The 209,809-nt window shown below is 42.6% G+C and overlaps 1 protein-coding gene across 1 annotated transcript; it reads right to left on the bottom strand.

The window, feature by feature from the left end:
* Window positions 1–32,917: 32,917 nt before the first annotated feature.
* SOBP (sine oculis binding protein homolog) lies at window positions 32,918–194,547 on the bottom strand. Its single transcript, XM_037520174.2, has 7 exons — window positions 194,386–194,547; window positions 180,550–180,688; window positions 178,238–178,423; window positions 154,972–155,123; window positions 103,142–103,237; window positions 50,290–52,230; window positions 32,918–32,954 (listed from the first exon to the last, which is right to left on the bottom strand). Exons 1-6 carry the CDS (start codon window positions 194,479–194,481, stop codon window positions 50,293–50,295), a joined length of 2,607 nt encoding a protein of 868 aa, XP_037376071.1. The 5' UTR covers window positions 194,482–194,547; the 3' UTR covers window positions 32,918–32,954; window positions 50,290–50,292.
* Between the last annotated feature and the right edge of the window lie 15,262 nt (window positions 194,548–209,809).

The raw sequence follows: 209,809 nt of genomic DNA, 5'->3' as shown, positions 1-209,809 counted from the left end.
AATCGCTCTTATTTATTGCCACCAGTTAAATATTATGGAAACATGTCTGCTAACAATTTGCTTGGTGTAATTTGTTCTAATGCTAATAAGCAACAGCTGGGACACTTCCTGTGGTAAATTCCTTTGTGGTTACAATGGTATTATCACACATGGACTTCACCAAAATGCTGTGCTGGAGAAGAATGCTCCCTCTGGCTCTCCCAGGCTTCAGGAAATTCCCCTCACTTAGAAGCAGCTCTGGGCAAAAGCACATGTTTAGAAGAGGATTTGCTTCTCTTCACTCTCTGCTTTCCCAAGCAGGGCCCCAGACCTGTGCTCTTAAAAATCCTACATGAAGAACCTGGGAGTTCTCCTCATGCTTGCGTTGAGTTTGATTTCCTCCAGAGGAAAAGACAACAATAGAGCATGCGAACGACCCTCCTCCAGGTCCCTGTGCTGTACCCGGAGACCGTACTGAGAGCCAGGGCCACAGAAGTGGAGACAGATGGAGAGCAGAAAGCTGCTGCAGCAGCCCATTCAAGGGTGATGTCAGACAGTATGGGGACAGCAGAAGCTTCTGTCCAAAACAGGGCTAAATATACCACTCCCCCTCGTTCTGGGTAGCCCCCACATAACCTGAGCTTTAGCACTGCTTCTACACAGTTGGGGCTCGTTCCATACCCTAAGAGCTGGTTGCAAAGACCATCACAGACATTGTCCATTAGCTCCTACTTTGGGATACACCCAAAGCCTTGTTTCGCCAAACTACTCACTGTGAAACGGCAGACCCTCCCTGGGTGTCACTTTACAATAAGCTTGTGTGACCAAAGGCTACCTCCATTATAAACATACCATCCTCGAATCTCAGGCAGCCTCTACCTCCCCGTCCGGTGCTGGACCACTTCCTTGCAGCCCTGAGAAACAGCTCTGCCTCACCACCTCCCATTAGAGGGAGTTTGCTCCCATAGGAAGTGGCTTATTTCTCTGTTGGACAGCTCTGGTGGTGAAAAAGTTATTTCTCAGGGAGACACAGATGTCTGTGAATCAGACACAGACGTTTGAAATGAAGCCAATCCTGCAATCTTTCTCTTTTTAAATGAGCTTGTCCATGCAGTAACCACACCTATAAATTAACGCTGGCTAGTAGATCCCAGCTCCACTGCATTAATATAGGGGAGCAGACATTATATACATGGAGAACTCAGCTAGGTCACAGCCATCAGATTCATCAGTCCTGTCATGAAAAACTAGTTAAAGTTTTTTGTGATCTCACAGTAAAAAGAAGTAGGCAGGGAGGTGGCCTGGGAGAAATTGCAGTGTGCTTGTAAATCTTGCTCTGGTCACCTAAGCATGTGAGTTACGTAAGCTTGCCTGAAAGGCGCTAAAAGGCCACACAGCTCATAACAACTGTGAAAAAGATTGTGTGAGATAGATGTTGAGGCCCTACCTCGAGTATTTGTTGATGATATCATGAATTAAGTAAACTTTAGTTTAGACAAAAGCAAGTTCTAGTTGGTGCTAGAAAAGTAAACACGGCCTGTTGTGAATTTATGAAAGTTAGGCAGTTTACGACACTCAGCCCGTGTGCTGTGCATGTTTGATTGAGCGTGAGTGAGTTAATGTGGCAAGACGTGGGAATTGGGGCAGGTTAGGGATTGTCCAGGAAGATTTTGCTTTCTGGAGCATCCATCTTACTCAGAAGACCTATCTAGCAATGATTTAGAAAGCAGACCCCAAAGGACACATCAGATGTAGTTTATATAGCTTATTTAGGTAAGATTCTAGACTATGGAGGAGATTCTGTATGAAAATATTTAAATCTTGGTATTTGAAGAAAGTAGATACTTTCCAGCACCTTGCATTATCACCCACCATAGAAACACACCTCGTTAATATTCATTGACTAACTAAATAAACAAATATTTGACCAGTTTTCATATTCTCTCCCCAAAGTGCCTGGCTTCCTTTTGAACCCTGTTATTTTTACTGACGGGAGAACTACCAGAGGGACAGGCCAAGAGAAGAGTATTTCCTCTGGGTCTCCAAACACTCTACTGTATAGATCAGCCTCTACATACACTGATTTGTCTTCCAGTCACTTCACATTCTGATTGGCCAGATGCTCTACTGCAGCACTGGGGAGTAACAAATGACTGTTTACAGCTTTACTTTTAAAACACCCTTCCTGTCGCTACTCACTTCACGATGCCTCAGAGTTGAATAAGGTTTCCATTGGCGGGCTCTCTGTGCCAGGCAGTATGGTCTCTGCCCTCCTGGAAGGCAGAAGCTCTTGCTGCAACCCTGCCTTCTGGATGCCATCCTCACCTTGGAGTTGGAGGGCTGCAGGTCAGCAGAGGTGGGTCTTCCCCACCAGGCACTGTCTGCCATTGGTGTTCATAGCAGCAAGACCAAGAGAATGCAGCCTGCAGGATATAGGTAGAGGAGAACCTTCCCCATCTGTTTCCATGCTTTACTCATCTTCTCCCTTGAAAGTAGATTCAGAAATATCAGGGCTTCTCTTTTTCTACACAGTTACAGAGAATCCTTGATAATAGAATCACATAACTGATATTTTCCCTTCCATACCAAACCTTCAAAGAAATCACCTCAAAAGCCTGGGCCTGTGTTCCAAGGATGTTGCTCGGAATATACTTAGTAATCTCTTTCGGGGTCTTTTTGGCAGCTAGGACATGTTCTTTTCCAAATGTTGCTGAAGTCACTGCCATCCCCTAAGTTTTTCTTTTTTGGAAACAGCAATCCCCTAAATTTATTTTTCAAAACCACCAGGATGGTGTCTGGAGAACCACATAGGTCATCCGTTTGAGATGTAAAATGCCATGTCTTCATACCCATTAATTTGTCATTTCTCTGGGTGTTTCCTTACTTGGGACACATGGTTTGAGCAGTAACAGTCACAATTCATTTAACTTAAATATGTCAGGCAGGAGTCAGCATAAGGAGCTGCATGCACAGATGACTTTGAAGGGCAATGCCATTTGCATGTGTGACAGTCACCATGTCCATTTTAAAGTTATGTTGCCTTTTCTTTATGCATCATAAGAGGAGGCTACTGTGAGAATTGGCGAACATGCAGAAACTGCCCTCGTACCGGGAATCCTAGAATCCAGAGGAACTGAGAGGTAGATGCCTTAGGGGACACCTGAGCAGCTCCTCCCCTGTGTCCACCCGTCTCAACACCAGTGCCCACAGGGGCCACATCTCTCTGTGAGGACAGATTACAGGGCTCTCATTCACCCTCCACCCCCCCACCTCCTGCTCTGAAAACAGAGGGGGGCATCCAGCTCTGTCACTCTCAGCAAAGGCCAGGTGGGCGCTTGGATCCTCGTTCTGTTTTGTGACTTCTAGCCTCTCTCTCCTTCCTGTCTGAGCCTTTCCTCAGAACCACACACGCATCCATTCATCATTTTCTATTTCCCATTTCATTCATTCTTCCTGTCTCCTTGTTTCTTTGTTTCCCCTTTTCTGTTTTTCTCCACTCCAGTAGTCAAAAGTTTTTTGGGGAGGGAGAGCAGGTGGAAAGCGAGAGGAAGAATTAACAAGTAGCCTCTTGTCTCCCTGGACCAGCAGTCCTGACCTCCCCCACAGCCACTGTCCTGGCATCACACACCGAGGACATTCCTTGTCTTTGTCAAGCTCCTGGCCAGTCTCCATTTGTTCTCTTCATTTCTCAAGGTCTGGTCCTCTTGGTCTGTCCCTGAGTTTGGGAGCAAGAGTCCTATCCCTTACGAATGCTTCCTTCTGTGACTCACCCTGACATCTCAGTAATACGCCTCATCAGCCTTCCTCATCCCACTACGTGTCTCTCCTCACTCAGTCCTGAAGGTCAAGAGCCAAGTGAACTGCAGTCAATGTGATGTGTTGAGAAGCACGAGTTGCTTCTCCCAGGGAGGCTGCCTCCAGGGAGCTGCCTGGTGTCTCTCACCTCTGGAGCCATGCGGCTCCTCACCCTTCCTCATGAAGGTGTAGCTTTGGCCAGACCCACTTATTCCCAAGTGCGCCTCCTAGTGACCAAAGCTGGGCAGTGCCTCTTGTTTAAGTGAGGAGGCTCCAGCCAGGGCACAATGACCCATGTCAGGACCGTTTCTGGAGTGCGGTTTTGTTTATAGACATTTACAAGTCTGCTGAACAGTGTGCAATATTTAGGGCCTTGTGCCTGGGTAGAGGGAGGAGATGATCTATTTCCCAAAGGGAAATGTGGTTTGGAGAAGGGAGAAAGGAAGCAAAGTTCTGGAAAAGGGACGCTCCATTCTTTGTTCTGCACAATCACACACCCTCCTAATCTTTCTAGAAGTCAAACTTGTTTCCTCTGCATGAACTGACTGTGTATCTGCCCAGTGTGAGAGAGCTTGGAGAACTCTGATACTTTTATTAGCCATTGTGTTCTAGCCACAAGATTTAATTTGCTGTCATCTTCCAGCTATGTCTTTGATCACTTGAGGAGTCAAGAAAAATTTGACTCCTCTTGTCTTATCCTCCAGAAATTTTGAAGTGTTAGTTGCTTTATGTAGCAAATTTTTCCATTTTATAGATAAAGGTTGATTAGGTTGCTTCCCTCCGTTATCTACCTAGAAGTAATTTTAAATATAAAGACTTTCTGCTTTAAGTACATTTGTTGATCAATTTGCTTCTTATCCAATACACACAGATGAAAACTAAATACATAGATAGATGAAATAAAGTCATTTCATCACAATTGTCTTCTGTTGCTGTGTTTTCTTTCCACTATTAGTGAAAAGTTTCTGTGCAGTGTCTTTGTAATGTCACAAAGTGTCACAAGGCCAAAAGGTTTGTGTTTTACTAGCCCTGTGAGGCTGCACTTGCTAAGTAAGTAAGGCATGTGAGTGAGTGGAAACTCATGTCCGCTAAGCTTGTGAGGTTGAATGATGATGATTGAAATGTTATGCCTTTTGAGGCATAACAATAAAATCGAGGCATTTATTTTCAGATTCTTTCTTTCAACCCAGACTTAGTTAATCTCATGTTTCCACCTCTTTATCCTACCTCTCTGCCCTGGTATGCCCACTCAGAAGACCTTCTGATCTCTTTCCACCTGGGAGACCGTCTGTCTTTAGCCACACACTGCGTGAGAGCCAGAAACCCAGGGTGCAGACACTCCTCATCTCTGTAAGGAAAAACAGGGTTGACCAAATCTCCTTTTTTGTACTAGTCTTTCTGCGCTCCTAATTAAAGATTTTTAAAGGATGTGTGCATGCATATTCATGTACGTGTTTACGATTGGGTTTGGGAATTTGAGACAAAGGTCATCTAGCAAAAGTTTGCACATCTTTTGCCGAGGTCCATGTGCAAGGAGAAGCCAGTGTGCACACTGCAGATTCCCTAATTACTAGAAAATTCATTGTGTTTTTACTTTTTATGGGCATAATGTAATTGAGGAACATTACTTCAACTTCATGCTTTATTTAGAAGTGCTTGGAGAGGGTGGAGTTTTGAGTGTAAGAAGTAGTATAGTTTTAAGGCTTAGCTTTTTTTTTTTAACACCAGTGGATAATTTTGCAGGCCAGAAACCAGTGAATAGAACTCATTGTAATGGGGGAACAGCATTTACATTGACGAGAAAGAGCAGTGAACTCTGTCACTTGGGAAAAGAGCTTCTCCTTAATTTTGCTCTTTGCAAGCATGATGCAATCAGTGTTTCCTAATATCGGGACAATCCTCTCACCTCAAAGTGTTCCTGTATAATTGTGTCACATAATGGGAAATTGTAATAGGCAATTTGGTTCTGTAATTCAGTTTGCTAAGCATGCAAACATAAGATAACTAGGTTAAATGCAAATAGGCATTACACCAAGGTACGAAAACCAGGGGGGAGAAAAGATGCCGTGTCCATAACTTAGAAACAACATGAATTTTATTCCTCATGTGCCTCCAAATGTAGAGTTTATTAAAGTTATTTATCCTCTAGTTTAATTTCATCACATAGTGTTCACACAGATACATTATCTGTGTATGAACATACATGGATTCTTACTGCATAGACTTACAAATCTCTCATTTGTAATAAGCAGGCTCTACGGGAAGCATATTCTTGAGAAGTGAGTAGATGTTTTCAGTTTTTATGGTGTGCAGTGTTTGAATAAATAGACTATTATAGTAAAATACCATATCAAAATGTGCTCTTAATTTTTCAAGGCCTTTTTATTATTGTTTGTAACTTTTTTCTCTGAGCCAATGTTTCCATGACTAGAGGTCTGATTTTAAAATATTCCCTTAAAGAGTGGTACAACGCATATGCTATAGTCAGCCACATTGTACAGTTACCTTACATGAACACTGTTGGCCTTATTGATTTTAATGTTTCGAGGTGCTTTTATTTTTCAAGTACTTTCCCGTCATACAGTATATTATGGGCCTGGGCGTCCTTCCATAAAAGTTCTAAACCTTAGGATTCCAAGACAATGCAGTATTTTCTGTTCATGCTATAAAAAGTATTTCTGTATTTTTAATAAAGAATGGAATTTATATGTGCCTGTGTATATTTTATCTGATCAACTTCTTTATGTTCATTATTATTTCATTAAGACAAGTTTCCACAGCAGATAGCAAGGAAAAAAACCTTTCAAAAGGGATCATTCGCAGCTGCCTGGGAGGCCTGTCTCCCCGGCTGGCTGCCCACAGCCCCCTCCGGTGGCCGCCCAGGGGGTGCTGGCTCCGGAGCCACTGGGCGCTCTCTAGGACTGCTCTTCTTCTCCCTCACCGTCCCGTTCCAGCCTGTGACCACCAGGGGGCAGCCTGGGTCAGGGGAGGAATGTGAGGTCTGCTCAGAGTCCCCAGGTGAGTGTCTGCCCGGGATCATCTTTCAGCCAGGACCTCCTTCCTGTCAGTAATCAGGGACAAGAGAGCTGTGTGTCCTGTAGTAGTGGGAGGATTCAAATAAATTACAGTGCTCGTAAAAGCCCCTCAGTATCTACTGAATCTGGAATCCTATTCCTGGTTCTTTACTCTCGTAGTTGGTTGTGACTGTAGCTGCTTGGGGAGTGGGGGGTTCACGATTGTTCCTGGTTTCCATGCAGCCCTAACCCTGACCTGCCACTTCTTCCTCAGAGGCCCCCAGGCCATTCCTCATGCTTTGCGATCTCCCTCAACACAGGCAACACGCTTCTCAATGAAACAATCCCGTTCCCGTGAAGAACAAGTCCTCCCGTGCCCACGTTCTCTGCAGCTGGGTAAGGCCAGCAAGGAAGGCCAACCCAGGGACAACTCTTGGGGAGAGATGGGGGTGCAGACTGCAAAGGCTTTTCTTACTAGCTGCTCTTGGTTTGCTTAAAACTTAATACACTCTGAAAATACTCACGACGTGCCCTGTCTCCTACAAAACCATTTCCAAGCACAGGTCCTCCTCCAGCACAGGTCCAGACCAGGTGGCCTTTCTCATATGTCCATCAAGTCCCTGAGCCACCCCAAGAAAACCCACCTCCAAGTGCCTCACACAGCAGGTCTCTGCTCTCCTTCCAACTTCAGACACCAACTCTGAAAACCTGCTTCTGTTACTAGCTTTTCTCATTGTCGTCATACCATCTGTGAAAGGCCCAAGTAGGAAAGAAATCCTGAGGTAAATGTTATTTCTCTTGGTCTTTTCATTTATTTTTTTTTGGTCAAATCTGACTCTCATTTGGCTGCCTGCCCACTTGAGACCTAAAAGGACTGAAGGAAGTCCACAGTGGAGGCAAGAAACTTGCCCTGAGGAAGGCAATTGTGTAGCATGAGGCAAACCACAGACGGTCAGGAACAGCACGGCTGGCATGCACAGTGGGGCCTGAAGCTGATGTGCAGGTGTGTGTACACCTGAACACGCACTGTTGTGCCCCATTCCTTGTGTCTTAAGTGCCAGGTGGTAGATCAGATGAGAAGCCACATACTGATGTTTTAGTCCTGGCTTTGCCATGGGCCACCTGAGGGCTTGGGCAAGTCCAGACCCTGGGCAGTGGGACTAGAGGAACAAGATGCTCCCCCAACCCCTCTCCACCTGCTCAGTAGCCCATGGGCCAAAGGTTTACCAGCACCCCAGGCCGTTTATGATGAGACTCCTTTAATCTGCCGAGTCCTGAGTTGGTAGGACTCACAGGGCCTTGCAGGGAAGAAAGGAACTCACATAGCTGAGACCCAGGTGAGCCGCTGCTTCAGAGGTCTCTCTCCTAAAAATCTAGGAGGGGGAGTCATTCTCTAGAACAGAACAGAGTAGATTTCCTCAGGCAAGTTCCCAGAAAGGAGAATTTCCTCCGAACTCTGTGAATCACTGACAGAGATTGCTCCATTCGAGGAATTTAAAGCACCATCACACACAGTGAGCAGGACAGAGCTTGCCTTCTGATCTCTGACTAAGAACTTCCATTCATTTTAGTGCTCAATGAACTTGCACATTTTCCCATTACCCCTTTCATAAAAAAATCATTTTTTAAGCAGAATTGCTTTTCTCCTTGAACTCTTCACCAAGGTTGATTCGATATTCATAGGAGTGGCTCCTAACATATTGTTAACCAATTAGTGGAAGCCATAAAAAATATTGAAGGCAAAGGCTATTAAAATGAGAAATATTTCTGTAAAATCCCCTGGGATTGGGGGCTAGAGGCGAAATGGATCTGATAGTGCTCTGTTGCAGGTTTTAGACTAACAGGTTTGGCGATGATGTTTTGTTAGCGGCAGTTAATCAGCGAATCCCATTACTTAATAAGGTTATCACTCTTAGCAAAAGCTGCAAATTACAGTTTCTTTCTCTCCAGTCTGAAGATAACATCCTTCAATTTTTGCATCTACAAATAGGATCTCGTTAGCAGAAACCGGGTAAACAGAAGCGCATAGAAAATGCCATTTGTGTGCAATTCAGGCTGATGTTTTGTCCAAAAATTTTACAATCGTGTTAGCTTGCTGCTTCCCTTCTCCCCCATTGTTTAGTGCTGGTGTGGGCTGTGAATCAGAATGAGGTAGGAAAACGCTCCTTTGTTCATCACCAGCTGCAGGAGACACACTCTCATGTCCACGGAGAATAAATTCACAGGCTTTGTGAAAGCCTCACTAAGTCACCACCAACCGCAGGTCCATCTGCTCATCAGCCTTGAAGAAGGCTTTCTAGTGATTTAGTGATCCAGGAGCCACTCTCTTTCAACAAAACATCCTCCATTACTCTCACTCCCCATTTCATGACAGAACTCTTAGAACAGCCCATCAACTGTGCCTCCCGCCTTCTCAACCCTTCCCACCACACCGTTTGGCTCTGGCTGGTGTTTAAATCCCTCAGCCTCATCTGCCAAACGTCCTCTGGGTGCGTTCATACATATTCACCATGCCTTCCCCACAGGGCCCAGGAACCTCAGAGTAGGACCACATGGGGCTACACTTGCTGGCAGCAGCTCTGCCTCCTACCAAGATGGCGTCATGTCCCTGTGGAAGGAAACGGGTGCAATAGTGCATGTGTCCTGCAACTGATGGCTGGCGTTGTGGAAGCCCCGCAGAGATGGGGGCAAAGGAAGTTGCTTCTGTCCCTCCCCTGTGCAAAAATACAGCATGGGAGGTGCATGAGAGGGAGTGCCTGGGAGCCAGGAGACTCCCCTGCATCACCTCCTGAGGGCAGGGCCTGTCCTCGCAGTCACTGCATCCCCTACTCACAAGTGCAGACCCAGCCAACCTGCTACTCCTCCTCCACAGTGCTCCTCTTTCTACTTCAGCTGTTACCTTTGTTTTTTTGTTTTATTTCCCCCACTTTGGGCTCAAGAAGCTGCAGAGAGGACGAATTTGAGAAATTCACTGGATGTGCATGTACTGTCTCTACCTCGTTCTTGCTGTTGATGGCATTTTCTCTCCCTCCCCCCGCCCCTCCTCTTGCCCACCCCTTCCCACGCGTCCCTTGGTCCCGACATTTCTTAGAGCTGCATATAATTTCCCCCGGGAGGGACCTTGTGTTTTCTGGCTGAGTTTTTCTTCATGCATTGCCAGTCAAACACTTTCCCCTTTTGATTGCACCCCTGTATCCTTCCTCCACTTGGCTCTCAAAGCGTTTTTTTCTTGGTGTTTTATTTCCTCCTCTTGCCTCCTCCACCCCCACCCCCAGTGAGAACATCTCTGTGCCTGTTTCACAGGCTTATATTTTCCACCAGAAAACACACTTCCAAGGGCCTTAGTGACTTGTGAAAATTCCTTCCAAAAATTGTCTCCTGAAAACAGGATGGCAGATGAAAGATTTCTTCATTAAAATTAGACACTCTAAAGAAGCATCCAGTGAAAACACCAAGCAGCCCCATCAGGCCTCTGCATGGAGCTGCTGCGGGGCTGCGGGAGGCCTGGGAGGAGGCGCCCTGGGACTTGGTCCCACCTTCCTGACACAGAACCCCTCCCACGGGCACCAGGTTGGAGACTGATGGGTTAGTGCTTCACTTTCGACCCACAGCCCGTGTGCGAGGTGCCTGGGGGTCCTCACGGCCCATGTTCTCGGAGAACAGATGTGATTTATGACTCGAGGGGCTGGTCAGGCTCTGGATGTAATTCCAAGCTGCGATTTCTCATTTGGCTCCTAATGTTTGATTATGCAGCTGGGCAGCATCCACTCTAAAAGGCAACTTTGGCCATGTGAGCCAGCTCCCTGGGGGGGGTTAACTGGGCCCACAGAGTGCAACTGGAGTTTGAAGAAAACTCGGGACAGGGCCTCAGGAAACTCGGGCCTGGGAAGGCGGGTGTCGGATGCTGACTGAAAGCAGGCGAGAACCCCCAAAGGGTTCCTCATCAGAGCCAAACTGGGCATGGGGTGCTTCATACACATACTTCCCAGATTCCTCAAATGCCCCTACTCTGTGGGCATCTGCAGGGCAAGGCAAGCACCTGGATGGCCAGCCCCAGCATGCTATGGGGGCAAATCGGGACACCTGAGCCCCCACTCTCCATGAGGCCTTTGGTGTCTCCATGAAGACCAGGTGGTTTAGCCTTGTGATGAGAAAAAAAATCATGACATTAAAAAAAATAATGTTCTTTAGGCTTAGATGAATCGCTCAGCTTTGTAGTACATTTCTTGCCACAAGAAACAATGAATGGAATTCACCTGTTTGCTCACTGAACCTCTGTCTTGGCCTTTGTTGCTTCACACCCCTCGTGCGCCAGGGCAGGGACAGCGGGCGCGGACCCAGCCGCACGTCAGGACCTCGTGGGGGCGGAGGGGATGTTCCGTGGCAGGCCCGGCTCCTCTTGGACAGCGGCAAAGTGCACCCCTTGCCCCATCCCTTCTTAAATAACTCAGTCCTGATGCCCCACCGGAGGGAGGGACCCCTCGAAGATATCGCCCCAGCTGTAAGTACAACAGACAGCGCGCAAAAGTGGGCCCCCTGGACATGGGGCACGTGAGCTGCCCTCACCTGCCGGGCATGGCACCTCCAGGGCACAGGACTCAGGGTTCCCCTAGGTGCTGCCCCCCCGCCCCCACTGAAGGGTGGCAGGAGTGAGCCTTCTCTACCTGCTGACCGTGGCAGGCCGTGGCCGAGGGCTCCTGGGACTTGTCAACTGCGGCCCCAGAGGCAGCAGGAGGACCCTGGTCCTGAGCTCGCTCAGCGATTTTACCAAAAATGTGCCCGAGACGCAGCTGGCAGTAGCATAAGCACAGGGGGCACTACTGGTAGTTCCTCTAAGGGGAGCGGACAGGAGCGGATCCAGGGACCCCAGGCACGTGGGCAGCACCGCTTCTCAGTGGGCCTCTCAGCTTCTGCTTTGTGTTCATTTCATTCCGCCCTTGCTCAGGGGCCCGCCTCCCGCCGGCGCGACAGGGACAGGGAACCGGACGGGAGGAGGTTCCAGGCTCACATCCTGCCAGTTCCGGGGCCAGCGGGCCAGCGTCCCTGAGGCGGCCTGCCCCGCTCCATCTCGGGGGGATGGCATCAGACCACGCGGAGCCTGCTGCCCACCTTCCCGCCCAGCCTCTAAAGCCACAGTCCACCTGCCTGTCCGCCTTGATAGTGGGGTGCGAGGCAGACCACAGGACTGGCAGCTTCCTCGGAATTAATGGAGAGGAGTGAGAGAGCCGTTCTCCAAAGGAAGAAAATGTGCTGTCATCTGAGGAGAGGAGCGGGAGCCTGAAGAAACGGAGATGACCCGATGCCAGAAGAGACAGCCTCTTATTCTGCACCCACGTCTTCTGATCCGTGGGGGGCATTTCCTATGAAGCTCAGTCTCCCTTCCCTCCATTGTAAAGGATTCATGGGTGTGAGGTGTCAGGGGGCCCTCAATAGTAAAAGGATCAACGTGCTTGCAGAGGCTTGGTAGGTTGGTGGGCTCCACTTGAGTTGGTTAAGATGCCTCCTCTTCAGGGCCTCCCCTGGTGGCGCAGCGGTTGAGCGCTGGGCTGTGAAACTGCCCGCAGCCTCTGCAGCACCGATTCGATCCCCGGCTGCTCCCCGGCCACCAGAGGGTCCCACATGGCGTGCAGACCTGCAGACCTCTCCTGCTGCCTGCTGCTCCCCTCAGCAGTGAACTTGGGTCCTTCTGCCTGCTCTGCTCCCTGCTCCCTGCTCTGGCTCTGGTGAATTCTCTCACCCTCCCGTGCTTCTGACTGTACCCAGTGCTTGTATAAATAAATAAATAAATCTTAAAAAAAAAATAAAAAAGATGCCTCCTCTTCAGCACAGTCACCGCCCCCTCCCCTGGCTTCTGTCACACCAGAAAGTAAGGCATGCTGAAAGGACTGGGGCACCCCAAGAGACCCAGCAACCAATCGGAATTCCAGTTCTTGGAGCTGGAACAATTTGAAAAACAAAGTAGATAACCTAATATGACCCAGAGTGCAAAGTTAATAGGCATGAGGCCATACTGATACAAGTGTTTGAATGAAAAAACAAATAAATAGAAAAGACAAGTCTTCCTGACAGATGAATTCCAGAACACGTACTTAAATATTCCCTCCGCTAGGAGGTGGGACTTAATCTCTCTTCCTTGGGTGCGGGCTGGACTCTGTGACTTCCTGCCAAAGAAGAGAGAACAGAAGGGCAGAGCGGGCATATTTGGCTATGGATTAACTAGGCAGACACAACCTTGGGCAGGTGACAAGAGTGCCGTGCCAGTGACAAGTCATGATGATGCTGGAGTTTTTGGAGTTAAGAATGCGGGGTCCTTGGGTTCACTCTGGAAAAGATTTCACCAGAGCTCCTGTTCGGCGGAACACAACGAGTTTCCCAGGCGAGACAGAGCTGGTAGTTATAAAGAACAGGTTCATTAGGGAAAGGGACAGGTTTGCTGAGAGAGGCCGCATGGTTGCAGACTGGCGGCCTTGAGGAGAGCGGCCTCCACTGAGGGAGGTCAGTGAGGAGAAGCCCCGGCAGGTACAGTTCACAGGCAGGCAGGACGCTGCTGCCCTGCTGAAAAGACAGTTGGTAAAGAGAGGCACCTGCATAGTCACAGGTGGGCAGAAAGACTGCTGCCCTGTTGTGGGGGCTGCATTAGATTTTATCATCTTCAGGGAGGGGCTCATCTTTGTGGGTGGATGGTTTGTGCCCTTGACACTCCCTAGAGCAGTCTGATAGACTCTGGGTGTTGCAGCTCCTGATCTGGGCGTTGATGCCTAAGGGTCTTGGTTTCTATAACTGGGTTCATGGATTAGGCTCTTCCCCTCTACCCCTACCTCCTTGGTGAGACAGGTTCTTGACCTTGTATCTCCTTCCCTCCATCAATGACATGGTTTACACAACATGACAGTAAAGGCACGTCCCCTCTCTGGTATCAGTCTCCAAAACCTCAGTCTAAGCATAAGAAAATCATCAGCAAACCCCAAAACTGGAGGATACACTCAAGCACACCTAATCGATATACCTCAAAACTCTCGATTATAAAAAGAGAATGAGAAGTTGCTGTAGACCAGAGGAGACGAAGGAGACATAGTGCCTAAGCACAATGTGGTCTGCTGACCACACAAATGTGGTCTTCTGGTCCTGGGACAGAAGAAGGACATTTGTGAAAGAAGTACTGGAATTTTAATAAAGTCGGGAATTTAGTCAGTGCTGATGTAGTTAGCGTGTTAGTGTTGACATGGGCGCCATGGTTATGAGACGCTAACAAGGGGGGAAACTGGGTGAAACGTATATGAGAACTTTGTGTACTATCCGGCAACTATTTTGTAAATCTAAAATGTTCCAAAATAAAACATGCAAAAAACAATTTCCCTTAAAGTTGGGATGACTACAGGGATGACCTCAGGATGCTAAACAACACTGTAAGGAAACAGAAAAGAAATAGACATATCAGGATCAAAAGTGGAAAAACTAAAACTGACATTTGATATGTTTGTTTACACAGAAAATTCAAAGCAATAGACTATGAGAACAAATAAGGCTCAGTCATATGCTATCATTACACACACATATGTTTTCTTACCCACAATTAGAAAATATAAATATCCTTAAAGATACCATTACAATAGTAATATAAAAGCTATCTGTAGCCTAGTACTGGATCTAACACTAGATGTGCAGGGTCTTTATTAGGAAGCCAAATTTTATTGAAAGTTATAAAATAAAAATGGAGTAAATGGAAAAGTGTGTGGGTCTGCTGATCCTAAGCGGCAGGTTTGGCCGCCATTTTGTTACCTACAGTTCTAAATCCTAAGCAAGGTCAGAACGGCCTGGTCAGTTAGGTACAGGAGCCCAACCGTGCAAGGTGCCTTTCAAATCAATCAAGAGCACAAAGCCGGATCACGCTGGGAAGGCTATGCAGCACGAGGTATGACCAGAATGCTTGGGGGGTCGAGGACCAAATATAACAAGAGACCCCAGAAGCTGATCAGTGGAACGCCTTGTTGATAAGATTGAAACCATGGCTGGGGAACTAGAGCTTGATCTCAATTACAGCACAAGTCATCAAGCAGATGAGAAGGGCCTGGAGGGCTGTAATGGCAGGAATGGACACGGAGCAGGTTTTCTATGATCCCATGCAGACCGGGTAAAGGAGGAGAGAGTCCTGGAGCCCTCTGTGGCTTTTGCAGGTCTTTTATTTCGATTTACCAGGCACACAGCAGTCAGGGGTGCTGGGGGGCCGGGAGGCTGGCAGTCCTCCCAGCCCCCAGCAAATCCTCACTCTATCTGGGCTCTCTCTGGCGTTCTCTCTGCTTCTCTTCTCTCGGCTTCCGTTCGTTCTTGGCTTCTGCTGGCGTCCCCGCAACAGCGCCCTTACAAACTCAGTTTCTCAGCCCAGGTGTACCCACTCCAGGTGCCCGCCATGAGGTTCTATCCTGATGGTGGGAGGGCAGAAAAGCCTCATACTTTTACCTTACCCTACAAGGGCAGACTCACACCCCCTGATACTATAGATGACAGAGCACTTTTTCTAGTCTCACCCCTCCCTTTACTCTCTGATCTCTCTGAGCAATAAAAAGCCGAGGATCTTGCTCTTCAGCAGCATCCTGCATTGTGTAGCCTGCTCCACGGCTCACGTTTCTTTATCAGTGTGGAAGTGCACCCCGTTCATGGAGGGAAAAGCTCTACAGATGTCACTTTTCTACAAATTAATATCTAACTTGGTGAAATTACTATCAAAGCTCCCCCAAAGTTGTTCATAGGCTATTTTCAGAGTAGCTCATTTTCCCCGAGGGAAGGGCCGCAGGGAAAGCCGCGGAGAGTAAGGACACGCGTAGCCTCTGACCTTTTTGCCTCGATCTTTTTTCCCTGGGCAGTGGGCTCTGAGCCTCACTCCCCGATGAGCTGATGAGTAGGGGAGTCTCGAGTTGGGCCCATGACTAGGATGAATTTTGACATCAGCTAGTTGTGTGCTTTTGAGAGAGAAGCAATGGAGAAAACCCATTCCTGCTATTTCTATTGCTCAGGAACCAAACCTCTTCAACCCTGGGATCTGGCCAGCTAGGACATAATAAATAACCCCACCAGTGGAAAAAACGCCTTCATTCCATTCCATGAGTTTATAAATCAGTATGTTACTCAGTTCTGCCCTGACTTCATCTAATATTTTTTCTCCATCACTCCACCATTGGGGATAGTGTCCTGCAGGAAAAACTTACATTCTGAAATGTGCATTTCATCTTCTTCCAATATGGAAAAGCAGGCTCAGTGAAGACGGAAGGACGAATAACCCCAGCCAGCTTTCCGCTTGGAAGCCAGCCATGAAAGGCATCCAGGAAGAATCTTGTAGGAAGATGACTCCATCAGGCCAGATCGGGCGTTTATGGTTGGTGGCTCAGGCAGGCAAGACACGCCAGTGGCCACGTGGCGAAGAGGCGACCCTTTCTCCTGCGTTGGTGTCTTTCCTCGAATCTGAGGGACACCGCTGAGGGCAAAGGATGAATCCCAGCAGCCACACCCACCCGTGCACCCTGCAGTGTGCAAATCATTGTGTTTCTTTTGATCCGCATGTTGACCCTATGACTATAGCCACTTGCAAAATGGGGAACGTGGCATTTTACAGAAGGGGAAGCAAACTTGGTCTTCAAAATGCACAGTTAATCAGCAAGCAAGCCCAGGTTCTTAAAAAAATGTGTCCTTCCCTCTTGTGTTTCCACACTCTGCACATCACTTATTCCTGTGGGGTAATCCCTGAATCCTACCTGCACTGGCCTCTTCAAGTGGTGGTTCAGGCTTGGTCAGGTGCAGTGCTTCTGAAGCAAAGTTGTGCAGCTAGTCCACAGGCAAGACTGAGGAAGGTCTGTGGGTAACTTAGTCATGATTCCCCTACTAATAAGAAAGGCAGTTTCTCTCCACATAAGGAATCTCACAGGGGCTGGGGAAGCATGCTCTGTGCATACCAGGTCTTTCCTCCAGGGGCTGTGCACTCAGCTGGCACCGGGTCAGCCCACTGCTGACACCTTGTGGCCAGGAAACAGAGTTCCTGCCCATTTCCTGTCAGAATCACACCAAGAAAGGAGTCTCTGTGCTAGGAACCAGCCAGACCTCCTTCTTCTGTCCTACCTGGGCTCTTCCTGGCAACCCTGTCTTCTAAACCCACAGCATCAGGGCTGCCGAGGGGCTGGCCTGCCCCTCAGTGGGTGACTGAAGAGCTGCCCGGCTCCTGCCAAGTCATGGAGGCTGTCATAGGCTCAGTAGGTGGCACCGGCTGCCCAAGGCAGTAACCAGCATGCTTGGCACTCACCAGCCAAGCAACAGATGAAACGAGGATTTGCTCATAAAAATAGGCATGAAACAGACACCCGAATACCTGATCTACTTTGGGGTTGTTACAGGGCAGCCCCGATATAAAATGGATTGCCTGACTACGGGTCCTCATCCGTGTGCTTAAAAAGGCCTTATTAATACACTGCTGCAGGCTTAGGACATCCTTTCCCCCTAACAGGGTTCTATATCTGCTGCCCCAAACTATAAGCTTTGGAAGGGGGCAGAGGACACCCTGATGGAAATAGGGCTTCTGGAAAATAGCTTCTTATGGCAGTCATGGAAGTAGGTCACACTTTCGAGGCAGAATCATTAAGGGATTCGTGTGACAGTAGCGAGAAATCCCTGCAAATTCTAATGCAGCACAACAAGCAATAGAAAAGATGGTCCTTATGAAGGTCAATGCAAGTGGGGATGCACATGGGGATAGGTGTACCCCTTCACGCAGGGCTGGGTCACATGGTTCCTGTGTGGATTGAATGAGAGGGTACATGTGTACATTTTCACAGAGGCATCGAACCATGGAGTCTTGCCATTGCTTTAAGATGTGGTGTGCAATTTTAGTTCCAGGTATTTTAATACTCCGTTCCATAATCATCATTGTACTGTGACCAGCTTCCTAATTTGAGACTGTTCTATCTCAAAGCACCCCGGTGTGCCCTACACTCCGTAGCTAAGAGTCCAGATGCAGACCACTTAATCTCTAACTCTCTGTTCTCCCACCTACAAAATGAAAAGTTTGAACAAACCTGTATTCTCCAAGTGTGCTTTGTAAACATCCCTGCATCAGAATCCCACGGTTTTATTACAAATCTGGATTTCAAACTCACTGGTCTGGGGCTTGGGGGTCGGCATGATGTTCCATCCTTGCAGTAGTTTTGATGCACACGTTTGAGAATCACTGCACAGGAGAGCATGGGGTCTCAGGTTTATTAAGGCCCAGATGGGCCAGGCATTGACAAGAGTAGAGCTTCCCTCCAAGAGCCCACAGTCCTTTGGGAACACAGTGAGCGAAAAGGCAGAGCAGGGGTCGGCGAGTGCTCTGGGAGAGAGGGGAGCGTGGAGGTGGCCCAGGGGCGCTCTGCTGGAGCTATCTGGGAAGATGGGTTCACCAGGTGTGCAGGGAGCAGGCTGCTGGGGTGGGGGTGGGCGTCAGCATGTGACTTTTGGACTTTGCACCCGCCCCCTGGGCCGGCCCGTTACAGCCGAGCCCCGCCCCTGCAGAGAGGCCAGCGTCTGTAAGAGGAGAGGTACACGCTAAGGATTAGCCTGCCGTTCTCATTTGATCCAAAAATGGATCCAAAGCTCTGGTAATCTCATCGTCCCCTTGCAAAGCCGTCAGAGGTCAGGTCCTCACACAGGGAACGCCCAGGGGCGGGGCCACTGCTGAGTCCGTCAACGCGGTAGGGCCTTGGAGCCTAGGCTTTCGTGTCAGCAAGTTACTTCCTCAGTAAAGGACATTTTAAAATGATAGTTCCTCTTCCCTTGTTTCTCTTTCTCCTTTCCCTCTTTTCCCTTTCATTTCTTTGACTAATATTTAAAATTGCTTATTTTCTGTAGCTTTTGGAAAGATGGACCAATCATACACCTGGTGGTGAGAGCTGTAGGTCTTAAATTTGTTCTTAAATTCACCCTCCTCCCTCAGCGTGAGTTTTGCCATCTTACCCAGATGGCCCTGGCCCTGATCTCGCAGCCAGTGACCGTGGGCATACCCAGAGAAGAAGCAAAGTGTCCTCCACCCCTCTCCTCCTGGTGGGTTGCTGGAGGCTGCTCCCACCAGCTCACTAGAACCAATTCTAAAATTTGGGAATGTTGACAGCCAGTGGTTAAACAGAGATGTAATTAAAAATTAAATGATACACAATGCAATTTAATAAACTAGTAAAAATAAGGTGACGGATCTTCAAGACACATCATCTCTGAGTGGAAACACCATGTAACCAGGTGCTCCTGCTAATGGACATCGCCAACTCCCAGTTAGGTGACATCGCCTTGTTAGCTTGAAATGGGCCGTCATGAAAATATTTGCAAGGTGGAAATGAGCATATGCTGGAAGTCATAACAAAGAGTGTTGTGTGCTTCATTATTATTTATAAATTGTGTGCTATATATTCTTTATGTCAGAAAAACATATCATAATTTTATGTATGTACATATATGGACACATTTCCCCCAGGAGCCCAGCGTTACCTCTGCATCATTAATCTTCTCTGAGCATTACATCTGCAGAACACAACTCCCACCCAAAGAGGCAGCAAAGCCTTTTTTTTTTTTAAGTATCATCAGTTTTATTATTTATTTAAAGATTTATTTAGTTATTTGTACAAGCACTGGGTACAGTCAGAATCACGGGAGGGTGAGAGAATTCACCAGAGCCAGAGTGGAGAACAGAACAGGCAGACTGACTGAAATACACTGCTGAGGGGAGCAGCGGGCGGCAAGAGAGGTCTGCGCATCATGTGGGACCCTCGCCCAAAGGCCAGGGATCGAAGTGGTGCTGCAGAGGCTGTGGGCAGCTTCGCAACCCAGCACTCAACCGCTGCGCCACTGGGGAGGCCCACAGCAGCAAAGGCTTTTAACTGGTGGTGTGGCCACTGGAAGCACTGCAGGTTGAGTCCAGAAAGAAGCAGGTTCTCGTCTGGATACTGAGGTTCACTACTGCCTCCTTGGACAAGCCACTCAGACCTTCTCAAGTTCTCAGTTCCCTCAGATGCAGAAATGGGTGCATCAGACAATATGAAAGCAAAGTCGTTCCAGCTCTACCCTGTTGTGATTTATGAATATATGAGAAAGGGATGATTTGCAAAGGGGCGGGAATACAACCTGGCAGCTTTGGGAGTGCACACGTGCTAAGCTCAGGAACCCCAGCTGCACACAGAGTGCCAACCTCGCCTGTCACACATCTGTCACACACCTGTCATGAAGGTGTTTAAACTCCCCCCATCTTGCTTGATTACTATACTTGCAGTAGAAATGACATGAAATCCAGGCCAAGGGGAGGAGAGAAGCCTTACCCATGCAGAATGCCTCTCAAGTCCTGTCAGTCTGAGTCGAAATGATATGACTCTGTCTGTGGAGATGGGAGTGAATATGTACTAAATATGTGAGGGTCTCGAGCAAGGGCACTGCTGTCCTAACTTCGTCACCTCCCTCCAGACTCAGCCTTCCTGCTGCCCTTGGGTGCCCCACATCACACAGGGAGCTCAACATTCTGCAAGCGACGGCCCACATAGAATCATAATCAAACAGTTTGCACGGGCCTTCGTAGCTTCACGGTGGTGGTGGGAAATGTTAAGCAGGGCCAATCCCGAGTCTGGACAGCCACAGGCAGGGGAGGTGGGGCCAATTAATAGCCCTGCACAGGAAAAGGGGGCCCTTTCTCTGCCCAATGGGGAAATCCATTTTCAACTCTGACCTCAATGAGGAAGTTACTCTTCCTGCCAAAAGGCATGGAGTACAACAACCTCCCCAGCCCTGCAGCAGGGCAGAGACAAAGCCGGGAGGCAGACAGGGAGAGGCAGTGCTGGGGGTAGGGCAAGATGGGACAGAGCAGCAAGAGGCTGATGAGACACTCGCCTGAGCAGTGCGGGTGATGAAGCCGCTGGACACACACTCACTGGCGCAGAGGCAAGGCTGGGAAACAAGAAAAGGCCACCTGATTTGGAACAGGCAGAGTGTCAGCAAAACCTAGAAGGGTCTAGACCCATCACCACATTGCCCATCACTCCTTAGCAAAGAGTAGATGCGAGGCAGACCAGAAGTCCATATATATGTAGTAATAAAACATGCAGAGTTCTTATCCTAGTTTTCTATCCATAACATCCCAAATTGAAGACACCTCCGGGAAATAATTTTGGATTGACAACTCACCCAGAAAGATCTCTACCCTATGGTTAAATTCTGGGATCTGATGCTTAGGGTGTGAAGACCAGGTAAGCAGCCTGCACTTTATGTCCTAACTTCCTGGGCGCCTGTCCCCCTCCCTCTGGACTCAGCCTTCCTGCTGCCTTGGGAGCCCCCACATCTCATTGGGAGCTCAACATTCAACGAGTGATGACTCACAGACTCATAATTGAACAGGTGTGTTTCCATTTAGGTGTGCAACACCTTTACATTTTTGCATGCTCTATCAGCCAAAGTCCAACCAGGAAAACAGAAAGCACCACACAGGAATTCAGTGGAGGAACTGGCCACACGGTGAGGATGGTGAGGTCGGTGAGGATGGTGAGGATGGTGAGGATGGTAAGCTGAGATGCCCAGCGGGGGACAGGGAGGCCTTGAGGCTGGAGGACCAGTGTGTGGGCTGCAGTACTCAGGGCTTCCCAGAGGAGATGTGGAGGAGAGAATGGGAAAAAAATGCCTTTTCTCAAGATCCCATTGACTGAACTTAGCCAAGGTCAGAGCCCCTCCTATTCCGGGAAGAGCAAAGAAAGTCAAGGAATGGGTCCAGGGAGGTTGGTGGGGGTGGCGTGCACAGGGGAAACAGGCCCAGAGCTAGCACACATACTCTCATTTAATCCTAGAAGCAACTCCAAGAGTAGGTATTATAATTTCCCTGTCACTGACAGAGAAACCAAGCTTCAGAGACATGAAAAATTAATACAGCCAAAAGCACACAGGAGTAAATGGGAAAGCTGAGATAGAAGCTCAGACATCCCATCTGCACCCACACTCTGTCCATTCTCCTTGCTTGGTCCTGCAGGGGTATGGGGGCAGGGAGGTCGACTGGCCGTCTGGCCTTCACAGCTACAGTGGTTGCATCCTTAACCTCCTGTTGTTCCTGTGCCAGGAGCCACAGTCAGGGCACCACATGGTGCTCTGGCATGAGGGGCAGCCATCGTGGGCCAGCACTGCTGGCCAGGGAGCTGGACTCTTGGAGGGGCTCCCCCGATCTCCCTGAGCCTCCATGAAAGGCCTCTATCTGCTCTTCAGAGGACAGAGCAATGGGCCAACAGATAGGCCGCGCCAGCTAATTATCTAGCCCTCCTTCTGGCCCCTGGAAGCCCTGGGCCTGCTGGACAAGCCGGCATTCTGTGTTTCTGATGTCAGATGGCCTGGTTCCACCTCTCAGTGGGGCAGGTATTTGGTTGATCCTTCAGGCTCCCATTTGGCTTATAAAACACAAACATCTGCTGGGGTTCTGGTTGGCCTGTGGCAGATTTCAGAGTGGAGAGGGATGGAGAAAAGAGAGGCAAGAGAGAGGGGAACTGGGGGGAAAGCAGGGCACAGCAGACTTTCTGGGGAGTTAACTAGATATTGTGCCGTGGGGGAGTCTTTATCCATTTAAAGGGCTGCTAGTCAGCCCTCTGGAAGAAGGGGGAGGCAGAAGAGGAGTTTTCCTGGAGTTTCACTGGGAACCCTGAAGGAGAGTCTGTGGGTGCTTTTCCTCCATTGCGTTGCTTCCTCCAACTGTTCCTTTTCTCACCAGTTGGCTATTATTTTCTAACGCATTTTGATAATTACTTTATCAATCAAGAAAGATAAACAAAAGTCTAAAAATACATCTGAGTGAATGAGTTCCCAGAGCCAACCAATCTTCAGTACTATGATTTGTATGCTTTTTTTTTTTTTTTTTTTTAACAGACTAGCTTGGAAACAGTTTAAGGGCTCGATTCCTCGTTTTTTGGTGGCTCCTAGAATAGATTAACCAACCTCTGCCCTCCTGGAGCTCATCTATAGGGCCAATGAAATTCAGTGAGTGAAGGAAATGCTATCCAAGCAAAATAAACACCCTAAAAGGACTTGCCTAAACTCTTATCCTTGTTGGAACGACTCTTTGCCTTTGATTTGCTTATTAAATCAACAGAGTATTGGGTCAAGAGTTGAGAGAGCCCTTCACAGCCACCTCTGAAAACAGTGAAATGTGGGGAGTTTGTATGGCTGTGACTGCTTAGAAAGAGCAAGTGTCAGTTGCTCAGTGAAACAAACTCATATTTCAGATGCCAAAATATTGTCTAGATGTGCCCTGTGAGTGACTGGACCACAACCCAGCCCATCAGGCCCATGTGTATCTCCCAGAGAGGCCCAGCCCAGCCTGGCTTATTAAGAGCCCTGGGGTGGGGGGAACAGCAGCGAACACCACATCACAAAAGAGACATTGGGCTTGACTTCTGCCTCAGTTGGTCCTACATCCATGACTTTGGAATGAACAAGTCTCCGGAGGAAATTATCCCAGTGCTCACCTAGAGAGACCTCAGGACACAGCTCCCCCTTTCCAGTTTTAACTTCCCAAAGTGTCAGTGTCCCCTGCCAGGGAGGGGCTGGGTTTTTTCTCCTATCAAGAACAGCACAGGACTAGCACATTGAGTGACTGTTCTCAATAATCCATAACAGGTACTATAGGAATATTCGACATGAAGGAAACCATCCAATTTATAGCTGCTCACGTAAAAGCCATCAGGAGAATCATGAAATGATTCTCCATATGGTGCCCTGAAGCTTCCAAAAACTATATGAGAAAGGGGCTTGGAAGGAATTCTTTCCTTTTCAGAGACAAGGAGTGTCGAAGCCAAGCATCCAAGGCACCTGGAAAAGACACTCTTCCCTGATCCCCACCCCACCCCCACTGCCTCCCCAGGGTGGCCTTATGGTCTGTGACGCAACCCAGGCGCAAGGGGTCACCGCGCCGGCTTGTTAGGCGTTCCCATTAACCAAGCTTATGTTTTGTAGTATAAATGAACTCTACAGTTACATTGTGTGGAAGCTTCGGGACATGGTTTGCCAAATGGAAAAACATTTGGAGGTTGGGAAAATATCTTGCACATAAATTACTGAAGACACAGAGAATCTAAAAGAGGGATGAAACCAGAAGCCAAGGAAAAGCCAGGAGGGTGCCAAAGTAAAAATGGAGAGAGAGACAGAGAAAGAGAAAGCCATGTAATGATTTCTCTTAATGACCTGCCTTCAGACCAACAAGGCAAGTTTCTAAGTTATGTTTGCGCCTCATAAAAGTCATGTGCCTGCATATTGGAAGGTATCCTTTAAGTGATGAGATGAAATCCCCATTTTTCACCCTTTCTGAGCAGAGCTCTCCACTGATTATGCTAAGTGCTAGCCACCAGTAAGAAACACAAAAAGTGCATTGTCTTTGACTGTGGCAAAGGCCAGTCACACTCTTGTTAATTTCCTGATTTATAACACTGAGGAGATGGAACTATGAGCAGTGCTTCCTCTCTCTCTCTCCCCCACTCTCTCTCTCTGCAGCAGTGGTGGTGGTGGTGGTGGTGGTGGTGGTGGTGGTGGTGGTGGTGGTGGTGGTGGTGGAAACTATTAAAACAGAGGCAGATCAGGAAGTTTGTGATAAAGAGAAGCCAGGCTCTCGTCTGACACACAATCTCTCTCTTGGCTTAAGTAAACTTGCTCCTTCGAGGCCTGCCATCAACAGAGTCAGGCTCACGTTTCACCACTAAATCTGAGCCAACAATCTCTAATCTGGACACTGGGTTCGGAACCTAGGCTCAGGTTGCACTTGGAAGCTGACAGCAGGGACGAGAGCAGAGAAAAATACAGTCTTTGTTTCTGGTTTGATCGTCCCCGCCGAGCTGAGCTGAGGTCATGTGTCGTTTTCTGTCATCAACAAGATAAAAGTTTGCACCTCTCTGGCCTTGAAATGGCTCTCCTGCCGTTTATATTAAGGCCAAGGAGCTCTCTGCCCCAGGATTGGAGGGCCAAGTTTGTGGAGAGCTTAGATTTGGAGCCCTTTTCATCTTTCTGACATGTGATACCGTGACATAGGCAGCCCTTGCTGGGTTGCTATGCAGATATACAATTTCTGAAAAGTTACACCCGGAAAGCAAAAACCCTGGGCTGGATTAGCATTTCACAAAGAACAGGGATAAAATGTGTAGCAGTTAGGCTAAAAAGCTAAAAAAAAAAAAAAAATGAATTAAAGCTTCATGAAAACACGCTTTTTTAAAGGATCAATAAGTATAAAAGTATCTTATTGCATGCCTGGCCTTTGGTCCTGAGCCCCAGTCCAGCTACTGTATATGAAGGAGATACTGTGAGCCAAATGGTGGAGCCTGGAAGAGAGGAGAGGTAGGGGTGCGGGGGGAGGTATCAGGGTGCTGGGGGTGAAATCCAAAGGGTCTCTGTTGGATATTATTGTGTTGGAAAACTCATCTTTCCTCTTACCTATAATTGTTTCATTTTGTGATAATCTTTCCCCTTTGTCTAAATAAACCTAGAAAGAAGAAAACAAAAAACCACAGTCTAAAGGCTCTGGCTAAATATACTTCAGCCTTGCCTTCCCTTTCTTCACCAAGTTCAAAGGGCATGCTTTCCAGAGCTTACTCACACACCAGCCTTTCCTAAACAATTTTTTTAAAGTATATCCATTACCAGAAGTTATCTTAAGTGGAACATTTAATTGGAATGTTATGTATTTGCAAGGAAAGTAGGAAGGGGAAATGACTGGGGGTTTTCCTTATTTCTGGGACCTGGAAACTTTCCGTTGAGATTACACTGCTCTTCCCACGCCCTTCCAGAGCTGGCCTTGTCCACACAGCTGGGGGAAAGAGGGTGGGAAGGGAGAGGTGGCCTCTCACCTGCTGCTCAGACACCGGGGCTTCCCAACAGTCTCAACTGCAAAAGCACAGGGGGCAGGGGGTGGGGTGGGAGTAGGGGTGGGGGATGCCTAAACAGGAAATGAAGACTCAGGGTGTGAAGGGGATTCAAAGAACTCAACTGATCCTGCTCCCACAAGGAGCAGCCCAGTAGCCAGCATCCACTCGCTAGGATCAGTCCTTCAATATGGAGGGCATGTACATGCTAGGTCCTCCTCGGGGATGCAAAAATGAATTAGCTTTTGTCTTCTGGGCTTTTTAGGGAAAGCAAATGAATGGAAATAAGTGCCACAAAGAGCTATGGAATCCCCTCAGGTGGTCCTATTTGTCAGATTATGAGGTTGGTGAAGTTTGCAAAGAGGTCTCATTCAGGACAGGAAGATAGAGGTAGGTGACTTTTTCTAGTCACTCAAGAGAAAGGGCCCACTCTTGTGCTCTAGTCACTGGAAGATGAGATGTCGTAAGTGAAAGTGACTGGTGAAGAATTTGGTTACTTATGAGGTACCCTATTAAGCACACTTTCATTTATGTTCACATGCAGGCATCCATCCATCCATCCATCCATCCGTCTGTCTGTCTGTCTACCCATCCATCGAAGGAAGGTCAAAATGTGAGTGAGCGTGGGCTCTGTATCATACTACCCAAATGCAGTTCCAGGCTCTGCCACTTACTCAACCTCTGTGTATTCGGTTTCCTCATCTGTAGTATGGAAATAGTCATAGTAATAACCTACTAGGGGAATTGTGAGGCATAAAGAAAGTAATGCAATCAAATGGCACTTAGTTTGCATTGGATAATTGTCTACTAAAATTAGCAGTGGTGTTCATTCCTTTTTGGAGGGATTCACTGGGGTGGTTTGGTCCAAATGTGCGTGTCAGGAAAGACAGTATTATCCATTCCCAGAGGTCTAGAAGCAGGATGGAATGACATCATCAGGCACATGTCCCATTGGCTGATTCAGACTTGAGCTGAGTTATGACCTGAGTTGACGCTGGTGTTTCTGCAGCTGTGGTCCCATCAAAAGAGCCTTGCGCTGGGGGCCAGAGGGCTCACATCTGGGCTCTGGTATTACAAAATTGAGCGATCTGAGCAGATCACGGAATCTTTCTGGCCGGTATCTTCCTCATTCAGAATGGGAATGACGCTGCCGATGGCACATGATTTCGTGGGAATTGCCTCTCAGGTCTGAGCACCGCTCTGGGGCAGTGCCCAGAGTGAGCACCTAAGGGCAGGGAGCATTTTTCTGTTTCTCAGCAGAGGCCCTTCCAGTGTCTGGCACAAGTTGGCTGTCAACATTTCTGTCCATTTGATTGGTAGGCTAGACAACCGAGGGCCAGGACCCAGGCCAAAAACGACTGTGAGGTTCAGTTCAGACCCCTGAACTCTCGGCAAACTGATGTAGCCCCAGATGGCCCTGGCAGCAACTATTTGACATCCCTTCCCCCGTCTAAATGAGCATATGGGAGAAAGCCTAGTCTGCAGCTCCAAAATCAGACCAATGGGAAATAGAACAGTCCTTAGCCCACATGTCCCCTTCCTCCTGGGCCCAGGAAATTTAACATGGGTACCCAAGTACCCCTCTCATTTTTTCCTTTTCTGAGCTGCTGACACAGGTGCCTGCCCCATCTCCCTCAAACGTTGCCTATAGGTACACTGGCACTTGTCATCTTGGTGGTATTTAAAGCAGGAGTGAAGAGGAAAGGCTGTGGATTTTACTCTCCCCAAACACAATGTGAATGTCCAAAATAACCTCAGTCCCGGGTTTAGGCACCAAGTAGATGACCTGAACTCTGGCCTAGGGCCTGAAGCTCCAGGTGTCGGGGCGCAGGGAGGCTGCTGCACGTTGGGACGGAGTGCTGCTGCTGGGGCCAGCCCTTCTCGCTTGCCGCACCTTGAGCAGAAAGCCCCTTCGTCTTCATGCCTTCATTTTTTGACTATGAAGTGGAGATGACAATAACACCATTACCTCCCTCACAGAACTGTTGTGAGAATTCAATGAGCATATGTGTGGAAAACTTGCCATCGGGGCAGTGCCCAGAGCGAGCACCTAGGGCAGGGAGCACTTTTCTGTTTCTCAGCAGAGGCCCTTCCGCTTACCGCCAGAGTTACAGGTGGCAAGTGTTCATCCCATGCACAGTCTAGGCAGAACAAGTGGCTCTTTGTGACATTAAAGACAAATTTTCTATCTATAAGTGAATACAACAGTCAAGAAGTTAGCTAGTCTCAAAAGCTCTTCTGAGTATAACGTGTGAGTTCTGTGACCAGAATTCACTGCACAGCACAGAACCCCAAGGGCAGGGGCTGGTCTGAGCACCTGTATTGCCCCTTGCCTTCAGCAGAAGCCCAGAGATGTGCTGTCTGACGGGCTGACGTGGCAGCACTGCTGCCTGCCGCCCTGAGACCGGGTCAAATGAGCCTCTGCCCTCGATCTGTGTTTGTTGCACAAATGTCTGGGAAGCTAGTAGGATGAAAGTGCCTCAAGAATAGCTCTTCAGGGCCTCTCCGGTGGTGGAGGTTGAGCGCAGCACTATGAAGCTGTCTGCACCTCTGCTGCGTGGGTTCAATTCCCGGCCGGCCAGGGAGATACCCACATGGCATGGCAGACCTCTTCTGTCGCGCCCACTGCTCCGTCTGCCTGTTCTGCTCCCTGCTCTGACTCTGGTGAACTCTCTCACCCTCCAGCTACTCTGGTCTGTACCCCAGCTCTTGTACAAATAAATAAATCTTTAAAAAAGAAAAGAATAGCTCTTCAGGGATGCAAAGTGAGGAGGGGTACAGTGCCCACCTTCCGGGATCCTGGATGATGTGGGGAGAGCAGTGTGAGAAGTGGCCTTAGTCCATTTTAACAAGAACCAGGGAAGCTCAAGGGAGAAGCAATTAATTGTACCTCTGGGAAATCAGGCTTGGCTTCAGGAGGGATGACATCTAAACTGAGTTTGAAGGAGATGGCTTATTAATTGTATTAAAAATAGTAATAATAATAACAATAACAATGAGGGCATTCTCCTGGGCTAGATATGAGGCAGATAAGACAGCACCCCCATCCTCAAGATATGAGGGCAAAGTGCAGGGACAGGTGAGCCGCTGGACACTGACTGTGAAGTTCCCGGAGATGGACAGCCACCTGGAGGGGTGCCTGCTCCAGCAGGAGTGGGGACTAGTCCCTGCATGCTCCTCGGCAGAGTACCAGCCTGCGGGTAGCTGAGTCTTGATGGGCTGCAGAAATTGCCCAGTGATGACAAGAGAAAGACATTGGAGGCAGGACCAGCTCTATATGCAAAGGCACAGGACGGGGAAAGAAATCAGGATTGTCAGGGAACAGCCCCTAGTCTGACAGTGCAGTGAGATGGGCTGGAGGAGTCGGCGGGGACCAGACCCGCAGGTGTGTGGCTTGTCACCTGGGTCTTGGCTTTGCCTCCCCTGGTCACAAGGAACCACTGAAGAGTAGTAAGCAGGTGTGGCCCAGAGTGGGGCTCTTTTGAAGCTGGTTAAAAAAGCTAAGACTCTGGCCCTCAGAATGGAGGAGGAGCCAGTAATGGAAGCGCAAATTCTTCATACACGGCCTATGGCTGTGCCTTGAGGGCAGCAAGAGCTGGACCCCCAGGCCTGCTTGTGGCCCAAGCTGCCTTCCACTATCAAAGGAGCACTTGCAGGAAGAAGATGGTTTTACAGAGTTGTGAATTCGGGCTCCATCTGTGCAATTACATAAACCCTGGAAATTATCCCTGGAGAGACTGAGAAGGCTCCTTCTTTCCATAGCCTTATCTTCCCATTATGTGTCAGCCACTGGGGCAGGGACTGTGAGATCCTCTCCATCCCCACCCCAGGGCCTGCGTTCAGGGTGGAGGGGATTGGTAACCCACAGGGAAGACACTGCCTCCCTCTTTCTCAGCGAGCACTCCACACAGCCCCATACCCAGGAAGGTGTGTGGGCAAAGACTGTTAACACTCAGTCCTCTTAGTTTAAAATGAAGGCCACTTTAGAACAAAATCAAAGCCCTGCCACAAACTTAGAGGACATCAAAATGAGTCTTCATGGAGAGGTCAACATTTTTTCTCCAGATTGGATGTGTGGCCTAGACTCTGGCACCAAAGGCCTTGGATTGGAATCCCATTCTGCAGCCACTGGCTGTGTGATCTTGGCAATGACTAAAGCAGCTGAGCCTCCTGTTCTTCACATGTAATGAAGGGAAATCATCCTTGGAGGGTTACTGTGAAGACTAAATGCTCAGATGCTCAGGACTGTTTGCTGTACCATTTCTATTTCTCCTTATAATGCAAGTGGATTTTGTATTCAGGGAGCCCTAAAATTAAGGGCAGGAAGAGAGGAGGAAAAGGTGTGCTGATGTTTAATGAGATGCCACAGAATCTTTTCATGTTGGAACAAAAGCACCTTTGTTTCCAGAAGGGTCAAAATGTCTGCTCGACAATCTTGGACTACAAACAAAAGCAAAATCAATATCCTGGATGATTGTCTCTAGGGCCAAGTCCAGATGAATAAAGCTGTCAGGGATTTGCCCCAGACAGCCACAGCTGGGTGCCTGGCCCCCACACAGCCCCACCAGGCCCTCAGAGTCATAAACATAACCCCATACCCCCAACCCGAGATTCCCAGAACTGGAGATTCCCGCAGGCTCCAGAAGGCAAAGAAGCCAGGTCTCTAGAATTTACTTCTAGGAGGGTCACTTAGAGGAAACTGTTGATGGTGCCTAAGTGGTAAATGAACATTTGTTATTTGACCAGCTAAACCAAATCAGCGCGGGACTCGGGGCAAGTCAATTCACCTCTCAGCTTGCCGTTTTCATATGGCAAGCAAGATGCTAGCACTACGTTAGCTAGAACTCAATGTGAGTGTGCTTTTTACCTTAGAAATGTTATGATGTTTAACTCAGGTACCAAAGGAAAAACAGATTGATGCCCCCCATCATGGAAAGCTAAAGCCGAACTGTTGCCCACCACAGGGTGGGAAGTGGAACCCTCAGGTTTGCATCCACAGGTTGGGCCTGCTGCAGCCTGAGACCCGAACCCTGGGAACTGAAGAGCAGGATTCGGAGAACACTGGGGAAGGGACTTGGAGTCTCCAGGCCCGGGAGCTCACTCCACACACTGCGAGCTGTGGGCAGGGGGCGTGCAGGGAGCAGACCCTCCCAGGGACTGGGTGGGCTCTAGTTGGCAGAGAAGCGTGATCCCAAGCAGGTTGGGTAGGGCCAGTGTCACCCCTATATCTCATCATCTTTGAAAACTTTCTAGCTTTATTTTTTAAAATGTTTCCCTGGGGGAAAGAAATGAACACCTCTGTAACAAAAAAATAACAACAGTAGCCATAATAATGAGAAAAGCAAAATAAGCATGTGTAAGTGCATTTTTTTTTTTTTCCGTAGAGATTTATTTTTGTTTGATGAACTGACACCAGTCCGGGAGAGAGGAGAATGTTGGGAGCCCCCTGCAGGGCAATGAGACCCCAGAGGAGGGGCAGCTGCTTCCTGCATGGGTGGGTTTGGTGTTGGGGTGGGTTGTTTGTTTGATTTGTTGCTGGAAGTTTTCTTTTGTTCACTTTTATAAATCTCTCCCTGGGCTTGCGAGCTTCCCCCTCCCTCCCGCCTCCCTTTCCCTGCCCCCAATTTCATTTTTAAAAAGCGAGCTCGCTCGCCAGGTGTGTCCCCCAAGCTCTCACGGCTCTAATAAATAAGGAGCACCTGTAAAACAGTAGCTTGACTTGTGAAGTGACTGTACAAAGGAGAATATAGAAATACAGTATGTACACCGCATCCATGGGCCGGGGGTGCTTCGAGGCGGGTGTGACACCATCCTGGCCTTGCCCCCCACCAGCTTTGCCTCCTGCTGCAGGCTGGCAGCCTCGCGGGCGGGGCACCTGGACCCTCCAGAGGGAACAATTGCTTTATTCGAGTTAGTAAACAGATACACTGGATCACAAGGTGATTTGATTTTTTTTTTTTTTACGTTTTCTTCTTTTTTTGATTTTTTTCTTATTTTTTCTTTTTTTTTTTCTGTACTCATCAGAATGGGACACTCCACAACTGTCTCACCAACTCAGTGCCAGGACACATGCTCTAGAGGACTCTGGACTCGCAGCTACAACTGTACAAGTGCACACAAGAAAATCTACCCTGTTATCCTCCACCCACTGATTGAGGATCGAATTGCACATTTCTCTTAACCATGACAGGAGAAAGCAAACAGTGAAACAGAATCATGGGTGATGTTTCTCACTTTCCCTCTTGTTTTCATTGGTTTGTCCATACCATTCTAATTATCATGAAAGGGCTCTGCATATAGAGAGATTGCTTCACTGACTTACTTCCTGGATCACCGAAAACCATCAGGGTTGAAATTTCATCCAAGTCTTTCGTGACGCCCAGCAAATATTCCCCCTCGGATTATTTTACACCTTGAGGGCATTTTGGTCTTCAGTTCAACACTCTTGCTCTGTTCCCAAATGGGGCGCTATTTAGGGGAATTTAAAGAGAAAGCTGAGAAGAATAAACATTTACCGAGTTCTCTTGGCATTCAGTCTCTGAAAAACCACAGTATAAACTATTCATGCTGCTTCTTACATCTGTCAAATCGAAAATTAAAAGCCATAAAAGTGTAACACTGAAAATATGGCATTAAAAAGGATAAAGGTGGCCTTTGTAAAAATAACAAGAAAAGTATATTAGCCAATAAAATATTCTAACTCTTCATTTAAAAGTGCATCCTGGGCAGGACAGATGAGTCCGAAGTGCTGGGACTCCAGGGGGCTCCCTCTCCGCCGTCAAAACGTGAGCAGTATAGGTCCCAAACCATACGATGCAAATCACAATTCTTAGTGTAGCAGCAAAACCACAGCAGTTTTTAAAAAGGTTTAAAAAAGATTTCTGTTTTCAAATCCGTTATCATCTTCCAGCCTCACCCTCTGAGCCTTGAAGATGGAGCCGGGGGGAATACCTACATTGGTCCTTGTGGCTTGTTGGTGTTTTCTGTTTTGTTTTGTTTTTTTTTTTAAAACCAGGGGCGAAATCCCTAAGTTCCTCTGGGAAGAAGCAGAGCTGGTGGCAGCAGGAAGGCTGGGCCCGCGTGGTGGGTCCAAGGCGTGCTGGCTTCTCTGGGCTAGAGGCCACCGAGGGAGGATGCTTCCTCCAAGATGCTTAATGACAGGAAGTGGCTTTATTTGCTTGAGTTTTGAGTTTTAGCCAGAGGGGGTGGTGAGCTGACCAGCTGGTGTCATTGGATGGCGGGACATAGTTTGCTCTGCGCCCTCTCTCCATGCAAGGTACCCTGTGAGTGAGTGTTCCTGGAAAAAGAGAAGGGGGTCCATCAGAATCCACTGGACCCTGTCTCCACCCAGTCCCCCCTAGGCTGGGGAGAACCCAGGTCTGGGTAGGCAAGCCCTCCAGCACCGGGCCCTGCCCAAGAAGAGTCCCCGACTGGAGCAGTACAGTGGCAGTATCTCAACTTGACTTTCCTTTCCCTCACTGATCTGCTCCCCGTCGGCCCTGCCAGCTTTGTGTGAGGAAAGGAAACTCGAGCGGCTTTTTGGAATCCCATAATGAGCATTGTCACCACGCCCTCCCCCAAAATCACAGCATCCCCTTTGCAAACTGGCAGCTTTTACCCTCCATGTCACTGTATGCTTAATTGCCAGGAGACGCCCTTGAGTAATCCCAAGGTCACCCCAAAGCCAGACAAGGTCACCAGGGGATCCTGGAGATCTGAACCTCACCCCTGTACAGCCCCCGTGTTTGCTGCAAAGGAGGAAAGCCAAGAGATTGACTTTTTAGCGCATGAAAAATCACGGCACACACAGATCTCTCTTCAGGGTTTTCTGCAGAGGCAACTGAGCTGGACAAGTGCCCCTCTCTGTGGGTCTCGCCTGACAATGGTGAGCCATTCACATCTCTTCATCTCCAAACCAAATAGCAGCAGGGGACTGGATCCGGGGCAGAGTGTCTGAACAGAACTCTTCACCGGGAAGCTTGGTTCCTGAAACACACACCCCTCCCCCAACTTTTACCACATGTTAGTCTGTCTCTCCATCCCTACTGGCTTCTTTCATTTGCTACCAGTCCCTTGGTTGGAAACATAACCTCCTCAGGACATTCAGTCACTCCAAGTAAGCAGCCCCTTAGAAGTCTGCCAACCAAACCATGAAGTCCCTGAGATCTGGGGTCACGTCTGTTTTGTTCCTGTTCCTACACCCAGCCAGCCCTTCATCCAGTTCGAACACATTTGTCAAAAGAATGAGAGTCAGAAACATTATCTTTCTCCCTGGCAAAAACTGGGGATGTCAGAAAGGTAAATGAGTAAAATTTGGTTAATGTGAGGTGCTGACAGAGGACTTGGACACATCCTCACAACTCAGGAGAGCATTACTGCAACAATGAACACATAATTTCAGAGAGGTGATAAGAATTTAGAATTTTAAGGGACCCCAGAGAGAACACACCACAATTTCCTCATTTTATAGTTGAAGAAACGGAGGCCACAAAGAGACCTGGAAACTTGCTCAAGGTGTCTGCAGCATGCAATTAGCACACGCGTGAGGAGGTCGAGGTGCCCACGGGGAGGACTAAGTAGACGCTCAGGCTTTGAATCCTGCTCTCCGAGTCCCGGTGTTAATGGTAGCGATAATAATGATCGGCCAGAAACAAGGTTTGAAAATCTGAATGTGCATGACAGGAAATGCCTGAGTTCCCCAAATCACATTAAATCACCAGATCTGTGTGCATTTAATATGTATATTAAATAACCAAAGTGAAAATGCAAAACACCACAAATATGCAATGAGGGTGGAATTACAAGGCCATGGAAACCTTTTCATTTGGCATGGTCAGACTGGAAATGTGGATATTTATCTCTGAATAAAGAGCTCATTTTGACTTTTTTCTCTTGTTCTTTCTTCCTCCCTCCCTCCCTCTCTCCCTCCCTCCATCCCTCCCTTCCTTCTTTCCTTCTTTTCTTCCTTCCTTCCTTCCTTCCTCTTCCTTTCTTCCCTTCTTTGCCCCCCCCACCGCCCCCCCCCCCCGCTTTTTTTTTTTTTTGGGAGAATGAGAGACTGTAGCGAGAAGGGATACAAAAACAAAACATCAAGAGCCACCATCAAATAAGAAGTCACAAAGGACTGGGAAGGAACCTCAGAAATGACCCCTGAATCTACAGGCACTGGGGCAGCCTGTTCTGGGGACACACCTTTCTGTTTAGGGAGCATAGCCTGGAAGTTGCTGTGACCGGGGGTAGGAAAACAACCCCACCTGGGGGGCTTAAGATCAAGACAAACTAAATCTTATAGACTGTGTATTCTTTCTTTAAAAAGGAAATTAGGGCCTCCCTGGTGGTTCAAGGGGTTAAGCACCGCACTGTGAAGCAATCTGCAGCCACTGTAGTATGCACGCTATCCCCGGCCAGAGAGTTACCCACATGGCGCAGCAGACCTCTCCTGTCTCACCCGCTGCTCCCCTCAGCAGTGTATTCAGTCAGTCTGCCTGTTCTGCTCCCCACTCTGTCTCTGGTGAATCCTCTCATCCCCCACACCTCTGGCCTGTACCCAAGCTCTTGTATACATACATAAATAAATCTTCAAAAAAAAATAAAAAATTCAAAGGAAATTAAAAAAAAAAAAAAAAAAAGGTGTACAACACTTTCTCCAGTGACTAGGAAACACCATTTTGAATGACTTACTTAAGAAAGCAGTACTTGCTTTTCAAAGATGTAGCTTTTTTCTTGAATGTAATCATGACCCTCCAAAGAGAGATATTCCTCAAATAAGTTTCTTTGTATTCAAATCACCTTTGGACAAAGGCCAAACATGGACAGCATCAGCCTACTTGGAGAAAATTTCAAGGCTTTCATAAGAGACTGGAAAACGGGATTCTAATGAGAGCCATTCTGGAACCTTAACTGCAGCATTTGCCATCCCAAACACTATAATAATCATTATTATTCTCTGGTATCTATTATTGTCTGGTAAATAATATGTGTTTTCCCCCAAAGTTCTAAAGGGTGCAGCTGCACCGCACTCTATTTTTTGCAGCCCCACTCCCGCTGCTCTGAAAGCCTCCTCATACCGAGCTTATTTTAAGAGAATGGCAAAGTAGACAATTTGGGCTGTTGCCTTCCCTCTCGTCACATACTTGCGGTGTCTGGGGCACCCACAAAGGCCAGATGGTGGCAGTACAAGCCCCTTTCTGCTGAGAACACTGGAGGAGGGGGTGGTGTCTCCTGGTGTTCTGGATCTGGCAGGTTCAGGCAGACCTATGTTGGGGACACAGGAAGAAACTCTGGAATCAACGAAAACAAAGAACCAGGTCTGGGCTTCCCCCACTTGATACATATGAGTATGAAAGTAGGAAACTCCTGAGTGGGGAGGATGTAACTTGGAGTTTGAGAAAGTGATTAGGGAAGGAAGTTCCAGAGCTGGAGCTGGTGTCTATTTCACACTCGCCAAGCAGAGGGGTCTTATGGAAAATCCATCCTCTTGTCTAAAGTTCTTGAGCTGTGCAAAAGGAAAATGACCACAAGAAGTAAGAGAGATGCAGGTTACAATCCAGCATGACCCCTGACTAGTGGAATTTTTGATTCTATTCCTTAGCTCCCAAGTTTTGATTCTTCCTCTGTGAAATGGGGAGCTGGGTGAGCTTTTCTATTCATTTTCCATCTGTCATATTTTGTGACTGTAGGATCTTTGGCCCAAATTCAGTATCAAATATGTATGGTTATAAACCTGAACAGTGCATAGTAATAATTATAAATGCATGAAGAAGACTTAATTTCTGGACTCTGAAGCTCAAAGTTTCAGAAAGTCTCTGTCTCTCCCTGTCTCTGTCTCTGTCTCTCTCTCTGTCTGTTTCTCTCTTTCTCTCTCTCTCTCACACACACACACACACACACACACACACACACACACACACACAGAGGTGGCCATTCTCACGTTTACTTCCTCCACTTTTATGATCTAAGATTTATGCTAATTGCATTTAAGAGGAAATTTTCTATTTTTCAGGCAACCACTCCCCAAAGTAATGTTCTAAAAAAAAAAAAAAAATGTCTGTCTTATTCTACATCCCAACATGGCCGAGTTCATCCCTCCAGGGTGCCACCTTCCATCTCTCCCAGGAAGCCAGTCTTGATTAAAGGAATTCACTTTCCAAACCTTTATTCTTCTTTCCTTCCTCAGGTACTTTTGTAATTAGCAAAATCGACATTCTGCAGGTAGGCTGTGTCTTAACTATTTAGAAGGCGGCCATATTTATTCCAGGGAGTCCAAAACCCCGTGGCAACGGCTCTAGGAAGTGTAAGAAATACCCATGGCCGAGTCCACTAGCTTTTGTCCCAGTACCTAGGCCGTGATTAGGGATGCCACTCACTCAGCCTCGACGGCCCATCCCCTTCTCACTGCTGAGCACAGCCATTACGAGCTGGCTTCTGCCACGCTGTTTATCTGGGACAATGACAAGTCCCGGAGGACTGGGCTGCTCTCAGGTAGCTGCGGCTATTCTGGGACACTCACAAGGGCACAGCCCTGCGGTCAACGAACAGAGCCATCTGCACCAGCTGATAAATCCAGCGGTGATGCCAGACAGTGGTCTCTGCACCAAGACCATCCCAGAAAGGGCCACAGCTGGGCGTGGTTTTGCCAAAAAAATGCTCCCCTCTCTCCTTCATCAATTTCTGCTTCATGAAAGTTCTGATGTGGCTTTTACCAGGATAAAACTGCTTTCATTTATGAAGCAGAGGGTACCTTTTTTTCTATAACTCATTAGTTGCTTTGCTAAATAGAGAAACATCCTTCTCTTTCCTGGGGCGACTGCCATGCAAATAACCCATGCATGATGAGGAGAGTGGGGTGGGGACCAAGGGTGAGTCTCATCTTAGCTCAGCTCAGGGCTCTGGTCTGAACTGCAAATCCACCAGACTGTGCCACTCACTCCATGGCAGTCATAAGTCAGTGTTAAAAAAAAAAAAGAAACACATGCTTGCTTTTCTTTTTTTATAATTTTCTCCTTTAGCAATAGATCTTATTTTACTCTTTCATCAATAAAAATCACAACCCTATAAGACCCCCTAACTGGGATAACTACATATTTAATTCTTTGTTTTATACATTGAAATCTTGGTTTTCTTTGCTCTATCAGTTAAGAGAGCAGAGAGGTGAGTTTATTCTTCCAAGCAGCCCTTGCTGCTTCTCTGCCCTCTGAAAGTTCCTGAGGGACAGAGAACCCTAAGCCTCAGAACCCCCTCCTGTGCACTCACAAAAGTCATTATCTTCACCCCGAACAAATGATTCTCTTTACCTCAAATTTTTTCTGGGACCTTGGAGTTTAAGTAAACCAAGTGACCCTTTCTCAGACCCTTTTCTGAAAGCACACAGGGACACAGGGACTTCCAGCACACATTTCACTGATGCGCTAGAACAGGAAGCTACAATCATTCAGAAAAGAGAAAAATAAAGTAATTGTATGATACAGCTGAAGTTCTGCAGAAAAATTTGAACAGCCTGCAGCCCTAGGCCCCTGACTTTCTGGACCTAGTACTTGCTGTTATGGTTTGGGAAGGCTGCGATGATTTCAAAGACAGGAGTCAAATTTTATTGAGCACTTACATTATGTCAAATGCTGCACTAAAGATTGTTTAGGTACTCAGTTCACTTAAAAACAAGTAAGCTTTATATATACCTGTATCACTTATACACTTATTTTATTGACACAACAAAGCTACTGAGGTCCTTATTATTACCCCATCTTACAGAATGAAAAAATGTTTCCAGGGAGGTAAGTAACTTACTTACTCAAAGTCACCAGCTAGAAAGGGGCACAGCTGGATTGATGCCTTTCTCCCTTCCAGGATATATAGTCCCTCAGCCAACAGTCATCTCTGCACTTCCTCACCCTGACAAGTGGGGTCACAGTGTTTGAGCAGTAAGGGGCCTTAGAGCATATATAATCCAGCTTTAACTTTGTGAACAAAAATTTTGACAAACTATTGGATAAGAAAGAATAATTGTGTTTTCATTCAAGTTCCATCTAATATACCAATGACTGAAGCCAGTTCCTGTACATTCCCAAAATTCTGCCTTGCACAAAACAAGTAGATGCTTACTCTAAGACTGAGTTTGTTATTTTTCTGAGTTATCTATGTAATATCTGAACATAGGTATTGTAGGTTAAGAAAAAAAAGAAGGACCTCCCTGGTGGCACAGGGGGTTAAGCGCAGTGCTGTGAAGCTGTCCACAGCCTCTGCAGCATGGGTTCGATCACCGGCTGACCAGAGAGAGACCCACATGGTGGGGCAGACCTCTCCTGACTCGCCCGCTGCTCCCCTCAGCAGTGTTTTTGGTCTGTCTGCCTGTTCTGTTCCCCGCTCTGTCTCTGGTGACTCATCTCACACCCCAAACCTCTGACCTGTACCCCAGTTCTTGTATGCATAAATAAATAAATCTTTTAAAAAAGAAGAAAAAAAAAGAACTCAGGAAAAAGGCTTTATGTGGCAATTAGCTATGACCTATGGGTCAACAGTACATTTTAAGATTTTTAGGTGAGGTCTGGAAAAGAGATCTTCCTGACACTTTATTCTTTGCAACCAGCCCATAGCAGAGAGGCGGTAAGGAGGGAGGGGCAGTCTTCACATTCAAGGAAACGTCACTGTAGAAAGAACAAGCATGCTGACAAACTGCCCCCACCCCCAACAGCCAAGGAGATGGAGAGTGTGGTTAATAATTGCTTTTTTCTGCAACCCTTCAACCCTTCAACCCCAGATGTTCAAGTCCAACCTATTTCCTCCCTGAAATCAGCTGCCTGATGTGAGGAAGCAATGCTGTGGGTGGCAAAAACATGACTCTGGTCCTTGGCACGGGCCGTGTAATTCAAGCAGCATCGTGGTATCCTGTGTCCCACTGAGAGGAAAGGCAGATGAGGACTCAGGTTCTAATCCTAGCTGCGCCACTCTGCGACCTTGAGCATTTGCTCTGTTGGTCCCGGTCCCTCCTTGTAAAAGTAGAACCAGACATCTTAGAATTTCTGGAATGTTTTCCCTAACCTCCGAGGTTGACAACATGGAAATATTTCATTACTTTCCATTACACGTCCAAGGAAAGAAGCTCTGGGGGTAAGGGCTGCCGTGACCATTCTTGTAATAAGCACCTACTGTGTGCCACAGTCCTGGACATTTAAACTTCATTTATATTGAAGCCTGATAACTCTATGAAGCAGGGGTATTATTTTAATTTTTTGCATATAAGCCATACCCTGCGGTCTGGCATGGAGACTCTGGAGCCAGGCTGCCAGGCACACCCCAGGGCTGCTATTTACTAGCCCATGGCAGTAGGTAGGAGGCTTGGTCTGTCTGTGCTTCAGTTTCTCTTTTGCAAAATGGGTTTAATGATGGGGCCATGTGGGTGTGTCACATTCGGAACACCATTTCCATAGAGACAGTGCTCAATAATAGTTGTCACAATTTAATGAGAAAACACAAGCACCAAGAGGTTATAAAACTCTTTGAAGTCTCACAGCTGGAGAGCAAGCCAGTGGGTTTTCAAATGTAAGCAGGCCTTGCTTCAGCCCATTTTTTCTCTGAGGTGCAGTAACCTCTCCAGTGGGACAGCACCTGCTACCTCCAGCACAAGGACACACTGTGCTCTGCCTGGGCCTTCCCACCTATCCCCACACATTGTTTGTTACCTGCGCTCCTGTCCTGAGACTGAGCCTCAGAGGTGGATTACTCCCTCCCTCAGTAGTGAGTGGCTCTGCAGGACTTGAACTCAGGTCCGCCCCATTCCAAAGCAAGTGTTCTCACCCAGTAAACCCAGCACCTCCTCCTTCCCCACCATGAACCCACTGATGCCACCTAGGTAAGCTTCAGAGGCCTAAGGCCTGGGAAGTTAAAAAGATAAAAGAACATTTCCGAAAGTTTCAATACTGCCTTGAAAGCACCCACAGGCCCCAGGAGAATCTGTTTGAGATTCTGTGAAAATCTCTGAAGGCATCTGAGGTAAAGCTAGCCAGCCAAACCTTATGGCTGCTCTTCATTCCAAGGACAGAGCTCTGGGCCTTGTGGTGGCCCCTGTGCAGTCTCCGTGTTCACCAGAGAAGCCCTCTGCTAGGACAGCCACTCTCTGCCCCCGTGCGCCCACCATGAGACAGCCCGCACCACACCCTCCCCTGCTGGCCTAAGGCTCAGAGCAGCTGGTGGGTCAGGAGGGTGGAGCCCCTGTCTCTGTGGCAGCCTGGGGCCTGGCCAGCATCCCCTTGGACTGGACTTCGGAATGGTCTGTCATTTGTGAGGTTTCTTCCACCGTGTGCCACGAAGCCTCCTTGGGCCCCACTCTGGGCACAAAGAAGGAAGCTCCTCCTCCCACCTCATTGCCCCCCTGGCTGTACATGCCTAAAACAGAGATGAGGCAGCCAACGCCCCTCACCCTGTAGTGATAACATTCTGCAATGTTTAGAATCAACTGCTGGTAATTAGCCTGTCATCAGAATGCAACGATCAGCTTTAGCGATGCCAGTCTTTCTCTAGCTTCCTTTCAGTCTATGAACAGCTGCTAAAGTAATTCTCCTCAAACACAGATTTCATCCTGTCACTCCTCTGCTCGAGGTCGCGGTGATGCTGCTAGTGTGCAGACACAAATACGCCAGCCTGTCCCACTCCGACTGGCTCTCCTCCAGCCTCCTCCTCCTCTCCCTCTGCCCGCAAGCCCTTTGCTCCAGTCCAGGGAAGTGGAAGGTCAACCCCACTCTGCCTCTGTAGCTCTTGACATTCTCCTGCATCCCTGACCTCTGCTCCTGACTGCCGGTTCCATGTTCCTCCCTAATCATAGAATCTAACTCCATATTCACCTTCAGGTTAACTCCGTTAGCTAGTCCTCTCCTGATACTCTTCTCACTCACTTGTGCAAGCAGCACTTGCATGCCCACTCTGCCAGCTCCCTGTGCTAGGGATGTGATGACATCAATGACTCAAGCCCCCTCCCACCACCCCGGCCCTACCCTGGCTGGAGCCTCCCATGTAGTGTCACATCGCTCTGCAGGTTCCAGAAAAGTGACCTTGGTTACTTCTTGTCTCTCTCAGCAGGTTATTGTTCCTTGAGACAAGTGAGTCTCTGCCACTCTCTCTGCCACACTATCTACTTTTTCTTTGCTCTCCCTTCCTCCCTCCAGCCCCTCTTTCCCTATCTCCTGCCCTCCCTCCTTCCCCTCTTCTGATATCTAATAACAGTGTCCCTGCATGAAGTCAGTGTTAGATATTGTTAGTTTAAAAGGGTTGTTTTGTCCTCTAGGGAAATAAATGAAGACTATCTCTGAACCATAAATAAGTTGAGAGGGAACGGCCTCCCTTTGTTTGGATATGATTAGTAGTTTATTAAGGTTTGCAGATTGCAATATATGAATTAAGTATGAATTAAGAACTCCAGAGATTTTTTTTAAAGTTATGATTCCTGTGCCTAAGACAAACACACACACACACACACACACACACACACGTGTGCACGTGCACCTAAGACAAAACAAGTTGATCAGATGGTCAGAAGTGAAGGGCTCTGTCAAAATCAAAAACAGATCCCTGAACCAGCAACCCTCACCTTCATCTGCATGGTCATACATACTATTTTCCACAGCATTTGGGATTTATGTTGCTCAGGCCTTAGTGGATATGAACATAGACATTAAGTCCCATGTTTATGATGCCCTCATATTAAATGAGAGGAATGAGGGACCTGGATGCATTTTTGGTTTGGCAAATTGTAAACCTTTTTTTTTTTTTTCAAACACTTGGGGTTTGGCTAAAACCAAATCTTATTTTGCCAAGCACTTTGGCCTTAATTTTTAAACCCAAGTGTGTTTTAAAAGAAATTCAATCTATATGTTTCTGACTCATTTACACTTAACTCATGAAAATACTGTTTGGTAAGAGCTATTAGATGTCCAAGCAAGTTTATGAGCCTTTTTAAGCCTTCTTTTCCCCAGTTCTTACCAGAAAGGTGTATTTTGCCAGTCATAAAAGGGGCTGAGCCCCAGAGGCCTGTGGTCAGTTTGAAATTTATAACCTCTGAAGCTTAAATGGATTCTGAGTTTGGAAAAAGTTTTTTTTTTCCCCTCTCCTCTTTTTCATAGTAAGTGCACAAACAGGCTGCCGATGGTAAAGTCAGGGTTCTGTGTCTTAGTTTTCAAGATGGTCGAAGGTGAATAATAAAGAATTCAAACCAACACCAATAAATTGTGTCTAAGACACTTTAGAGAAACAATATGACCCCTTAAGTTCATAGAGACACACACTCAGATCTAACACTCTAATGGAAAGTTTTACTCATTACTCTGAGGTTAAGAAAAAGAAGTGGAACTCAACACAATTCAAATTGAATATTTTACCTATTGGGGATTGGGGGATTTTTTAAAATCACAACAATTAACCCTGTTAATGACTCTTTAAACATTTAAAAATAAGTTGGAATTACTAAAAATGACATTTGAATTAAAACCAGAAAAGCAGGAAGAATGCACATGTATGCTATGGGGACTTCTTGTGTCTTCTCTAATGATGCTCAGCTATTCAATTATAGCATTCTAGTGGGAGAAGGCTTTTGGAAAAAGCACTTAAAAATGACTTATAAATATTTAAAGTATAAGCATCTAACAAATCATAATGACAAAGTTTTACATTTAACCACATGTGCTCCAAATATCTTGAAATTATTCTAAATATGGGTTTAAAATATCAAAAGGGCTTGTTGATGGGATGCAGAACTTTGCAGAGAAACTTAAACCTGATCATTCTTGCTCCAACAACACCCAATCTGCACAATTTTTAAAGTGTGCGTGTGTAGATTTCCTTAGGAAAAGATCTTATTACCCTCTGAATTTCCAAAACAAGAGTTGAAAGATGAAATATAGGGTTTCCCCTTCTCTCACTAAATGCAGCTTAGCCACTTTGCTCCTAGATAATTTGTTATTGTAGGTTGGCTCAAATTTAAGACAGTAACATTTTAGAAACACTTGGAGAACTAAGCCAGCTGCAAGGAGGGTATCATTACAAATTGAGACACATGTTGTATGGGAATACCATTCATTTTCAATACCAAAAGCATGTCTGGGGAAATAAGCCATGCAAATGAGGGAGAGATATACCTTTTAATTGCATTTTTGGGATGTTAAGTTGATGTTTCATACCAAATGAGTCCAAAAGTGTTTCTCCCTTCTGTTCTTTAAGTGCCATTAGTCACATCCTTGCTTTCCTTTTTACCCAAAACAAAACACAAGTTGCCATCAAAGAAAAGCAACAAAATGGGGGTCCAGAGGGGGAAATGATGAGACAACCAGGGGTGTAGCCAAATATCTGGAAGGAATGAGGCCGGGGAGTGCTGGCCAGCTTTGATTTGTCACAGTCCTGACCTCAGGGCAGCAGGGAAAGCAACTCCTTCCTTCTCCCTCTTCACAACTGTGCATTTGGGCGATGGGGAAAAACTGCAAGCTGCGCACGCAGATTGTTGCTTGTGATGGGAGCTCGGTCCTAGGGACACCAAGTGATCTCAGGGGCAACTTGACTGGTTTCCAATCTAAGAATGTTTAGCGCACTCAGGAGTTATTTTAAAGCACAAGAGACCAGTTCCAAGTTTTTGTTGTTCTCATTTGCTTTTGCTCTGGTCCTTTTCACTAGAATCCTTTCAATGACCCTTGAAATAATGTGTGTGTGTGCACATGTGTGTTTCCCCTCCTGGATGATGGGCTCATGTTCTCTATCTACCCTGACACTCCCCTACTGCTTCTCTTGCACAATGCTATGGAAATCCACAGATCTAAAGAGCTCTGCATTGTAAGTATTTAGAGCTGGCATCTGAGCTGGCATTTACTCCCTTTCCCTGAGAATGGAACCCTGTTAAACAATGCCAGCATTAAATTGTTTATCTTTTAAAGCTAATTTACTTGTTTCTTTAAAGTGGATTCCTTTTATGCTTTTGAGGTAATAAAAAAAAGTTTACACATGCAGAATGCATTACCTTAACATGCCTCCACACATAAAGTGTGTAATGCATTTAAAAAGGCAACCAACAAAGAATACAAAACAATGCTGTGCAGGACATGGTGAAGAAAAGAGTGGCCACCCTCTGGCCCTTTGGCACAGTCTCTGACAGGAGAGTCTGGAAAAGGTGGAGCATTAGGGGGGGAGGTAAGTGTTCCATTACATGAGGTAAGTGTTCCACCAAGTGTATTTTGGTCCTCCAACACCTCTACCCCTCCACGATGCCTGTCTGCGTGAAGGTAGGTGTAAATGATTGAACCATGATGCCCAGGAAGTCTCTCAAGTCAGCGACGGCATGATTCATTGGAGACTAGACAGGGAACTTATTTCCAGTGCCTGTCTGGGCCATGGCTTGCTAATAGCTGGTTGAATACTCCCATTTCGAGGCATACTCTCTCCAGGTGAAAAGGAGTGTGAGGAGCTAGGGAGAATGGGCAGCACCCTGAAACATGGTGTGTCAGTGCTCTGGATCTGCCCTGCTTCTCCAACTCCAGCCATTTCCCCCGCTCTTGGCCTCAACAGCAGGGTAGAAGGTTGTCAATCAAAGAGTGGCATCTCCTATACAGTGTAAACACGAACATCCAAGTGCTGGGGAAGTTTCTAGTCTGTAGGTTCTTTTCTTGCTTTCCTTTTCTTTTCCTTTCACCATAGGCACTCACAGCCTGTGGTAATTTGAAGAAAGGTCTATATAATCTTTTGCATTGGTCCCTAAGGCAATCTTTTTGAGGCAAGTGCTACATGAGGTAGCTGTAACAATGATTCTGCAATATAGGTGCACAGCAAAAATTGCTAAAAATAATTCTTCATTTTAAGGAAAACTAACAATTCAGCTTCCTCAGCGTAACAAGAAAAAAAAATCATCCAACTTAGATATTGCTTGGTAATAATATAAGGTAATCCTTCAGAGATGTAGATCATACTTTTATGGGTAGCTAAATCTATGGACCTCTCCTCCTAAGAAAATGCTTCTGTGCATGGGGATATACAACTTTCCAAGAAGTTCCAGGAGAAATGACTTGACCATCCTTGGACTAGTCCCTGGGAGAAGAGAGCAGCAGCTGTGTGCACCAGAAGATCTAGAGACTGAGGACTAGCACTGCACTTGCACAACCCCAAGAATGAGCTCCTCTTTAAAGTGTGCACTATCCATTTCACTTGCCTCACCCTAGTCCTAAGCCTGCTGAAGATGGAGGGTTATGGCTACATCTGAAAGAAATAAATACCCGGTCACATATGTCATTTCCTATTCCATCATAATCTGATTGTGAAATACTATCTAAAAGCCAGATGCTTGTGCATGAAAACTCTCCTTCAATCCCCTTGTCAGAAAGGTAACAAAGACCCAGCAGCATTGCACAAGAAGAGACTAAGGACAAACTTGACAATATTCATTCCAGAAAATTCTCTGTTATGAGCCTGAAAGGATCCCGTAAGCACCTCTTAGATCCTCACACCTCACATGTGTTCATGATGTAGACCTGACGGTTTCCTTCTGGTTCTTTGAATTACCTCTGCCTGGAACTGGACAGTCATCTGCATTCTGAGATGAGAGAAACTTTAACATCAGAGATTATGTGGTCCATTAACATTTCCAATAATCAAGTTCCGGAACACTAAAATCTCAAGTCTGGCATAGGATCTAAGCATATCCCACTTGTTATGATTTCCTCTGCTCTCAGTTTTTCTTCTTTTCTTTGCTTTAAAAGCAAATAGCCATACTTTTATAATTCAAAGTATGAACTTAACTTTACTTAGTCAGAGAAACTGAACTGTTAGAAAGGTACCTGTCACTTCCATCCTTTTGATTTCCCTAATGAGGCAACAATTATATACCCCAGTCACTTTTGGGATTGTGGCCCCATGGCTAGACTAATAATTAAGCTCCCAGAGTCAAAACCATAGTCACCTCCTTGAGTTTTCATGACAAGAACAAAAGATGGAAGGAAGAAGGCCAGGGAAGCACCCGTGGAACTGGGGCCAGGGAGAAGAGTCTCCTGTTTTCAGAAATACATAATGTTGTACACCTGAAACCTATATACTCTCATAAGCCAATGTTACTTCAATAAAGCTTTCTAGAAAAGGAAATTCAGGGGTCACAAAGGTGACTTGTCACTCCTAGGTGAAAGGGTTACTGGTGACACACATTTTTTCCATTGATTAATTTACTTGAAGCGAATATGTCATTTCCCTGGAAAACTGAGGAGGGTGAATATTTTCTTTTGAATATCTTCAAACATTTGCAAATGGTTACTCAGAACTCCCCAATGTACCATAAACAAGTATAAACTGTAGAAATTCAGAAAATGAACAAATACAAACAGTTATCCCCAAGCTCCAAGGCAAAGACAAAGAAGGGAGTATTCCATTTATAAATGGAATTCTTTGTGGATAGAATAGTTTGGAAAATGTTTATACATTGTTTTCCTTATTATTTGGGGAGATTTTTTTTTCCCCCAGCCTACAGAAGCTGCTGAACTGGTGTTTGGAGACTTAAAGTTGAAGATGAAAGGAAGTTTACAACTTCTTAATTAGTTCTGCATCTAGGAAAATATCTGCCCAGTGAAATCATTTGTAATCATATCAACAAACAAGAAAGTCAGGTAACCAGGAACAGAATAACTTCAAAATGGGGGAAAGACTATAATTTCCAAAGAAGTAGCAATATGATGACTTCTTTGAAGGTAACCGTAACTACCTAGATTATTGATATCAAGCTATAGTCTACTTTGAATCTATATTTTAAATTTAAATGATTTAAAAATAGTAATGCAGTATGAGACTGATGGACATACTGAAAATAATGAAGAACCCCAACTAAAGTTCCTGACAGACTCCCTGGAGAAATGATATCGTGGAGAAATCACTCACCTGCAGCTCACCCACCACAACTCAGCCCAGGTTCATTTTTGGTTTTAGTGCTTTCCACTTTGGCTTTAACTTGTCACCAAGCAGTGTTTACTGTCAAGGCACAAAGGCCTTTATTTAATGGATGTATTTCCAATTTCTGCAACTGTATGAGTGAGCTGGTTTTCTGAAGGCAGGAAGAAAAACCACACCACGTGTGCACAGAAAATCAGGACAGGTCAGAGAATGTGAGTGAATTATGGCAGATTGAGACTGTGCTGTGGGGTGACGTGGAGCTACAGAGGGCAAAAGGGAATGTGATTTAGTGGAGGAGAGATGGTTCTCCCCCCATCTTAAATCACTTGGCTTGTCACCCCATGGAAGCTGCAAAGCCTGAGTATCTCTCACTTTAGAGAATAGCTGTAATTTGTTGGAGGGACCCATCATAAAAAGGATTTTTCAGTCTTAAGCACCTATGGACCTCTTCTGAAATTAGCTGAAACCAGGTTAATATTTTTAGTAATGAGCTTGGTCCACATATAAGACCCTAATCTGATTCTTTATTCTGAAACATTTATCATCCAAATTGTCATCATATATTTCATGTTTTTATGTTTTTTGAGGCCCATGCTAATATGGACTAGTGGTACTATTCTTGACCTGGTCACTTCTCCATCCAGTCACAGTAGTAAAGTCTTTCGCCCTCCATTCTTCCTTTAATGTCATTTGAATGGACAGTATTACAATGTGTTTAAAATTACAATTCCTGATGCTTTCCAAAGGTCATCTTTTTTTCCCTTACATATCCCCATTATTCACTGTTGCGTCAACCAGTTAAATTACCCTAGTGGAGAAATCAGAGGCATTTTCAACTGAGGTGACTATGAGAAGGCTGAGGCCATCTGTCTTAAGATAGCAGAAGTTGTAGATACAAAATCAGGAAGGAACAGTGAGTTGATTTTTAGTATAGTGCTCCTGCTGGCAAAGCCACAAATGAAAAAGGAAACCTCAGACTATGGTGGCTTAGAAATCCATCTCCTACCACTCAACAAGCCCCCCTACTGTGGCTCTGTGCTTCCGAAGTAGACTTCTGGCTAGAAGTTAGGTAAGAACCCACGTAAATGTGTCAACTTAGAGACAATGATCTGGATACACCACATCATGTGGTCTAGTCGCACTTATATTTCCCACTGTGGAGTAATCGTTTGGCAATCTAGGTTTATTGCTGGAAAAACCAGGTTTAAACACTTTTAAAACAGTTTAGAGAGTTGGTAAGTGGCCTTGGTTTTTGTCTAGGAACTTTCCCTCAAAACAACTGAAAGAATTTCATCAAGTAGGGTAATAAAGGGACCAATCAGCCTGTTTTCCTACAGTAGTTTAAAGAAAATGTAGCTCTGGAGTCAGCTTGAATTTGAATCTCAACTCTGCTTACTAATGTGGCCATTTTGGTCAAGTTACTTAATTGCTCTATCTTGGATTCTGCATCAGTAACACAAAAATGGTAACTGTTGTTAGACCTAGATCCTAATAAATATTCTTGAAAAACACTTAGAAGATGACCTGAAAGTACAAAAGTGAGCACTATTCTTCCTACAAGGTCCACTTCTCCCCTTCAGGCCTCCTTCATCCCTGGGTTTATATCCCCAGCAGACTGTCTTGAGGGCAGGCACAGCATCATCTTAACCTTTCTATCTCCCCAGCTCCTGGAAGGAGCAATGCAAAATTAGGAGCTTAATAAATGTTCATTTCTTTTCCTTTACTTTCCACAAGGAGTTAATAAATTTCATCTGCTGCCCTGTTGGACAGAGGGAAGCGCTCTGTCTCTGGGTCCAGAACACTTGAGTTGAATACTCGTTCCCCCACTGATCAGGTCTGGTTCAGGGCAATGTCTCCAAGCCTCACTGTCCTCCTGCTAAGATGCAGAATGCATATTCCACCAGGATTAGCAGGAGGAGCACATGAGGGTGCCTCTGGTTATACCAGCATGCTAGTTCCCCTTTCCTTTACTGAAATTCTGGGCTCATCACTGAAACCTCACTTGGCAGTAAGCAGGCTCCCCGCAGGAGATCAGAGCTGTATGTTGTCACCCACTTGAGTAATGTGGCCTTTTCCCACATCCAAGCTTCTCACTGTGTGCAGAGGTGAGCAATGCGCTAGCTGAGCCATGGAGCACAAAAAGGAGGAAGACAAGCTAGTCTGTGATGCTTGAGGCCTGCCTGGGAACGTAAGTTGGTAACAAAATGAAGGAAGAGACCCCAAGAACAGGCCAGTAGGCCCCAATTTGCTCTAACACCCTACCCGGCAAACTGGGGCCTAGTGGCCTGGGTTCAGCTGACATAAGCATGTTAGGGAGGTTGGTTTTGTTCTCATTTGCAAATGGACTCCTGAAACCACAGCCCTGAAATCTCATGACTGAACATTTACAGGTCCCAAGCAACCTCTCCTTCCTCCCATCTTCCCCTTTTCCAACAGGGTGAATCACAGAGATGAGCACAATAAAATGAAAGTGTAATTAAGGAGCTAGTGTTTCAAATCAGCCTCAACACAGTGGGCTTCTCAGTAAGTAAGTGGCCTTGGCTGTGGCACTTACATACTGTGACTCAGTTTCCTCAGCTGCAAAATGGGAATGGTGTTGGATGGAATGAAAGTGTGACCCGTGTACTGTAAAACACATAAGGTAAAAATCACCATTAGGGACACAACTCGCTCGCCTCTGCCTTGTGAGAAGGAGGGGTGCAGGGCCTCATACGAAGCACAGCCTCGGTGGACATACAAACCTTTTACTTATTCTGATTTCTAATTCGCAGGCACCTCCTTTTGAGCGGAGGTTCCAGGTCCTCGGGCCCGGCGCTGAGCATGGGCGAGGAGATGATGCACGGCGCCATGGCAGTCTTCTCCGCGGGTTTTGGCACAGGCTGGATCACGCAGCCCGCCTTGGGCAGCATTCGCAGAGCGTACGCGTGGTCCTCGTCCGCGGGGTTATTAAGGTTGGGGTCCGACTTATCACCCCCCGCCAGGGCCTCCTCGCCCATCAGCTTTTTGGCTGCCTCCCCGTCCAGGTGGCAGTTGGAAGCACAGTTGTTTTCCTTGACTGACTCCAGCTCGCTCACCGCGGGCTCCTCGGAGGACAGCAGCTTCTTGGGGGGCATGGGCGGCGCGGGGGGCGGAGGCTGCTCCGGCGGCGGCTCTGCGCTCTTGGCGCCCTCGGTGGCCGCGCCGCGCGTGCCGTTCACGATAACGTTACAGGCCGCGGCCGCCTCGGGGCCCGCGGGGGCGCCCGGGCCCGGGTCGCCGGCGGCGGGGGGGCTGCAGTGGCCGTCCCTGCAGCCGCCGCAGGTCCTGCGCTCCGCGGCGCCCGGCTCCCGCTCCGCCTTGACGTGCGCGTGCAGCGCGCGGTGGATCACGTTGTGCAGCCGGGCCCGGTGGCCCACCGTCAGGTCGATGACGCCGTCCTGCGGCCCCTGCAGCACGCCGGGGAAGCCGAGCTGGCCGCCTGCACCCGCGGGGCTGCTGGCGCGCCGCGTCAGGTCCACCACCTCGCCACGGCCGTGCTCCGCGGGCGCCAGGCTCAGGGCCTGGCCCGAACAGCCGGGAGGCGAGTCCGAGGGCTTGGAGGAGCCCTGTTTGGAATCCCGGGGGGACAGGGAGTGTCCACCTGGCTTGCCTCCCGCCGCGGAGGAGTCGCCAGGGGCGCTCGGAATGAAGTTCTCCCCGTTACTGGAGAATCCATTGGGAGGCTTGGAATCATTGACATGAGGGATGGGAATAGGGATGGGGATGGGGACCGGAAGGGGCACGATCACGGGGTATGGCACGAGCAAGGTGGGAGGTGGCACCAGCGGGGCTAGCGAGGGTAGCCCGAAGTTCATCATCTGGGGCACGGGCATCGGGCCATTTGGCATCATGCTCACCGGAGGGAAGGGGAGACTCGGCAGTGGGGCACCTGGGGGTGGCGGAGGCAACAGGCCTGGGGGGTTCCCGGGCATGGTCGGGGTGCTCGGAGGGTGGATGTGGGGCGATAGCATGGGCCGGTGCATGGGACTGGAGGTGGGGCCCAGGTTCCGGGGGCCGCCGGGTGGGGGCCCGATGCCAGGGAGCATGGGGTTGGACAGAGGGCTGTTGGGGTTGGAGGCATGGTGCGGAGGCCCGCGAATGAAGGGCGGGCGGATTTGCTGCATGATCTGCTGCTCCATGAAGATGGGAAGCGGCACTGGGCCGCGGTTGGTCATCACCATGGGAGGGCTGCGAGGCGGGACTCCAAGGGGAGGCCCAATGCTAGCAGGTGGCTGAACGGAGACAGGAGGGATGTTTGGAGTCTCGCTGATGGGCATGGACTTGGGCACTGGAGTGGGGATTTTAGTAACAGAGCAGTTGGCAGTGTCAGATGGAGAGACGGTGGTGGACGCTGATGGACCAGGGCCCTGGCTTTGGCCAGCTGCAGCCACGGGGGAGGGGGCTTTCCTCCGAGCATCTGTTAGAGGGATATTCCAAGAGTCTGGAGTGAGCAGCTGCACCCCGGTGCCTTCTGCTTTATTTTCCATGGGAGGGTGTAATGTGCTGCACAGCCCAGCTGGAAGATTGGCCTGTGTCTCTTTGTAGAAAATGTCCATTTTGTATTGATTGAGACATTTTGCACTGCAGAACTGAAGCCTTCTTTCCCCGTCCCCAAAATCCAGGTATTCTTTTGTGTGCCTTATGTGCTTACACCAGTCACATACCTACAACAATTTAAAAAAGAAAGTAAGATAAGTAGTTTCCTATAGTAGATGGAGTTTCATGTTCACATAAAGGTACTTTTAAGATTTACCACTATTTTTTGAACAGGTTCAAGTGTTTCCATCTAAAAGGTAAAATTCTGAACTATTTGTAAAAATTATTCTTGGAATCCAGAATTGCTTCATAAATATTAACTCTTTAAAATAGCAATTATCATCATTTCCCATTTCAAATATATATCCTAAGAAACTGTGTTGTCCCCTTTAAGCATGACATAGAGGTGGATATGACAGAAAGAAGTACATACACCTCCCACACGTTTTCACTTGTCAAAGAATTCATTGTAAATGCAAACCCAACCAGCTCTGAAGAGGAGTCTCTTAAAAGTTCAGTCAAATTTGAAATACAGCCCCTAAAAATTCTCCCCATGCAAAGTCACTTTACACTATTGACTGTGTTCGATAATGCAGTTGGAAAGGGTGTGCTATGTTAACCAATAACACAAAGCGCTGAACATCATTATGTCTGGCTTCCAAAGGGAAACTTGGAATTAGTCATGAATTCTGTGTGAAGCTTAGCTATTCCCAACCTGTGATGTTGCAGCAAGCTAGAATTATTTTTTGAGCTGTTTGCCCACTCTCTCTCAGTAGTCAGAATTTTTGGTGACATTTCTTGGCAGGCAGTCTTATTTAACAACTTTTCAAACACCAGAGAACGTTTTCCAAAAGTTGTTATGGCTTTTCCCCCCTTCAAATCTACTCCTGGCAAAAGAAAGACATCACCAAATTTATTTTAAAGTTGGGCTGCAGAACTAATTAAAGGCTGAGAGCTTTTCCCAATTGGAAATCACTAGACATCAAAGTTCAAAAAATAGTCATTCTCGGCTTCAGAACCCATTACTTTGGAGAAATTATTGTGATTTCATTAACACATTAATTTTGCAACACCATCAGCTCTCACAGATGGTGAAGACATGATCTACAATTCAAATATGACTCTTGTTTGCACAAATGTCTTTCCTTCATATGGCATTTTAAACAAGAATTAATATGAGTAATCTTGCCATCGCTATAAACAGATAAACAGATGTCAAAATTTTCAATAGTTTTTTCAGTGCCTTACTTTTTTGAGTGAATATTACACACACTTTTTTTTTTTTTCTTTTTCTATCTTTCTTCTTCCTTTTTTTTTTTTTTTTTTGTCATTTCCTCAGCACTCAAACCACAGAGCAGCAGCAGCAGAATTCTGAAACAGTGCAATGGTGAGTTTACTAATTTGATGTCTCTCTCACTAAAGTACTGGTACTGTAGTGCTCTAAATGGAACACTGTTTTTGGAGGGGATGGCGTCTGTTGTTCTGTTGTTGGAGTGTGTTGTTATTTAACGATGGTATACTGATAGCATTAAAAGATAATAAATTTTAATAATGATTGGTCACATAAACAATACAAAAACAACATATGCTGGGCATTTGATTACTCATCTCATTTAACTCTCAGCTTTTCTGGGTTGTAAACAGTGGTGGCATACAGTTTGTGATTGCGGGTGCTTGCTTTCATGGCAGATGTGGGTCTATATGTGTAAATCCACTCTTCCTTCTCACGTTTTTTCACTGATATTTGCAGGTAATATATTTGACAGTGTGAGTGAATAACTAATGCTTATTGGCCTACAGTAGTTTTGTTTGGTCTCTTATAAAATTGCCCTTTAAAAGTACTTGTTGGAAATCAAATAATTTCAATGTTAATATGTCCCTGTGTTTCAGGTTTCTCCAGAATTAAGGGAATTTTTTTTTTGTATCATAGTTGAGATGTCCAGTTTATAAATAAGTATGGTGTGGAATTACCTCTGATGAGCTGACAGAATTCATCAGACCCTCAAAATTCTTGTCTAGAAAAAGGCTAAACTAGTAGTGAAAACTTGAAGCAAGTAAGTTATTTTTAAAATCTGTTCATTTTTATAAGTTAATATATAGTTACATATCATTCAAATTCCAATATGAAATAAAACCACCTGATTCAGTTTTAATATTACACATCCACAGAAAGTCTAAAATGTAAATTCAAAAGCTTGAAGGGAATCAAATATAGCTTCTTTAATCATAAACTAAAAAAAAAATTATCAATGAATTAAACTAATTGAAATAATATGCCAAATTTTCTGGCATACTTCTTTTGGATCTTAGTTTTTAACCATAAGGGAGAAGAGTTTTCTGAAATCCTTAATTGGTTTTTAAATTGCCAGATTGAATTATTTGCCTCCAGAGGATTCCTCTGTTTCCTCAACCTAAATAAATATTTTCAAGTAGAGTCAAAAATAATCTAAATATGAACTGAATGTTCTCCCTTCACTTTAAATAATTCACTGATGAATAAGGAATGCTCACAGATCTATCCTAATTATCAAATGGGAATTCTCCACCATCTTTTATCTATTTTACCATAAAAAGAATTACAGACATCAAGGTCTGAAGCCAAGTTTTATTTCATCATACTTTCCAGTTCAAGCAAAGATCTTATGGTTAACTAGTTGATTGTCTTCTGTGTCCCAAAGTGTCCAGGCAGTAGTGTGACAGTGTGTGACTATCCTGTTTTGGGTTGTGTGTGTGTGTATGTGTTTGTGTGTCTCCCTGCACACATTACCTATTACATTTCCATTCAGAACACTGATCTAAAAATACAGAAGAGCAATCTTTCTGATGAAGCAACAAATTATTAGAGGAAAAAAATAGTCACTTAAGAAATAATGAATCCAGTCTGTCTTTCAGGACACATCATTTCAGATGAGGTCAATGAATTTATGGCACAAATGGCTGTATCATGTGAGGCAATAAAAAGCACAGCCATCACTCACTCTACATCTAACTAATGATCACTTCTAGTAATTAAAGATTTCATCACAAGAGCCTGAGCTGATTACTTAAGATGTGGTAGTTAGGTGAAAATATATACTGTATATCTCTCTCTTTAACAAAATAACATTTGCATGTCCATGAAATATGCAGCATGTGTCTCATAAACTATGGTTTTCTGAATTGTGGTGTTATAGGGCACTCTTCGCATCTTTTTCCACAGATGGCTTTAATTTTTTTTTAACTTTTTGAGGCATTATTTTTTTTTCCTCATTATGCCAAGAAGTACCAAAATTCCTTCAGATATTTTAAAAGATAAAGATTTAGAAGTACAGAGCTCAATTCACTGGGCTATGCTATGGTAACCCCCTAATTCCAGACCAGCTTTGTTTCTGTTGGAATCTGGCCCCTTTGGTTTCACTTCTCTCCCTAACAGGTCCCAGATTGGACAGAGCTAAGGCTGAAGCTGTTTAACGATGGCAATCTGGGGACCGAACAATCAGCTAGCGCCATGCCATTGAGCAAGACAGCTGAAATGCTTCGCATCACAAACACACAATGTATCACTAGGAAGACAAAAAGATCACAAAAGGAGATAAACAAATGCGTATTCCATTCAACCCTGTAACAGCAGTGCACAAAAAGATTAAATTTACCTTCCTGGGATGTGTCCAATTCTAAACAACAGAATGAACATTTCCTTTAGTCCATTTAGAGTATTTATATTTTGGTGGCTGACTGCCAGAGCAGTACTTATAAGCTCAGTGGCCTGATAGGTTCACTCCTTTCCTGTGAAATAAATGTGTGGCAACCTACACCACTAAACTGCTCAAAAGACACTGCCTCAGCAGAAATATCACTTGCTCTTGATATAGGAAAACTGAAAAGCAGGACTTCTGGTTCCTATAACCCTTTCCATCTTGTATTTCCCGTAGAAAGAAAACTGTTCATGTTGGCAACTAAGCTTTTATTATACAAACGTTCAAAGTCAAAACCAAAGTATGCCATGAGGTTACCCACATGGGCACAATATATACATACACACACACCATATATATATATATATATATATATATATATATATATATATATATATATTCTGCTGGGCTTGAGAGAAGATTTGGGTGACTAGGGGCTGGGGGATTCTAATTAACACATTAATCAGTTGTCTGCTGTGGCAATGAGTTCATCCTTTAATGAAACCCACCACTGCATTCTGAGTGGTAATCTGGCATTAGGCAATATTTAATTAGGAAACCCCTTTGCTGAAATCTTATCTGGGCAAAGTCATTTGCAGAAATGGAACAGTAAAACAATATTATCAATTCCTTGAAAGCCATCAACAATTTGAAAAGCAAAACAGAATCTTCATGTGCTCCTGATTTTCCATGAATATAGCACCTAGGTAAGAGCTCAAAAAGTTACGGTTCCTTAAACAAAATTGTAGTTTGCCACACCAAGACTGGTTCTCTTGGAATATGGCATTGATGTTGCAATCCAGGCCACCTCAAAAAAATCATGAGCTCGTTCAAGAGTAAGGCAAAGGAGAATAGACCCAGGGAGGGGTGGTAAGTGTTTTGAAGGGGTTGGGGGTCTGTCTTATCTATAGATAGTTAACTGATAGCATAAATTGAGGCTCTCAGACTGCTCTGCCTGAATACTTGATTCCAGCCCACCCTGCATCCACAGTTTCTCTGGGTTTACCATTACCTCTGTCAGAGGCCTAGCTCAGTACATTTGCAAAGGATGCTATGGAAGTCAAATGGAATTTGGATCACAAGGTGTGTCTTTGAGTCTGGGCTCCACTGTTTGTTAGCAGTGCAGCCTATGGAAATCTCAGCTTCAGTTCCTTCATCTGTGAAATGGAGCTAATAGCAGGAATAAGTAACTCTTGCCTGGCAGGTTTATCACTAAGCCATCTCTCGTGTACTTTTTCATTCCCTAGTCTGCCTTCCTGATGGTCACTGAAGCCCCCAAAACATCCCATGTGTATAAATTCATCTTAAATAGGAGGATGATTTTATGTCAGTGTGAGGAAGGAAAGGAAAATTCTCGTCCACAGCTTTCTTATGAGTCTGTGTCTCTGAGATAGGATGGGGCATGTTTCCCTGTTGGCAAATGCTGCCCCTCACACACACCAGCCCAACCTTCCTCCCTCCCCCCAATTCTGCTCTCGACATGACCCTGTCTCAGGGGCAATAGAAGGGACGTCTGCAGTGACAAGGGACAATCCTGGCTGCCCATCATCCTGGGAAGGTTCCATTCAGCTCCCGCTGAAAAAACCTCTTCTTTTCCTAAGGCCAGTCATTCTCTAATTCAGGCAAAAGCTTGATAAAGCAGCATGGCTGCTTAGAAATGAGTGTTCGAACCATTAAAATGAATTATTCCTCTTAGGCTCAACTGCTGTTTAAATAGTAGAAGCTATAAACTGTGCTATTCATGTTTTATTAAAAAACAGAGCTGATGTACAATCTGCTTGGCTCATTACATGGCGGAACTACCCTCCAAAGGAAGGGCCAGAAGCCACAGTATCAGATGCCTTAAGACAAGATGACCCAAGTGTGAGGGAGAGCCCCATGGAAGGGGGAGGGATGCACCAAAGCCCACTAAGGGCCCAAGCTCACCATTCCACTTTCCTTGCAAAGTTGGATTAGAGTGAAGGAAGGGAAAAGATGACCTAGTCATAGATACGCCAGCCAAACAGAAATCCAGAGAGGGGTTTAGAACCATCAGGGACTATTCTTAAGAAAGAAAGAAAAAAAAAAGCAAATTCATGGAGAAGTCCATTTTCAAATTAAACTTTCTGTAGGTTAAGATTCCAACATGATAATGTTTGTTACATCATTTTGTTTTGTTTTTTAAATTTTAGGGTCTCATTTTGGTTTTTGTTTGGCTTTGTAATCCTCCTGTCCCCCCCACCCTTTTCCTCTTCCTCCCTCCCTCCCCCCTCCTCTGTCTCTCATCTCTCTCATCTCTGTCTCTCATTTCTCCTCAAATGTGTTTTGATGATCAAGGAGAGAGCAATAAGCACCTTTCTTAAGCATTGAAAAGTCTCATTAGAAAACTGCCCTGTAGAACTTTATACCATGACTAAATTTGTACTAATCTTAAAAGTTTTTAACTTGATTTCAGAAATCTTGGCCCAGGCCACCAGGGCAGAGCCTTCTCTTTCCCAGATGCCATGAGCTCTGTGAGGCTGAGCACAGATGGGCTTGGTTTCCGGGATCTCAATAGGCTTTGACAAATAGCTCATTACTGACCCACGTCTGTTTCTACAGACAAAGCAAGGGTTAGGATCCTGGCCTACATTCAGAGACCAAGGATCCAGCTTCAGCCAAATACAAGATGCAGAAGAAGATTATTTCCCTTTGGTCTCACTATTAGGTTGCCTGAGAGTATATCGTCGCAAAACCTCTGCTACATTTAGATGGAATAGATGCAACTTACACCTTCCTAACACAAGTCATCCAGATGGAAACTGAAAAATGCAAACATCAGAAACCCTGTTCTGCCTGGTCCCAAATGTCTGCCTCTCTGTCTTCCAGTTATCTTTCTCTTAGAGGACACAGAAATAGCCCAACAGATCTCAGAGCAGTGAAACGTAGCCCAAAAAGGAACCTCAGAGATCATCCAAGTTCACTCCTCAGCCTCCATCTCCAGATGGGACCAGGCGCTGAAGCAGTCTGCATCTCAGGTGCTCAGCTGTCTAATGAGAACATCCATAGTGACAGCATTCCCTAGCAAACACGTGAGGCAGATGTGGAAAGTGTGCCACCTAAAAGCAGAGAGCAGTGCCCTGCCCCTGTGGCCCCATCATGCTGTCACCATGCCCTGAGGCAATTTTCTCTCCTTTTCATCAGCTCCAGATATTGTAACTATGACCTGCCCTGGAAAATTTGCAATCATACCATCCAATTTTATTCATTCACAACTGAACATTTATGGCGGGCCCACCCTTTATTAAACACTGTGCTAGGAACAAGGAATGTGAGTCCAGTAAGATGCAAAATTACTTGCTCTCACGCAGGTTCCCTTCTGCTGCAGAAAACGGGAGACGTGCACGTTTTTGCTTTTTTATTTAACCATCTTTGAGTCAAACTAAAATTTAAGAGAAAACCAAGGTTCTATTTGTTTTTACTGTTTCAAAACTAAGAACTGAGCTGGGCCAGAAGGTTCTGCACTGTGGAACAGTGCAGGAATGATCTAGCACCTGCCCTCAAGGAACTCAAAATCTGACTTTCAGCAGTCAGGAGAAATTTGCACACACTTCCTTCCACCAGCAGGACCCTGTGTCCCCTCCATCAACAGATGTATTGCAAAGGTTAAAGCTCATCTAAAAATGTTTAATTAAAACACAATCTTAATAATTTACTCTCAATACTAAACTCTCCTTCATTCTTTTAATCCAATATTGCAACTCTCTTTGAAATGTATATGTGAATCTTTTGTTTATTATAACTTTTTATTAACTTGTTCATTGTAATTTGTTTTTAAAATGTGTATTTGAATCCCTTTTCAAATGATTCTTTGATGTCATTTATCATTACTCTCTCTGTTTCCAAATGCATACATGAGTATTTGAAGTTCACTAACTGTTTCAGGGAGCAACCTTGGGTTGAATTTATGTTAAAGGGAGAACTGTCACACTGATGTGTTAAAAAGCGAAGTATGCTAGTGATGTGGCATCTCTCTGTGGTTACTCACCTCATTTCTTCCTTCATGCAGACTTTTGCAGGAAATGACAAAAATCCTATTTCGAAAGATGTAGTTTTAGTTCCACAATAGGACTAATCATACATCAATGACGGGACCTTTGGGGGAGGATTGTTATTATCTGTTAGGTTATTATCTGTGACATCTGAAGCAGTCTTTTTATTCCTAGGAATTTTATTTGAATCTACCTCCTGGCCTGCTCACAGGTCTTGGCATTGGTGATGGGCTGCAACCACTGAAATGCCATGGGATCAAGGTTGAGCATGTGCAAGTGATCCAGGTCAAGGGCACTGCTGGAAGAAGTCACAGCTCCTCTGGCAATCCTGTCAGCTCACTCTCTGGCTGCTTCTGGTAACCTCTTATTCACTGACCAGCTATATACCAATTGCTTGGAACCTGCGGGCACCAGGCTAATGGCTTCACTTGCAATGCCTCATTCAGTTCTCTTTTAACAGTCTTTTGCACATTTCTCTGCTTCTGGGTCACAGACTAAACCTGTGGGTGCTCGGGATTGCCCCACTTGAACCCCTGGATTCCATCTTTGCCTAGTCCTTAAATCTTTCCCAGACGTTCCATTGAAAGTCATGGTTTTCATTATGTGCCTGCTGGAAGTCCCAATGTGATGTAGTAACAGATTATACTAGTAACAAACACTAGCGTTATTTAAGCACCAGTAACCGCGTTAAGCTTGTTACATGGATTACCTCATTTAATCTCCACAAGTACCTTATCATACAGATAACTAGGGTTTACATAGATTAAATAACTTACTCAAGAATACCTACATCGATGATAATAATAGAGGGCGGATCCAGATACTAACTTAAATCTACCTGACTTCAAAGTCTATGCTACCTCACAGTCTCAAGGCATTTCTGCATTTTGCATTACAACTGTAGGATTAAGATGGTTAGCTGATATTTGATAATAAATTTGTTTGAAAGTCCAGACTCACAGATGTTTAGACTTCTAAGGAACTTTGCAGGTCAAGTCCAATCTGTCTCCTCCAGCAAACATGGGTTTCCTTCTACATACAGTCTTTCAGGAGGCACCCCTATTTCCTAGATCTATCCACTCAGCCAAAGAGTGATTCACATATTAATCTTTCTTTTTTTGGGGGGAAGGGGTACCTAAAAAGGGCTGCGTTGTAACTGCAGCGTCCTGTGCTCCTTCACTTGTTGTAGGACAGCTTTGATTATTAGAAAGTTCCACTTGCCTGTCACTTCCATCCACTGATAATAATTCTGTGTCCCAGGTTCTCCCAGCACAGGTCATAATATTTTTCCCAGCTTGTTATTTTTAAATACCCCCCCAGTCCTCGTACCTGTTTCCCAGAGCCTCCTAGCTTATCTGTCCTCCAATGCATTTTATCCAGTCATACATCATCTTGGCAATGCCCTTCTTAAAGGGTGGAGGGAAGAATGGAATGCAGTGGCCCCACTCAAACAGTGTTCAGGAAAATCCCCCCCACCCCCCACTCCATGGAGAACACTTAAGCCTCCCAAGAATGCATATGCCTTCTTGGTGCTCATATCCTGCTATAAGGTGTGCTTTAAAAAACATTTAGTAGTATGCCTAAAAATGCCTAAAAATGGAGCTACCATATGACTCAGCAATTCCACTCCTAGGGATCTACCCAAAGGACACAAAAACATTGATTTGAAAGAACACCTGTACCCCTATGTTTATTGTAGCACTATTTACAATAGGTAAAACCCGGAAACAACCCAAATGCCCCAAAACAGATGACTGGATCAAGAAAATGTGCTTATATACACAATGGAATATTATTCAGCAATCAAAAAAGACAAACTCATGCCATTCACAGCAATGAGGATGGAGCTAGAAGGAATTATGCTCAGTGAAATAAGCCAGAAGGAAAAAAAATATATCGGATGATTTCACTCATAGCAGGAATATAGGGGAACCAAATAAGACATCAAAGTAAACAAAATAATAATAACAGTACAAACCACAACAAAGCAAAAACAGACAATTATAAAGCAGAGACATACTGCAGGGAAGGAGGGAGAGGGATCAGAGGGAGGGAGGGAGGTGCACAGGGGACTGAGGTGATGGTGCACAGGTGCATTGGTGAAGGAAACTCTATGGGGACTACACCTGAGGGGGTGAGGAAAGCAAATATTGTTTAAAAATGAACAATGATGTAAAAAATAAAAAATTAAGAAAAAAATTTAGTAGTATGCACACATGCTAATTTTCACTGGTGCACACCTGAAACTCATGTTATAATGCACCATTACTTTAAAAAAATAAAGACATCTATTGACTATGTGCTATGCATCAAGCTTGAAGCATTCACTTAAAATATCTCCTTTAATTCTGACAACACAGTTGTAAAGGAGCAACTCTTTTTCTCCACTAACTTGAAAAAGAGAAAAGAAAGGTTGAATGAGATTTTGGGCGTTCCCTAAGCTGCTGCAGCCTACAAATCAGCCGAGCCAGGATTCGGATGCAGAGCTCCCAACCCTCTTTCCACACTACCATGCTGCTTGCTTCACTCTGCGCGTTCTGGTCAGCTTTATTGGATAGTGTCTGCCTCTTCCCCACCTCGCAATGCAAAGTTTTCTTGAGGAGACGTTCATATCTCTAAATACATTCTTCCCAGTTTTCAATTGATTTACACTTTCTGTGGGAGCAGCATGATTTGGTGAGGAAAATGGTGGACTAGGAGTCAGGAAACCCAAGTCCTATCCCCCCTGTAACTCTGGGTCCTGCTGCTATGCTCTTGTGTCCCCTGCTTAATGTTAATATTTGTTCTGAGAATCAAAACAAAGTGCAAATGGAAGCACTCTGAAAAATAGTAGGTGCCATATAAGTAGAGCTATTTTAATTTTATTATTTTAAATGTACAAGTAGTTAGATATTTAAAAAAAATCCAGAGCTAACTGGTTTAATTACACTGTATTCTTATTTACCCATTATTCTTCCATTTAATTTGTTATAAAAGACAAAGGAAAAAACCTACTAGTATTAATTTTCCTATGATACTTCAAAGTAAAAAAAGCGCACCACAAAAATAAAACCCAAATCAACAAAAAACTTGACCCCCAAATTCTCCACCGACTTTCCAATGACTTGTGGAGTGTTTGACAGTAGCATAATTGCAATAATGAGGAGTTTGCCGGCTAGGTTGTGGTCTTAAGCACACTGTGGATGTTTTAGCCCAAGGCTCAGCTTCAGGCCAGCACCAGTCACCTGGTCCAAAGTCACCAGTGGAATCCCTTATGCTCAGGCACACACGAATGTGACATTTATGGCATCTGGTACATAATGCTACAAATTCCAAAGTTTCAGAGTGCTGGGCTCACAACTTGGGGAAAAGGAAAGAATTTAGGTTGCCTATTGTCTTACCATTTTGTTAAAACCCATGCAAGAACCCCGCTAAGTGACAGATTCTTAGGGAGGGTTGTGCTGGACTACTTCTGATTTTAGATCTGCATGTGAATTTCTTTGTCTCTAAAAGGCTTCCTGGATGTTTATAGACTGTGGCGTCCTAGTTCTCTTCCATCTTTGTTCTGTGAATTTAACCATCCCACTGTGTAAATACCTGGTTGAAAGCCAATACTCTACTAATGCTCTATTCTCCACTGAGAATCGCTCTTATAACTTCATCCTCATAAGCAAATCCTGAGCTAGCCCAACCAATCTCTCCATCCAAGCTCAATGTCTTAAGTGCCAAATGGTGTGAAGCAAGAGGACCTGGGTTAAAAACATGTATTCAGATATTTTTAAACACACATGTTATTTAAATAATTCCTTTCTTCCAGTAAATTCAAATGGCTCAATAGACATTATACCACAATACCACTCATCAAAAGTCTAAAGGGACAAGCAGCCAGTTAAAATACCTTATTTGAGAGATAAGTAAATTAAGACAAGCAAAACTTACATGTCAATTGTCAGTTTTTGGATAAAAGCTCATATTCCCATCATTCTACTCCAAAGAAGGAAATGAAATGAGGAAGATATTCCCACTTGCCTATTGTACAAAGGGACCCTTGGCTTCTGGGTGAAAAGAGAAATGAGTTTGACAGAGTTGCCTAATCCAAATAGCTTATGTGGTAGGCCCCTGATCCAGTAAGATGCAAAAGAAAGGCATATTTGGAGAATAAATGTATGAAGCTGGGCCTTAGCCTCTAGTGCTTAGTGAGATAAAAGGTACTCTGAATATATTCAGCTATATCAAGTCATGCCCTGGACTGGCATGTTCAGAAGTGGGGAGGAACAGGGAAGAGAGAGGAAGGAAGAACTGTGCATGAGCTGTTTTTATATCAGAACAGAGCCCATTAGATGCTGAGAGATTGTTATGGCCACAGCCCCACCGTATGTCTGGACACAAAGACACCTCACCACCTGGGTGTGGTTCTGCCTCGTGTAGGGAGAGTAATTCAACCTATCAGATTTTCTTCTTTGGGAAGTTGATCATCAAGATATACCAAGAGACTAATTAGTGGTGGGGACAGTGGCTAGGGGAATAAGGCCAGAGGACCGGCAGTAAGCAAGTCATCAAGCAGCACAGTGATGAGGCAGAGCGGGCTGGAAGTGATAGGAGCAGGAGCTGCGCTGCAGGGAGCTGTGGCCCCTAAAGACTGTGTGCTAAATAAAGCAGGAAGCAGTGATGTCTGCTCCTGGAGGGCAATACAGCATACAGCTGCCCAGTTATTAGCACTGTAGGGGGCTTATGTCAGAACGACTTTTCAGACTCCGAGGATGGGAAACAGTGGTTCTTCCAGTCTTGCTTGTTTCCACAAGTTTCTTGATAGCCAATGTCCATAATAGTAAGAAGATCAAGAATGCAATTTATGTCAGAACAAACACACGATCTAAAATCAGAAATAGCCCATCCCTTCCAGGTATCTGTGCTTTATATAGTTTCTCTGATTTCATCCTTATCACAACACTTTTGAGTACTTTGGGGTATTTTTCTCTGCTAGAAGCCATCTAGGAGGGGACAGTAACCCCAAAGTCCTTGCGTGGTCCCACAAGAATGCTTCCCTATACTACAGTGTGCAGTGCTACTGGTATTCCCAGGAGAGCCTCAACCCAGAGCTGGAGTGGCCCAAATCACATCCAGAGCTTGGGAGGCAGTGTCCTCTGTGCGTTCAGAAGTAGGAAGCTGATGCCAGGGCGGGTCTCTTACACACACCTATAGATACCAGTTCTGTGGCTGAGGGTTGCCACTGGAAGGAAATGGGACAGTGACATCAGGTCATTTATTCCTAAACCCACTGCAACTGCCCCTTCTCATCAACTACTCCGACCCCAACTCTCTATTTCCTAAGGCTATTCTGAGAAACACCAGCCCCATCAATGTTCTCCCCCTAAGAAAGGACTCCATGGACACGTGAGTTTGGGAAACATTGCAAGCCTTATGTCCCTCTTGGCATTGCCATCTTTAAAACTGAGAAGTCCTGCAGAAAAGAAACATGTTAACTTGATTAACCCAAAGTTTCCTCAACTTTTCAAATATAGCACACTTTTTCCATGTAGGATCCTGTAGAAAAACCCTGGAAAATATTACTAGAATGATTTGGATGCGTGTAAGACAGAGCCAGGAAAGTGAGGTCTTTGATGAAAGGCATCCTCTGTGCTATTGCGCCTGGGTCTCATAGAATGTTCACTCCCCAGCACACTGTCTTGCACAAGGTTGGGGGTCTGTAGGCAACTGTTGGCTATAACTGAATTACAGAAGAAGCAAAGGTGAGCTCCATGCCTGTGTCCTGCATGTCAGCAGTCTGCGCCATGCCGGGAATCAAGGTTACTCACCCCTTAGAGTAGTTTTCTCAGCCCCACAGCTTCCCCCTCATCTCTCATCAGTTTCCTGTGCTCACCAAGGCCTAGACCCTATTACATTTCACCCTGTGGTTTCAGCTTCTGCAGTCACTACAAACTCAATTTCTGTCCTCTCAGTTCTAGTTACACCACACAGCCCACGAGCCCGACAGGGTGTCATGAATACCTGTGCCTATCTTGTGACCTTCCAGACCCTGAAGCTCCACCCAAGAGCATTTTAGGTCATGCCACTGCATTTTCTGCATTACTGGTGAATTCATGAGCCTCTCACAAGAAACCAGCCTCTCACAATCAACCAGCCACTCTTAAGGCACAATAAGAACAACAAACGGCGTATTAGTATTTTCAAATTTATCCCCAGAGAACCATCCTTATATGGCTGGCATGAAATAAATTTGATCAGGGTAAGAAGGTTTATTCTTACTCCAAGGCACACTGATTATTTCATCTCTTCTTTTGGGCACCTCTGCTAAGGGCAAGTTCACCCTGATCAAGACTGAGTGATGGATATGTCCTAAAGAGCAAGAACTGTGGTCTTAGAAGGAAAAGGGGTGATTAACCAGCCCAGGACCAAGTAAGTGCTTCACATCAGACACCACAACCTTTGACACACACTCCAAGGCCCGACAAATGCCATGCAGCATGGAGGCCCTGACACACTGGTTCTAACAGCCGAACTCTCCCAAGTCCCACATGGTGGTGAGTAACTCAAGTTGTTTCCTATGTCCTGTTAACAACACACACCCCATCATTTTACCCATCAATTTGCCTAGAAAGGGTGGCAACAAATATCTACGAGAAAGCGTGTTGCCACCTCAGCTGTCCATGTCTACATTGTGGAGTCTTTAAGGTAACGTGGGCTTGGCCGGGTGTGGCCAGTGAGCTCCAGAGTGAGCAGCGCGCTGTCTAGCTGAGCTTTCCGCTGAGCACCAGGGAGACTTGAGACATGAGTGTGGACTGGAATTCCATTATGGGTTTTAAATAATTAAACGCTACATGTTTGGAACTTCATTCTTCTGTATTACTTTTTAAATATTAATCTATTTACATCAGCTGGACTTCCTGCAGTTTGACACACAGTAAATGGGCATCACACTGAGATCGACAACTGTGTTCTTAGCTTAAGACATCTTTGAAGTTCAGTAACAGTCGGTGAGACCCTGTTCAATCCCATCCTAGATCATAATCACCCTACCTTTTAGAAGGTGGCTTATTCTTGTTTTTCAACACACTCACACGTTCCTCATCACTACACTTTTTACATTGGCAAACAACCCAAATAAATCTTTTTCTAAAATTGTATAATGCCCCTTGAGATCTCAGGGATGAGGGGGCCCTGCCCTCTTCAGAGCCAGGGTTAGCAAATGGATGTGGAAGGCGTGTGAGGGTTTCCTTGGATATTACCACACACTGTGATGAGACTAGCAGAAAAATTCAAAACCTAGAGCACACATATAAAAACCTCATTAAAGGCTAACCCTGTTTTGCATGGTGCTGCCATGCCCAGAGGACTTCTGTAGGCTCAGCAGCGCTCTCCTTGTGAGTGACCATGGCCGCTTCCACTCTGTCCTTCCCTCCTCCCCCTTCATCACCCCTGTCAGCATCTCCCCAGGAGCCCCCCTCTCTCTCTGTTGCCGGTAGTTTCTGACTCAGGTTTTGCTGCCTGGCTGTCCTCTTCCAGCTCTAACACCGAGTACCCTGGGGACAGAGGAGACCTGAAATGCAATGGTGCTGCCAGAGAGAAGGGCTGAGGTGGGACTCCCAGGGACTCTGGGATTCTAGGTCAGGCGAACAATCAAGAACCATCCAAATACAAGAACTGGGAGAACAGACACAAGTGCCCACCACTCCAGAGATAAAAGACCCCACAGCTTCAGCAGTGAAGTCATCATCAGTCCTGTGTCTGTGCTCAGCCCCATGCAGGACACGCCACACAACAGTCTCCAACTCAGTTTCAGTGTAAGAATCACATTCTTTTTTATAACAGAGCGAGCAGTGTGGACCGGCCACAGTTTGCTTTAAAGAGCAAACCACCATTTTACTTAATAAAAAAAAGATGTAGGATTCAAAGAGAAAATTACATGGGAGCCAGCCTTGTAATAGACAAAGAGCCTCCCTGGCTGCCCACCTCTGCGACCACAGAGGAAGTGAGAAGCCCTGAAATTCCCCAGATTAAACATAAACATCTTTACCAAATGTCAGCATAAATTTCTATTGTTTTACCTGCCATTGCTAGTGAATGGCTTGTGCAAAATACCTCAATGCAAATGTCTCTAATCAGTGTCAGAAGGAAACCTAGGTCCTGCACACCCTGCAGGCAATGCATGGTACTCAGCACGGCTAGCCAGGAAGTCCACAAATCCTACAATGGTGATGGGTGGTCCCGGGCAGCTAGGCCACTTTGGAAGAGCTGTCCCACTAGACTTTGGAAAGGACAAGTCGGCTGCTAGCGTGTAAGGGTGAATGCCCCAGAGGAGAAGCCAAGCTCAGGCTTTTCAAAGGGCCCTGGCAATGAGGCCTCCATCTTCTGCAAGCAGCATTGTTCAGATCTCCCTGTGGCAGGCAGCACCTTTTAACCCAGAGTTTCAAAGTCCTTTCCCACCAATCACAGGCACTGATTTAATTGTGCCTCCTCTTCCCGAGAGGCAGAACAAGAAATCAGGGGCCTCCGGACAGCAGATTCCTTCCTGATGCTCACATTGCAATTTTTCCTTTGGGAACACACCATTCTTTGAATAAATCCTGTTTTTAAGAAAAGCAAGTACTTGCTACAGGTGGACAGAAGTAATTCCGAAGGGGAGCACCCACTGAGCTTTTCATGTTTTTAAGACAGGCGGGCGGAAAGCAGAGCTCGGTGTTCTCACTTTGCCTGATCCCCGGGGGCTGTGGTTTCAAGGAGATTAGCTCAGCCTTTGTCCTTCTGATTTTCAAGTGACTTGGAAAATATAAAATAGCATTTCCTAGAAAATATCTCAAAGCTTAATAGATCTATTGCTTGGAAGCACCACACTAATATTCAGACTAAATCTTTCCTTTGCTTAATTTCATTCCATTACTCCTACCCTAATTATACCCCCTGTCTTGAGCTAAATAAATTCCTTCCTTCCTGGCTGTTTACATCCTTCAGATGTCTGAAGACCATGATCATGCCAACCACCCAAATCCCCAGACCTCACTAATGTGAGCCGAATGCCATAGAAAGAATGATCACATAAACATCCCTGGCCTGCCTCAGGGTCCAGCTGAATCTTTCAGCTTTGTTAGCTCCCAAGATCCTTACCTACGAGAAGCTCCATTTTGCATTTTCCAATTACTAGTATTAAAAGAGAAATGTGAACAGGTCAGAGCAGTACACATTTAGCAGAAGACATTCAAATTGATGCGCTCACTTAGTTTGTAAACAGAAAGAGGCAAAATCCAACCCTCCCCTCCCCCCCAAGAATAATTAGCTGGAAAGATTTCAGAAATTTTCATCAGTGATTCTGAATGATTTTTTTTAAGGCAGGATATACTTTAAAGAGTGAAAATGATAGATTGATATCAAATTTCCTTTTAATTTTGGTTTTGCATTCAGCATAGAACAACTCAGCAGATTTTGAAAGTTCAGGGTCAATATGCCTTGGATTGAACTGGCATCAGGCAGTTATTTCATCCCATCTTACAATCAGTGCAGGAAGTCCTGCTACAATATGCTGGGTGGGTCATCTGATTCAACTGGAATGCTTCTGCCAACAGGGAACTCACTACTTCACAAGGGTGTCCATCCTACTCTGTTACCAAACTCTGTCTGATACTGAGGAGAGACACACTGTCCTACCACCCCTACCCTCAGGTGTGGCCCTCTCTCTGAGGGCCACTCAACCTGCTGCAGCCACTTCTTTGTGTCTATCCTTCATATACCTGGGAGTGGGGGGAGGGAAGTCCCTTAACCCTTCATTCCAAAAGGATCATCCTCAGTCCTTCAGGCAACCTGACTTCTAGACATCATGGCCCAAGACGTCTCTGTCTCACCTTCATTCATTCTCATTATGTGACACCCAAGATAAAACACCCCACCCTCCAGACATGTCATCCACAGGGAATTGGAGCTGAATTTAGAGGAGATGACCTGGTGTGATTCTGTGGTTGATGGAAATCTCCCTTTCGTGTTCCTCAGATATGACATTTTGCCTTGAAAGAATTATTTCTGTAAATATGACTGCAGAATTGAGACTACTAGAGGTTGGAAGGGAAGGGAGCAAAGTGGGAAGGGAGCACAATGGATTATGGTGGAGGCCTATGGGGCCTTGGTATTAGTTGTGATGTGGTAACATGTATCTGAGGAGGTGTGACCAATTCCTTTAAATCATACACAATATTGTAAACCAATGTTCACTTAAAAATCAAAGTTATAGAATTGATTAAATGTTGAAATGACATATCCAGGAGACCTTTTTAAGAATCCAAATATGCACAAAGAGGGCGCTATTTTAAGCTGTCGGCAATTGGTATGAATTTATTTATTAAATTGTATTTTTTTTTATTGAGGTAGCATTGGTTTATTTAGCAACTTTGAATTGAGTTCTGGATGCTAATCACAGCTTTATCACCTTCTAGCCTGAAGCCACACTCAAGTTACTTAGTCTCACTAAACAGGAAGGAGTTAGTAAATTAAGAAGGTATTTGGGCCTGTAAATTCTTAAGACAATTATGAAACAATCTGTAAACTTGTAGCAAACATATTTTTCCTTCTCTCCTCTCACTATCTCAACAATCCTCAGAAAAAAGACCCAGTTTCTATAATGAAGAGTCAAGTGAATTATTGTTATAATTAATATTCAGGTAGTCATGAAACAACATAAAACCAACATAAAGTGAAACTTTAATCAACAACAATCAAAAAGATAGCTCCGGGCTCTGGGCTAAGGCTTCTCCAACTTGACTGTTCATCAGAGTCACCCAGAGGGCTTCTTAAAACACAGATTCATGATATCTGTATGCCAATGTTCATTGCAGCATTGTTCACAATAGCCAAAGGGAGGAAATAACCCATATCCCCAAAAAACAGAACGTAATACAGCCATGCATCGATTAACAACATTCCAGTCACGGCAACTGCTTATGTGAATGTGGTCCCAGTAGAGTCTATCACATAGTCTATGTGGATAGAAGGCTCTACCATCTCAGTTGTTGTAATTATGATTACTAGCCTAATGACTCATTTCTCAGAAAGTATTTCTGTCATTAAGCAGTGCATGACACACACAATAGAATATTATTCAGCCATAAAAAGGAATGGAGAATTGACACATGCTACAACAGGGATGAATCTTTGCTAAGTGAAAGAAGCCAGAACCAAAAAGTCATGTATTATATGATTCCACTTCTACAAAATATCCAGAGTGGGCAAATTCAAGAGACAGACATAGATTAGAAATTAACAAGAGAGAAGAGGAGAGGGGCATGAGGAATTAATGCTTAATGATTATAGAGTTTCTATTTGGGGTGATGAAAAAGTTTTGGAACTGATAGTGATGGGAGTACAACATCATGCATATTGCTGAATTACACACTTAAAATGATCAAAACAGCAAATGCGATGTTACATATATTTTACAATAAAAAAATGTTTTTAATCCCGCAGATTTCAAGGCTCCACTCCCAGAGGTTTTGATTCAGCAGGCCTGGGAGGAGGCCAAGAAACTGCATGTCTAACAAGCCCCCAGGTGATGCTGGTGTTGGTTTGGGCATCACTTTTTGGAATCACTGCTCTAAGCCCATAAGACCTTCCAGTCCTCTCCTTATCTTCCTGTGCTCTGCTGATTGTCTAGAAAAGCTCAACTTCCGAGCCTACATAGCAAGGTCAACACAAGCTGGAAATAATAAAAACAGCTGCATCCAGGCCAACTTGAAACAATCAGCTCTATCCTGTGGTTTTCTTCTCATCAGTTTCGAGTCACAGCTGCCCAGTAGAAATGCCAACGTCCAACACAGCTTCAGCAGGGCAGAAACAGGTGCAAGTCAGAATGGACAGTAGGTGAGTGAAGTCATCTTCCAGGCCTTGAACTCAGAAATCTCATGCCCCAAGTCAAACTCACCACATATACAGTGAATTATCCTCTAATGGGAGTTGGAAAAGTGCTCGCTGCTAAAAGTTTCAAAAAACTTGAGTGCCAGGCTTCTGGATAATGATCTGGGCGAGATATTCATATGGTGCACAGAGGATGTAAAGCATCTGTCTCATTTGGGGTCTGGTAAACTGTGGAAGTGCTCACGTTTCTGGGATTCTCTTTTTTGACATTCTTGGGTTCACCTCCAGTTCACTGGTTTTCCCCATAGTATTACTTAACTTCTTCAAATTTAATACATTTTTATTCCTGCTCATTTAAGTGTTGTATTTCCACACATGCACGCTTAATTGAGCAAAGTGTGCTGGACATTTTCCCTACAGAGGTAACACTGCACAGCTTCTTCACCTGAAAGAACAGCAGCATCGTCACCACATCCCATCAACAGCTGATCTGTGAGTATCCATGGCAACCCAGGTGAACCCAATGCCTCGCCAGGCTAAGGTCACATGGAGGAGTCCCTTCCCTGGGCTGAGGTAAGGTGATAGCTTTACTCAGAAAGCAGAGAGTGTTGGTTCTTTTCAATGTGCAGGGCTGTCATGTTTAAATATGAAAATGTTGCTCATAGTCAAATGTTAGCGACAGCGGCCTGAGGCATGGTTTGCACTCTTACTCCTGCTAAAAATAGGCTTGCTTTCTCTGGATTTCTTCAAGTTCCACATCTGCAGGAAGTTTTTGTTGCTGTTGCTGGCCCTTTTCTTTCTTTCTTGAAGATTACTGTTTTTTGGCTCCGCCAGGGCCCCCTAAATCCCCCCTCCCCGGGAGACAGCCATTCAGAACGATAATAAACACCCCAGGCTCAGACAGTCCCACAAAGGCCTCACATGAGTTCTCAGTTATTATCACAGGCCTCCGCCTCTGAAGTCTTTAGTGAAGAGTGAGCCAGGGCAGCTCCGAGAGGCAGAATCATTTGACCTTCAGAATTAAAACATGGGGCTTGATGGAATGGCTAGGCAGGTGGGGAAGCAAAACCCCAGGGCAAGGCTTTTGTGTTTGGGACCCTCCTGCATGCTCCCTCCTGCAGGCTGGAGTAATTCTGTTTTCCAGGTATTCACACCCAACAACTGCAGTCATGATGGTAACTGTAGTAATGATGCATTTTGAGCATATGTTCAACTCTTCTCAAGGCAAGTGTTCCATTGTCTCTAATAGTGTGTGTGTGTGTGTGTGTGTGTGAGAGAGAGAGAGAGAGAGAGAGAGAGAGAGAGAGAGAGAGAGAGAGAGAGAGAGAAGGGAGGGATTCAGAGAGTTAGAACAAATGGCACAGTAGTTTTACTTTTGGTGTTTTCAGAAGACGCTGTTTAGGGGCCTCCCTGGTGGCGCAAGGGGTTAAGCACAGCACAGCACTATGAAGCTGTCTGCAGCCACTGCAGCACGAGTTCCATCCCCTGCCAGGGAGGTGACCCACATGGCGCAGCAGACCTCTTCTGTCTCGCCTGCTGCTCCCCTCAGCAGTGTGTTTCACTCAATTTACTTTTTCTGCTCCCCACTCTGTCTCTGGTGAATCCTCTCACCCCCACACCTCTGGCCTGACCCCAGATCTTGTATGTATAAATAAATAAATCTTAAGAAGACCCTGTTTAGAACAGAACCTGAGTGATGCTCGAGGAGCCTCACAACACATTAGAATCACTCAAGGAGCTTCTTCTCTGGCCCCCACTTTCAGGAATTGACTCAGCTGTTCTGCAGAGGGTAGCGCCTCCTGAGCACCGTGTGGCAACCACATGGCACCTGCCAGGGGTTCCTGAGCAAAGGCCATCTTAGCTCAAGGCTCTCTTGGCTGCTCAGCGCACCCTTTTCTCCCTCTCTCTGTTGCCTCTGTGCAACAGCTACCTCTGGTGTGCCCTTATCTTCAGAAGCCAGCAAGGATTCTGGCTTTGAAATGTTTTACAGGAGACAGTTCAGAGAGCCATATGGTTCTTCCTCACCCAGGGAGGAGACGGCCCAGCTCTGCCTTCAGGGGGCAGACGGCTCCAGACCAAATGAGCACTGTGGGAAGGGAAGAGTCCATCACACTCCCCCTCTGCTTTCAAGTGCCTGTCTTGGTAGGTGCTTAATAGAAGGTTGCAGGAGTATTAAGCGTGTTCTCAGTTTTCCCCAGAGCTCACAACCTAAGTGGCAGGACAGATGACCTTCAATAGGGGGAGGAGCTGTGACTAAGAAGAGGTGTCCTATGAAGTGAGCCCATTGTGGGCCCCCAACTGGGTTTGTGGTGACTGAAGTATATGTTTATGATAGGGGAGGGCACTCTCTCAGATCTGGAAGTTCTTGGTCAAGAGTAGGTCAGAGGGCACCGGAGGCAGAGTCCTGTAACAGCAGCATTTTAAGATCACAACCCCATCACCCAGTCCTGACTTAGCACTTTCCTCCCAGTTTAGTCTCCCCCAAGAACAGTGCAGATCTGGGGGTGCAGGGCCTCCCCAACAGGGCCTTCCCAGAACTTCAGTCCTCTACTTTCTACCTGGGATTCCTAACACCTAATTGAGCCAGGCAGCAATACTACCAGCTCAGCTTTAGTATGGCTAACACCAAACACTCCTCCAATCTGAAAACATCTCAGGTTCAAGCAGAGCAGTCCTGGGGAGAGGATCAACTACTGAGCTGTTAAATACAAATTCTGCCTTCAAGTTGGCTCATTACAAGAAGTCCTGTATTGTGCTCCACAGCTATCCTGCAATTTCTCTCCCCATCCACAGGCACCAATATGCTGTTGGGGTTTGCTGAGAAATAGAATGTGTAGCCTCAGATATCTTGGGGCTTTTTTCTTGTATATAGAAGTCAATACTACAAAACCCAGCATCCTTCAGCAGCCTATGTGACCTCTCCAGAAGTAATATTTAAGGTGGGGTTAGGTACCCCAGACGGTGCAAAGACAATTCCAAAGGGAAGAAAACATGATATGGTTAATGTTTTTTATTGATGAAGTGTGTAATTAAAAGGCCTGCTGAGATCACAGGTCTAAGTGACAGTCTGGCTTTACTTTTCATGAAACACTGAAATAAGAAGATTAGGTGTGAATAGCTGGGGGGTGGACACGATGACACCCCCAGGATATTTCTTTGGGGAGGAGTATGAAAAACAAATCAAAAGCGATGGATGTCCCTTTGATCTGTGTGTCAGCCTAAACTTTCTGATGCCCAATCTAACAAGGTCCCCTGATTCCCTGATACCTTCTCCCAATCAGATATTATCTGTTCCTCCTCAGGACCCCTCTTCGCCACTTCTTCCCTTGCTCACTGTCCATTCTGATGTCACTCGTGTTCTTTTCATGTCTATCCTAGATGCGCAGCTCCCCAAAGGCAGTGTTTTTTCTTAGCTCATCTTTTGAAGATATTGCATATCATGTCTGGTGCAGAACACTCAGAAACATTATCAAAACTTTCATCCTGAGAGAGATGACCATATCACAGGGAGGCCCTTGGGACCTAGATATTGTTATCTTTTTTTTTTTTTTTTTTTTTTTTTTTAAATATTAAATTTTATTTTTATATTCCCCCATACAATTGCAAACGCCCCATTCTGACCCCAATCCTTCCCCTCCCGCCCCCCACCCCCCCAAAAGTGTCTCTGGTTCATAGTTTTTTGTTGATTTTGATTTTCACTTTCTTATAGTTATTCATTTTCCTGGTCCCTTATTTAAGTTTTCTAGATTCCTGCTATGAGTGAGACCATCCGGTATTTTTCTTTTTCTTTTTGGCTTATTTCGCTGAGCATGATCCCTTCCAGTGCCATCCATGTTGCTGCAAATTGCATGTGTTTATCTTTTTTGAATGCTGAGTAATATTCCATGGTATATATGTACCACATCTTCTTGATCCAGTCATCTATTTTTGGGCATTTGGGTTGTTCCAAAGCTTAGCTATTGTAAACAGTGCTGCTATAAACATAGGAGTGCAGGTGCTCTTTGGAATTGATGTTTCTGTGTCCTTTGGGTAAATACCTAGGAGTGGAATTGCTGGATCATATGGAAGCTCTATGTTTAGTAGGTCCAGAAATCTCCACACAGCTCTCCATAGTGGTTGGACCAGTTTGCACTCCCACCAACAGTGCACAAGAGTTCCTTTTTCTCCACATCCTCGCCAACATTTGTTGTTGCTAGTTTTTTTAATATGTGCCATTCTCACTGGTGTGAGATGGTATCTCATGGTAGTTTTGATTTGCATTTCCCTGATTACAAGTGATGTTGAACATTTTTTCATATGTCTGTTGGCCATTTTCATTTCCTCTTCAGAGAAGTTTCTTTTTAGCTCTTCTGCCCATTTTTTGACTGGATTATTTTCTTTGTTGTTGCTGAGTCTCATCAGCTCTTTGCAGATTTTTGTGATCAGTCCTTTATCATTAGTGTTGGGTGCAAAAATGTTCTCCCAGTTGGTGGGGTTTCTCTTTGTTTTTGTTATTGTCTCTTTTGCTGTGCAGAAGCTCTTTAATTTGATGTAGTCCCAGCTGTTTATCTTTCTCTTCACTATCACTGCTTTGGGTGATGTGTCTGTAAAGATGTCTTTGATGTGCAAATCCCGTAGTGTTTCGCCTATATTTCCTTCTATGTATTTTATGGTTTCAGGTCTTATGTCTAGTTCTTTAATCCATTTTGAGTTGATTTTTGTGTATGGTGTGAGGTAGTGGTCAAGCTTCATTCTTTTGCATGTAGCGACCCAGTTTTCCCAGCACCATTTATTGAACAAACTTTCTTTGCTCCAATGCATAGTCTTTGCTCCTTTGTCAAAGATTAGTTGACCATAAATCTGTGGGTTTATTTCTGGATTTTCTATTCGATTCCATTGGTCTGTATGTCTGTTCTTGTTCCAATACCATGCAGTTTTGATGATTATGGCTTTGTAGTATAGTTTGAAGTCTGGGAGTGTGATGCCTCCATTTCCTTCTTTTTTTTTCAGCAGAGCTTTGGCTATTCGGGGTTTTTGGTGATTCCATATGAATTTCATCAATAATTGTTCTATTTCTTTGAAGAATGCCATTGAGATTTTGATTGGAATAGCATTGAATCTGTATATTGCTTTTGGTAGGATGGCCATTTTAATAATGTTTATTCTTCCAATCCATGAGCAGGGGATGTCTTTCCATTTCTTTGTGTCTTCTTCTATTTCTTTTAACAGTGTTTTATAGTTTTCTTTGTATAGGTCCTTTACCTCTTTTGTTAGATTTATTCCCAAATATTTGATTTTTTTTGTTTCGATAATAAAAGGGGTGGTTTTTTTGATTTCTTCTTCTTCAGATTTATTGTTTGTGTATAGGAAGGCTACTGACTTTTGCGTGTTGATTTTGTATCCTGCCACTTTACTGAATTGATTGATGAGTTGAATTAGTTTTTCTGTGGAGATTTTGGGGTTCTCTATGTATATTATCATATCATCTGCAAATAGTGATAGTTTGACTTCTTCTTTTCCTATTTGGATTCCTTGGATGTCTTTCTCTTGTCTTATTGCTCTGGCTAGGACTTCCAGTATTATATTGAAAAGCAGTGGTGAGAGTGGACATCCTTGTCTTGTTCCAGATCTTAATGGAATTGCTTTCAGCTTTTCACCATTGAGAATGATACTGGCTGTTGGCTTGTCATAGATGGCCTTTATGATGTTGAGGTATGTTCCTTGTATCCCAAGAATTTCAAGGGCTTTTATCATGAATGGGTGTTGCACTTTGTCGAAAGCTTTCTCAGCATCTATTGATATTATCATATGGTTTTTATATTTCTTTTTGTTGATGTGTTGGATAACGTTGATTGATTTTCGGATGTTAAACCATCCTTGTGCCCCTGGAATGAATCCAACTTGGTCGTGGTGAATTATCTTATGGATACATTGTTGGATTCTGATAGCTAAAATTTTATTGAGGATTTTTGCATCAGTGTTCATTAGGGAGATTGGCCTATAGTTTTCCTTTTTTGTGTTGTCCTTATTCGGTTTTGGTATTAGTGTAATATTGGCTTCATAGAACGTGTTTGGTATTGTCCCTTCCTTCTCAATTTTTTGGAAGAGTTTGTGAAGGATAGGCACTAATTCGTCTCTGAATGTTTGGTAGAATTCATTTGTAAATCCATCAGGTCCTGGGCTTTTGTTTTTGGGGAGGTTTTTAATTACCATTTCAATTTCGCTGCTTGTAATTGGTCTGTTTAGGTGTTCTATTTCTTCTTTATCTAGCTTTGGGTGATTGTAGAGTTGTAGGAATTTGTCCATCTCCTCTAGATTGTTGAACTTGTTTCCATATAACTGTTCATAGTAGTTACTGATTATTCTTTTGATTTCTGCTGTGTCCGTTGTGATTTCTCCTCTTTCATTTATGATTCTGTGTATTTGTGCTTTCTCCCTTTTTTCCTTTGTGAGCCTGGCTAGGGGTTTGTCTATTTTATTGATTTTTTCAAAGAACCAGCTCTTGGTTTCATTGATCTTTTGGATTGTTTTTTTAGTTTCAATTTCATTTATTTCTGCTTTGGTTTTTATTATTTCTTTTCTTCTACTGGTTCTGGGGTTTTTTTGTTGTTCTTTTTCTAGATCTTTGAGCTTCGAGATTAGGTTGTTTCTTTGAGTTCTTTCTTGTTTTTTGATGTGAGCTTCTATTGCTATATATTTTCCTCTTATTACTGCTTTTGCTGCATCCCATACATTTAGGATATTGGTGTCCTCCTTGTCATTCAATTCAAAGAATTTTTTAATTTCTTCTTTGATCTCCTCGTTAGTCCAGTGGTCTTCCAGTAGTGTGGCTTTTAATCTCCATGAGGTAGGATAGTTCCTTGCCTTCTTTTTATGATTTATTTCTAGTTTGATGCCTTCGTGGTCAGAAAAGATGGTTGGTATGATTTCAATCTTGGTATATCTGTTGATGTTTGTCTTGTGCCCCAGTATGTGATCGATCCTGGAGAATGATCCGTGTGCGCTTGAGAAAAATGTGTACTCCGTTTTTTTTGGGTTTAGTGTTCTATAGATGTCTGTTAAGCCCAAATGCTCTAGGTCCTTATTTAGAGCTTTAGTTTCTTTACTTATTTTTTGTCTTGTTGATCTATCCATTGTTGATAGTGGTGTGTTGAAGTCTCCCACTACATATGTGTTTTCTCTGATGTCTGTTTTCAGAGAGGACAACAGTTGTCTGATATATTTTGGTGCTCTTTCGTTTGGTGAGTATATGTTAATGAGTGTTATTTCTTCTTGAAGTATTGTCCCCTTAATCATAATGTAGTGACCATTGGGGTCTCTTTTTATTTTTTTGAGTTTGAAGTCTGTTTTATCTGATATAAGTATAGCTGTTCCTGCTTTCTTTTTTGGCCCATTTGCTTGTAGGATTGTTTTCCATCCTTTGACTTTGAGCCTATTTTTATCTTTTGTAGCTAAATGTGTTTCCTGGAGACAGCAAAAGGTTGGGTTTTGTTTCTTAATCCAGGCTGCAACTCTGTGTCTTTTTATTGAAGAGTTTAGTCCATTTACATTTAGAGTTAATATTGATATGTTAGCATCTGTATTTGCCATTATGTTTGTCTTTCCTTTGATTTTATTTATTTATTCTTTTAATAACTTTTTTTTTTTTTTTTTTTGGTCTTCTTTCGTTGTTATTCGTCCCTCTGAGGTTCTGGCTTTAGGATTCCTTGTAGTATTTTTTGGAGTGGGGGTTTAGTCGCAATGAAATTCCGGAGTTTCTCTTTGTCTGGGAAGGTCCATATTCTTTCTTCATGGAGGAAAGAGAGCTTTGCGGGATAGAGTATTCTTGGTTGGCATCTGTTTTCTTGGAGTCTGTTGACTATGTCCCTCCACTCTCTCCTTGCCCGTAGTGTTTCTTCAGAGAAGTCTGATGTCAGCCTGATTGGTTTTCCTTTGAATGTTATCTGTTTCTTCCCTCTTGTCAGCTTCATTATTTTTTCCTTGTCCTGGATTCTTGGGAGCTTTACTATTATGTGTCTTGCTGTGTTTTTCCTTTCGTCGTGGAAGTTTGGTGTTCTTCTTGCTTCTTGTATATCAATTTTCAGCTCCTTCTTCTCATTTGGGAAGTTCTCTTCAATTATATCCATGAATATTTTCTCTGTTCCTACATCTCTCTCCTCTCCTTCTGGAATTCCTATAACTCTTATATTTCCTTTCCTCATGGAGTCAGATAGTTCCCGAAGTCTTTCTTCATTCTTTTTCCTTCGTACTTCTCTTTCCTTTTCTGTTTTGGTTCTTTTTATTTCTGTGTCTTCAAGATTACTTATTCGTTCTTCCATTTCATCTATTCTGCTTTCATTGCTTTTCCCAGAGTTCTTTAGTTCCTCCATTAATTCTTTGATCTCCTGCATTTCTCTTACTTCCCTCTTTAGGGACTCAATTTCCTTTTTCTGATCTATCACTTTTTTAATCATGGCAATTTTAAATTCTCTTTCTGGAAGGCTCAGAAGTTCTTCCAAGTCGCTGTCGTTGCAATCTGGGGAGTGGTTTTCTTTTTGTGGTGTGCTTCTTTCCTGAGGAGTTTTTAGGTTGCGTGTGGTTCTTCTACTCCCTACTGTCTGTTTTCTAATTTGTCGTATGCATTGGGACACTGTGTTGCTCGGACTGACTGACATCTTGGGTGAACTTCTCCGCTCCCCTCTGGCTCTTCCAGGAGCCATCTCTGTCTTCTGGGGGAGCTTTCTGCTGGTTTTAGGCAGTTTTTACTGAAGAAATGTCCCTGTTCTCAAATGGCGAAGCGGGATGCAGTCCCTGCGCCTCCGGTTTCAGGCACACTCTTCTGCGCACCCGGTCTGCCCCGGACGTGGGTGCCTGCTCCCTCTGTGGGCTCAGACTGCTGGTCGGAAGGGGCCTGGCGTGGAATAACTTCCCGGCTGGCCACTGGGTCCTCCAGAAACCTTCTGCCCTTTTCAAGCAGACGGCAGCCCGGGCTGTGTGCGCGTCTCCCGGGGTCTTTGTTCTTCTCTAATGGCGCCCGGAGCCGTTCGCTCACCGCCGCGGCGGATCCTGCAGGGTTCGCCTCAGCTCCCGTTCACGGGGTGTGGTGGCTGCAATAGTTCCTTTCCGCTCACAGTCCCGCTTGCTGCGTCGTTTGTTCTTGTTGGTTGTTTTGGTTTGTTGTTTCCTCCTCTCTGCCGGTCGGAGAGTGCCGCCTCTGTGGGCGGGGGAGGGGAGCAGGGTTCTGCGCTTCCCTCCCTTCTCGTCCTCTTTTATGGCCACTTTCTTCTTCGGGCAGTTCGCTGGCGTCACCCGTTTATCTTCCGTGTCCCAGTTCTCACTGGGACCTGCCGCTTTTCCTCCCTATTCACTTTTTTTAATGGGAGATCTTACTCGCAGCGTCTCCTCGCCGCCATGTTGCTCCCGATATTGTTATCTTGACACTCAATCCCTTAAGCAGAAAAGCTCAAAGTTTGCCATATTATGTCAATTCTCTGAATTATCTTTGCCTAAAGACATGTCTGAGTTACTATTTATTACCACTGCCATTCTTTTCTTTTTTTTTTTAAGATTTTATTTATTTATCAGACTGACGAAGTACACTGCTGAGGGGAGCAGCGGGCGAGACAGGAGAGGTCTGCTGTGCCATGTGGGTTTCTCCCTGGCTGGCTGGGAATCAAACCCACGCTGCAGAGGCTGCGGATAGTTTCATAGCACGGCGGCTTAACCGGCTGCGCCACTGGGGAGGCCCCTCATTTTTTTTTTTTTTTTTTAAGAAAAGAAAAAAGAGCACTTTGATGCCACACAACTAGGAAAGTCAATCTCAGAGAGAAAAGAGCATCCTTTCCAAAAAAGGACTGGGGCATTTTTGCCTTCATCAACAGCAATGAAACGGGATCCTCATCTTTCTCATTCATCATGCCCCAGGACACATATCACCACTTAGGAACCTCTGAGATGAAGGGAAGCAATAATACCAGAATTCCAACCAAATCACCAAGAAAATTCTGTTCCCCTGTGTGGTCAAGGGAGAGACAAGTCAGTTCTGAATAAAACTAAGATGTATAAAATGTAAGATGCTTTGTTCCACCTTCTGCTTCAACAGTCTGTTTGTCCCTTGGTTAGCCTCCCTACAGGGCCCTAATCCAAATCAATCCCAAAATGCCAACCCCCATATATATTTTTTTAACCTTAGATAGCATCAAAATCCAAAGAAAATAACCTCTACTGTTGGAATTCCCAGTGACTAGTGGCCTTTCCCTTCGACTTGAGTAAGTCCTCAAATAACACCACTTCATGGCTATGAACCAATCCAGCACTTTAGAACTAGCCCCGTAGAGAGGCTCAAAGCTCCAGCAGCCATTGGGACTCAGACTGACAGAGTATCTCATCATTGATTAGAAGGCAAAGCTCTTTACAGAACCCCATGAAATACCAATGTGGTTGTTCTATCATTTGAACTAAAAGCAATGCTGTACCCAGAAAATAGGATTGTATTGATTAGACTCTATGCACACACCTAGGAAAATTCAACCTCTGGCCCCATACTGCCCTCAGGCACACAAAAAGCTGTCAAACTATATAAGATCTGCTCTTTCTGAGTTCTTCAATACTACTTTTTTTTCTAGCACTTATTCAGTTTTTGAGTGTTAGCATGTTCTTGCTACAAAAGGTACCATGCAACATAGGCTTAAGAAAAAATTAGAAGAGCAACTTTTAAATGGAAAACAATAATAGTCATTAATTCAACTTTTTTCTGCAACAATGCAAGAATTTGACATCAGCAGCAGAACACAAGGGTCCTGCTGGAGGTGCAGCGGGGTTCCTTGGGTGCTTAACAATAACAGGTGAGTATATTTGACACTGGCCTAGCCCAGGAATCCCAGGTGGTCATACACACAATCCTTCAAGTTCACTTCCTATTGTGTGATAAATTATCACCAACTGCCTGAACAAAACCAAGACACAAGATCTGACTGATAGGTGTTCTGCCACGGGTAGGGCATGTAAGGCAGACAGGGAAGCATGCTGGAGTTCCAAGTTATCTTGATGATTTATGGTGACAAAAGGCAGAAAATCTGAAACCAGGTATCTTGGAAAATGTCCCATCACTGAATCAACAACATCACCTGAGCACGTCGCTTAGGACTAGACTAGTGGTGTCCAATGCTCACCCAATTCCTTGTCACACACACCTTTCCACTGTCCCCCTTCTTAACGTAGACAACAGACTCTGCACCCAGACAATGAGAAGCCCGAGGCCTCCCAGGCTGCCAACATGCTAAGCTCCCTCACCTGTTCAATGTACATGGGGAGGGGAGGGAGAGATGGCAGCTGTGATAAGCCCTAAGCTGGGCACCACTGTCGGCAGCTACTTTGAAGTCATGAGTCAAGGACTGGACTTGTCCTGGCTACCCTTACCCCTCCGTCATCTATCTTGATCATCCATATGAGCAGAGAGAGGCCAGCTGAATCCAGCCTCAGCTGGTCTTGCAGACTGTGGCCCCCACCTTCACCCCTCCTGCTGGGCCACCTTCCCTAAGGAAGCTGCCAGAGGAACCCCCATCTCTTTTCCATTCAGGGATTAAATAACAAAGCCCAAATTCCAGGTTTGAGAGGCAGTTCAGGAAATGGATTCCCCTTAGCTTCCTCACCTTTTCTTCCTAAATTAGAGCACTGAGACTCGGACACCAAATTCCCAGAAGCAGGATAGCAGTGGTCAAACTTCCCAAGGAGCTGTGTTCTCTCAAGGTTACATCCCCCATCGTTGCTGCGAATCTACCTACACCCATGCCCACCCTGCCCCTCCTAGAGACTCCCAAAAAACTATTCTCTCATCTGGAGGCAAGGTTCCCACCTGTTGTACAGAGTAAGCTTCTCAATGTCTGTGAAAGAGAGTCCAGGGGTGTGGAGTGTGGGGTGTGCTGTGTTGTGGGTTGTATCCTGTAAAGAAAACGGGTCCACTGCAGCAGACCCAAATTGACAGATAAAAATCTGCTATCATACCCTAGCCCAGAGATTCTCAAACTCAGTGTGTATACAAGTCCCCTGGGGACCTTATTAAAATGCAAGTTTTGAATGTGGACATTGGGGTAGAGGCTGAGAGTCTGCATTTCTACCAGGGGCACAGGCGGCATCTGTGTGTACTGCTGGTGGATGGGCCACATTTTGAGTAGTTAGGGGTCTGGCTCTATATGCAACTTGAGGTTGGAAGGTCAGCCCAGGGTCAAGGGAACCATATTTTTCTGAACCCCTAACCCAGGTATATGGTCTGAGAAAGGATTTGGGTCTGCTTCCTGTGGCCAGAGGCACTCTGGGGGCTACACCGGGATGCTGAAGAGCCGCTTCTAGGATGTTCTCAGAGATGGGGAGTGGTTCTCAAACTCAACTCTCAAGGACACACTGTTTGTCTGTGAGCTGAACCAGCTGGAGCTGCTACTGCAATCAAATCACTTTTGTTTTCTCCCAGGCCACTGGGGAAAAATGTTAATGCACTGATTTTGCAAATTTATGTTTTTATCCAATAAGTTTTTCAGAGTTTTAATTAGAAGCCTTCAAGATTTTGCTATAGTAGGGTAATCTGCAGCAGAAGGGCAGCTAATAAAGCAAAGCAGAGACCCTGAGCTTGACCACTTCTAAGGTGCCCCACTTCAGCCCCACTGGCCACACATGGTCTATGGACAGCACTTTGGATCTTTAATGCTCTAGGATAAGTGTCAGCCCTCCTTTCACTTCAGAAAAAGATATTTTATTGTATATACTATGTGAGAACAAAGGGGGAACATAGCCAGAGAATACTGGAAGCACAAAGGCTGCCTGGCTAATGGCTAGTTTGTTCGGCATGAAAAGCTGAGGGAAGTTTGAGCATGGAGGGTGAGCCAGCAGAGAGATGAGAGAAGGAAGCAGGAGGAGGGATAGATGACTCTGAGCAGCCTGACAAGTGACTGGAAGCTCAGGGAGAAAATGGTGAGGGAGAAATTCCTGGCGGCTGGTGGCTGAAAACGTTTATGAATTGAAATGTCATATTTAAGCTTTTCACAATACTGTGATATAAAAGACCTGCGTTGACTTGAAACTTCAGTAAAAGTATCTGAATGCACCTGTGCATGCACACACACACCCACGTGCACATATGCACATGCTCCCTGCCCCCCAACATCCCCTCCCACCCCAGCCACCAGGATCTGGCTCAAGAATCTAAAATATCAAACTTACAGGCCCCTGATTTGCAGGCCTAGGTCCAGACACAGGACCCAACTTCAGGACCAAGTTGAAGGGCATTACTATACCACACATCACTAAGGGGCATCCTCATAGGGGCATAGGTGGGGAAGACCATGAGCCCCTGCCTAGCCTGGTCCTCACTCTCCCTGGTTCAGAAGAGAAAGAGGTATGGAGGAGAGAAAAATGGCAACAAGGGTGGAGAAAGCGGGCAGGGCTGAGTTTAGAACTCCCTTCAGGCGAGACCCACTCTCTTCAAAAATGGAGTGGCCAGGCGTCCAGAACAGGACATGCAGGGAAACGAACACATATCACAAGACAATAGCCACAGCCTGCATAAACAAGAATTACCCAAATCCAGCAGAAGAGGATTTATCAAACAGACCGAGGCTGCTGTATCTGTTAACGAGCATTCAAAGATGACAAAATCAACAACACAGGAATACTAATAGAAAACCAGAAACAGTCAATCCTGTTTAGACAGCTGGATTATATATTTGTGAACCTGTTTAGGTGTGTTATAGAGGGTAAAAATTACTCCCAGTTCACACAATGAAAACTGAACGGACGGTTCTCAAAAAAGTGACACCACTTCCAAATGTTGGGCACCTGAACTCATTGAGGACCACTGATCTGTGAAAACACAATACAAGTGATATCAGGGAGGATGTGCACATCCTGGGACATGGTAGCATCATTCTGATAGCTAAAACATCCGTGTCTGCCGTGGATAGGGTGCCCTAATAAAGGATGCCTCCAACTGAATTCCAGTTAAACAAATAAGGAAACTTCACCATGACAATTAAATTTGCACAATCCAAACTTATCTCATCCTCCCATTTTTAAGAAACTCAGGGGCTGGGATTTGGGGATACCCTAGCCCCCAAACCATGAAAGCCACTACTGCCTTCTGGCTCTGTTTTCCTAGGAGCTCCTGAGCAGACTCTCGGGGGTCAGAGCTCTGGGGGGACATACCGGCCGGGTGCATCTCTCCGAGCATAGAGGTTTCCTTTATGCTCCTATAGCACTTTTTTTCAGGCTTCTATTACATGGTAGTTAAACTGCTTTTGAGACAGTTTTCCACTGTGTTTTAAAAGCCAGCCTTGGCATGTCTGTAAACATCAGTTCATATTCCTGGAATAAATCTTTTTTGTGTTCCATCCTGCTACCCACAGGAGTACAGATGGCATGTTTAATGTGGTGGCCACTATTTACAATTCAACCCCATGGAGGCCGATGAGATGCCACAAATGGAGCCCACACAGGAAGACAGCCCTTGGGCTGAGACATTTGTCCCGACAGGCCAGGAGTACCAGGAAAGGGCACACCCTGAAAGTAGACGGGGTGCCTCTGCCACTCACACACACCCTCCATTCAGGGCCAGCTGGGTTTCAGGCATCCCCTGGAGGCACAGAAGCAAGCTGTGGGCTTTGCCTAAGTGACAGTAGGGGGAGCATGGCCAGAGGCTGTAAGCAGGGAAAATTGCACACAAAATATCCAGAATTGGCTACAGAGTTAAAAACATCAACAAAGCAAATCCTTCCCTACCAACAGGGTTCACCACATTTATTCGCATGTTCATGAGCATCTGCAAGCTGACTAGCTACATATCCTTCTTTCAATTCTGACCGGCAGCCTTTAATCATAGTAGATTTGACCTACTCGATGAGTAATAATAGAAGCTGGGTTTCTGATAGGAAAGGAGAGAGGCCAGGAGAAAGGAATCCCTTCATGCTAAAGAAGCCTCTGAAGGAGCCACTGCTGCCTCCGTCTCAGATAGCATTTGCTATAAATGTCAACAGATTGCTTCTTGAGTTGGAGTTGTGCAGACATCAAAAGTTTATTTTAACAAGGCATTTTGCTTAAAATCTCTTGCTTGGTTTAGGCATTAGGAATGTCTCTGACTATATAATTTGGATTAAGAGATTCTTGTTGGGGTTTACTGATTTAGCATAAATCAGAAGGACATTCTGGAATAGACCCGTGCACATAACCAGAGCCTTAGGCCATTATTGTAGTAAAATTTGTTCTTTGTTTGTGTTGCATTTTTAGTGGGTTCTCTTTTCTTTCTCCTTTTCCTTTTTTTTCAATGTCTTTCTTTTTTTTTAATGCCGCTTAGTTGCTATGCAGAGGCTTAGCGCTCCGGCATGGGGATCAGTTCCAGACCTTGGTTTGATTTGAAACAAGCCAAGCAAATTTGCCTGAATGTGATTTCAAAAGGTTTTCCTATTTCCCTCATCAGGAGATTGAGGAAACTGAAAAGCAAGTCACTATTTGAGTTCAAATAATGGTGGCCTGATTTTCTCAAGTATTTGGCATATTCAGTAGACACTGTTCGGACGGACGGCCACTGTGCCTCTGAAACGCTCCAGCAGCTCGGAAGTCAGCACTGAGTCTCGGGAAGCTAATTTCAAAAGGCAGATTACTTATACTTACAGATAAAGTCTTTCTCTTCCATTTTTACTTTCCTTTCAGTCTTTGCATTTTTTACTTTCTCTCTCCATATCACATTAACTAGATGTGACTCAAAAAGTTAATGGTAATTGCGCTCATCTTAATTTAGCAAAGAGAGAGAAAGAGAGAGAGAGAAATGAGTGTAATTTGCAGATCTGAGCACAGGTCATTACAGGTGTGTTATATTAGTGTATTCATGAGCCCCCTGGGACAAGCATGCTGCGATATCCAATAACTTTCTTAATGTGTAATTACACACCATCAGACTATAATTGATTAATTGAAAAGAGAATGTAGGCAGATGTGAGGGCAAGACTTCTGCTGCTCATTAAATGAATATGTCCTTGCTTCTCTTTAATAAGTTAAGTGGAACTACTCAAAAGCAATTAAATCAGTAGTGAAATTCATTAAATTTTAAGTAATTATTGGTATTAAAATCTGTAATAAAATTCAAGACTTTGCATAGTTCTAATTCAAAATGAAGTATGACAATTCGATGGGGCCAATTCAGCAGACTGAGGGTTCCAGAGAAGACAAAATCTTGGACCCACTGACATTTTTTGTAACAATCGCCTGAGAGAGAGGTGGAAGAGGGGCAGGCATATTCTGGAAGTTCAGTCAGCCTTCCTGGATCAGCAGAGTATCACTTAAGCCCAGGAACACGGCAGCGTTTCCAGGGTGAGTCTTTCATTTAAAATCTTAATCTAAATAGTTCAAAAAACAATGAAAAATACATATTTTGAAATCTAATATCTTAAGAACTGCATTTGATAGCTCTCTGGTGGCTAAATTCAGACACAAACATGGATATAGGGGGTTGAATGCCATTTCAAGAAAATTCTTCCCAGGTCCTACTCTCCCATTTGGGAAATCAATCTGGGCTATTGGGATGGGGCAGAAGAGGAGGTGCGCCATAGGAATGGGGCCCACAGAGTATTCTCAAAGCTCGAAGTGGTTTCTATACCTTTTGCCACTATTCATTCTGCCCAAGAAACTGGGCAACTCAGAAATGTGTCAGAGAAGAACTCAATTCTGCCAGTGCTGCCGCATTCCAGACATTCCTGACAACTCCTGAGACATGGGAGAGACCTCAGGGTCTGAGGCAGCTGTGGAAAATTGCCAATAGGGAGCCACATGGGCATGATCTGTGCATTCACGCACACAGTAAGTACTTCTTGAGCATCTATTCAAAGCCTTTATTAAGATGATTTTCTCTCTAGCTATAGTATATTTCACATATCTAGTATAAATGTACAAAGATCTTATGAAAATTAGGGTTGGAATCCTGTAAAAATGCAGCCCATTACCTGTCCAAGTCCATTTGTGCCCTGCACATAGTAGGCACTCAGTAAAAGCTTGCTGCCTGAATGATGGAAGGAATCGATGATGTAGGTTTTAAGGAAAGCATGATAGTGGGCGCAATGGCATAAAATTCTGTTTGATTTATGGAAACAGTTAAGATTAGATAAGATTACTTAACACTGAGATTAGATAAGATTAGATAACACTGAGCCAGGATAAGCCAAAGAGATATTGGTGATGGCAGCTGGCAGCAAAGGAGAACCTAGTCCAGAAACTTTATCTCTTTCCAGGTTCTGCTCTAACCATCAGCATCCTCAGAAGTCCTGTCATTTCTTTGTTACAATAGAAAGCTTAAAATATAACTCATGTGTTGTGGTCATTTTTTTAAACAGTAGATTCAACCACACTTTGTAAAAACTTGACTTCGAATTCTAAAAATAACTGTGTATGGTTAGTTTTGCCATCTAAAAAGAAATGATTGTACTTTCACTGCCGGGGCTGACACTTTGAGTACGCGAGAGTCAGTCTATTGGCTGCTGGTTCGAGAGGCTCCATTCCCATCAAGGGCCTGTGAGAGGGGTCCCACTACAGACTGTCTACACCCAGAGAGCAGGAAGATATGTAACTCTTACCATTTCCCAAAGGAGGAGTGAAAAGCATTTTACGTATATTCTATTCTTGTTGGAAGACAAAATTCCAATCCTCACACACATTGTAATTTTAGAAAGCATAACTAAAGCGAAAACTAAATTAAGCTAAATAGGTATATTAAGCTCAGAAAGAAAAAAATCAGGGCATGGGGAAAGATATTAGGTCTCATTTTCTGTTTACATGGTTTTTCTGCTATAATGGGCAGTTTATTGTCCCACAGCTCATTTTAATCTTGAACATGACCTTAATAATCTGTGTAGAGGCAGCCCAACTAGTTGGAAGAGGAGGTCTAACCAAGGGAGATGCTCTCCCACTATATCAAGTTTACTAATCAACATTCACTCACATTATTTTGGCTGTTTATTTCTTTGCTTTTCATTTTTTCAACTGTAACAAGTCCCAAGTGTATTCCAGCTAAATCTGGAAAACTGATTTATCAAAGCAATAATTAAGTGCCTAATTCATATATTCTGAAACTTATCAGCATATGAACAAAGAGGTGTGTGATGGTACTTCTTTCCAAAAGAAAAGTGGAATTTTGAATTATCAGGTAATTAAAATAATCAGGCTATGTGGGATTGTATGAAATTTAATTGGGGGATTAACGAACAAACTTTTTTGTGTGAGACTTTCTTCCCTGAAAATCATTGTATATTAGTTCAATAATCTACTTTAGTAAACACAGTAGATTCAATAATTTTTTTTTCTTTGATGAAGATCTTGATAACTTTTCATGTCATTACTGGATAAATAAGAGTTCTCCTTGCAGAGTCCTGTACATGTGCAAGGTGTAAAGAATAAGTGAAGTTCACATGATCAAAAACTATCGTAAGATAGATACAACTTTTCACTTTTTAAGTAAAGATTCTGAATACTCATGTGAATGTTTTGTTTTCTGCATTTCCTTCTTTTAAAATTTAAATGCAAAAAAGCTTAGTTCCGCTATTAGTTACTTTTTCTTTAGTATTTAATGTGCCAAGGATGCTACATATATTACCTAATTTAGCTTGTAAAAGCAACTTCAAATGGTGTGTACAGCTATTAGTCTTGTTTTACACAGGCAGAGAAACTGACTTTTCCAAGACCATGGGCAGAATCGCACAGTCAGGAAGTGGACCAAGTAAGTGTCCTCCAGGACGCCTACACCCCGCTGCCTGGGTGCTAGCTGCTGAGAGCAGGGGTTACTACATTGTCCTTAATGGAGAGTCTATCCCTCCTCAAAAAATCCAAATTTAAGAAGCTTTTCCCCGAGTTTACATTTTTACCATTTAAATGACACTGATCCCTGAATCATTCTGGATCATAACTATTTTAAACTTCAGTTTCTTGCTTCTACTTTTTGATCTTATTCTTCCTATTGTACACAACTAGCTACTTTACTCAGTTAAAACTGTTATCAAAATCTAAATTTACAAGAAAACTGGCTTGAGATGAGATCTTTGCCAGTTATTTATATTAACATGGTCATAAGGACTTGATGACCAATACTTTTGGACAGTCATTTGCAGTATCTTTCTCACCTTTTCAGCTGTGAGAAGCCAGTATCCCCATCACAGTGCCCTTGGTCTATTCTAACTGCTTTCTAGAAGCCTCCCACTCTTATCCTGCAACCTGTGATAGCACTGCTTTCATTACAGAGCTTCCTGGCTCAGGTACCTAATGCATCCCCTATAGCCTATGAGAAGGACCCACACTTTATACCTAGCACTGCCACACATGACTTTTAAGCTCAGCACTCAGGAGACAGCACTCAATCGATGCATGTCAACTTAAAAAACAAATGTTTTCAAATTCTGGGTCACACACACAACATCCTATAACTGACTACTCTCATATTAATTCCAGTTTTTAAGATGTGTCCATGACACTAAAAAGACACCAGATTTTTAAAAAGGTTTACATCTTTTTGCAGTGTATATAAAAGAACAAATTAGAAATACAAAAAACTATTCAGACCAAATAAACCAGGGAGAATATGGATAAAAGATCTTTCTGGATAAAAGACCTTTTTGGTTTAAATGATCAAGACCGGCTGTCTCCATTGATGTGGCTCCATTTTTGCCTTGGCTGATTTGATGACAGTCACACATTGTTTAAAAATCAAAATGCTGACGAAAAGTGAAAATAAAAATTTCAATATGACTTTATTTTTCCAGCTATTTATTTTTATGTACTCATATTCAAACACTAAACTATTATAAGAAAAATACTGCATAAGTGATTGAGATGTTAAATGCCATAGGCTTATAAAGCACTTTTTATAAGCACTTATAAGTCTCATTTATTTTCATTTTCATATATATATATATATATATATATATATATATGGTGGATAACAACATCCTAATTTATAAAAAACATACTATATATATATATAGCCACATTTCCCCTTAGGATATATAAATTTGCCTTTGTATATTGTATTGTATATATGCAATGATTTATATGTGTATATATGCACATTATAAAAATTCAAACTATCTGGCAAATACATAAATATTTCTCTATACTAAAAATGGTGTTGAGTTCCCTGGAAGTATCCTTACACATTTATCAGACAATTTCAAAGTAAAGAACAAAATACCACTGATAGAAGAAGCTATATAATGGAGGTTCCACAAAATATTTCATGTTTTTAATAATCTGGATACTCCATGCAGAGGCCTTACCCTAACACATGCGCAGTATTTAAATATTGCCTCCCTTCCCATCTTTGGCTTTGATACTTAAAAATGTTTATGGGGTTTTCCCCTTCCTTTTCACACAAAGAAGAGCCTAGCAGATCCTCTTGCAATATCAGAATTAAACTCAAATCTTGCAGTCAAAGGAAACCAAATCATACTAAGATATGAATACTATAAAACGCTGAGTATTTCACACAGTTAAATTTAGGGTCTAACTTTACGAATACAAGTTGAAATCCTGAATGTGGATTATAAAATTTGAAGTGTAATTAATGTACATATGTGTACTTTTGCCTTCTGTAGGTTGGGAACCTCTCTAAGATGATGGCGGCCATGATGATGATGGCTAACAGCATCCTAATTTATAAAAAGCATACTTTATCCTAACAAAATCTACAACTCATCCTATCAAGAGACAAAAAGAAATCATTGTTCATCTACTGAGGTATCTTCAAGAATTTTCATAGGAAATATTGACGGATATGCAATTCAAAGTAGAATATAAAGTAATTTTCTGGATAATTAAGGCAAAAGTACTGCTTATTATTTTAAACCTGGTTTCTCTAGGGTGTATCTTAACTGGTTCCAAATTTCATTTGGAAGAACCGAGTCACCTACTGGGTGCACTGGGGAAAAGTATACAACAGTGAAATATTCTGCCAGGATAACCAGAGGCCAACTCCCAGCTCCACCTCATCAGTGATCAGCACACAATCCAGAACCAGTCCTAAGCATTTAATTTTTACCTGAACTAGAACCAGGGAGATATGTTATCATACACACTCAATCAACAAATAACGATGGAGCACCTACCTCCACACTTCACTGAATCCACGTGACCAGTGATTGTTAAAATACCATTCTTTTATACCACTAGGGGAAAACACTGCCAATTAAAAAATGACAGGTCATCAATTTTAATATACAATTCTATTTCTGAGATGGTAAAATGCTAAGGGGGGGATATTGCATCTTCGAATCCATGAAATATGGTGTGGGCCAAGTGCAGGGGTACAGTGAAAAACAATACAAAGCACCCAACTCACAGAGCTCTCGATCAGGAAGCCTCATCTGGAAGTAAAAGAGGGTGTCTCAACCAGTACGTGGCCATGCAACAGGAAGGACAAGCGGGGAAGAGAGCCCTTTACGAAAACCTGGTGCCTCAGACCACAAGGATAGAAATGTACAAAAACTACAATTAAAAAAGACACTTCAAGTCAAAATGCAATGAGAAAATACATTATTTTAGGCTCTTGTTTTCTGAAATCTGCTCACTGGAAGCTTACCCAGGGCATCTATCTTATTTTCCCTTTTAAAAATTCCCTCTCACCAGTCCCCCATCACCCCTACATCCCTATCTCCAATTTCTTGCCTCTTATTACTCACATATGTCATTCTACTCCAAATAGTTTTTAGAAACTTTCCCTTTTTTCTCCTAAGAGACTTTAGTTAGCTTGTTCTTTTGACCATAAACCAAGCACATGATGTATTATGATTAATATTAGTTCTGGCTGGTTACTTGTGCACTATTACATTGATAATTGATATCCTATTTGATTTTCTGATTTTGCTTGATACATGACCTAGAGTTTCCATGAAGCCATCAGAGGCAAATTCTGTTTGATATTTTAGGTGATTGTTCAGTTTTAGCAATTAAAACAAAAGAGAATGAAAATGAACCTTACTCCATAATGCTACCGATGATCAGGAATCTCGAAGGAAGTGTATCAGTTCACTCTGAGAATACAACCTGACCAAACCAAAAGAGGTCAAGCCTTTAAAATGACCTTACTGATTCTGAAAAGAATCAAAATCTTTAAAAGACTGATGTAGAGATTACCATACATAAACTATTGCTGTCAGATTAAATATATATATATATATATATATATATATACTCAAATGTTTATATCACATTGAAATATGTATTTTCTATAGTCACTGAAATATATATTTTCTAGTCTACAGCTATTCTGTTACTGTGCCAAAGCTACCAAATTAAGAAACATATATACTTTGGTTGCTTTCCCTACGATTTATCGGGTAATGGGAATTCTCAACCATTGACATGCCTTTCTGAACAAATTCTCCTTCCTAACATTCTCCATAAATATTCTTTCTGGCTTCAGAAGTCTATCAAACAATGGTTATTATAATGAAGTTAGAGGGGATGATTCTGAATTAATTTCTTAATTCCTTCATCTCTCAAACATAGATTGAACCTTTTCTCTAGCCCTGGGACCTGGTCCCCATCCAAACAGTGTGTCCTGGTCTGAGCATGAGTTAAAGAGACAGGGGTCAGAGGGCAGCTCTGAGTCCCCCCCCCCCGCCGCCCCCCACCTCTAAACCCCACTCCCTGACCTCCCCAGGGCAAGGAGCATAACTTCCCTGAACTTTAATCTCCCCATATGTAAAATAGAAATAACAATAAGTACTTAGCAAAGTTATGGAAAATAAAGGATCTAAAAAAGGATCTATATAGAGCCCAGTGCTGGCATGTTAAAGACACTCCACAGAGGACAGTTTCTTGTCATCCCCCCCTTAATAGGCTATCAGAGGCACATCCATTCACTACTGCGGAGATTTCCATGTGTAAATGCTATTTTTTCCTTTCCTTGGCATTTATTTTTCAGTTGCATATTTCTAAGATTAACAATTTTATAAGTCAACGGTAGGGCAAGATGAAGGAATCTTGGATCATGAAGACAGTCTTCCTTGAGTGCCATACACACACACACACACACACACACACACACATACACGCTCTCTATATTTAAGTGTAGCTCTTAAGACTTTAGCTCTCAACTACATATATATTACATATATATGTACTGTATATTTAAGTTTAGTTCTCAGAGCTATCTGCATACTGTACCTGGTCTCTCTCATTGTTCATGAGGACATTTTATGGCTATTGCATGCCAATTTATATACTCAAGACTTTCAGATAACTGATTGCTACAAAATTTGGCCAAATGATATTCTATTATATGCTTTTAAGTGCTCATCTTTGGAAGAAATAATCCAGTAACAGCAAGTGCCAAATACTGCCAATACTGCCAACTGTTTGCCAAAGCCGTAAGTTTATTCATTTGGTCCTATACCAACCCTACAGAATATATACAATTGTTGTTCTCATTTTACAGACAAGGACACCGACATAGCTTCAGTGACTTGCCCAAGGTCACATAGTCAGTGGTGGAATGATGGAGTTTCCTGAATCTGGCCCAGAACCAGTCTGGTTCAAGGGCCCAAGCTCTTCACTACAACACTATTACTTCTTTGAAAGTTTTGTTATCTTCTTCAAAAAGATATTTCAATGTTGCAGTACCTCACAAATCAGCATCATTTGCTACTTAGCCACCGGGCATCTCCAGTGCCCTGGGCATAAACAGGCAAGTGGGTGGATGTTCAAGGGTTTCTCTGAAGTTCTTTGTCCTAATTTAAATGTTATTAATGAGCTTCTATCCATCTACCCATACCAATTTGGAAGAGACTCTATTTAGAGAATGAACTCGAGAACAAGGCTTCTGCTATAAGCTTTTGTTTAAATATTCTAAGCTCCATTTTATTAGAAATAAGAGTACTTACTGAACTTTTATGAAGTGGCAGGCAAAATAAGTGCTTTATATCATGATCTCATTTACTTCTCAAAATGACCCCATGAGGCAGGTTCTGTATTCATCCTCATGGTGATTATAACCACGCTGAGGCTCAGGGCGGGTAAGAAACTTGCCCGGGCTGCACAGCTGGTGTATGTGCAGAGCAGGAACTGGAAGCCCATTCTAGCATCACAGCCTGTGCCTCCCTTGGAGAACAATGGCCCTGATAACTCTCTCTGAATTCAAGCACCACTGCAATATATGATGTGAGAAGCCAACATGGAAACCATAGTTCCTCTGTCATTTTTGTGCAATGGCTCTGAAAATAAGTAGGCAAAAGATCCCTTAATATCCCAAATGCTTTGGGGCCTCCCCTGGTGTTGCAGTGGTTGAGCACTGGGTTGCGAGGCTGCCCGCAGCCTCTGCAGTGCCAGTTCGATCCCCGGCCACCGGGTGAGGGTCCCACCAAAAAAAAAAAAAAAAATTCCCAATTGCTTTGGATAAAGGAGCTTGCTGGGAATCAGAGATCTTTGATCAAATCAAGGGTCCCTGAGCCCATAATAACTCCCTAGACTAAGGCAAAACTCTAGTCTTCCCTTGGATGGCTTCTCCCCAAAATAAAGACACTAAAAAGAGAGCATTAAAATAAGATTTTCATGTATGGGAAGAAAGACTGTCTACTGTAGTGTAGAGAGTCTTTATTCAGGAGAAAGTTCTAAATCACATAGCCATGGCAGCAAAGTACCCAAGAGGGTGGAAAGAGGGCCTTCCCTGGTGGCGCAGCAGTTGAGCGCTGGGCTGCGAAACTGCCTGCAGCCTCTGCATTGCCGGTTCGATCCCTGGCCTCCCAGGGAGGGTCCCACATGGCGCGCAGACCTCTCCTGCCGCACCCGCTGCTCCCCTCAGCAGTGTGTTTTGTTGGTCTGCCTGTTTTGCTCCCCACCCTGGCTCTGGTGAATCCTCTCACCTTCCCGTGCTTCTGACTGTACCCAGCGCTTGTATAAAAAAATAAATAAATCTTAAAAAAAAAAAAAAAGAGGCTGGAAAGAAAGAAGTAGGAGAGAGAAGCAGCAGATACAGTTGGAGAACAAGGTTAAATAACAGCACAGATGGAAACAGAGGAATGTGCAGGTGAAACAGGACAGCTCAAGCAGATTCCATTCCTTCTGTCAAGTCTAGATGGAGAGTCTTGCTGGAGAGTATAAATGTATTCCTTCTATTGGAATTGCCTCCTTGCTTAATCAAAGATGATTCCTTTTCTTTCTAAAAATTCCTATATTTTTGAAGCATAGTTTAGAAAACTGGGAGCTCATGAATAACCTCAAACTAAAGGAATCTCGAGGGTGGATGGGAAAATAATGAGATAGGCCAACTCTTTCTCTAGACAGCAATCAGCCCCTGGGGTTTTCTGGGTCATTTTGCATTTGGAGCTTTTACAATTGCTATTTCAGGTAACTGGTACACACATACTATGTATACACACATCATATGTGATTTTATTTGATGTGATGGAAGTCTAAGTGTGTCACCATGAAATTTAATTCTCAGTGCCTGTGCTGCTCAGATGTCACATAAAAAACTGTGCAAATTCAAGTTGAGCTGGGGCACAGACCTGGCTTTCTATTAAACCAGCTGTATTTAATGGGAGGGACTTTGGTCATTGTACCTATTTTGAAAAGCCTCTCAAACCTTGGATTCCCACATGGTCTGTCTTTGGGAAGAGAATATATAGCTTAGGCCAACAGGAATATCCAATCCAGTTAGCAAGTAGACTTTTTATTCTAAATAAACAAGAATTCTGGTTTTTGTCAAAAGAAAAAAAGGGACTGATCAACTTTCAAGAGAAATGCAGCAATTTCCATCATCTTTTGCAGGTAACTCATTAAGCTTCTATGATCAACCTGGTAAATCCTAGCAACAGCTAACATAAAACAATAATCCAGAATTTCCTCCTCATTGCTCTGATGAGACCAATATATACTGGTGAGCAGGGCCAGGCTGCAAAGAGAACTGATCTTATTTTTAAATAAATTCATTTAGGACCAGGCATCTCAGAGCAAAGGAGACTCAAGTTATCACTGGCATTGTGGCTTTCACCTTAAAGGCCTCTGATACTGGATCTGATTGTCCAAGTCATACAGAGTTGTCTTGAACAGGGAAGGAGGAGCACCCTCCTTCATAACCAAGAATCATTTGTTTTATATGTACACAGTCCCAAAGCTCCAAACCCCATTTAATCAGTGCCAATACATTGCTCTAGTCAGAGAAGTGGGGTGCTAACATCTTGACAGACAGAGTCATATTTGCTTCACAAAACTCTAGCAGGAGGGCCTCCCCAGTGGCACAGTGGGTTGAGACATACCTGTGAAGCTATCTGCAGCCACTGCAGCACGAGTTCGATCCCCGGCCAGCCAGGGAGCAACCCACATGGCGCAGCAGACCTCTCCTGACTTGCCTGCTGCTCCCTTCAGCAGTGTATTTCAGTCAATCTAACTGTTCTGCTCCCCACTCTGTCTCTGGTGAATCCTCTCACCCCCCCACACCTCTGGCCTATACCCCAGTTTTTGTATGCATAAATAAAATAAAAAATCTTTAAAAAAAAAAAACAAAACTCTAGCAGGAAAAGGCTGGGAGTACATGGAGAATAAAGGGATAGTGAAAGCAAGTCTGGCCCTTTGTTGATCATTGTTGAAGCTGGATGACAGATACTTGGGGGTGGGGGGGCGGCCTTTCTATGGCTCTATTTTTGTGTTTGTTAGAAGAAGATTAAATTTTTTTTAATGAAAATTTAATCTAAAGAAGCTCTAGGGGGCCTCCGTGGTTGCACAAGGGGTTAAGCGCCACACTATGAAGCAATCTGCAGCCTCTGCAGCACAAGTTCGATCCCCGGCCAGCCAGGGAAAAACCCAGATGGCGCAGCAGACCTCTCCTGTCTCACCTGCTGCTCCCCTCAGCAGTGTACTTCAGTCAGTCTGCCTGTTCTGTTTCCCACTGTCTCTGGTGAATCCTCTCACCCCCTGCATCTCTGTCCTGTACCCCAGCTTTTCTATGCATAAATAATCTTTTTTTAAAAAAATAAAGAAGCACTAGGAATTTACATGAGGCACAACTACTAAAGTCCAAACTCAAAAGCATGATCAGTTACTGAGACCACCACAAATAAGTTATCTTGCCAGTTCATGCTGTATCTTTCAGGTACTTTCTACTCTGGCTCCCTTGAGATGTTAGCTGAGGTGTGTGGGACGCCTGGCTTGTAATTTCCCACATCCTTGCCTGTGCCCATGTTATTTCTCTCTGCTTGAAATGCTTCCTTAATTACATCCCAGCTCTGACTATCAAAATCCAAACCATGGAAGGCCTAGATCAAAGGTATCCTCCTTCGCTAAGTCTCTCTTGCTGTATATGGAAGTCATCTTTCTTCATGCTCCAGAACTTTGCTGGTATTCTCTTAGGGCCTAGCTTACTGTATGATGAGAGCAATCACTAAAATGTTATAATAATAGAAGCTAATATGAATTGAATGTTACTATGTACCAGATATTTTAACTATGTCATTGCTTTCAACCCTTACAATATTCTCTGAGGTTATTATCTTTTATTATCCTAGTTTACAGATGAAGATCTGAAGCTCAGAGAGTTCCAAGTAGTGAAACAGGGATCCTGTATGATGTGATGCCAGATGTGTCACCATAAAGTTTAAGCCTTTGTGCCTGAGAGCCTTAGTTAAAACACCAGGGTGATATTAAAGGGTGATAAATTAAAGGCCAGCTGGGGAAAAATCCTAACTTTCAGGAAGACCTGAGTACCCATACTCCTAGACTACAGAGCTACATATGCCCCCTCTTCCTACTGAATTGTAAGCTCCTTCAAAAAAGGGATTGTGTTTTTTCTATTGTGTCCCCCACAAGCACTGTCTAGTATAATGCCCTATACCTAGAAAAATGCTCAGTGATGTCTTCCTAACTGAACACTGCACTGACACAGAGCAGTTTCCGTATCAGCAGCTCTGCCTGAGGGCTATGTCCTACTCTTCTAACCTACCTGTCTGTCTCCAAAGGAAATAAGATGGACAAATCAGCTCCCAGAGATGCCTAAGCATCTCTCCTCCCTACCTCCTCTGTTCACAAGGCCATAAAACTAAAATGGTTTTCAACTTCTCCCTACACTGCCATTGTACATGACCAGAAAGAATTCTTCCCTGATGCTATTTTTAACGCTCCCAGCTGTGGGGTCCCTCTGCAAAGCCCCCATCCCTATTAGCCTGAGGAAAAGTCAAAGGGGGTCAGAGTTGGTCAAGAGGATGACTTGGCAATCTGGGAAGCAGGAAGACAAACTGATTCTCCTTTTGTCTTATTTCCTTTCTCCTATTTTCCCTTTTAGTCTTCCTCAACCAGATTTCTTTCCAACCAAATTACACTATATGGGTTGATGCTGTTCTTGGGCTATATTTTGAAGCTGTATTTTGATACAATGATGCTCTCCAGGCTGGTCCACTTGGGGGTAGGCTAAGTTGTCTTCAGTTCCTTCCCCCCAACAGACTCGATATTCCTCTTCTTCTAGCTATCAGTCTTCTCCCTCCAAGGACCTAGGGTCTACTATATTTCTGCAAGGTTTCAGCTGGGTTTCAAGAATTGAGAAAGTATGGGCTGAAGAGAAGGTATGAGCTCATAGTATGACTATACCTCCTCCTCATTCTAGCTCTTGACTAGCTCCCACTAGTGAGATAATAGGGAAAGTGAGAAGGTCTTCCAGTCCCCAATAATGATGCAGTAATGTTAAAGGGACCAGCAATGAAGCTGGACTTTGGGGCAAGGCTAGTCACCTGTGGCTGGCTGTACATTTCTCCTCTGGGCTCTCATAAGTGACGTTACCATAGTGTTAATGTGATGTAGACTCCTTACATTTTCTTTCATTGAAGGTTATGTGCTCTGATCATGAGCTTAGATATGCCAGCAAAATACCCGGTGTGTGTGTGCGTGTGTGTGTGCACGTGTGTATGTGTGTACATGCACAACTATCTATGAAGAGCTGTATGGGGCCACACTGAGTGGTGATATATCAACTAGTACTCAAGTTTTACCTAACGTCATTCATCTTGACAGCCTTGCATTTTCAAAATTAATAAAAAGCATACGGAAGCTGCTGCACAATCACCAAAGAATCTTGGCCACCAAGTTAAATATCTAGTCATCTGTGTTGTGCATTAAGTGTGAAGGCACATATCACAGCTTGGGATTTAAATGGAAAAAATCAATACCCTACAGGAAATCTACAGTGGCACAGAAGATTTTTCTATCAGCCAATGCTTTCATTGTCAGTACCTTCTGATTACACACACTTGGGTATTCCAGGCATCGATTTAACTTTGCTTTTGTTTAGGTTACTTAATATTCTTCCTTCTTCCAAGAAGCAGAGGCTGAGGGTGTGGGGGAGGGCACAGAAAATCAACAGTCCATAATGAAGCTGGAGAAAATGTCCAGTCTACCTGGCCAGGGAATAATCTCTGTCAGCACATGTGTCCAGAGGATTAGCCTACCAGCCATGGGTTCCTGATCACCAGGAGCCTAGAAGTAACCTATGCCTTTGATATTTTCTCCTAAAATCCATCGATCCCCAACAGTGCTCCCCCACTTCCTACACCCACCACGGCTCTCACTACAGAGATCTATGCAAGATGGCAGAACCACTTTTAACCTAAGAGCACTTTATAAAAAAGTATGCAATCTTTTCTTGCTGAGTGTTTAAAAATTTACTCTTAAGCTGCCCTAAGAAAACTCCAAGGACTTACTGTTTCTCTCTTAAGAATGAAAAAATCTCTTTCATATAGAAGCGTAATTTCTCAGGACTTCATAACCAGGCAGACACCATCGCTTCTCTTATAGCTGAAAAAATTAAATTTCTCCCTAGAGAAATAAGCTTGTTTTTTCTCTTTATTCTCCTTTTTCTTCTATCACAAGAAAGTATGCTGACCAAAATAAAGCATTTCTAACAGTAACTAGAAGGACAAAGATTGCACCAATATTTCAAAACTACTGCCAACATAATATTGTGTTTAAAAGCACAGCAACGACTACACATATATTTTCTCTAAAGATAGCTAGAAGGATGTCCACATGTATGTTTTACTTCCTCCAGTATAAGCTGGCCACAACCAGGACTCAGGCATGCTTGTTTTTTCTAATAAATAGCTAGGGGGTGGGGGTGGGAGGCTAGGGAGTCAGATACGCATGTTACTTTTAAGTGGCAAACTACTTCCAAAAGCATTTTGATACTGCCACTGTCTTCTGCTAGATAACCATAGTCCAGGAGCAAAGCATTAAAATTGAAATGAATGAAAGGACTTCCCTAGAACAGGTAACACTAGCAGGCCTGAAGTTTAAGAGCTCTAAGATAAAATATAAGGCGAGTTAAGTTTTCAGAAAAAAAAAAAAAAACCTTGCATTTATAAGCAGCGAGTCTGCATGCAGATCAATCGATGAAGGGACTCAGTGCAGAATGTGGTGCTGTTGTGACCCTGCAGGCTTTGAAGGGGGACTGCGGCTAGGATGGGCATGAATTGCATTTTTCTCTCCTCTCCTGCTCTTTGGACACTTTGTTTTTAATGAACAGTTGGTATCAGAGCTAAGTCCAAAGTCTGGGACATGTGGGATTTCCTAATGCGGAGACCTGGCAGGGCTGTGCTGTGCTCCGCCAGAAACAGAACAGAAATGAGACTACCTCAAAATGTGACAACTGAGCATCCTCATTCTCTTTCAGTGTTTTCATTTAGTTGGAGCAAATGTTTTGCTTTAATGCAATTGAAAAGAAAAGAACATTTAGGGACAACATAGCTAGATCCCTCATAAAGCTTCATTTTCAAAAGCAGTGTTTGAATCTCTAAATAAATGACAATTCATTCTCTGTTTACTTTAGGTAAACAGAAAACTCATTGCGGAGCGCTCATTTTCAAAAGCTAATCAAGAACATTAGGTCCCAACAGATTCATTTAATAGAAATATAATAGGCATTCCTGCTTGCTTTTCATCTTGTCTCACTGTAAATGCTAAAATGAACAGCAAATTAACCCTGCGTTGGAACAGAGTCCCGTCACAGCTGATATCTGCTCTCTCACGACTGGTAAACATCCCGCATCCTGTCGCTGCTTTGACTTCTACAGAGATGAGAATGCCTGATTGAGTTTGGCAAGAGAGTGTAGGAATACTTGAATTCTAAAGGGAGTACTGCGTGTCAGCTCTATCTTTCCTAGCAGCACAAAATATTACCATGCTGTCTCCTAAAATAGTGTACAATTAGGAAGTGGGAGGGGGGGTGGGGGTGAGATTGTTTTTTTTTTCCCAAGCTACATATATCAACTGTCTTTCTGTGTATTTTTAACTTAACTAGCCATTCTCCAAACGGCCGCTTATAAACTACTATACAAAAACAAGCTAATAAAGACAGGGCCATCCAAGCTCTATAATCAGATATAAAAGATTTGCAAACAATTTGAGATCTTATAATTAATATTCAGTGATATCAGAATTAGCATTTAGAACTCTATACAGAAAAACTATAATACTTCATAAATTATGTAATAATGAACAAACCCTTTCAAAAACTGTTTTCACTGTGCTAAAGTAACATTCTAGACTTGTTGTAAGTATGTTATTCTTACAAGTAGTTCGCAGTTATTCTTGAAGGCAAGCCTTGGAGTTTCCTTAGCATAGTGCTGCTGGGGAAAATTTTCAGCATGTCCATCTTCATCTCTAGCCTGAAGGGAAATATAATGGCCTATTTAGGGACTTACAAATAATGGAAGAAAAGAAAGCTAAAAGCATAACAGCTCAGATCATTAAACAAACGGGAATCCAGAAATAACAACATTATTAAGAAGTTTGTTTAAATACGCAGTACGCCTTTTAGATATCAAAATTTGGGATTTATTTTTCTTTACATAGTTTAGTTTGAACATGCAAATTCACTGTGGCGGAATATTTAAAACAATATGAAGCAAACCAAAATCAAAATAATTTTGTTGGAAATGACCACCACTTTAGTCTTGCAATGACTTTCATTGCACATTTAGGATAAGATGACATACATACGTGTTTAAACTTTTTGGCATGCTTAAGCAATCTCTAGATAATGCACTTAAAAAATTCTAATAGCAAGGCCATAAGAAAAGCAATTTGCATAGTTATATTTTGCATTGTAATACTATTAGAGATAAACTGATTCCCCTTGATTTTTAAATAAAGATCTGAAAGGAGCAATGATCTAGTAAGAACAATGATTCTTCAATCAAATGCAGTTAAAAAAATAGATTTAATTAAGAAGCTGCATTAAAAGTTACTGGTTATTTTGATCTACACTGTTAATTAAGAAAGCTGAAGTTTAAATGGAGACATTAACAGAACCCATTAGCAATACCGCTGGCATACAGTCTTCTCTTTCCAATCTCCACCGGTTTCTGGTGTGGAGTTGGAGAGAAGGGAGAGGTAGGTGAAAGGAGGCGTGTCTGCAGCACACTCATTAAACCATTCATTTGGGTGACACTTGCACTCTGCTCTGCTCTCATCTCATGTTAGCCCTAACTGCTCTCTCTTTCCTGGCCCCCTGAAATTCGCAGCTGAGCTGTCTCCCTCACATATGGCTTGCATATAATTATGCATATTCCATTTTGCACTGCATTAAAATGATGAGCTCCTGGCTTCTTGCCAGCTGATTTTAAAAAGCCCAAGTGAAAGTAGGAAAAAGGAGAGAAACACAGGGAGAGCCGCACAGGAAGCAGCAGGTAGTTCTGTCTGCTGTCTCTTTAGATAAAATGTATGTCTGGCACCAAGGGAACAGCTGAGAACTACCTGTTGTGATGTTATGGATTGAGGGGAAGAAAACAATGAGCATACGTCTGTGTATAAGCAATGACAGTGCTGATGTATAGTTTCTCCTTTAATGGAGTGAAATCTGCCCGCTGACAAGTTTCACTCAGAGCTCCTCCACTAGACAGGGAATTGTCATTTCAGAGAGGGATCCAGATTTTGTACATTTTAGAATGTATAGGTTTTTTTCCATAAAGCCTTCCACTACATATTGCAGGGAAGAACCTGGGTGTAGTTTAGACGTGGAATACCACGGGCAGTTATATTTGGCTTATAAGAAGCTTGTAGGGGAAAAGATGCCTTTATTTTGGTTTCATTTTGAGATTTATGAACATCTCTGGAATTTGATGCTTTTTTCATTGTATCTTTTTTCTTAGCAAATCAGTGAAACAAAAACACAGTTGTAAAACTGGGGTACACATGACAGAGGAGAGCAAGTACATTGTTCATGTGCAGTGACTGTCCAGGCACGGAGACCAGGCTGTTTCTTCTTACTGCATCAGCTCTACTTTGCAGCAACATCAGGGTTTAAGTTAATAGAGACTTCAATGGACTCATGTGGAAGTGGAGAGTATAAATAAAAGGCAGCCGTGAGAAAGCAGTAAGATGCCAGATGGGCAGCAACAATGTAGATTCTTCATGACTGATTTTAAGCCATTCTGGGTAGCGCAGGTCCCTTGAAGTCCGGGCCACATCTATTTCCTCTTTCTAATTCTGCCATGCCCAGTGCCTTACTTTTAGTCAGCACTTAGCAAATATTTAGGTGATGGGGAAAAAACCCGGAGATGGATAGTAACTAGATCCTACCATAAACAACTCTATAGAAAATGCCACTTTGAAATATGCTAAATGTGGTGGTAGGTTTATTATATTCCTGATGCACTATGATACATATGCTTGGAAACACACTTTGCATATAGTTTACAAGGGCTACTATTTACATATGTATGTCTACATTCAATATATATGTATCTTGTGTATAAATATTCATAAGGTAGATTGTGTTTATTATGCATGTACTATGTATACACATTCATACACACCAGATGCCCAGGGATATTTTCAACATTAGTGGCAAAAACACATTCGTTCCACTTACATGTAAGGTGCTCACAATGCTTTGTTATGTTTTTAAAGGACAAAAAAATCCCATCATCTATGGCTTGAATGTGCTGCCTCAAAGGCTACAGATTTCATATAAAGCCTCATAATTTATGAGGCTACATAAAGCAGCAGTGGAAGAGAAAAGAGAGGGGTTCTGGGGTGACTTGAAATGCAGAAAGAAGGCCAGAAACTTGCTTCTTTACTGAGTCTTGTGTTTGCCTCTGCATCAAACTCCCAGGGCTCTGGGAATGGTCTGCTTCTGACAATTAGCCTGATTTTCCAGAGTCCAGTTCCATCCTCCAGCCATTTGCTGCGTTTCCGCCACATGCCACAGAGCCGGAAGCGCCTGATGTGTAGAGACCTGGCATCACTGCCCTCATGTGTGTGCACACACACAGCACTCAATCACACACCTCTCATCAAAAAAATTCCCTTTGCATTCTGAAGGTTTTCTATGTAAAAATTCAAATTATGATTGTCAGACTAAGTGAAATTAAGTGCATTCATCCAAGACAGTAATTCTCTACTCTGGCTGCATATTTGAATCATCTGGGTTGTTTATTAACCCCTTCCTGCCCCAGCTTTCCATGATTCGATTTAATTGATCCAGATTGGGACCCGGGCGTGGGTGGGTTTTGGTTTTTTAAGCGACCAGTGATTGTAATGAACGGGTAGGGCTGAGGGCCGCTGATCTAAAGAGGTGCTTACGGGTGTCAACAAGGGACTCTTGGTGGAGCTGGTTTTAGTGGAGTGACCCAAAGAGCAACACCAGGAGTGTACAAAAGTGGCCCTCGAGGCAGGCTTTGCTTTGAAGATCTGAAAGATTACATGCCTCCATTCTCATGGGCAAAATATATATGTATATATTTTTGTTTGTTTATTTTTAGTTTCTGGTGTGACAAACAATCTTGGAAGAACTACTATGTCACTTTCTGAAAAAGGCTTTCTTTAAAAAAAAAAAAAAAAAGGCCTTCCTGAACCTCTGTAGCCAAATCAAACATCTCCACCCAGTGTGTCCTCTCTTCAGTTACCACAGGTGCCACTTTGCAATGGTTGGTGTGGTTTTTGTCTCCGCCTCGACACCACACATTTCCTAAGGCCAGGATGGTGTCTGGCTTCTCCACTGCGGCTTCCCCCTCGTGCACAATAAATGCTCTGCAGGACAACGAGCTCCATTATCACACCACAGCAACTTGGTGGCAATGTTAGATGAAAGCCACAGAAATTTCCACACCCTCCATGTACAAGCACTTTAGAACATTCTACATCATATATTGAAGCCAGTGCCTTATTTTGCATCTACCCCCATTTTGGGTGCAGATGATGATGTATCGAGGGGCAGGACAGAGGACACTGACGACCCCTGCAGGAAGGGATATGCGAATCCCGAAGCTGCTCAAAATCTCAGGTCATGGTAGTGACATGGAGCAGTCCCACGTGCAGCTAGTTTTATTACTGTTCTCAAGTAATAAAAGAGATATGGAGATATGGAGAATGCATCCTCTAACTCCCTGGCTTGGGTTGACCAGCCCACCAGCAGTAGCTCTTGGTATCCACGGAGGATTGGGGACCTGTGTTGGTGTCTGACTTTGTTTTGGGGTGATCAGTGTTTAAGACATGCCAGGGTGAACTCACTCCACATGCCTTATTGTCAACAGCTTATTCTGACTAACGTGCTAGCTATATTTACCACTATGGGGGAAAGCAAATGGGAAACTTTTTTCACTTTACTATATATGTGCTTGTTAAACCAAAGGTACATTTTTGAGCTATTAGTCTAAGAAAACTTCACTTCTTGCCATAAAATAGAAATAAAAATTAAAATCCTTCCATTAAACTGCCAGGGAATTTCCCCATTTTGCTGATAGTCAAGCACCCGTGCACATTTGCATAAATAGATCATGTGAGAGACTAATTGCCTCTCTACTTCAGAAACTTCTGGCTTACATAAACCTTGTATTCACCTGTCTTTCCCGATGAGTCATCCCTAATTCGCTTCTTATTTTGATGCTTACATATAGAAAACTTCAGTTTTCTTTCAAAGAATTCACTTCTTACTTTGGGTCAAAGCCTTGCCATGTGCACATTCAAGCAAGATCAATGAGGTTTTATCCTCTGGACTTCTTTAGAAAATGTGGAACATTCCAGAAACTGTCTCACTGGCCAACCCCAGAAAAGTGACATATTTCCGATTTGACAGAAACGTCAACATTGTTGCCATTTAAAGGGGAAGACAATAAATACCTCCCTGTGATAAAGGGGAGTTTATACCTCTGCCTCTGTGTCACTGTGATTTCAAAATTTCTTCTGAAAACAAGAAAAGGTTCTGCCTGGAGTCAGAGCTGGAGAGTGATACCAAGATTCCAGACTTAGCTCTCCAATGCGCAGCAGATGTAGCACATGTCAGCTCCCACATGTGGTGTCGTTACCAGACTGGGGAACATCAAAAATAGTGCATCTCAAAGTTGTGGAACTAAGTTTAAAGATGAATAGTTGTAGAGACCACATTTTCTATTTTAAAATTAATTGTTTGAACCAGAGGGAATAGCATTTCTTTCCAAAATTAAAAGCATGGGGACATCACTTCTGAAAACTGAAATTACATTTCCTGATGTACCACTTCTGACCAGTCCTTCCTGTCTCAAGTGTGCACATATTCTCCTGGGGAAACTCAGAGCTGTCACGGGAGGCCTTTCAGTGTGTTGTGTACATCTTTGTGAACTTGACACAGGGGTCAGTCCAGTTTCCTCACCCTCAGTGAAGCTCAGCCAGTTCAGCCCTGGGCTGGAGAGAGGCCTCAGGAGTAGTCCCTGCTTCCACTTGAGTTACTGCCCAGTTATCACAGTGGCCCAACTCTTCATGATTCGATTCCCATTATCTTCCTGTTGCATATTTGTTACAGTTATTCTTTGAAGACTCCAAATTGGATATTAAAAATGTCTGAATGCCCAGTGCCCTTCAACTGGGCTCCTATACTTTACCCCATTTTCTCAGGGTAAAACTAGACTTCATCTCTCCTTCCCACTTCTTCTAGAAAATTCTTATCATCCTTTAAGCCTTTGTTTGGATTGTATCTCTTCAGGAAGTCAGAGAGACCTTTCTCCTATTCCTAATCTGGAGTCTGTACTCCTGTCTGTCTGTCTGTCTGTCTGTCTATTTCCACTCCCTGCACTGCACTGTATTATCACCATCTATGTGTCTGCATTCCCCAGTAACCTGTGAGGCCCTTTACTGCAGAATCTGTGTTCTCTTCAGCTGCAAAGCTCTTGAGTCACGTCTAATACCCATAATATTTCAAGACTTCATAAATGGTGAGTGAGTGAATGAGTCCCAATTTCTTAGCCCTAGAACTGGAGTAAACAACCTTTCACTCCAGTCCCTAGAGAAACTGTTATGCCCATGAAGCTCAGGAGTTCTCTCCATGCCTGCATCTCAGCAGGTCTCTGCCAGCGCTCTCCTACCACACCTGCCTCACATCAAGACCTTCACACCTGGCCCTGACTGTCTGTGCACTTCTGCCGACACCTGTCCCTTGCACTTGCTTAGACACAAGGGTCTCAGTTTCATTGCAGATTTTACACTCAGTTAGGACTCGACCCAACAATTCTGTTGTCCCACGTGTTTCTCTCTTCTGCCAATCACCTGGACTGACCTTCTGCATTTGGCCTAACAAATTCTCATCTCTAAAGTCTATTCCTAGAAAACCAAGCTGGTGCTTTGCTCCCTGTTTCTGATCTCTCACTTGATCATAGTGCCTCAAATCAGTCTGGGATTTGATGTAACAGTTGTGACTCATGCCATATCTTCCCTACCAGACTGGAAACCCCTTGAGGGCAGAGACCATGCATTATGTATAAAATTCTATGTCCAGCAAATTACCTTGTATAACAAATAATCCTGTAAATATATGTTGAATGGATTCATTAACCCTTTGCTCTTCCTTACAGCAAGGTCCAGAAGTGTTCTGATTTTCTCCACTCCAAACTTCCTACCTCTGCAAATGGGTATCCTTAAGTAGGAGTCATTTCTATGCAAATATTCAAGTCACTGACAGATCACAGAGAGCTGCATAGCTCATGGACAGGATTTTGTGTGTGTGTGTGTGTGTGTGTGTGTGTTCAGATAAAACTTTCCCCCAGACTCCTATCTGACATCAGGCTCCCTGCTCTGGAGATAACCCAGACCCCAGAAATATCAGTGTATGGACCCAGGCATCTGCTCAATTCATGTTACTTACTAATCTCTGCATCAGGATCCCTGTACTCCCTTTCATTAGCTTGTCATTGAAGATTGACTATTGCATTCCTGCAGTGCTGCTGTTTTACTTTTTTCTTTTAACAAAATGTATTTAAATTCCCATTTAGCATGTAAGCCAAGGGAGAAGCTGTTACCCCAGTAAAGTTTCTCCTAATTCTCCAGCCTCTTCAACCAGCGAGCAGAGGGGCTTTCTCCTTGCCTCTCAGGCTCCTGTGACAAGCTCACACATCTCTGATGAATAAGGTGGACTTATTTGCTGCAGCTATTTTTTCACTCCATGCAAACCTTTATATATATCATAAATTTTTAATATCCAATTTGGAGTTTTCAAAGAATAACGGTAACAAATACGCAACATGAAGATAATGGGAATCGAATCATGTTTATGGCCTCCTAAGCATCTCCTTAAACGATGTCAGGTCAGAGCCACTCAGAGCTGCAAGCCTGTGAGGCTCTGGGGCTGATCTCATGCCTGATTAATGGCTGCCCTCACTCGGGGGCCCTAATGGATTGCATGACAGTTATGGCAACAGATTCCACATCGGCCTGAAATACAGCCACCACACCAGCTAAAATATATCATGCTCATCCCAGCACATTACAGCTGTGTCTGTAATAATCGGAACAGTCACTAAGTGGTTCTGAAAAGCCCTGTTTTAGCTTTTCATTCTTTTAATCTATTTTTTCTTTATTGGACAGTGACCCTTCTGGATTTATCTTGCACTACTCCGTGTAAGGTCACAGAGGGTCTTTGTTAGGTGAGAAATGTTTTCTCAGAGAGTCCGCAGGTAAGGCCCGGGAGCTAGGGGCATGCATGCAGACCCCTTCTTTACTGCTTTCTGAGAAAGCTGCACTGCTATCATATTCTATGCAGCTTCTGATTATCCCAAGACCCTTGATCCGTGGTAGGTTATCCAGAAGCCTTGATTGCTCCCCTCCCCCAGCCCCTGCCCCGCCCCCCACCCACTGCTTGCCTTTTGGCTTTTTCAGGATTGTTTGCATGTATTACCCAGGGACCTATGAGGGAAAAAAAAGGGCAAGGAAATACAAATGATTCCACTTTGCTACTGGTTGACTCCTATAAAATGCTTAAATAATTGGCCCAATCTGGCATTTCAGGTGGGCCTTCTATTCCTGTTCCCTGAAATCATTAAGCAGAAGGGACTGGACTCCTATCTTTGCATTTAGACCCATGATGGACCTGAGAAGTTAGAGAGTGTGAAACAGGCAGGGGCTAGACAGGGACTTTAGGACCCGTCTGTAAGGCTAGGAAAAGATCCAGACATGATGGAGATTTACTATCCACAGGAAGAATCCACCTCAAAACAGGCCTCCAATGGGAATGGGAACACACTAGAATGAGATGAAGAGACTGCTCTGGATAGTATCACAATAAATAACAGCTCACATACCTAGAGTTCTCACTTGTGCAACAGACACTGTTCTAAGTGCTTTAATGCATACCCACCCACACCTAAACCAAAGCAAAAATAAAATATTTTTAAAATATATAAAATAAAATATATATAAAATAGCTACTATCTGTGTTGCCATTTTGTAGATGAGGAAATGGAGCCGAGAAAGAGAATGCGATCTACAAAAAATCGCCCAGCTCAAAATGGTGAAGCCAGGATTTGGACCCAGTCTGCCTCCAGAGCCCCCACTCTGTGGGGGACAAATGAGCTACTGTGCTTCTGCTCATAGCTAAAAAAAAAAAAGGCAAATCCAGCGTGGAATAACTTGAAAATACCGAAGTCACTTATTTTAATTAAGGAGGTTTTCATAATTCTTTGGTTTTCTTGAGTTTTCAATTCCAAGAGTGAAGACACTAAGGAAACTTGGAAAGGAGGGTATTCAATGGGGAATAGCACCGAAGTGGGCAGGTGGTCTGCAAACAGCCGGGGAAAGAGCACAGAGTAAGCACAGGGTGAGCCAGCACGCAGTTTTTGAGTCTCTGGCACTGCCTCAGGAAGATGGCACTTCAAAATTTATAAAAATCAATCCTTAAGCCCACCTCTTTCCCTTGATTCTTATTAAATAATCTTCAGCTTGTTGATTACAATACCTGAGCTCATCAATTCCAGAAGGACAGAGTGCACTCAACTCAGCTCAACTATTCAGGGCTTGGGTCACGCTCCTGGGAGTGTTAGCTCCCTCTGGGTCTGGTCACAGAACACCCCCTTCACCTGCCACATCATGTGTGTACAGATCTCAGCACAGGGGAGACAGATTCAGGAAAATGTGAGAGGATGTGAATGAATCAGTGCCATCCCCCACTACTTCTGGAAGAAATAACTAAAAGGACCTACCCCCCTGATGGCAGTCAGGGAAAGCTGAGTCACAAATTGAAACAGTGTCCTTGAATTTGCTTCTAACTGAGGATAAGAACTATAAATTCTGAATAAGCAATAATACTTCTCAAAGACCACAGTATCCCAATTGCTAACTATAATAAATGTTCAGCAATCAGACCAACTTAACTTTCTTTTCTTCCAATAGCAACCACAGAAATATGGCCATAATCAGGGTCCAGCCACTATGGGGTTGCCTACATCTTCTCTGGACAGTTTATAATCTCAATCCACCCAACCCCCTTGGGGCCCACCAAGCCACAAAGAGGGCCTGTTGATACCCCAGGGATGTTACTGGGAATCACCCTGCACCCTGTCACTGCTTCCCGACCAATTCTTACTTTGAGCCCATTTCTGTCCCACTCCCGTCTCTCCACCCCCACCTTTGACTCCAGCCCTGCTGTGGGTCCTTTGATCTGTGCACTTGATCTGGCTGGAGCTTGCTGTCCTCCATGGATATAGCCTTGGACCAGCCACTCTTTCCTCCACTCTGGACAGTCACAGGTGGGAAAATATCTACTCCAGCCTGAGACAGTTTAGGGCTAAAATGCTACCATGGTTTTCCAAATACCATCTGTCTTAAAGATAATATTGCTTTGGGAAACAGAAGTGAGAATTATGCAATGTTTATAAGGATTTAAAATCAGCCTGAACATGAGAAGAAAGAGCAGGACTAGGAGTAAAATCCTGATTGTTACTATGCAGCGGTCACATAAATGTTCTGAACCACGTGGAGTGATGCTGTGATTGATGCCAGTGGAGGCAGGCAAAGGAGAGAGACAGGATGACACATCTATTCTCTCTGCCCCTGGGTCTTTCAGAGCGTGAGTGGGGGTATGATTCTGAACAGGATGGTCCTCCTGACAGCTTCAATTATGATCCACATGCCACTTGACCTATTAACAGAGGCACCATCAGGCTTAAAAGAACAGAGTCTAAATTACCTTGTTTCCAAACCCAGGGCCCATCGGCCTCTGAAAGCCAAATGCAAAGATGGCGACAAAGGGGCCTCATAAATAACGACCTCTGCTCAAACAGCACTCTCTGGAGTCTTAATTCTAAGTCCCAGCCAATCTGCAGATGATGAATGGAAGTAATAAAAGGTGGGACTGTGGCATGTTTAAATAGGGGAGAATCATTTGAACAGAATTTGAATGGTGTTGAGGGAAGGACCAGTTGAAGCCAACAACAGAGTATCAGGTTGAGGTCCACATACAGATGACAACTTCAGTTAATACTAGCTCCTCCGTCTCCTGCTTTATTATTTTTTTTCCATGAGGTATACTTCGAAAGTAATGCCCAAGTGACAAAAGACAAAAAGGGTTTCCACCTCCTCTCCCGTTTTAGTATATTTGAGAATGAAATGTGGCTTTTCCCTGCCCAGGGAGTAGTCCTGCTCCCCCCATTTGTTCCATTCCCTACCTCACCCAACTTTCCTGGCTGACAAAATTCATACACTATTCTAGTTCCTCTGCACCCTTGTCTCTCTATAGCCCAGTGTGGTTCTAGGTATAAGACAAGTGGTTCTACCAGAAGGAGGCCCAGACTGTGGATCAAATGTCACCGGAGAGAACATCACTGCACCTTCCAGCACACCCAATTCAATGCTTGCTTCATGAAGCTGTCACCACAAAGCAAGAAACTTCAATAGAGAAGTCATTTTTTTCAATAACATAAAGATTAAAGTTTGTTCTTGGTGAGACACCATGCTAAGAATTCTACAAGACTTTACTCATTAAAGCCCCCTAAAGCCCTACAGGGACTATATTTACATTACCACCTTCATTTTGCCAGCAAGGAATTTGAGGCACAGAGACATTATGGAACTTGTCCAAGGTTAACACGCCAATGAGGCAACGCTGGGCTCAGGACGCAGGTGTCACAACACCAGGAGCAGACTTGTCACCCCACACCACCCTGTCTCTTCCACACAGGGACGCCCAGCAGAGGAAGTCTGGCTGCTGATGAGCAGCTACAAGCAACCGACCCCAATTGCAGGCATTATTAGAAGGCAGCAGAGTCATGGCTCAAAGGTTCCCCCAAGTCCTTATGAGAGAGTGAAATCTTGTGCTCTGGTCTTCCCTCTTTATGGTGAAGCCTCATGCTCAATGCAGCTCAAAAAGAGATAGTCAAGGGAGCCAGCACCTCACAAGGGCCTGAGGGTCAGTCTACCAGGCCATAGGCAATACCAGCAAGAACACATGGACTGAGCAGATCCAAACCCACCAGGATGGTGGCAGTGGCCTTCCCAAGTACTCTGTCCTTGAGGCAAGAAACAGAAGCAGCAAGGATTAAAGGAGATGGAGGATGGGAAGTCCACATGGCAGTGGTAGTTGTGCCCAGGGAGGCCTGTGTGTCAGTAAAAGAAATTGCACGGAGAAAGGGTAGGGCACATCGCTAGACAGACGTCTCGCGGGGGCTGCTCACTTTGGGTGCCCTCTTCTATTTCAGTCTCATTCATGCATCCTACAGATTTAAGACTATGGAATTCCAAGATGAGAGTAAGATTTTGGATGTTTTCTTGGGTGTTAAGATAGGCTATGGAATTACAGATTTAAGACTATGGAATTCCAAGATGAGAGTAAGATTTTGGATGTTTTCTTGGGTGTCAAGATAGGCTAAGACAGGTTCTCAAGGACAAAGGATTCTAAATTCACAAAATGCTTCTTGTGGTCTTTGCTTAATCACAGAATAGAAAACTGTTATAATTTGAGAAGGAGAAGAATGATCAATAATTTCTTTGCCTTAAGAAATGACAGATCTTTGCCTTTGAATTGTTTTGCCCAATTTCTAAAATATTTTGCCCAATTACAAAAACTACAGATGCACTATTTTATAGCTATACTAAAGTGCTAGTTATAGCACTGTGACCCCACAGAAAACAGACAGTAATAACAAGGGTACTTACATATTTTTTTCCTTAAGTGTCACTCATTCATTCCTTTATTCATCATTTATTGAATGTCTACCATATGCCTGGCAGTTGTAGGCAATAGAAAAACTAAGCCTCTGCCATGAATGGACTCCACATTTGAACTTTTTAAGTTTAATGGTAACAATACAGCAAGTGACCATTGCCAAGGTCTACACATGTGTAATTTAGAATATCAAATTTAAAATACAGATTTTTAAGCAATTTCAGTCTTTAAAGGTAAATCCCAAAGGCAAGAAGTAGAAAATATCTTCATATGCACATCAGGACGAGGAAGTAAAAACCAAGAAAAAGTAAGAACAAAAATCTTAAAGGCCAAGCACCCATGTGCCATTTGGTTGAGGATGTTAGTACAGAAGAGGGTGAAGAAGGGCACTTGGTGCCAATCCTGAACTAAGTCTGACTACTTCTGGTCCTGCCAGTGAAATGGGGCCACAATATGCAGCTCAGAAATGAGCTGCAAGGATTAAATGGGGCAATCATCACGTGTCCCACACAATCCCTGGCACAGAGTCACTACTCAAACAATGACAGCTACTTAAATGCCACAGATGTATGGCTATAGGAGGGCAATGTGGACTTATGATCCTTTCTTCTCATTAGGGTCTTGATTAGCACAACCATAGAGCATGCTGGGCAGTCAAAGGCAAATGCCAATCAAAAGACACAGGCAAGGGGACTGAGGAATTTTAGAAATGCATTTAACACCCACTAATCAGGATCCTAACCCTCTGCACAACCCAGACACATGGATACGGACGACCACATCTCTCTTCTGCCATCTGACTACCCATCTTGCTCCCTGAAAATAAGGCATCTTGTTTTCTTTTTATCTCTTCACCTCTTCTCATGCTTCATGAATAGTTTCTTATCAAAAAACCTTCCACACTTGCTGAGCAAAAATTCCCCCTCACATAAGCAATATGGATTGATGGAGACTGCTTCATGTGAATTTCAGACTTTCACTTTCAAGGGAACTTTCAAGTTCCCTTAGAGAACTTGAGCGAGGCTTTAATACTGCTCCCCATTCACTTATCGCCCCTTATTTCTTTTCTAGCTACTGTCTTTATTCTGTATCAACTTTGTTTCTAACTCAGTAAGGGAGGACATCTGTCTCATTTCCTGATTGAAATGCTCAGTAGAGGAGGGGCACGCACTGTAGAACATAGGTATATGTTCTTCCCACATCCAACAGTCTTCCGAAAGACAGAGGGGAGCAGGTAAAATAAAGGGAGAATTTCTGCACAATCTAACATTTGGTTTACCATTTTCATAAAATGTATAAAACGAGTAGATTTTTTTTCTTCAAAGGCAGGGGGATCTAATATTACCTCCATTAAAAACAAATATATTTTGAAAAAGAATCCCCTTCCTCCAAAATAAAGCTAGAGCTTTAAAAAAAAAACCAATTACATATTGCAGCATTTATTAGATCCTTATTCGTTTCAGAATTCAGTTCAAAATTGTTGCCTTTGAATTTTGTTTTGTTTTTAGTGAGTTCCCACTTTTCTGACACATTATCTCTCCTTCACAATTTAGAGCAGCAAGCTCTACTCTGTAAGTGAGAATCCCTCCCTAGGTCACCCAGGCAATCTGAAACAGTTTCTTTTCTTTTAGTGACTTTTTTTCATCTTTAAGAAAAAAGCTTCATTTCCATCTCTCCCCACCCCTCACCTGTCACAGGACGCTGATCCAAGGCACCAACTAATGTTTATGCTCATATGCTTCTATTACCTTCTGCCCCCCTGTGCTCTAGGGTCTGATGTCTACCAAAATATAATCAGAATGAAATTGTATTAGTTTAGATTAGCATCTGTGGCAGCAATTCTTATAAATGATACAGACAAGGCAGTAGCTATAATGTCTGTCTTGTTTCAAGGTAAAAATGAAAAATGACATCTTTGATGGAGAAGACTCCATGGAGACCGGGAAGAAGCGCGGCCTGTTCCTCACTCACAGACAGCTCTCTCTCCCGTCATATGGCTGACAGGTGTGTAATCATGTTCCTTAGTCACAGTTTGTGTTAAAATAACCAATTACCAAATGAATGAGAATTGAGCTCCAGTGTGACTGTCGCACCACTGCAAAGTGATACGGGCATTAAGGGGGAGGCTCTGCTGGGCTCCTCCCCAGCCCAGGATGCTCTCGAGCCTGAGAGAACTTTCTTACTCTATAATAAGTGCCCTCAATTTTCCCTCTGGCCCCCCACCCTTTGGTAATGGGGCCACCAAGGATGGTCAATTGAATTGCCCAGGAAATTCAATATCCCTGCCATTTCCTGTCCTTCATCTTTCCAGAACGTATCCCCTCCCCTCTCCTGGAGCACTTCTAGCACAGCTGTCCACTCACCCAGATTTCCCGATGACCAGGGTGGCATCTGCCATCAGCCTGTTCTCTCCCCTGTGGTGTACATCACCTTCTACTAGAACCCACAGTGACGAAGGCCAATGCCAACACCTAAGAGCTTGTTACAAGTGTACCCTCACCAGTCATGGAATGCCCAGATATACTGTCAGGAAAGGGGTGGGAGCAGCTGATAGTTAATGGAGCCACCTGTGGTTCTGCGCTGTGGACAGAGTCAAGAGCAGGAACTCCTTTGGCATGCATGAAAAATGCAAGCACAAATATCACACTTTCTATTGACCCAAAGGTTGATACCACGCTGGGGAAGAAAGCCTGCAAATAACTCCAATGAAGTCAATGAAGAAAGTTGAGATAATGACTAATTCACAACACTGTAAATATATAGCACTGTTACTACACTTTCATGACCTTCATCAAATATAGGCTAAACTCTCCTGTCCAGCAGCAATACCCTATGGCAGGGCCCTGGTCTCAGAGTCCTGCCTCCCACACTGAAGGTGAAGCAGTTGAAAGACAGGTGAAGGAAGTTTCTGCCCTGTGGCTTTGGTCCCCACATGTGAGGCAGGGCTAGTACCTGATGAGGGTGCTTGTAACTGCCATGCAACACCAGGGTAAAGCTCAAGAAAAGAATTTAAGGTGTGTTCACTGGTAACTTTCATTCAGAAAAACTGCATGCTTGCAAACAAATATTAAAGTTCTCAGTAAAGCCAAAGGAGGTGGTGATTCAAAATTTAGGCAGCAAATATCAAACTAAAAAACTCTTCACCCACCCCCCATATTTCTGGATTTATTTAGGTTAAAGAATACAAAGAAATTCAAGAGAGATTCAAAGAGGTGAGTAAAAGTACAATTCGTTGATGTCCCCTCACTATTTTTTTCTTCTTCTCATGAAAGGTGTTCCCCTGGAAGATTTACCTATGAAGACCAGATCCATGTTACTTCTTTCCTGTAAAAAGGCTTGGCTAGTTATGCTTTTTTGTGAAATGAAGACAATGAACATTTAAGAAATAAAAAAAAAAAAAAACTGTTGATTTTCCCCTTGTGTCATTCCTCTGTAACTGATGAGTTTTTAACCACAGTCCTGTTATCCTCATTAGCATCAGTGCTAATTAACCCCTCTCTTCTCCTCTCCTGGAAGGGCAAGAGGGCTGCACACTGGCCTCAACCACGGCTAGAACCTCAGGTCAAGGCTGAGGGAGAAGGATAGGGTCAGGCTGTGTGAAGGTAAGTGGGGAACGGTATGATAGATAAGCTTTAAGAAAGTAGACAACAATGCAGGTGGCTGCTAAAAGCAAGGGTCTCCTTCTAAGGAGGGGGGCAAGGCCTGGTGCCACACGGCATACAAGGTTGTCTCCTCCACTTATTCATGTGCTCCTGGCAATCTTGGCAGTGGCACCCCGAGTGAAAAGCACACTACTTTGCACATATGGTGGAAAGAATCTTGTGCATCAGTTGAATGCATACTGTACCACATACACATTCTGTTTTATCTCCGGGCCCAGCCGTGCTGCAAACGCTTGCAAATTGGGAAACCTTCTGTGCAGTAAAAATACGGACAGGAGAAGCTAGACTGTGACTTATAAGATGCAACACTAGCCAAAAAAGCCAAAGTAACTAAAAGTTAAGGCATGTGCTTCACACTCACTGCAACAAAGGCAGCTCTGCGAGGTGGGGACTCAGTCACGTTTATTTTATTCCCCATTGTCCTGTAGTTCAAGGTTCCAAAATGGGCTTCCCTTACTAACTCTCTCTCTCTCTCTCTCTCTCTCTCTCTCACACACACACACACACACACAGATACTGTCCTCTGGGGATCTATGTTTATATCCATTGCTATTTTTCCCTCCCAGAACATTTGAGATTTACATGAAAAAAATTTCAGTGAAATTTGCTAGATTTACCTTCTTCACCAGGGATAGTGATGAAATTGCTATTTTTGTCCTCCATTTATCCTGAGGTCTTCAACCTACTATCTTGCAACGGGATGCCGCTGCCCTTACCCAGTAACTGGCATCATTTTCACTTCCTAAGTGTTTCTAAAAGCAAAATCTGATACTGCTTGGGATTTAGAACTCTTGTATATATGGAATATAAAAGGGGTGTATTGTTCTGACCTTCCTTCTTTCCTACTCTCTGTTTATCTGGTCCTTAGATAATTTTTTAAAATAACTCTTAAAATAGCTGGTCCCTAATTAAAGAGATTGATATAAAAATTCTTTCTTATGTGAAATCACCAATTTTCTTTTCTTTATTAACCTTATCTAGAAGTAAGGGGAAAGTCTGAGAGTTTAATGAAGATAACTTTTACAGGGGTCAGTGCATGAAGGTTTCTATCGCTCTTTTCAGTCTGCTGAGAATGGTAAGGTCTCCTTGGTTTCACAAATGAGCAAAAGAAGATGTATCCAGGTGATCCTAGTGAAGACACAGAAGAAACATCATGTGGGGCTCTTGGCAAGATAAATAATGGCCTCACATATAAAAGGAAAGAGCAAAAGGTACCAAGAATCACCCCTAATATTGTCCCCACCCTGCTGTCAGCTCCTTCTGATTCAAGGACACAGCTCTCCCCTTCCCACCCCTTTCGTTCTTGTACCATCAGAGGTTGTAAAGAGGCAGCAGGCTTCATAATGCTGAAGTGCGTGCTCCTTGGCTAATTTATTCTGTGCATAGAATCTGTGATTTGGTTTCCATGTTATTTAGAATCATCCTTTCACAAAAGTGAGGAGTGATGGGAGTTAACCCCACACTGGTGGAAGCCTGCAGTTGCCTGAGGCATGCTTTGGCTCATTTCAGTCAGCTGTTCATTTTCCATATGGTTTTAGTTTGTTGAGTTGCTAGAAAAAATAAAATACATATTTAAAAGACTGTGTTTTATAAGGACTCCACAGCAAACTTGACCACACTTTCCACTGTTTAGCGCTTTGTTCAGCTTTATTCTCCTTTGTTTGGTGGCAGTTTGTGTTTTTTTTTTTTTTTAAATGAATTGAAATATATAAAAAAGTTAATAAAGCCCATAAATGCAAATAATTCTTGCTACTTAACTCTATTAACTATAGCGTGTGATAATTACTACTGATACATCTGAAATTCTCAGTGAAGATTTCTGTGCAGTATGTATCAACCAAAGGAAAGAAGTATTACATGCTTGAATAAAACTCCAGGTTCTTAAAATGGACCTTTAAACAAGGTCAGAAGAAAACAAGCTACTTGAGTTTCAATACTGCTCCTCCTTCCACACCGGTACCACAGCCAGGAAAAGGGGAGCTGGGGAAAACTCCCGGGACTACTTTCAGTCTTGTCTTCAGTTCTTTTCTTCAAACCTCCCTGGCAGGCCAGGTCTCCCAGGACAAAGACACATGCTCAACACCACAGGTCACCCATGCATGAGTAACCACGGTCTAGACTACGACCTTAGTCAAGAAATCTCGAAGTCTATATTCTTGGGCATTTCAAGTACTGCTATTTTATTTTGAAGCAACAAAATATGTGCATATTTTATTAGCAAGATTCTGGGACTGGACTGCATTTTAATACAGCAATTCTCCCTGTTCCACAGTGAATGCATTCCAAGACCCCAGGGTAAACTTGAAACTGTAGGTGGTACTAGACCCTAGACAGTAGACTGGGTCCACCATCATACATACGAAGATATAATGTCTATCATAACATAACTATGATGAAGTTTAGCCTATAAATTAGGCACAGGAAGATATTAACAATAACTAATAAAAAAACCTGGGCAATTGAAACAATACTGTAGTATAAGTTATTAATGTGAATGTGGGCTCTCTCTCAAAGTATCTTATTATATGTGATGTTTTCAGACCATGATTAATCATAGGCAACTGCAACTGTGAGAAGTGAAATTGCGGGATGGGCTACAGCTATATGTAGTGTACTCAGTCATTAACTCAGTTCCTCCTGGGGAACTTCTTCCAATATTCTGCATTCTAGGAAAAAAACATGTAAGATTTGGTCCCTTCTTTCAAGGAGTTTGCTGCCTGGTTAAGAAGATTAGATATAAACACATTAGTGGGGTGGCAGGGGTGGGGGTGGGGGGGAATACCTGGCAGATACCTGCCGGTGAAGCCAGGGGGAGAGAGGCATCCTCTTGGACTGGAGTAGTCAGGGAAAGTTGGATTTTAACTGAGTCCCTAGAGGTAGATTTTCGGGGGAGACTCTTACTCATTTTTAAGGCCCTTTCATCTTTCAATTTCACTCTCAAGGAGCAAAAGCAAAGAGGAAGAAAGCATGTTCTGGATTCTGGATCAGAGCCACTAATCTGTTTATAAGTTATTAAGCCCCAAACTTGTACCATCTTCCCCACATGCTTCTTGCCATATCTTCTCTGCTTATAGATATGGTCATTTTTTCCCATTTTTACCACATTTCTTGACTCATGTGAATGTTCGATAAGTTCTGGGCAGGGGCTCTGAGAGAACAAGCAAGGTGTGTGTCCAACACATCCCCGAATAGCATGTCTTGACTAGACCAAGTGTATGCATGTGACCCAGGGGCAGACATTAGTCAAGGTTGTCCCACAACCCTTGGTGTGTCCTTCTTCCAAAAAAGATTAATTGATTCAATCAGATTTCCTCTCTCCGCAACAAAAACAGGAAAGTACCCAAACCTGCAGCAGATAATGATGGGAACTGTACCAAATAGTCACTATTTGGAGGTGAGCTGCTGGGAGACCCTGGTGTAGTAATATTTGCTGATGTGATGAGGACCAGGAACCAGGGGAAGCAAAAAAACTAGTAATGGAGGAAAAAGCATGGAGCAGAGAGCCAGAGAAAATCAAAGATACCATGAGAGAAGAGGTGGAGAGAAGCCAAGCCCCAAAGCTGCCTTAGCTCTCACTGCTTTCTGGTTCCAATTCCAGCCCCCTTTCCTAAAGAGCCTGGTTAAAATAGACAGTAACATCTTCTGTCTTCAATTTAACTGCACTCTTCCCTTTCAAAAGCCTTGATACTTGTTTTCATTCTCTCTCCCAGTGGAGAGGGGAAGTGGCTAGCACAGATGAAAGGAGCCTCCAAGGGTGAACAAACACAAGAATTTTTAAACCATCAAGTATCTTATCACAAACCTCCATTGCCTGCTGGGTCAGATGGACTGGGCACCGCATTAAATATTAGGAAAGGGAAGGTCCGGGGAAGAGCGGTTTCGTTTTGTTTTGCAGAGGACAGGGGTGCTTACAAGCAGAGCCAGGCTGCCCATTTCCGTCAGTGCCTGGAGTTCCCACTAAATGTGTGCAGTAGACAATGCTGTCTGTTTGGTCAACAGTGCAGTCTGAGTATATTCTCTTTTTTATGGAAAATCAGCCACAGCCTTTCACCCTGCAGGGCATCTGTCATTTCTAATTTCTGAGAGTGGCAGATGTCAGTTCCCTCAGCATGGGACAATTTTAAAAAATCTGTTTGTACACATAAGCTGACACAAATGGAGCTAAGACCCACTGGGGGAAAGCAGAGATCATGCTTGAAGCAACTGGAGAACATGACTTCGATGGCCCTGTTTGCACAGTGCATGTGGGAAGAACCAGGACACCTTACCACCCCAATTTCCTTTTTCTCCATTCCAGCTTCTAGCACTGGAAGGTGCAGATGTTAGGGGGAAAGGATGTCCTGAGCAAACTCCATACAGGCTTTGTGGACTCCACCCCTACAAATCATGGGAACTACAAATCCCATGATCACCAAAGGGAAGGTTGGGAGGACCTGAGGGTGGAGTTAAGCAACTAGATTCTCAGTTTGAGTATTTCACTGGCCATGTGGCCAGGGGTCGCCCTCTTGGCCATGTGGTGTGCTAGGTTTTTCGCCAGCTCTGTGGGTCATTGGGATTCCAGGTCAGTGGAACGGGTAGGACACATTTACGAATTTATCTACCTCTTTTTCTCCCTGAGTTATTCATTTCCCATTTCCCCTTCCCTTATAAATAAACCTTTTGTCATCCTTTTGTGTGTGTCTGCAGTTTAACATTAGTAAGTCCCCTTTAAGGGCATGGGTGAAGACCCACAGTCAGGCAACTCATTTTATATCGGGGTTTGCTCTGTAACACAGAGACTGGTCAGTTAATCTGAATACTCAGATTATGTTCTCTTTCAAATTCACTTTGATCTTTCCATTTCTGGCTCCACACTAATGCCTAGAGGTTATGAGTATATTCTGCAATTTAACACAACCTCTTGAAAAATTTGTATTATTCATCCCACCTACCTGGAGATACCTCCCATTACAGTCAAGAAAATGCTCCAGTTACAGTGCACAGAAGTACTAAGAAATGGAGAGTGACTCCCTGAACTCTGTCTCCTTGTGTGTGAGTTCCACTCACCCCTCTCTTACTTGGTAAGCTCTCGGGTCAGGGGTCCGAGAACCTAGAGTGGGCTCAAGTCACCTCCTACCCTGGTGACTTATATGAAAACTAAGTCAGTTTTACCTCTCTCTCTTTCTCTCTCTCTCTGTCTCTCTCTCTCACTCACACACACACACACACACACACACATTCAAGTAATCACCTAATTGAAGTCAGACCTTTGCACCTGCCTTGTATAGACTTGGGAACCCAACATGAGTTGGGGTGGGGAAAGGCAGAGCTCTCCGCCATGGTGGAGACTATGCGGCAACCTCACTTGGAACCTGTAAGGGCTGCCCTGTACAGACAGATTCTGCAGGGATCGAGAGAGAGGAGCTCAACAGGACACAACAGAGATGCAGGCACCCAAGGACATGGAGCCCATGGGAGGAAAAAAAGGCCCTCTTTTTGACGATACCATCTCCTTTGCTTCATGAAATAGCTCTGATTCCTGAGATTTCTTGGGGTCTCTTGACCCTTCAAATGACGAGAGTCACTTCACTCCTTCATTACAGCAAGAGCTGAACTAGCACAGGTAGACGGAACTATTTTCATATTTAACCCAAACCAACAAGAGCTATTTAACCCAACCCATGAGAAAAAATCGACCATCTCAACATCTGTGTTGCCATCATCCAAACTTCAGCTTTCAATAGCCATCTTTTCTTTCTCTTTTACCCTCTTTATTTTGATCTGCTGCCCTTTCAGGCAGTTATGCTGTTTTCTTTAGCAGACCAAAGGCAGTTTGTTTCTGAGTTAAATGTCACTTCAATATTTCCCCAAGTGAGATGTTTGAACCAGTTTATGGGTTTCCTAAGCAACTGAGAAATGCTGGAAAAATATTTGGTATCTCAGGTCTGCAAGTTGCCTTAAACTTTGGCTCCCTGAGGCAAATGAAACAGATAGATTGAATGCTCCGGTCTCTAAAAGTTTCAAGTTGAAAAATATAGTATTGGCCTGAAAGCACAGAGCTCTGAAAGGCAGCCTTCTTAAAGACATGCCACCCAGGCCTGCACCCCCAAACAATGTTAATACTGAAAAAGTCGAGTGCAGTAGGGGAAACAATCGCGGCACAAATCCAGAATCATGGAGCCACGGTCAACAACTAATGTGTGAGGAGGGAAGTAAGCTTCCCTAGCCAAACACAGAATTCTGCAGGAAAATTCCTGTGGGAACCCAGATTATGCCCTGAAGGCTGAGATTTGATTAACCTTCTTGTAGCATGTGTAACGACAAATGTTATTGGTCATAAAATTATCCAGCCCTTATTAAAACACAGCTGCAGCTCTGGGCTCAGTGACCTCCTGGGGGAGAGATTTCCATAAGATAGCGATAGACTTTATGGAAGGAGAGCGCCTTCCTAGCATTGAAACTACAGGAGAGTGTTTTATACTTTAATGAGGAGTTTTTGAGAGAGACCAGGCTCCTTAGTATTAAAAGCTTTAAGAAATAGAAGGACCAGATTACGTTCAGTCTGCTACTTGGTGGGCAGCCAGCCTACCGCTCACAACATGGATACTGCTTCCTTTATAGGAACAAACAGAATCACATTCAAACAGACATACCTATCTTGCATCCAAATGTTACTGCTGAGGATGTTTTCATTTCTTTGTCTTATATAATCATAGAATCTCAGAATTTGAAGGAAACTTACAGACTCTCTGTCAAACTATCCATTCAACTCCATCACTAAGTCACTAAGTAGAACCTAATGGAAATGAGAATCTGCCTTTAGAAATATCACAAGAGGGGTTACAAAACTCTATGGGAGGTTATCTAGGGCTACAATGGCCAGGAAATAATTTGTCCCAAGAGATGGTGCTAGTTGGGTCTTCATCTCAAATTCTGGGGCCTCCATCTATTTTCCAGAACCTCCAAGTCCATGTGGAGAGTGATTATGAGGCTCCATCCCTTATAAATCAAATACCATTGTAGGAAAGGGATCCTCTGTTTTTCTGGGAATATTGGTACATCCTTGACTAATGTCCTTTTGTCTACTGCAAGTTTTTGTTTTTTTTTTTAATAGCTAGGGATAAAATAAGAAAATGGAAATGCTTATTCTCTCAACTTCATTCCTCACTATTTATATCCTACTTTCTTTTCCTACATGTGAGGCACTAGATACATCTGCTCCTAGAAACCTCTCCCCAAAATACAGAGTATTTTCCCATTTATTTTCTCCTAACTAATAATGTATCTGCAGAAAATTTCAGAAGCAGAAAGACTGCAGAGTTGTTCTCATTAATTTTTTTCCTCAATGATATAAATATCTCAATGATATAATTTTTTTCTCAAATGATGTAAAGCTTTTCTTATGAATTATTTTGGACCATCACATTCCTAGAATCCATGATTCTTATGTTTCCATCTTTTACATATCATGCTTCCATTACCATTTTATTACTTTCAAAATTTTTATTATGAATTTTTAAATAAACACAAAAATATAGATAATAGAAAAGTGAATCCCCAAATTCCATCACTCAGCTTCAACAATTATCAAATTTTATCCCATTTATCCTTTCTTTTCATTTTTCCCTTGTGACAGTATTGAAAGTAATTCTGAGACGACGTGTCATTTCACCCTACATACAGAAATAGATATTTTACCCTTTCAGTTTTTACATATTTTTGATAATACAATATTTTTCATTTTTGAGATTTTTTTCAGGTTTGGTCTTCAGGAAAACCATCTCAGACTGTTTCTGGGATCTCAGCATCTCCACAGGTCACACTCAGTGCTTCATAGAGGGTGATGCGGGAAACAAAAATTTACCTCCCAAATAAGAACACCCCATCATAAAATATGAAATTCTAGCTATGAATTAAAGTCCTTTAAATTAGCATATAAAAATTATGCAGGAAAGACAAGTGAATGTGTGTAGCTATACTACTCGGTACTCCTAAGAGGAAATGTGTCGCTGCCCAGATCCTTAACATAATCTCGCCATGTTCCAATGACCCACTAGCATCCAAAGACCATCCTTTAAAAAAATTCTTTTATTAACCTCTAAAAGGCTTCCTTTTATTATACCATCATTAAGTGGAATTCAGTATTTAAGAATCAAGGAGCCATTAAGAAGCAAGTGTGTGATGATTTAGTAATATTTTAGTTCAAAGAATACATGATTTTAATGATCTCTTTTGAACATCACAGAATCCCAGACACTGGGAAAAAAGAGAAACATGTGACACACATTCAAGGGATCTCTTTCTCTGTTGTTCTTACTTCTCTTTAAACTATCAAGCTGTAATAATTATTCAGTCTAAGCAGCCCCCAGTAAATGAAACCACCCTTAGACAGCTGTCAAGACTCAGTCTTCCGGAAGCTTTGATTTTAATGAAACTCATTAAGGAAAGAAATTAACAGAAAATATCATAATTTGTCTTGTTTCAGAAAACTAAACAGAAACAAAGGGCTTCTTAACCTGACAAGGAATTTGACCAGCCAAGCTCCTTTATTGTATTCAGAATCCCCCACCAGGCAGCTGCACTGCTGCAGAGGACCAGGTTAGAGCTAGTACCCAGGCCCAGAGGGACAGCCCAGCCAGCACAGAGGGACATGTCTCACTTCATAAAGAAGGCCAGCTCAGCCAGGATGAGAGGCTTCCGAGCCACATCATGCAAGCACAGAATATTTAAGGAAATGAATGCCTAAGGAAAATGCAATCACCACTACAGGCTACAATTGGAGGAGTGTCCACACCTGTCTGAAAACACCCCCTCTTGAAGACCAGCTCCTCTCTAGACAATGATGCAATATTCAGCTTGGATTTCCTTCCTTTTTTTTTTTTTTTTCCCCCATCTAAAGAAACCCCACGAAGTATAAGCTCCTTACTATCTTTCTCATAATTAAGCTGAGTGCTTCAAAGATAGGAAGGAGTATCCACCTAAACTTTTACTTACTAGTGAGGATACTCTCAAGGAAGATGTGACCATCAGCATCAAGACCCTGATGTTGGGCCTCCCCTGGTGGAGCAGCCTCTGCAGCGCCAGTTTAATCCCCGGCCCCCAGCAAGGGTCCCACACGGCGCACAGACATCTCCTGCCGCACCCGCTGCTCCCCTCAGCAGTCTATTTTTGTCAGTCTGCCTGTTCTGTTCCCCGCTCTGGCTCTGGTGAATTCTCTCACCCTCCCGCACTTCTGACTGTACCCTGTGCTTCTATAAATAAATAAATAAATCTTAAAAAAAAAAAAAAAGACCCTGATGTGCCCACAATCTATATGCTGATGGGTTCCACAGAATATATTTAGATGACATGTGGGTTTAATTGGCATCTCACCCTGATAGGTCAGATAACCCCAGAGTCAGACTTCTCCGGAGAGTGGGCATCAAAGTGTTTATGAAACTGATAAGACTCTTGGCAATGGCTTCACTGCTGAGGCACGCATGTCCCCGCACCTCAGAAAAAAAGCCTGGAAAGGTGAGTGGACTTTTCCAGGGATATAAGTGTGTGAAGGAGACACGATAAGGAACAGAACAGGCAGATGGTGTACGTGATCACACAACTGTGGTCCTCTTGTACCCCACCCCACCTACACCCATCTTCAGCTTGATGCAGGGAAGGTCCTAAGCACAGATTGGGGGTCTGGGGGAAGAGTCCAGTCCACTCTCAGTCCAGTGACTACAGGTCCTCTATCTTAGGTAAGTTTTTAACTTCTCTGCATCACAGTTGCCTCCCATGTTGAGAGGCTTTAACAACATAAAGTGCTTAACACAGTGCCTGACGTTATGACAATTTTTAAAAAGTGGGAGGAACTATGAATATACATGGGTATATGGAGAAGGTGCTGATGCACTAACCATTGTGGGTCAAGGTGGTTCTCGGGATCAGGATTTGGAGAAATGGAGGATGGATCTGGAAAGTCAAGTCTTGAAGGAGAGAAACTAAATGGAAGGAACCTCTAGAAGGGTGGGTGGAGGTAAAGCCCTGGAGGAGGAGCAGGGTGAGTTCCTGCACCTGACTGACCTCTCATCCTTGTGCTGCACTGTGATATAGGTTAAGTCCCCAGGAAAACTCAAATCTTTCCTGGGCTAGTTCTACTCTGATCACATGGCTCTATATACGAGACCCAGGAGAGTCCCATGCCATTTATCTGAACATTATTAGGGATGGGAAAAATTAGGTGAGGCTTCCGAAATCCAGTTTTTTACAAATGGATTGGTAAGGCTAAGGCAGGAAATTGCTATGTAGAAACCATCAGAAAGACAGGAGGGGTAAAGGAAAGGTTCTACTATGGTCTGTAAAATTATTTCAATCATAGAAAAAGTCATTTTGAATTAGCTTTTTTTTCTTTTACCTTTCTTGAGCTCCATTTGATAAAAACCAGGGCATCAGACAGTCCCCTCCAACTGCTGCCCCCCATGAGGTTATCAATCAATTCTATACAAAACATTGAACACCATTCCTTTTAAAAGGAGAAAGAAATAGACACATATCGCAAACCTGTGGGTGACTAATGACTGAGGTTTCTACTTTAGATTACAAGAATCTGTGTTTGCTGCAAGGTACACACTACGCATGGATGGTATTAGGGGAAAATAACCAGATCTATGTGTCACCCAAACTCATACAAATCTACATTCTGTTAGACAACACAAAATAGGAAGTTTCATATGGCAATATCACTGAATGGCTGAGCATAAGATAATTATATGACTACAAACCTGGGAAGATGGATTAGTTAATCTGCAGAGGTTTGGTGCAACCCAGTGATTCAGGGACAAAGCCATGTGGATGGGTGATCAGGAGATTAAGGACACCCTGACTCGGGGTCCATTTAACCCAGACAGGAGTATGCATACACGTAGCTCTCGGTCTTTTTTCAGTATCTCCTCTTTTTCTTATTTCATGCCTGTATCTACTGTTTTCTTAGTTAAAATTTCATTTTTTTCATTGCCAATCTATTTACATTCTTTGTGCTAAAGATTTATATAGTTAAAGAAGAAAAAAAATGATTATCAACTAGTACACCCTTTATGTTAGCAGTCTCCACATGCCAGTTTCAAAAAAATCACCCAACATTTGAAGGTAGAAATGAGGATTATCTATTAGCCTACCAACTAGCTCTCTTTGACATTTAATTGATATAATTTGGTAAACAAATTAGCATTCTTCTCAATAAACCTTATTTCAAAAAGTCAGGATGAGTTTATTGAGTTCACCATCTACTTCAGACCTACTTTTTCATTCATTCAGTGAATAGTTATCAAGAATCTTTCTTTCATATGGTTGACAGTTTTAAACACTGGGTATATGTCAGTAAACAAGGGAGATAAAATCACTGTCTTTGTGGGGTCTTATTATAATGGGAAGTACTAATGAGGAGAGACAAATGAATATCCCTAAAAATATACAATACACAGCAAGTAGTAGTATATGCTATGAAAGGAAAAGCAGTTATAAGAATAAGAGTGATGGGGGCTACTGATCTAAAAAGATATTTGTTGACTAAAATAACATGTGCTCAATTTTTAATATCACTAGGGTGATTTTTAATTTTTTTCTTATCTCCCAAGTGTGCTATGAATTAGCATGTTATAACATGCTAGTCATGATATTCTACAGGGTTCTTTTTAACATATTGATTCAATTTTATTTACTTGTACTCTGCTCTTTTCCTGAAGAGATTTATAGCAATGCTACTATGCAGTAGCACAAATTGCCCTGCCCCTTTGCTATTAAAGAGCTAGACCTTTATGAAAACAGTAGAGACACAAGCTCATTTCCAAAGTATTTCATTTTCTCATCTGAGGTTGATTTCCCTGACAATTTAAGTGTGTCAGTAAGTACTCAGAACCAAGATTTTCCTGGAAGATCAAATGGAAAGACTAAAAATCAATACCGGCAGCAACTACTTCTTATAATCATAATTTTCATAGAAATTCAACTTTGCGGTTTTTTTTTTTTTTTCACAATGTGCCAGTCTCAGAAGCATACCAAGATTGATGCTGTGAAGCAGCATCCAAACTCTGAAATGTTCACATTTTCATTCTAGTCAATATACAATAAATGCCATTATGACATGGGAGGATGAAGGCAGAATGAAGGGAAGGGAGAAATTATTCATAAATGACCAAAGCCATCTTTTGCTGATCTTCCTTAGTAGAAAGGGAGAAATCTGAATGACACAAGACAAAGGACAATCTAAAAATTTCGATGAAACATGTACAGCCAACACCTCCTCCATAACCAACCACAACCACTCAAAGTTCCTTTCAGCACCAAAAGTTAGAAAGATGGTGATGTCAGACAAACCCTTGCCATGCTACAAAAATTATATTCATGAATAATCAAGTATAGAATGCACAAAATGTGAACAAATACACTGAAACCTCCTTTTCAGATACAGTGCAGCGGCCTCCATCCCCACATGGGTACATCTCAAGACCCATCCCCAGAAACCACAGAATCCTGTATGTACTATTTTTCCTATATATACATAGGTATAATACAAGTTTATTTATAAATTAGATGAAGAGAATAACAATAACTAAAAATGCAACAATTATAACAACATACTATAGTAAAAGTTATATGAATGTGCTTGTTCTCTTGCACTTTCTTCCTCAAAATTTTAATTTTCATAATGTTTTCAGTAATATTTGCAGGTGACTGTGGATAATTGAAACTTCAGAAGGCAAAACTGTGGATAAGGGGGGGACTACCATATGTGGCACTCAGTATCCATCTGTTGAAACATTTTATAACTTTCCGAAAGTTTGACTTATTTTGACCAAGTCTGATATACTAACAATCTGAGATAGACATTGATTTGTGTTTCATTTTGCCATTCTCAAAAGAATAGCTATTAACAGCTCTCCAATGGCTGTATCTTTTTTTTTTTTTTTAATTTATTTATTTATTTATTTGTTTGTTTGTTTTGTTTATACATGCACTGGGTACAGTCAGAAGCGCGGGAGGGCGAGAGAATTCACCAGAGCCAGAGCGGGGAGCAGAACAGGCAGAAGGACCGAAGTACACCGCTGAGGGGAGCAGCGGGCGGCAGGAGAGGTCTGCGCGCCATGTGGGACCCGCCTCCGGTGGCCGGGGAGCAGCCGGGGATCGAACCGGCGCCCCAGAGGCCGCGGGCAGCTTCGCAAGCCAGCGCTCAACCGCTGCGCCACCGGGGAGGCCCTAATGGCTGTATCTTTTATAATTTTAACAGCCTGAGAAAAATTTAAATGGAAATAGCAGAAACATTTCTGCTTACAAAAACAAGATTTTCATTCACAGAAGCACTATTTACTTAATAAATTTTTATTAATATTTTATTTAATAAAAAAGTTAATTTTAACTTTTTTTTAGATTTATTTATTTATGCATACAAGAGCTGGGGTACAGGCCAGAGATGTAGGGGGTGAGAGGATTCACCAGAGACAGAGTAGGGAGCAGAACAGGCAGATTGAGTGAAATACACTGCTGAGGGGAGCAGCGGGCGAGGCAGGAGAGGTCTGCTGCACCATGTGGGTTGCTCCCTGGCTGGTTGGGTATTGAACTCATGCTGCAGAGGCTGCGGATTGCTTCATAGTGCAGTGGTTAACCCCCTGCGCCACCAGGGAGGTCCTAATTTTAACTTTTCAAATCACCTCTATGAGAGGAAAAGAAGGTTTTATATGTTTACATTCTTCCGTTGATTTCAAAAGGGAAAAACTCCATAAAATGTGAAACATATTCACTATACTTTAGTTTTAGCTGTGTTTTGCATTTATACAATGTTTATCTTATTCACAAAATAGTCCTTACACCAATATCTATTGTTACTTCCACCAATTTTGGTACAAAATAAGTGTACCAAATGCAGTATGTATGCGTTATATATTCTAAAAATATATATGAATGTATGTCCAAAATATATACACATTAAATAAGAGAATTGAGAAATATCAGAAAGGAGAGACAAAGTTGAAGTCTGAAGGTATGTGACTGCTTTATAAATTATAAAATGTGATACAAATATATATTCTTATTGCTACTGATGACATGCTAATAATAAGTTTCCTTTGAGGCTCATGGTATAATGTTATGCCACAGTTTTTTTTTTTTTTTTTTTTTTAGAGGCATGTTTTATTTATTTATTTTGTTTGTTTGTTTGTTTGTTTTGTTTATACATGCACTGGGTACAGTCAGAAGCGCGGGAGGGTGAGAGAATTCACCAGAGCCAGAGCGGGGAGCAGAGCAGGCAGAAGGGCCGAAGGACACTGCTGAGGGGAGCAGCGGGCGGCAGGAGAGGTCTGCGCGCCATGTGGGATCCTCCGCCGGTGGCCGGGGAGCAGCCGGGGATCGAACCGGCGCCGCAGAGGCCGCGGGCAGCTTCGCAACCCAGCGCTCAACCGCTGCGCCACCGGGGAGGCCCTGCCACAGTTTTTTAAGATATCACATGCCTCTCCTTTGCAGTCACCTAATTTCTGTAACTGTGGAATGGACAACATCTGTTCTGAGGTCAGATAAGACTCTGATTCACCCAGGAAGAAGATTCAAACTAGCGCAAAGCCTACACCTGCTGAAAGATCTGTCATAACTGATAATTTACACGCTACCTCTTATTCATATTATAACAGTGATTCTCCTGCTCAGAGGCAAGGTTTGTGGGAGATTGTGCTGCCTGCTTTGTTAGGCACAAATTAATGCAGTTGAACTATATAATTAATCCATGCCATTTTGCCAAACCAATTCAAAGACAGAACATTGGGAAACCACACCGTTACCTCACTTGGTATCTCCAAATTGTGTCCCGTCATTTGCTCTCAGGTATGATGGATCAGAAGGTCCAGAAAGTGGTGGTGATGGAAATCAGGCTGCTGGGAACATTAGGAGATACAAGGGAAGCTGATCTCTGTGTGTGTGTGTGTGTGTGTGTGTGTGTGTGTGTATGTGTGTGTGTAGAAGCATGGCACTGGTGGAATAGAAAACCTTGACTCCATGGAAATTTTGGAGTGACCATTATTAGGTCATTCACTGTATCAAGGACAAAGCACTGACTTACTGATTAGCTTCAGAGTATACATGTCTATCTTTTATAAATGACAAGTGACTGACCATCAGACACCACCCTTGATTCAGGACCATCTCAGGGCACCCGGGCCCAGTGATAATGTCCTATTACTACAATCTGGAGAACCTGGACCTGGTTTCCCTGAGTTGCCCCAGAATTCTCAGGTCAGACATAAATGTACATTGCAGGGCACCCACTAGCATGTATTGTTAAAGCTCTCATTTAAAAACCTACGAAAGTCTTCAACTGTGCAATAGGAACTGTTTCCAAATCCTCTTAGCCCCAATATAACAAATCTCATTGTTTATTAAATCTGATCTTTCGTGAATTTGATACTGCCTGGCTTATAGGGGAGGACTCTCTTCCAAAACAACCCAAGAGAGTTCTTATGGGAAGAAAAGCAAATCAGGAGAACCCCCTTCCATGATAAGAAGGCAATTCTAGGATGAGGAGACACAACAGTATTGCTAACCAATTACGGTTCTGTCTGGGTCATGCGCTATCTGTAGCAAAAAGAGGCAAGATGGCAGATGCCCTGGGTTATTTTAATTAATTTAATCATGTGACTAATTGGTCTCTGCTGGGTTTCTGTGGTAACTGCTTCCTAAGTGCTGATGGGCAATTGTGTTAAATGTAGCTTGGAATCCGCACGTAGGGCGCAGAGCCTTGGAGAGCTCGAGAGGAGAGCGGTGCAGCTGCGCTCGGAAGGTGCCCTGCTGGGCCTCTGATTGTCTGGCTGCGGCAGCTCACAGCTGCCCCGTCCTCTGGAAACAGGCGCTGCCTCCCTTCTCTAAAAGAAAGAACACTGCTTACCTACCGACGTAGGTGAGAACGCACTGTGGACACAGGGAAATGATCTGTGATCAAAGAATACTCAGAGTCGTCAAGGATTTGGGAATTAGATGAAGAAAGGGATCTGTAATGAAGGGATGGTAGAATGGGGAAAGGGGAGAAGGAAAATTAAAGCTACTCTTCTTGAATAACACGCAGTCCCAGAAGCTATCGCACGTTATTTGTAGCTGTCCAAGTGATACTAATAAGCCATCCTTTAAAATGCCTTGTGGGGTTTATCTTTTTTTTTTTTTTTCTTTCTTTTACAATGCCATCTCCTCCTTGTCACCGAGAAGGTGCGTGGGAGAGCGGGTGGGTGGATGGCCGGTTTTAGAGCACAGTCTACTTCAGACAGATGGAAGGAAAATGACTTCCAAATTTCCTCATGAAGTGGGATATGTTTGTATTTGCGCAATGCATCCTAGCACCTGTGCAGAGAAAAAAAATGTAATCACAGATTTCCCTCAGAAGGGGAATTTTTTTTAAGTAAAACTACTAACTGCAGCACAAAGATGCTGCTGTACTTGTTCAAGCCCTTCCATCTGCAGCCCCAGGCAGGCACTCAGAACAATAGTTTATCCCCACTCTCTGGAGAAAGAATGGTTAATGCTTGGATCATTCCAGAAACTCAAGAGAAACTGTTTTCTGAGGTCACGCCCAAGCCTGTTAGGATGGCAGTTTGGATGATTTTTCCAGGCACGAGAGGCAGCAGGAGGTGGCACTGCTTTTCCTTGACAAATGCCACCGTGACCCACAGAAGCCATTCTGCGTCCTGCAAAGGGGCAGCTCCAATGGACGCCAGCCAGGCTCTTACTCTCAGACATGAAGCAATGCTAACTTGACTTCCTCTGAAAATTTCACATTAGAGATGAACAATAAATGGACTGACAGTCTAAATTCCTTTAAGAGGTGGCATGTTCCCTTAAGTATTGCAATATGTCTGACAGGACATCCAGGCAACAAATTTATTTCATCCAACATCTTGCTAAGACTGGGAGCTTTCCCACATCTGTTTATGTCTCTGTATTGCAAATGGAAGAATCACCATAACATCACCAGTTTTGTGACTTCAATGACAACCATGTAAAGAAGTATTTGTCTGTTCAAGTATTGGACAAACTGCTGAAAAATCATGTCATTTGACTCTCAAGGCCCATAACCTGGAAGGGGCATCATCTCTGGCACTGGGGCAGATCTGCCCTCTCTATAATCCTTCTCTATTTTCAGATGCTTATTCTCAAAATCTGCCTGGAAACACCCAGGAATCCAGGTCAACTCCCAGGCTCCTGTACTGTCCCTCATGCTGACAGATTTACAGCTCACCTCTACCTGTGCCAAACCTCCATTCCAGCCTGCATAAATCAGAAAAGCTTCATTTTCTATCTCTCGTTTAAGGGAAGCACCCTAGTTTTTAGAAGAGCAGATGGGGAGCTGAATTCCTCCACAATCAATCACTCTCTATATACCGGTAGTCAAGAGGTCCATAAGTGAATTTTAGAAAGTTCACAAATCATAAAATTATCTCTGTGTGTGTCTAGTTCTTGGAGAGAGGGTCCAATCTGAAGTTTTCACTGGTTTACCCAGGAAAGTTCTGATTCACACAAATCCTGACCCAGACAGTTTTCTTTGCAGGTCTGTGCTACACTTCACTTCTACTCAGCCTGTAATCTAGTTTTGAGTATCAAATTATTTAAATGGGGATGCCTTAGCTATCATTTCTTTATAAGCCCGCTTTAAAATTGATTCACTATTTGGTGCACAAGTTGTCATCTCAAACAGACTCCTGATGTGACCCAGTCTATGTGAAGGACAGAGCCTCCAGCCACGCCCACTCTCAGAACTACAGGGAGAAGAGGCTTGGGGTGCTGTTCTTCCACCTTCACTTCACTTCTATGGCCCCTCCTCACTGACTGTGGTCTTCCTATACCCTCCCATCCCCCCTACCTCCTGCTTTTGGACCCTTGATCCTTTCGCACCAAGTCACCTCTGCCTTCTTTACTTAATTTTCACTGATAGGAGAGAGTCACATAGCACATTTGTAAATTTGAGCATTCCCTTTTACTGTATGCTCAGCACACCCATCGCCTCCAGTTCTCCATTAAGACAACTGCATGCTTAAATTAAATGCTAATTATAAATGGGACACCCACTGGTCATTTTAAGAGTTAAGTATGATTCCACTAAGAGAGCCCACCATGGAATTTAATACAAATTACATTTAATACAAATTTTTCTATTCTATTATAGTAGTAGTAGACTTATCAACCTATATAGTAGTAGACTTATCAACCTATCAATAGTAATGATAGAAATACCTTGGTTTAATTTAGTGAAACTGCAGTTACGGTCAAGGAGAATCCAATGGTAAGAACATGAAGGCTCACCTGTTCTGCCACAACAATCTAATGATCTCCCGGGAACATCAAGTGGTGCTCGTCAACCTAAGAGCATTGCAGACACCTGTCATTTAAAATATCCATGTCCATATCACCAGTTAAGACCCAGGAAGATAAAAATCTGAATTATTTACCTGACAATTACTGTATTTCTATGGAGTTATCATCATGACCTTAGGAACTAAATTATATTTAATACAAATCTATCTATTTAGTTAGTATTTGCAGGTTGTGTTTTCAAACCACTGGTGAGTCCCAACCAGCAAATTTTTATGAAATAGAAAAAAACAGAAAATATCAGTTTCTAAAGGAGTTATTAGAAAACCAAGATTGTTTCATGACACTTTCGTTTCACTTTTCAGTAGATATACCCATTTGTTTGTTCTAAAGCCTAAACATTTTTCATGTTTTAACACTTCTGAAGTCATGATGCATTTTACACTTGTTGTCTGTCAGGTTGCAATTGTGACATAACAGTGTGAGAATCTTCTGTTGACACTCTGGTAAAATCAAGAAAATGCCACTATCAAAGTGACTGAGATACTATCAAATAGGATATGCTTGTGTTTACCTACTAAGTGACAAAGCAAAATGTATTTCTTTTATGAGTTTGTGGTAAAACAAAGTGAAAAACAGCATGCTAAGCCCTTTGATAAAATTCATATGGGTACTTAGTAAATACTGAGTTGTAATCATAAAGAAGAGTTCCTATTGCTCTCCAGGCAGTGCACTACAATTCTCTGGCTGCTGCTGACTTCAGAGCCTTCATCCTAGTCGCATCCTCTGCTGTATCTGCCCCTCAGTTGCTACATGACCCTGCAAGTCATTTCTCTTCCCAGGGCCAGAGTTTTTCACCCATTAAAAGTGTGTGTTGGCGAAGCTTTCTAATACCACTTTCAGTTTGAACAGTCCAGGAGGTGTGCAGAGAAGCACTCAACTCTCCATATGTCTGCAGGAGCCCTGTCTGTGTATTTTCCCCTTCTCTCCATCCTTTACATCCTGCAGACTTCTTCACAATACAACCCGAAGACAAAATGTCAAAAACCAATTTTTAAGCCATGTAATATGGTTTGACATGTTCCTATAGAGTTCGTAATGTTTCAAAATGTTAAAAGATAATGTGCGAATTACAAGAAGGGTTATATGTTTGGTTTTTAACGTGTGACATGTGGGGCGCTCATTCCTGATTCAGATCCCTTTTTTTCTGCCTCCCTGTCCTTAGCATTTTTCTGTCCATCCCATTTCCTGAATTTACATTTTGGATGCCATCCGAATGTGTGCTCACTAATGCATAGAGCCTGGCCCTGAGCTGGGGAAGTCACTCCAAGGCCCCCAGTTTTTCTTATCCACATCTGCTCCAGCACGCCTCCTCGCAGAGCATCGTTTGTTTACTTATCGGTCTCCCTATTCAATTGTGAGAGCCTTCAAGGCAGAGACCTCACCTTATTTATCTTTGTATCCCCAGCCGCAGAACAATGCCCAGCATGCTGGGGGCACTGAATAAATGGGTAAGTGAATAAATGTGCCGCATGAGGTCAATTTCCACACAGGCACAGGAAAACTCACACACTCAAGCATTCTTCTGAGCAGAAACCACATCTCGGATTTCTGTGTTCCATGGCATCCAGCCCTGAGACAGGTCGCAGCCTCTAAGGACCTGAGTTGCTCTTTCATTCACTAGTGACACAGACAGAGATCTGTTCCCAAATACGTGTTTCTACACTTCTCCCCGTAACCTGGTCCAATCCCAAAGTGGTGAGTCAGACTGTCCACTGTCCTGCCAGCAGCCACCCCTGAGAGGGGTGAGTGGAGGGGGGGTGAGGTACTTCAGCCTCAGGACCTAAGACCAAGGTGGAAGCAAGCAGCTCCTTCCCTGTGCCCACTAGGCACAAGTTCAGCATTCCAGGTGTGGAGAGGAGGGGTCCCGTGGGTGCCGGTGCCCAGAGTTGAGTGAAGTCCCTCGCTCTACTTCTCCCATGCACAGCAGCATGGTGGTGGTTACCACATGCCAGGCCCCTGAAGCAGATGGGCCACAAGGGCTAACTGTAATAATCACACTGATACAGGTCTTACTACATCGCCCCATCTCCCTAAATACTAGAGAGAAATAAATTGAGAGCTATGTCACCACTGCCAACCCCTGACCAAGTATTTAGCCAAAAACCCCGTCTCTGGGGAGGTCAAACATTTCCTTATCCAGGGATGAATTACATGGTCACAAAAAATTAAATTGAATTGATGTTTATTACATGCTAAATGACTACATTAGAAATGTAAAGGAAGTGAGTAAAAGGGCTTGAATGAAGAAGGGAACTCTGCTTGTGAAGAAATGGAAATGTCCACGTTAGCTCCACCTCTGATGACTCTTGTGTACGTTCATTTTCTTCTCTCATCACATTTAATATGAAATGATGCCCTGTATGAAATGCCATCAGGCATTTAAACTTTTCATCTGACTCTTCTTGAATTTCTATTTAATTCTGGTTGTCCTGATTCAAGCTTCAATAAATACAAACAATTCTGATGAATTCCATCCCTGATACAGTGCTTAGGAATATGTCTCTTCATAATTAATGTATAAAAAGATATAATTAATTAGTTACAATTATATAATTAATAATTAAATTATAAATAAAATTTATTACATAAAATCATTGATAAAATAATTGTTTAATTTATAATTAAACAAACAGATTTATCTGTTTTCAATTTATTTCTTAAATAAAGTTCAATGCTCTGGAATTTGGAAGGCCAATTCTCTTCTACTTATTAAACAACTCAGGATACAGGAAAATGAAAATGATACCACTACTACAAAGCACAGCCATAAAATTGGGGATTTCTTTTTTTTTTATCAGTGTTGACTTGATCGTCAGCTTTGAGGTGCCATTAGAGCCATAGCAGCAGCATATGCTGGCTTTGCATTCAATCCACAAATTCCTCATACTCCATGTACTCCCAAAGGCACCACGTGAACCAGAAGTAAGAAGTTGCCAGTTCTTGAACCAGAAGTAAGACGAAGGCATGGACCCGGGATGTAAGTCCACCTTCTTTCTCTTCCACTCATCTGGAGTCTACCTCCCCCCTTCCCTGGAGTGTGCCTTATCAGTTGTGCAGCACAATACAAAGGGGGAAATGTTTTTTTTCCAGCTCAGAAACTCATGAACTTGAACCCTGAAGCATGACATCTGAATACCTCACTGCCAGAGCAGGAGCAGCTCACAACTGCTGGACACGACCATTAACAACCTGCTTGCACTTTCAGGCCTGCCTCAGTGACTTAAAAGCTGCACTATGCATTAAACCATCTGCCACTGGGCAGATCCATACTGGGATCTGATCCATACTTACTCCATGGTGGCCAAATACAAAGGTTACCTCTGTGTGTTAAGAGGTGGGGTACACTTTCATCATATTTCTCTTTACCAATTCTTTATTTTTATTATTGGTTCTTTGGTCCTCAATAGTGTGCCTTTTCAGGATCCAATATCCCATATTTGGATATCCTGGAATCCAGTGAAAATATATTTAATCCTCTAAGTCAATTCTTTTAAAATTCAGCATAGCCTTTTATAAAAATCAGGTTAAAGAATGAACGTCATACATATTTCCTGTGAAGATGGGACAAAGTTTTATTATCAGCATATTGATTGTTTCATATACTTTTATTCGCTTTAAAATTTGTAATGCAGCCACAATTCTTAAAGCTATTTGTTTTTTATTCTAGGCAAGGAACACAATTGAGTCCTCTTCCCATAGGACCAAGTTCCCCTCACTGGGGATGCTGAGGGGCAGCCCAAATCTACAACTATGAGAATGGAAATGTTATGTTCCCTGTGCTAGCTGGCAGCTCATGAACGAATTGTATCTGATGTCAGGTCATTATATTTATACATTTGTAGAGCAGGGTTTGGTTTTGGGGACAGGTAGGGTGGGAGGATATAACCCTCTGGGTTTTCAAACATATGCATTATATATAAGTAGAAATCTTCCCCTCCTTCCTGTCATCTATTGCCAAATAAGCTATTGGTATATTAAGTGACATTTCTTCTAAAATAAACCCCTGGGATTGTATGCTATTAATTTATCTGTATGCCGAGAAGTATCATCCACTCTTAATCCAAAGCAAGGTTTTCTTCCTTGCCTTCAGTCATTTATTTTCCTCAAGGGTCCGTTTGGAGGGAGTGAGCCAAACTCTAAGTGACTTACTTAGAATTTTGAAAAGCCAAACAACTTACCTTACTTTTTGCAAAGCTACATTTAGTCAATTTTATTTACGTTTATATTGAATGCTAACTCAAGACACAATACTGCTTTTTTCCCAGAGGATGCTTCTCAAGTGGCTACCAGCAAACTTTGCACTGTTCTATCATTCTTCAGTCTAACTTTTCTCAAAACGATAACAGAAGCTCCCCCATGTAAAAGCTGGTGGCAGTGTCTGTGCGTGTGTGTGAACATGAGGGCAGAGGCGCACAGAGGGCACCTCCATAGCACCAGAGTATCTTCAAAAGAGGCTGGAGGCCCTCTCTTCCCAGGGACTTCCCAGGTCTCAGGTATGATTACGATTTTTAGTAACACTGCCAGAACATCATACCTCATTCCCTTCCTGTGCTTTACACCTTCAGATTTATAGCACTTAAGCGTCTCAGATTTGCTCCAGCTGATTTTTCTTGGAGATTCCAGTCACCATTTAAGTTGCATCAAATCCCTATAAAAATTGCTCTACATCAAAAATGCAGTGCAGGGAAGCCACACCCAGCTCTCCACATACTGTGTCTTGCTCCACACATCACATACACTACTTTCTAATCTCCTCAGAACACAGCTTCTGATCTCCACTGTACATGGCACACTGTGTGTTTTCAAGATCTTTGGTTGCTGTTTGAAATGTCATCTGTTTGCCCTCTCCATTTCCCTTTGGTCTTTAACATGTCTTCTGAGTTTCCTGAGACAGATTTTTCACTTTTCTAAAGGATGCCTTTTTAGTACTAATAAAACTTTCATACTTGTCTGCTTAATCACGCCAGCTTTACTGTCCCCTTTTTACTTTTTGTTTTTGGCTCAGAGGTATATGAACCATCTGTGCCTCTAAAACAGTTTGCTTAAATAGCCTCCAGGCAGATTTTATGGTTTTTAAGTTTTTTACTTTAACCTTCAGCCTGCTGTTAGCCATTTTCATCACAGTTTTAAAATCAGCCTCTTTTGGAAACAACTGTCACTATATGGGGCTCTCAGAAGTTACTGGAACTGGAGAGGGGGCGATTGACTCTAGCTGAACTGGACCATGGTTCCCGTTCACAGTCATCTGAGGCAGGTGCAGGTATGATCAGCCTAAAGAAGGATATCTCCTCTCTGTGGCACCCTGGGGAGCAATGCAGACAGTCTTCATTTAGAATATCCATGTCCACATTATCTAGTTAAGACCCAGGGAGATAAAAAGCTGAATTACTTATCTGCATTTTTATTTATCATTACATTTTTATGCAGGTCTCACCATGATTCTAGGTGCTAAATGAGATACCAGGCTGAAACAAAGAATACAAAGCCAGGGAGGAGAATCCCTTCTTCCCGCCATACCTCTGTGCCATGAGAATCGCCCTCCATTGTGGGGCCAGCAGACATGCTATTCTGTTTCCATTCTATCCCAGCTGTCTATTCTGGGGACCTGGGTGTCAATAAGCATTTTTCATCCTGGAATTTATCATCACCCAAACTTCCTCTCTACCCTTGCATTAATGTTAACATGGCTCTAAAGTTTTCTCTATAAAAAAACCACATCTCTTCCAACCCAGTGGGGTGGGGGTGGAGGAGCAGAATCTGCCTTCTCTGTGACTCTATCAAAAAGAGACTTACCCCCATTTATTTTCAATCACCCAACACATTCTTCAGATAGAAGTTACACTATTCTCTTCTCTCAAATTGGTGCATTTTCACCCAATGTTTCTCTGTTGTCATTACTGTTTTCCTGATATACTGGATATTAAAAAATACCTAGGTTCTTATTGTAATCTTTACTGTTGTTATTCTTTACAAAATGTTCCTTTCTTCAGGAGTTACAAGCTGCCAATATACTCCCAGAAATTAATTAGTATTAATGTGCTCACTATAGTCCATGGCTGAGTGAGAAGTCAGGGAAGACAGGTAAGCAATAAATCCCCAAGGATTGGTGAATGAATGAATGAATGAATGAATGAATGAACGAACAAATGTATAATTTGGATTACTGCTACCAGGAATATTTATTTGTTCAGTTTCTTATTTGCAAAGTCCATTCCTTCACAAAGAACTTGAAATCCGGGCCAGGATCAAAATTCATGCTGCTATGTCCTCAGTCTAATAAGCTCTTCCTTCTCTCTTCCCCCAAAACTACCTGTTCATTGTTCGGCTTTCAAAACAAGCACTACTTCCTCAGAGAAGCATTCAGATCTCCTGACCAGTCCTCATTAGGGGCTCTCATAGCGCTGTGCCCACACCATCACAGCACTGGACACAGTAGCAATTTCACATTTGCATTACTATTTAAATAGAGGTTGCCTCCCACAGGACTGTAAGCTTCACCACAGCAAAAACCAGGTGTTTGTTGGCCTTTGTAACGCCAATGATTAATAGTGCCTGGCACACTGCAACTGCTCAACAAATATTTCTTGAAAAAATGAATTAATTACTAATAACAATTAATAACTGAAAGGTGCAGCTTTCAAGATCTCTACTCTTGCAGTCACTTAAACCTGATGCATCAGCTTCAGAGAAGATCACAATGTGGGCCTCCCAGGTGGCGCAAGGTGGGCCTCCCTGTTCTGTTCCCCACTCTGACTCTGGTGAATCCTCTCACCCCCCACATTTCCAGCCTATACCCCAGCTCTTGTATGCATAAATAAATCTTAAAAAAAAAAGAAGAAGAAGATCACAATTTGTTTGAGTACTCCCATTCTCCTCTGTTTAGCTGACAGAGTTTTCAGCCACAGGGAAAGTAGCTTAGATGTGTGGGCAGGCAGGCTAACCTTTAATGGCAGCCTCATCCCATCACTCATCGAGTTTCAGATCTCTGCCTCCCCACATCCAACATGGTGCTTAGCCAATATCTCACAGGCCATTGCACATGAAACTATAGGTTAGCTGCTCTTCTAACCGCACCATTGTTCCTCTTCATAAATGAGCACATCTAACAGCCAACCCCAATCCCTTTGTCTTAGTTCTGTGTAATCTCATGTTCTAGAGAATCCAAAAAGAATAGAAAGAGTCAGCACTTTGGTTCTGGTACTAACGCCAACATTATAATAATCAGGTTTGTCAAAGCAGCTGGTCCTGAGTAGGAGAGATAGTTCATCTGAGGGCTCTATAATGAATGAATGTTAACCACATTTATAGTTTTCAATCCACACTTGGATTCCAGATTCCTTCTTCCACATGACAAGGGTAGATGATAATGACGTATTCATGGTGTAAAGAATTCAAACTTATGAGATAACGCTCCTTTTCTCTAGTGAACATTTGCTAGAACCTACCATAGACATCACTCTGACCTCTTCCCTCTTTTAAGAATTTCCAGATTTTCATTCCACTATCTGTTCTCCCCATGAAGCCTCCCATTTCAGAGGAAATGAGTGCAACCCCAAAGTCAGAGGGAAGCCCCAATTGGTTTAAGTGAATTAGAACATCCACTGCCCTTGTCACAGTTCCCAGTTCAGGCATGAGAATGTGACCTAAGCATAGACAATGAGTGTGAATTTCAAGACTCTTACTTGGAATGCTAGGACACTGGCACTCTGTCTACTACTGGATGTGAACAAGGAACATGTAGCCTTAATTGCTACTAGCAACCACCCCATGACCTCTGGGGAGTTTGCCTTGGGATATAGTAAACATTCTATACAGAAGAATACACAGATGGGAAGATAGCAGACCATGATAAGACTGCTGTACTACAAGATAAACCTACCCCAAAACTGTAAATCTGGGTTTTACAGTTCCATCAGATAAAAGACATTTTTTATTGTTTAAATTGACTTGGGTCTCTTGCTACATGCATTAACAATACAGCCTATAAGTAAATACCATTTATACTAAAAGGAACTTCAGAATAATTCTTTTACCCAATCATGTTCCCTTTTAATTACCATCTCTTCTTTATGATGTCACTTCCAGGGATGGAGTTTAAGTAGATCTGTAAATGCTTTAAGTCTCCCAGTCCAATTCCTGAGCTCTGTGTGGAGCTTGCCTTCTAAGGCCTCAACCTCTCCCATGAGACTGGACACAAGCTCCATCCACCTCATAGAAAGAAAACTACTGTGCTAGAACATTTAACCAACAATGTCCATCCTCGGTTTATTTCCTCCCACACTTTGCCTCCCTCCTCCCCAAGAAAAAGCTAAATTGGTTCAACACTCTTTTGCTACTGGGAGACGTTTCATAACTATGAATGAATAATTCAGTGAGTATGATATTTTTAATTTTCTGTTGCCAGACACACCCAATTTTGATGGAAATGCTGTTGCCTTTCTTACTCTCCAAATCCCCTCTGCATCCAAGATCCTAACAGTAATTACTTCTTTAACATAAATTCAACCAACAATGAAAATCAGATCATGCAGTGTGCCCTACTCAACACTTCCAAAAACTGCCATAATGTTTAGGATAAAATCCCAACTATTACCTCTCTGATCTACATGATCTGGCCCCTAGCCTCATTGATCATTGAATTACAGACACTCTAAACTTCTCAGTATTGTTCAAAAATGACAAGTCTGTTCCTGCTTAAGAGCCTCTGCTTTTTACTTGCTTCTGCTCCAATTTAGAACCCTTTTAAGCTCTTCACATAACTAGCTCTACCACCTCATTTTGTCCCTACCCACACATCACCTCCTCAAAGATAACTTCTGCAATCACCAGATACAAAACATCACCCCATCACTCTCCATCTCTTCACCCTGCATTTCTTCATAGAAGTTATCACCACCTGAAATTGTAGCACATGTATGCATTTTTAAACGTATATATTCTCTAGTCCCTCAGGCAACAGATTGTAAGTCCTCTAAGGCAGACTTTTCTGTTATTCAATAATGTACCCAGCAAACTTAAAACAGATTATTATAGGGGCTCAATATATTTTTATTTTTAAGGAATGAATGGATGAATAAGTCACAAGTTGTTGTTGTTTTTTTTTAAAGTTGACTGAAATTAAATAGAAAAGCAACACAGAGGCACATGTCTCCACTTGGGCAAATCCCCCTTGTCGTCAACTATTTGCCGAGCTTAATCTTACCTACTCCTTGGTCTCTGTGTCCCTAAATCCTATGACACCAATATCTAAAACTGCTTCAACTTATGGAACATACAATTCTCTAGATGATCACAGAAATGTCAGGACCTTCAAAGATTCTTCTTACAACAAAAAGTCGGTATGCAGTCATAGAACCGCTCATCATATTTTAAATAATATGAAATCACTGTATTGAAACATTACAAGATAGCATTTTCATTTATGGGCTCCATATAGAAATCACCAATTTATCATGGAATGCTTGACAAAAGGCCTGTGAAGCAGACAAGCAGTTATTACACCTCAAAATCTCTAGCATCCACTAAATTCCCAAAATACATTTATTGGGGTAGGAGCCAACTCTCTTAATGCTAATTAGCTAATCAAGAAAGTAAAACAACTAAGAAAGTTTAAGTCTGTGTGACAAAAATCTGAAATAAAATCTTTGATTTATGTCATAAATTCTATCTCTGTGGGGGAAAAATCACTTCAAAGTCAAGGCAGTTGTTTTTCACAATCAAAAGTAGTTAAATGCTTTAAATACATTTCAATATATTTATGAAGAAATTTTCCGACATGCTTCCAAAGCTCTCTCATAAATCAGTATAATGTTTCCAAAGCACATTTGGAAGTAAAAAATTCATATCTACTAACTATATTTTCCTCTATTAGAAGATGAATTAAGCAGAAAATACATTAATGTCTGAATTTATAATAGCAGTGGTTAACCCTTAACCATAGCAAACTAATGAGGAATATTTTATCACAGAAGGATTAATCAGGGCTCTCCAACACAGAATTTAGAGAATTTAATCATGAATGGATTTTATTCCCCTATTTAGTTTTCATCACAGGAATCCCTTATAAAGATACTACATCTTAGAATAAATATAATTATTTGAGCTTAATCTTGTTGTTTTAAAGAAATGTTAAATAGTAGCCCATAGCTTAAAAAAAAAAAAAATAATCCTCACAGAAGCAACCTACTACACTTATGTCATCTGTGTGGGCCAAATTCAGCTCAAACATTGAAGAAATATAAGTACAGACATAGTGAGCCTGGAGCCTGGAGCCCACGAACCCTCTGTTAGCAACGAGACAGCAACTCAATTCTGGGAGGTGATGATTACTGGACATTGGCTTCCATCCCTAGCCATTGATTATCTCTACCTTTGTTAAAGACTACAGGAGTTTCATTTAACTAGAGTGCTCAGTAAATTGCAGCAGAGTTCAAGCATCTTTTATGGATTCATTAAACCATTGATCTGCCTTCTAGTGCTTGTAGTCATGCCCAGCTCTGGCCCACAGCCTGTGTTTACAAAGAATGCAACAGACTGATGTTTGTAACCTCCAAAGGCAGTCTGTCAGTAGACATTAGATTCCACTGAGTGCAGGCCACCCTAAGAGTGGATTGTAACACAGGGAATTTCCCATACTCAATCTGAACCGCTGGTACAGAAATTAAATTGCCATCTGCAGCAAAATTTTCTCTATTCCGTCCAAATCTGTGATAATACGAACAAAGAGCTAAGAGCTCAAGGAACAAAGAATTACACACAGCGTGTCCAGTTCACACTTTCACTTATGTGTACAAAATCTATCCAGAGGTACTGAGATGGGGGAGAAATAAAAATAACCATGGTGTGATGTGCCTATAGTTTGCATTCCTGCATGTGACCCTCATGAGTATGCTTGGTTTTATAACCAGACATTGCAAAAGTATATGAGCAAAATTCTGGATCCAAAATATTACCTAAAATATCTCAAAGCAAACCACCTGGCCTGTCTCTGTGTGCACTTATTTAGATATTTAACTTTCTTCACAAAGCATTTGAATTAACAAAGCCTAACTACAATCCCAGGAAAATGCACATTCTCTCTTGGATTTTCTGGACTGTGAACCAAGTATACCCTTAGAGACATCCCCCTATTCTGGTCATTATTAATGTCTCACGGCACTTTCCTTTTTAAAGTCAGACACAAAGAATAATCCTGAGCTAGATGTAGCTTATGATGGAGAAACACATAAAACAACCCATTAGATAATTCTTTAAATGCTCATTCTTCAGATAAACCTGAACACTATGAACAGCAAGGTGAGAAACTTGGCAAATGCAAGTGACTGCATCGATAAGAAGAATGCATGTCCCAAATAACTAGATCCCTTCCTGATCATTTGTTTCACTGAACTGCCCACTGCCCAAACAGACAGCTGGACTATGAACTCAGAGCGCGCACATTCATCACTCTGCAGCCGCAGTCACCAGAACACAATGTAGCTGATGCAATCTGACACTGTGGTTAATGTTAAAAGGGAGCGTGCCTTTGAGATGGATTGGATAATTACCAGCAGTTTAGATGAGAAAAACTTGATTTAAGTGTACAGCATTAGCTATCACCAGAAGGATGGCCAAAGATTGACTGTGTCTGAAAATTAACATTCAAGCATATATGTCAATAGTCCTGTGTATTGTTCCCAGGGTGAAGAGATTCAGATCTATGAAAAATCCCCCCTCTTCCGTCTGCTCGTTGAAAAGAAATATTGAACAAAGATGGGGACTTGAAGCTATTTGGAGTTTTGATCACCTTTTCATATTTAATCTCAAATGTCTAATACTATTTAGAATTTGACATCAATTCTGGGTAATTGGTTAGAGTTATTCCCCCATAATCTTCCAAATGTAGCCCATCAAAAACTAGGAGATGCCATTCCTGTCTTTCAGTACAAAGTCACTTGCCTCTTTCGCTTTGTGTTCCAGGATCTCTTAGACCAGTGTTACTCAAATGGTGTTTAGTGTTCTGATAAACATGAAGACCACATGCCTGCCTGCCAAACTTCTGATGTGATGGCTTTCCAGGGCAAGATGTCCCACTTGGCTTGCAGGACCTTTGCCCTTTCCGGCTTTCTTGAGGAACCTAGGCATCACTTTACACTGACCTATTGCTTACTTCACTGACCAGAACTTTGCTGCTCTAACCCCATCCCAAATATGGTTTGAGGAACTAACACCGCTCCACCTCTCCTACAGAATTTTCATAGGTCCTCATTTGCAGTAGCTCATCAATATTCCACTTTATATTTCAAAACACTACAGAACATGAAAACAGCTGGGTTTGCTATTCTATCCTCCAAAGCTTTCTGAGGATGCCCCAGTTTGAGAATGAAAGGGAACTCAGCCACTGGCCTGCAGAATAAAGTGCTGGGAGGTATAGGCCATTCTATAAGTAGCCTGTGGGTGAGCTTAAAGCATAGTTCCAGTGGATACTGTAGGACCAAAGCAATCACCCTGCAAGCCAGGGTGCAGGTAGACAGATCCATCAGACTCACTGGTGCTCCATAAAAGCAAAATGAATCCACAGAAAGAACTCTGGAGCTCCCTGGGTAGGTGCATTCACTTACTCATCAAGAATATTTATAAGTAACTAGTAAAAGCAAGTCTGTGACCTGAGCTTCAGGCAATCAGGGGACATTAATTACAAGTAATTTCTTAATGCCCTTCCCTAAACTTTCATGAATGATGGCCATTTTGCTAATTAAATCTTGCAGGTGTTTAAAGGAGAAAAAGCTATATCTGGCGATATAGCTTAAAAGTAGAATAATACAATAGGTGGCCTCCCTGGTGGCCTACGGGTTAGGTCTCAGCACTATCACTGCTAGACCTGAGTTCAATCCCTGGCCACTGAGCTAATCCACATATGACATAGCACACCTCTCCTGTCTCACCCGCTGCTCCCCTCAGCAGTTTATTGCAGTCAGTCTACCTGTTCTGCTCTCCACTCTATCTCTGGTGAATCCTCTCAACACTCCCCCAACATCTCTGGCCTACACCCCAGTTCTTCTATGCAAAAATAAATAAATAAATCTTTTTAAAAAATAAAAATAAAATAATACAATATTTCCCTCATACAATATGTCATTATCATTACTAGGAGATCTAGTGACCTCATCTGCAAATGTTATCTGTCTATATAACCTCTTTTTTTTTAAAATATTTATTTATTTATTTATTTATTTATTTATTTATTTATTTATTTATACAAGCACTAGGTACAGTCAGAAGCGCGGGAGGGTGAGAGAATTCACCAGAGCCAGAGCTGGGAGCAGAGCAGGCAGAAGGACCGAAGTACACTGCTGAGGGGAGCAGCGGGTGGCAGGAGAGGTCTACGTGCCATGTGGGACCCTCCTCCGGTGGCCGGGGAGCAGCCGGGGATCGAACAGGCACTGCAGAACCTGCAGGCAGCTTCACAACCCAGCGCTCAACTGCTGTGCCACTGGGGAGGCCCTAACCTCTTTATTTTTAATTCTTCCTTATCTCTTATTCTGATAGGTTTATTTCCACTGGGAAAACAATGTTGCTGGGGAACAGCAACATTATGATACTGAAGAAGTATTTCTATCTATTCTTGTCTCTGATTATGCCAAAACTAGAACTAGGAAACAAAACTTTGGTGTTCCCAGGAACACAACAAATTTGTGATGTGAACAAGGAAAGAAAACGTCCTTTCTATTGCCTGTGTGGCTATTTGTCTTGAGTTTCAATTTCCTGCTTGATTTGTGAACATCAATTTAGACAACAGGATATTTCCATGTAGAAGGAAAATGATCAAACACCGGATATTTCAAAATGACGACAACTGGTAGTCTTATTTGTTCCTCTTATTTTTAAAAATCCCTGGGTGAATCACTAAGCTAGAAGTCCCACTCTACTTGTGGACTCAAAAAGAGGATGGGTAGGCCTCCCTGGTGGTGCAAGAGCTTAAGACACAACCTATGAAGCTATCCGCAGCCACTGCAGCACGAGTTCAATCCCCGACCAGGGAGCTACCCACATGGCGCAGCTGACCTCTCCTGACTCACCGGCTGCTCCCCTCAGCGGTGTATTTCAGTCAATCTGCCTGTTCTGCTCCCTACTCTGTATCTGGTGAATCCTCTCACTCTCCCACACCTCTGGCCTGTACCCCAATTCCTGTATGCATAAATAAATAAATCTTTAAAAAGGGGGGGGATGGGTAAAGAGTGAGCTATCAGTTCCCTGAAAAGCCTCTAGTGCAACAAGTAATGAGACTGATGTCCCATTGTTCAGCCAATGCCCGTAGACTGCAAATGTATTTCCGTGCATTGTTTCAAAAACCTCTCAGCCATCAATTGAGCCTGTTGGGGATAAAGATTCTATAAAAAATAATTATTAATTGACACTGCACACTGCTTAGAGCCAACATCCTGAAATGTATAAGCTAGTGGTTAGGTTCTTTAAGTGAATATGGCTGTGAGTCACAGTGCTCTCCTTGCTCTCTTCTTGAAGAAAGCCTGCAGATATGCAGCATCCCAAAACTCTCGGGTAAAATTTTAAGTTTGGTTTAAAAGTATAACCTACATGCCATATGGGTTAACTTGGCTTCGCTCCATCCCACCTCACTTCGTAGCACCAGGATTTGTGAAGCAGGGATGTGATATTCCTAACCTACTCCATCAACAGCACACAGACCCAAAGAAAAAGAAGGTTGGAAACGCAAATGAAATTTAAAGAGCCAATTTTCAGTGGGCCTTCATTTTGAGAGTGGGGCTATTTTTGTCCTTGTTTTTAGCAACAAATCCGTTCCTGCCTCTATACCCGAGCATTTGTGAAGAGGATAGCAGGGGAACCACAGGCACAGCTGTCCCAATTTACATTCACAAATGCAGGTGTTGCTCAGACACAAAACAGAGGTCAGCTGAATACTGCTCCTAATTAGCTACCTTTTCTACTAGGATTTTTCTTTGTAAAGTTATGCATGCAATTTAGGTTCAACTCAGAGACCATTTTTAGATCCCAGCATGCTATCTACCAAGAAGCGGGCTGTCATTATAAAGCATAATTTACAGCACAGTTAATTTTACATGTTTTTTTTAAATCTACATTATACCTAAGGCAAAATTCTGTTCTGCACACACATTATCCACCCTGCTTTCCATCCACTTCTCAGTGTTTAAAACTATAGAATTTAGTCAGAAAATCTTTTATGTCGGAATAGGAAGAATTTGCCCTTTTTTCTAGGATTAGGAATGTCCACAATTTTAATAATGAGGACTAAGGACTTTGTTAAATGATACAAGAAGAGACGTAGTTTTTTGCCATTGCATTCAGTGGGGAACACCCTGGGGCTTATTACAGCAGTTCTTAGAAATGGCAGGATGGAGACTGGTATCTAATACAATCCATTAGGAAACCCAAGCACTAAATGAAATGACCACAAAATTCTATCAGTTAACAGAAATGCAGCAGCTGTACATGTTTATTGTAATACAATAGGATATTGTTGCAGAGATAACACTCTTAAAATTAAAAAAAAAAGAATCCAGCAAGGGATATGACTAGTTTATTTCTCTCTTTGAAAATATGAGAAGGTATAGTATAGCAGAGCTTTAGCATACATATATAAGCATGAAGATTACAAAGAAGACAGGTATTGTATGTACACTAATGGGCTACCTTCAAAGTCACTGGCTAAACTTCAAGCTACTTGCAGGTTTTGCAGGATGTTCAAAACCTACCCCAATGGGGGCCTCCCTGGTGGCCTAGGGGTTAACTCTCAGAGCTATCACTTTATCACCACTGCAGCTTCAATCCCCTGCCAGGGAGCTAACCCACATATGGTGCAGCAGACTGCTCCTGTCACACCCTCTGCTCCCCTCAGCAGTGTATTTCAGTAGATCAGCTGTTCTACTCCCCACTTGTCTCTGGTGAATCCTCTCACTCCCCTCCCCCACCTCTAGTCTACACCCAATTCTTGTATCCATAAATAAAAATAAATCTTTTTTTATTTTTTATATATTTCTTACATCATTTTTCATTTTTGCACAATATATGCATTTTCATCTTGGTTATAGTCCCCATTAAAAAAACCTACCCCAATGGCACCTTGCAGTAGTGAAAAGTAATGGTTCCACTCCTCTCCTTGCCAATTTTACCTACTCACAGTACTCCAAATATTAATTCTTATCTTAGCTCCCAGTTATCCATTTTTCAAAACTGTATGCTACAGAAACTGAAATTCCATTTGACCTTAAATTTTACAATGATGCAAATATATATACACGTTCATATCTCTGTGAGTGTGTGTGCATGTGTGTGTGTAGTATTCTGGGCTGTTTTTCCAAATTGAATCAGGTGTCTTTCTTCAAAGGCTTCCTATAGTAAAATTGCTTTGCAAAGAGTAACATTTATCACCAGGTTTGTGACAAATTCATCTTGCATAATTTTATTCCCTACAGGCAGTCCATCAAGATTCAGACCCATAACCTTTCAAAATCAGAGAAAGACAAAAACCCTTGTTCTATAGCCATCTTCTGGGATGGAATGCAAAGTATTCTGTTGTGGTAAGTCGGGCTTTGAAGACAAAAGCACTGGATCCACTCCTGTGATTGTTACCCCAGTGCTCAGCATTCAAAACAGGAGCCCCTGGATCTCACAGATCATTTTAATCCCCTATACTAAAGCAAAAAACGTGTCTCCCATATGTTGCTCTAACCACCCTCCCCTGATGCCTCACTGGCTCCTCCCAAGGGAACGTGAACTACTGTTGAGTGTCCTAAAAGAATTTCAAACAATTTCCTTACTTGTTTCTCTGTTTCAGTGAAGATTAAGAGCCTAGTTCTTAGAGACTGCTACTAAAATTCCACCCCAATGAATTCTGCAGCCTAATTCATCCAGCATTATGGTGTATGTGTGTGTTGTTTTTTGTTGTTATTTCTGGGTTTTTTTTTCCCTTTGGCAGAATAATGTGACCGAAATTTACAGGAGATGATTTGCTGCAACAGTGCTTCTAGCAATGCAAAGAGCCTGAGATTAGCATTTTAGGACTGCGAATGTCAGGCTAAAAAAAATAGTAATTGTTTGCTTCAAAGAAGGACAGAGTTTAAGCTTGTGTTATGGAAATGGAAATGCTGAGCAAAATGCCAATGATTTTATGAATTAAGGAAGCATTACAGATTAATGAAAAATAATCAAGAACTAGCAATTTACTTCAATAATTGATGGCAAAATGCTATAGCAGTTCTTTAAAGATTAAGAAATTAACTGTGTGCGTGTGTGATTGTAAAAATGTCATGCATTCCACTTCCCATAAATGGTAGTTGATACTATTCTAAAAGGACATTTGCAGATCTGAGATGTCTTGAAACAAACAAGAAAACCTATAATGGCTGTTCCTGTGTTCACCCGCCATGCTTCTCACAAACGCTTGGCTGTGTGAATAATGTTGGTTCACGTTTTCATCATTTCACTTTTCTTCAATATAATCATCTTTAATATTAAGATGTCAAGAGAGACTTGAAGTTTTTCTTGACTAGAATTAGTAGATTTAAGGAAAATGCAAGGGCAATATTCCGATTGGGAAGAAGTGTTAAGCAAAGTGGACTAAAGTTTCCTGGCCATGCTTCTGTGCCTAGTTTCTCGGCCTTCGTAAGAAATCTCTACCACTTATCTTGGGTGGACTCTAGTCTAAGTGCCCTATGGCTGGAGAGACACGGGCGTTCAGGACACCAGCTGTGACCGCCAGGCCCTCATCTGATTCATTCACCCTCTCAGAATTCAAACACCAACACAAGAGAAAATGAAGAGCAGGTTACACATTAGAGGGGGGGACTCCTTATTCCAAAAGGTTAAGTATGACAGAGAAAGAGAACAGGCAAAACAGAAAGAATAAAAGTAAAAGGTGCGCAGTGCGTCCAGCTGGCAGCTACGAGGGCGCATGCGCAAGGGGCTGGCGAGGCCTGCGGGCCGCCTCTCTCTACGGTGCTCTTACCTTATTTCTCTTGAAGTAGGCTCGTCGGCAGGCCGCAAAGCACTTCTCGCTGCAGAAGCTTTTCACCTCACTTCCCATACTCAGGGAATAGCGCTTGATTCCCACTTTCTGGCACCAGGCACACATTATTTGTACATTTGACACATCATCTTCTATAATAAAAGTATAAGAAAAATGTTCACATCAGAAGCAAACATCCCTTCAAACTTAAGACACACCCTGAACTTGACAGACTTATTTGAGGTCCGATTTTAATTTCCATACCTCACCTCCTTTTTGCCTAGTTGATACCCCCTCTTGGTGGGAAGACTGGAAGGTTGGAAACTTTCTTTCCCACACCCTTTTTTTTTTTAATGTGTGTGTGGGGCTAACTAAGTTTCTGAACGACATCATTTACTTAAAAACAAGAACATGACTGCAGAGCCATGAAGTTTCCTAGGGCTTCTGACCTGATAAACATGCTTTATCGAACCAGGTTTAGTAGTAATGTGGCCTGCAAAATGACCCATTTCTTCAAAGGTACTGCTGAAAGCTTACAAGGTCTGCACTGGGTGCAACACCCACAGCTAACCTACAAATGTGATGCCCTAATGTGAACCTTGACAGTCAGGAGCCAAGCTCAATCTTGGCATATTCCCTATTACTGTTACATGATATGGGGTGTTGTTTACTCTTGCAAATATATGATTCCCAAGTGATATAGTTAGTCAAAAAAGGAAAGATGTGAAGCCAGATTCTGCCAATGGAACGGCACTAGCCTGGCTCACTCAGCAGTCTCCTACATGCAGCCTTCCCACTCGGGGGTCCTCAGGGAGGCATAGGCCTGATTTAAATTCTATGGCTCTTAGTCTCCGGATGAAGGCACAGTAATGGGGATGTCAGTTGGTAATAGGGTGTCAGCCATTCTCAGACAAATGTGTGGTCCTCCTAGCTCCTGTAGGACCCCTCAACACCAAGGGGATGCTTAGAATGATTCCCGGTGGCAAGCAAATATTTTCAATATTTAAAACATTGTATTTATTCTCCTTTGTATAAGAAAACAAATTTAGGCAGCACAAACCTATGCTATCACAAACATTAGTGCTAAAATAAGAAAGATTTTGAAATTGAGTCAATCAACAAAATACATTAAGTAATATATGGTGCAAGTAGTAAGAAATTATGACAAAAATGTGGTGATACTCAAATGATTAAAGTGTGGGAAATACTGGCTTCTTTACAGGGAAAGAGACTAAGTAGAAGTCTAAGAAATATTTCTTTGCTGCCTTTTAAGGATTTTTGCTGCAGCTTGAGTTCTCTCAGTCTTACAGTTGACAATGTGTATGTGTGTGACTGGTTGCCACTATTAGTCACATCTTCTTTTTCATGTTTTTGTGTGTGTGTTTGTTTGTTTGTTTGTTTGTACTAACCCAGACTCATGCTCCAGACATGAATGATAATCACAAAATCCCCAACAAGCTCTGGTATAGGGATGTGTGATTTCTGAATAAAATCCCCCAAAGCCTAATTCCTAAGCAAGGCCTGGTCCATGACTTGTTGACATATTCATGGTTCTTAGAGTCTGTCATGCAATCACTCCATTTCCAAGCAAAAGATTTGGTTTGAGGCAGTGAGGTCATCAGCCTGCAAAATTAGAAGCAAACTAATTTGTTGTGCAGTGATATGGCTTTTTTTCCCCCTGAGTATCATCACTCAGAACTAGGTGCAGCATTTGGTTTACCTTAATGGAATAAATACTGTCATTTTAATGACCATTTTCATTTCACAAATTACATACTATGATTTAATATTAGTTATCAAATGAAGCACTATAAAAATGACCTTTGATGTGAATCAAACATTTTTGATGACATAACTTTCTTTAAATGGAATCATAACATGAATTCAAATGTCACACAATTACTGCATTTGATAATCAGCTCTAGTCAAAAAAAGCTTTTATATTTTATATGATTTCTAATAAGGCATCTACCTTCATGTAGACATTTCATATGGCATAAAAATTAACAAAACTCTATCATTTACCTTAGTGTATGGAACTTATTTATATTAGAAATATTTTTTAAACCTATCCTTACTAACCTAACTAGCACTAATCATTTCTATTTTCCCCCAACAATCAATTGCTTTAGAATCTTAAATTCCTGAAAAAGAAGAGACAGCAGAACTCTCAAAAAAGATCCGCAGGCAATAAGCTTGATTCTGGTGAGATCTGTAAGGAAAAAAATTTTTATGGGGGAAATTATTTGCCCTCACAACTCAAAGAGGAATCCCCAGTTCCCAAAAAGTCATTTTGGTACATGCATTCCATCCCCCTCATTACTTCTCCCTTTAAATAGTCTGGTTTGAGAGACAAAACATCAGCTATTTAAGTCCTAGCTTTTTAACCACAGTGGACTGAAACTGAGACTACAGAGGGCAGAGAAAAGTTCTGCAACACGCCTGGCCCTCATCCTGCTCTCCGCCCGCGGGAATAATGCTGAAGGCAAAAAGCAGCACAGGTCTTTCTCATGCTGCACTCCATCACCAACAGAAAAACAGACCCACTTAAATTTTTTTAAGGGAAACCAAGGATAGTTTCTTACAACAGACCTAGCAAACAACCAAAAGTAGAATTTGAATGCAGATTATTTTTATAATTCATGTGTGGTAGAAAATAACAATATGAGAAAAAAAATAAAAGAAACTGCGTACTTCTATTTTATATCTGGCGGCTGGAAAACTCTTAGAATGATGGTTAAGCATCTGTCTTGTTAAATAATTCAATATGCCCAGCCGTTTTTCATAAAATTCCATTTCATAAAGGCAAACACTTTGGAAAATTCCATTAGGTTTCTCCTTCTCTGTCATCAAACTGTTATCAATAGCTAATGATCCAAAGAAAAGTCAGATAAGTGCATTATTCCAAAAGTTCAAGAAGACATTTTCAGACATTTCAGGTATTGTAGGTCTCATAAAAGTCATTTCTATGCATATATTTAAGAAACTAAGAACTGCGATTATCTACATTAATTTTGTTAGCTAAAAATGTATCTCAGAATTCTGCCACCAGACATGAGTTGGTGGCCCCATCTTAAACAGTATGACTGCACCCCTAAAAAAGTGAACTTTCCATAAGTTCATAAAGTCAAGGGGATTGTTTTATTTCAACAACCACATCTTTTTTTTTTTTTTTACCTGAAACCCAGGAATGATGTGCCTGCTTTACAACTGCAGATGGCCCCCAGCGCTTCAGCTTGTCTGACTTGATTTGATTTTTAAATGTTTTATTTTTAAAAATATTTCTTAAAACTAGGGAAAACTTTATTTTCCCTGTTTTCCCTGTCTTTTATTTAGATCTTTAGGCTAAAGATCTGTACCACTAGAGAATTATTGTTACCTCAAAGAAGATTCACAAAACAGAATTTTCCTTACGGCCATCAGACAGTGTATTTTTCATAATGAACAATGCAACAAGAAACACAAAATATTTACAGCCTCAAATCACATTCCCAAAGTGAATACTTTGTATAACATGATAAATTTTCATATGATAATATCTTATAAATATGCATCAGTCAAAATACGCATGTTTCAATTAATCAAGAAAAGTTTATACTACCTCCTTAGGAATTAATTAAGCAAAATGTTTAGGGCATTTTCCTTCCACTCTAATGTTCAAAGAGCCAAAGAACATCATTCTACTTTACATCCCAGAAGGCAAAGTTCAGATTAATTATTCTTAGATGAAGTAAAAATTGTATTTATTCATCATAGCAGAGAAGTATGAGATCAAGCATTTCTGGAATGCTTTGCTGAAGCTGTTTGAGAAACTGCCTTATCTGGTAACTTTTGAAATTAAGGATGGCCATTGGCCAGTGATATTTGAGGGGCATCTGAATAGGCTATGAACTTGCATACTGACAAGAGGCCCCCTTTGCAAAAATCAAGAGGGCTTAATGAACCCCAAATGATACAGACTTACCCCCCCCCACCTTTGTAACTTTCATGGGCATTCAAGACCAAGGAAAAAATTTTAAAGTATTTGCTGGTGATGTTTCTCTCCTCCAACATTTCCTAGAATGCACTTATCCAGATAATAATTTCGAGACCTGAATTATATTTCAGACAAACTGCAAGGCAGCCTGATGTGACTCCTGTGTGTTCCCTCTGCCATGAATCAAAAGTATGGCTTGAGGGTGAGTGCTCTGCTAACCTATTTGTTGGAGCAACTATATTTAAGAACAGAATAAAGATGTGGCTTGGAAGACAGACAAGAAAATAGGGTTAAAGGTGTTCTTTCTTTGCAACCCTTTCTGGAATAATTTCATTCTAAAAACTTTAAGGCAATCCTGTTTAAAAGTCTCTACAACGTCCTCCAGAAGCTCCTGTATAATAATTCTCTGTGTTTTAGAATTGAACATACAAGAAGATCCAGGGAAAATCTGGACCACTAAGTCAAAAAGAAAATAATTTTGGTTAGCCATCATTCAGTATTTAGTAGGTCCCAGGCATGGAGCAAAGTTCTTTAAATTCCTCATTTAATCTTGATGACAACTACCACCCTCCACGTACGTATTAACATTACCCCCATTGTACAGATGGAGAAAGTGTTTTAGACATTAAGTTGTTTTGCTCCAAATCACACAGCCAATACATACCAAACCTGGATGAAGACCAGGATGTCTGACTCCAGAGCCCAAGCTCTTTATCACTACACCTTAGCCTGGCTACACCTGGAGACTACACAGCATCCACATAAGCTTCCCTCACAGAAGGACTAAAAGCTTACTTGCACAGCACAGCCCTCCATGACACACTAATAGATGAAGAAAATGGAATCAAAAAGGTCAAAATGTCTTTGAGGAGACAGTGAAGTATTACTCAATCAATATTTGTTGATTGATTTTTTTTAAAGAAAGTTAAAGGCCCACAGTGCATGCCTTTACTCTTCATCACTAGGAAGCATGGATTTACCACAAACGTTCTATCTGAACTTGCACCAGCAAGTGCTACTTAAACATTAAATGATGAGACAGAACCAATAATATTGGATCTCGGGAGCAGTCACACTACCCCAAGGCAAGCAAAACTCTTGGCAAATGTCTCTCTTGAGAGCAGACATCACAGCATGATGTGGGTAAGGCTGACTTTCCATGGGGTAAAGTGGAAAACCAATAAGCTATCCTATCTTCAAAAATTATTCCTCAATTGTTCATTAAGATTCAAGTCTATCATTAAAGAGTCATTTATTTGGCTAAATATTTCTTATGTGCCACTTTAACATAAACTCCCTGAAAGTAAGAAGGCTCAATATATATTTCAATAATAACATGCTTTAAAATGAATGATTCTCTCTAAGCAAGTTTTTATGCTTTCAGAGAGTGGGGATAAGGGTTGAGGACAAGGTCCCCAGTGAGAAAAGTGAAGGGTAGACAAGGGAAAGGCTCGGGCACAAGAAGCTTATGGTCACTCTCTTGCTAGTATCTGGCCCTTGACATATAGCTAGAGTAAGCTAACAGCCAGGAAAGGTACAGTGACAGAAAAAAACCCTGTCTGGCCAAAGGGTAGTACAATGTCAAACATTTTCAGAATGCCTTTTCCCTGTGAATATGAAGCAGGGTAGAAGTTGAAGGAGGTGGGAATAATGGCCTATCTCTAGAAAAGAAGAGCAACCTGCAGATTCACTTATTACAGTGTTAAGGGAGTGAATTTTTTTTTTTAAGCAAATGAGGTGACAGATATACATTGCTTTGCAAACCTAAGTCACCATTATTTAAAAGACAGTGTGGTGGAATTCAGAGAGAGATAAAGGACACTGCTGAGAGTACTCATACTGCTCCTTCTGTTGTGTACCAGTGGCAAGTCACTCAAGGAAACAGTAAAGCCTACCCTATCTTTAGCTGTGGTGAAGATCACATGAGAGAAAGTAGGTGTTTTCTACATATAAATGCGTCTTCCTTAGAATTACTGGCACTCGAGCCATAAGAAAAGGGTAGCTATCCGCTGTGTGCAGTCTGGAAAGGCACCGGTGTCGTCAATCACATCCCCTCCCATGGATGACATCCACAGAACCATTATCACTGACAACAAAGAACAATCCAGTAATTGGCTAAATTTCACTAACGCAGACTTATTTAAGAATAAAGCCATTAGATTTAATAAAAGCTTCACTTACAGTTATTCTTTTAAAAAACTTACTTAACTTGAATTAATAGTTGACAAAGTGTTGCCAAATATATCACTGTACTGCCAGATATTCTGTAATTAATAGATGAGAATTCTTTGCAATTATTACATCAACTATCATCCACACATGGGTGGATCCTTCTCAGTGCCTGAGAAGTTTTCTCTTTTTAAAAGTATCATAGTAACAACTGCAAATATCTGTGTCACTTTGGTAAATGAGCTATCAAAATTTGCCAAATAATAAAGTCTGGCTTAATAACACTGACTATACTTATTTCTCAGTAGAAGGATAGATGCAATTCAATGATAGAGGTGCCATAAACTAAGAATTATTTGCAGTACCTAAAATTATGTCTACTTTTTCCTTTGGGAAATAGAATTGAAGCGATTTCAAGAAAAGAAATCATCCCCTCTCCTCTAAGTAGTACTTTAGTCCAAAATAAAGTATATCACCATACATTAACTAAAATCTGGTTCCTATAAGTAAAAGGGATAAGCACATATTACACTAAATACAAATGATGAAATTTAAAATTAATTTTCAATTTTCTTATGGAAATTTTCTAGCCAATTTTTAATTTGGCTAGAAAAAAGATGAACTAAATATTTACAGGCCTCCCTGTGCCAGACTACTGGTCAAAAATGCCAGGATGAATGCGACATGGCTCTGCTCCTAAAGAACAGACAGAAAAATGTGTGAGTCATTCTATGACAGGCAGAATGTGGTGAAACAGAGGTTCAGAGACCTGTTAGAGCCCAAAGAGAACAGTATTTGAGTTAGATCTTGAAGAATTTGCACAAGGAAAGCTCAAGAAAAAGGACAGAAGGAATGGCAGAAGTCAGGGAGCAACAGGCAGGTTCAAGGATGGGAGCTCTTTGTCACCCTATTGACTAAGACTATATGAAGCGGAAAGGTGGGGAATGAGACTGGGGCTGGAGGAACCTGAACAAGGGGTTCCTGAATCTCCTTTTACACTGGTGCAGGAGGGACTTGTCCTCTTTCCACAGGTAATAAAGAGCTCCTGAATGCTTCTCAGCAGGACATGACAGGATCAGAGATGTGCTAAAAAATGTTATTTCAGCAAGCTGGATCAGAATTCAGAAACATTAGAATCTTGTTCACTCTGGAAGCCTCGATAAGCAACACAAGAGCAGATCCATGTCTCACCTTTATGTGTTCAATGCCTAATACATAGCAATGTTTATTAAACCACACTGGATGGATGGATGGATGGATGGATGGATGGATGGATGGATGGATGGATGGATGGATGGATGGATGGATACAGAGCAAAGGAAATAGAATATCAAACCTATAGACTGAACAGATATGAATAGAAGAAGAGAAAATTAAGAGTTGAGACTAAAATAATTACCAAATGTAAGATGTAACTCAGCCGGAAATAATGCAGACTTCAGAGAATTCACCTCCCTGTGTTTCTAGTCAAAGCAGACCAGGGAAAAGTCCAAAGAGTTCTTTGTGGAAACTGACTCTACAGTCAAATTCAATCAAAGTAAATTTGCTTTACTTCCAGTGTCCTTCCTTGCTTAATTTCCCAGGATTCAAAGAAGGAAAATAAAAGGAGAGATCACATGAAGTTACAAATAGTAATTCTCTCTTGAATACCATACTGAAATTACATTCTTTAACAAGACACCACTAAGCACATGTGCCTCTGGCTCCTCAATATGAACTTAAATATCTCCCCATAATTTCACTGGTTTGCCAGTGAAGGGGCTTCTTTTCTCTTCGAGCCCCTCACCATTTCTCTGTACTCACAGCACAGAGTCTGTTTTTTCTACACACTCACCCTAAGAAACTAAAGTAATAAAGGAAGAGGGTCCTTTATGCAACATAAAGGACCCAGAGTCCTTTATGCAACATTTTTCTAAAGAACATTCCACAGAACACTAATCCCATAGGATATTTAAATGGGTGGTTTTTTTTTTTTAAGACCTCCACGGTCAAATATATATGGAAAACACTGGGTTAAACAAAGTTAAACAGCAAGCTCTTTACTGGCTTTTTGGTTCCACCAATGTATAATTAGGAATCTTGATAAGGGAGACAGCATGTGCTTTATTTTATAAATTTGACAATGGACATGTCTTTCTTTTTTTTTTTTTTTTTGTGGGACCCTTGCCGGTGGCCAGGGATTGAACTGGCGCTGCAGAGGCTGCGGGCACCAACCGCTGCGCTCAACCCAGCGCTCAACCACTGCACCATCAGGGGATGCCCAATGGACATGTCTTTTCACAGTGAATTCAGAAGACTGGAATTCTGAGGACGTCTCCCTCGACACTCCATTGTCCTACATTAATACTGAAGCCTGAGCACTTCCCCGTGAGCCATTAATTATCAGAAAATTTTTTCCTCTTTTGCCCAGAGTTGGAGCCTCCAAAGCCAGGGGCTACCTCTTCTTGCACTGCCACAACCATGTATCCAGTGCTACCAACACCTTCAAGTCCTCAAGAACAAAGACACTCATGCTCCAGAGTCCTATGTTGCCTGCTACATGTATCAAATACAAAGAAGACTAGCTTTCTACAGTCCTACGGAGAAAATGGAAGAAATCAACAATAAGCAATGGGAGAGTAATGCTACTCTTAACAAACTGAATAATTGATGTTCACTGGGTGGGTGCCCTAGACAAGGAAATCAAGCAAAACCTTGTTCCTCACCCTGAGCCCTGGATCTACCCTCTGACCCATTTAAGATGCTGTCATCATGTTGCTTTCCACTACACCTCTCTTGTCCTCATGGCTGAAGCCCACTAACTGAAGCCCAGCATCGAGCCAACAAATGCACATATTAGGGACAAGAGAGCCAGGTCAAAAAATGTGCACCAGCATTCCGTCACTGCTGGAAAAGCAATTCCCAGCCCCTGCCCCACCAAAAGGAGCAACATCTCCAAAGAAATACAAATGGCAGCATATTAGGAGTAAAGGGCCAAGGTGCTTAATGCACAACCTCAGAGCAAGAAAAGTATTCTCATCACCTACTTAGTATCTGAAGGGCTCATTTCCCCTTCTGAAATCTGACTGTCCCATTAATTATACTTAATGGGCCCCACAGTGGTTGACAAATCTCCCCAGAGGGGGAACCTTAATTGTAGAAAAAGGATTCATTTATTTATTCTGTTTTGTGCCAGCCACTATATTAAGGGCTGGAAAGACACTGGCAAACAAGACAGACGCAGCCTCAGTGGTCAGAAAGCTTTCCATGGCTGCCCAGAGTGTAAATGCCAAAATGTGGTAGAAAACTGGAAAAGCCGGGCTTGTTCCCAGGGCTCTGCCACCACGAGGGGTCATAGAAGTAAGTTGACTTGGTGACATAATGGGGGTGAGAAGCAGATGCATTGCAGGGGAGCATGGCAACTGACCAGCAGGCCTGGTCCTAGCTCTCAGCTATCCAAGCAGTCCTGCCAAGCAGCACACTGTGAAGGGAGGGGGGGTGAGTTGATAGGCTGAAAAATGGAAGTGAAAGGGACCCTGAGAAGGGTAAAGAATTGACATAAAGTGCTGTTTTTTCCTCCTCAATCCCCTTCCTTTCTTCCATGCCCTGAACTGAAAGCTTAGTAGATGAAGAGTAAGAAAACTTCACTTAACTGAGTTTGTTAAAAGAACCAAGTTGAACCTGCTGGAACATTGTCAACAAAATAATTTACTTCCCTCTTCACCCTTCCTTTATTGATATTTTTATTTGAATTTCTTGAATGAGAGTAATGAATAGTTGAAGGACTTTCTGAAGGGACCCATGCCAATCCCTACTTGGGAATCTGATGAGATGTAACATGTCTAAACAGCCCAGCTGTAGGAGAGGGAGAGGGTCATACAAATGGAAATATTTCAGATTTCTCTCTTCTCTGTACATATTTCTCATGGGCCATATCATCTATATATTCCTGTGCTCCAATTACCATCCATAAGATGAAGACTTCCATATCAACACAATTATCTCTCAGGAGGTATTATTTGCAAATGCATCCTAGATATCTCTATTCGCTATGTCCAGAGCTGCACACACCTCTATCTCCATAACCTGCCCCTTTCCTGTTTCCCATCCCCGTTCCCTGCACTACCATCCATGCAGTTACCTACTAGGGGAAATATGGACTACCCTCCCTCTCACCGCCCACATTCTAGCTAATCACCAGGTGCTTCTAAATAATTTGATTAAAGATCCACTCATTCATTTATTCAATAAATATTTATCAAGTGTGCTTATAACCAGGCACTGTTCTAGGTGCCCCACTGCCATGGAGTTTACCACTATCCAACCCAGTGAAGCCATCAACATCTCAGGTTCATACTACAGGGGACGTTCTCTCTTTCTCTCCTTCAATTCATTTACTCCACTCTGGATGTGGGGAATTGTTCTGAAACCCAAATCTTATCATCTGCTAAAAAACCTTCAGCAGCATCCACTTCCCTCAAGTTGAAATGCCTCAATGCGACATCAAGGTAACCTCTTGGCTCCTCTGCTCTTTGGGATATGACTGATTTCACTTTCCTTAAGGCTCTCTTTCTACTCTGAGCCTTTCTACGTGCTGCTTCCTCACCCACAACTCCCAAGATCTATGACTAATTCAATCCTATTGCTCCTTCCTATCTTAAAAACTCATCCTAGGGAGACCTTTTCTGAACCCAAACCTGGTCAGATTCCACAGCACTCATGACAGTCATCAGACCTGACTTAGTGGTTGTCTCCTCCAACAGGCTCTGAGACCATATCTGTATTGTTCACTCTATGAAATGTCTAACTTTGGCCCTCAGCATAAGGAGGAAAGGCAGAATCTTTATAAGGTAGACCTTGGTTGGCTGGATACCTGGGAGGGGAGAGAAGGGAACAAGAGAAGCCAAGGGCACCATCTTGGGTAATCACACAGAACAAAGTTGTCTTAGAAACACCAATGAAAAGCCCCAGAACAGAACAAGACTCTTATTTCCACTTTTCTTGGCTCTATCTACAAACTAAGTCTTCTCAATTAACCAGGAACTTTGAGAGGTAAACATTGGTATTATTCCTAGAATAATAAGAATTAACAATTTCACTATCAGTTCCCTCTCTTCAGTCAAGTCTAGGTTAATTCCAGAAACACAGACACCTTGTGCAAGTAAAGGAAGCACAGACTGACATTCCAGTAATTATTATCCAAGCAGATCCATACCTCCCCCAAAAAAAGTTTAGATAATGCCAAGAGAAGTTCTAGGATGCCTCAAGGATCATGGAGGTATGTGATTTAGGATACATCTTTAGATGGTAGTTCCTTCAGAAGTGAGTTCTGGTCCTGTTCTTCCATGAAAACAATTGAGTCCCCTTAAAAAAAGTCATTTAGCCTCCACAGGTCTCATTTTCCTCATACATTAAAGAGTGAATTGATCTACATGATGTCCTAAGTTCCATCTAACTAAAAATTCTAGAAGCCTAAATCTTTCAAAATGACAAAATCCATTTAAAGTCTAGGGAGAGCATATTAGTTTACCTTTTCTCTATGTTTTGAACAACTGACTTAATTTCCTTCTTATTCCCCCTTTTATATAGCTACCACTATTGTCCCTTGCCTTAGCACAAGAGGCTTAGAAAATTTTTTGGCTAATGGGACAAATTAAGAACTAGGCCTCTCTTTGCTCTCCAATATTTGCACCACAAGAATCTGATGCTCTCTTTTTATTTTTTTATTATTTACATTTGACTTTAAAGGGAAAATTGAATGTTTATAAAATGCTAAGTTTTCTTTCACTGTGGACCTATACACATGCACACAATATTTTATCCTGAGTTTCCCAGAAAAGAGAATCTAAGATAAAGACTTGCATACAGGTGATATATTGGGCATGCAACTCTAGAAAGTAGGAGAGAAGGACCAGAGGGATGAATCTGGGGAGAAAGAGCCAATATAACACTATAACACTAAAGGAGATTGGTGGTCAAGAATAAAGAACATTCACTGGAGTTTATAAAACATATTTCAGGGCCTCCCCGGTGGCGCAGCGGTTGAGCGCTGGGTTGCGAAGCTGCCCGCAGCCTCTGCGGCGCTGGTTCGATCCCCGGCTGCTCCCCGGCCACCGGAGGAGGGTCCCACATGGCGCGCAGACCTCTCCTGCCGCCCGCTGCTCCCCTCAGCAGTGTACTTCTGTCCTTCTGCCTGCTCTGCTCCCCGCTCTGGCTCTGGTGAATTCTCTCACCCTCCCACGCTTCTGACTGTACCCAGTGCATGTATAAACAAAACAAATAAATAAATAAATAAAAGCATGCCTCTATTAAAAAAAAATAAATAAATAAATAAAACATATTTCATAACTATTCATCTAGGGGCAAGAGTAGGAAGAGTTTATTCATCAAGTCTCAAGTTCCACTGAGCCAGTATGTTAATTCCCCTCTCTTTTGGCTTGAGCTTGTGTGAGCAAGTCCCAAAAGAATTTACATCTTGTCAATGCTACCATCTCAGAGAAGCCCCAGAGTAAGAAACTAGAGATGTATGCCCCAGAAGCAAGACCATTCAGAATGTACATGCTTAAGTTATCCAACTACTACAGCAATCACAGGAGTTTAAGAGATGGGGTCAAGAAAATCTGGAATGGTGAACAAGAGGTGTTCTATACACAAAGTCATCATCAGTGTAGAGCCATGTTTCTCAACTATGACACTATCGACATTTCCAGACTGTTGTTTTTTTGTTGTATATGTCCTGTACATTGTAGGATGTTTAGCAGCACTGGCCTCTGCTCACTACATGCCTCTCCTAGTTGTGACAACCAAAACTATCTCCAGATATTGCCAAATGTCCCCTGGGGGACAATGGTAGCCCTGGCAAAGCAGGTGTAGAGTTTTATGTATCTTACTTTTGTCATTCACCTACTGCCTCTTCATTTCTCTCCATTTACACCATATCAAAAGCAGCTCTTAAGTAGATCACTGTAAAGGATATTTATATATATAACTTATTTTATAGATTTTTACCAAAATATATTTACTTTAAATAGATAATTCCTAAGCAGTAAAGAATAAAGAAATTTTAAATACTTCATATGAGAAAGTTAGAAGGAGACTAGATATAGGATAAAATGTTGAAATTACATTCTTGGGTTTAGTCACTTATATCAGAAGAAAAGTTAAAATTAAGAAAAAACACCTTATTTTTGAAATCTAGGTATCTAAGACAAGGACTTAATATTTTTAAGACAAAGATCTTTTCCCCTGAATTATGCATATATGATACATGCAGAATTTCACATTCAACTGTTCACATTCAAGGAACCTCTAAAAGACCATGCTGTTTATTGCTGGCGAGCATTTGGATTGTGTTCAGTTTTTAGCTACTGTGAAAAAATGCTATTCCAAAGGTTTTTCTATATGTCTTTCACTTACATATATTCACATTTGTATTGAATATACATTTAACATGGAATTATTGGATAATAGGATATATGTATGTTCAGCATTAACAGATTTTGGTAATCAGCTTTCAAGAGAAGTTATACTGACTTACACTCTTACCAGCAATTCATAAGAGTTCTAGTTACTCCACATCCTTCTCATCATGTGGTATTGTCAGTCTTTTTTGTTCTAATGTTTGTGTACTTATATCTCACTATGATTTTAAATATTATTTCCCTAAAGATGGAAGAGACTGAATAACTTTTAATGTGTTTATGGGCCACTAAGATATTTTCATTGGTAAAGTTCTTGTACATATATTTTGCCTGTTCTACTACTGGTCTACTTTCTTTTTTATTTATAGGGGTTCTCTAGGACATGCATTACAACTATCAGTCAGTGATATACCTTTTATTATATTGAAAGATGTCTTTAACCACCAAAAATTCTTAATTTTAAGAATCCATTCAAGCAAAATTTTTCTTTAGGTTTAGTGCTTTTCAGGTATACTTTAAGAAATATTGGCCTAATAAAGAGCAGAAATATATTCTCCTAGACTTTCTTCTATAAGTTCTGTTGTTTTGCCTGTTACATTTAGGTGAACAATCCTACTTAGAACTGATTTTTTTGAATGGAGTGAAGTCATGAATTCAACATTTATTTTTTTCCATAAGTACCTTTTTTGAAAAGACAATCCTTTCCACATTACTCTATATTGCCATCCCTGTTGTTAGGGACTAGGTGTTTGAGTCCTGCCAAAATCCATATATTAAAGCTTTAATTTCCAATGTATTCGGAGAGGGGGACTTTGAGAGTTAATTAGGGTTAGATGAGGTCATGAGAGTCCCATGGTATGGTGGGATTAGCATCCTTATAAGAAGGGACACCACACATGGTGCTCTCTCTGCTACCTAAGGACACAGGAAGAAGGTGGCTGTGTGCAACCCACAGAGACAGTCCTTACCAGACATCAACCCTGATGATCTTGATCTTAAACTTCCATTCTTCACAACTGTGAGTAAATAAATTTTGGTTATTTAAGCCACCCAGGTTATAGTATCTTGTTACGGTAACCCAAGTTGACTAATACAGTTGTCATAAATCAAGTCTCTCTTTGCATTTGTTTCTGAACTCTGCTGTAATGGTTTATATGTATATCTTTAATATTATTAATTATTCTAGATTTACATTAAATGTGTAAGTCTTTTGGTATAAGTCTTTCAATTTTGGTGTTTCTTTTTCCTTCAGGATTGTCTTGGCTATTCTTGCCCTTTTGAATCTCCATATAAATTTTAGAAACAACTTGCTAAGTTTCACAAAATTTTATGCTAGAATTTTCATCAGAATTGAATTAAATATATAAATCAATTTAGGAAGAATCTGCTTCTTTAGATTACTTTATCTCCAATACATTCATTAATTAGAACAATTTACCTGTAGAGAGGTGGGGGGGGGGAATAAGCTCTAAACAAAACCCCATTTCTACCTTTCAAATCCTATATTTTTGTTTCTTAGTTTATCACTCAATCTATGAGTTCCAGTATAAAATTAAATAGCTGTGGCGATAGTGGTTATCTTCATGTCATTTTTCATATCAAAAGGAATTTTTTTGATATTTCACCCTGATGTTTGAATTATGTTTGCTCTAGATTGTTTTGTAGATACTTTTAAGCATACTATGGAAGTCCCATTCTATTCCAACTTTGCTAAGAGTTTATATTATTAATTGTGTTAAGCTTTATCAATTATGTTTCTGCATCTATTGAGAATACTGTGTGAGGTTTTATTTTATTCTGTTAATGTGGTTAATTACAATGACTGATTTTTTTTTTAATTTTAAACCTTTCATTGCTAGAAAAAATCCAAACTGGTTTTGTTTTTCTATGATTTTGTTCAGGTTTTTTGAATCAGTGTTCACAATAAACAGAAATTTTCCATTTAAATGTAATTATATTCCAATTATATTCAATTATCACTTTTCCCTCTAATGCCCTTGCCGTATCATTGTATCAAAATTATGCTGAGATCATAAAATGAACAAATGTTTTGTATTTTCTGTTTACTTTAGAAGTTTCTTTAAGTTTGGTTTCATTTTTTCCTTAAAAGTTTGGTAGAATTTACTGCTGAAGCTAGAATCTTGGTCTAGAATATTCTTTATAGAAAATACTGAATTATGTGATTCCTTTAATAGAAGTAGGACTACTTAGGTTTTCTATTTCCTTTTGTACCCATCTTGGCAAATTCAATTAACATAGTGTGACCTCTCTTTTGCAGAATCTGAGAATTATTTCCAGTGATTACTCCTTAGGTTTAATGTCAAAATGATTAAGTCTAGTAATATATGTGTGACATAGACTTTTTAGTTATTCACATTTCAAATTTTCTAGCATTTTTTCTAAATTGTATAGCTCTTATTTGAGTGAAGATCACTCACCTTCCACAGAAAAAATTAACAATCATTGAAAGTTGCCCTAAGTAGTATAAATCTTCCATCACACTTCAGGTTGCCATAGCTACCAACACAGGTGAGTTTTCTTTTAAATATGTCCAAACAATTAACAAATACATATTAAGGCATACTAAAATAGACCTTTTCAAATCATAAAATCAGGAGGGTAATTCACTATACAAGTCACAAAATATGAATTTTATAAATGTAGAGAAAAGACAGATAATCTAAACTAACACATCAATCTTCCAAACAAAGAAACTGAGGTTCAGAAAAACTAAGTAGCTTATCCAAGATTATACAGTCAGTAAATGGAAGAGCTGGTGTTAACAACTGGGGTCTCCTGGGTATTGGTTCTGGTAATTTTTTCATCCTCTCATGCTACCTACCATTCAAAGTACATCTTCCAGTTGACCTTAAAAAGAGCCGAGCATACTGAAACTCGACTTATGCCTCTTCAAGACAGTATAAAAAAAGCTGAAAAAGCGCCCCTATCAGAGTAGTTAACATTTTTAGGTTTCATTTTGTTGTTTTTTTTAAACCACTTCTAGCCTACATTATGTTTCCGATGTCAGTTCCCTCAATTGTAAAATACAGCAGTTCTTGATTATCCCTCTAGACTTTCTGCTATTTCACTTTAACTGCCTTTCTACTCCTACTATGCACCTCCAATGCTACTAAAATTATATTATACTTTTCAAAGTCAAACTAGAATGTTTTTAAATATGTACCAACTACACTTAAAATTCTTGTTGGCCAAGGAAGATGATATACATATTTGCACTATCTAGTACAATGTGAATAACATTCTGTAAATATATAGTTGAAAAACTGGCATAGTATATTGGATAATCCTGTGGCCAAGCCTGTGAATTAAGGTGACATGATGACTACGTTCAAATATAAGCTCTGCCACTTATTACCTGTATGATCTCAAGGAAATTGCTTAGTTTTTCTGGGTCTCAGTTTCCTTATCTATAAAATAAAATTAATAATAGCATCTACATAGAGTTGCTGTGAAATTTAAATGAGATAATCTATTATCACAATGCTAGTCCCTAATAAGCACTCCAAAAATTTTAGCTATGATGTGATTATATTATTACTGTTACTAACTACTCCTGTGCCTGCGATTCACCATAGTTCTTCCCGTCCTTGTCCTGAGTGATTTGGAAAATTCTCCAAATCTGAGGGTTCAGTGAATCTCTTCTTTTTTTTGAGAAATGTATCTGCTATATAAATAGCAAGTCATCCAAATCCCATTAACTCTAGGTAATTTTATTTAATAATCATATTTTAAAAGTTGGACAAATAAATAAATGGCAAAGCAATTTTGATTAAATCCTGTTTTCTCAATGGCTATTTGGAATACATCATTCATATGCAAGCTCCAAGAATATTAAATAACAGATAAAATAAATAATGATCATAATGCAAACCACATTCTGATTCCCACTTCCCTGCAAGTACAACTCCATGAAAGACTTTTAAGAGCCAAAAAGTAACATGCTTATTAACTCTGGGTTACTCGGCTATACACACAGAGCTTAGCAGATCACGTGAATGTTTCCATATTCTCAGTTAAGCTAATGGTTCCTCAGAGCCCAGTTCTTATAACCTCTTAAGAATTTCAAGATTTGCCTGAAAAAGAGTATCATATTTTCATGACTGTGACTGAACACAAATTTGGAAAGCTCACTGAAAGCAAACCATCCTGGAGGACAGAAAATGGTCATTGTTTTCAAAGAAAGACAAGCCGATCCTCCACACAGGAAATCAAGCTGGTCTTAGGCACTTGATCTCGTCTCCCTCCACACAAACCTGCCTGCACCCTGTGCACAGACCTCCCCTTTCACTCCACACGTGAAAACATGGTGGGGAATAAGAATAAGACCATTTACCAATGGAGGTAAAAGATATTTTTTTCAAAACTGCCATTTAAATGCATCCAAAGAGGAATATTCTCTCTTTTTCCGCATTTCATTTCAAAGTATTCGGGGATTTAGAGGGATTGTGGACTTGTAATAGGCAAGCAGTAAGCCTCTGGGAAAACCTGTCAAAAGACTCAGATCTAAATGACGTTTCCTAGATACACAGTGCTTTCTGCAGCAGGGCTCCGTGAAACTTTCACTAGAAAAGGTTGTTGCATTTCATCTTTTTCTCGTGAACAAAAAACAATTACAATAATATAGCTTTATTGTTCGCTTGTTTTTTTAATTCTTGGGAGAAAAATGTTGTCATGAAGTACCTCTGAGTCTAGGAGTTAAATATCCCAGTTCAAGTCCAAATTAACCAATGGGAGACAAGGGGAGAGACCCAAAGCTAACCAGCCAGTACAGAGGACTGACATCCTGTCAATGAGGCTGAGGACTAGCACACTCATAAAGGAGTAAAGACCACTATAACATCTTTGTAAAAAAAAAAAAAAAAAAAAAAAACTATTTAAAATCTGTTTTGAATGCTTTATTTCATAGTCAAACTTGGGGGTTACAGAACAAATGTAAGTATTTTGATAGACACTCACTATAGTATAGTCCTTACAATCCATGCTGAAAGTCCTTTACCAGCACAACCCTCTTTGAATGAAGTCCCAGAGGACTGAACCCATATTAAATAAAAGCTTTAATATGAGGAGAATTACAGCAAGGTTACAATGTAATTAACCTGAGTTATCTTTCAAAACTCTTGCTGATGTATTTTCTGACATTTCAGACTACTTTCATGCTGTGATTTTTAAAATCAGCAAAGAGGGAGGTTTTCACATTAGTTCAAACTAAAAGGATAAAAGAACGTCTGCATACAAAGAAAAAGAGTTGGTCGATACTTTCTATCATTGTCTGATAATATTCTTATAACAGTTTTTTTTGTTGTTGTTTTTTTAATGGCCCTGTCCTATATGGCAAAGCCTTATTCTGTCCATCTCCTAGAGATTCCAGAGAAGGCTGTGATTTTTATTTACGACTCACGGTGATTCCCTTCACCACTTGGAGGGGGAAAAAATAGCAAAATCCGGGCTATTATCCTGTGTTTATAACAAGTCTATTACCATAGTAACGACTGTGATGTCACAAACCAAGAGCCAGATTCTCTCTCTGAAGGGGGAAGGGCAGTTTAGCTTGAAAGACGGACAAAAACATGTTTGGCCAAAGCAGGGTCAATGCTTGCAGTAATCACCAAGACACAGGGAGTTTCCCCTCTCAGGAGACAAGGGGGACAGGAACATAAAAGCAGCTCCCCACACCCAGAAATCAGCTACACCCACATTTCTGTATGCAGCTGTGCAAAAGGAGAATGGAAATCCAAAAAGAGTGTGGTATCACCATGGTCCCAATCAGGGGTATTCCACTGGGCCCATGGGCTGCCAAACATGGATGGGATCCAGGGGTGAGTCCGCCCAGGCACAAGAAATACTCTTCAGAACTAGTGCCTGATCAGATGGGGCCTCTATTACCTGAGAAGACAAGCAACTTGCCTCATGATGGCAAGCACTTTAAAACCAAGCTGGGGTTTTACCCCTACTGGGTCACACCAATTCACAGATCCACAGATCCTCAGGTTTATAGAAGAACTTACATTTCCCAAAAGATGTGCCCTTTCAAAAACAATCTTTTACAGGAACAAGTTGTATCTCTTGTCTACTGTTTCTGAAGTCGCCAACTAATATATATTCTTATTATGATACAGTCTAGGAAAGTTTTGTATACGTTTGCTGAAAAGGCAACTTTATATTAAAAAGAATACTGGATTAGTAGTCAGAAGACAAACCAGTCTTAGGTCAAGTACTCAGAAGCGACATGACTCTGAGGAAGCCATTTAACCTACTTGAGCTTCAGTTCTTTATTTAATGATATCTACATGTTATTTCCCAGGCTTACTGTAAAGATCAATTTAAGTAAAATAATGAATTTGAATGAGTTTCATAAACCGCAAGGAATTTAATCCAAACATAAGGCCTTATTAGCTTTTTCACATAGCCAGTTTATAGTATAACAACAATTTGAACATTAAAAGCTATTTTCTTTCCTCGACTTCCTTGCCCGTCGAGGTGGATGATACAGTCAACTCTAAGTTACCCAAGGCTGATTATTGAGGGACACTGTGGTTCTAGTAATCGTGCCATTTACTAGCTTACCACATGAACCTGTACATGGATGGAAAATTGAAAAATGAGTGTGCCTGGGCTCAATTACCTTGAATAACAACTCTGTTAAGAGTTTCAGCAAAAGGAAGAACTAAAATTATTTTAGCTAATTTGTAGTCCTCACTTTTGCATGGATAATCACTCACATCATGGTCAAGGAAGTCATGGTCAAGTCAGACAGGTTGGGACTAATCCAGACATGATACGAGCATTTTCTCTGTGTACAAAAAAGTATACTGCCCTATATATTTACAAAAGGAATCTGAATATCAGTCACACATTCATTTATTCAACAAATATTGGTGGAACACCCAATGTGCCAGAGCTTACCACAAGCCTGAAAACCCCACTATTTTCCTGCCCTCCCTTATGATATTACACAGAGCCCCTTGGCAAAGCTCGCCACCTGATTCTTAGAAACTATTCACCTCCTTGTTATCATGAGATGCTTGCCAGGTTTATTCCAGTGCAAGGGTCAGCAAACTCCAGTTCCTAGTGAAACCCTGTCTGCTGCCTTTTTTGTAAATAAAGTTTTATTGGAACACAGCCAGGCCATTTTTCTGCTATAACACCAGAAGTCAGTAGCTTTGATAGAAACAGTGTGACCGACCCGAAGCCTAAAATATCATCTAACCCTTTACAGAAAAAGTTCACTGACCCCCGTGCTACATAATATGACTAAATTAAAATTCATCTCTCTTATAAGTTTCTGCTGAGGAGCTCAGTTACAAAATGAGCTCCTTGAAAGCAGAGAAACTATCTGTATCTTTATTTTGTCACAAGAACTCTGGAGTGGGATAGAGTCAAGGTCTCAAACAGACAGAGAAAATTAAACATGTCCTTCCTTACATTTTGTTTTCAACAGATAAGTGCCTTGGAATTCCATGGAAGACAGCATAAAACCACTGGTGTTCAGTTACTCTGGCTTCTAATTCCTCAGAGTTCCTACATCTAAGACTTCCAAGGCTCCATTTTTGGCCTCTATCCCTTTGCATATTTATTTCCTGATCTGATGTGGAATTAGAGTTAAATAGGAGCTGTGTGCTTGAATTCCACGTGGCTGGCTGAGCAGGAAACTCCAGGGCAGGTTTTTTTGGCATGCCAAATTCATGTTAGCCTCAGCTATGCTAATTTCTAAAGCTGTTTGCTTTGCTCAAATAAATCTTAGAAGGGAATTTGCATTTGGATGCACACCTTTCTATGCACAAATTATGTGCATGATAACCCTAGGGCAGAATAAGGACTGCAAAAAAAGAGGCATGATGTTTACTCAATGGCTTTCCTACTGCAGGTACTACATTAGGTGCTTTATATGCATTTTCTCATCTCATGGCCACAACAATCCCATGAAGTAGAATGGTGATCCCCATCTAACAGAGAGGGAAATTAAGGAGAAGAGGAGTTATGTCATTTGCCCATTCTCAGAGCTGGTAAGTGACGGAGCTGAGATTCAAACCCTGCCCCTCTGACTCTGAAGTCCATGTTCCTTTCACTTAGTCACCCTGGCTTTTTGATACCCTCATCATCATCAACATTTACCTCACTGGACAAACAAACATGAACCCTACATTTACAAAATTAGTAACCACTCATCTCTCCAGTTGGCCTATGCAAAATGTGTCTTTGGCACCTGGGAGATAAACTGGGCCCCTTCGCACCATAAAACAATCAACCAAAGGAGAAGAGGGGCACTAGAAAGGCAAACTTTGTATGATACATAAATCACATTAGCAATTAGTAGACAAACACAATTACAAGTGATTTTGACAGGAAATGGATTTTAACAACATATCTGAGGAACTCAGTATGAAAGGACACTTTTGCTAAAATTTAGTGGGATAAGCAAGAGATGATACCCATACCAAGAAGAAAAATATACAGAATACATTGTAAAGAATACAATGTAAAGAATACAATGTAGAGAATACAATGTAAATGATATCTATAAATCCAGGAATTTATATATACAAATATCTTCACAGCTTATGAAAAAATAACCAAGTACCTATTTTCCTTAAAAAATACATCCATTAACTTCAGTGGGTTGTAAGTATGATTATCAATATTCAGTACTTATCATTGTACAATTCAATATACAGAAAAATAGCCAGCATAGCAATTAAGCATTCTAGCATAATTCCAAAAGTTTACACAAAGTCAGATACAATATTATTGAATGTCTTCTTCTGTGTGAAACATAAGTGCAGCCTAGATTGCAATATCACATAATGCCAGTCCATGGCCATCCAGCACTACCACCGCCATCTAACTTTCTGGAAATAGAAGAATTGATTACCTTTTCACACAATGAAATTCAAATCTACATTTTTTTTTTTAAGCTCACAAAGAAAGCTATCCAGGAATAAGAAAGAGCTCTGGTGGGCACAGCAGTTGATCGCTGGGTTGCGAAGCTGCCTGCAGCCTCTGCAGCGCTGGTTCGATCCCCGGCCTCTGGGCGAGGGTCCCACATGGCACGCAGACCTCTCCTGCTGCCTGCTCTTCCCCTCAGCAGTGTATTTCGTCAGTCTGCCTGCTCTGCTGTCCCCTCTGGCTCTGGTGAATTCTCTCACCCTCCCACACTTCTGACTGTACCCAGTGCTTGTATAAATAAATCTTTTAAAAAAAAAAAAAGAAGGAGCTCTGGTAAAGATGGTTAATCTAGATTGTTTCTTAAGTGAATTTAAAGAAGGCACATTGAGTAATGGGTCTGCGCACCAGATATAAAACTGCTCCTTCTTCCTTCAGAAAACCCACAGAGGAGACCTGGTCTCTACCATGGCCCACTTCAACAATGGTTACTTTTTTTTGTTGCTAGCCAGTTGGTACACAGCTTATTTTTTTTAAGTATTTCACCCTTTTATATTTTAAACAGATGATTTTAGGGAAGGAAAATAACTTTTTATTTTTGGTCAGTGATAGGAAAAGTTTATTGTCAGTTATAAGTTTACAGTTTGAGTAGTAGCTTGGGGGATTTGCTTAATATAGCAGTATTACTCTAAATAAAACATTCACTAACATTTCTTAAGTTCCTAAAAGTCTTTTCCAACATTAACTTGAATATTTAATAATCATCCACAAGACAATTTTCTATAAATTATTATTATTGGAAACCCCAATAGTGACTTACCTGCTGGTGGCTTTATGAAAGGTGGCGGAATTAAAGGTACAATAATGGGCACATTGCCATGCTCCTTTGACCCTGCAGGTGAGTCACTGAGTCCATTTCCTGTGGCAAGCCCTGAATAGCCTGTGCTTATATTGTATGGTGAAATAACACTGTCCTCTGGTAATTTTGGTTTTGGCAAAGAATTTTCTGTAAAAGAAAAAAATCATATTGACTATACTTTCTCAAGTAAAATGGCCACATAACAAAATAAATTTTTTCCTTACAAATCTTTAAGCTCGTTACCAGAACTTCACAGACCATCCTGGACCTTTTTCAGTCTTGTTACCATAAATCACCAATGGGTTCCTTAATAATTTTCTCCACTATGATAGCTAGCATCCCAATTGTATCATACTGATGATTTTTAGCACTGCAAAAGCCTACAGAAAATTGAGAGGCAATTAACCTTTTCCATATACAAAGTGATATATTAGCAAGCCTTGCTCTCTGGCTAGTGGGGGGAAAATCTAATAGGTGTCTCCAGCATTGTAACTAGGTCCCAGTGTATAGGAATGTAAGTTATAACATAATCAAAGGAACCAAAGAGAAAGAAGCAAATAATTAGGAAGAAAAAAAATGTTTCACAGGGTATGCCCACTCCATCCATGAATGCCCATTAAAAATTAACAAAAATGGGGCCTCCCCGGTGGTGCAGCGGTTGAGTGCTGGGCTGCAAAGCTGCCTGCAGCCTCTGCAGCACCAGTTCGATCCCCGGCCACCGGCAAGGGTCCCACATGGCACGCAGACCTCTCCTGCCGCACCCACTGCTCCCCTCAGCAGTGTATTTCATCGGCCTGCCTATTCTGTTCCCCGCTCTGGCTCTGGTGAATTCTCTCACCCTCCCATGCTTCTGACTGTACCCAGTGCTTGTATAAATAAATAAATCTAAAAAAAAAATTTAACAAAAATGAAAATAAAGAAAATTTATAATAATATTACCTTTGTGAATTGTATCCTTGCATATGAATTATTAAAAAAAAAAAAACCTCAACCATGGAAAGCAACTTTTTCCCTTTTTCCCTTTAGTAACATATACTTACTCTTCATGTTCCCTAGAGGCAAAAATTATTGCTTAGACCAAGTATGATTCAAGCTATTAGTTTATAGACTATAAAATCATGACTTGCATTTTTCATTTACAGTGAAATTGATGATACTATCTCTGTAACATGATGTGTACAATTTCATAGCAAGCTTAACATAAAATTTGTCACGTACGTTTGATTCCACATGCCTGCAGGACAGCTCATTTACATTTTGTTGCTTGGTATATAAGGAAAAGCTCTATCTTAGTGGCTGGAAATAAAATGCATGAACAGGTAGTTTATGCCAATAGATTCTGAATGCAATGTAAATACTGATTAAGTAAGTTGCCAATGACAATAATTAGTTTTACCCACATTTTATTAAAATGCTCCAAATGGGGGGCGGGGGTGGTAATGCACGCACATATTCTCTCTCTTTCTTTCTCTCTCTCTCTCTCTCTCTCTCTCTCTCTCTCTCTTCTCTCTTCCTCTCTCTCTCTTTCTCTCTCTCTGTGTCTTTCTCTCTTTCTCTCCAAACACTCATTCCAAATTTAGGTTTGTAAATTCAGTCTCTCAATACCCACCAATGGTTCTATCATGAGATACCTGGCACTGCTACCCAATAAAATCAGTGTTAATTCAACCCTTTAGAATCTCTACATTTCCATTCATTGGTTCAGCTTTAGTGAAAATTCTTACAGAGGAAAATAGGATCCAGTCACATACTATTTTCTTACTCCTCATCTTACTGGATAGACTATAGGGTGGGAAAAAAGATGAAAACTTCAAGAACAAAGCAAAATTAGGGCTTTCCTTTACAACCCTTTATACTCAAAAAAGGCAATGGAAGAATTACCAAGCTAACTGTGATTCTCTCTTGTAGTCTTAAAATCTACACCTAACATTTCACTTAACAGAAAGCACCAGTCCTCAACAACTGATTTATCAAAGGTCTTAGGGAAGTTAAACACTGTCCCTTTCTTTAAAGTTGTAGGTAAGACTATACACAGATCTTAAGGTCCTTAGCCCTGATCTAGCTAGCTCCCTTTGCTGGAAGGAGATTAAGCTATGTCTCTTTTGTCCTCTTAAATTCTATGGAATTCTACTTATAGGTAAGTACTATTGGGGGCACACATTTAAATCAACCATTGACACAATCAACAAACAAGTCCCAAAGCAAGTCAATTCTGGCAGGTTGAGATAGTTAATCCTTCTTTGCATGAACAAAAGGACATTAAATGTCATTACCTTTGAGAACAGAAATATGCTGCCGAGTCTCTCCATCTGTAGGGTAGCTCCTGAATTCAATATCTTCACCATCTTTCAATTCAACCTTATCATAACCATACCAGCCAAGGAGTTCATTCATGGTGTTTTCTGCAAAGTTCTAAAAGAAAACAGGCTACTTATTTATATAATCAATAACTAGTTTAAAAGAATATATAAATCGAATTGCTTGCACTACCCGTTTGCTGCCAGCCCTGTCCCACCTCCCCTAGCGTTGTGTTCATTTTTCAAATCACGTTCAAAGATTGTAATGCATTTAAATTTCAGGATGGTGCATCCAATTATGACAGGCCTTCAGACATTTGCAATTTAAAGATAATAAGAAAAAGGGCATTTACCAATATTTTAGCATATTCTTCTGCAAAGTCTATACACTAACACAAAAATATTGAAAACTAAAGCACAGAAATAGCTAAGAAAAGATTTTGAAAATGAAAACAATTAATCGACCTCTTGTGGCTTAGATTAATTGAAAACACAATTGCTTTTTGATTCAGGTGTTTCTTTACATGATTCATTTAAGATAAAACAAAATCTCAGTAAAGAAATAATTTCTCAATTGTCAAACACTGCCACAAAGTAAGCTGAATAAGCTACAAAGATCTCTTTTTTTTAATTTTCCCTTTTGCAAGAGCATTCTTTAAAAATCAATGCATAATTTGCTTTTCAAATTTCATTAATGACAGACTTTCCCTGTGAAATTAAAGGTCATTATGATTGCCTTCTGATAAGCAGCATACAAGTATCAAATAACTCTAAGGTTACTACTGGCCAGCCCAGATTTTGGATAATGAATGGAAATACTTTATCAACTATCAATCAATATAATATAATTAATACTGTTATTGTAGATATCAAGCTGTGAAAATAATAGCTAGAGTTGGACAGGTTAAAGCTTCACTATCAGGCGAATGGTTTTTATGAACTTAAAAACTGCTAGATCTGGAAACAAGAGGTAAGACTGTGCGTGTTGGTGGACTTAATGCTCATGTTTGACTTTCAAAGCATCTCGATCTGACAAACAGGGTGGAGTGGTAGTTACCAGGGGGATGTAGGGTAGGAGAACTGATCAAAGGTGCATACTTCCAATTCCAAGATTAACAAGTTTTGGGATCTAATGTACACTTTGGTGATTATAGCTAATACTACTGTATTATAAACTTGAATGTTGCTAAGACAGTAGATCTTAAATGTTCACACTACAGAAAAGGTAGTGACTATTTGGCAGAATGGTAGCTAATGCTATGATAGGGATCATTTTGCAATATATAAATGTACCAAATCAACAGTTATATATTCTAAACAGTATACAATGTTATATGCCAATTATATTTCAATAAAGCTGGAAGAAATTTTAACAAAAAGGAGATTATACTACAAATTAAGGGTTTAATAAATTTTGTTGAATAAATTAAAAAACCCTCCATCTGGCAAGGCATCCTGAGCCTTCTAGACTGAGCTAGAAAAACTATTCTAACCTTTTCTGTGGCTCAAAGAATCTTTCTTCACTCTCCCTAAAAGATATTATTTCTGAATTGCACCATAATGTATAATTTAGATACCTGAAACAGAGCACCCAGGCTAAGCCACAGTGTGCACAGCCTCAAAGTGAGTTTTGTGTTCTCTTGAATTTCACAATTTCAGATTTCAGCAGGGGTTGCATAAAAAAAGAAAAGATATTACACTACTGACTCCATAAAAACAAACTCGGCATTTCAAACCACACACAGCATGTTAGATTCTTTTGCTTTAGTGCCCACTTAAGCTCAGAGAACCAACTGGGTCGATCTGTGATGATAAAGTGCACAAGCAATTAAAAAAAACCTAGCTAGATTGATTCGGTGTTACAATCCACAAGGCCAACAGTCAGCTATATCAAGCTTTAGTGAGGCATTTACTCTTTCTGATGGCTGGTCATGTCCACATTAAATAGACATTCTTTTCATGAATGCACAAAGATGATATGATCGATATGAATAATAAGCTCGGCAACTTCTGGAATACCACTGAGGAGGACTCGGCTAAATGCTGCTCTACTCAATCAAAAGAAATCCTTTTAATGAGGCGTCAATCTCCTCTAACACCCAATTTCTTTCACTAAGCTGAGTGCCTGGACAGGAGAATGACAGTCCCTAAGCTAACAAATAGAGATCCTCCATCAATGGTCTGGCAGCAGAATCTCAAAGTATAATGATCGCACCTTGCATTGAAAAACCAATTGCCAACAGTGTTTAAAGCCAAGTTCAAGTCACCCTATTGGTCTGTATGCTGTTTGCCCCAATCTCTAAAAGTGTGCCAACGAGACAAAAAATTTTTGGCACAGTAACTCTTGGCCACCATATCCAATTTTGTAGACCATCTGATTCTGGATACCTCTCTTTCTGGTTCTGTCTAACCTCTAAAGTGACACAAAGGCCACAGATGCATAATTCATGAAGCAACTTCCCAGCCAAGGATATAGATTTGTTTGTTTTAGTCCAGCTGCAAATCCATTCAGCCTTTCAGAGCCAATCTCAGGGATAGAATCCATAAGTTTGGGTAAAGGCTGAAACCTCAACTGGATTATTAACACCAAATTCATGTTATTTGGGTATTTTAACTGCATCACTTAGTTTATGGTTTGTTTGTTTGTTTTTTTTTTTATTTTTTTTTAACTTTTTTTTTTTTTTAATAGAGGCATTTTTATTTATTTGTTTGCTTCTTTGTTTGTTTTGTTTATACATGCACTGGGTACAGTCAGAAGCGCGGGAGGGTGAGAGAATTCACCAGAGCCAGAGCAGGGAGCAGAGCAGGCAGAAGGACCGAAGTACACTGCTGAGGGAAGCAGCGGGCGGCAGGAGAGGTCTGCGCGCCATGTGGGACCCTCCTCCGGTGGCCGGGGAGCAGCCGGGGATCGAACCGGCGCCACAGAGGCCGCGGGCAGCTTCGCAACCCAGCGCTCAACCGCTGCGCCACCAGGGAGGCCCACTTAGTTTATGGTTTGTACTGAAAAATTCTGAGCCTTCATGGAACAATCAATAGTACTTGATCTATTCTATGACTTCTAAGTTACTATAAATGTCAGTGAAAAACTCTAAAACATTCCCTTTCTTGTCATTGAAAATAAGAACATGTACCTCTATATTTTGAAAACTATGACTGCAAAAGCAGAAAGCAAAAGGTTACAAGGCTTCAAGCCATAAACCCCACCTTTCATGGAAGGAGGAACAAGATGACAGAAAAAGACACCAAGGTTTCTTGTAGTGTAACAAGAGACTATTACCCTTGTCTTACATACTATTATATTAAAAAATCAAAGAATTCCAATGAATAAGTAATTTAAATGTTTTCATTTCTAGAAAGAATTTGATGGTAGCTATGGGCTTGAGAAACGAAATAGATTTTTGCAGCTATCCTCCAAGAAACAATATATTCTAAGAGAAATGAATTCAATGTTTATGGCCCATGAGGATTTTCAAGTCCTTCTGGTAGAGAATTCAAATGGTTTTTTCCAACATTTTTGGTATTATTATTCTTTAAAAGGGTTTCTATTTTTAAAATAATTCATTTCCTACATAAGTTTAAGTAAGTTTTTTTTTAAAGTGATGCATTAAAATGCTGAGAGATCTTTGAGACAAGAATGTTCAATAATAAGACAAGTTACTGTACTAAGGGAAATTGTAAAATTTGCTTCCCTAAAAATCTTCACCCTGCATTTGTCCTGGACCTTAAGACAGCAAACTTAAGTAGAGTCTCTTAAAGTCCCTCAAGCTCCAAGATTCTGTGAAATCAAACAACAACTACTTATACAAGAAATAAAATACCTTTTGCAAAGAAATATCATAATTATAGTGATCACACATCATAAATTTTACTGAACAGCCACTAGTTCAAATATTTTATCATTGCTCCCATAAACCATCAAAATGTGCCAGAAATTTCAATATTCTGGCATCTAAATCACATTTTGCAGACTGCCTCTCGCCCTTGGAAGTGGCACAAAAATCCACTCTCATACCATGTGGTCCAATTTGGGTTTGGAAAATAGGTCACTATAATTATAATGATAATGTCTAACACTTTTATAGCACTTTACAGTGCTTCCACATCCTTTAACGCTCTTGTTCCGTTCAATAACCCTATAAGTTAGGTATTTGATTTCCACAATAAACTTTTGATGAATGTATGTAACATCCTCATTTTACACCAGAAAATTAGAGCATCAAGTAGGTAAATGAAAGGTCTGAAAGATCACCCAGTAAAATCAACTAAAATACAGATCTTCCAATTCTTATACTAAATCTTTTTCTATTATAAATTCTGTATAGTCAAATGTGTCAGCAAATCCAAAGATAACCACGTCCATAATTCTCACATTTAAAGAGCTTTCCATCCATGGCATATATACTAATACTACGATTTCACCTGCTTTGGGATTAGTGATTTGCCACTATTCTCCTAACTATTTGTATTGTTGGAAATTTAATCTCATTTTTACAATTTTTTTTACTCATATCTGACTCTAACCACTTTGCAATTCTAATACTTTACCCCTAGACCTCTTCCTTGTCCTTTCCGATGCCATTCTCTTGCCTACAGGACTCCAGAGGAAAGAAAACAATCCTAAGGATTATTCTGAAACCATGATGTCTTCCTAGAATTAAAAAAAAAACAGGTCATAGAAAGATGGTGGAAAGCAGGAAATTTTACTATTTCCCAACTCTTCCTGAGTTCTTGTGATACTGGCAAAATTTATTTTTATTTGAACTTAATTCCTAGGGCATTCATTAAATATTCTCCTTATTCAAGTAGAAATATTCCTAGTGTCAAAGTTCAATCTATATGATTTTTAATTGAAAATTTTACCAGGTAAATAATAGAGCTGACTGCAAGTCACTTTGAAAATAGTGGTAATTCCAAATTCTTAAACTACCTCTGTAACACAAGTATGTCAAAGTCTTCAAAAAGGATGAATAATTTTATTTTGAAAACACCAAACATCTTAAAAAGTAGGTAGGCACCATTTATTTCTTTCATACCAGGTCTTGCATAACTGAATATTAATGTGTTTTTAACTTTGTAATCTATCCAAGAAGGCAGAAAGTCTTCAAAGTGCTCCCAATCATTCATTCAAATGAGGGAAAAATCATGTCCTCCCTCTCCCCACAAATATAATTTCCATTTTGACTCCAAGCCCCAATTCTAGTAAAATACATTATGTATCTCACATACACTGTAAGTCAATTGAGGACAGAACTCTTTTACTTCATTTTATGCTTCATCTTACATGATACCTAGCACTTAGAATGCACTCAATAAATGTGCTAATACATTTAGATACATCCACAAATATTTTTTAAAAATGTATTGACGGAGAGGAATGATAAAACAAAATTATCAGATATCTGATTCTAAAAATAAATAAATGAAAGTTAAAACAAATTATAATATCCAGTGTTAATGAAGACTCTCAAGCTATTGGGAATTTAAGTTGACAACAACTTTTATTTATTTATTTTTTTAAAGGTACTTTCTTCTTTGTCTTTTTTTTTTTTTTTACAGATTTATTTAATTATTTATATAAGCACTGGGTACAGTCAGAAGCGCAGGAGGGTGAGAGAATTCACCAGTGCCAGAGCGTGGAACAGAACAGGCAGACTGACGAAACACACTGCTGAGGGGAGCAGCGGGCGTGGCAGGAGAGGTCTGTCACACCATTTGGGACCCTCGCTGGCGCCTGCAGCCAGGGATTGAACCCGCGCTGCAGAAGTTGCAGGCAGCTTGGCAGGCCAGCGCTCAACCACTGTGCCACCTGGGGAGGCCTGACAACAACTTTTAGAAAAGGTAATTTGACTCCATCACTAAAAGCCTTAAAAATGTACATATTACTCCTAGGAGTCTACCCAAAAGACACAAAAACATTAATTCAAAAGAACACCTATACCCCCGTTTATTGTAGCACTATTTACAATAGGTAAGATACAGAAACAACCCAAATGCCCAAAAATAGATGACCAGATCAAGAAGATGTGGTGTGTATACACACACACACACACACACACACACACACACACACACACACACACGCATGATGGAATACTATTCAGCAATCAAAAAGATAAACTCATGCCATTCACAACAACATGGATGGAGCTAGAAGGGATCATGCTCAGTGAAATAAGCCAAAAGGGAAAAGAAAAATATCGAATGGTTTCATGTACAGGAGTAATACAGAGGGACAATAATAATAATAAAATGCAAAACTAGCAGGCAACCATAAATAAGAGACATTCTGTGAGAGAGGAGAAGAAAAGGGATCAAAACAGGGGAGAGAAGAGCACAAGGGACTAGGGTGAAGGTTTGCCAGTGATGGGAATTTTCCGGGGAATACACAGTGATGTAAAAGATATAAATTAAAAAAACAAACAAACAAACAAACAAAACCCACATATCCTTGACTCAGCAATTTTATTTCTAGATATTGTGGGAAATATTCTGAAGAAATAGGTGCAAAAATATGCATTTTCAGGAATATTTATATCAGTGCTATTTTCCTAGAAAAAAATTGTATGTCAAACAATAGGAATTTAGTCAAGTAAATTAGAGCTTCATTACAGAATGAGTAAAATGGAATACTATTTTGCCACTAAAATATATACTTCATGTAAATTTTTGCTGCCATGAAAAGCTATTAACAATATATTAAGTTTTAAAAGGAAGGTTAGTATTCTGAGACCATTTTTTTAAACTATATATCAGACATAGAAAAGGGCATGAAAAGACATATATCAAAATGTTGACAGTAATTGTTTCTGGGTGAGATAATCACAGGCTTTGTTTTCCCTTTTGTTTATCTGAATTGCTTGCTCTACTATTTGTATGTCCATGTATTATTTCTGTAAAAATTAAAAGATATTTTTAATTAAAAATTAATTAACACAATCTTCTCTTAGACAGGCATGTCAGCTATGTTCACAATCCTAATGACAACAAAAAGGATCTGTCAGTTTCATTACTTAACTTCAAAACATTCTGACACACATTATCCAAGAAAGTGGGGCATGTGAGAAATACTTACAAAGGAAAAGGAAACCCCCACCTGAGCAACTTACAAGGTAGGAGAAAGCAGCGCAAGTATCTCTGCCAGTTAAGGTTATGAATAATAGAATGATGGTTAATTTTGGAAAATATTTAACTCCCTTTTCACCTTCATGTAGTCTGACAGACTTCACACTACGTCTCTCTTAACAATCATTGGACTTGCTAATAGAGATTTGAAAAGAGAGGCAGTTTCTTTTGTCGGAAGTAGGAATTTAACTTGATTAGATATCTAACTATTCCTGGGACCTCCCTGTTGGCGCAAGGGGTGAAAGCACTGCACTACGAAGCAATCCGCCGCCTTGGCAGCATGAGTTCGATCCCCGGTCGGCCCGGGAGCAACCCACATGGCGAGGCAGACATTTGCTGTCTTGTCCGCTGCTCTGCTCAGCAGTGTATTTCAGTCTGTCTGCCTGTTCTGTTCCCCACTCTGTCTCTAGTGAGACCTCTCACCCCCCACATCTCTGACCTGCACCCCAGCTCTTGTACGCATACATAAATAAATCTTTAAAAAAAAAAAAAAAGACATCTAACTATTCCAAGGTCTGACTTGGGACTAAGTCTAAGAGTCATTTCTCCTAGCACTGACCCATTGGATCAATTTTATTTTATGGTTCTGCCAAGAACAAAGCTGTGAGGTAACATTAAAATAGTACTGGAAGAGCCCTTTACAGATGACCAAGTACTGCCATATTGAGGATCCCACTGAATCAGGAGGTAGACCTAGAAGACCCCCTCCCCACAGACTGCCCCAGACAGAGGGTCATCAACATGATGCAATAATAAGAGCCCCAAACTTGCACTCTTGGGGCCGCCTTTACCCATTGAGTCCTGCTGTTTTTACTTGAACTACAGTTTTTTAGCTTGAAATCCTTTGAAGATAGCCACTGCACTCCATTTGGGTCATTCTGAAGTGTTGTTTTCAGTCACAACACTGTAATTATAAGTCAGTTCTTTGGGCAGAGGACATGGCTCAAGCATGGATCAGGCCTGAGGAGAAAGTCTTGCTCTCACCAACATATTCTGAATTGGGTGATGTTACAATTAGCAAATGAAGCCAAAATCACGTGATTCCACATGTCTTGTGGTAAAGAGCAGACAGTTACATCCCCATGTTTTAATCTCTGACCAGGACATCAAATGTTCTAAAGGTCAAACAAATGCTGTGAGATTGCAGAGATCAGCCCTCAAGCTAACACTGGCAGGCGTGGCAGGTGTGCAGCTGTGCGCAGCTGGGTCCTATCACAGCTGCAGAACTGCCCTAAAAGTCACCAAGACTTGTTATATTGTTTCCTGTCCATGCCAAAGCCACCGGCCTTGAAGCGGGACAGAGTCCTACAGCCCTTCAGTTATATAAGTGATATTCACACCCACCCACCCGACCATGCACAGATCCTATAATATACATTCAGCAAACCTCTCACCACACGCTTTCATGTCCGTTTACATGTTTCAATTGGCACCATCAAAAACAAAGTACTCTGTTTTTTCTCATTCTACCCTGTACCCGTCTCTTTTAGGAAAATATTCAATAATCTTATTAGCCTGAGAGCACAAGTGTGGCTGACTTCCCATTCCACAAGAGCAAGTTTTAGACTTCAGAGATTTTCTAATAAATTTTGTTTTAAAGAAGAAGTATAAAAACTTCATAAAAGGGACATTTCCTTAGGAGAGAAAAGGTCCAGCCACCTTAACAAGACACTATCCTTCCCTGGAACTCTCCTTTCACAGACACTCCTCGCTTTGGCTCACAGATATTTGCCTTTTTTGAGGCCCTGTTTTTGACTTTCCTTTTAAAACTCTGTTACCTCTTGGTTTCTGTGAGTCTGTCTTTCATACAAGGAGTGCAGGGCTTGGCTTCTCAGAGCAGTGCTTGGCAAGCACAGAGGCAGGAAACGCAGAAGGGAATGAGTCTGTCAGACTCATTTTCTTCTAGTTCAAATGTTTATTTCAGATTCGGGAGGAAGTGGAGTGGTTCCTTTCCATTTCCTCGTCTCTGGAACCTGCAAGTTGCATAAGGTTCGGAGAATCTCACTCTTCTGCATATCATACTCACAGGTTCACAGATGGAGAAAAACATTTTTCAAAAAACCCTAGGCTAATCAGAGCAGAATGCATAGCTTTCAGAGCCCTCCCAGGACCATCTCTGAGGGGTTTAGACTGAAGCCCTGAGCAGGACAACTGAGAGCAATATGGATGACAAGGCTGGTGGATTCAGGAACGTCGTACCCCACCTCCTAAAAGCCCTCGTCCTGCTGACGTTAGTCCCCTGCCACGTGGCACACCTGAGGCTACTGCTCAGTCAGGGAGGAGGTCTGACATAATTTGTGATTGCCACCATGAGATCTAGCCCCAAGCCCACTTTCTAGGTTCCTGGGACTTACCGAGTCTGACACCAGGATGGAGTTTCAATAGCAAAACTGAAAAATTGCCTGTTTTAGTAATGAGCTGATATCAAGCTTATACATGCTGACTTTTCCTATCCACACTCTGACTTCTCTACTTTTTCCTAAAAGTCAAACTATCTCACTGTACTCACCAGCTCAGCTCTGCAGCTTCCTTTATTGTCTATGCAATTGACACAGGTCATTTTGAATGCCAAATGGAGACCATCAGAAACCAAAATAGAAAATCTTGTGGTAAGTTTACTACTAAACTCTAACAGATGTGCCTGCCTCTAACTGTAGGCATCAAGGCTGAAACATAATTTTAGGTACAAATTACTTAATGAGAATATTTATAGACAGAAAACTTCAAAAAAGTAGACCCCAAGATATTTAACACAGGTTATCCTGTAGTTTAGTGACTGATAACAAAAAAATTGCAAATACATTAATTATGGTTTGTTTAGGAAAGTTTCCAGAGCAGTGTTTGATCTAATCGAGTTAGTTTTCTCAGCGTTTTAAAAGATAAAAATCTGACTCATTATCTCTATTTGTAGTTTAGATTTTTTTTAGTTACATCATTGTTCCATAGCCACTAGTCAATCACACTCACTAAGATTTATGTATTCAAAACATATACACTTAAATGCAACTATACTTTTACTTACACATATATGTACAGTCACACATCCAATGTTACAAATTAGTTTTTATAGTATATCTACCATGGCCTGGATGAACTTCTGAAATGAATCTACCTTTCCATATGATAGAATTCCTCCTAATATCATTTCATTATGACATGTGAGCTAACAATATGCCAAAGACATTACATTAGATACAATCACAATATTCATTTTAGAAACAAAAGGTCAAAATATAAGTTGATTTGCCATCTAATTTTTTTAAAACCTTTTTGTTGGTAACTAATTAAGGTATAGGATTGAAAGTACAGTCATGAATCTTCAAGAACCAGGATGAAGGGAGGGAGAAAGATAAAGAAACATTGCAAAGGTCATGAGACAAATATTTCTACTGGAAGATAGTTTCTACTAAGTACACTTAAGCAAGCCATGCCAAGTCATGTACTTTTCACACACAAAATTATATTGTATCAAATTTAAATTTGTTACAATTGCCATGTACATTAAACCAGTGATAAGGAAAATGTAATTCAATATCTGATCTAGTGAAACAGCAACCAACATTAGCTCCCAGCCACATGAAGACAATCTCCATGCCATTACTGGTGTCAGCTAAACCTCAGCCAGTGCGTCTTCTCCAGACATTTTTAAATAAATATGTGACTATCTCAATTAGGAAATCTTGGGGGGGAAAAAAGTCTGTATGATGAGGCAATTTTGTTGCTCATTCTCAGTGCCCTGCATTTGCTGTACTTAAAATAGACACTTGTACCAATGTCCTTTCTATTACCCGAAGGGGAAAAAAAATCACATACACACCAGTCCTTTTTCTTTCAGCTCGCAGAGAAGCAACTTGATCCAACTAGTGTTGAAACCTGAGTAGGTCACCGTACACCACGATAAAATTCCCTAATCCCTGAGCCAAATCTCCCAAAGGGGGGCCTCCTCCTGATCCTCCACTTCCCAGGCTGACTTTTCCATTCGCTCTCTCCTCTTTCCCCCTTTCATTTCCCCTACCTTCAAGCCTTGATATGTGATCCGCAGTGGGGGCTCAGGTTTCCGTTTTTACAGCTTAGGCCGTGCTAGCTGTATACATTCCTTTCTTTCTGCCGGGCAGTGATTACTTACTAGGGCTTAGTTTACACTGGTCCAGATGAAAGCCGTTCAGATGAAGGCAAACACAGCCAGGCAGCTCCAGCGGCACCGATATGAAGCTGCACAAGGCCACATTGTGTTCTCGGTGACATTTTGTTGCACATATTTTTATACAGGGCAACCAACTTGTTATGTTACTCTACACTTCAGGTTTGGGGAAATGGAGGGGTAATAATACCATGAGGTGTGGGGAGAGGTTTCATTGATGACGTTATTAATACTAAAAGCAGAAAAATATTCATGAGTTCAGAACCCTTCCACCTTTTGACTTTGAGAAATCATTTTTAAAATAAGGACTTTTATTACAGGAATGCCTCCTAAACTTTTTTCACTAGAAATGTAATTTCATGACACTGACACGGTGTCTGTATGGACATGACTGAAATTTCAGCCAAAGGTCTCCTATACATTGTTCCAAGCCAGAGAGAAAAAACCCATCCTACAGGCAATTGAATTATTTGCAGTGTAAAACTTCTTTTTTAATGCTACTCTGTACTAAGATGATGAGGACTGAAACTTCAAATGGTAGGTGGTGATTTGGAAGAAAAATAACATTTTAAAAGAGGAAATTCTGTGCACGAAGGTTAATTCCATACTTAGTCCTGCAGCATTGGCTAAAAATTGTGTAATTTTCCCCCTTCACACAATGTTGTTTTTGTTTCTTCCTCACCAGTTCAGACAAACATCTGTTATACTGTAGAAGGACAACTATCTCCCAAACCACGGAGTGTGCCCGCAGCCAAAGTCAACAACTTGAGCCCCAAGCATAGAGCACAGTCAGCCTTTATATCCAGCCGGGATAACATTTCACATGTTTTGATTAAAATTAGCTAATTTGTAATTCTAGAACCTATGAAACTTAAAAGCTGCCATCCATATAGATCACATTAGGCAGTGTTTTAAAGGGCCAGTGCACACAGTGATGTCCTAGTGGCTGGCCTCTCTCCTCCTCCTCCACCCCCAACTAAAAGGAAAAGGAACCTGGACACAGGGGACAGTGAGGATGAATGGTTACTGTGGACTGCTTGGATTTCACCCCCATTCGAAGGGAACTCCTACTTGTCTTATTTTTGGATAGCAATCACTGGAATCAACGATGGTTTCCATCACATGGAATAGCACTGATTTCCAAAGCAAATCTCCTTACGTCTTCTTAAACTGATGCTGCACCTTGTGCTTCCAGGCACTAAGTCCCTCATCCAGAAATAAAAACCCAAGTTCCCAATTCCAGATTTCCACAGACATTTTCTGGAAGAAAGGAAAGCTAAGCATATGCACTTAAGGCATGAGCTTCATACAAGGCACGCTCACAGAATAGCCTATTCTGACCAAGAAAATGTCAAATCGCAATAAATTTAACTAAGTTGCAATGCCATTTTCATCCAGTTTGTCCCTTGATTCAAACTTAACCAATCTAACTAACCAAGTCCTGGTCGGCAGTGTTAGTGCTTCTCTGCAGAACATGGGGAACACCAAGACGCTGCAGAATGAAAAATCAAAGTACCCTGAAATCTGTCACTTGTCTGTAACTCACAAACAGAAAAAAAAAATATTTATTATTATTTTTTTTAATTCAAGAGAGAATGGTGACCTCAACACAGAGCAAAACGCACGCCGGGCAAACCTTTCAACTTCTTGGAAAATAAGGGGGTGGGGATGGGGGCCACGGAGGCCCGGAGCTGAGCGCGGCTCTTGTGCAATCGCTCCAACGCGAACAGCTGGAGCGCCAGGCGGCTGCGCCCGCCACCTCTGGAGCACCGCTGGCCTGGCGGGGAGCCCGGCCTCGCCGGGAGGACTCGGGCTGGCCTTTCGGAACAATGGGCAGGCGCCCCGCGAAGGCCGCCCCTCAGACCGCGATCCCCGCGCGGGGCTCGCCTCGCCTCGCCTCGCCGGGTCGGCGCGACTGGGACCTGAAGCCCGCACAGGCGAGCCGGGGGCGGCAGCCGCGCGAGCAAAGCGGGCCGGGGCGAGCGGTACCCGCCGAGCCCAGAGCCCGAGCGGTACCCGGCCGCGCCGCCCGGGCCGCAGCTCGCCCCGCACTGACAGCCTCGGGGCGCCGCGGCCGCCGCTCCTTGGGGGGAAGCGGGACGCACGCGAGGAAACGCGCTGAGTAGAGAGGGGCGCGATCGCGCGCTGCCGGGGTGCCGCGGCCGGGCGGCCGCTAACTTTGAGGGCTCCGAGGGCTGGACCCGAGGAGGAGCAGAAAACTCCCGCGCTGAATAGAAGAGCCTCCTCGCCCAGCCCTCCGCCCCGCGGGCCCCGGCATCCCCCCCTGAGGCGCGCGCGTGCCAAGCCGGGGCTGGGAAGGTTCCGCGGCCCGTGGCTCCCGGGCACCCCCACCTCCACCCCCATCCGAGCTGAGGGGGCGCCCCTCGGGACGCAGCCGCGAGCAGCCTCCGCCGCGCACCTGGAGGCGGCGCCGCGCCGCCCCGGCATCCTGCGGGAACTGACAGGCGCGCCCGAGCCCCGCGCCGCGCGCCGGCCCGAGGGAGCGCGCGGGAGGCAGCGCGCGGCGCCCGCACCCGAAGCCCCCGCACCTTCATCTCCTCGTTGATCTCCCTCTTCACGGGGTGCGCCGGCTTCCTGCTCCTCTTGTTTTCCGGCGGTCTCCCTTCCTTCTCCATCTCTGCCATGTTCTGTGCGCGGCTCCTGAGGAGATGAAATGGCTGCTGCGCCGCCGGCGGCGGCGGCGGGGCTGAGGCTGGCGAGGCTGGCGGAGGCGGCGGGGCCGGCGGGGCCGCGGCCGGCGCCGGCGCCGGGGCTGGGGCTGGGGCCGGGGGGAGGCGGGCGCCGGGGGAGCGGGGTCTCGCCTAGCGGCGGAGGACGTCAGAGGCCGTCAGAGGCGGAGGAAGCTCGCGGAGTCTCGGGGATGCCGCCGCCGCCGCTCCTGCGCCCGCCGCCGCCGCCGCCGCCGCTGCCGCTGCCGCCGCCGCTGCCCCTGCTGCCGCCGCCGCTGCTCGCGCCGCGCCCGCCGCTCCCGCCGCCGCCGCCGCCGCCGCGCTGCATCCTCGGCGCCCCGTGCGGTCGTCAGCCATCTTCCGCCGCTCCGTCCGTCCGCATGGGCGCGGGGGCCGAGGCCGGCGCGGGGACGGCCGCTCGGGCGAGCGTGCGCGGCTGCGAGTGCGCCCCGAGAGCGCCAGCCCCGCGCCCCGCGCCTCCCGCGAGCCGAGCCGGGGGCGGGCCGGGGCCGGGGCGGGGCGGGGGCGGGGGCGGCGGGGCGGGGAGGGGGCGCGGGCGGGGGAGCGGGGGGCGGCCCCAGCTCCCGGGCGGGCGTGGCCTGCGCCGTCGCCGTGCGCGCGGGTGCGGCGCGGCCCCGGGGGCTGCTCGCGGCCGTCGGCGGCTCCGCGGCGGGCCCCGGACGCGGCGCCCCTCGAGGCCGCCCCCTCGGCCCGACGCCCGCGCGCCCGGCCGCCCCGCTGGGCCCTCGGCCGCCGCTGGGGCGCGGTCTGGAGCGGGTCTGCGGGCCGCCCCGGGAAATGAATGGGCGCGGGAGGGCGGGAGGGCGCGGGGACCTGCGGGCGCGGGTCCGAGGCCCCGGGCTCCCCTGGGGGGGCGGCGGGCGGCAGCGCCGGGTCCCGGCAGGCGCAGTCCCGACCGCCGCCCGGCCGCGCGGGTGCCGCGGCCCCTCCGAGGGCCACCGTGGCGGGGGAGGCGGGGGCCCTCGAGCGGTCCTCACGCCCGGCCTGGCGGGTCCCCAGCGCGTCGCGGGCGCCGGCTGCGTTGGCAGGAAAGCTGTCGGCTTCCAGCGAGCCGCTCAGAAGCAGGACAGCTCAGCCTGCAGCCCGCAGCCTCTATTTATTTTCTTTCTTTTCCCTTCTGCGCGCTCTCTCCCTCTCCCCCCTTCCTGCCTCCCCCTCTCTCCCTCTCCCCCCTTCTCCTCTCCCCTGTCTCCCGCTCCCCTTCTCTCCCCTCTTCTCTCTCTCTGTCTCTTCCCTCTCTCCCCCTCTGCCCCCTCTCCCTCTCTCTGCTCTCCGTCCCTCCCCTTCTCTCCCCCTCGCCCTCCCTCTCTCCCCCTCCCTTCCCCTCTCTCTCCCCCTCTCCTTTTCTACCTCTCCCCCCTCTCTCCCCCTCTCTCCCTCCATCTCTCTCTTTTCACCCTTCTCCTTCTCTACCTTTCTCTCTCCCTCTCTCCCTCCCTCTCTCTCCCCCCCTCTCTCCCTCTCTCCCTCCCCCCCTCTCTCCCCCCACTCTGTCTCTCTCTCCCTCCCTCTCTCTCCCTCCCTCCCTCTCTCTCTCTCTCCCTCCCCCCTCTCTCCCTCTCAGCTTTGCCTGTGACCCCGCGCGCACCCTTGTCACCGCGCCCTGGGTTAACCCAGAGGGACTGGGCCGAGTGGGTGCAGCTGGGAGCGCAGGGCCCCGAGCGTCGCGCTTTCTCTCGGAGCCCGGACGCCCTCGCCACGCCGGGCCGGCCCCTCCCCGCCCGGCCGGGATGCTCCAGTCCCCACCGCTCCCCTGCGCGAGTCCCGTCTCCGGGAGCGGTGCCAGCTCCCTCTGCCCTCACACGCCGTCTCTGCGGCCCGCTCTGCCCGCGCCCGGCCCTCTGCCAGGCCGCCCCTGCCCCTCCGCCGGGCGGAGGCCTCGCCGCGGCGCTGGGATGAGACTTCTGTGAACTCGCAGCCCTGGGCCCCTGTGCGCGCTGCGGGGGACACAATGTCGGTCCCTGCTTCGCTTTCCCGCGCGGCGACACTTTGTAATTACCCGACACAATGCGATGTGGGGGTGCCCATCGCCCCGCTGCTTGCTGCCGTGGAGAGCTCATTGTGACAGTGGTGAAACTTAAAATGACATAAATTTTTTTAAGTACTGAGAAGATGGAATGAACTCGACGTGAGGATATGAGTAAGCTCCCCATTAAAATCTCAGTGTGGCCTGTCAAAAGAGGCTCATTCTGGGTATGACATTACCTAATTTGCATTTTAGCATTGTTTGGTTTCCTAAACGTCAAATTAGAGATCTACCAGAGCGAACTCCGGAGGGCTGAACCTCTCCACCTTGCTTATTTTGCATTTTAGCATTTTTGTTTCCTAAACGCCACATTACAAAAACTTGGGAGAGTATCCAAAAGAGCGGCCCCCCCTCTGCCCCTGGGATCTCCTCTGGAGAAGACCGGAGGAAGCCGCGTTTGGCTACCGCATGGTTCAATGGATTCGGGTAGAACCAGGAGGTGGGAGGGAGCCGAGCGGAGGCTAGTTCTACTCCTACCAGGGAGCTGCACAAAAACGCCCTGAAAAAAATTTAAAAATCCTGCAGCGGCTATCCCGGACATCCAAAAGTCAAAAGAGAATTGATGAGGTTTCAGGGAGCGTTGCGCACTTAAGATTTCTCCAGTAACCTCTGCGAGCCTGCCCAGGTGTACACAGGCTGGGTCTCCAACCTGTTTGGCCAGGTACCACAGACCCAAGTGGCCCTCGGTGGACCTGCGAAGCTTCCGGCAGTCAGGGATGCCAGGAGGACCCACAACCTGTTGCACTGAGTCTCCCGCCCACCCCTGGAAAGACAAGGCAACCCTAGAGTGCGAGAGAGAAGACCTGCTTCTCTGCCAGGAATAGCATCCTAATGCAGTTGCGGGGACCAAGACAGAGTCCTTGGTTTTCAAACTGAATTTCATCCATAACTTCTTATAAAGAGTAGGTGGGTTGGAGTTGTTTTGTTTTCTCTGTTTTGTCCTCTTAATCTTAAAGGATAGTAAGAAAACTTTTCTTACTTTTGAAACGAGTGGTGAAACCGTGGAAACATGTTGTAAAGTGTACACAAAGGGAATTTTTTTTGTCTTCTGGAAACATATTTAAGTCCTCCCTGTTTCCTTTGGTGCCAGAACTTCTACAATTGATTCACTGTTTTTCAGCTGATATCAAATAACAAGTTATATACCCCAAGTCCTAAGATACAGTTTCACAAGTTAAGAATAAAATAAACAGAAAGGGTGAAATGTAGTCCAGAGTTATATTTAGAGGTAGCTATACTTCCTTTAAAGAAAATTACTTACTCTGCAATGGTTCAGACAGGCACTTCATCAAAATAAAATTCATCAGCTACCTGTTTCTTCACAAGCTATGTCCTCCAGAAAACTGAGGTGAGGAGGCTGTGTTGGAATCCACAATGCATATCTGCAGTGACAGAGTAAAAGCTCCTAAAGGATGTGTGAGAAAACTTTAGTCTTGAATAAACTTCAGAATTAATTATTGCTGCACTGTGTTAGTGCCAAAGAAGGTTTCTTCAAAAATACTATAGATGAAGGCAATAAGAGTTGTTGTGGCTTTATGAATATGGACATAGCATGAATCCAATAACATTCCCCGGATAACTTCATACAGTCTGTAAGTGTATAACCCTATGTGGATAGGAACAATTCCATACTTACCTCAGAAGAGTCAGTCTCTTGCTAATATGACTTACCATTATGCTCTGGAATTGCCATCTCACATACACACACACACACACACACACACACACACACACACCTGGTCATAGAAAAAGTCTTCAACTTTCCCTTTACAACCTCTGCCAGTCACCAAGATAGGTGATATCGAGGACTCACAGTTATACATACTTCAGGTGTATTTTTGTGACTTTTACTCTTTAAGGATGTTCTTGATGTTGATTCTAGCAACTTCACATAGGAAATACATCAGGGTAGATGGATGGTTAATCTACCTTGGGCCCTGAAACCTTAGAACTGCTAAAAGAAACCCAACTTAGAGGCCCTGTGATCATGCCTCATAAGGAATTAATATTTGCTGATTGACTCATAGGATCTCATAACAGAATTACAAATTTTCTGTATATTGTTTATAAACAGAAAATTAATAAGTTTTCTGTATATTACTTGAAATAAATGCTCATCTTGAACAAACTGTGATCTAACCAAATATGGATACAAAAATTTGTGAAATAATTGCTATGCTGAATATACTGTAAGAAATAGCTGTTTAATATTCATAGAACTCTATGAGGCAGCTTCTACTGCTATCTCCATTTCACAGATGAAGAGACTAAGGCTTACACCAGCTACATTACAGAGTCACAAGCTGGCAAGTATTGGCACTTGAATTTTAGTCCAAATCTAGATTTGAAGCTCTTGACACTGTGCTAATATGATATAATGAATTTATTTTCAAACAATCTGTATTTTATCTAATCCGAGACCCATGTTTTTCATGTTTTAACATTTCTGAGATTGTGATGTATTTTAAAATGTATTCTTAAAGTTATAGATTACATACACACATACATACATACATACACATAATAGCACATTTTCCAGTCAGTGGTATGTTGGGTTATGCTACTAGAGCAAATCATCAGGAAATCTCAGGGACCCAAAACTACATAGGTTTATATTCCTTGCTCAGACAAAGTCTGCTGAAGGTCTGTGTGACTTTCCAGAGCAACTTTCCCCCATGTGTTGACTTGGCACAGCATGTGCTTCCACGGTCACTGCTGTAGGGGAAGATGGTGCCCTGGAGGCTCAACACCAGAGAGTAAATGCTCTAGTCTGGCACTGATAAGTGTCACTTTTGCCTCCAATCCGTTGTCTAGAATTAGTCAGAGGGTTCTCCCTAACTGCTAGGGAAGCTGGGAAGTGTAATCCTCCCATGTTCTACAGGAAAACTGGATACACATGAGCATTTAACATTTATGCCACAAGCCATCTCAAGTCTGTGAGATACGGTCATTAGGATCAATTAATGTAAATATCAGGGATCTACTTTATTCAAAACCATTCATCAGTAATTGGACTGTAATTTGTTAAATTCTATCTAAAAAAATACTTTTAAAGTTCACGGTCATGTTTAATTTCGAAGAACAAAATCCAGAATAAATTTCAAACAAAAAAATGAAGCAGAAAACTGTAATGCAGAGATTTTCCCAGCATTCTACAGATGAGATTTCAGGGTTTTGAAATTATATATAAGACATTCAGTGCATTTTTCCTGAGAAATGGGTACATATCTGTCATCACAGTCTCAACTGGGATTCATGATTCATTCATTCAATGTCGAGTACTTGCTATCCAGCAGGCACTGTTCTGGGCACTTGGATTTCAGCAGCAAACATGACAGACATGTCCCCAAGTCTCTTGAAGCTTATAGTCTAGAGAGTGGTCAACAAATAATCAAATAAGTAACAAAAAAAGGTAATTTTTCATCCATAGAAGTAATATAAAAAACAATGCCGTGGCAATCCAACTGCCCACCTGTGACTATGCAGGTGCCTTTTTTCACCAACTCTCTCCTCTGTAGGGCAGCAGCCTCCTGCCTGCTGGTGATGTGTCAAGGCCGCCCGCCTGCAACCATGCAGCCTCTCTTAGCAAACATGTCCCTTCTGGGGCAGCTTTTCCTGCCTTCTTGTGACTCTGCAAGTGTCTTTAACTGTTTTATTCCTTCCCTAATAAACCTGCCCTTTAAATGTAAAAAACAAAACAAAACAATGCGACAGAAACTGGAAGAGGGTGGATGTAGGGGTTGGAGGTCTTCTTTAGCTAAATGATTTTGGCTTTATGAAGATAAAGTTGACCTGAAACATAAAAGATATGAAGAACTGCTGGTGCCGAGGTCTTAGAATCCTGCAGAAATGTGCTCTGGTTAGAATTTTAAGAGGTGAAGAACTCAGTTTCACAAACTGAGAAAGTAAAAGTTATCTGGAGTGTAGAGAATGAAGAGAGTAAAAAAAGTAGTGAGAGGAATGCAGAGACCAGATTATATGGGGCCGTAGTAAGGGATCAGAAGTTTATTTTAAGAGCAATGTGAATAAATGTGCTTCCTTTGCATGGGAAGACCTCAGTCTCTTTCTGGCTCTCCTGTTGTATGTGTGAGTCATCAGACCATCATTAGTTCTGTTGCCAAACACCAGGTTAACCCAGCTGGACATGTCCCTGAGTGGGGATCCCCTTCCCTCCTTGCTGTTCCAAGAACACTCTCGCTCCCTTTGACATGCTCTCAAAGTGAAGACTATGACCTTCCCAGAAGAATGGCAGCCTTCTTGATTCACTAAGTTCCTCTTCAAACAGACTTAAGGTTCTTTGCAGGAGAATAAGGGTTTATTCCTTCGGGGAGTACTTGAGCAAGTCATTTTACCTTAGTCTTCATTCCGTCATTGGTGAAATGAGAATGGTAATTTATATTTTAGAGTGCCGTTGTTCTGATTAAATAATATCTGTTAAAATGAACTAAAAGTAAAACTACACAAATTTCTAAGTGTGTGTGTTAGGTACTCTTCTGAGGGTCATTATTGTTTCGCAATAGCCCTACATTCATATGAACAGACTAAGGCAGATGTGTGCCAATCTAATGGAACTTAACTTGAGAGGAATAATCACCTACACAATAAAAGTGTTCTTCACTTTCAAAATAACATGCACCAGAGTCTCTTTTAATAGCAATTTGCTAGAATGTGATAATTTTAAATTGTAAAAATGAGATTTTCATATACACTCTCAAGGACATTTCAAACATACCCACTGAGACAAGCATGCCAGAACCTACAAATTTAAGGAAAAGGTCAATTCAAATTATAGCTTTTAATTTGTATCTATTGAAATAGAGATAAAGCCCAATATTTATTTACCCTAACCATCACTATGTTCAAAAAAATATATGTTAAGCTCAACTATCAATGCGTGTGTATGAATATAACAGCTTTATGTGTAGTAAGCTTGTGGAAAATAATTGAAGGCCACCCAAATGAGAACAAACAAAAGGCTATTTATTTAGAACATGAAAGCCAGGCCCCATCACTTGCATTTGGCAGAGACTCAGAGGCAGACACTGGAGTGGGGAAGCTTTGTGGTGGGAGAAGGAAGGAAGGAAGGCAAGGAGGGAGGGAGGGAGGAAAGAAGAAGAGAGAAGGGCTTTGGGTCTGCCTTGAGTGGAGATTGTTGACCGGGGACCAGGTGATGGGAGGTGGGCTCCTGGAGGTGGGCAGGAGAGCATCTTATATGGTCAGTTTGGGGAGTTCCTTTGGCTTTCTCTACATGGTCCTGAGTTGGAAGAGATTACTGATGAAGAATTAGAAAGCTGGCAGCCATTGACTAAGGCTTAATCATTGTGAACTGTTTGTGGCAAAAAAGGAGGCTTCTCTGCCTTGCTGCAGAGGTTACGGGTCAGAGTTTATCATCATATATGGTCTGGTCATATATACTCAGTCTCTCATGCAATTAACTAGAAAATAATCTAGGCCAGGCAACTAAGAAGCAACTAAATCAAGGTATAAGGCAGCTTCCATATGTGGCAAGATAGTATTTTGATCTATGAGAATTTTTTTGTTTACAATAGTTTCCCCTAATCTATGGGGTATATGACTCTCAGCAGATGCCTGAAACCACAGAATAACAAACCCTATATGGGGCCTCCCTGGTGGTGCAAGGGGTTAAGCACAGCACTGTGAAGCTATCTGCAGCTTCTGAAGCACCAGTTCGATCCCCGGCTGGCCAGAGAGCTACCCATATGGTGCAGCAGACCTCTCCTGTCTCGTCCGCTGTTCCCCTCAGCAGTGAGTTTCAGTCGATCTGCCTGTTCTGCTCCCCACTCTGTCTCTGGTGAATCCTCTCATCTTCTTGTGCCTCTGGCCTGTACCACAGTTCTTGTATGCATAAATAAATAAATCTTTAAAAAAAATCCTATATGTACTCTTTTTTCCTGTACATGCATACCTATGATAATGTACTTCCATAAAAGTTATGAGAATGTGTTCTCCCTCTCTCTCACAATATTTAATTGTTTGTGATATTTTCAGATCACAGATGACAGAGATTAACTGAAACCGTGGAAAACAAAACCAAGGATAAAGGGAGAGTACTGTACCTGCTTATTCCTTTTTATCCTATGTACTCATTCATTCAAACTAGATTTTTGGTATCCATTATTTTTTTTTTTTAAGATTTATTTATTTTTATTCAAGAACCGGGATACAGACCAGATATGTGGGAAGGTGAGAGGATTCACCAGAGACAGAGTGGGGAACAGAACAGGCAGGCTGACGAAGTACACTACTGAGGGGAGCAGTGGGTGCGACAGGAGAGGTCTGCTGCACCATGTGGGATTCTCACCAGCCAGCCGGGATCAAACCGGCACTGCAGAGGCTGTGGGCAGCTTCACAGTGCGTTGCTCTACTGCCTGCGCCACCAGAGAGGTCCTGGTATCCATTACTTTAAGGTGAGGAATTTACAAAAGAAATTCACAGAAATATAGGAGCTGTCCATGACTTTTGAGATTTAAAGTGGACTGTGGAGTTCAAGTAAAAAATAAACAGATTTAGAAAAAAAATTTCCTTTGCATTTCAAAGTCTAGATTTTTAGTATTAAACAATGACCTTAGGATTTAGACTATAAAGATTATGTTATAAAAAGGCTTGAAAAAAGAATGGGCCTTCCTGGTGGTGCAGCGGTTGAGCGCTGGGCTGCGAAGATGCTCGCGCAGCCTCTTGCAGCACGGGTTCAATCCCTGGTCGCCAGTGACGGTCCCACATGGCACGCAGACCTCTCCTGCTGCCCCATGCTCCCCTCAGCAGACTGTATTTTGTCAGTCTGCCTGTTCTGTTCCCCGCTCTGGCTCTGGTGAATTCTCTCACCCTCCCGGAACTCTGACTGTACCCAGTGCTTGTATAAACAAACAAACAAACAAACAAACAAATAAATAAATAAAATAAAAAGGTTTGAAAAAAGAATAGTAAGCCAGAGAAATTATCTCCAAACCAGAAAGAGATCATGATTCTGTGTGATCAGGAGAATGAAGGAGGAAAAGAGCAAAGGAATTTAGACAGTAAAAGGAGAATTACTCTTGATTCCCAAGCAGCCCTGGGTTCTGCAAGAGTGGGAGGAAGAACTGCAATACTTGTGAGGTCTGAAGGAATCTGAAAGCAAAGGGCAGAGAGCAGAGAGGGGACTTGTTCCTTCATTCCCCGATGGAGCCTGAGATAACAGCAAGCCTTGTAGAAGAGACCAGCAGATTGTGGCACAGGCAGGCACAGTGTTTCTAAGGAACCTGGGCAGAAGGTCCCAGGGTGGCCTCTCCCCTCACCATAATGTGTGTGTTTCATGTGTGGCTGAGAATGGAGCAGGTGCAACTTTGAGACACTGCAGAATTGGAGTAGCTGTGCACTCAAAATGTTTAATCAGAGACTTTGCAAGGTCTTCCATTCAGAGGATGCCACCTGGAGAGGTGACTGGGCTAAGGAGTTAATGCTACCCAGCCACCTGCCTTGCAATACCAATCTTGTGGGAAAAACATAGGGAGTGGGCATGAGGGAAAACCAAATTAACTGAAGTTATCTGAAGATTTCATTCCCACTTCATAGCACAGTAATCTTGTAAAACAGATTGAACTTAGTTATAAAGAAATAAAATTTACATATAGAAAACATCTGAAGTTTTTATATTGATTCTTATAGCTCACACATTTATTTGCCCTAAACTCAGTTTGGCTTTTAAGCAATTACAAATGGAGTTTTCTGACTTCCAAAGTAAATTAGAGTATCATCTGTCTAATGATTTAATATATAATATAATAGTATCACTCAAATGAAAATAGTTTCTTTGGAGTTATGACCTTCGTATCACAATAATACCAACTAAAACAGAATATTTTCAATAATTGTCCAACATGCTAATAAATATAAAAAACACTTCACTGAGTTATCTTGAATTGTTGTTGCCTTCCTGCATGATATCCATTGAGGAAATCAGAATGTTTTGTTTGATTTATATGATGCTGATGTATACATACAGTACTCTTATTTCATTTAGATAAATAATTAAATGCTATTGATATTACTAGACCTCTGACAGTTCTTATGTTAAGTGATATCGACTATTGCGTGTTGAATTTCTGCTTTGAGTCAAGTATTTTTGCACACATTATGTCATTTATTTCTCCCAACCATCCTTAAGAATACCATTGTTCGGCCTCCCCGGTGGCGCAGCGGTTGAGCACTGGGTTGCGAAGCTGCCCGCGGCCTCTGCGGTGCCGGTTCGATCCCCGGCTGCTTCCCCGGCCACCGGAGGAGGGTCCCGCATGGCGCGCAGACCTCTCCTGCCGCCCGCTGCTCCCCTCACCAGTGTACTTCGGTCCTTCTGCCTGCTCTGCCCCCCGCTCTGGCTCTGGTGAATTCTCTCACCCTCCCGCGCTTCTGACTGTACCCAGTGCATGTATACATAAATAAATAAATCTTTAAAAAAAAAAAAAGAATACCATTGTTCCCATTTCACACCGTATGAGAATGAGGCATGGTAGGAAGTGGCCAGTTTCAGCATTTAAGCCCCATGTCTGGTCTGCCGACTCCCAGACAGGTGAGGTTTGCTTTCAACCACACAATACTGCTGCTTCCCTTCTGCTCAGTCCTTTGCTCACCACCCCTTCTTAGTTAATGGAGCATGAAGATGTGGTAAATAATTTTCATTTCTTCTTTATTCTAAATCACACATGACTGTTATGGAAATTAAAAGTCACAACAAAAATACTAAGGCTTTCAAAATAACAAGCTACATTTTAATATTCTCAAACCAAATACCGCATTCAGTAAATGGTTATAGAGGATTGATATCTATGTTTTGACCTACCTCCTTTGAGAAACATTACATGTAGTAAAAAACATTTTTCTTTCACAGAAAATTTGTCTCCAATGTGCTGTTGGACCATAAGTTGTCTCTTTATTACATCCCAAGGGGAGGAAGTTGAGTGGAAAAGATTCCGCAGTTTAACTACAAGAGGACATTATACATTTCAGTGAAAGAAAATAAATTCATCAAAAGCTAAGTAGATAAATTAAGGATTCCATAATAAGTCTTGGGATAGAGGCTGTGCATTTGGTTTTTTTTAAATTCCATTAAAAGGACTAAATCTGAATAGCAGATGCTGAAGAATGACTCTTGCTTCAATTCAGTTTTACCCTTTCCATCTGAAGTCACTGGGCTTAGTGTAGCTAATCTCCATTGTAGACTGGGAGGTGAGCAAGAGGTGGCAGGGACAGACAGAAGAGAGAAGATCCAAGTACTATGACTACAAGTTTGCTTACTTAGAAAGTCTCAGGATAGATAGTGTGAGCAGGCATAGAACTCCTAAACTAGAAAACAAAAGTCCAGCACAGAAAAAAAAGAAGGGCAAACTAGCCCCAGAATATACATGGAGGTGTTCTTCATGTGATGAGCAAAAGAATTTTGTGACTTGAATACGTAGAATTTAATCATACAAAGGTCACTATTTATTGAATGTTTCTTTATGCACCAGGGACCATGCTAAATAGTTTACAGAGATTATTTGATTCAATCTCATATCCTTGACACATTTTTGGGTTTTGGTCCTATTTCATAGATGAGGAAATGGAGAGTTAAAGAAATTAAGTATTTTCCTACTAAGTGACCCAGCAGTCTGACTCTAGGGGCAGAAATCTTCCTACCACCTTGCAGTACCAATGGTATTGGTGAGGATTCTTGTTTATAAGTAACAAAAATGAACCCCAACTGTCTAACGTGGAAAATCTTGAATGCAAGGGAGCTGTCAGAGCCCAGGGGACTGACAGAGTAAGTTTGAGAAACAGCCTCAAGAGGCTGGGTCACAAGAAGGTTCTACCCAAGATGCTGCCCTCTCTACTTCTGCTGCCCCCCACACCTCATAAATCACTGGTCATCTTGCTTCCCACATAAAATACCCCAGATGCTTCAGGTGCATAGGCCTGGGTGGGAACATCCACTGCCAAGTGTTGGGTACCCTGTTTCATATTGAATTTGGGGAGAGTAAGATTCAAACTCTTTGGCTTCCACAGAAGGCAAGGTCTTCTGTGGCCTTCCAAGGTCACACTCCATGAATAATTGCCCCAAATGTAAGGACAGATGGATTTTGACAGCCAAAAAAATGTTCAACATCCTCTCCTACTACCCACTGTAGCTACTTTGTAGCCAGTCATTGCAGCAGGCAAGTAAATGTAGGTCTGTTAAAATAATTTTCAAAGGTCAGGCAAAGGTGGAGTTGTGCAAATGTTAAAATATTGCAAATCAAAACCTGACTGACCTAGAAATTCATCCTAATAGATTTATTTGCAATCTCTAAATGCAAACCTTGAAAAGACAAATTTGGTAACCCATATGCTAAACATCAATTAATTAGAATGCTAAACATTCCTAAGGAATGGAATGTTCTTATTGACTTAAATTTCTTACTAAATGTGATTAAGCCTTTAAGAAAGACCCACAAACCTTACTATTTCTGATCATGTCACAAGAATTCTTAATAAAATATTTGGATTGTGAAGATTTTGCAATACCTCAGAATTATTAATGTTACCATGTATACTTGTAAAGTCAGGTGAATATAGACTGTGTTAAATGTGTCCAGATCCCAGGATGTGTTTTCACCTATGTTTCACTAACCAAACTTCTGATATGAGTTTGCCTTTTGTTTTTTCCACTGCATAAAAATTGGCTCATGAGGAGGAAATTCATTCTGTCCACATAAACACTACTAAGGCAATGTGAATATAAACACAAATAATAAAGGTGGTCTTTTTACTCAGACCAGGAAAGATAGCATCATTTTTAATTTAGCTAAAACCACCAATTAGAATAGAGTTAAGGTAAGGGTGAATGAATGATTCAGTGTTCCTCAAGTACGAATAGAGTTAAGGTAAGGGTAAATGATTTTTGGTATGCCTGCAGTAAGTGTGTTAAAAGGGACTAGAAGTCACCACCTAGGAAGAATAGTACCAGCTGTCAATGGCCTCAAAAACCTAAAAGTGTGTGGACATTTTTCTGGGCATCCTAGGAAATCATTGAGTATTTTCAAATATGGATGTGATGAGACCATAAATGTGGTCTAGAAAGATTACCCTGACAACTGTTGAAAGTCAGAAGGAGAGACCAGAGGTAGAAAATGATACAGAAGTATTTGCAGTACTCCAAGAGCTAATAAATGATTGATTGGACTAGTGACTAGTGCAGTAGTTGTTGGAGAAATTATTTCTCTCTGAAAAGTTACCTCTCTTTAAAGACAGGAAATGGTATCTAATTGAATGTAGTTGTGGATGTGTGTGAAGAAATGAGTATTTAGGTAATAGAGTTCATTGCATAGTAACTATCACCTTTTGCAAAGTCAACAACAATGATAATTATTGTTAGCTCATTGAATAGATAGAGCAGTGGTTTCAGTTTTGATTATCCTCTCCTCCTAGACCTATTGAAGTAGATTATCTGGAAATGAAGACCAGCAAATCACATGTATTTTTAAGTTCTACAAAGATAATTATCAGTCAGTTTGAGAAAACACTGCAGTTGAAGATGCGAAAAGAAAGTAACACCCATAACATTAGATTCAGCAAAGTCTAAAAGCCCTTTCTGCTCTTGAAAAATGTTATGAATCTCACAACTCCTCTGTATCTACTGCACCCATTCTAATCTTAGAAACATTTATTAATTGCCCAAACTAAGTAATTGCCACCTATCTGGGCCCTCTGCTCCCATGTTTGCCTCTATGCAATCTATTTTTCACAAAGCAATCAAACCAATTCTGTGAAAATGTAAAGAACCCTCTTGCTAGCCCAAGAGTCCATGGTGAGGGTTCACAGATGTCTTGGTGGTGATAATTTTATGGGGACAACACCTGAGAGGAGAAATCAAACATTGTACAAAAATTAACAATTGTGTAAAAATATATAAATAAAATAAAATAAAAAAACTCTTGCTTAAAAAGTTCCAATGGCCTCCTATCATATTGTGATAGTTTTAAAATACACCCATAAAATCTTTGATCCCTCCCTCATGAAAAAATAAAGCCTGGTTCCCTTTCCCTTGATTATGGGCTACACTTAGTGATTCACTTCTAAGAAATAGCTTGTGGTAAAAGTGATGGTGTGTGATGTCCAAGATTAGAACATAAAAGACATTTTGGTTTCCTTCTTCTCTCTTTTCTTGGATAACTTTCTTGAGGAAGCCAGCTACCATGTCATGATGATATTTAAGCAGCTCTATGGAGAGGTCCATGTGGCAAAGAACTGAAGCCCCCAACCACCAGGTAGCAAAGAACGGAGGTCCTTTGCCAATATCTCTATGAATGAGCCATCTTTGAAGTAATCAGTGTAAACTTCAGATGACTATAACCCTGGTTAACATCTTAACTCCAGTATATGAGAAACTGAACCAGAACTCCCTCACTATTTGGCCCCAAATTCCTGACCCACAGAAGCTGAGATAATAAATGTTGGTTTTAAACATCTACCTTTGGGAAGATATCTGTAAAGCAACAATAGGTAACAAATAAACACATTTACAACACAATCCAAATTCCTTACCATGGCTGGCCAGGCCCTATATACTTAAGATTCTGTCTGTATTTCTAACTTTATCTACCATTCACATTGTGGAGTACAAGTAGTTGTTTCTTAACAACTAATTGCCTCTTTTTTGTTTAGAAATAGTCACTGAAGTTTATTCAATTACCTGCATTCAAACAATTGCCAAAATTTCCTAGCTTCCCTCATAACTGGATATGGTCATATGGCAATTTTCTGGCAATTAGGATGTGTGTAGCTTCCCAGTTGTATCTTTAAATGGAAAGGATATGCTTTTGTTTTCTTTCCCATCATTCCTGCTGACTGGAGTATCAGTATGAAGGTGAAAGGGTGGAAACTGGACTAACCATCTGAAACCACAAAGATAGAAGTCACACAGTAAGCATGACAAGCAAGAAAGAGAAAGGGCCTGGATCTCCAATACCATTAAGCCAGGGCTATCTGTTTAGTTTTTCATGGAACAAGACTCTATCTTGTATTTGAATCACTGTATTTTTTGGTTTCCTTATTATAAGAAGACACCTATGTTTAACTAATACCCAGCCCTTGTTCACCATATTTGAGCCACATTGGTCTTCTTTCTCCTCTTTTGCTACCCTGAGATCTTTGTACCTATTATGCCTACTGCTTGGAATGATTTCTCCTGGGTCTTTCATGGTGGAATACTTGCTATTGGGTTTCACTGTT

Source organism: Talpa occidentalis, unplaced genomic scaffold (genome assembly GCF_014898055.3).
Source record: "Talpa occidentalis isolate TD23 unplaced genomic scaffold, MPIMG_talOcc4v2.1 talOcc4.2, whole genome shotgun sequence".
Taxonomy (NCBI): Eukaryota; Metazoa; Chordata; class Mammalia; order Eulipotyphla; family Talpidae; genus Talpa; species Talpa occidentalis.
Note: the sequence above shows the minus strand (reverse complement) of the source record. Positions and strands in the feature narration are given on the sequence as shown.

Coding starts and splice junctions, on each gene's coding strand:
- SOBP (XM_037520174.2), bottom strand. CDS start 194,481: ATGGCAGAGATGGAGAAGGAAGGGAGACCGCCGGAAAACAAGAGGAGC. Junction 155,124..178,237: donor TTTCATAAAGCCACCAGCAG/GTAAGTCACTAT, acceptor CTTTTATTATAG/AAGATGATGTGTCAAATGTA. Junction 103,238..154,971: donor CCTACTTCAAGAGAAATAAG/GTAAGAGCACCG, acceptor ATTTCCCTTCAG/GCTAGAGATGAAGATGGACA.